Raw genomic sequence first — 240,177 nt, forward strand, 5'->3', positions numbered from 1 at the left:
CTCAGAGCCTGGAGCCTGCTTCAGATTCTGTGTCTCCCTCTCTCTCTTCCCCTCCCCCACACATGCTCTCTCTCTCTCTCTCTCTCTCTCTCAAAAAATGAATAAACATTTTAAAAAATTAAAAAAGAAAACAATCCTCGCTTAAAGAGACTCAGTTCCCGTTCCTCTGTGGCCCTGACTCCCTTTAGTCACCCTGATGTCTTTATCTCCCATCAGGCTGTCTTTCTCCATTTCTGGCGGCCAGCCCCATCCCTATAGGACACGAGACATCTTTCATTCCCATGACAACAGGCACAAAAGCCCCCACAGCCCCTCGAGCTCTAGCTCTCCTGCCTGCGGACTCTCTCTCTTGCTTCCTCTCCTCTCCATTCCCACGGTTCTGACCCGCAGGCTTCGTCTTCTCCTGCCTGGACCCTTGCCCTCCCCCTCCTCATTCCTTCCCAAAAGGTTCCACACGGGTCTTTCTGCTCCCTGAGCTGACCTGCCCCTCCCCAGCTTGCAGCCCTCCCATGGCTCCCCAGTGCCCCCAGACAATGAGCATGTGAGATCTGCACCGTCTGGTCCCACCCTCCTCTCCCACCTCACCCCTCCAAACACTCTCCAATCCTTCCCGCCTTGGTCCTGTTTTCACTCTCCACCTCCCCGTGCCTTCTGCCTGGAATGTTCTTCCCTGTCACTCCAGAGCGGGGTCTACCTATCCTGGTAGACCAGAAGCTCCTAATTTATCTCTGACTCTCCAGTGTCACCCCAGCTGGGATGCGTTGAGTGGGTAAATGAATGACTGTTCCTATTGCTGTGACCCATGCTCAGCAGTCTCAACCCCACTTGCCTGTGTGCCTTTTGGTCCTCATGAGGCGACATAGGGTGAAGAAGAGAACACGGAATGGACTCGAGTCAAACAGACCCAGCGTCAAATGCTACGTCCAGACTGTGCAACCTTGGGCAAATGCCTTCCCCTCTCTGAGCCTAGTTTTAGCTGCCTCTTCTGAAGCTCTCTTTCTGCCCTCTTTGGGTGTCATTCCATGTCTGTGTCTCTGTTTCTGTCTCTCTCCCCTCGAGCATCTGGGTCTGTATGTTTCCGTCTCCCTGTGTCTCCATTTCTCTGTCTCTCTCTGTCTCTCTCTCCCTCTTTTGTCTCTGGAACCCTGCCTCATCTCGCCCTGTGTCTGAATTTGAATTTCTACGTCGTGTGTCTCTTTCTGCGTTCATCTCTTATTCTCTGCGTCTCTGCAGCTTTCTGAGTGTCTCTGTCTCTGTCTCCATTGCCCTATCTCTGCTTCTCTGTTGTCTCTCTTTCTCTCTGTCCCCTTTGTCTGTCTTAGCCGCACATGCCTCCCTCTAGCACTCACCTCGTCCTTCTTGGGCTACTCCTGTCCCACTCCCTGGCCTGGCTCCCAGCCTGGGACAAAAATCCCTGAATCGGCATTTTCTTCCTATTCCAGAAATTATGTCAGTGCCGCAGTGGGGGTGGGGCCCGGCTGTAGCCCTGGTCAGAGGGTTTGCCTCACTGCGTCCTCATCCACACAGGCCCTGACCAGCGTGGCCAACTTCTCCGTGTTTGTCCTCTCCGGGGTCAGCACCAGGAGAAGAGGTGAACCTTTGTTTACACGCATGTGTGCGTGTCTCTGGGAACATTTGTGTGTGAATCCGTAGGGACTGATACAAATTCATCCATTGACTCATCCATCCACCCATCCATCCATCCGTTGAATCATTCATTCACCCATCCAACTATCATTTCGTCCACCCACCCACATAGATGCATCCTCCAGCCCACCACTCATCCATCCGTCCGTCCGTCCGTCCGTCCGTCCACACATACATTCCTGTACTTGCTCTTGAACTTGTTCACTCCTCCATTCAAACAGTCAATATTTATTGGCTGCTTACGGTGTGCCAGACAACGCGTCAAGCAGGAGGGATGCGACAATAAACAAAAGAAAGTGCTACCCGCCTCCTAGAGCTTAGGTGTTTGGCAGTCCTCCGTGAGCCAAACTCCCTCCTGCCCGGGACCCTGCATGGGACGGTCCTGCCCACTGGAGTATTTCCCCATCTCTTCCCCATCTTCACCCGGCGTATACCTACTCACCCTTCAGAGCTCAGTTCAAACGTCACTTGGTGAAATAAGCCATACAGAGAAAGACAGATACCATATGGTTTCACTCTTATGTGGATCCTGAGAAACTTAACAGAAACCCATGGGGGAGGGGAAGGAAAAAAAAAAAAAAAAAGAGGTTAGAGTGGGAGAGAGCCAAAGCATAAGAGACTGTTAAAAACTGAGAACAAACTGAGGGTTGATGGGGGGTGGGAGGGAGGGGAGGGTGGGTGATGAGCATTGAGGAGGGCACCTTTTGGGATGAGCACTGGGTGTTGTATGGAAACCAATTTGACAGTAAATTTCATATATTAAACAACAACAACAACAACAACAACAACAAAAACAAACGTCACTTGGTCACTTCCTCGGGGAAGCCTTCCATGACCTCCTTCTTGGACACACATTGACTCGAATACATACAGATAGTTCTCTGGTGATTATCTGTCTCCTCCACTAGACCCTGGGCCTTCCCAAGGCTGGGGGTTTTGTGTGCTTTGCTCCTAGCTGGATCCCTGGTGCCTAGAGCAGGGTCTGGCACACAGCAGATGCTCAGTAAGTGTTTCACAAATGGCTGCGTGGATGGGATTAAATGAACACGGAGGACTCTGTCTCCCGGTTCCCTGTCCAGCGCTCTGTGCAATTCCACACTCCCAGGGGCTACAACAGGCAAGGTCCTCACACTTCCTGGATGCAAACATCGTAGTGGCGTCGTGGTGGAGGGCGAGGGTCTAGATTCAGACCCACGTGGGTTTTGAATCTCAATGCTGACACTTCCCAGCTGTGTGACCTCAGGCAGGGCATTTCCCTTCTCTGAGCCTCAATTTCCTCGCGTGTCAAATGCAGTTATAAAGAATGTAAGGGGCGCCTGGGTGGCTCAGTTGGGAGAGCATGTGACTCTTGATCTCTGCCACATGAGTAGCAAGCCCCGTGCTGGGTGTAGAGTTTACTTTAAAGAAATAAAGAGGAGCGCCTGGGTGGCTCAGTCGGGTAAGCATCCAACTTAAGCTCAGGGTCATGATCTCACGGTCCGTGAGTTCAAGCCCCGTGTCGGGCTCTGTGCTGACAGCTCGGAGCCTGGAGCCTGTTCCGGATTCTGTGTCTCCCTCTCTCTCTGCCCCTCCTCCACTCACTCTCTGCCTCTCAAAAATAAACGTTAAAAAGGTAAAAAAAAGTTGGGATGAGCACTGGGTGTTGTATGGAAACCAATTTGACAGTAAGTTTCATATTTACAAAAATAATTTAAAAATAAATAAATAAAATAAATAGGTAAAAAATAAAGAAATAAAAAGTATATGAGCAAATGCATATAAGTATTAATTATGACAATACTAAACAGGAACCGTTTTTTTTATTTGTTTTTTTTTTAATTTTTTTTTTAACATTTATTTATTTTTGAGACAGAGAGAGACAGAGCATGAACAGGGGAGGGGCAGAGAGAGAGGGAGACACAGAATCCGAAACAGGCTCCAGGCTCTGAGCTGTCAGCACAGAGCCCGACGCGGGGCTCAAACTCACGGACCACGAGATCATGACCTGAGCCGAAGTCGGACGCTTAACCAACTGAGCCACCCAGGTGCCCCCCCGTTTTTTGTTTTTTGTTTTTAGCATCTCATGTGAATTGAATTTAATCCTCAAAATAACTTAATGACGTGGAATCTGGGTTTTTTAAAAACTACTCTCGTTTACAGATGGGGAAACTGAGGCACTGAGAATATAAGCAATTCACAGGCAATATTGAGAGCAGACCTTGGATTTGAACCCTGACCCTGCCATGTCCCAAACCACAGGCACAACCGGGACACCACAGCTGCCAGTCTATGAGTCGATGTCTCTCTGGAAACGTGTCCCAGAAGTCTGGCAAGCCCACGTGTGTAGACATCTCTGGGTGTATGCATTGCTGCACACTTCCTTCTGTGTATCTCTTCCAGAACAGGGCTGCCTGTGGACTCTGGGCAGGCCAGCTGGGTGCGAAGGTCTAGTTGTGAGTGGGCTCATGGACTGCCATGTGGGGTCTGTGTGCACACATCTGGGCATGCGCCCCCCATGCCAGCTTCCCTGGGTGCAAATGCAGGTCTATCGGGGAGAACGAAGAAGCACCGAGGATAGGATTCAAGGTGCACCAGGGAGGCACTCCTGGGGGATTCTACAGGGTGACAGTAACTGCAAATGTATACATAGGTAGCAATAGGTGGGGAGGGGGTGGGATCTAGTTAAAGGGAGGCTCTAGGGAACTTGTCTTAGAGTTGCCTTGGCAGAAGAAGAAAAATGTTTTTTAAACAAGGCTGAGCGGAATTGGAAAATTTGCCCCTCTTTTTTTAAGTTAATTCATTTATTTTTGAACGAGAGAGAGAGAGAGAGAGAGAGAGAGAGACAGAGAGAGAGACAGAGACAGAGAGAGAGCTCGGAGGGGCAGAGAGAGGGAGAGACAGGATCGGAAGCAGGCTCCGCCCTGTCAGCACAGCCCACGATGTGAAAGCTCGAACCACAAACTCTGAGAACATAACCTGAGCCCAAGACAGACGCTCAACGACTGAGCCACCCGGAAGCCCCCAAAATATTTTTTTACCCAAGAGATTATATTTCTATGAGTGTTACTGGGAGTAGGGGAGGCAGCACTAAGGAAGCCTGTGGCTCATCCCAGCCACCCCTGCCGGCTGCTGCCTGTGACTATGTGGCTCTGGACCTTCTCCAAGGGATTTAAACCTCTACGGACCTCAGTTTCCTCCTCTGTGAAATGGGGATGGCATAATTGCACCCACCTAACAGGGCCAGTGAAGATTAAACAAGGAAGCGCTTTCAAAGCACTTAGCTCAGTCGCAGTGGCAATTATCATTAACCGCTATTAATATGGCAGTAACAATTACTTGGTGCTTTTGAGCAAGATTCATCACCTATTCGGTGCCAAGGCTTTATCTACGTTGCCTGGTTTTTTCAAACGTCTGGATCCCTTAGGAGACAGTTTGATTGTCTCTGTATTTTTTTGCGATGAGGAAACGACCTCAGAGAAAAGAGCGCGAGGGCACAAAGGCAGGAGCCGGCCCAGGCAGGGATCCAAACCCAGGTCCCTGCTAGGACCTCACACCGGGCTGAGATTCTCCACACCCGCTAACTCTGAGGCTCCGCCTCCCCTCCCACCGCCAGCCTCCAGAACTCCCCAGATGGGAGGACTCCAAGTCCCGGGTCCTGTGAAGGAAGGGCCAGGGGAGGAGTGGAGTCCTGGATCTGAGAATGGAGGGGGGGTGGGAAGTCATTACCCTGGGTTCTGGGAGAAGTGACTGGGGTCCCAGATTTTTCCAGCTGAGAGAAGAGGGGCTGGGGGGCCTGGACCCCTAGATCCTGGGGCGCAGAGGGTCACGATCCCAGACAGCTGGATCTTCCGCTGTGTAAGAGAGCTGGGTCTCGGACGCCTCGGTCCTGGGAAACCTCCCTCCTTCCTCGCTGCGGCCGCGCGATTTCTGCTCTCAAGCCGCAGGTTCGGAGGGGAGGAAGGAGGGGGTGCAAGGGGAGGAGCCGCGGACCTGCGCCAGGGGCGGGGGGAGGAGTCGAGCGGGCACCGCGGCGGGCGCGCGGGGCTGCGGCGGCGGCGGCGGCGGCGGCGGCGGCGGCTCCGGGTGAGTCCGCTCCTCCCCCCTCCCCCCTGCCCCAGCCCCCGCCCCAGGCCGATCCTGGGGGGAGGCCCCAGCGCGTTGGGGCGGGGGTAGGTGCAGAGGCGCGCGGATCTCCTCCCCGCGAGTGCGGGTGCCGCAGCGCTTGCGGGCCGCCCCGGGGGAGGGGCACGTGGCCCTAGAAAGGGGGGTCCCGAAACACCCAGGTGTACCCCAACCTCACCCACCGATCCTCCGGAGGTGGGGATCGCTTACCCACTCCATGGCCCTTGAGGACTTAGGACTCCGCGGCCTCTCGGGGTCCAGGACATCATTCCTCCCCCCTGCAGCGCCTTGGGACCCCGGCATCTCATAACCCCCCCCCCTCCCCACCTCCGAAAAAAATTCCCATCCTCTCTGCAGCCGGGAGAAGCATGAAGGACTTCAATTCCCAGCAGCCCATACAGCGCCGGGTCCGTGAAGTCTTTAGCCGCGGCAGCGCGAGGCCTGTCGGGAATTGTAGTCTCTAAGCTCAACGGGAGCTGGGGCCCCGGAGGTGGGAGGGGGTGGCTGGACCTCCCGGGGGTCGCCTGGGGTCGAGCAGCCGGTCCGAGGAGGACGAGACGTGAGGCTCGAACTGAGCTTTTTCTCCTGGCCACGGCCCCCAGATCCGGCTCCTCCTCCCACCACCTGGCGCGTGGGGACGGGTCCGCAGCCCCTTGTCCGCCCTACAACCCCCATGGGCTGCCGCCAGCCGCCGCCTCGGCTGCCACCCAGAACACGGCAGGGATAAGCGCAGGTGAGTCTGACCACGTCTGTCTCGGAGTCCTGGCCTTCTGCAACACCCCCACGACACCTGTCCATCCGTGAGCTCTGGTCTGCCCGTCCCTAATTTCCCCCTGCACTCTCCTTCCAGCCCATCTCTGATGTCTGCCTCCAAACCATGTGTGGCGAATTCCCCTTCGCCCCACATGCGCCTCTTTCTCCCGGTCCCCTGTCTCGTATGCCCCCACCCCCATCCAACCTTCCTTCTGCACCCATGTCTGTCTGCCCAGCCCTCCTTTGTATCCTCGCCCATCTGTGATCTCTGGCCATCGCCTGTCAGTCTGTCCTTTATTCCTGCACCCCATCCGTTCTGCCAACCACTGTTTCTCTTTCAAAGATATTTCTGTCCTGGCGCTTCTAACTGTCCCTCTGTCCGCCCATCTCTTGCACTCCCATAAATTACACACTAGTCCATTCTTTATGGCTTGTCCATCCCAAATCGCAGTCCTTGACTTTCCCTGTGTCTGTGCATCTGTCCCTCCGTTCTGGGCCCCAGTTTGCCCTTCCCATTATCTCTGTCTCCCTTCCCCTTCTCTCTCCCTCCCTCAACTTGGTCCCTATCTCTGCATCCTGCACCTCCCATCCCACCCCAGCCGCCACCGCACACAACCATCTCTTCTCTCTCTAACCCCATCCCTCCCTTTCTCTCGGTCCTGTCCCTTTCTACCTGGACCTGGCCTGTTTCTCGTTCCTTGAACCCGCCAGGCCCCTGCTCATGCTGTTCCTGCTGCTCTGGATGCTTTACCCCACGCCAGCCCCACCACCCACTGCCGGTGGCCACAGAGAGCCCCCCAGCTGCCCACTTCCTAGTCCCTTTGTGATATTTCCTCTGTTTCTTTTAGAGCACTTCTCACGGTGTGAGCACGTCTTGTTTGTTTATGTGGTGTTTGTTGACTTGCTTACTCCCTGTCTCCTCTCACTGGATTGTAACACCAGGAAGTCGGGGACTGTGTGGGGCGCGTGCTCTGCTGGCTCTGCAGCATCTGGCACAGTGCCTGGCATGTAGTTGGTGCTCAATGAATATTCGTCGAATGCATGAACGAAGAATGGCTGTCCCCTCGTCTGCCCACGCCTAAATTCTGTCCCTTTGTCTGGGCACCCCTAATCTCTGTCTCTTTATCTGTCCTTAATCTCTGCCCCTTGACTGGCCTCCCTAGTCTCTTCCTCCTTGTCCATTTGTCCCTGTTCTCTTTCCTCCTGTCCATTCACGCTGATCTCTGTCCCCTTGGTTGTCCAATCCGTTACTGTCTTCTTGCCTGCACCCCGAATTTCAGTCGTGTCTATCGGCCCCGGATTTCTTTCTCATCGTCTATCCCTCCCCAATCTACCTCCCCTGATCCACCTGGCCCCAATCTCTGTCCCCTCGCCTGTCCTTCCCTTTCTCTCTTTCCCTTTTTATCCTTTATCCATCCCTCTCTCAATCTCATCTCTCATCTGCACCCTCGTCCGGCCCCTTCCAAGCACAGAACCCACCGGCCACCATGTCAGGAGACTACGAGGATGACCTCTGCCGGCGGGCACTCATCCTGGTCTCGGACCTCTGTGCGCGGGTCCGAGATGCCGACACCAGTGACAGGTGCCAGGAGTTCAACGACCTGCGAATTCGAGGCTATCCCCGGGGCCCAGATGCAGGTCAGCACCCCCAGCTGTCTCGGCCAGCCCCCTGTCTCTGCTACAGTCAATATTTTCAGAGATTCAGAGCAGACTCGTTCAGCTTTCTGTTCTCTATGCGGCCCTGGCCAGTCCCTCTTAGGGTCTTGCCTCCATCCTGCTTGCTGCTGGTCCCCACACCTTTGATCTAAGGAGAAGGAACGAGGTGGGCCATTTGATTCCTGACCTTTTTGTGTTTGGCCCTGTGAACCTCCTGCCCACTGCCCCCCACCCCAGCCACATACATGTCCCTTTCACACATCTGTTGTGTATCTTGCATAGTACTTAAAAGCTCAGGCTTTTGAGTCAGCCTGTCTGACTTGCCTGCATTCAAATCCCACTCCCCACCCCCCCCATGCCCCACCCCTGGCTACTTACTAATGGATGGCTTTAGGCAAGTAGCTCTTTTTCTGTGCCTCCGTTTCCTCCTGAAAATGGGGATAATAAAAGTGACTACCTCATGGGGCGGCTGAGTGACTCAAGTGATGTAACACATGTGAAGCGCTTAGAACAAGCTGGGCACACAGTGGTCATTCAATAAATGCCGGGATGTACTTACTGAGCACCGACCGTGTCCCAGGCAGTACGCAAGGTCCTTTGCATTGTTCATCAACCACCCACAACGCCCCTTTGCGGTACACAGAATCCTCATTTTCGATGGCGGAGGGGAGACTCAGAAGGGTGAAGTGACTTGCCCAAGGTCACCCAGCTAGGAAGCGGCAGGGTTCTGAACACCAGGAAATATCATGAGTGGCCCTGAGGAACCCAGAGGAAGCATGTGTAGCAGTTATACCTAGAGCCACACTTGCTGAGTGCAGGGCGGAGCTCGACACCTCGCGCGCCAGATGTCCAGGGACAGTGATGAGGAATGAGGTCCAGAGAGCTGCCAGTTTGTGCTCAGAGTCTCACAGCCTGTAAGCAGAAGAGCCAGATTTGACCCCAGGAAGTCTAGTATACTATGGCAATTTGGGGGTCCCCAAGCCCACCCTCAGTTTCTATGATTCCCTAGAAGGACTCACAGAAATGCTGTTCTACTCCTGGGTACGCTTTATCCGGCAAAAGGATAGGGATGAAATTCTGCGAAGGGAAAGACACAGAGAGTAGGGTCCAGGAGAGACCAGGCGTGAGCTTCCAGTCTCGGTCACGTAGACGTGGCTGACCGCCCGTGTGGCTGACCTTCACCTCCGGCCCCTCCAGGGGCCGAGCTGATACGGCACGTCCTAGTCCCCCAGCGTCAATCACGCTGCGGACCATCTGGCAGGGCCCATGGTTCCACAGGTAAACAAAAACACTTTCAGGGAGGAAGTTCAAGGACTTAGCGGTTCCTTCCCAGGAGCCGATCCAGGGCCAAACATTTCCTTGGGCAAGGTTGATCTTTTACTGCACAGGTACATCACCTTGCCAAGCCCGAAGGGCTCCCCAGACCAGGTGGACAGAAGTGAGAAATCTGTCAGAGTTTAGAGGATCGATGTTTTGACTTGGAGAGGGTCTGGGTCAGGCTGATGGTAGAGGCAAGCAGCTCTTCGTTTCTTCTCTCCTCGTCTCCACCTTGTCCTCCCAAACGGCCCCCCTTCCTCCATTCTTCCCAGGCTCAGGAGGCTGGCAAGCCCTTGCTTTGGTTTTTAGCAGGTCCCCAGAACTCTAAGCAGATGTTAGTCACCTGGAAAGGAACACCCTAAGGGGCGGAGGGAAGTAGGAATTTCAGAGTTTGGCCATCGCCAGTTGTATGGCCCCACAGGGTCACTTCCTGTCTCTCAGAGCCTCCTCGTCCTCGTCTGTAAAATGGGATCGATCGCAGCGCCGTGCGGATTCACACCACAGACTGCTGACTTAGAAGCCCTGGTCAGTTCGGGACGGGAGGGCATCCCCTCACCACCCGGCGTCCCCTGCAGGGACAGGACACAGCCAGTCCACTCAGCTGTCCTCGCTGCCAATAGCTTAGCCAATAGCTTCTCCCCACCCGCCATAATCTAGAGTCCGCACGGTGCACGAAATACCCCTGTGTTCTCCCTCGCTGAGACCCAGGAGTCAATCCCAAAACAGATTCACGTTCCCTGGAGGGAGGAGCCCTACTCCTGGCACCACTTCCTGAATGACCCAGGAACCTCTGGCTCGAGAACTAGGCTGTTCCCTGGGTTTCTCTGAAAGGCACATCAGCACACAGGAAGCATTTGCAAGGCGTTAGCCATGGCGGCTGCTGATGCTGGCTTACACACGGCGGCAGCGGTATCACCAAACGTAACAATATTTGTCAGTCGAATAATAACCCGCGTCCCAAATACCATTTCTTGGGAAATGGTGAAGCGTGACAGCTCTGGAGCCAGGCGCTCCGGGGTCAAGGTCTGACTCCAGCGCTGACCTGTGGGGACTCTGCACAGGAGACTTTGGGTCCATTGACCTCAGTTTCCTTTTGTGGAAAGCAGGTGTTAATAAGGTTGCCAAGCTCCCAGGGCGCCTGTCAGGCACGAGTAAACCAATGCCAATATAGCACTTAGGCGTCTGGGACATAGTAACCACTCAGTAGACATCTCAGCGATGGGTCCCTTTTACCTCCACCGTAAGAGGCAGGACTTCCTATTTGGCAAACGGGGAACGTGGGGCTCAGAGTGCTTAAGACATGCTCCCAAGGCCACGCGGCAAACACAGATTTGAACTCTTGTCGTGGGAGGGGTCACGCCGGCTCCTCTCTCCTTGGTCATCTCCGAGCATTTGGGGGGACGTTGGGTGTGTCCTCTTCTAGAGAGGCAGCACGGGCTAGTGATTCAGAATCAGCTCTGAGGACAGACCGCGCTTTCAAATCCCAGATCTGTCCTTGACCTGCTTGCGCAGCGTTATTCAAGTCGCTCCACCTCTCTGTGCCTCGGTTTCCTCATCTTTAAAACGGTTATATAGAGACACCCAGCCTGTGGGGCCGGGGAGTTGAAGTAAACGGACGTCAGGTGCCTAGGACAATGCATGGCGAATGCTAAAGGTTAGCTCTTTGGGGACAGCAGTGGGAGGATAAGCTCTGACCCCACCCTGACCCCTGACCTTTGTCCTCACTCTCTCCAGACATCTCCGTGAGCCTGCTGTCGGTCATCGTGACATTCTGTGGCATTGTCCTTCTGGGCGTCTCCCTCTTCGTGTCCTGGAAATTGTGCTGGGTGCCCTGGCGGGACAAGGGAGGCTCAGCGGTGGGCGGGGGCCCCCTGCGCAAAGACCTAGGCCCTGGGGTCGGGCTGGCAGGCCTGGTGGGCGGTGGCGGGCCCCACCTGGGGGCCGGCCTGGGTGGCCATCCTCTGCTGGGGGGTCCACACCACCACGCCCACACCGCCCACCATCCGCCCTTCGCTGAGCTGCTGGAGCCAGGCAGCCTAGGGGGCTCTGACCCCCCTGAGCCCTCGTACTTGGACATGGACTCGTATCCAGAGGCTGCGGCAGCTGCAGTGGCCGCTGGGGTCAAACCGAGCCAGACATCTCCTGAACTGCCCTCTGAGGGAGGTGCGGGCTCTGGGCTGCTCCTGCTGCCCCCCAGTGGTGGGGGCCTGCCCAGTGCCCAGTCGCATCAGCAGGTCACAAGCCTGGCACCCACCACCAGGTGAGACAGGCTACTGGGCTGGGGGTTCACTCTGAACTTCGGTTCCTCCTCTGTGTCTCTTCCCCAGATACGGTTCTCCTGAGCCCTGCAAGAGGCCCAGAGGCCTAGAGGTCCAGAGTCCTGAGTCCTGGGGCAGGAAGGGGCTGGGGGGTGTAGACTCCTGGGTCCCGGGGAGAGAAGAGGCTAGGGGCCCTGACTCCAGGGTCTGAGGGAGGGGGAGCCTAGAGACCTGGACTCTCAGATTCAGAGAGCACAGGACTGCAGAATGAAGATTAGACCCCCGAGGCCCCGAGACACAAAGCGATTCGTGTCTTTCACCCTAAGCCAGGGTTGGTGGTGGGACTTGGGATCCGTCTGATCGCTATCCGTCTGAGCATGTCATTGAGCACCTAATACGAACTAGACCCGAGCTGGGTGTTGGAAAAACAGAAGTGAGCGTGGCAGCCAGACCCTGCCGTCATGCCGCGTACAGTCCGGGGCAAGTGGGTCCCCAGAGAGGCCAGCCCAGCCCAGCCGGGCCAGTGCTGCAGGAAAGTGGCTTAGGGGGCCACTTTAGCTGTGGGAGTCCAAGGAGTCGCTGATCCGGTCTGGGAGGGGGCTGGGGCCTTCCAGAGATGGCTGAGACCTACACAGTGAGGAAGAGTTAGCCGGCCACAGAGGTAGGGGTGTGAGCCGGGCATTCCAGGAGGAGAGAGCGGCCAGTGCAAAGGCTAGAGAGGAAGGAGGTCACAGCGCATTGTGGGAACTGCCGGCAGTCACTATGGCCTGCGAGTACATGTGCGAAAAGGAAGCCGAGGAGATGTGGCTGCGGCTGTGGGTGGGGCCAGACCACACAGGGCATTCGGGGCCTCGAATGCCTGGCTGAGGGGCGGGGACTCTGTCCTGTGAGCAGGAGGGGCAGGGCCAGTTTTGGGGGTAGAAAGACCTCTCTGGGGCCACATAGGGATGGACTAGAGGGACAGACTGGAGGCCAGTAGTCCAGGCAGGAGAGGAGGAGGTTGAGCTGAGATTGTGGGCACGGGGAGGAAAGGGCAAGGTCAGGGGGCAGGAGAGATGAGACTCGGGGCGGATGGCTGTGGGGTAGGAGGGGTGGGGACAGGTGCTAACAGCACCCATCCTGGCCTGGTGATTGGGTGGGTGTCAGATCAGAGGATCTAGGAAGAGGAGTGGGTGTGAGGGAGACCTTGAGCTCATCTGGATCTTGTTGAGTGTAAGGCCTCTGGGGCAGTGACCAGGGACACTGCCTTCAGAAGGATCATCTTGGGCCCCAGACAGTAATGGGAGAAGGTCCCAGGACCCTGGTAATCTCAGGACCTGGCCAGGGGCCCAGGGGCTCATGGGAGATGTAGTTTGGGGTCTCTGGGGAAGCCCCGCCCCCATTACATACATGGAGACACTGAGGCTCAGAGAGGTCGGTGACCTGCTCAAAGTCACCCCGGGAGCAAGGAGTGGCGGGGGATCTGTAGCTGGAGCCCCCACCCCCACCCCCACATCCCTTTCCACGGCTGGAGCCTCCTGCTCCCCCCACCCCGGGCCTGCCTCTCAGCACATCTGGGGCTGCCCGTCGCTAGGCGCCCCGTCACGCGGACTTCACCCCGGGGGTGATCGTCCACGTGGGACAGGGCAGATGAGCCAGGGCCACGGGGATGGGGGAGTTCGGGAGAGGGGAGGGGCGAGTTTTGAGAGGGGGGTGAGGATGGCTCCAGTGTCTGGCCTGCAGATCTTGGTGGAGCAGGGGGAACGGGGAGGAGGAGCGGGTCTGGGAGAAGGCGCTGAGCCCAGCGGGGAAGGGCGTGCGGGGGGGGGGGGGGGGGGGGGGGGTCTGGTGGGAGGCCGAGGCCGGGAGGCCGGGAGGCCGGGAGCGGGTCTGGGCTGAAGCCCAGGAGACACATTTAGCAGACAAAAGGCTGTTGATGGGTGTGGAAACCTGGGACGCAGATGAGCCTGTCCAGGGAAAGCGTGCGTGTGTGTGTGTGTGTGTGTGTGTGTGTGTGTGTGTCTGTGTGTGTGGGGCGGGGGGAAGGGGAGAAGAGGCCCAGAGGGGCCCGAGAGGGGAGCTCTGGGCTTCCAGAATGTCCCATCGACACTAGGAACGGTGGAGAAGGGAGTTGAGAGAGAAAGGACAGGCCAGGTGGAGCGGTGGTCAGGTGGGAAATGTGATACTGGGGCTAAGGCAGGTTGGGGAGACTTGAAGAAGGTTCAGGAGGTCTGGGCTGTGTGGGGCCTCTGGAGTCCAGAGAGGTTATTCTGGGTCATGCACTTGAGGTCAGGGGAAGGCTTCTGGAAGCCGGTGCATAAGCAGATGCTAGCTGGAGCTAGTTTAGAGACCGGGATACCCCGCACCCCCCCCCCCCAACACAGGTGGAGAAACTGAGGCTCAAAGAGCGCAAGTGGCTGGCTCGAGGTCATAGTGAACCAGGGTGGGATCTGTGGCCACCCGGATGCGGTGTTGGGGGAAGAGGCAGGGAGGAGTCTCCCGGGTCTTTAGATGCTGTCAAAGATCCCCACCTTTGTCAGTGGCCCCACCTTGGTCTTCCCCACCCCCCACAGGTACCCGGCCCTACCCCGGCCCCTCACCCAGCAGACCCTGACCCCTCAGCCGGACCCTGGCAGTGAGGAGCGGCCGCCTGCCCTACCCTTACCCTTGCCAGGCGGTGAGGAAAAAGCCAAACTCATCGGGCAGATCAAGCCCGAGCTGTACCAGGGGACTGGACCCGGTGGCCGGCGCGGTGGCGGGGCCGCGGGCTCGGGAGAGGCCGGAGGGGGGGCGCCCTGCGGCCGCATCAGTTTTGCCCTGCGGTACCTCTATGGCTCCGACCAGCTGGTGGTGCGGATCCTGCAGGCCTTGGACCTCCCGGCCAAGGACTCCAATGGCTTCTCAGACCCCTACGTCAAGATCTACCTGCTGCCGGACCGCAAGAAAAAGTTCCAGACCAAGGTCCGGAGCGAGGGGCCTGGACATCCGGGTCCCACGGAGGAGGGGGAGGGGGTCTGGCTCCTGAGGCTGAGGGAAGAAGGGCTGGGGGTCTGGACTCCCGGGTCCGAGGGAGGAGGGGCTGGGGGCTGGACTCCCGGGTCCGAGGGAGGAGGGGCTGGGGGCTGGACTCCCGGGTCTGAGAGAGGAGGGGTTTGGGGGTCTGGACTCCTGGGTCCTTTGCAAGCGGCTGATGGGTGTGGTGTCCCCCTCCCCCACCCCCTGCAGGTGCACAGGAAGACTCTGAACCCTGTATTCAATGAGACATTCCAGTTCTCGGTGCCCCTGGCCGAGCTGGCCCAGCGCAAACTGCACTTCAGCGTCTATGACTTCGACCGCTTCTCACGGCACGACCTGATCGGCCAAGTGGTGCTGGACAACCTCCTGGAACTGGCTGAGCAGCCCCCCGACCGCCCACTATGGAGGGACATCGTGGAGGGCGGCTCGGTCAGTGGCCCCTGCATCCCTCTTCCTGGGGACCCAGGACCCCTCAGTTTTCGACCTCTCTGCCCTTGGACTTCATAACCCTCTAACTTCTTGACCCAGGCTTTTCTTTTGAAATTTATTTTATTGCGAAATATTGCAAGCATGCAAGCAAAGTGTAGAGGTTGATATCATGGACCCCCATCCTCTCCCCCCCCCCTCCCCCCCGTCAAATGCTGACGTCATGCCTGGACCCCAGACCTCCCAACTTCTGACTCCCCCTTTGACATCTGATGGTAACAACCGGTAAAATTGTAACAGACACCCACCAACCACCTCCTCATAACTTCATGGTGTGATCCCTACGACGTTTGCCCTCTGACCCGAAATTCCTGACCTTCCACCGTCCTGAGCCCGGAATTCCCAGCTTGTATTTTTCTGACTTCCTTCACCTTCCAACCTCCTGGCTTTCCAGTTCCCAGGCTTCCTGAAACCCCAGCCCCTCTGATCTCTGAACATTTTACGTTTCAAACCCATGACCTCCAGATCTAAACTCATCCTCTGGTCTCCGCCTGAATCCTGATAGCCTCATCCCCCCAGGCCTCAGACATACCTGGGTCCCCAGTATCCCCACACCCCCAGTTCCTCCGGCAACCAGATTGTAGGGTCCACAACGCCCAGCACCGACCCCCGCTACTGGCCAACTTCCTCTGTCCATCCAGTCACTCCAACATGCTCGTTGGGTGTCCTGACCCCTTCTGCACCCCCAAGCCTCAAACCCCCAATTCCTAGTCCCTCTCGGGTCTGATCTGTGCATGTCACAACGTTCCAGCTGTCTGTCGATGTGGGGCAGCTGTGTGTGCACTGGGTGTGAGCCCTGTCCTAGCTTTGTCCAGATGATGGCCACGCTCGAGGTCCTGCCCTCCTCTGAGCCTCAGTTTCACCATCTGCATGATGACACAGTTAATTGGGTGCCCGCAGCTCTTGCTACAGTCCCCTTCCTCCTGCCTCCACCTTGTCTCCTTGTGTCTGTCACTTCTTCTTTCCTCCCCGCTCATTATCACCAGAGGTCTTCATTCATTTATTTGTGCCTTCATTCCTTAAACAGTTGGCTTTTTTCGTTTCAGGATCAGGCCCCGGGGACCCCACACAGTCCTCGGGGGCTCCAGGTCTAGGTGGTCACAGTTAGCTGTCAAGGGCAGGGAGTGGGGGGGTCCAGGGACCTGGGCCTCATCAGTGTGGTAGGGAGGCCAGGGGCCCAGATGACGCCGAAGGACAGGGCAGGGCGGGTCGTGGGCCCCGGGGCCAACTCAGCCCCCGTTCCAGGTCTGTGTGGGGTGTGCGAGTCTCTGTCTCCTCTGTGGCCTCACTTAGGGCTGGTGTGTCCCCTGCCCTCCCTAAGACTGACTTCTCAGTGTCTGACACACTGTTTGGATCTCTGTCCCTCATTCTGGGTAGGTTTCTGTCTCTCTCTCTCTCTCTCTCTCTCTCTCTCTCTGGGCCTTTGCCCTTCTCCCCACCTCATTCTGGGTCTCTTTCACTCTGTCCAGGTCTCCATACCCTCCACCAAGTCTCTATACCCATTTCTTGGGATCTCCTGCCCCTTGGGGGCTCTGGCACCGCCCCCCCCCCCCCCCACCAACCCGGACTCTGTCTCTCTCCTCTGGGTCTCTGTCTCCCTCTCCTCCCGGTCTCTGTATTCTTCTTTCTGACGTCTCGCTTGTTGTCTGTCTGTATGTCTGTCTGTCTCTCTCTCTTTCTCTCTCTGAGTCTCTATGCCCCTCTCTGGGTTTTCTTGCTTTAGGACTCTGTGGGTCTGCCTTTCAAGCTATAGCTCTCAGTGCCTTGGTCCTTGTCACAGCCTACATTTCACTGTGCGTGCGTGCTCTCTCTCTCTCTCTCTCTCCCTCTCTCTCCTGCTCCCTCCCTGCACTCGTGCCTCTTCCCATCCTCCCTGCAGAACAAACCAGCTTCGCTGGTGGCAGGCAGCTGCGACCAAGGAGTTGCCAGGTTTGGCAGAGTCAGATTGTGAAGTGGGTGGGCAACCTGAGTCCTGGATGTCAGGGAGGAGAGCTGGAGGTTCCAGATGGGAGAGAACGTGAGGCAGAGACAGGGGAGACTGAGGCAGGGCACGGCTGAACCCCTTTCCCCAACTGCAGGAAAAGGCAGATCTCGGGGAGCTCAACTTCTCACTCTGCTACCTCCCCACCGCCGGGCGCCTCACCGTGACCATCATCAAAGCCTCTAACCTCAAAGCGATGGACCTCACTGGCTTCTCAGGTGGGTTCGTGAGGTGCTGGGACCTAATGGAGGAGCATCTGGGGGCCCGGGCTCCTGGGTCTGAGGGAGGAGGGGCTGGGGGTGAGGCCTCCTGGGTCTGAGGGAGGAGGAGCCGGGGTTCTGGATTCCTGGGTCTGAGGTAGGAGGGGCTGGGGGCCTGGACTCCTGGGTCTGAGGGATGAAGGGCTGGGGGCCTAGACTCCTGGGTCTGAGGGAGGAGGGGCTGGGGGCCCAGACTTCTGGGTCTGAGGGAGGAGGGGTTGGGCACAGGACTCCTGGGTCTGAGGGAGGAGGGGCTGGTGGCCTGGACTCCCAGGTCTAAGGGAGGAGGGGCTGGGGGCCTAGATTTCTGGGTCTGAGGGAGGAGGGGTCTGGGGACCCAGACTTCTGGGTTTGAGGAAGGAGGGGCTGGGGGCAGGACTCCTGGGTCTGAGGGAGGAGGGGTTGGGGGCTAGGATTCCTGAGTCTGAGGGAAGAGGGGTCTGGGGGCCCAGACTTCTGGGTCTGAGGGAGGAAGGGCTGGGGGTGAGGACTCCTGGGTCTGAGGGAGGAGGGGCTGGGGGCCTAGACTTCTGTGTCTGAGGGAGGACGGCAATGGGGACCCAGACCCATGGGTTGGACTGGGGTCTGAGGGAGGAGGTCGAGTCGGTTCAGGGCTCTCCATGCCCACCCCCAGACCCCTACGTGAAGGCCTCTCTGATCAGCGAGGGGCGGCGTCTGAAGAAGCGGAAAACCTCTATCAAGAAGAACACGCTGAACCCCACGTACAACGAGGCGCTCGTGTTCGATGTGGCCCCGGAGAGCGTGGAGAGCGTGGGGCTCAGCATCGCGGTGGTAGACTATGATTGGTGAGGGTCATGGCCCGGGCCGGGGGGCGGGAGGCCAGGGGATGGGACCGAGCCCGCCCCCTCCCTCCCGAAGTGCTCAACTGCCCCCCCACCCCCCAGCATCGGGCACAACGAGGTGATCGGTGTGTGCCGCGTGGGCCCGGACGCCGCCGACCCCCACGGCCGCGAGCACTGGGCGGAGATGCTGGCCAACCCCCGCAAGCCCGTGGAACACTGGCATCAGCTGGTGGAGGTGAGCTGGGCGGCCTCCCAGTGACCCTCGGGACGCCATTCATGCACTCATCTAGTCATTCGGCCTAGGTTGGACTCTAGACCACCTAGGTTGGAATCCCTGCTCTACCAACTTTAGCTGTGTGATTTAGGGCAAGTCACTTGACCTCTCTGTGTCTCAGGTAATTCTACTGAGAAATGAGGTTGTTGTTATTGTTTATAAATTTTTTTAAGTTTATTTATTTCTTTTTGAGAAAGAGTGAACATGAGCAGGGGAGGGGCAGAGAGAGAGAGAGAGAGAGAGAGAATCCCAAGCAGGCTCTGAGCTCTGAGCACAGAGCGGGATGAGGGGCTCGAACTCAACTAACCAGGAGATCATGACCTCAGCCAAAAATGAGAGTCGAATGCTTAACCGACTGAGCCACCCAGGCACCCCTGGGGTTGTTAATAGCATCTAAAGTTAGGACAGATAGGGGGATTCAGTGAGTTAATGCAGGATTCAGTGTCTGCCTCTCCTTGAGGGCTCAGCAAATGGTCAGCTACTGTTACTATTATTTCCCATGATACTAAGTCCAAAATAAAGGGGGAAAACTGAGTGAGGGAGCTGGGTTGGGTTTTTGGGGGGCTCGGTTTTGGTTCAGTTTGTTTTAAACAGGCTGTAGTTGAAAGTCAGTGGATTGTGGTGTACTGGGTGGGGATCAACAACTTTTTCTTTCTTTTTTTTTTCTTTAATTAATTTTATTTATTTTTGAGAGAGATGAGGCGGGGGAGAAAGAGAATCTTAGGCAGGCTTCATGTGCAGCGTGGAGCCAGCTACAGGGCTCGATCTCAGGACCCTGAGATAGTGACCTGAGCTGAAATCAAGAGTCAGACTTAACCGACTGAGCTACCCAGATGCCCCACAAATTTTTTCTTAAGAAGAAAATAAAGTCTTGGGGTGCCTGGGTGGCTCAGTCAGTTAAGCATCCGACTTCAGCTCAGGTCTTGATCTCACGGTTCATGGGTTCAAACCCTGTGCCTGGAGCCTGCTTGGGATTCTCTCTCTTTCCCTCTTTCTCTTCCCTCCCCCACTCACGCTTTCTCTCTCTCCAAAATAAATAAACTAAAAAATAATAATCATAAAGCGATGTGCATTGCAGTATACTTCCTCTTCATTGTTTTCGACATTTTAAAAACTATTTTAACTTCCTGGGGAAAAAAATTAACCATAAAAAAGATGTAAAAAGAAGGCTGCTTATTTTTCCTTTCGTCTCAGTCTCTAATATGACACAGGACCGGCCTCTGTTTAAAATATGATATTTTGGGGGCATCTGGGTGGCTCAGTCGGTTAAGTGTCCGACTTCGGCTCAGGTCATGATCTCACGGTTCGTGGGTTCGAGCCCTGCGTCGGGCTCTGTGCTGACAGCCCAGAGCCTGGAGCCTGCTTCAGATTCTGTCTCCTTCTCTCCCTGCCCTTCCCCCGCTCACACTCTGTCTCTGTCTCTCTCTCTCAAAAATAAATAAACATTAAAAAAATTTTTTTAATTTGATATTTTGCACATCGTGGATTTTTTTTTTTTCTTGGGTTAATCTTGATTTTTCAAAATATCGCATTGCAAGAGTAGTTCCCTTGATTGCTGAGTTTGGGCACGGCTGAAAGTTTGCACCCAGGGTGGACGGACTCCTCCTGGGCCTGACTGTAGCCTAGCTTTGGACTTTTCTTTGAGGGGTGAGGAGGGATTTTAAGCAGCAGAGCCCAGGGCTCAAGCCTGAGTTTTGAAAAGACCATGGCTCTATTTAGAGGGACAGATCGTAGCTCCTTTCTCCTTCCACCGCTCACTCTTCCCCTAGTTTACTCGCTCGTTTCACCAACTTCTCCAGAAGCTTCTGTGTGCTGTGCTCGTGCTGGGCAATGCTGGGAGCACAGAGAGGGGTGGAATCCGGGCTGAGTGAGGTCCTGACCCCGACTTTCAGCTAGTGGCGCACCATAGTGCCTGGCCCCAGAGGGTCTTTCTACCCCACCCCCCCGCCCCCTGCCACTGACTCTGCCCCTTCTGGGCCCACAGCCCTCCCTGGCTCCCCAGAGGCTCCAAGACAGGGTCTCAGCTTCTCTGAGGCGAGCTGAGTGAAAAGGGAGGTTCGATGTCTTATTGTGTTGCTTATTAGCGATTGTCTTGCCTCTGTCCCCCATATCTGAACCTTCTGGATTTCCTCATTTCAGGAAAAGACTTTGTCCAGCTTCACAAAAGGCAGCAAAGGATTGTCAGAGAAAGAGAACTCAGAGTGAGGGGTAAGGAACCCAGACCAGGGGAGGACGGAGGTTGGAGTCCCGGACTCCTGGGTCCGAGGGAGGAGGGGCTGGGAACCTGGAATCCTGGGCCAGATGACGGAGGGACAATGGGCCGGGATTCCTGAGTCCCTGGGAGTGTTGACGGAGCTACAGCAGGTCACGGGCCTGCTCTCTGCCGTCACTGACATCTCCTCCCTGTCCGGTCCTGCAGGTCTGGCCTAGGCCCAGGATCGGACCAGGCCCCCTCAGGACCCCATCCCTTCCTGCCCGGACTGTGAATTCATCTCCTCGAAGCCATAACGTCCGAGCTGCGTGGTGCGGGGCCGCCTGGGCCCACCCATCCTTCTACCCCGCGAGGCGCCAGGGTGGGAGGCAGGCGGGCCCAGCTCCCTGTTTCAGGGTTGGGGGGGGGGGGCATTCAGTCTCCACTGTGTCTGTCTTCCCTTCCCCAGGGCTCCTCTTCCAGGCAAGGGGCCATGCATGTCTGGGGGACCCCAGCCCCCCAAACCCTTCGTCTTTCTGTCTGTCTCTTTGCTGTTTGTCCAAGACTTGGTGTCCTGACCCTTGTTCTTGCTGTGAATGTCAACAGACCGATCCTCCGTATTCCCCCCCACACACACACACACCCGTGTCTACCCTTTCTGTTCAACACACCCTGCGTCTGGCCGATCCCCCCACTGCTGCTGCTACCAACACCGGAATAAACACACACCGTGGGTCTCACTCCACCCGGGGCTCCTGTCCTCTCTGGGACCGGGAAGCTGGGTTGGAACATCCTGGCTCTGGGTTCAGACCAAAGTTTTATTCACTGGCCGAGTGACCTCTGGCAACTAAATCGGTCTCTTTGGAGCCTTAGTTTGTAAATGTTACGTATGCCATGACCCTTATGATTGTAAGACACAAAATGCAACCCAAACTACCATAAGCCACAGGCAGAACTGAAAGCTCTTTGTACATGGTGAGTCTGAGCATACAGAAGGACTTCAGGCATGGTCAGATCAAGGTGTTCAAGTGACTCTGCATTGCTCCTTATGAACTCATTCTCAGGCAAGCCTTTGCAATAGTAATAAGCTTGGAGCCATTTGGAGCTCCAAGCTTATAATGCTGTATCTGTTGTGATGGCTTCAGCTGCATAAAACAGAATTCCACCAGAAAGAGCTGAAAAGATAGAAATTTCTTTTGCTCACATAACAAACCTTTCAAAGACACGCAGGCCCGGTGTTAGTTCAGCTGCTCAGCAACGTCAGGCACAGGGTTGACATCTCTGAGGTTCGTTTTGCCTTCCCTTCGTGAATACAGACCACGGCAGTACCTTGCATTACGTTCTCACACGGTGGCATCCAAAACAGGAAATGTGGGGGGGCGCCTGGGTGGCTCAGTCGGTTAAGCATCCGACTCCTGGTTTCGGCTCAGGTCGTGATCTCATGGTTCGTGAGTTCAAGCCCCACACTGGGCTCTGCGCTGGCAGCACGGAGTCTGCTTGGGATTCTTTTTCTCTCCCTCCCTCTGCCCCATCCCCCACTTGTGCTGTCTCTGTCTCTCTCAAAATAAATAAACTTTAAAAAATAAAAATAAAAAATAAATAAAGCGGGAAGTGTGGCAGGGCCCTCCCCTTGTGTGTTGGTCCCTAGACAGGTTCTCCTTATTTTTCATTTGCCAGAACCGGGAGCAGTGGCCACCCCGGGTTGCAAAGCAGCCTGGGAAACCCATCTGTGTGGGTTTTGCCAGCAAGGCAGCACGGAGAGGGGAGTGATCGTTGGGCAGGAAATTAACGGGACCTACTGCAATCGCCCTCAGAAGATCATTTCAGAGGAGACAAAATTGGTTTCCCTCTCTCTCTCTCTCTCTCTCTCTCTCTCTCTGCTTCCGTACCATTGAGGAACAGTATTCTGACTGGTCCTGTTAGGGCCTTGGATGGCCACTTCAGACCAGTCACGAGTCCAGCTGGCAAGCTTCCTGTTGGCACCCTCTCCCATGACTGAGGCCCCCTCCCCTCCCCACCTTGCTGGGATTGGCTCAGGACCCCCTCAGGACCTCATCCCTTCCTGCCCAGCTGGGAATTCATCCCCTGAAGTCATAAGTTTCTTTTTTTTTTTTCTTCCAGTTTAATCACTTATTTTGAGAAAGAGCGAGAGCACTTGAGCATGAGCAGGGGAGGGGCAGAGAGAGAGAGAGAGAGAGAGAGTCCCACGCAGGCTCTGTACCATCAGTGCAGAGCCTGACATTGGGGCTTGAACTCATGAACCGTGAGATCATGATCCAAGCTGAGATCCACAGTCAGACGCTTAACCGAGAGAGCCACCCAGGTGCCCCCCTCTCTCCGCTTTTTAGAGAACATACAGCACTGATTTTTTTTTTGTTTGTTTTCATTGAACTCCAGCTAGGGCTACATTTTACTCTCTTTTCTCAAGGAGCGAGCAGCACTTCTCAAACCCTAATAAATGTCAGGGTTATAAAGATATAATCGCACTTGTAAAGTTCATCCTGAAGGTAAATAGGGCAGCCTATTAGCATCTACAAGAATTGCAAGCTAATTTTAACTTAATAAATATCCTGAAAATTCCCCTAAGGAGACAGTCCATCATGCCAAAGAGACTTATGCTTTAAAAAAAGTTTTTTTTAACGTTTATTCATTTTTAAGAGACAGAGCGTGAGTGGGGGAGGCACAGAGAGAGAGAGGGAGACACAGAATTGAAGCAGGCTCTAAGCTGTCAGCACAGAGCCCGACGCAGGGCTCGAACCCACGGACTGCGAGATCATGACCTGAGTCGAGGTCGGACACTTAACTGACTGGACCACCCGGCGCCCCCAAAGAAACATGTTTTAAATTAATGTCATGCTCTACTGGTTTCTTGGGCGTGCTGCTAGTTTACTTTTCTTGCAATCTGTGATGATGCCAGTATCTTCCACAAGAGTTTGTCTGGTACCCAAGTGAGCTCGGAAGTCAGACGACCTCGATTCAAATCCCTCCTCCACGCCTATTCGCTCTGTGACTTTGGGCAAAGTGTCTAACCTCTCAATGTCTCAATTTCTTTAATTGTAAGATGGAGAAAGTGATAATGCCTACTTCCCAAGAATGTTACACGGATTGCGCGCCTGGGTGCCTCAGTTGGTTGGGCCTCTGACTTCAGCACAGGTCATTATCTCACCTGTTAGTGAGTTCGAGCCCCGCATCAGGCTCTCTGCTCTCAGCACAGAGCCCGCTTCGGATCCTCTGTCTGCCTCTCTCTCTGCCCCCTTCCGCTTGTGCTCTCTCAAAAATAAATAAACGTTAAAAAAAAAAAAAAAAAGAATGTTACACAGATTAAATGAAAGGCTGTACAGCATTTAGCACGCATTGGATGTGACCTGAATGTTAGCTATTAACATTGATAATGATGATTATACTTGCTAATAATTATCATATATTATTAGAATATATCTGTGCATTAAGAAGCTTCATTTTATTTTATTATTTTTATAATATTTAATTTTTTTATTTGAGAGAGAGCAGGGGAGAGGAACAGAGGGAGGGGAGAGAATTTTAAGCAGGCTCCATACTGAGCGTGGGGCCCAACTCGGGGCTCGATTCCACAACCCTGGGATCATGACCTGAGCTAAAATCGAGGGTTGGGTGCTCAACCAACTAAGCCACCCAGGCGTCCCCATAATCATTTTAACACTGACTGACTTCATATATGAGTGTCAGCTGTCCCAGAAGGCAGCAAGATGTTTCAGTGCAGGAAAGTGTAAACAGGACAGTTTTTTTCACCAGTTTGCTTTGAAAAGGTATAACTTGGTTTTAATTGTTCCTGTGTCTTTTTTTTTTCCTGCCCTTCTCTCTCTCTCTCTTTTTTTTTAATATAAGAAATTTATTGTCAAATTGGTTTCCATGCAACACCCAGTGCTCATCCCAAAAGATGCCCTCTTCGATGCCCATCACCTACTCTCCTCTCCCTCCCTCTCTCTCTCTCTTTTAATGTTTATTTATTTTTGAGAGAGAGAGCACAGGGAAGGAGGGAAGGAGCAGAGAGAGAGAGAGAGACAGAGGATCCAAAGCAGTCTCTGTGCCAACAGCAGAGAGCCCCATGCAGGGGCCCAAACTCACAAACCATGAGATCATGACCCGAGCCACGCCAACATTGGAGGCTTAACTGACTGAGCTGCCCAGGTACCCTTCTGCCCTTCTCTTATAAGGACACCAATCATTGGACTCAGGGATCACTTTTTTTTTTTTAATTTTTAAATTTTTATTCATTTTTGAGAGAGAGACAGAGCACGAGCAGGGGAGGGACAGAGAGAGAGGGAGACACAGAATCTGAAGCAGGCTCCAGGCTCTGGGCTGTCAGCACAGCATCTGATATGGGGCTCAAACTCACGGACCATGAGATCATGACCTGAGCCGAAGTCAGACGCTCAACCGACTGAGCCACCCAGGTGCCCCTATCAGTTTCTTATAAAGTTAACACAGGGGCGCCAGGGTGGCTCAGTCGGTTGAGCGTCCAGCTTCGGCTCAGGTCATGATCTCACAGTTTGTGAGTTCCAGCCCCATGTCGGGCTCTGTGCTGACAGCTCAGAGCCTGGAGCCTGCTTCGGATTCTGTGTCTCCCTCTCTCTCTGCCCCTCCCCTACTTGTGCTCTGTATCTCTGTCAAAAATAAATAAACATTGAAAAAAAAATTTTTTTTAACTTAACACAAACTTACCATGTGACTCAGCAATCTCACTCCTGAGTATTTACCCGTGAGAAGTAAAAGCCTATGTCCCCACAAATATTCACAGCCACCTTATTCATAATAGCCCCAGTCTGGAACACTGGGAACAATGGAAATGTCTATCTACAGGAATGGATCAACAAATTGTATGTCTACAGGATGGAAGCCTACTCAGCAGTGGAAAGAACTACCTACTGATACGTGTAGTGGATAAATCTCAAAACCAGTATGTCTTGTGAAAAAAAAAACCAGACACAAAAGAGTACAAACAGCGTGACTCCATATATGTGAAATTGCAGACAAGGGAGCACTAATCTATAGGGACAGAAATCGATCAGGATTGCCTGGGGCTGAGGGAGTGGGGGTGGGAGACTGATTACACACTGACACAAAGGAACATTTGGGGATCACAGAACTGTTCTGCTTCTTTTTTATTATCATCATTTTAGTGAGGGAACATGAGTCGGGGAGAGGGACAGAGGGGGAGAGAAAGAGAGAGAAAGAGAATCCCAAGCAGGCTCCACACTCAGCACAGAGTCTGACACAGGGCTCGATCCCATGACCCTGGGACAATGAGCTGAAATCAAGAGTTGGATGCCCAACCCGCTGAGTCACCCAGGTGCCCCAGAACTGTCCTGTAAGTGAGCAGCTTATTAGTGTCACGTACATTCACGTTGTTGTGCAACCAATCTCCATTTTTTTTTAATTTAAGAGACAAAGAGCACAGTGAGGGAGAGGGACAGAGGGGGAGAGGGGCAGTGCTCTGCAGCAGGGCTCGATCCCATGACCCTGGGATCATGAGTTGAGCTGAAATCAAGAGTCAGCGGCTCAACCAACTGAGCCACCCAGGCACCCCTTTCCATAACTCTTTTTATCTTGCAGAATGGAAGCTTTATACCCATGAAACGATAACTTCCCAATCCTCCTCCTCCCAGCCCCTGGCACCATTTGCCATCCTACTTTCTGTCTCTCTAAATGTGACTGCTCTAGGGGCGCCTGGGTGGCTCAGTCGGTTAAGCGTCCGATTTCAGCTCAGGTCACGATCTTGCGGTCGGTGAGTTCGAGCCCCGCGTCGGGCTCTGGGCTGATGGCTCGGAGCGTGGAGCCTGCTTCCGATTCTGTGTCTCCCTCTCTCTCTGCCCCTCCCCCGTTCATGCTCTGTCTCTCTCTGTCTCAAAAATAAATAAATGTTAAAAAAGAAATTTTAAATGTGACTACTCTAGATATCTCATATAAGTGGCCTCATACACTACTGTCCTTCGATTGTAACAAATGTACCACACTAATGAATGATGTTAATAACAGAGGGAATTAGGGATAGGCGTATGAGGGTGGAGGGAATTAGGACCATATGGTATATGGTCCCCTCTAATGGTAAATGAGAGCTCTGTACTTTTCATTCCATTTTTTTCTGTAAACCTAAAACTACTTTTTAAAAAGGCAATTAGGGGCGCCTGGGTGGCTCCGTCGGTTAAGCGGCCGACTTCGGCTCAGGTCACGATCTTGCGGTCCGTGAGTTCGAGCCCCGCGGCGTCGGGCTCTGTGCTGACAGCTCAGAGCCTGGAGCCTGTTTCGGATTCTGTGTCTCCCTCTCTCTCTGCCCCTCCCCTGTTCATGCTCTGTCTCTCTCTGTCTCAAAAATAAATAAATGTTAAAAAAAATTTTTTTTTAATAAATAAAAATAAAAAGGCAATTTTTTAAATCGTGGGTATCAGCTGAGAAAAACAACAGGTGTCCGCTTTACGGGTCCATAGCTGCAGTAGGTGTCGACGCTAATAACAGCTTGCATGTCTGGGTGTGATTATTAGAGACTAGAAGACAAAATAAAGGTGACTTCCCTTTGTATACTTAAGTATTTGAGGCCAAGGTCATTCATTATTCCTAGGCACACAGTTGCTCTCTTTCCCCTCTGATAAGAGTTCTCCAGGCCTGCCTTTTCGACTTGGCTGTTGGAGAGAGGTAGCCAATCAAGAGTGGCTCACTTGTGACGTCGCCAGTCACCAAGGCCTCCAAGGACCCGGCGCACCGTGGCGCCCTCTGGCGGGCAAAGGGAGTCTGTGTCTGAGAGAGCCAATCTGGTCCGCTGACTCCGGCCGGGTGCCATAAACCTCACGCCCCCTGGTGCCTCAAGTCACCTTCCGTCTCCACGTTGCCAGTGCCTGGTGGGAGAAACCCCGGCCGAGAGAGAGAAATGCGGAGGGGAAGGGAAGATAAAAATTCCCCGGCAGCCAACGAGATACAGGCATCCAATCAGAGGTGCGGATCCAACGAAATAGTGCAGGTATCCAATTAGATGGGGCAGAGTTGCCATGACGACACGAGTCTCCACAGGGTTTGCAGAGTTGGTGAGCTCAGGCACTGAGCGCCACCTGGCGCTTGGCAACGCTTGGCCACTTGCTCCAGCAAGCGCGTGCTGGTTGAAGGCAGCCCACAGAGCGGGACAGCGCCCCCGTGACGTCACCAGTTGCCGAGCAGGCCCCTGGAGCGCGTGAGCGCCGGCGCGAGTTCGCGCGAGCTCCCGCGAGCCCGCCTGCAGGTCGCGCGCTCTCCCCCCACCCCCGCCCCGCCCAGTGCGTCGGTGGGTGCGCATGCGCTCGCGTTTGTTTCTTTTTCCTTTTTTTTTCCTAGCGCGCGGAGGCTTAAAGGGCGGGAAAGGGCTGGAGGCGCGGCATGAGGCGAGAGGCGCGAGGGTGACAGCCAGGGTGAGGCCAGGCAGGTGGACCGAGGTGGGCTCCTTTGCGCCAGAAAAGACCTGGGAGGGGATGTGGCCCCATAAAATTCCTTGATGAGGGTCAGCGCCCCGAAGGGAGAGACGGCCAGAGACGGGCCGGAAGGAACGGAGCCCTACAGGGACAGAGACCTGCCACACCCGCAAACCCACGTGAGCAGAAGACGAGGCAAAGGTGTTAGAAAGTGAGGGGGAGGCCGGAAGTGACGGCGAGGCGGCGAGGGGAGCCCCCGACCACGATCAGGATGCGTGGAGGGGGTTGTTACAGAGCTGAGGTAGAACCCGTGGTCTCACAGGCAGGGTCCGAGGACGGCCACAGAGAAGGACAGAGGGAAGACAACAGAGGGGACCGCCTCAGAAGTGGCATCACACCAAGGGGTCGTCAGGGGCAAAGGGGCAAGTCGCACAGACAGCGGAGAAAGCTGTAGAGGTGTTGGAGACAGAGCCAGATCAGAGGCCGAGAGGGGAACAGAGACAAGACCCCCGGGGGGGGTCTGCACAGAGACCAGGGAGCCTAAGAAAGAAGAGAGAGACCAAGAGGACAGTAATAGAGACAGAGAACGGTGTCAGGGGGAGAGAGAGAGAGAGGACAGTGACAGAAGGGACAAAGACCAAAGGGACAGTGATGGAGAGGGAAGAGATAAGGGGGACAGTGGCAGATATGGAGAAGGTGACAATCATAGAGACAGGGAAGACACATTCAGGCGACAGAGGACAGCGACAGAGAGAGAGAGAGAGAGAGAGAGAGAAAAGACAGAGATAACAGACAGAAGTAAGATAGGGACAAGTGACAAAAATAGAGAAGGTGCCGGAGCCAAAGTTGGAGGCCACAGTGACAGAGGCAAAGAGAGAACACCTGCAGGCAGAGGGGGCAGAGATCAAGACAACAACGCTGGAGATACAGGAAACAATCTTAGATAAGGCACACACCAGTACACGGAGGGGACAGAGAGAAAACGGAAAGTGGCCGAGTAATAGAGGGAACAGAATGGAGGTGACAGAGACAGAGCTGGAGGCCTCGGAGGCAGAGAGGGGCCCATGACGGAAATCGAGGAAATGGACGCAGAGTGGGGGGGCAGCGTTGGAGGATTCAGAATGGGAGGGGACAGGGCCGGAGGGGTCAGAGACAGAGGAGACAGAGACAGAGGAGACAGAGACCGAGGGAACCGCAACGGTGCACAAACGCAGAGAGCATAGCGATAGCGGTGACAGTACCACGGTGCGAGTAACAAAGCACACTCCATGACACTGACAGATGAAGAAACAGAGGCAGAAAGGATGGTGACAGAGGGACCGTGACAAAGGGGGTGGAGACAGGAACAGAGCGTAGAAACATGAAAGGTATAGAGACCAGGAAGGGGAGCGGGGCAGAGCAAGGGATTGGTGACCCAGACGAAGGGTGGCCTGGCAGGTATCCTGGAGATGAAGCTAGGGAGTCGGGCTGCGGGCAGAGTCCGGAAAGAAACTGGCATCGCATCTTACAGAGGAGGACAGAGGGAGAAGGAGAACATGACCGAGGCACAACAGGGGACGACGGGGACAGCAAGACAGAGAGCAAGTCATAGAGGTGAACGGAGAGACCAGAGCAAAGGGGAAGAAAGCAAGGGCTCGGTCACCTGAGACTCAGCGGGAGGGAAGGGCGACAGGCCGAAGCAAAGAGGGGTGGCGAAGCGAACAAAACAGCGGACAGGGTGAAAGGGACACCGCAGCCTGTGGCTACCAACTGAGCGAGACTCACTCCCCGGCCCAGCACCTCATCCTGGCAAGCACTGGAAACCATGGAGCCTTGAGCTGTCTTCTTCATGCCGCTTTGGTAAGTTGTGACCTTGATTTGGGATTGTGTTTTGAAACGTCTCCACACGGATTCTGGAGTTGGGACCATGTTTCTGAATCCCCCTAGCCGTTTTGCTTTGGCCCACTGTAGCCACAGCACAAGTGGCAAAAGCGCTTTTTTCATTCGTTCGTTCGTTCAACATATATTGAACACGCACTATATGCCAGAGGCTACTCTGGATGCCGGGGACACAGCCGTGAACAAGACAAAGTACACGTGCCCATGGAGCTTTCAACATGGTCGGCAGACAAAGACATATATTTATTTATTTATATAACGTCAAGTAGTATTAAAAGCCCAGAAGAAAATTGGGGCGCCTGGGTGGCTCAGTCGGTTAAGCGTCCGACTTCAGCTCAGGTCACGATCTCGCGGTCCGTGAGTTCAGGCCCCGCGTCGGGCTCTGGGCTGACAGCTCAGAGCCTGGAGCCTGTTTCAGATTCTGTGTCTCCCTCTCTCTCTGACCTTCCCCCGTTCATGCTCTGTCTCTCTCTGTCTCAAAAATAAATAAAACGTCAAAAAAAAAAAAATTAAAAAAAAAAAAAAAAAGCCCAGAAGAAAATACTAACAAAAAATTTTTTAATATTAATTTTTGAGAGAGAGAGAGACAGAGCATGAGCGGGGGAGGGGCAGAGGGAGAGGGAGACACAGAATCCGAAGCAGGCTCCGGGCTCCGAGCTGTCGGCACAGAGCCCGACGCGGGGCTCGAACTCACGAACCGCGAGATCATGACCTGAGCCCGAGTCGGGCACCCACCTGACCGAGCCACCCAGGTGCCCCAAGAGCCAAGAAGAAAATTTAAGCAAAGCTGAGAGGACAGAATAATTGAAGTTGTTGATAATAGCAGGCTAGGTTGGGGCGCCTGGGTGGCTCAGTTGGTTGGTCATCCGACTTCGGCTCAGATCAAGATCTTGCGGTTTGTGAGTTCGAGCCCCGCAGTGGACTCTGTGCTGACAGCTTAGAGCCTGTTTCAGATTCTGTATCTCTTTCTCTCTGCCCCTTCGCTGCCTGCGCTGTCTCCCTCTCCCTCAAAAATAAATAAACATTAAAAATTGAAAAAAACATAGCAGGCTAGGTTATTCAGACCAAGCCTCCCACTGCAACAACTAAACGTGTTGGCTAAAAAAAAAAAAAAAAAAAAAAAATTTTAAGTCTTAAAAGCATTGAAGGTGTCACAAGATTTATCAGGCCATAACTGAAGGGAAATCAAGAACCCAGAGAAGTAATCAGAATACTTCTGCCCTGAGGGGATTTTACAATCCTGGCAAATTTGAACTTTTATTTGGATGGCTTCTTAGGTGAGGGCAATAAAAAAAAGCTCAGGCCCAACCAAGGTGGGGAGTCCACACCACACTGGGAAAGCCAGGGCTATACCCTCAGGGAGGGGAGGGAAACAAGAAGTAAATTGGCCCCCGTTTGTGAAGTTGCGGTCATGACCTCAGATTATGAATTTAACTTAGTCTCCGACTAGCAGTGTTTTTAAAGTCTTGACAATAGCACACACAGAAAGTTTGCTCTGCTGAAAAGAACTTTCATGAGAGGCCTCAAATCATTCTGGTAAACGTATTTTTAAGGAAAGCGGGTAGCACAAGTCTGACATCAACAAGTAGGAAAAGTGCCAGGAACAAAACCCAGTAGAAGTAAGAGGCACTAGAAACCCACTAAACACTTGGGATACTGGAATTATCAGACCATGTGGTTTGTTTATATAAAAATCTAAGACCGCCGTTTTTTACAGGGATGAAGAAACTATAAATATTACCTAGATGTTTTGGAAATGAAAAACTAGTAGCAACTTAAAACTTAGCGAATAGGCTTAAAATTAAAAGCAACAACTGGATAGGGAAATAGTGAACTGGAACAGAGGTCACACAAAATTACCCATAACACACCAGGAAGAGACAGGGCAGAGACCATATAAAAGAAGTTGAGAGGGGCGCCTGGGTGGCTCAGTCGGTTGAGCTTCCGACTTCAGCTCAGGTCATGATCTCGCGGTCCGTGAGTTCGAGCCCCGCGTCGGGCTCTGTGCTGACCTCTCAGAGCCTGGAGCCTGTTTCGGATTCTGTGTCTCCCTCTCTCTCTGACCCTCCCCCATTCATGCTCTGTCTCTCTCTGTCTCAAAAATAAATAAACATAAAAAAAAAAATTAAATTAAAAAAAAACCTGAAGTCTAAAAAAAAAAAAAAAAAGAAGTTGAGACACGGAGCATGAACCAGAAGGTCTTATCTTTGCATTTATTCCGAGTCCCCCAAAGAGAGTGAGAATGTGACAAAAGGAACAGTTAAAGAAACAATGGTGGATTTTTCAAGTTTCCAAAATTGGTGAGAAACTCTAACTGAAAGATTCAAGAAGCCCAGTGAGTAATAAGCAAGATAAATAGAAAGAAATCCACACCTAGAAACATTATTACATATTTGAGGCATACTAGAGGAAAAGGGACCTCAATAACAGAGAAAACAGATGCCTTTCAAAAGATCAATTCCTAACAACTGACTTCTTAAAAATAACAATGGAAACCAGAGTAGGCTCAATGCACTGATAGAAAATAGCGGCCAATTTTAGACCCAGTGAAAAATAAATTTCAATGAGATCAAAATACATTTTGGGATTTAAAAAAGTGAAGAGAGTTTACCACTAGCAGCAGATCCTTAGTAAAAAAAATATTTTGAGGACTCCAATTTAGGCAGGAAAAAAAAAAGTGATCCCAGATGGAATATCCGAAATGCAAGGAGAAATAAAAAGCAAAGAAAGTGATAAATATGTGAATAAATCTGAACAGATTTTGACTGTGTAAAACAATAACAGCAATAATAATAGCTTGTACATTAAAGAAAGAGAATATAAATGCATAATAAAACACATGTTAGGAGGGGCTATATGGTGTTACTATATTCTAAAGTCCTCGTATTGTCAAAGAGGTAAGTAAAGGTGTTGATTAATATTTTGGGGTGTTGGTTAACTTTTGTTATTGAAATACATTTGATATACAATATCCTATTAGTTTCAGGTGTACATCATAGTGATTCAGGATTTTTGTACACTATGAAATGATCCCCACCATAACTCTAGTTACAGTCACCATCCATGTTTTATAATATGATTGACTATTTCCTACTCATGTTGATTAATTGAAGCTTTTTAAGTTAGTTTGTAAGTTTCCCTTTCTAGGATAAGCACTAAAAGAAATAGATAAAATATGGGACACCCGGGTGGCTTAGGCAGTTGAGCGTTGGATTTTGGATCAGGTCATGATCTCTCGGGGTCATGATTCTCATGGTTCGTGAGTTCAAGCCCTCCATTGGGCTCACTGCTGTCAGTGCAGAGACTGCTTCAGATCCTCTGTCCCCCTCTCTCTCTGAACCTCCCTGGCTCATGCGCTCTCTCTCTCTCAAAAATAAATAAAAACATTTTTTAGAAATAAAGAAAATAGAGAAAAAGTACAAATAGCCAATATCAGGAATTAAAAAGGGGACATTGCTACAGGTGCTACAGATATTAACAAGGTAAAAATTAGATATTAAGAATAACTTAATACATTTTCCCTAGAACCATAACCTACCAGAAATTACTCAAGAAGAAACATAGCATTTGATTAGTTCTAAAACCATTTAAACAAATGAGATAGTAACTGAAAAAAAATTAACCACAAAGAAAATTCTGGGTCCGGACACGGTCACTGGCAATTTCCACTAAACATTTAAGGATGAAATAATTTGAATATCACACATACTCTTCCAGAGACTAGAAGAGAGATCACTCTCCAGCTTGTTTTGTGAGGCTGGCCTAACTTTGAGACCAATACCTGACAAGGAGAGTATGAGAAAAGAAAATTATAGGCCAATATTCATTTTTAAAAATATAAATATTAAGATCAATGTAAGGGATCCATATTCTGGTTTTTCCCGTAATGGCTTCATTGCAATATTTAATTCTTTCCCAAAAAGCCTTCGGAAAGCCCTTACTTTGCTGGTCCTTGAACATGTATCTCGTCTGACTCGTGGATTATCCAGTATGATTCCAGGCAGAAGGAAGAAACAGGGACACATTTGTCATGTTTGAGATACAGAAAGAAAGCCAGAATCACCGGAGGGAGCATAATGAATGAGAGGGAGAAGAGTTCAAAATAAGGGCATGGAGGCAGGGGCCAAAATGTATAGGACCTCATGACCATAGGGACATGTTTCTTTTCTATTGTAAAAAGAAAAGGAAGACTTGGAAGGGCTCTTTCTATATAAAAGAGCTAACTAGGCCAAAATTCAAAACCTTTACACATTTGCCGTGTATCTTGGGCAATTCACTCTACCTCTCTGATCTTCAGTTGTCCCAAGTGTGGGAAGACAGAAGAAGGACGTCCACGAGGTGCTGAATTTCCCCCCATTTTACACCCTTCCTCCAGTAAATCCTAAAAGAGGCAGAGATTTCCTCAAGGAAGCGAGCAAAGTGCTCCCAAAGAACCTTTTCGCATCTTCCACAGAGAGCTCCCATCTTTTATTCCTCGATCCAATCGTTTGTCTATGACCCATATCAAAGCTCCTCTACAGAAATAGAAGGAGGGATCCTGGACTCCCTGAAGACTTTCTCTCTTCTCTCCTTCTCTTTGATGCCTGCTGGCAGCGATATGTTTAGAACAGAGCAAGACTTCATAACCTGGGGCCTGACTTCAGGGGGTCAAAAGTTTCCCGGGAATTGTATACAAAGGTTTGTCTGCATGTGTTTTTCTCTAGGGAATGAGTTTCTAGCTCATCAGAGTCTCAAAACGACCATTTCACTTGCAAAGAGGAAAATGCCAACTCAAATTGGCTGAAAAAAGGGGAGTGGTTATTGTCTCATATACAGTTGACTCTTGAACAATGCGTCTGAAGTGCGGGTCCACTTATAAGCAGTTTTTTTAAATAAATACAGTACAGTATTGCAAATATGTTTTATGATTTTCTTAATAGCATTTTCCTTCTCTAGCTTTATTGTAAGAACACAGTGTATGATACATATACAAAATATGTGTTCACTGACTGTTTATATGTTATCGGTAAAGCTTCTGGTCAACAGTAGACTGTTAGTGGTTCAGGTTTCTGGAGGCAAAAGGTATATGGAGATTTTCAACCGTGCAGGGGATGGGGTCAGCGCCCTACCTCCCTCGCTGTTCAAGGGTCAACTGTAAATGAAAAGTCATGGCTAGCTCCAAACTTCACACATGGATCTGGGCGCTCACAGGATGTTCCCAGGAATGTGTCTCTTTGAATTTCTGAGCCCTCTGATTTCCTCTAATTGGCTTCATCTTCGTGCAGGCTCTGCCCTCCTGGTGGAAATATGACCTCATGATTGCATGGGACCCACCTAGATAATCCAGGCCACCTTCCTTATCTTAAAGTCAGCGAAGAGCCACCTTAATTCCCTTTTACCATCGAACCTGACATAGTCACAGATTCTGGGGGTTAGGACGTTTTGGGGGAGCCATTATTCTACCTAGCACAGAGGGGATAAATTCTGAGGTACCCACAAAGCCATCATCTCAGTCTGACTCCTGGGTTAGAAGCAAGGTTAGAATTAGATGGGGCTGGGAAATGGAAAAGAATTAACTTCTAATTGAACATACACTACCTGTCAGACACTATTCTTGGGACTTTACATACAATATTATTTACTTTTCGCGACAACCCTATTAAATATAAATTCGCATCCCGGTTTTACATATGGGAAAACAGAAGTTCAGAATGATGGAGTGACTTGGGTAAGCTGGTGGCAGAGACAGGACTTGAATTCAGGTTTGTGTGCCTCTAAAGGACATTTAAAATAAAAGCTTAGGTTTCTATTTGCCGTATGCATGTACACATACTCACATTTCTTCCCTTGTGAAAAATTAGTTTTCAAGTGTGCAAGTAATGTGCGGATAGATTATCTTCGCTTTTTAAAGACAGTGTTACAGATCAAGCGGAAGTCCCCTTTGATCACCTCTTTCCAAACTAGGTATCTCCTCGGGAAGTAACTACTATTATCATTGTTATGGTGGGTCCTTCCAGATCTTTGTCTTAAAGTGTGTATATATATCTAGTAATATAGTATATGCATAGTATTGTATAGTAAATGAGTAGTATTGTTTTGAGCAACCATGTGAGTGTGTTTTAACATAAATGGGATCATACTGTACATATTGTTCTGCAGCTTGCTTTTTTAACTCAACAATATGTCTTGGAAATCTATCCAGATTTACTTAAATAGCTCTGTACCATTTCTTTTAAGAACTGCAATGGTATTCCAGAAAACTCATGTTTATTTATCTATTCTCCTGTCGCTGGACATTTGGGTTCTTTTTTGTTTCTTTGCTCTTAAAAACAATATTGCTGTGAACATCTTTATGCAGATTTCCTTGGGTAAATGTCTGTTTCCTTAGGGTCAATAAGGACAGGTGAAATCACAGGTCATGTGGGTGTATTCCTTTTATTTTAATAAACATCTCCTGTAACTTTCAACTACTGCTATACAGCGAATACCAAAAACGCAGCAACTTCGAATAATAATCGTGTGTTCTGGCTCATGTGCTGGCTCATCTAGCTTGGCTTCTCTGGAGCTGCTCCGCCATAGGCTACAGGGCTGGCTGGCTCCGACCTGTTCCAGGTGTTCCATTCTGGGGCTCAGGCGGAGGGAGGGTCTGCTCCTGCGGAAAGCCTCTGGTGGCCAGAGCAGAGATTCAGAGGATTAAACGGCAACACACTAGGCCGCTGAAGTCCTAGACTCACAATTGGCACACGGTCATTTTTTCACCCACGTGCCCTTGTCCAAAGCAAGTCATGTGACCCCGCACAAAGTGAAGAGGTAGGAAAAGGTACCCTGCGCACGTGATGAAGCCACGACAAGGTGGCGGCTGTGCTGTGCGGGTATACCGAGTTTCGTTTCTGCGCGCCGTGGGGCTGAGAGCCCATCTTCCCACATCCCCATCAACACGGAATACAGCAGTCAGCTTAGTTTCACCAGTCCTGTAGGGAAATATATATTGACTTTTTTTTTCCAAAATGCTTTTATGGCCACTCTCAGCCAAGAGGTAGCACAATGCGGGGGGGGGGGGGGGGGGGGGGGGGAAGCACCAGGTGGAAATCCGAAGAGCCTGCCACTAATTGCCCCTCTTCCCATTCCCTGTGATTTTAAAGTTGCTTTCTCTATACGGATCACAGCTTCCCCACCTGTCAATGGAGCACAGGACTTGGAGCCAGACAGCTCAGTGTCCAAATCCCAGCAGCTCTGTGTACTTGTTTTATGTAACTTTGAACAAATCACGTAATTGCTCCCAACTGCCGTTATCACAGCTGTAGGATGGGGTCAATAAGCTCAACCTTCCCTACTTCATGTAACAAGATTTCTCTAAAATCACGCATATATAATCAGCATTGAAACAGGAAACACTGCTGACTCATTTCTTTCATTTTAGAGTTAAGTAAACTGACGGCCCATAGAGGGGAAATGAGAGAGTGCTGAGCAGTATGACCAGATAGAGTTAGCAAGCAGTCCTTCATGGTATCGGTCAGTTCTGTTACACTTGGAAGTAACAGAACCCCGGTGAAAACTGGTTTACGCAAAAGAAAAAAAAAAAAAAAAGGTGGGGGGAAGCGGCAGGGGGAAGAGTGTACATTTCTTGGTTCGTGTAACTGAAAAGTTTAGGACTAGTGTCAGCATCAGGAATGGCTGGCTCAGGCACCCAAACATTGCTGGCAGGAACGCGTCTCTTGGTTTCTCCCCTTTGCTTTCCTCTGCGTTGCCTTTATTCTCAGGCAGCCTCTTCTCTATTACGGCAGGGTCACCGGGTGCCTTGAGGGAGAATTATAAAACAAAACAAAACAAAACAAGAGGCCCCTGGACTGGACAAATTACAAAAAGCCGCTAACTCTGGGTGGACAAATTTCAAAAAGGCATCCCTTCCATCTGGCTGTACAGTCTTGTATCCAGGACATAAGGTTTGGCAAGCACTGGCTGAATTTGTGCAGGACACAGATTGCCCAAACGTGTGCAGCAGCCCCGAGTGTAGCAAACGGTCACCGGCAGCTCCAGTTTTCATTTCTACCAGCTAACCAGCCCCAGGGTCAAGCCAACACCTTTTCCCTGGTAACCCCAGCAAAGGTGCTGAGATTGGTTTTCATTCATTGGGAGACGCCAGGCCCGGGTCAGGCACCTTCTCCTGACACCTGTGAGAGGTTAGCTGTACGGAAGTCACGTAAAGGCACCGTGGGCCAGAAGAGGTCCCAGAGGGAAATGACAGTGCCACTACCTGAAAGAGGAAGACGTGCCTGCTGGGCTGACAAGAGGGCAGATCTCCCACTATACTCCCTCGAGGAGATTTCAGTCTAACAAGGGGAATAAGAAGTAAATGAAGTAGAGACCTAGAAACTGGATTTGGAAGGCCACAGACGGTATCTGTTCCGACCCTTCCGCCCCCCTCCCCTTTGTCTTTAAAAGGGCAAACAGAGGCGAAGAGATCCTTCAGTAAGGTAGGTCAGTCGACGAGACAACACTGTAAGCTTCCTGAGTGCAGCCTTTTTGTTTCCCACTGTTCTGTTCATCACTATATCCTCAGCTCTCAGCTCTCAGCACAGAGTTTAATCCATGTGTGAGATGGATGAATTTATGAATGATTAATAAATAGGACAATGGTGATTAGAAATGAAAACTATAGGATACAGGTACAGTGACTTCCCCAACGTCACCCATACTCTATTTTTAACATTTTAACATTTTCAAATTTGCCATCACAAAGAACACACATCTTTGAGTACATTTTTTTTTTTTTTGTCTACTTGTCTGGTTATTTCTTTCATATAAGTTCCTATGAGTTGAATTACTGAGTCATTAACAAAACTTTGCAGTGAACTGTTCATTTTGTTCCTTTTGATAAAGCCCAAGGTCATAGCACTGAAACAACTCAGTGATTCTTTTTTCTGCCCGTCAAATGAGCAACAAATATTTTAAGGTTCCGCTCAACACTGGTGAGAGCGCAGTGAAACAGACATCATTGCCCACGTGCACTGTTGGAATGGAAATTGCTGCCACCCTTCTAGAAAGCAATTTGGCGGTAGGTTGTCAACCACAGGAAAAATGGTCGTGCTCTTAAGGCCTGGGAATCCACCTGCAACTCAAACAGACTTATATACAAAGAGGTTCATCATGATGTTATTTGTGATAGTTTTTTTTTTAAATGGAATTGCCAGGGTATCCAACTAGCAGGGAATGGTTAAGTTAACTATGCTGTATCCGCTCAATAGAACATTACACAGCCATCTTAGATGACATTTTGAAAAATATATTTTAGCATGGAAAGGTTGATGAGGTAATGTTCAGTGAACAAAAGCAGAATGCACACATTTTACGTGAAGTATGAATGTAACTATGCTTTTGAAGACTAAGTGGAAATGTACCAAACTGTTAGAGAGCGATCGTATTTGGAGGGTGAGAGTGTGGACATTTTTTTGCTACTTTTTCTCTCTTTGACACCTGTTCTTTCACAATCATTATGGCAGACAGAATAAAGAGGCCCACATCCTAATCTCGGGAACCTGTGAATATGTTGATTTACATGGCAAAAGGGCTTTGCAGATGTGACCAGGTTAAGGATCTTGAAAGGGGGAGGTTATCCTGGATAACCTTGTGGGCCTAATGTAATCACAAGAGGGAGACAGAAGGATCAGTCAGAGAAGGTGATGGGACAGTGGTAGCAGTGGTTAGAGTGATGCGGCCATGAGCCAGGGAATGCAGGCGCCTCTAGAAGCTGGAAAAGGCTAGGGAACAGATTCTCTCCTGGAGCCTCCAGAGACATAATACACCTTTTTAGCCCAGTGAGACTGACTTTGGACTTCTGACCTCCAAAACTGTTAAGATAATAAATCTGTGTTGTTTTAAGCCACCAAGTTTGTGGTAATTTGTTATAGCAGCAATAGAAAACTAATACAATCATGAATTACTTTACTCCAAAAAAAAAAGAAAAGCTTAAAGAGATATATCTATATATCGATATTGAATAGATAGATAGATATTCGATAGATATATCGATTTATAGATAGATATCGATATATAGATATATAGATATAATATACACAGGGAATATACCATTTGTATATTGTATACCATATATATACAATATACCATATTGTATATTTGGAAAATATACCATTTGTAAGTGTCCAGCTCAGTGAATTTCTATAAAGTGAACATATCCGTGTAATCAGCAGCCAGATCAAGAAAGAGAACATTCCCAGCCTCCCAGAAGCCCTTTCACGTTTCCTTCCAGGCACCATGCTCATTCCAAGGGTATTCACTACCCTAACTTCAAACCCCATAGGTTAGTTTTGCCTCCTTTGGGATGAGCTTCTTTTTTCGTTCCATCTAATTGTTTCGAGATCCATCCATGTCGTTGCATGTGACTGTCGGTCATTCATTCTTATTTCTGTGGGGACGCCATTTGTGGCTGTACCACCTTTTACTCATCCATTCTGTTGTCAACGCACATTGGGATTATATTCAGATTTTGGCTATTATGAGCAGTGCTACTATGAAAGTCCTTGTACGTATCTTTGGGTGAACACATGTATGCATTTCTGGTGGATATATCCCTGGGAGTCGTAGGGTGTGAGGACGCTCAGCTTTCAAGGATCCTACCAAACTGCTTTCCAGAGTGGTTATACCAGTCTGTGCTCCCTCCAGCAGGGTAAGAGTTTGCCCATTTTTCCATTGGTCTGTCTGACTTTTCCTTATTGATTAGAAGGAATTCTTTATATCTTCTAGATAAGAATCCATCTTGTCTGTAGCTTGCCTTTTCACTTTCTTCATGGTGTCTTTTGATGAACAGAAGTTCTTACTATAGTCCAGCTTACCATGTTTTCCCTTTATGGTTAATTTGGTCTTGTTTAAGACATCTTTTCCGCTCCAAGTACATGAAAATGGTCCCCTCTGCTTTCTTTTAAAAGCTGTATTGTTTTACCTCTTAGATTTAGATATATAAAACATCTAGGATTTACTTTTGTAACTTCTATGAAATAGAGGCCAATGAATTATTTTTAGGAACAATTTACATATACAGAGAAATGCAGATATTAAGGTTACAATTCACTGAGTCTTGACAAATCTGTAGACGCATGTAACCAGTACTGTCATTCAAGATAACAAAATATTTCCATCAACCCAATAAGTTCTCTTGTGCCTGCTTCCAATTAATCCCCAACCCCATAGGCAACCACTGTTCTGATTTCTATTACTAAAGGTTAATTCTGCCTTTTCTTGAACTTTACACAAATACAATCATGTCATATGTATTCTTTTGTGTCCTTTTTTTCTTAACATAGTGTCTATGAGATTCATTCATGTTGTTGAATGTATCAGTAGTTTATTCTTTTTGTTGCTAAATAGTATTCCATTTTATGCATACACTGCAATGGATTTGTCTATTCCATTATTCATGAAAGCTGAGGTTGTTTCCAGTTTTACGTTATTATTACTATATATATATATATATATATGTAATATATATATATATTATAAATATATATATTTTTTAATATTTTATTTTGGAGAGAGAGAGAGAAAGTGGGCACAAGTAGAGGAGAGGGGCAAAGGGGAAGAGAGAGTGAACCCCAAGCAGGCTCCACACTCAGCACAGAACCCGACCTAGGGTTTGATCCCACAACCCTGGGATCATGACTTGAGCCAAAATCAAGTGTTGGACGCTCAACCAACTTAGCGACCCAGGCACCCCCAGTTTTATGCTATTATTAATAAAGATTCTCCAAACAGTCTTCCCCGAGTCTTAGTATGAGCTGTGCAGCTACTTAGGGTACTTGTTTTCATTTCTCTTGGATAAATACCCAAGACTGAAGTTACTGGGTTATATAGCACAGGTTTTAGGATCACAGTCCCCTTCTTTCTTGCTTATTCCGCGCCTGGAAACAGTGGCCTCACATATGTTGTCCACACAAGTTGTTTGTCACAGGAGGGCGAGTCTGGTATCAGTTATTTCATCACGGCCCTAAGCAGGAGTTCCCCGTGTATCACACTGGAAAGAAATTGCGATTCAATTATGTCCCAAACAGTAAAGCAGAGTAGAAAGAACATTTGCTCCGAAGTCAGATAGAGCAGGTTTGGCATCCAATCTAAATTTGCTTACTGTGTGGTCTGGTATAAGTACTCACTTCTCTGAACTTGAGTCTTGTCTGTAAAATAGGGAGAATAAGGGCACCTTCCTCGTGGGATCGCTGGGAGGGTTAGAGATAACGTGAGCCCCTGTCTGATGCACAGCAGGTGCAACAGACACGGGTAGTGTTTCATCATACTGAGGGATGGTTTTGTTTCAAGAAGCACATTTGAAGGACATAGAAGACTGGATGGATGAAGTATCGTATTCAACAAACTTAATGAAAACACACAATTTTTCTGACACTTTCTATACACTGGGGATGTAGTAATCACTGAGAATAGAGCAGGTCTCTGTTCTCAAGGAGTTTGCCTTCCAGTGAGGAAAAACAGTCAGTGAGCAGTAGGTAAACAAACAAGAAAATTTCAGCTATGAATCAATGCTATGAAGAAAATAGAACAGAGTCCTGTTATAAAGAGTGGCCAGGAGTGAGTAGGATGGTTCCTTTAAACAAGTTGGACAAGGAAGGTCTCTTTGAGGAGGTGGTATTTGAACTGGGATCTGAAAATCTGAAGGAGCCAGCCATGTGAAGATCTGGGAGAAGAGTGTTGCAGGCAGAGGGTAGCTGGTGCTAAGGCCCTGAGGTAGGAGTGAACTCACTGTCTTGGAAGACGCTGGAGTGTAGGGAGTGAAGGGGAGGGTGGTAGGAGACAAAATGGAGTGCTTTCAGGGCCCAGCTGTGCCGAGCCCTAGAGGCCACATTCGGGAGTGCAGAGTTAATTTGAAGCAGGGTGGGAAGTCCTCAGAATGTCTTAAGTAGACGGATAATATGATCTAATTTACATGTTAATAGGATCACTCTGGCTGCTGTGTGAAGAATGGGTTGTAGGGAGGCAGGCGTGGCAGTAAGGCCTGTGAGGTGGCCTTTGGCTGGACGTGGGAGAGAGGATGGTGGCTGTTGCTTCTGTGGTGGCAGAAGGGATGGAAAGAAGGGACTGTCTGCAATGTATTTTAGAGGTAGAGACACAGGACTGGATGATGAGTTGGATGAGGATGAGAAAAAGAGCACCATTGAGAACAACTTCTACATTCTTTCGACAAATAAATTCTGGGTGTACAATTTGCTGAGATATGAAAGACTAGAAGTAAAACAGGCTGTGTGTGTGTGGCGGGGGGTGCGGGGATGGGGGTGGCCGGAAGTCTAGAGCTCTGTTTTGGACATGTTGCATTTGAGAAATAGAGGTGTCACTAGCCCTTAGTGTGCATGCAGGGAGAGCTCGGTGCAGAGGTTAGGGCTGGAGACCCACAGTCACCAGTGTGGGGCGGTTAAAACTGGGTGAGGTCACCTAGGGAGAGAGAGCAGAGCACCAGGGAGGGCCTGGTCCCTGTGGCTGTCCTCTCACATTGAGAAGCCAAGCAAAGGTGGAGAAGCAGACAAAGGAGTCTGGTAAGGGAGAAGGAAATCAAGAGGGTTTGGAGTCACTGAAGCCAAGAGAGGAAACCGGTTCAAGAAGGTACCTTATCAAGTGCGGCTAAGTGGATGACTAGGGTAGGGATGGAGAAGTGGCCCCAGGATTTGCAACGCGGAGGCCATGGTTGACCTGGACGAGGGCAGTTGGGCGGAGTGGGGGCAGCGTCCCAGCTGGCGTTTGAAGAGAGATTAGGACATGACGAAGTGGAGATGGTGAGTCTTCCCAACTATTTTAGAAGTTTTGCTGAGAAGGACAAAGAACAGGGTGCATTGCAGGGAAATGTGGCAGCAAAGGAAATTTGGGGAATTCTTGTGTCTTATGATGAGAGATACTAGCAAGATCTTAAGGGCAAAGATCTGGTGCAAAGAAGGAGACATTGTTTATGCAGGAGGGGGAGGGGTTAACTGCAAGTGGCAACCTGCCCTACATGTTCCTTCTCTCAGCCGAATCCCCACCAAATTTACAGAAAATTTGAAAAAAAAAAATTAATGAGCATCTATCTACCCACCACTTAGACTCAACAATTATTCACGTTTCAAATGCTGAATTACTTGAAAGTGAGTTGCAGACATAAATACTTCAGCATGAACCTCCGAAGAATAAGACTATACTCCTACATAATCATAATATCATAATATCACACATAATAAAATTAACATTGATTCCCTAATGTTTCTAAGATCAAGACCAAATTCACATTTTCCCAGCTGCCCCAGAGATGGTCTTTTAGGGCTTATAAAAAAATGTTTCAGCTCAGGATCCAAGCAGGTTTCATGCATTGCATTTGGTTGTTACATCTCTTTAATCTCTTTTAATCTGGAGCAGCTACTCCAACCTTGTTTATCTCCTCCATAATAGTGACTTTTTAAAAAAGTAGTCTCTATGCCCAGTGTGGGGCTCAAATTCATGACCCAGAGATCAATAGTCACATGCCCTACGAAGAGCTAGCCAGGTGCCCCATGATACGGACTTTTTGAAGAGACCAGGTTACTTATCTTGTAAATGCTCCACAGTCTGGATTTGTGTGATTGTTTCTTCATGGTGCCTTTTAACTTGTTCCTCTATCCTATTTTCTATAAGATGGAAATTAGGTCTGGAGCTGAGGTTCCCATTCTCACTCCACAGTGCCTTTAGTGGCTCAGCAATTTTTTCACAGTGCACTGAGGCCTCAAAGAAACACCTAACTAAAATACCCATTTATTAGAGTGCCTAGCTGGCTCAGTCAGTGGAGCATGGGAGTCTGGATCTCAGGGTTGTGAGTTTGAGCCCCACGTGGGGTGTAGAGATTACTTTAAAAATTAAATAAAATTTAAAAATAAAATAAGGGGCACCTGGGTGGCTGAGTCAGTTAAGCGTCTGACTTGGGCTCAGGTCATGATCTCGCGGTTCGTGGGTTCGAGCCCCACATCAGGCTCTCTGCTGACAGCTCGGAGCCTGGAGCCTGCTTCGGATCCTCTGTCTCCCTCACTCTCTGCCCCTCCCCCACTCGCACTCTGTCTCTCTCTCTCAAAAATAAACATTTAAAAAAATAAAATAAAATAATTAAAATAAAATAAAATACCAGTTTAAGTGGTTATACATGTACAACTTAAATATTTGTGTTCTAACCACTTAGCACCAGTTGAAAAAGTATTGCACATAAATTAAAAGAAAAATATTTTATTTCATTCTTAACACGGATTACTGAGTAACGGAATGGCAACATACAACATCTCCAACTTCAGAATCACACTGGACACCACCACCTCCATATCCTGTTCCTCAGAGATTTTCCGGGCAGTGCTTGCCTTTAATTACAGAACTACTAAAAACCTGGTCTCCCAACGACCTATCGTCCCCCAAAACGCAGCGCAAATCTACTGCTGAAACAGCAAACTGCCTCTGAGTTAGTGGGTCAGGTGGTGTCTAATAGATATCAAGTATCACTGTTTCCCTGAAAACTTGAAATATCGTATAACCAGGAGGCCGCCAATACTGGCTTTCCAAGAAAGAAGAAGGCACGGTGCATCTCTTCGTACCTGAATGTTGATGTCACAGTGTTCAGTGACCACTCTTTTCCAGAGAACTAGTTGTTAACCATTCACCAGCACATTGTGGCCCACTGTGAATTTGCTGCAGTTCCCTCAGGGTGCCTCAGCATACAGTTTGGGAACCAGGGGTCTTGAGGCTTTAGTAGATTCAATTTAAATATTCTTGGCGAAGAAACTCCATAAGTGATGCTGGGCTTTTCATTCTGCTTTACTTCAGGAGGCACATAATGCCAGGTTGTCTCAAGATTAATGATGCTTTCACCTTGTTAAGGTGCTGAGCACGGTTTCTCTCCATTAGAAAGGTATGAGTAACCTGCAGGTAACATGTGAATATCCTGATGATCCTTTGCAGGAGTGAATCTGGGGCTTCAAACTAGTGATCTCATTCTATCATATGTCATCATATTTGTCATATCTAGATGCGATAGGTATATAGGTACATTTATGGGTGTGTATGACATACACACAAAACGTGTTACTGTCACAGCCATTCCTTTTGATGCTCCAATTGTCCCAGTTTTTGCCAGGAGAACCCCTTCAAGCTGGCTCCTGTGTCCTTGTAATATGATCCCATCCGTCTCTGAGCACTTCCTTGTCTTTCTGGTACAAAAGACGTCCCAGGTTTATTTTGTACTTGCCCCACCCCAAACCCGGAAGCAGTTGCTTTGCCAAGAAGTCTGGCTCTTTTGGGGTGGGGGGTGGAGAATATCTAGAAACTAAGCCCAGCGTGGTCCACGTGCTTATTTCAGGCAAGCTTTCGGTGGAAGCAGATGGTTTGAGATGGTCAGGTAGAGAACCATAGTGTGAGGGGTCCGTGTTGCTGACTGTTGCACTTATCTATTGCTGTGTAACAGATCACCCTCAGTTATTAGTGACTTGAAACAACAAAGTCATTTTGTTATGTCTTAAGGTTTCTGTGCGTCGAGAACTTGGAAAGGACTCCTCTGGGCAGTTCTGGCTCTGGGTCTTCAAAGTAGACACGGTGAGATCGTGGGGAGTGCTATGACAGGAGAACTAAAGCAGCTGTGCACTGGCCGGGCACCTTTCCCTCTTCAGATAGCGTCAGGCCTCTCTCCGCGGTCTCTCCACATGGCTTCGTTTGCTCTTCCTCCGGCATGGCAGCCTCAGGGCAGAGCATGCGCGTGTATAGCCACCAGAGGCTCAAGAGTGACTATTCCAGCATAAAGCAGAAGCTTCATCTCATTTATGACCTAGCCTTGGAAGTCACGTGGCTTTGCTGCTGCCACGCTCCGTTGGTCATAAAAAGTGAGAAAAGCTGTGCCAGGCTGAGGGATGGGACGCAGAGGAGGGTCAGAGCACATGGGGTGGGGGATATTGTTGCAGCCACTTTTGGGAAATCTGGTCAGCCACCCTGACGCAGGACGAGCCACAGATGTTTTGGAAACCCGACGAGCAGACAGCAAGAGGTTACTCTGCTGTGAAAGCTGAGCATCCGACCCCGTGTTCACTTTCCAGCGGTCACCATCTCTCCTAAGAATTCAGGTTAGGGTTTGCACTGGAGATGTCGTAAAGGGCAGAATTGGGGGTAAGCTCTCGGGCCTAGCTTAGCACCCACTATGATGTTTCCCCCTTCCTAGAACTCTCCACCGTTGGTGATGATCCTAATGATTCACCGGCAGAGGTGAAGGCCCACAGCAGTTGCTAAGTGTAGGATATTGGATAAAATACATGAACAGTGGGGGCGGAGTGGGGGTGATACCCCTGTCCCCCATGGATCCCACTTGGAAAGACTTTTTTTTTAATGTCTATTTATTTTTGAGGGTGGGGAGAGGAGCAGAGAGAGAGGGAGACACAGAATCAAGCAGGCTCCAGGCTCTGAGCTGTCAGCACAGAGCCTGTTACATGGCTCGAACTCACGAGCTGTGAGATCATAACCTGCGCCAACGTTGGACACTTAACCTACTGAGCCACCCAGGTGCCCCCGGAAAGAGTTTTCTGAGCAAACCAAAGTAAATTAAGGGGCAATTTCCTTTGCCCATATTTTATTTATCAGAGTATACCTAACTACCCATCAGAGCTTCTGATCCAGGTAAGAAAAGCGGTTAACACACTTGAGTGGATTAAACACTTTTTTCTTTAAAAAAAAAAAAAAAAAAGGTTTTTTTTCTTAACAGCCTGAAGCAGAGAAATTTGATGTTTGGGTTAGCCTCTGAAATGCCATCCCAAAGGAAATATGCAATTTACATTTGGCTTTTTGAAATCGTAAACATACCTTTCAGTCTCCGTTGTGACAGGGGCCCCTGGGTCACTGCCACCCCTTCTGAGGTAATATGGTTTCTGGTACATCATAGGCCCCAGTGAGTGTTGCAAATGTGGAAGAACAGTGGGGGTCAGGATGTAGGTCACTCACGACTGCCACCTGAGCTAAGCTTTAGGGCAAAGTTTGGGGGGCAGAGGAATACTGTGGAGGTTTGGTGTCGCGTTTGAGCCAAACTTGGCACTCTCATCCTCTTCCACTTTCCCTGTCTCTCGCATCTTCTGCCACACTAGTTTCCTCTCTCACACGGCCCAAGCTTGCTGTCCTCGCAGGGCCTCTGCTCCCCGTATTTCTTCTTCCTGGGCACCCTTCTCTGTGCACCCTCGCGGCTGCCTCTTTCTCATCATGGGGGTCTCGGCTCCAAGGCCACGTCCTCCGGGAGGCCTCCCCTGACTATCTCAAGTCTGTCCTCCCAATGATGCCCGACCAGCCCATCTCCTGCCTAGGATCCCCTTTTAACGTATCCTATCTGAAATAGGTCCTTGGGTTACCTATCTTCTGGAAGGTACGCTCCAGGAGAGCAGGGACCGGCTCCAGCCCGTTCTCCAGCTGATTCTCAGGGCCCTGACCAGCACCAGGTCCTCAGCAGGTCCCCAGTGAACTTAATGGCAACACATTTCTCCTTCGGCCACACAAGGGTGATGATACCCTCCGGGCAGAGCTCCAGAGTATGGACCAGTAGGTGCACGGGTTGGAAGATACTGAAATTCTTCCCTGCACTGGCCTCTCCCAGGGACCCTCTAGTAACTAAAGGGTTAATGCTGGCACGGCAGGGACCTCCAAGACCCTGCTCCCCCTGGGCCTGCCCACATCCCTAGGAGTCAAGTTCAGGGTAGTTGTAAGGAGCCAACAAGATGTTCATGAAGTGCTCAGCACCACATCTGACCACAGTAATAGTACGCCTGGAACACGCTGGCTGCCATTATTAATTACAGTTTTGCCCTTGACCTTGGGCCTACACTATGCTGCACTCTGGGGTGCACACACATTCACTCCGCCCTTCACCTGAGCCAGGTTTGAGCAGCACTCAGGTGGGGACCCAGAGCTCCACACCCCACCTGTTGCCCTGTGGCCCTAGCCTGTCTCTCCTCTCTTGGCTTCCCCTCTCTGTAGCTCTCAGGTCTGTGGGTTGCCCATTCCCCACCCACAGATGCCTCTACTGCACCCAAATGTGACCTCACTTGTCACCTGCTCCAGGTCTGTCTCCTGCTCTGGCTCATTACAGATGTCTGTCTGGGCCACTTTCCTATCCCGCCTCCCAGCCCCCTCCTTCCCCAGACCAGCCTCCTCCGCTGTGCCCCATTTCTGCCTGTGGAGTAGAGGGGCCACCCTTCCTCCTCTAGGGGCTCTGAGAAGAAGGACAAAGAGAGAGTCTGGTCTCTCTAGGACATCAGCAATGAGGAAAAGAACTGTTCTCTTTTCTCTCTCCTCCAAGTCCCAAGTTCGTAGTAGCCTGACTTCTTGGGGGTGGGGTCGGGGGGACAAGGAAGAGGTGAGATTTCTGCCCTAATTTCAGAACGTGGAAGGAAATTCTGTGTCCTGGATAGGGGCTGCCTCCTTTCAGCCCCCTGCTGGGTTTCTTTACTCCCCATTTTGAGTGGACATGGAAGTTGGTGGGGCAGGGAGAAGGCAAGGTGACCTCTGGGCCTCTGCATTCCTCCCCCCCCCCCCCACTCCCTGAAGCGGAAGTGCAACGCCCCTTCACAACTCTAAATGTGTCCCCGCACCTGCTGCCAACACCTGGGGGAGGTGAGAGGACGAGGGTGGGGAGGCTGTGGGGCTCTGTTCTCTGCCCCCTTCCAGGCGCCTGCACCTGACAGGTCTGGGCCAGGGGCTCCATGCCTGGGCCCGACCTCTTCTCCAGCTCCTTCAAAATACCCTTTCCAGAACCCAGGACTCTGCATTTGGATCCTGCCCTTGATCTTCTGAGAGCCCAGTGTCCTCATGATGAAAATGGACGTGAGGATCCTTTTCTCTCAGTGACGGGGTGGGGGTGGGGAGGATGAAGCAGGGACACGGTGGGATTCAAGGACCCCACCTCCCTGCTCTTCCTCTGCCCCACCCCCTCCTCAGGCTCCCTGCCTTCCTCCAGCCTCTGTCCTCTCAGCTCCCCACTCTGCTCCTCCTGGCCCTCTTTCCTGTCCTGCCGGCTTCCCCCTGGGCTCTTAGCCCTTAGAGGTAGCGCCTAGCCCCCACTCCCCCTCCCCACATTGTCCCCAAAGGGGACCTGCCTGCCTTCCCCCACTTCCCTGCTCCTGGGCCTTTTCCTGTCCCGGCTCCCTGGCTACTTCCCTCCTTTGGGGCCTCTTTCCTCCCCCTCTGCCTACCCCCTCTTCCCTTCTATCTCCCTCACCCTTCCCTCCCGCATTCATTCTGCAAATATTTACCAAAGGTGTACCAGGACTTTCTCCCCCTCTTGCTTCCCCTCAGTCCAGGACACTGCCTCTCTCTCTCCCCTTTTTCCATCTCTCCCCTCCGCTCCTCCCCACCTTTCTCTCTCTCACCTCCCCTCTTTTCCTTCCTCTCCCGATTTCCTTCCTCTCTTCTTCCCTCTTCTTCCTTCCTTCCCTTTTCCTCCCTCCTGTGTTTCTTCCACCCCTCCACCCTTCCCCCCCCTCCACCCTCTCGTCCCTCCCCTTTTCTCTCCCTGACCCATCCTCTGCTTTTTTTTCTCTCTCCCGTCTCTACCCCCTCTTCCTCTCCCTCTCCTCCTCTCTGCCCTCCCTCCCCTCTCTCCTCTCCCCCCTCCTTTCCTTCCCGGGCAGCCTCTCCCCCCCCCCACTCCCGGCGCCCTCCCTCCCCTCCCTCCCGCTCCCCCTCCATCATCAGTATTCCGCTCCCGTCTCCGCCGCTCTCGGCTGCTCGCGGTCGCTGCCGCACCGTCCGAGGCGGGGGCCGGGGCCGGGGCCGGGGCCTGGGGGGGTGGGGTGGGGGGAGAGCGGCGCCGGCGGCCCGAGGAGGGAGGAAGGAAGGAAGGAAGGCTGGAAGGAAGGAAGCAAGGAAAGAAAGAAGGAAAGAAAGGAAGGCAAGAAGGAAGGCGGGCGGCGGGCCGGCGGGCGAGGGCGCCGGGCCGGGCGGCAGGCGGGCGGGCGAGCGAGGAGGCAGAGCGGCCCCCCGAACCCCACCGCTACCGCTGCGGAAGCCCCCTCCCCATCCAGGAGCCGGGGAGGGGGGAGAACTCGAGAGACCCAGGCCCGGCCGCAGCCCCGCCCCCCGCGCCTCCCCGCAGCGGGCCTCGCACCCCAAATCCCTGTGCCTCATTGGGGGGGTCCTCCCCCCGCGGGCCGGGCATGCTGCCCCGGAGAAGGAGCCCCTTTCCTCGCTGTGAGTAGCTGCCGAGGGGCGCCGGGTGGGGGCGGGAGGCCGAACCGCGGAGGGTGGATGGGGGGCATTCTCTTAATTAGGGGACCGTGGTCTAAGGCCTCCTCCGGGATGGGGGGGGGGGTCGGCGGCAGAGGACAGTGGGCGGGGCCTGATGGAGAGCCGAAGCGGGTGGGGGAAGCAGTCGGGTGGGGGTTCTCCGGGCCGAGCGAGTTCTGTGTTGGGGGGTCGCCGCTGCCTTGGGGACGGGCGGGGGGTGGTGTACGTCCGGCAGTCGCTACGCGTATCCAGCTGCGGGGTTGAAGATGTAGGCTTGTGGGGGGGGCTCACCGGGTGTAGACCTGGGGCCCCCCTTTCTGGGGTGGGAGCCTGAGTTCTTCCCCCACCATTGCCCCTCCCACCCTCCACACCGCTGCTGCTTGGGGTGGGGGGGGGCACGCCAGTGATGGGGAAGGGGGAGAGGCGGGCACGGGGTTTCCTTGGTGACCGCGCCTGGCAGGAGCGGTTGCCTTGGCAACCAGGGAGAACCGGGGAGTTTGGGAAGTGAGAATGGGAAAGACGGAGGGGGTGACTGGGGAGCGAGACAACCCCCTCCCCAATCTTCAGCGCTTCTCTCTCTGGGGTCCCCCAACCCCTCCTGGTGGGCAGTGAAACCCCTGCCCCTCCCTTTTCCCAAAACCCCCTTCCTTGACCCCATTCTGCTTCGGGGCCTTCTATCCTTGGGCATGTGTCTCCACGGAACCACTACCTCCCTCCCACCGTCCTTAGCCCTCTCCTCTTGGGGACCACCCCTCCCCCCATTTGCTGGCTTTCCACTCTCACACCTGCTCTTCTCAGACCTAACTGCACCTTGCCTTCCTTTCAGGGTCTTCTCACCCCCATCTCTGACTCTCCCCCCCCAATATCCCCTCCCTTGACCTTCTCTCCAGGAGACCCCGACTTTAGCCCCTCTCTCCTCTAGCCCCACTCCCTACCCTGTTCCTCTCCGGAACCCTTGTCTTCTCCCCTGTCTGCTTCCGATCCTTGTATGGGGAGGCAGGGGGCTTCTCCCTAGCACTACCGCCAGCCTCTCTCTCGCTCACACCCATCTGTGTCTGGGACCGCCTTTTATGACCTTTCCTCACTCAGAGCCCCCCCCCCCCATCCCTGTTTCCTCACCTCGTGGGATCCCCAGCCCCCGACCCCCCAGTCCTGGAGCCCTCTTCTCTGAAATCTCTCTTTCCTGCCGATCGCCTACTTTCAACTTCTCATCAGTCCCGGAGCCCGAGGCCCAGGCTCTGTCCAGGGTTCCACCCAAGTTTGCAAGCCCCCACTTCCACGGGCTCCTCCCTTCTGTCCTGCCAGGGGCCCAACTGGTCTCTCTCCAGGGTCTGAGTCACCAGGCCCCCCGATGCCCCCTCGCCCACCCACCCCATCCCTTCCTCTCGGCCACTCCCATCTTGACCCTTCTCTCCCCGCCCCCACCTCTGCTGCTCTTCACGAGCACCCTCTCCTCCTCCCTGCCCTGCTCCCCGCAGCCTCAGGCCCGGTTCTCCCGTCGCCACTTTCTCAGGGTGGGGAAATCCCCTGGGGAGAGCCCAGCTGGGAAGGGGGAGGGGCAAGGGAGCCTCAGGGCTGCCCCACAGCCCCCTCCCCACCCCCCTCCCCAGCTGGGAGCTGCAGTCGAGCCTCCGCAGCGCCCCATTGCTATGCGCCTCACATCCCTAGTCCCGGCCGCGCAGCCGCCAGACAGGAACTCGGGCTCCAGCGGCAGCTGGGAGTAGCCGGAGTCGCTTCCCTCCTGGTCCAGGCAGCCGGCAGCATCCTCTCCCCCCTAAAAACTCCCCACTCCCCAGGACCTTGGCCAGCATCGGCCCCTCCCTCTTCCTGGAGCATCTTCTGTCTCCTGGCTCCTTCCAACCTGCATCTTGCAGCCTCCGCTTCCCGCCTTCCTCCTGCTCTTCGCTGGGTCCCCTCTAATCCCGGCCACCTGGCTGTCCACACAGCGGGCGCACTCAGAAAGGAGGGGCAGGGAATGAGGCAGCAGAGAGGCGCTGAGAGAGACCCTCCGACAAGGCAGAGAAGCGTGGGAGCCAGAGAGATAGAGGCACAGCCAGAGTGAGAGAAGACTCCCAAACACACACACACACACACACACACACACACACACACACACAATTAGGGTGCATCACCACCGAGCCAGACGTACACAGAGTTACTCACCTAATTTCTGAAAGAAAGCAAGAGTCAGACAGGGGAACCCACAACCATCCACACGCACAGAGGAGCAAGAGGCCTAGGCAGAGACACAGGGAGCCACAGACTCAGGGAGGGTGTGTGCAGACCCACAGAGCTGGCACGAAGGAGCCAGAGAACATTCCACCACCAGAGGTGCAGGGGGGATTAGAGGCACAGTGAACTGCGAGGGACCTGAACCAGCCATGGGCAGAGGGTGGGAGAGTGTGAGAAAGACACAGAGCCACGAGTGGGCAGAGGTGTGCGAGAGCACACACATACGCACGCACACACACACAGTTATTCACTGGCAGCCAGAGACCCGGTTACAAACAGGGCTGCGGTACCCAGAGTCAGCCAGAGGCCAGGAGAAAGACCCGGAGTCAAGTGCACGTACAGAGACACGCACAGCCCTTCACGCACAGAGACCCGGAGGGAGAGACAGAGGCAGCACCCTGTGGAGAACCATGCTGGCCAGAGAGGCCCTCAAACGCGGTCGCCTCATGAACTCACGTGCGCCAAGAGACACAAAGTGAGAGGCACAGAGGTGGCCTCGGAGCTCTGGGGATGTCACAGAGCTGCGCACACACAGTCAAGCCCAGAGCCCAGTGTGAGGGGCACAGGTGTGTGCTGACTGGAGCCGGCCATCACCCTTAATTCCACCCAGAGGCGGTTGGGGGAATGCCCTCCGCCTACCAGAGTCCGAGGGCTCCCAGGGGTCTCGAGGACAGCAGGATTAAACCATCGGGTGCCAGAGGACCACTGACACATCCCTCCAAGGTAGAGCCATGGCCAAGTGCAGGCGCGCAGGGACTCGTGCACAGTCACAGAGGCCTCAAGGGGAAAGGCAGGTCTTTGGGCAGAGGTGGGCAGAGGGGCAGGAGGCGGAGGGGAAGCACTGAACTCCTTCCGGCGCCCTGGCTCCATTCTCAGGCCACGGTCCCCATCTCTGTCTCCCTTCCTCCCCACTTCTCTCCACCATCCTGCCCCATCTTTCACGAACCTCCCCCACCTCTGTGGCCGGGCACCTGTCACTAGATGTTACCCGGACCTCCTGTGTCTATCAAGCCCATCTCCCACCGTCTCTCCCCTGGCTCTCCCCTGGGGCGACCCTCCTCGCCCTACAGCCCTACAGCCCAGTGTATGGGTCCACACAGATGAACTTATTCATCAGTATTTCTTTCTCAAAGCCCACCTGCTGTGAAACCTGCCTCTATTTCCCTGTAGGCTCTGCTCTCTGCTTCTCTGTGTCACTCTCCCTCACCCCCACCAGCCCGTAGGTTCCTCCCTGCCTCCTGCTCTGTCTTCCCTGCACTCACTCTCCCACATTCCTGAGCGCTTCTCCTGCGTCCTGTGGGCCCTGAGTGTTATTCCCCCCAGTGCTTTCCAAGTATTTAATGTGTTGTCAACTTTAAAAAAAAAAAATAGTGATTTCACGTAAAAATCCATTCTCATCATGAAAAAAAATTGTAGCTACGTGTGGTGACGGATGTCAACTAGACTTATTGTGGTAATCATTCCACAAATACTGAATCATTATGTTGTACACTTGAAACTCATACAATGTTATATGTCAATGACATTCCCCCCGCTCCAAATCCAGATTACCCGCTTCTTTTGAAACATTCCCCTTCTGGGTTAGCCATGGGCTGTGCTCAGGTGCCTGCTGGCCACCGCTCCCACTCTCTATTAACCTGCTGTATCCATCTGTCTTACCTGCCCGGCTCCATAGGCAGCTGAGCTCTCAAGCCTGGCTATTTTCTCTGGCCCCGGGCTTGGTTTTTGCCCTGTCACTCTCTCCACGCTGCTTCTCTCTGGTTTCTTTCCAAAATTGGAGCCCCCTTGGCCGGGAGCTTTGTCAGCCTGGCCTTCCTGCCTCATCATCCTCTGGGGCAGTTTTGCCCCAGCCCCCAGGCTCACCTGCCCCCTCCCTCCCGTGGAGGCAGAAACTCGCAAGACCACCAGGGTGCAGGGCGCACAGGAGCTCTCCACAGCCATGATCTGCTTGGGAAGCGCTGGCCCCTTGCAGCGTTCCCGAAGCCACCATGTGGCAGCCAGTCGAGGCTGGCTGACGCCGGGGCGGGCCACAGACCCCACGCTTGTCCCTTAGTGCAGGATGGCAGCACAGGCAGGGGTAGGTTTCCCTGTGTGTTGGAGGACGGGTGCACATTTGGGAGTTCATCCGGTCCAAGTGCGGGTCTCAGGGGACAGAGGGCCTGGTGATGGACCCGGGGCCCTGTTCTGGGAAGGGGAGGGGCTCAGTTTGGCCCCGCCTCCAGGTCAGGGTGCAGACAACGAGGTACCTTTTGGGCCATGACAGGGCTAGGGCCCAGCTTGAGTTACTCCACCATCACCCTTTGGGGTGTCAGGAGCATGGCTTTGTTTCCTCTCCTCGTCTCTTGAGTTTAGGACGCCTCCATCCTCACTGAGCAGAAGCCCCTTTACCTTCCCTTCCGGGTCCCTGAAAGTAAGGTGGCTCTGCCAGGCAGGGGGGTGGCAGGAGAGTAGGAAGAGCCCAAATGCCCCTCTGTTGCCTGGAAACCTACAGGCACAACCGTTGTCGTGGTAGGTGGAGGCCGAGGAGCTGCACTGGGGGCCCGGGAGATGGGCTGCTAGGGGACCCTGCAGTTCGCGGTCAGGCAGGAGTCCATCCCAGGGGACCACTGGGTCCCCAAGAAGGCTGCCAAGAGAAAGAATGCCCGGTCCGGCCTGCGGGTTGAGAAGCGTGTATAGGACCCAGAAGCAGGGGGAAGGGAGGCTGGGGCCAGCAGCCCAGGCCACCCCCTTCCTGTCTCAGCCCGCTAAGGCAGCCCTCTTCTCTTCCTGAAGCCCCCAGCCCACTCTCCTGCCCACAGAATTGACCTTAGGCCTTGGAGCTCTTGTTCCAAGCAGTGAGACAAAGGTCAGAGAGCGGTGCCAGCCCTGGCTGTCCTGAGGGGTAAACCCCAGGCGGTAAACACTGAGATGTGCCCTCCCCTTGCCTAGAACCTTCAAGCACAGGGCCCGAGATAAGAATGAAAAGAGCTGAAGTCCACGGAGAGCTTACCACGTGCCAGGCTCTGTGGCAGCCTGCGTGGCTGTTCTCCACTTGCCCTTCACGGAAGACCTCCAAGGGAGGCACGATCATCATCCCTAGTTGGGCATACAGGGAGACTGAGGCTCACAGAGAAGTCCCTCGCCCAATGTCAACAGCCAGAAGTGGCTTCGCTGGGGCTGCAAGCCCAGGCGTGGGCCACCCTCCGGATTGTCTCCCCCAGCTGAGACCACTGCTTTCCAGGGGGGTAAACTGAGACCCAGAGAGTGGAACTTGCTGGTCCATCAGGCCCTCCAAGTAGAAATTAGGATTGTTAATAATAATCAGATTGTTAATAACAGACTCATATCAGGTTATACTTTATTTTTTTGGTAATTTTATTTTAGAGAGAACGGGAACAGGGGAGAGGGGCAGAGGGAGAGAGAGAGAGAGAGAGAGAGAGAGAGAGAGAATCTTAAGCAGGCTCCATGCTCAGCACAGAGCCCGATGTAGGGCTCGATCCCTTGAACCATGAGAACATGACCTGAGCCGAAATCAAGAGTCAGATGCTCAACCGACTGAGCCCCCAGGTGCCCTGAAGGTTAGACTTTAAAAGAGACATTAAGGTTCCTGTAACTTAGGGCCTCCCCTCGTTTATGCCCTTGTAATGCCTCCAGGGGACAGGACCAACCGTCCCCGATTCTCACAGTGGGCTCTCCTCACCAGGTGTGGGAGGGTCCAATCCATGTCTAGCTGGTGGGGGTGGGGGGGCACGGATTCCTCAGGTGATTCGATGTCCGTCCCCCCCCCCCCCGCCTCCACTCCTCAATAAATGATCCGGCTGGAAATGCTGGATTTACATATGGGGAGCAGGGAGACTGAGTCACGGAATGAGAAAGAGGTTTGTTCTTCAGACCCAGTGAAAATAGCCTTAATATCACTGTCATTCAAGTGCCCAGCACCAGACATGTCACCATGAGCCCCCAGTAAGCTGGGTATCATTATCTCCGCAGACAGAGCCTGGTGGGGACAGGAGGGGGACCCCAACGAGCCAGTGGCAAGTCAGAGTTTGAACCCAAGTTTCCCTGATGCCAGTCTCTTTCCAGCTCTCCGTCGTCCTAGAGTGATGGTGTGGTGACACGGAGGAGGAGGGTCACAGTTAGAGAATAATTTTAGTGCGAGCTTCCTCTGTGCCAGGTACCACGCTGAACCCATCACAGGTATCGGACCAGAGTCTCCACCACCCCCGGAGGTAGATGAGCTATTTTCCCCATTTCACAGAGGAGCAAACTGAGGCCCCGAGAGGTGACATCCCCTCCCCAAGGCTACAGGGCTAGTCACTGCGGCAGTGGAGGTTCTAACGAGGGTCTGGCCCAGCCTGGAGCACACTCTTCCACAGAGCAGGGGGAAGGAGGAGGAGAGTTCGTGATTCATCCTGAAATGGAGCGCAGGGTGCTCCCAGACCAGCATCCCCAGGAAGTCCGGCCCCTGAGTCTCCCCACTCCTCCCCCACTCCCGTCAGAATCTGCACTACAAGATCCCAGGCGATCTGGACACGTGTGGATGTCCCAGAAACACTGCTCCAGTTCAAGTGCTTTCCCACTTTTTATTACTTTTAGTAGTACACACACATACACACATCCCTTTTTATAAAGTTAGTCACGCAGGGGCACCTGGGCGGCTCAATCGGTTAAGCATCTGACTCTTGATTTATGCTCAGGTCATGATCTCACGGTTCCTGGGATTGAGCCCCATGTAGGGTGCTGCACTGGCCGCATAGAGCCTGCTTGGGATTCTCTCTCCCTTTCTCTGTCCCTCCCCTGCCTGCGCGTGCACACATGGTCTCTCTCTCTCTTTCTCTCTCTCTCTCCAAATAAATAAACACAAAAAAAATAAAATTAGTTACACACATCCTGAGATAGAAAACAAATTGCAGAATTGCCCTTCCAGGGGCCAGCAAGGAGAGAAGGAGCCAGGGAGGCCACGGTCAAGGTGGCTCGCACTGCACCCCTCCCACCTGCAAACTCACCTCACACACCCCTGCCGGAGCCTTGGCGGTGACCTCTGTTTTGAAAAGTTCCAATACCAGGCCAGGCTCTAGCTCCCCCACCCCCCCACCCAGGCAGATTCAATTCAGCAGCGTTATACTGACCCCCACATCCCAGAGCTACACAGAATCGCACAGAGTGTACACAGAAGAGAGGGGGCCTGGAGGTCGCGCTTCAGCTGGGAGCCCGCCCGGGGCTGTGTGTTCGCGGGGGCCTCAGGCAGAGCCAGTTCCGTGCAGACCTGAGCTTCAGCCAGACACACACTGGGACAGCCACTCCAGCAGTCAGAACCACGTTCTCCAATACAGTAACCACTACAGCCACGTGTGGCCATTGACATTTAGATTAATTTAAATTAAATTAATTCAATTCCTCAGTCACACTCACCACTCAGTAGGCGCTCACCAGCCGCACGTGCTCGTGGCTACCATGTTGGACAGCACAGAAAGCGTTTCTTCCGTAGTCGCAGAGACTGCCACTGGGCAGCGACGCATCAGTTCCCAGAACATTCTCTGCCGGCTGGTAGACAGCTGCTGCTCTCAGGCCTTCATGCATCCCCCAAACCCGTGCCCTCCCAGTCCTTTGTCATAGGGTATCTTATTAATCCCCATTTCTCCGATGAGGAAATGGAGTGAGGAACGTTCCTAGCAGGAAACAGCAACGCAGAGATGGGAGCCGCGTTTTCCTTTCTCCATTTATCAGCCAGGTCTTGGGTCGCAGCTCACCCTTGCAGGTCACTTGCAAAGCGCCAGATCCTGCCCTGGGCCCCCTTGCCGGAGCCTCCCGCAGCCCCGCAGCCCCCAAGTGTCACCAACGGCCTGTGTTACAGAGGAGGGAGCGGGGGTGGGGGGGGGCAGAGGGATGGAGGGGCTGGCCCAGCGTCTCACGGCCGGGGACTGGTGGGGCCACCCAGGGCCTTCCATCACTGCTCCTGGAGCATCCCGGGCCCCTGGCATGAGCGGGCTCACCTCCTACTGGCAAAGACTGGGGTTGGGGGTCCTGTGTCTAGGGATCGCTCTATTTTCTGCCCCCATCTCCGACCTCCTCTGGTGCCCTGTCTCCTTTCCTGGCTCTCAGAATCTGACCCCACATCTGTAAGGAGAGTGCGGCTCCTCCCTCTGCCTCGCCTCCTAAATCTCCTCCAAGTTCCGCAGCTTTGGCTTTGGCGAATTTGCTGCATGCCTCCGTTCTCCCTCCTCTCCATACCCTCAACCCCAACCTCACCCTCTGCCCCTGGACCCCTGGTCCGGCTCCTCCCCAGCTTTCAGCTCCCCCGCCCCCCCACGCCCTGGTTTACTCAGAGAGGTCTTTCCAACCCAGAGCTGACTCGCCCCTCCCCTACCCCAACACCACCCCCCCCAGCACCCCTGCTTCTCAGCCTACTGTGGGGGTGGGGCGTCTTTGTAACTGAGCTGGGCTCTGTGTGGCTCCCTGACCCCCACCCGCCTCTCTGGCCCCCAGGCCTTGGCACCCTGGGGTCCTTTCATCACCTGCACACCTGTTGCTCCTGCTTCTGGTCTCAGCTTTGCGATCGCCTCCTCCCGACTCCCCTCCACCGGCCATGGGCCCATGGGCGGTGATTTGCCTAGACATTCCGGGAACCCCCACCTGTGCTCACAGGCTCCCCTCCGGCCTCCCCAGCCAGTGCCAGCAGGGGACCTGGCGGTAGGGGGTGCTCGCTGGCTCTTCTTGCCGAGGCTTTGTGGGGGCCCGCGTGTGGGCATTGGGGACGCAGCCGTGAGCAAGCCAGACAAACTCCCCGCCTGGGGAGCTCACCTTCTGGTGGGAGACGGACAATAATGGACAGAACAAATCGCTGTCTACAGGGTACCTTCTGGCCATCCGAGGGCTGGGGAGCAAAGGAAGTATGTCAGTGTAAGAGGTGGGGGCAGGGCAAGTCAAGGGCTGAGCCCCCACAAGCCTTTCCCAGGGTTCTGCTAGCTCAAAAGTTAGGGGACTGTCGATTCTCCGGGCTTTGGGGTTGCTTTTGTTTGAAAAGCCTTCAGGACAGGGACTGGCTCAGAGGGACACACATGTGAAGTTGTTTCATCCGTCCCCGAAGCCGGCTCTGCCCATACCCTCCCCCCCACCAACTTAACAGCTCCCAGCCTTGCGCATATGACAGGCATCCAGCGAGAGAAGTGTTCAGCTCTCTCTGGCTTTGATGTCTCTCCACCCTCCTGGCTCCAGGTTCCACTTCCGCCCCAGTCCCTCACAGTCGGGAAGTTCTTCTTTAGATCTAACCTCCATCCCTCTTGCTGCGATGGCAGTCAATTTCCTATCTTTTCTCTCACCTTCTGAACTCCCCCCAGAAAAATGAGTATGCCCGACAGGAACGTTCCCTGCCTCCCTTCTCTCCTCGCCCCACCTCCCCTGGGCCCCCGAGTTTCCGACCTGCCGTCTGCCCGAATCCTCTCAGGCACGGTGCCCGAGATCTCTCAGAGCTTGGTCTGGGGAGGATGGCGATGCTTCCCCTGGCCCGCACGTCCCTCTCGGGCTTCCTCTGCTCTCCTGCCCTTCTTGTAGTCTCTCACTCTCCCTGGCCCCTCGTGCACGGTCGTGTTTTGGTCTCTAGCCCCTGTCTTTGTTCCTCTGTCTTCCCATGTCTCTGCCCCTCTCTGCCTTGCGCCCCTCTTCTCTCTTTGGGGCCTCTTGCCTCTCTGGCTGTTTCATTCCTTCGACCAGGTAGGGGTGGAGAACAGGCAAGAGGCCTCCCCCCAGGGCACGTGATGACCTGGCCAGGTTCTGGGCCTTGGCTTCCAATGCCCGCTGTCCCACGGACAAGCTGTGTGACCGGCCATCGGCCAGTGTCTTCAGCCCTCCCGATCTGTTGCTCCAACTGTGAAATGGACACCAGAACAGGCCACGGGGAGAAGCCAGTGGCTGCAGGCGCGGGCAGTGCTTAGGCCAGCACCAGGCACGTTGTGGGTGCCCAGGAAACGCTTCCCATCGCTATTAGGATTGCACTGTGGGGAGCAAGGCGATCGCTGACAGCAGGTCATGTGACCCCTGGCAGCAGGGTGTGGACCAGGGGAGGTTTGTCTCATCCTATGCAGTGGGGATGAGACAGGCTTTGCAGGATGCTGACTATTGTTTAACATGTCCCCCCACCCTGAGAGACTTCCGTGGGACTGAGGTTGCTGTCCTGACAAGCTTTGGGGTCTCTGGGACCTGTTGGCTCTGGTGAGGCTGACCAGGGAGGGACCATTTCGTAGCCTTGCATGGCCTGGGGCAAGTGCCTTTGTCTTTCGGTGCCTCGGCTTTCCTATCTGTGAAATGGGGGTAGTAGCAGCGCCTCTCCGAGGGCCCAGGGGAGAACTGCGGTTATTGCCAAGTACAGAGCCCAGAACGGTGCCCCAGGAAATGCCAGGTACCTGACAGGCATCGACATCGTCAGTGGTGTCGGGACCGCTCAGACGTGTGCCCCAGGGCTTTGGGAACGTGCTCAGCAGGGGAAGGGTTGTCCTCACAGCATGACGGTTAGTGGGGTGCAGGAGCTGCCCTGGGGGCCTGCTGTTTGGGACTCTAGAGTGTGGTACCTGGGACCTCTCCATCCAGGTTGCGCCTTGGTGCGGCGCGGGCGTCAAACTGAAGGCAGTTGTGTTTGCATAGGGATGTGCTGCCTCTGCTGGGCGGGCCTCCTGGGATGGGCGGGGACCTCAGGCTCTGGGCCGCCTGAGGTGTGAGCTTGAGAGGTTGCAGCTGTTAAGAGTGTGTCCTGGGCTGGGTGCGGGTGGGTCTCCGTGCAACTGTAACGAGGCAAAGTGTTCAGTCCGTGAGGAGTATAGACTCACAGCCATGATAACTCGCTCATTCATTCCTCACTCAGTTTACTGAGCACCTAACGTGTGCCAGGCACCGTCATAAATACTGGGAACCAAACTGCCCACAACAGATGGAGTGCCTGCCCTTGGGGAGCTTACACTCAAGTGTGTGGGTTTGTAAGAGGCTAGATGGTGACGAATGTCATATAGAAAAGTACAAGAGTGAAGGTTCTGGAGACGGCTAGGGTGCTGTGATTTGAGGTCGTCAGGATGGTCTCCCCGGAGAAGGTAACACCTGAGCAAAGACCTGAGAGGAGGCAGGCCCAATCTGGGAGGCGGGGCGGTGGCGGGGGGGGGGGGGGGGGGGGGGGGGGGGGGAGGGCCTCTGGGATCCAGACAGGGAAGAGCAAGAGCAAAGGCCCTGAGGCAGAAATGTATGCAGCCTGTTCCAGAAACTGAGGAGGCTGGTGTGGCCTGAAGTCAGCGAGTGAGCAGGGGAGGAGACCAGAGCTGAAGCCAGAGAAGTGGCCCAGCCTGAGGAGAGGGGGCCTGGGAACCCAGGTGATGTCCCCTGCCCTTGCACCTAGTGAGACCACCTGAGTGAGGGGGTGAGGGGCTGTGGAACAGAGGAGGGCAGGGTCTGGAGGGCAGGTTGGATGTTGACAGGACCCCTCTGGCTGCCTGTGGGAACAGACTGGGAGGGAGGGCGGGACAGAAGCGGGGCACCAGTGAAGAAGGACTCTGATCTCAGGGGAGATGGCTTGGGGGCGAGGAGGAAAGGGGGTCAGATCTGCATGTGGGGCACAGGTAGAGCGTTTTCACTGAGGATCTAGCTAGCCAGCCCCCAACAGCCCTAGGAGGCTGATACTCTTGTTACCCCCCCCCCACCCCCCGCCCCATCTCCCAGCATTTCCTGCAGCTCAGAACCACGAAGTCACTGGCCTGAGGTCACACAGCAAGGGAAACAGTCCCCCTTGCTTCATGTGCCCTAATGCTGCCACTTACCTTGTGTGCCCTGCGGGTGCCCTGGGCTTTGAGTATGGAGGTGGCCTTTGGCGGCACCGACACCAGTGCTTGCACACAGTAGGGACTCAGAAAATATCTGCCGGCTGGCTGGCTGGCTGGGCGAATGGAAGAAACGCGAGCGGCTTCCCTGCCCATTTTGCAGAAGCGTATGGGGAGGCGGCTAGCGGGCCCTGGCTGAGGTCCGGGGGGAGAGAGCTGCATCTGGGGCCGGGTTTCTTTGTGGCACGAATGGGGGCCGGCCCTTGGCTGCAGGACTGGGTGACGAGGATGTTGGCCCAGGATCGCTGGTGTGTCAGTGGTGGGGGTAGGAGTAAATGGCCACGCGGCGTGGTGAGGGGCTCGGGGAGCTCCCCCGGGGGGGCCTGGAGGTACTAGCTCCTGAGGGGAGACTGTGCTAGGCTGTCTGTCCTTGGGCCTGGGGACAGGTGCAGGAGGGGTGGCTGTGGTCAGCGGTGGGGGGGGGGGTGGGGTCAGCCGTGGCCCAGCCTGGTTTTGCAGCCAGTCTGTGCCACGAGGCCGGGCTTGGCACAGCCCACACGCCCCCCCCCCTTCCCAGGGCAGCCGGCCGTCAACCTTCCTCCCCCCGCTTCCCCCCGACCTTCCCCTGCCGCCCAGAACCAATGGGTTAATTAGATAACGGAGCCTTTGATTAGCGGGGGAGGGGGAGGCCTCTCGGTGCAGGGAAGGGGGGCCGAGGAGGAGGGAGGAGAGGCGCCCTCCCGGTTCGGAAGGAGAGAAAGAAGGAGGGAGGGGGGTGGGGAGGGAGGGAGCTGAGGCACAGCTTGGCTCTGCACTGCCGTGTGACTAGAAATTGTAATCGCGGAGAAAGAGAGAGACAGACAGAGCCTGGCCGAGAGAGACCGAGACAGACGGACAGACAGACAGAGAATCTGACCCAGACGGGCTCCCCAACCTACGGAGAGGGTGATGGGGACAGAGCGAGAGTGAGGAGGACATGGAGGAGAAGGAGAGAGGGGGCCTGGTCGTCCCGAGGGAGGCGAGACAGTGAGGGGGAGCCCCGAAGAGGGGGCTGGGGCTGAGGAGGGACAAGGCCAGGGGGCCGGGAGAGAGGAGAAGGGGGCCGGGGTCGGTGGGGGGAGAGCAGAGCAGCCGGCGGTGGGGGGGGGGAGAGCGGAGGGAGGTAGCGGTGGGGGTGGGGGTAGGAAGCAAGAGGAGGCCAGCAGGGAGGAGGGGGAGGAGACCGCTGCAGTGGCCTGGACGGGCCTCCCCGGGGCGGGAAGGGCGACCGGCGAGGAGGGGGGGGCGCGGGGAGACCCAAGAAGCCCCTGCGCCCCCCCCCCCAGCCCGACCTCGAAGGAAGCCCTGGAGAACCGGGGAGGCAGAGCCCCCCCGCCGGCTGGAGGCATGTGGAGGGGGGGGCCTGGGGCCCAGGGAGAGGCCCAGCGGAAGCGGAGCCACCGGGGTGAGTGTCCCTCACTGTGGTTGGGTGGGGGGGACAAGGACAGAGATGGCTGAGGGCGAAGGAGGGAAGGGGCGGGAGGCCCAGCCGCCACCGCAGAAGCTGTGATGGGAGGGGGGGGAGGGATGCGGGCGGCTGCAGGAGAGATGGGGACAGATGCGGTAGAGACGCGCGGCTGCAGGCCTGGACCTGGGGCGAGTGCTGCAGCCGCAATTTCTGCCCTGGCTTCGAGGGTGTGGGCTGAGTCGTCGCCAGTCTTAGGAGGTGGGAAAGGGGATGGGGGTGCAGGACTAGGGCCAGCGGAGACCCCCCTGTCACACTCGGGAAGGGGAGACCCCGCTGCGCTCACATGACTCACAGATAGAGGCGCACACAGCCCCCAGCCCACCAGGTGGAAAAATGAGTCCAGGATTCAGACACAGAACCGACCCCTCCTCGTCTCTGTCTCTCAGGCTTTCTCGTCTCTGTCTCTGCGTCTCTCCGTCTAGCTCTGGCTCTCACACATGCATCCAGGCGCACAGACTACGCACATGCATTTTTATCGGAGTTAAAATGATCTTGGAAACTGCAGAAGGAGGAAGCGAATGTGTGTGTGTGTGTGTGTGTGTGTGTGTGCGCGCGCGTGTGTGTGTGCGCACGCGCGTGCGGGGTTGGGGCTGGTGGCCCCGTGTCCGTGGGTCTGAGAGTCGGCTGTCTGCGGTGTGCCCGGGTCTCTGCTGCTGGTGGGCATGTTTGTGCAGACCACTTCCGTCTCCCCCCCCCCCCCCCCCCCCCCCCCCCCCCCCCGCTAGCCGGGGGACTCGGGGCGGCCTGCTGATGTGGGTGCACGTGCATGTGCTCCAGACACTGCCTGGAAGGGAAGGGAAAGCCAGGGCCACCAGCCCCCTCTGCCACTCGCTGGCCGGCTCCACGCCGGGACGAGCCGTCCCCCTTCCAGCGCCTCAGTGTCCTCATCTGCAGATTGGGCGTCCTAACGGCTTCCTCCTACGGTTCCCGGGAGGCTTCCATGAGAACACTGTGTGCGCAGAGTCTGGGGCATAGAAAGGGCTAACCCGGAAGACCGGAGCTGTTATTATCGTTGCCGTTCTCACCGTCGCTGTTGTTACGATTGGCCCGTCCCCCCTTTGTCTTGCCCTGACCCCACCCCGCCCGTTGCCCACCCCAGAGTTCGAGCACAGGGTCTCTGGCCCCCAGCCCCCTCCCCACCGACCGCCCCGACACCATCCCCGGCAGCTGCTGGCACGGAGCCACCAGGCGCTGCCTTGGCCCTGGGCACCTGCAATCCCACGGCCTCCCGCCTGTGCTGCCATACCAGGCCCCCGCGGCCCCCTCCTCCCCCTTGCCTTCTCCAGTCTGCTCCCAGCCTCTCCTGCCCACACTTCACCTCAACAGGTGCCTTGTCTGGCACTTACCTTCTTGAAGTTCCTCCTCTGAGTCTAACTCAAGTCTCTCTGGCTGCTGAGAGGCCACCCCCGGCCCCTGACGGGGTGACAGGAGTCTGAGGGGCGGCGGGCCCAGTGTGGGGGGCGTTTGGTGCTGGGCACCCGGCCTCTTTGCAAAGGCTCCTGGGTAGGGAGTGGGGTGAGGGGACAGGAGGTCGCGCCGGAGGCAAGGGGGCCTAGACGGCCACTGTGACGGAAGCCAGACTCCAGACCACCACCCAGGCTTCCAGACCCGGCACTTCATCCTTTCTCTGGCACTTCATCTCGTCTCTCTTCCTCTCCCTCCATCTCTGCCTCTTTGTCTCCATCTCTGAAACCATGCCTAGAACCAGGGTTTGGACCTGACATCTCCGTTACTGGCCAAGCGCCTGGGGCAGCCGTTCTCTCCCCACCTCACCCTTGCCTCGGTTGTCCGTTCTGCGAAATGGGCACAATCTTCCAGTCGGGGAAGGACGTGAGACAGTGCAGGGAGGGCAGGGCTAGCGCCATTCTTTGCCTCCCTCAGGGGGTGGGTCGGCCCCCCACGGGGCGGGGGGGAGCCCTGCTCTCCGGGTCCTGAGTAGACCAGGGAGGTGACGGTGGCAGCAGTGGCTGAGAGCTGCCTGGGGGTTGGGGAGCAGGTGGGCCAACGGGGTCCTTGTCCCTCACTGAGCTTCTCCCTCTCTCCCCCCCACCCCGACAGCCCCCCGGCGCCCACGCGGAGCATGAACATTGAGGATGGCGTGCGCCCGCAGCTCCCCGTGCCCCCCACTGCCGCCCGGTAGGATGTCCTGGCCCCATGGGGCCCTGCTCTTCCTCTGGCTCTTCTCCCCACCCCTGGGGGCCGGCGGGGGCGGCGTGGCCATGACATTGGCCGCCGGAGGGGGCTCCCCGCCGGCTACCTCCTGCCCCGCGGCCTGCTCCTGCAGCAACCAGGCCAGCCGGGTGATCTGCACGCGGAGAGAGCTGGCCGAGGTCCCCGCCAGCATCCCTGTCAACACGCGGTACCTGAACCTGCAGGAGAATGGCATCCAGGTGAGCTGGGCCGGCATCCGGTGGGGTGGGGGAGGGGGGACACACAGCCGTGGAGGGTAGTGGCGCTGCACAGGTGGTGGCCAGTTCCTCTTCCTCGAGGTGGCGAAGGCCTTCTGGGCGTCCCCTCCAGCTCCTCACGGCCGTCCCTGTGGCACTTAGGAGATACTGTTTGCATCCTATTAACTTGAGCTAAGGCTGCCCGGGTTTTCTCTGACGAGAAAACACCTCTGTGCCAGTGCGTTGGGGCTCAGAGGCACGGCCACCTGCCTGCCTCCGCCAGCACAGGACAGGCAAGCCCTCGGCCTGCCCTTGGAGTCACAGGTGGGCAAAGCGACCCTTGCTCGAGGCCTCCGTGCCTTCTGCGCCGCTACACCTGCTGCGTGGCCTCGGGCTCATGTGGTCTCTGCGCCTCCGTTTCTTCGTCTGCAAAATGGGGATGCTAAGACCTCCTGCCCCGGGGGAGTTGGGTGACGGCTGATGGGTTTCAGACTTGCCAGGGACTTAGAATCTTCTGGCACCTGGCGAGCACTCCTTTGCCGTGCGGTGTGGGGCTCATGTGCCCACTTCCCGGAGGTGGCGTGACATTTGGAGACCTGAGCACTCCCGTGGGCCTCGTCTCCTGTCCAAGCGCGTGGCTGGTGCCTGGACGGGGCAGGTGCCATCCGGTTAATTGTGACTGTGGCTAAGATGGGGTATAAATGATGCCTCGAGGGCAGAGCTGTGCATTTTTAAAGCAGGGTCTCTCCTTCTCTACTCTGTTGACGTTTGGGGCCCAATCGTCTTTGGTTGTGGGGACCTCCTATGTGCTGTAGGGTGCTGAGCAGTAACCCTGGCCACCAGACGCCAGCAGCACCTCGCCCCTGGTGCCCAAATGTCTCCAAATGTTGCCAGATACTGAAGGGGGGGGGGATCTCCCTAGTTGAGAGCCACTATTTTTTTTTTAAGTTTTTAAATGTTACTTTTGAGAGAGAGAGTTCAAGTGAGGGAGGGGCAGAGAGAGAGGGAGACGCAGAATCCGAAGCAGGCTCCAGGCTCCGAGCTGTCAGCCCTGAGCCCGACGCGGGGTTCGAACCCACCAACCTTGAGATCATGACCTGAGCCGAAGTCGGGCGCTTAACCTACTGAGCCACCCAGCCGCCCCGAGAACCACCATTTTATTTTTTTTTTTTTAATTTTTTTTTTTCAACGTTTTTTTTATTTATTTTTGGGACAGAGAGAGACAGAGCATGAACGGGGGAGGGGCAGAGAGAGAGGGAGACACAGAATCGGAAACAGGCTCCAGGCTCCGAGCCATCGGCTCAGAGCCCGACGCGGGGCTCGAACTCACGGACCGCGAGATCGTGACCTGGCTGAAGTCGGAGGCTTAACCGACTGCGCCACCCAGGCGCCCCTCGAGAACCACCATTTTAAAGGCACAGGGTCGGTACCGCACACCACGCAAGCCTTCCCCGACCCCAGCCCATAAAGCTAGGAGAGAAGACGGCTCGCGTGTGACGTCCCAGGCCCCTGGAAGCTAAGGTTCCCCTCCGCCATGGCACTTCCCTATCTGTCCCTAGGAGGGGAAGGGGTCAGTGGCACCCATCTCACTGTCCCGGAGAGCCTGGGGACAGGGCTCCCCTCTGCAGAAGACAGAGGGGATCTTTCAGGGGCGCAGCACCAAGGGCACTACTGCCCAAGTCGAGAAGGCTATCCTGGTGGCCGCACGGCAAGGACCAGTGAAGCCAGTGTTGGGGTCAGGATCGTGTCCTCCAGCTCGGCCCCACCTCCTCAACAGGGTGCCTTCTGTAGAGTGCGCTGGGAGTCTAACCTGCATCCTCAGGCTGGAGTCCCTGCTGACCTGCCCCTGACTCCTGTCAGGGGGCCGACACCCTCACTTCCTTCTCGCCCTTGTTCCCTGGACTCTGCCGCCCCGGTTCCGGCCTTTCTTTACTCACGTGACGTTCCACACGTGTTGCCACCAGCTCCGAGCCAAGCCCTGATTTAGGTACTGACACTGACGGAAGGGCAGGGCCCTCCCCTTGTGTACGTATAAGGGAAGAGACTGTAAAACGAACGGGATGGCGAGTTGGGCTGGGACAACTGCATTCTGGGGAATGGAAGTCGGAGGGGAGACGTTAGCGCATCAGGAAGTACGTGCGATGAGGGGCCGCTGAGTGCGCCCCACCAGCAGCCCCAGGCCGCGGCAGTGACCCTGCAGTAGAACTGGGCCATTTTCTCTTTGGGGAGCAGTGCGTTTGCCGGCACGGGGCTCCGCCCACAGACTTGTGGCTGCCCGCAGGCGCACAACGGCCCGAGCAGTGCTCCCCTGGCACCGCCAGCCCCTACTCTCAGGCCCAGTCCCTCCTCCCAGTGGCCCCCAAGGGGTGCTGGCCTCTGCCTGAAACCCACTGAAGCCTCCTGGCCTCAGGAGTGAAATCCAGCCTCTATATTGTGACAGCCGAGTCCCACACAGCTGGGCCTGGCCTGCCGGCCCCTACGATTGCCGCCAGTTGCCCTCCCATTTCACCCCTCCGTCCAAATATGCCTCTCTGTGGCCCCTGGGTCCCCCAGCCTAGCCTTCCTTCGCCGCCTTCCAGTCTGGGCCCGTGGACTCCCCCCGCCCCCACCTCCAGACATCCCTGCCCTTACCCAGGACGCTTGTGTTTGCTAAATATCTCTTGGTTGTCTTCTGCGTGGGAGGCGTGGTCCAGTCACTCCAGATACATCAGTGAGCGAAACAGACAACCTGTCCTACCTACCCCAGCCCGCATTCTAGACTTCGGCATGATAAGTAAATGGCATGTGTTAAACATGCTGAGGGCTGTGGGAAAAGGAAATAGATGGGGGCTGGGGACGGTGGGTGCAGGAGGAGGAGGGGTGACTGGCTGCAGCTTTAAAGACAGGAGGTCCAGGTGGCCTAGTGGAGAAGGTGACATCTGAGCAAACGTTTGGAGGACGTGAAGGTGGAATCTCATGGAAGGGCATTCCAGGCAGAGGACAGCAAATGCAAAGGCCCTGGGGTAGGATCCTGCCTGGTGTGTGGGAGGAACAGCAACAAGCAGGTGTGACCGGAGCACAGTGAGCCAGGAGAGAGGGTGGGAGGTGAGGGCCGATCCCGCAGGGCCGCAGGGCCTCTTGGCCTCATGGTGAGGACGTGGGCTCTTCTCAGAATGAGCCAGGAGCCGGGGGAAGCTCTGAGCAGAGGGCAGACGGGCTGCTGACTTGGGTCTCCCCGGCTGAGGTGCAGGGAGGCCCATACGGCACGTGGATCCTGCGCCAGGGGGGCTGGGTTTGAATCCCGGATCTGCTGTCTCCTTGCTGGTGCAGAGTTCTGGTGAGAAATGCCGGGGGCTCGGCTGGGACCAGGCTGCTTGCGGTGGAGGTGGTGAGAAGTCGGCCGGTTCTGGGCGTGTTTTGAAGGTGGAGACACCAGGACGTTCCAGCAGAGCGGGTGTGGGAAGAGGCAAGAGAGGATGGTTTTCTTTTGGGGTTGAGCTGGCCCCTTTGCCTGGGCCTGTTTGCTGGCGCGTCTGTCACCCCATCTCGTGGGGCCACTGGCCTCCAGACGTTTGACCCACATCTCTGTCCGGGTGTGCACTTGAGCCCCATGGACGTGAGTGAACTTCTTTATAAGTCACGCACGGGTCTGCTGCAGCCACGCGGCGTGCACAGTGCTAAACACACACAAAAGTGGGCATGTTTCATCCCTGGGGGTTCTGGCACCCCCACCCCAGAGGCTTCTGTCCCCCCGCAAACTGCATGTTCCCCCAGGGTGGAAAGAGTGCTGTCCACGAGAGCAGGTGCTTGTGAACGTTCAGTCAGACTGGCCTCCCTTCGTGGGCACCTTGCAGGTGGCAGGAGTGGGGCTGCCGAGGGAGCCAGTGGAGGAGCTTGGGAATGTAACTGTAGGAAAAAAAAAAAAAAGTTTATTTATTTATTTTGAGAGAGCGCGCACACACGAGAAGGAGAGAGGGAGACAGAGAACCCCCAGCTCTGCTAGCACAGAGCCCGACGTGGGGCTCGATCCCACAAACCATGAGATTATGACCTGAGCCGATATCAAGAGTCAGATGCTTAACCGACTGAGCCATCCAGGCACCCCGAGAAAGTAACTTTTTCATTATCCAGTTAAAAAGAAAAAGAAAAAGAAAAAAAATTACCCCTAGTCCCACCACCTAGATATAAATAACTACTGTTTACATTTTGTTTTTAAAGGCTTCCTGGCTCTTTTTTGAGCCTATACAAATTGACTTTTAAATTATTTATTACAGAATGAATGCAAATTAATTTAGAAAACCTAGAATATATACCTAAGTAAAAACACAGGGACAAAAGCCAAGCGTAATTCGACACTCACAGGTAACTCCCATTAGCATTTAGTGTCTTTCTGGCCAGTGCCCTGGTAGGGGGGGTTGGTAAAGGGATTTCTTTTTTTTTTTTTTTTTTTTACTTTTTTGAGAAAAAAAATGAAATCACACCATTTGATATCAGTTTGTAGCTGACTTTCGACACCTGAGAGCGTAGCATGAACACCTTTCTCCCTGACACTAATGCTCGTCCAAAATATCAGTTTTAATCACTGTGTAGGATTCTGGCCATCCCGTTACTTAACTAGTCCGTTCTTCTCTCCAGTGTTTTCACTGATACAGACAGCGCTGTGGTCAACAACCTCCGTGCTCAGTCTTGGGAACTTTCCGGATTCTGCCCTTGGGAGAAATTCCTAGAAGTAGAATCTCGGAGTCAGAGGGACGATCATAGAGGCACTGCCCTGCAAGCCCTATGTGTCCTGCTCGTGGTGGCTGGTACTTCCCCAAACATGCAGGGGACTGTGCGTGCGCGCGCACACACACACACACACACACACGCAGCCTGACACCAAAGCGCCGTAGAAATGGCCTGAGTTCCGGGGATTTGAGAGCCTCCCTGTCCTGTCCGTGGTCACTTGCTTGTCATCTGGCTCTGCACAGACGATGACTCCCTGAAGGGGGTCTTCACCCTGCTCCCTGCTGGACCCCCAGCACCGAGAACAGAGCCTGGTACACAGCAGGTGCATAGCAGATAGTTGTCTATGAATGGAAGGTCGGCTGGCTCCCGAGCAAAAGCTTCCGTCTAGAACAGTGGTGTCCATCTCTGGAGAGGGTTCAAATGCCCTCCTGGGACACGACAGGGCCAGCAGGTGGTGGAAATGGTTGTTTTAATGGCCTTTGCAAGCAAAATAATTTTTAAATATCAGCAGCCTTCCATGGGCCCCCAAATCGTTTCTGAGACTGGACAGGGGCGCGAAAGCCCGAGCCTGTGGAGTCACCTTCTAGGCAGAGGCCTAGAGACGCCCCTTCCCCCTGACCTCCCAGCCCTGACAGCCCTGAGGCCACATGCCCCAGGGACCCCACACAGCTCCCACCTGGGCCGGGCCTACTCCTCCTCTCCTCGGCTGGCTCTGTTCCCCTCCTCCCCAGAGCCAGTCATCCTAATGTGTTTACTGTGGATCTTTCTGCTTGTGTGTGTTCTTGCAAAATGCTTATTGTGTGCATGTATTTTTAATTTATGTAGATGAAGCTGCATTATAGATGGCTTTCTTTGTCTTACTGTTTTCACTCAGCCCGGGGTGTTTTAAGAGCCATCCACATCAGGGTGTGTGCGCGCGCGTGTCCACCCACTGCAGAATTCTCCTTGGTGGGTGCCCCCCCACCTCCTGCCCCCCCCACCTCTGAATCAGGACAGACACCCAGGAGGCTTGGAGCTGCCTCCACCACAAAATCCCCCTCAGGACCCCTTTGGGAGCCTCGTGGTAACATCTTTGGGGAACTCTCTGGATCCGACTTCACGCGTGGGCTTAACCAGGGTCCCTCGGGGTCCACCGGGAGGTCGTGTGGGCAGTGTGTGAAGGTGCTCTGCAAGGACGTGTGCTTCTGGCCTAAGAAACCCATCTACCCACCGGAAAGAAGTGCTCAGAGGTGCTTCAGAGAGAGGTTGAAGGATGGCCCAAGGGGGCCAAAGTGTAGAACAGAAGCCGCCTCAGTTCTTGGTAATCAGGGCATTGGTCAAGTGAATTGGGGCGCATTCTTACAACAGAGTGTTACTTGAATATTTAAAACAGAGTTTCGAAGAATATCAAAGGACACAGGGAAGTGCTTAGAATGTAACACTGAGCTTTCAAAGGATGCAAGCAGGACGTCCAGTTTGTTTTAAAACTGCCCTGAAAGGAGGGGGGGTCTGGGTGGCTCAGTCGATTGAGCTTCCGACTTCAGCTCAGGTCATGATCTCGAGGGTTTGTGAGTTCAAGGCCCGCATCAGCATTCTGCGCTGACAACTCAGAGGCTGGAGCCAGCTTTAGATTCTGTGTCTCCCTCTCTGCCCCTCTCCTGCTGTGCTCTCTCTCTCTTTCTCAAAAATAAATAAGTAAACTTTAAACATAATAATAAAATAATAAAACTGTCCTGAAAGCAAACACAAAATGCAGGGACCACCCAGAAACGTTGGCCCCGCCTTTCCCATCACACTAGCATTATGGAGGATAATTGCATTTCTTCTGTTCGCTTTCTTCAGTTGCTAAATTTTCTTCAGTGAGGGCACCTAGTGCTTTTTGTTATCAAGAAAAATTCTACTTAAATATATAATATGTACAAAATGGTATACAAGCTGAAGGCAACAGTCTGTGGTGGGATTCGCTCACCTGTCCCTGGAAAAGGGAGCAGAAACCCAAATCTGCGGAGCGTTTACCCTGAGCCGGGGGACTGGGAGTGCTCTCCCTTCCCCAGGCCTCTTCGTTCTCACAAGGACAGGATTGTTTGTCCCATTTGACAGATGGAAAATGGGACAGCCCCTCCCCTGACTTCTAACAGCCAGAATAGTGCATCTACACCATCTACACCATCTACACGGCTGCCCCCCCAGCTGCTGTTTGTGCCTCTCGGCCGCCTGGTCTCCTCGTCGTTCTCCTGTAGCCCGGCGCTCCCTCCTTTTCCTTCTTTATTGTTGGGTAATATTCTGTCCGATGAAGTTACCGCGATCTCTTGATCCATTTCCTCTGGATGGGCATTCGGACCGTTTCCAATTTGGGGGCGGTCCCTACTCCACCTGACCTTCGACATAGAATCTTTTCGAGCCGGGGAGGGTGTAGTGGAGTCCCTCCTCCCCATTCATGCCGTGGAGAGTGGCCTGTGCGCTCCAGGCCGGAGCAGGAATGGGACTGTCAGCGAGCCGGCTCCAGGAAGGACAGCACGAGCCACATGTCACAAGTGGCGGAGTCCGACGCCATCGAGCTCAGGCCCCCAGGTGCTCCACCTGTTACCTTCTCTGACTGAGATAGCGCCCTTCAGGACATGGCCCCTGCCTCCGGCCTCCTGCATCCCTGGGCCCCTTCACACTGGACGTTCCCTCTTTCTGGAATGTTCTTCCACTCTCCTCTACATCTACTTAGCACCAGCGCTTAACAGTTGTGGAGACAGTTGAGGCTTCACTCACAACTCTTCCTCGGGCACATTGTCAAACCTGTCTGGGCCTCAGTTTTGTCATCTGTGAAACGGGGTAACAACAGCCCTTCCGTCATAGAGCCGCTGAGAAATTCAATGCTTTCATTCTTTGGACAAGCAGGTATTGAACGCCACTGCATTCTAGGTGCTCCCGGATGCCCTGGGGACACGGCGTCACGTGGGGGCAGTGCATTCGCATGCGGACTTAGGGTGGGAGAGGACCCTGGTGAGGGGCCAGGAGCTGAGCAGCTCTAGCAAGGATTGACAGTGAGATCTTTGTCACGGTCGGCCTCGTCTTTCTTGACTCAACCCCAGAGGCGCCTTCCCCGAGCCCCCAGTCAGGTCAAGGCCCCCCAGTCCCCGCGGCACCCCAAATTCATTGATCGTACTTGTGCACACTTGTTCACGGCACCACTGGCCCAAAATGCAACCGTTACATGAACCAATCAGAGGGCGTCTCGCCATCTTGCAGAGTCTTGTGGCCTCGGAGTCTCATGAGAGCCCCAGGAGAGGGACAGGTGGGGATCCCCATTTTTCAGTTGAGTAGACTGAGGCCTGAGAGACAGGAGACCCACATCTCCCCCTCTATTACTCAGGTTGCCTCTCTGAGCCCACCTCCCGCTTGGGAGGGTGGGAGTAGGGGTGTGTGTGCAGCCTCCCAGCAATGCTCCGAGCTCTGTCCACAACTACCCTGTAAGTCCTGTTCTCCCCATTTCACGGACCAGCAAGACTGTGGTGCAGGCAGTGAGACCCTTGTGCAAAAAGCCGCAGTTGGGGGGTAGAGTTGGGACTTAGCCCAGGCCGACTGGCTATAGAATTTGATTTTTCCAACACTAATTTCCTGATGTTTCCTAATTCGTAGCTGGCTGCGCTCTGTGTAGTCCTGGCGCCTCAGGCTCAAAGCTAAGTCAGTCCTGATGCGGTCCACAAAGCCAGCTCCTGCTCTGGCCTTGTCCTTGCTCATCAGGACACCTGCCCCAGCTTCCTCCTAGCCTCCCGTGCACTGCCGCCCCCCCCACACCCGCCGCCCCAGTGAGAGTCGCCATGCCATCCCTTGACCTTAAGACGGACAGTGCTCCCCTTGCTGCAAGGACCCTTCGCCAGCCAGCCTGTCCCTGTCCCAGCCACACCACACTCAGGGGTGCCCTCTGCTGGACCCAGACACCGCCCCAGCCCTGCCCTTCCAGCCCTTCCGAAAACACACCTCACCTCTGAAGGGCCAGAGTCACATTCCGCACTTGCCTGGAACCAGGCACACTTCCTCGTGGACCCCAGACACTGAGAATTTAATCCTTACAACACCGGGCACGCGCTCTCCTCCCCACGTGGAAGCAGGCTGCAAGCTGCTCCCCGAACGCCTGTCCCTTCTGCGTCTGATTGGCCCCGGTCTGTCAGTCCGCAGCACCCAGCTCATGCCCCAGTTCCCTATTGAACAACTACTATGTGTCAGGCTCTGCTGCAGGACCTTTGCACAGCTGGATGCAGAGAGGGAAGCACACGGAAGGCAGGACCCGTGAGCTCACAAGATGGAGGTGGAAGCCGGATGGGGGGCAGGGGGCCAGGGAACCTCACTGGGAAGGAGGTCTTTGACCCCGCCTGAGCCTTCACCTAACCCCACCCACCCACCGCCTTAGGCAAAGCTGGGGTGCACTTAGCACCTGATACAGATCGTACCCACCCCGTCCCCCCCCTGCTTCCCAGGGCATTATCTGCACAGGTTCAGACGCCTGTCTGGGGTGGGGGCAGGGGTACAGAGGTGAGGAGCAGGCCAGACTCAGCAAACAGGGCAGGGCTTGGCCCAGGAGGCCCGAGAAGGCAACTCCCCGGTGGATGAATGGAAGGAGATGAGGGGGAGGACCGGAGGGCGGGCAATGGCCCGGTGAGTGTAGATGGACAGTCACATACATGGATGAGAGGAGCTGGCGTCTGGGAGAAAGACTTCTCACGGGGCAGGGATGGTCAGGAAGCCTTAGCAAGGAGAAAGGCTTTTTTTTTCTGTTTTTAGGGAGCCTTGAGTGACTTGGGCCCCGAGCAGGTGCAGAGGCTGGGATGGCGTTCCAGGACAGCATGAGCTCAGGTGTAGAGGAGGAGGAAAGTGACAGGTTCATAGATGGTGCACTTAACCTCGAAGGCACTAAGCCCCTCATGTGTGGAAAGACATTTAATTCCCTCACCAATCCTAAGAAGTAGATTTTATAATCCCCATCGCACAGATGGAGAAGCAGGCCCCAAGAGGTCTAAAATGCACCCAAGGGGCACCTCGGGGGGGCTCAGTCAATTGAGCGTCCAACTTCGACTCAGGTCATGATCTCAGGGTTCGTGAGTTCGAGCCCTGTGCCAGGCTCTGTGCTAACAGTGCAGAGGGGTTCTCTCTCTCAAAAAAAAAAAAAAAAAAAAAAATTAACAAACATTTAAAAATAATAATAAAAAAAATTCACCCAAGTCCCAGAAGTGGTAGAGAGGCAGCCCGAATCAGGACTCCAGCTGTCTGACCCCACCGCTTGAACCACCAGGCTACAGGGCCCACGAGCAAGAGCGAGAGCAGCCGGCCGGGTTGGGGCAGGGACGAGACAAGTCTGTCTGAGCACAGTAGTGGTCTGGGGTGCTGAGGAGCCCTGGGGTTTGAGCTCTCTCCCCTGAGATAGATAGCGGGGGCCACTGAGCTCTGGCCAGAGCCCTTCCCCACCCACCGCCCTTGAGGGTCGGCCTGTGGGTGTGGGAGCAGGGGTGCTGTGGAGGCTGACACATTGGTCCCAGCTGCCCTCACCCAATATGGCTCCTGGAAGGTGGGGCCCGGAGCCTCTGGGCTCCTGCCAGTAGAAGTCAGTGCCAGCATGGCCTGGAACCTTCGAACAGGGACAAGTTTAGAACCTCTTGTTGGGCAAGGTAATATTAGTGACAGAAGTGACATTTATGGATTTCACTGAAGGAGGAGATGCTGCGTCCTAAGTGGCCACCCTGCCCCTGGGCTGAGCTGTGTTGCGGTGATACGGGCTGGTTCTCAGTCCTCACGGCCCCTGCACCTGTGCTACAGAAGAGAACGCTGAGGCCTGGGGAAGCTGAGTCTAGACCCAAGCCTGCCAGGCTCCTGGCGGGTCCCGGAGGTCAGGGAAATCCCCACGGAAAAGGAGGCACAAGGCCCTTATCTCAGGGAAGGAGGAACTATGAGAAGTCGTCATAAAAGCACTTAGTACAGAAAAATAACAATGTTTTTAAAACCGTGAATGCAAAACACTAATACACACAAGAAAAGACCGAGCTGCTAAGCTTCGTTGTCGGTTCAGTACGTTCAAAACGTATAAGAACAATTTATCTTAATAGTGTTTAGATGAACAATTCACTTAATCATCTCCCACCACAGTTAAATTGTTAATAAAGGAATTCTTGACAGTTTATTTTCTTAAAAACCCCAACAGAACTCAGTGGGATTTTTTTTCAGTGTTAGTAATGTTTACCAACTGTAGCTGAAGTGGCAAGTCCCCTAAGTAATAGACCAAGCTCCAGGATGAAGGAGAGACCCCCCCTCCACCTTGGGGTTGGGAGTGGTCATCGATGGGGCCATGTTCCCTTGTCCGACTGGTGTCTGTACCCTTGACGGTGAGCACAGAGCCGGGCCTAGGGGGAAGAGGGCTCAGCAACCATGGGCTGAAGAAGCGAGGGGACAAGGGTACTTGGCTATGAGGTTGCTGTCAGAGGCAAGACCCCAGGACTACCTCCTCTGCAACATAAGAGGACATCAGTGTCCTTCCAGGCCAAATGTTAGGCTGGGAGGGAAGGGGGATTTGCCCACTCCAAGAACCAGTCCCCACCTTGTCCATCCTACTTTGTGTCAATGGTCACAACAGTGACCCCCGTTTAAATATCATCTGCTCTGGGTGGGGGGAGGGTGAGGGTCAAACTGTGCTGTACAACGGCCCACACCTGCCTCTCCCCCTACAACCAGGGAAGCACCCATGATCTGTTTACACCATTGCCATTTAAAGGATCATTTGCATAATTATTATGTTTAGTGCCCTCCCCACTCAAGATCAGGTTGTGGGAAGTCAGGGCTGCTTCTTTCTTGTCCACGGCCGGATCCCCAGAGCCCAGCAAGATACTTGACACATAGCAGGCACTCCAAGAATATCTGTCAAATGAGCAAATCAACACGAGGGTAATGGCTGAATAATGAACAGGCCCCATGGCTCAAACTGCATTGAAACCAACAGAGAGTCCAACCCTCTTGGCTTAGGATCCGCAGACGGATGGAGACTTTGTATTTATTTAGATTGAGGAAAAGCAGACATCCGATCTTGGTTCTGCTACTTTGGATCTGTGAGACCAAAGGCAGATAAGTTTTCCTCTTTGAATCTCCATTTCCTCAGCGGTAAACCATCAAATAAGAAGAGAGGCAGGGACGTGTGGTTGATAACACCCATGTGACAGGATTTCTACAAGGACTAAATGAGATCACCACCTCAGAGCATTTAATACAAGGTCGGGTACACAATAGGCACTTAACAAATAACGGCTTTCCCCTTCTGCCTTATTGGGAACCTGCCCAGGATGGCATCTTGTTTCAGAGTCAGGATGGGATCAGCCTTGTATTGTTTGTGAGAGGAGGAGAAGAGAGGAACTGGCTGACTTTCGTCTTTAGGTATGCGTGTTAAATTTTAAGGGTAACCACTAAAAGAAGAGAAAAGGAAAATATATAGATTCTAAAATAGTAGATGGGGGAAATTGAATAAGAAAAAAAATCAATGAAAAAGATGACAGGAAAAGAGAAAGAATAGGCTGCAAAAAATCAGGACAAACAGTACAAAGTAACAGTAAGAATAATTCCAAATGTATTATTAATTACAATAAATGTAAATGGACTAAACTTCCAGTTAAAAGACAGCAATTTTCAGACTGCACTAAAAAACAAAATGCAGGGGCACTGAGGTGACTCATTTGGTTAAGTGTCCCAACTCTCAATTTCAGCTCAAGTCATGATCTAACGGTTCATGAGTTCGAGCCTCACCTCAGGCTCCATGCTGATGGTGTGGAGCCTGCTGGTGATTCTCTCTCTCTCCCTCTCTCTTTGCCCCTTTTTGCCCCTTCTGTGTGTGTTCTCTCTCTCTCTAAAAACAAATAAATAAACTTAAAATCCAAAAGACGCGCCTAAAACATCAGGTCAGAATGGATGAAAGCAAAAAAGATGGCAAATGCTTACCAAAAAAAAAAAAAAAAAAGAGTAAGTTGGAACCAGAAGGCTAGTGCTCTTTCAGCTCCCAAGTTCCATCACTAAGGGTTTCAACGTGGTGGCATTGTCACCTAGGCCAAAAGGTGTGTAGGCCCACATCAACTGGCATTACTGGGTGCTCTCCAAACCAGAGCCTTGTCCGTTCTGGGCTATTCATTCAACACACTTGGCTGAAGTCTGCCATGAACTAGGCCTTGTACTGGGGACAGGGAATGCAGAAACCATCCAGATGGACTCTCTACTCATACACTCATAGCCTAGCCGAGGAGAAGGACGTGTCAAAGCAATGTGATAAGAGAATGTGTTTGACACCTTAGTGAGCAGGGGAACAAAGAGGGCTTGCTGGGGGAAGGCAACTGAAATTTCCCAGAGAATAAGGAGGAGGACAGCATTCCAAGCAGAGGGCACAGCCTCGGTGCAAAGGCAGAGAAGCTAGGCAGAGCCTGGTGAGCCTATGGAATCCATCCATACACCTCCATATGGCTGGAGTAGAGGAGAGGCACTGAGGCAGGCCTGCAGGGCCTTTGACCCCACGTCCAGGGTGATAGGGAGCCATGGGAGGACTATGAGCAGGGATGTGGCGGTGTCTGAACTGCATGTTAGCCTGTGTAGAGGAAGGATGCTGAGGAAGAAACTGGATGCCCAGAGATGGGACAAATGTTCATGATCATTAATAGCTGAATCAACAATGTTATGTATATATATATATACATATATATACATACGTGTATGTATATATATATACATGTATGTATATATATGTATATGTGTATATATATACTGCATGCTTGCCCTGCTCCAAGTACTCACGATCGTGTCCAAGCCTCACAGTAATCGTGCAGTACCTGCGAGGAAAGAGGGTTCAGAGACAGTAGGGCACTTGCCGAAGGTCACATTGCTGATTGGCAGCAAAGCCAGGATTCAAACCCAGACCCAGCAACTCCCCGCTAGGCTGCTCCCCAGGCATCCTGCGGAGAAGGGAGAACTACTGGAATCCTGGTAAAAATAAAAAGCACTCGCTATTTAAAGCAACCCTACAGCACATCTTCAATAAAACCAGGCTTCCTTTGCAGCAACACCCCCGTCCCGCTCGGTTCCCAAGCGCATTAGTAAAGTGGTTGGGGGGACCCCACCCCCCCCCCGGGGAAATGCCCTTCGTCTCCCTCCACGCACACCCTTCCCGTGGCAACTGAGACAAAGCATGCGGAGCCGGAAGAGCCTCAGACGCTGCCGAGATGCACGCTGTGGACAGACTGTAGTTGGGGTCCCTCTATGCAGAGGGTCAGGGAGATGGCGCACCTGTGCCCTTCCCCGAGGGCGCAGCGGGCAGCCCTACTGAGTCACTGGACCCCACTGAGCCTCAGCCTGCAGGTTCAAATCCGGCTCTGCTGCTTCCTCATTGGGTGACTTGGCAAAGCGGGTTCCTTCTCTGAAACGAAAGCCTAACAACACCTGCCTTGGGGGCTGCTGGGGGACAGCCGCCTTGGATGGAGAATGCGCAGCCCAGAACTTGGCACTTGTCACTGGGGCTCAGCGAGCACCTGCAGTGCCACACCCCGTGCCGGGCAGATGTCAGCGATTCCCCCGAGTCTCGAGGCTAGCTTTGTAAGGTGGACGTTGCGACGCCCTTTCACGGGGAACGGCCCCTCCCCCATCTGCTCCTTCAGAACTGCTTTATCCCCACGAAATAAAAAGCGATGGATGGATGAATGAATGAATGAATGATGAATGAGACGTTTGGGCTGGAAGAAAAGGGCCGAAGAAAAGGGAAGGGCAGCCTGAGAAGAGGGAACAGCATATGTAAAGGGGGAGGACCTGGTGAGATAGTTCCAGGAGTTGGCTGTGAAAGGTCACTGGAGTGAGGATGGCTAGGGTAGTGACGGCAGTGAGGGTGCGGTGGGGGGACGTGTAGAAGGGAGGGGAGAGGCAAGCAGGTGCCGGGCCAAGCAGGGCTTCTGATGCAGGCCGAGTCTTCTTCTCTGAGAGCACTGGGGAGCCATGGAAGGCTCCAGAGGAAGGCCCTGGGTGTGGCAAGACCCTGGAGATGGGCTGTGGCTGTGAGACCTTCCAGAAGAGTAGAACCACAGGCTTGCTAGCCAACCCCACGGGTGAGGCCACAGGTGGCGTGGGGTCTGAGGCTGCAGGCCCGCCTTGGACCAGGAAGGTGGGCTGGGGACCGCACTGAGAGCTGGGACCCTGGCAGGAGGGAGGAGCAAGCGGGCATTCAGTGAGCTCCCGCTCGGCTTGCAGGGACCTGGGGAGGCCCCAGAACTGAGTGCCACCAAGACCGAGTGAAGGCGCGGTGTCTCAGGAACCTGGCCCAGTGGACTTGTCCTTCTAGAATTCTCTGTCCAAACTCTCACGTCTAACTTTTTAAGAGCCCACCTCATTCTCTCCCTGGTGATTAGTGACAGCCAGATCCTCCAGCTGCTGCTGCTGCTATTGTTGTTACTATTATTTTTTTTTATTTATTTAAAAAAATTTTGTAATGTTTATTTCTTGTTGAGAGAGAGACAGAATGTGAGTGGGGGCGGGGCAGAGAGAGAGGGAGACACAGAATGCGAAGCAGGCTCCAGGCTCCGAGCCGGCAGCACAGAACCCCACGCGGGGCTCGAACCCGCAAACCATGAGATCCATGGCCTCAGCCAAAGTCGGCCGCTTAACCGACGGAGCCACCCAGGCGCCCCGTTACTATTATTTTTAATAGAAACAGCGAGTGAGGGCCTGCTCTGTGCAACACCAGCGTTTCCCAGGGCGATGATCAAAGGCACCCTGCGAGGAGGGTTCTGTGCTTGTGATGTTTGGGAAACCCAGAGAATGGAGCGAAGTGGAACTGTCCTTTCCCGCAGGACTTCCCAGAACTTCAGCCCCCGGCAGCGGCACCTCCAGGAGGGACCGCGCGGCTCCTGTTTGATCAGGAAAGCTTTTTGTCACTGCTGTGGAGTAGCACCCCACGGAACGCACTGGGACCAGCCGGCCGAACTCTCCCCCTTGCTCCCTCGGAGGAGGAGGCGAGGGTGCAGTGACCCATGAGGCCGCAGGAGCCAAGCCCCAGGGCCTCTCAGGGTCCTGGGGCTGCCCCCAGTCTCGGACGCAGGCACGGCCACACCGCCAGCCGCCTGCAGAGACCCCAGGCCAGCGTGCTGTGCCCCTTCCCTCCAGCCCTGGAGGTCAAATCCCGCAGGTGCCACTCCAGGGCGGGGAGCTTCCCGAGGACCCATCCCCTGCCAGCGAGGACCCATCCCCCACCAGCGCGCTTTACACAGACTCCTTCCTGCGATAGCATTTACCGAGGTTTTGTCCCATTCTAGAAGTTAGCTGTGTTCACTGCAGGAACTTAAAGAAGGCAGAAGTGTGTTAAGGAAAATAAATAATTGACCCTGGCAATTCCATCTCAATGTCCCAAAGGAGGTGTAGCCCTGGGAAAGAATTCTGGATAGCCATGAAACTTGTTTTCAAAGTATATATCATGATATGGGAAAATACAGTGTACTACTATTAAGGGGAAATGCAGGGCCTAAGTGTGTGTGTGTGTGTGTGTGTGTGTGTGTGTGCGCGTTTGTATTTTTAAGTTTATTTATTTAATTTGAGAGAGAAAGAGTGCAAGGAGGAGAGGGGCAGAGAGAGAGAGAGTCCCAAGCAGGCTCTGAGCGGTCAGCATAGAGCCCTATTCGGGACTCAATCCCACAAACCATGAGATCATGACCTGAGCCAAAGTCAAGAGTCAGACGCCCAACCAACTGAGCCCCCCAGGCGCCCTGAAGGAAAGTATATTATGTCACCAAAATTTGTAAAATATGAGAAAAAAAAAAGATGAAAAAGAGATATCTCTGCATTGTATGCATAGAGAAAAGACTGGAAGGATATATATGAAATTGTTCACGTAAGTTAACATAAATACATGTCCCATGGTTGACTTTCTTGTCTTCGTATACTTTTTCCTAAAATGAATATATAATACTTTTATCAGCAGGGGGAAAAGGCCCATGGAAATGTGCTCTGTTGTTCTATCTAACATCCCCAGAGGCCCGCAGGGGACTTTAGCTAATGCGTAGAGAGGTGGGTCCTGTCCTGATTCCTGCTCTGAGCTGTACATTTTCCTTCACCACCCAGACTCCATCCCACTGTTCCTGGAAACCATTCAGGTGATCTGAGGGTCACGACGTTTTAACAGCCCAGATGTATTTCGTCGTCTACCCCTTTCGCCCTGAGCCCACAGAGACCACCTTGCTTAGGGCAGCTGCCGGAGGGGGGGTTGTTTTCCTCGGGAATCTGGTTTCCAGGAAGGGACTGGACCTCCGTTCTGGTCAGAAAGGACCCCCAAGACAGTGCTGTGCTCCAAGCCCTGCGGCGGTGACCCCTGGAGGGGCCTGGACTCGGGTGGGTGACAGGCATATGGACAGCTGCGGCAGGGGCTGGGGGCTCGTGACACAGGAGCTGGGTGTTGAAGGGCAGATGGCAGGAGGCCAGAAGAAAAAGTAGGGACGGTCTTCCTGGCAGAGGGCACAGGAAGTGCAGAGTCCAGGGGCTGTGTTCTGGGACCTGCTGAGAGCAGGACAGCGGGAGGGAGTGACCCTGGAAGAGGAAGGGAGCTCATGCCAAGCCGATCGATGCCACTGGAGGGTGGAGACTGGGTCTTTTTTTTTTTTTTAAGTTTATTTATTTATTTATTTATTTAGAGAGCAGGGGAGGGGCACAGAGAGAGGGAGAGAGAGAATCCCAAGCAAGCTCCATGCCGACAGCACAGAGCCTGACGTGGGGCTTGATCCCATGAGCCACGAAATCATGACCTGAGCTGATATCAAGAGTCGGACGCTTAACCGACTGAGCCACCCAGGCTGCCCAGAGACTGGGTCTTATTATGGGATGGCACCACCAGTGCGGAGCTGGAGAATCTTGCGCTGGGAATAATGGGGGTTCCTGGAGGGACCGGGGGAGTGGGTGTAAACAGAACTCTGGGGCCAGGTGTCCGGGCGGGAGAGGAGGAGGCTGAGCCCGGCTGGGCCACGGATGGAGAGGAGGGGGTGAGACAGGGAACCGAGAAGAGAGCGGAGAACAGTGTCAGGCTCTCGCCTCTGATTTTCAGCTGGATGTGCCGGAAGGGGGCTCTGTGCCCCAGGAGCTGCCCTCCACAGGCTCTGGGGCCAATGGTGCACCACCGGATGCCAACAACAATAATATCGATGGGTCAAGAGCCCCTGAGCACTCTCCAGCGCGGGCATCGTGGCCCCCAAAGGGACTCCCGTTCTCCCTTCGTGGCCGGCTCTGGGTGGGAGGCTCAGAATGGGCTAGGCTGATAGCTGGGGGGTGGGGCGGGGGGGAGGAAGGGGACGTGAACCGGGCTCCAAGTTCACGGCCACACCTGCGTCTGCCCAATGGTACAAAGATGTTAAGAGATGGTGCCCCAGCCACTGGCTTCCTCCAGGCACTGTCAGAAATGGGCACTACCAGTCCCAGTTCATAAAGCTGCTGGAGGATAAAACTCAGTCGTACTCAGAAAGCATCGAGGAGTCAAGGAAGCACCCGGTACATCTGCACAGCCGAACACGCTGGCCACGCGGGGCCACTGAGCGCGCGGGCTACAAGCCACGCATGGAATTTCAGAGACTTTGTGCAAAGAGAGTGTAACGTACCTCCTTCGTCAGTTCTGTTGACGTGTTGAAATCATAACATTTTGGATATACTGGGTTGAATAAATATATTTTTAAAATTAATTTCACCTGTCTGGGGTTTGTTTGTTTCTTTCATGTGGCTTCTAGGAAATTTAAAAGTATCTATGTAGTCCGCACTGCATTTCTGCTTCATAGCACTGGCATAAGTAGTGACTGTTGTTATTTTGAGATTATGGCAGGACCGGGAATGTTGTCACTGTTCCTTAAACCAGGTGCCTCTCAGGTTAAGAAAAAAAACCAAAAAACTTTTTAAAGTGTTTTTCTACTTATTATAAAAATAATTTTTTGTTCATTAAAAAAATATGGAAAGGGGAGCCTGGGTGGCTCAGTCGGTAGGCGTCCGACTTCAGCTCAGGTCATGATCTCCCGGCTCGTGAGTTCGAGCCCCGCATCGGGCTCTGTGCTGACAGCTCAGAGCCTGGAGCCTGCTTCGGATTCTGTGTCTCGCTCTCTCTCTGCTCCTCCCCCGCTCCCACTCTCTCTCTCAAAAATAAATATTAAAAAATATTTTTTTTTACATATGGAAAGAGGGGCAACTGGGTGGGTGTCTCAGTCGGCTGAGTGTCCCGACTTCGGCTCAGGCCATGATGGCCCCATGTCGGGCTCTGTGCTGACAGCTCAGAGCCTGGAGCCTGCTTCAGATTCTGTGCCTCCCTCTCTCTCTGCCTCTCTCTCTCTTTCTCTCTCAAAAATAAACATTAAATTTTGTTTTAATATATGGAAAGAATAAAAATTTCCCATAATCCCTACCAAGCTCACTACCAAGAAGAGCTTGGAGTAGTTCCTGACAGTCTTTTCTCGGTGCATAGATGAGAACACCTAATTCTTCTGCTTCTTTTTAAAGTTCTACAAAGTCACAGGGCTCCTGGCTGGGTCGATAGGTGGTGGAGCGTGCAACTCTTGATCTCAGGGTTGTGAGTTCGAGCCCCACATTGGGCATAGAGATTAGGTTTAAAAAAAAAAAAAAAGGATTTATCTATCTGTTTATTTAAGTTCATTTATTTTGAGAAAGGGAGAGACCACAAGCATGGGAGGGGCAGAGAGAGAGGGAAAGGGAGAATCGCAGGCAGGCCTTGCTCTGACTCAGGGCTGGATCTCCCAAACCATGTGATCATGACCTGAGCCAAAATCCAGAGTCAGCCGTGTAATGAACTGAGCCACCCAGACGCCTCCAAAAGGAAATCTTTAACGTAGAATCCTACGAAGCCGTGACCGCATGGAATGCTGTTTAGAGTTCTCCATTTCCCCCTTAAGATTACAATGAAGTGTCCCCCCAAGGCATTAACTAGGCTTCAGAAACACCATCTGATGGTCTCAGTGTACCCAGCACCATGACTATGAGGGAGAATCTGGTAAGGTTCCGCCTCCCAGGCCCAGCCCAGCACTGCCCCCCACCCCCCGTGACCCCTCAGCCTCAGCCTGAGAGGGGGCGGCCAAGTTCAGGGGTTAAGAGCTGGGACTCTGGGGGCAGGCAGCCTCAGTCCCATCCCAAGTCCGTCCTGTGTGACCTTGGGTCAGTCACTGCCCCTCTCTCTGCCTCCTGCTAAGATGGAGATAACTCATAAGCCCCCAAGTGGAACCCTTGAGGCCAGATGTGTTTTGGCATCTGATGTTAGGACAGTGAGGCCCTGGGGCGCCTGAGTTAGACGTCCCACTCTTGGGTCTCAGCTCAGGTCGTGATCTCACAGTTCGTGGGTTTGAGCCCCGCATCGGGCTCTGCACTGACAGTGTGGAGCCTGCTTAGGATTCTAGGATTCTGTCTCTCCCTCTCTCTCTGCCCCTCCCGCCCCCCCCCCCCAACATAAATAAACATTAAAACAAATCTTTAAAAAAAAAAAAAGACAGGGGCGCCTGGGTGGCTCAGTCGGTTAAGCAGCCGACTTCGGCTCAGGTCATGATCTCGCGGTCCGTGAGTTCGAGCCCCGCGTCGGGCTCTGTGCTGACAGCTCAGAGCCTGGAGCCTGTTTTGGATTCTGTGTCTCCCTCTCTCTGACCCTCCCCCGTTCATGCTCTGTCTCTCCCTGTCTCAAAAATAAATAAAACGTTAAAAAAATTTTAAAAATAAAAAAATAAAAAAATAAAAAAAAAAAAAGACAGGTGAGGTACTAATGCGCAGCATATATCTGATAGCACCTCCTGGCTCTTCTAAACCCCATCAAGTGTGGGAATATTTCTAGAGTGAAGTGTTTGAATAGTCACATGAGTGGGATCAATAAAAGCTTTAAATAGCCTCCCCCGAGTTCTGATCGGGCCCTACCACCCAGTGGCATTTGGTGCCAAAGTTATGAACAATCTTCTGGTTTTCACAGCTTGATGGATTTCACAGTTGCAGATACTGAGTAAGTACCCATCTCGTAGGACAGTTTGTCGGATTAAATGAGTTGTTGCCCATAAAGCATTTAGAACGGTGTCCCGTGCCAAAGAAGGGCTCAGTGCATGTTAACTGTTGGTGTATTTTTAATCCTTTTTTTATTGAGGTGTAATTTACATACTGGAGTGTAATTTACATATAATGAAATGCCCCATTTTATCTGAATAGTGCGGGGAGGTCTGACCGTCTTATTCATCCACGTAGCCACCACCCCAATTGGGAACATTTCCATCATCCCCAGAAAGTTCTCTCACGCCCCTTTCCCGCCTGGCCCGCCCCCCCTCCCGCCCCCCCCCCCCCCCCCCACACACACTCAGAGAGGGCCTCTTAGCACACCAACGACGTGGAACGGACGGGACCCTACCACACGCGCCTTCTTGGGCCTGGCTTCTTTTGCTCAACGCGATGCCGGCCCACGAGATTCGTGGTGTGTGTGGATAATCGTGTTCCACCGTGCAGACGGACGGACACACAGTGTGTGCCTCTCCAGGGCTGACAGACATCGGGGTCGTTTCCGGTCAGGCGGTCATGAACGCAGATGCCGTGAGCGCCCATCACAGAACCTTGGATGGGCAGCTGCTCTCCTCTCTCCTGGGGAAAAAAAGACTCGGGAGTGGAAGGGCCGGGTGGTGTGTTGGGGGGGGGGGGGGGGTTGTTTAGCCTTAACCGAAACAATCCAGTCGTTTCCCGAGGGTGGTCTTCCCGTCTGATACTCCCACCAGCAAGGGGCGGGCCCGCTCTGCGCCCTCGCAGCCCGCATTCTCGCATTCTGGGTGACTTTCCGATGACCAGCATCGGCGTCGCTGATCCGTGTCTCCCCTCCCCCACCGCAGGTGATCCGGACCGACACGTTCAAGCACCTGCGGCACCTGGAGATCCTGCAGCTGAGCAAGAACCTGGTGCGCAAGATCGAGGTGGGCGCCTTCAACGGGCTGCCCAGCCTCAACACGCTGGAGCTGTTCGACAACCGGCTCACGACGGTGCCCACGCAGGCCTTCGAGTACCTGTCCAAGCTGCGGGAGCTCTGGCTGCGCAACAACCCCATCGAGAGCATCCCCTCGTACGCCTTCAACCGCGTGCCCTCCCTGCGGCGCCTCGACCTGGGCGAGCTCAAGCGGCTGGAGTACATCTCGGAGGCGGCCTTCGAGGGCCTGGTCAACCTGCGCTACCTCAACCTGGGCATGTGCAATCTCAAGGACATCCCCAACCTGACGGCCCTGGTGCGCCTGGAGGAGCTCGAGCTGTCCGGCAACCGGCTGGACCTGATCCGCCCGGGCTCCTTCCAGGGCCTCACCAGCCTGCGCAAGCTGTGGCTCATGCACGCCCAGGTGGCCACCATCGAGCGCAACGCCTTCGACGACCTCAAGTCGCTGGAGGAGCTCAACCTGTCCCACAACAACCTGATGTCGCTGCCCCACGACCTCTTCACGCCCCTGCACCGCCTGGAGCGCGTCCACCTCAACCATAACCCGTGGCACTGCAACTGCGACGTGCTGTGGCTGAGCTGGTGGCTCAAGGAGACGGTGCCCAGCAACACGACGTGCTGCGCCCGCTGCCACGCGCCCGCCGGCCTCAAGGGCCGCTACATCGGCGAGCTGGACCAGTCGCACTTCACCTGCTACGCGCCCGTCATCGTGGAGCCGCCCACGGACCTCAACGTCACCGAGGGCATGGCCGCCGAGCTCAAGTGTCGCACGGGCACCTCCATGACGTCCGTCAACTGGCTGACGCCCAACGGCACCCTCATGACGCACGGCTCGTACCGCGTGCGCATCTCCGTCCTGCACGACGGCACGCTCAACTTCACCAACGTCACCGTGCAGGACACGGGCCAGTACACGTGCATGGTGACGAACTCGGCCGGCAACACCACGGCCTCGGCCACGCTCAACGTCTCGGCCGTCGACCCCGTGGCGGCCGGCGGCGGCGGCGGCGGAGGCGGAGGCGGCGGGGGCGGCCCGGGAGGCGGCGGCGGCGGCGGCGGAGGGGGCGGGGGCGGCTACACCTACTTCACCACCGTGACCGTGGAGACCCTGGAGACGCAGCCCGGAGAGGAGACCCTGCAGCCGCGGGGGACGGAGAAGGAGCCGCCGGGGCCCACGACGGACGGCGTCTGGGGCGGGGGCCGGCCCGGGGACGCCGCCGGCCCGGCCTCGTCGTCCACCACGGCGCCCGCCCCGCGCTCCTCGCGGCCCACGGAGAAGGCGTTCACCGTGCCCATCACGGACGTGACGGAGAACGCCCTCAAGGACCTGGACGACGTCATGAAGACCACCAAGATCATCATCGGCTGCTTCGTGGCCATCACGTTCATGGCCGCCGTGATGCTCGTGGCCTTCTACAAGCTGCGGAAGCAGCACCAGCTCCACAAGCACCACGGGCCCACGCGCACCGTGGAGATCATCAACGTGGAGGACGAGCTGCCCGCGGCCTCGGCCGTGTCCGTGGCCGCCGCCGCCGCCGTGGCCGGGGGCGGGGGCGTCGGCGGGGACAGCCACCTGGCCCTGCCCGCCCTGGAGCGCGACCACCTGAACCACCACCACTACGTGGCGGCCGCCTTCAAGGCGCACTACAGCGGCAACCCCAGCGGCGGGGGCTGCGGGGGCAAGGGCCCCCCGGGGCTCAACTCCATCCACGAACCTCTCCTCTTCAAGAGCGGCTCCAAGGAGAATGTGCAAGAGACGCAGATCTGAAGCCGCCGGGCGGGGGCCCCGGGCCCCGGGCCGGACTGGGACCCTCCCCGCGGCCCCGCCGCCGCCGCCGCTCTCGGACCGCGCAGGGGAGGCCGGGGAAGCAGGGCTCGAAGCCCCGCCCGCGTGCGGACCCCAGGGCGGCCCCCCTCCGGCGAGGACAGGGTGGGGCGCCGGCAACCGAGCCGCCTCCGCGATTCTGGCCTCACCGCCCCGCCCCCCTCCCAGCCCCGGCGAAGGGAGGGGATGCAGGATTCGGGAGAAGTGGCCGGAACCCTCCGCTTTTCCGCCTCGCTCTCTCTAGCGACCCCTCCCCGCCCTCCGCCTTCCAGGGGAGAGAGGAGCTTTCCGGGGAGGGGGGCCGTCCTTTCCCCTCATCCCCGACAACCCTCCTTTTACGGTTCATTTTTTGCAGTTTGACGCCTGTCCCCCTCCTCCCGCCCCTCCGCCCCCCCCCCCCCCCCCCCCGAAACTGAAGAGACGGACGACGCGCGCGCGGTCAGAGCCTCCGGACACCCTGCCCTGCCCCCCACCTCCGCCCCCCCGCCCACCCCCCCGCCCTCACCTGCCCCACAGACTCTTTTGATACTGAAGGGAGGTTTGCGTCAATGACTACCTGCTCTGTAATTACTTTAAAAAAAAAACACGGAAAAAGTAAAAAAAAAAAATTTTTTTTTTGGTCATGAAAGCATAGAGGACAGAAAACAGAGTGAATGCGGGGGGGGGGGGAGGGGGCGGTGCAAGGAGAGGACGGAAACGTCAGGTGTCAGGGGCCCCTCCCGAGGGTCGGCAGGGTCAGCACCTCTGGGTGGTCTTAGGCCCCCTCCCCCCCCCCAGAGCCCCAGAGAGGGGCTCAGTCACCCCGCACACCTGGCCCTTGTGTTTAGCCTCCCCACGGCTCACGTGAGCCTCCCCCCCCCCCCCCCATGCTCCCTGGTTCCACAGGCTGGGAGGCTCCTCGTTCTGATCCAGGAGCCCAGGATCGAGGTCGTGGGCAGGGCCGTGCTTCCCCTCGGGGCCTCTAGGGGAAGATCCTTCTTGCCTCTTCCAGCTCCGCGGCACCCCACGTCCCCCACGTCTCCACATGGCCTTCCTTCCGCGCACACTCCGTCTCTCTGTGCGGATTTCCCCTGTTTTATAGGGGGACACTGGTCCTACAGGATCAGGGCCCAGCACGACCTCGTCTTCGCGGCATCATCCGCAGAGACCCTGTTTCCAAATAAGGCCCCGTGCACAGGTCCTGGGGGTCAGGACTTCAACAGATCCTTTTTAGAGGACGCGACTCGACCGGCCACAGAGCCAAACCCAGAGCGTCGGTCCCCTCTGCCGACCCACAAGGCACTGGGGGGAGAAAGCGAGTCAGGCTGAAGGAGGGAAGGAGTGATGTGCTCCCGCTGTAGCTGGGCCTGCGGGCCGAAGCCTCGCCTCTGTCCTGCTTACGCCGAGGCAGGAGGGGGGACGGGTCGGCCCGGGAGCGGGAGGGGGCCGCGCTGTAACTCAGAAGGGCGGGGGCTCACCCAGAGCCCTGGGAGGGACAGGAGCCAGCAGGTGGGTGCCAGCTGGGTCCACCGGGACAGTGGGCAGATGCCGTTTAGTGCTGTCTAGCCAGGCCCAGGCCACTGGAAGCAGAGGGTCCACGGTGTCCCATCTCTCCCCCACCTGGGGCTCCAAAAGTAAATTCCTCCCTTAGGGACCTGACAGCCGCCTGCCTCTGGGGTCTCCGGCCCTGTCTGTCTGCATCTGTCTGCCCCTGCCTGTCGACCCGGGACTCTGAGCCCGGCTCCCCTGTCGCTCCTTTCATTCTCTCTCTCTCTCTCTCTCTCTCTCTCTCTCTCTCTCTCTCGTCCTCGTTCGGTGCGATCCTGGTTGCCATGGCAACACTGCGGCGGGTACCAGGTGGCGGCTGGGGGCGGGGAGCCGCGCTGCCGCAGCCTCCGCCATCTCCAGTGCCAGGCACCTGCAGGGTGCGGTGGCCGGGCCTCACTTGGGGGGGACCTGGGTGTCTCCCCAGGCCTCACGAGCTTCTCCTTGGTCAATGGGAGTCGGGGGAGGGGAGGACCCGGTGTGGGAGTGAGAATACAAGATGGGGGGGGGGGGGGGGAGCTGATGGCATCGTGGCTGGAAGAAGGGTGCGTGAAAGGTGAGAAGTCAAGGTGAACTGAGGGCCGAGCAGACTGGGACAGGGCTGGTGGTGGAAGCTGGGAGGAGCGGGGCTCCAGCTCCTGCTGCCTGTGGGGAGATGGGGCGCGGAGACCAGGCCCGGCCTCCCTGGGAACTCGGGGCAGGCAGGAGATGTGGGCCTGGCCCAGCCGGGACGGACGGAATGGCCACCAGCCCAGAGAAGATGGGGCGGGGCTGGAGGTCCAGGGAGAGGCCCTGAGACAGCGACAGGAGGGAAGGAGAGAGAGTCAGGGACAGAGAACCAAGGGAGGAAAACATGGAGGGAGGTAGACAAGAAACACGGGCGCGAGGCACCGGGCTGGGCGGGGGCGCGGCAGGGCCAAGGACAGGGCCGGAAACTCAGGAGCAAGGGACGGAGAGCCCAGAGTCTCCAACACCGTCTCCTCTCCCTCACTCCCAACCCTCTCTGCCCCCACCCCAGGCAGGATGCGGTTTCCATGACAACCTGGCAGGGCAGAAAGGGGGGCTGGGGACCGCAGAGGAAATTTTCCACATCAGCAGAAAGGGAGGAGGTAGAATGCAGGAAGGAAGGGACTGGGCAAGGTGAGGGCCCCCCAGGGCCCCGGAACCCCAAGTCCTCGTGCCCACTGCCCCGGGATTCTCACCCGCCCCCACCTGGCGAACCTGCACCCTCTCCGCCGCCGCCGGACCACTGTGGGGAGAGGGGAAGGTTCTGGAGAGGATCAAGGGTCCAATGTCCAAAGATCAGCTACTGCCCAGGCCTGGAGGGGACAGGGGCGGTGAGCAGCTGCCAGAGCTCAGATTCAGGGTCATGGCTTCTGACAGCGTCCCGAGGAGAGTCGGGGTGGTGGGCTACGGCCGCCTTGGTGAGTCACTGACCCTCTGGGCCCCTTCCCGGGCCTCTTTCTGAAGCCCCCAAAACCCCGTGCCCTCCACAAACACACCTTCGTCCGTGTCTTTGGTGCCCCGGCTCTGCCTGTGTCTGTCTAAATATCTTCCACTCCCCCGACCCCACGGGGCCCCCTCCCCTCTCTCGGTGTCCGCCCCGCCTGTCCCGCCTTCCGGCTTCTCTGTCCTCCACCCAAGTTTTTGTGTGCCCCCCGCCCGCCCCCTGCGTCCATGTACCCCCTCCCTCATCTCTGGCATTCGCTCCCTGGGTCTCTCCCTCCCTCCCTCCTGTCCTTGTCCCCCTCCCTCTGGGTCTCTGTCCCCTCTCTCTGGGTCCCAGTCCCCTCTCTCTGGTCTCCCTCCCTCTCCCCAGGACAGTCCCTTGTTTCTCACCTGCTGACTCAGGGACCAGAACTGGGCCTCGAACTTGTTTTTGTCTGGAATCGCGACCCGGGACGAATGGCGGGGAGCGTGCCTCCTTCCCTGCAGCTCCAGAACCTCGCTGCCCTCGGGGAGAGGTCAGTGATCTCACCATGAGTGGGGCTCCCTGGAGCTCCTGTCCTGGCCTCCCTTAGGTGCTGTGATCGCAGGCCAGTCTGTCACCCTCTCTGGGCCAAACCAGAAGCGGGACAAGCCTGTCCATTCTGCTTCCCCTCTCAGGCCAGGGTGAAGAGGGACAGGCCTCCAGAGACTCTGAGGGAATCTGAGGAGGAGAGGTCCGACACCTCTCCAAGACCCTCCCCCATCTCTCCCTTCTCCCAGGCACCCCGACCTTGTAGTGGAAGTGGCCCATCCCCAAATAATCCAGGAATCTGGGGCACAAATCCTGCGCCACGCCAATCTCCTGGTGAGCCCCGCCCAGTCTGCCTTGGCCCCACGTCACCCCGAAGTGGCATCCATCCCCTGACCTCAGACCCCCCCCCCCCTCCATCCGCCCCAGGTGGGGTCCCCCTCAGCACTGGCTGATCAGGCCACAGAGCAGCGGCTCCTGGAGGCCTCGCACCGCTGGGACCATGCTGTGTTTGTGGCCCGGGGGGCCCTGTGGGGCACTGAGGACATCACCAGATTGGACGCAGCTGGGGGCCTCCAGGTGAGGGCCCGCTGGGCTCCCCGGCGATCCAGAGGGGGACCTCCAGAGACCCCCGATCCCCTCACCCTGGCTGTCACTTCCAGAGTCTTCGTGTCACCATGGCCACGCACCCCAATGGTTTCCGGCTTGAGGGACCGCTGGCGGCAGTGCGCAGCACTGAGCATCGCACGGTGCTCTATGAAGGTCCCGTCCGCGGGCTCTGCCCCTTCGCCCCCCGCAACTCCAATACCATGGCGGCCGCTGCCCTGGCTGCCCCCAGCCTGGGCTTTGACCGCGTGGTTGGAGTGCTTGTGGCTGACCTCAGGTGAGCTAAGGTGTGGGGGTTGGGGTTCGGGCCGGGGCCGGGCCAGCCACACTGACCGCCCTGCCTGCCCCAGCCTCGCAGACATGCACGTGGTGGACGTGGAGCTGACGGGCCCCCCGGGCCCCACAGGACGATGCTTTGCCGTGCACACCCACAGGGAGAACCCCGCAGAGCCAGGCGCGGTCACGGGCTCTGCCACCGTTACCGCGTTCTGGCGCAGCCTCCTGGGTGCGGCCCCCTCCCCAAGCCCTGCCCGCCCGGTGCTCTGCGGAGCTTGGGTCTCCGCCTCTGCCTGGTTCTGCAGCTCTGATTCGGTCTCTGCTGACTGATCTTTATTTCTGTGTCTCCACCTTCTAGTCCACGACTTTGAATCCTTATGTATCTGTGTCTGTCCAAGCCTCCCTTCTCTGAGTTTGTGTCCCCCTCTCGCTGGGACCCTACCACCTCTCTCGCTGCGTGTCTCTGTTCATCCCCCAGGTCTCTGTCCCCCTTTCGGTCTCAGTCCCTCTCTCTAGATCTTCCTCCGCCCCCACCCTGGTCTGTCCCTGCCACCAGGTGTCCGCCCCTCCTCATCTCTCTGCCCCAGCCTTTTAGTCCCTATATCTCCCCCGCAGGCTGCTGCCAGCTCCCCTCCAGGCCGGGATCCATCTCTGCTGAGAAGCCGCCTCCTTCCCTAGTGGACACCTTCGTCTCATTTACGGCCCCCCACTACCAGCCCGCTGCTGCCCTGAGCTCGGTTACCCCGGCCCTTCCTCCTGGCTCAGTAAATATTGGAGACTCTTCTCCCTACAAGCCCTGATGTCTCCGGTCCCTTGCTGCCGTCCTGTGACGTCACGCGGCGATCTCACACTAGCATTGGCGCCATCACAGGGGAGGAGCACTCGCGGGAGCTACGCTCCCGGAAGCTATCGCGAGAGCCTACCCACTACATTTCCCAGAATCCTCTGAGCACCAGGGGGCGCGGCCGTACGCGAAGGGGCGGGCCTCTGCACGGCATATTTCCGGGATTCACCGCGGGAATGGCATTGCAGCTCCGCGTTCTCGGGGCGGCAGTGGACTTCCGGGCCAAGCTGCCCGGAAGTTGCGTGAGGGGCAAAGGGCCTTCGCGGGGGCCGCCGGAAGCTGTAGTCGGGGCACGCGGGGGCCGCCGGGAGCTGTGTGTGTCGCGGCCGCCCAGTCGGCGTCGTGCTGCCCGCCCCGCACTCGGAACCCACAGCCGCCGCCCAGGGGGATGCGGGAGCCCCTGGTTTCGGGGAGCAGAGAGGCAGGCGGGGTGAGGGGCGTTGCCAGGCAACGGGCGAGCGCCGTGGTTGGGGTACGGGTCGGGGAAAGGGCTCTGTTCCTTGGTGTCCGGGGAGGGACCCTGTTGCCGAGTGATGGGAGAAGAGAACCCCGTTGTTTGATAGGGGAGGGGAGTCTTCTGTTGCTAGGCGACTGGAAGAGACCCTGTTACCTAGAAACAGGGGAGGAGGATTACTCCATTGCTAAGTAACCAGAGAAGAGACTTGTTACCTAGTGGGGCGGGGGTCCTCTGTTGCTACGTAACCAGAGAGGGCGCCTGTTACCTAGGGACAGGGGAGAGAGGTTGCTAGGTGACCACCGGAGGGACCCTTTCTCTTAGGGATGGGGGGGGGGGCGGTCCTCTGTTGCTAGGTGAGTAGGACAGCCTTTTGCCTAGTAATGGGGGATGGAGGTACCCTGTTGTCAGGAGAGCACCTGGGGAGCAGGGTCAGGGGCCTCGTGTCCCCTCAGGCTGCCCTAAGACCCCAGCTCAGTGGCAGTGCCCCCCAGGGCCCGCTGGCAGGTTGGGCCTCCAGATCCCAAGCCCCTGAGTACCTTCTCCCCCCCCCACCCCCAAGCAGGAGCCGAGGACGGTATGTCCCAGGCCCCAGGAGCACAGCCGAGCCGGCCCTCCGTTTATCACGAGCGGCAACGCCTGGAGCTGTGTGCCGTCCACGCCCTCAACAACGTTCTGCAGCAGCAGCTCTTTAGCCAGGAGGCTGCCGACGAGATCTGCAAGAGGTGACCATCACCCGCCCTAACTCCTGGAGACACAGGGCCGACGGGCAGAGCGACCCACCCGGGTCTCGGGGCACGGCTGGGACAGAGCCCCGGGGCTTTCTGCTGCCCCAGCACCCGCCTGGGGAACCCCGGGACTGAGAGATGGAGAGGTTGCCTCTCACACCCGTCCTTGGCCATGGCCCTGGCCCCCCTTCCCTTATCTGGACCCAGGCCTCCCCTTCCCTTATCTGGACCCTCATCCCCTCCAGCCTCTTAGCTTCTGGTTTTTCTCTGCCAGTCCGCGCCACACACGGCCCCAGTGCTGACCCTGCCCTCCCTCACAGCCCTCATGTGGCTCCCCAGCAGCCCTGGGAGAAGTCCCAAGTCATGCAGCCTAATAGCCAAGGCCCTGCATGCTCTGGGCCCCACCTTCCTCTGCAGTGTCCCATCTCACTGTACCCCCCCCAAACCAGATGCCTCCCCAGTCCCCGAAGGAGCCCTACTACAATGCCTCCGGGCTGTGCCTTCTTTCTGGCACAGCTTCCTTCTCTCAGCAGCCCGGAATGTTCCTCCTCACCATGCAAGATGTCAAACATCGCTTCTTTAGTATTGCTCTGCCTTGTCTCCTCTCTGTCCCCGCAGCCCCCGCCCTGCCTCAAGCCCATCATCTCCCAGATCCTCCCTCCTGCCAGTAACGCACACGATGCTACACCCAGAGATGACCCTATCTTCCCCACTCTTACGGCCCTCCCGTGGACCCCCAGTACCCGCAGGCAGAGTCCCAGCCCCTCAAACTGAACATCGCAGAATTTATTCATGTGTGTCATTCACGACAGGGATCCATCAACTCTTTTACACCAAGGCCATGCTGGAGACCCAGAGATGAGGCCAGTGTGAGCCCTGCCCTGAGGGAGGCCAGGGAAACAGATGCACAGGAAAATAATGCGCAGACTTTTCCTCTCCGGCCCCTCCCCCTGCCCTGCCCACCAAGGGCCCGGAGAAAGAACAAAGGTGCCACTGTTTGGAGAAGGCAGGACCCAGAGAGCCAAGTGGTGGCGGGGTGGGCCCCCTGAGCTGGGGGATAGCAGGAGGAAAGACTGAGAGGGGAGCACAGGAGACGTGGTCGGGGACAGGTGGCTGGGAGGGGGTGGGGCGGGACTGAGGCTAGGAGGCCAGCTGAGGGACTAGGACTTTATCCTGGGGTGACAAGGCACCAGGGAGGGCAGGGAACAGGGGAGCGGTGGGGTCAGTGTCAGGTGTGGAAAGAGCCCCTGGGATCGGAGGGGAGGCTGGAGGCTGGATGAGGGTCCAGGTGGAGGAGGACGAGACCTGAGCGGGGGGAAATGTGGTTACGGGACGGGGCAGAGAGAGTCGGGGACAGGGGGAATCAGGCTTGGGGCTGATGAGCCACGCGGCTGCGGAAAGGGAAGAGTCCAAAGGCTGGGTGACTCAAGGGCCCCGGGACTCTCCTGCGTTGTGGGGAGGATGAGACCTTTGCAGGGGCCCCGTCTCAGGCTCTGACCCTCCCCCGCCCAGGTTGGCCCCGGACTCCCGGCTGAATCCCCATCGCAGCCTCCTGGGCACCGGCAACTATGACGTCAACGTGATCATGGCCGCCCTGCAGGGCTGGGCCTGGCCACCGTGTGGTGGGACCGAAGGAGGTGGGACCCCAAGCGCTTCATCACGTGTGCTGAGCCTGGCACATGGGTGCGGTGGGACAGCAGGAGGGGAACCGGTGGGCAGGAGGGAAGAAAGAAGGGGCAGACGGGGGGAAGGTCGGCACGGGTGGGTGCTGGACGGAGGGCAGGCCGACGGGCTGGGAGATGGTCATCCGGTGACCGAGTGGATGGTAAAAGGGTAGTTGGACGTGTTGAGTAGGTGGTTGGGGGGGGGGGTGTGGATGGGCAGAGGAGTGGTTGAGTGAATAAAGGATAGCAAATAGGTGGTCGAGTAGTTAATTGGATGGGTGGACGGGTTCCGAGTGGATGCGGACTCGGGAGGATGGTGAGTAAGCCGAGTTGGTGGCTGGCCGGTCGGTTGCGTCATTAGGTGGATGATGTTCTGGTGGACAGTTCACGGGCAGCTGGGTGCGGGGGTGGTTGTTAGACGGCTGGCAGTTTGGGTGCCTGGGTGGTGGGCGAGTGGGAGGAGACGAAGGGGGCGCTGAGGAGAGTCCTTGGGCAGGCTCGGGGGGGGGGGGGGGGGGGGGGGGGGGCGGGCCACTGCTGCCACGCCAGCCTGGGTCCCGTGAGCTCAGTAACGTTGGGCCGGCAGGTGCTCGCTGAGCACTGGACCCAGACGGTGGCGTCCCCACCCCTCCCGCACAGGCCCCTGTCCCAGCTGGCCCTGCCCCAAGTGCTGGGACTGATCCTGAACCTGCCCTCACCCATGTCTCTGGGGCTGCTGTCCCTGCCGCTCCGCCGGCGGCACTGGGTGGCCCTCCGCCAGGTGGACGGCGTCTACTACAACCTGGACTCCAAGCTGCGGGCGCCTGAGGCCCTGGGGGGCGAGGACGGCGTCAGGTGAGGGGGAGGCGACTCGGGCTGGGGCTCGGCGACCGACTCCCCCACCCCAGGAGGCAGCGCGCGGGGCCCCCGGGCCTCAGTCTCCTCGCTTCTCTGCCCAGGGCCTTCCTGGCGGGGGCGCTGGCTCAGGGCCTGTGCGAGGTGCTGCTGGTGGTGACCAAGGAGGTGGAGGAAAAGGGCTGCTGGCTGCGGACAGACTGACCCCGCGGAGGAGAGAACCAGGCCACCGTCCGTGCGGTCCCCGTGCATCCACGTCTGGCTCCTGAACGCCAGGGAAGGACCCCGCGGAGGCCCAGCCCCTTTTCCGCACCCCCTGCTCCCCAGTGCCGCTGCTGCCTCAATAAATCTGCCGATTTGCTCCCGGCCTGGCCCGCGTCTGCCTGGGGGGCCCCTCGCCTCCGGTTACTCCCGTTTACCAGAGAGGCCATCAGCCCGGCGGGCACTGCCGGGAGCCCGGAGCCCGGGCGCCGACTCTCCACCACTTCCCGGCTTCGCCAGCTCGTAGGAGTTGCCCACCTCCCTGGGCCTCAGTTTCCTCGTCTGTAGCACAGCAGAAAACAGCACAAAGACCCATGCTTGTGAGCTGGTGGGAGAGACCGGGAACAATGTAGAATGTTCAGTGGGGCGCCTGGGTGGCTCAGTCAGTTGAGCCTCCGACTCTTGATTTTCGGCCCAGGTCCTGATCTCGTGGTCATGGGATCGAGCCCTGCGTCAGCTGCCACACTCAGCGTGGAGCCTGCTTGGGATTCTCGCTCTTCCCTCTCTCTGCCCCTCCCCAGCTCGCTCACTCTCTCTCAAAACAAATAAACATTTCTAGAATGATCGATGGGATAAGTGCTGAGGAGAAAACAAGTTTCTTGATTCTCAATTCTCCCCCATCAATTGCTCCAAAAGATGACCCCCGGAATTGCCAATATGCTCCGGTAGGTGACAAAGGGCTGCAAAGGTCGCTAATCCACTGACCTGAACGCAGGGAAATTATCCTGCGTTATCCGGGTGCCCGAGGCAATTGTGAGGGTCCTTACAGGTGGAGGAGGAGGCAGGAAATTCAGAAAGAAGGCAGCAGGTCAGAGATGCCACGCGGCCGGCAGCCTCGAAGACCAGAAGGGGCCACGGCCGGGAAGCGGAGCCACCTCTAGGGGCCGGAACCGGCAAGGAAACGGATTCTTCCCGGGGCCCCGGGGGGAACAGCCCTGCCCAGGACTCCAGCCCAGGGAGGCTCACCGGACTTCCGGCCACAAGCGTAAAGAGTAAATGTGTGTTGTTTAAGGCACTGGCTTTGTTTGAGCAGCCGCAGGAACCAGTACACTGGTTAGGATTCTTCTAGCACCGAGGGCCTCTCCGAGAAGGAGGGAGCTGCGGGAGGTGCGGGGGAAAGCCATTCCAGGCTGAAGGAGCAGCGAGCGCAAAGGCCCTGAGGAGGCTGGTGTGACTGGAGCGACGCTGGGCAGGGAGGTGACAGGGGGAAGACGGTCGGTCCCTCGTGGATTTGAGCAGGAGGACAGGCACCAGTTAGGTGTCTTCTCTCCACATTCTCACCTGAGCAGGACCCCCTCCTGTTCTGGGTCTTTTCCCCGGGGCCTGCCGTCCCCCATCCCCCCATCCCTCGCTGCCCCTGCCGCTTCCTTGTCCTTGTCCTGTCAGCCATTCACACGGCTCCCTGGCCCTACTTCTGGGTCTGGCCTGTGCTGCCGAAGCCAGGCGCTTGCTCTCAGGCTGGGAGGAAGACCTAAGAGGACAGGAAGCACCCGCCCCCCACCGTCCCAGTTGGGGGGGGGGAGTGTTTTAAGGGGGACCTTCAGGGGCCAGGGGAAGATGAGGGAACCTGGGGTTGCTGGCTCCAGAAGGCCAAGAGGGCTCTCCAGAGGGCCAGTGGGAGGGAAGGGGGCCATTCCAGAACCTGAAAGAACTCTCAGTGAAACCTGGAATCCCAGGAGGGCAGTTGTTACTGACAGGTGATGAGGGTGGGTCCCCGCCAGGCCACAAGGCCTCCAAGGGGTCACTGAGGGCTGGACTTGGTCCAGGACAGTGGGGGGGGGGGGGGGCTGGGGGGGGCACAGGTCAGTCCTGGGCTCAGAAAGCCCCCTTGGGGATGGTGTGGGGACAGCCTGGCGGCCAGGAGGCCTGGGAGAAGGCTGAGGGTCCAGATGGGAGAGGACAGAGGCCTGAGTCCAGACCCTGGGGAGGGGAAGAGGGACACAGTCGGGCGATTCTGGGGGCAAAAGGGAGGAATGAGGGCCAGACCCCTGGGACCCTGGGACAGTGGAGGGCCACCCCCAACAGACGAGGAGAGGTTTGAGGTCTGGGGGACAGGCTGAGCTCAGTGGGATATAAGGGATGTGACAGACCAGGTGACATCGGGGGAGGGAGACCCGGGTCAGGGGCTCAGGAGATGGCTTCGGGGGTCTGTCCCGGGAGGCATGAGTGTGTGTGAGCCCAGGGAGGGAAGCAGGTAGAGCGGGGCCTGGGCAAAGGTGGGGTCCTCTTTTAGGGGTGGCCAGAAATGGGGGACCCAGAGGCACAGGGAGGCCATGGGCAGGGAGACGCAGGGTGTGTGTCCCCGACCAGGCCTCAGGCTGGGTCCACCCGGACGGACAGCAAGTTCTTCCAAGGACACAAGCTGAGCCCTGACACCCGAAAGAAGGCGGGGTGCAGACACAGCAGGACGCCCTCGTAAAGCCAGCCTGACGTGTGGGACTTGGGCTTGGCGCCTCTGGTTCCCAAGACTCCCAGAGGTCAAAGGGCAACTTGCAAAGTGAAAAGTCAAACAGCACATGACAGAGAAACGGCTGGGGTCCTGGGTCACCCCACCTTCGGGGGCGGCGCCCACACCACCCTGCCCCCTCTGTGCCTCTTCAGCCTGCTCGCTGTCCCACACCCGGGTCTCGACTCCTCCCTCCCTCCCTCCCTCGGTGTCCCTCTCTTGGTCTCTCTTTTTGGATGTTTCTGTGTCTCCATCAGCCTTCATCTCCCTGCGCCATCTCGGGCCCCCTCCTGCCCTCTGTGCCTGTCGCCTGTCCCATGCCAGTTCCAGACAGCCTGGCGGCGCTCCCTGAGTGTTTCTATTCTTGGGCCTGAGTGACCTCCCCAGGTGCCTTCTCCGCTGTGGCCTAATATGGTCCGAGTGAGGAGCCGCAGCACCGGGTGGGACCTGGGGAGGGGCGGGGGGCGGGCCCGCCCTCCCCTCTCCTCTCCTCTCCTCTCCTCTCCTCTCCTCCCCTCCCCTCCCCTCCCCTCCCCTCCCCTCCCCTCCCCTCCCCTCCCCTCCTCTCCCCTCCCCTCCTGCTCTCAGCCCCCCTCCCGGGCCTGCGCACCCATTCAGTGCTTCCTGTCTGCCCCTCACCACGCAGCATGCGCCCTGCACCCTCACTAGCCCTCACCTTCGAGGCCCCCACTTCTCCCGGGAGCAAGGCCTGGCTCAGGCTGTCCCTTGCCCCGGGGCGCCCAGCCAGGCGGGTCCCAGAGCTCCCGGTGGTGAGGGGCTCCCCGGAGTCCTAGGCCGCCCGTTGGGGGCGCACCACGCAGACCCGCGGGGGCCTGTCCGCCCCGCCTCGTTTCGGGAAGGGGGGACGCAGTCACGCGGCAGGTGCAGGGTGGGGTGACAGCTGTCCCGCGCCCCCCGGTGCTGACAGCTGAGGCCCAATTTAGCTCTGGGAGCCCGGGGCTGACCAGATAAGGCGGTGGCGGGGAGTGGTCCCGCCCCCAGGGCGCCCCTTAAATTGCCCAGATGGGCCTGGGGGACGGCCGCCGCTGACGCCAGGTGAGGGACCACGCGCCTTCCTCGACTTCCCCGCGGTCTGCCCAGCGGCTGGGCCCTCTCTCTCTGTCTCTCTCTGTCCCCGGCTCCCTCCCTCTCTCCCCGCTTCCCTCCGTCTGTCGGTCCGTCTCTCTCCTCCTCTTCCCCCTGCCCCGCTCCTTCCTTCCTTCTCCCTCCTCTTCGGTTCCTTCTCACTCTCCGTGGCTCCCCCTCCCCTTTGTAAATCTTGGCCCCTCGTCCCTGTCGCTCTTCTCCCTCATCTTCGCTTCTGTGTCTCTCTCTTCCTCGTCTTTTCCCCTCCCTCCCCGCCTCTCTCCATCTGACTCTTCCTCCCACCGACGTCTCCCCTTGGCCCGTCTCTCCGTCCCTCCCCCACGTGTCTGGGCCTCACTCTCTCGTGCTCGTCTCTCTCCACCTCTCCCCTCCGTCTCCGTCTCCCGACCCTGTCGTCTCCTGCCCCCTCCCCCCTCCAGCTCCCCGTCGGAGGCCGCCAGGCCCTCTGCTGCGGTTTCTGCTCAATAAAGCCGTTCTGTCCTCACTCTCTCGCTCCCCTGGCCTCCTCCTTTCCTTCCTCACTCCTCCGACCCGATCCCGGCGGGCCTCCCTCCCAGAGACAGCAAGAAACTGAGGCTGAGAGACCGACCGAGAGGCTGGGGAGAGAGACAGAAAGACGATGCAGAGGGACACCCGGAGTCAGTGAAACAGAGACCAAAACAGGGGGCCAGAGACTCAGAGGTGGGACAGACTGTGGGACGGCAGAGACGCCCAGGGACACACACAGTGAGACACAGAGGGACTCAGAGACCCAGAAACGGAGACCGGGCAGCGCCCCGCCCCCCTGACACAGCTGAGCAGCCCCCCCACCCCCCTCCCCGACCGGGCCCTGTCAGGCCCGGGACAATGCGCCCTTGTCCCCGACCCCGCTCCAGTCGGGCAGCTGGAGGGTGGGCTGGGTCCCAGGGGAGGGGCAGCCACCAGCCGCCCGGCTCCGGCCTCCACCCTCAGACTCCCCCTTCTCCCCCATCCTCCTCCCTCTGGCCTCCCAGCCTGCTTTCCGCTTTGCCAGGGAAGGGGACAAGCGTTTCCAGGGCACGTGCTGTAAGGACGTGAGACGCCTCCTGGCCTCCCCCGCACCCTCTTGTCCCCTTCCCCTGGACCACCCCCCCCCCCCCCCCCCCGCCTGTTCTTCCGGAGCGTCCAGCGTCCGGCTCCCATTCCTGGAGGAAACGGGCATTTTTAAATCCCTAGTGTTTGTCGGGCAAGTTCCACACACCGCCTCTCACCTGATACTCTTGGCTCTGCTGTCCCTTCCGCCCGCCCCGTTCCCTGCACTTCTTCCCGATCCGTCTGAAAATGCGCATTTGTGGGGCACCTACTGTGTGCTGGGAAATTTACAAACTCTGTCTCCTCTCTCAACTACACTTTTCTCCTCCCCTGATTCCTTTCTTCCCTCTCTCCTTTCTGACCTTCTGCTCCCTCCCTCCCCTCCCGGGGGAGGGAATGGACACATATTGAGCACTTACTGTGTGCTGGGTAGTTTACACATCTTCCCTCCCTTCCCCCACACCTTCTTCACCCCCTTCCCCCTGTCTCTCCTCTGTCCCCTCCGCATCCTTGTGGGCTCTCTGCTCTCTTCCAAGGCAAAGAACACACATTTACCGAGCACCTATGGCATGCCAAACAATCGCCTGTGCTTCCTCCGCTGTCCTCTCACCCTGCTATCTCACGGACCTGTGGTTTCTGCTGCTTTCTGCTCCCTGCCAGAGAAGGAATGGGCACTTATTGAGCACCCATTGTATGCCAGACAATCTCCGTACACTCTCCTCCCCCCTCAATTCTCCCTGTTCCTTCATTTCTGACTTCTCCTTTCTGCTCCATCAGCTCTTCCTTGGGGAAGACGACAAGCAACTAGGGAGCACCTACTGTATGCCAGGCAATTAACAGTCCATCTCATCTCCTCTTGCCTCTTTTTCCCTGTCCCTCTCGCTCTGCCAGGCTTCTCCCTTCCCTGGGCCCTCTTTTGGGAAAGAGGAGGAGCATTTACTGAGCACCTCCTGTGTGCCCCATGATTTGCCTGCACTACCTCCGCCTGTGCCTCCTCTCCTCTGCCAGTTCTTGAGGTTCCTTCCTTCCTTCCGGTCCGCCACCCTCACGGCCTCCTCTGCCCTCGACCTCAGCCAGCCTTCCTTTCCCTTCGCCCGTGCCTGCGTCTTCCTTTTCCTCTTGTTCTCTCTCTGCCCCTAGGAAGACGAGGTGCATTTACTGAGTGCCTCGTGGGTACCCACAGCCTAACCTACACACTCGCTTCTCCTGGGCTCCTTCTCTGCTCTAGCTCGTCCCCCTCCTCTCTGCTCTGTCTGCTCTCTCCTGGGGAAGGAGACAGGCGTGAATTAAGCACCTGCTGTGTGCCGCTCCTACGCATACACTGCCATGGCTTGCTTCACTGCCTCTGTTCTTCCTTCTCTCTTCCTCTCTGCTCCCTTCCCTCCTCCTGGCTGCTTGTGTGCTCATTACCAAGGAGGGGAATGGGCAGTTATTAAGTACCTACTGTGTGCCCGCTGTTCTACATACACCGTCTCCTTCCCTCACAACTTCTCCTGTTTATTCTCTCCGCTGGAGCCTACGCTTCCCTGTCTTCTTTCTCCTGGGAAAAGAACTATCACTTAATAAGCACCTACTGTATGCCCAGCAATTTCCACCAATGACTCTCTCTCTCCTTAGGCTGTCTTTCCTCCCGTTTTTCTGCTATGATGGTCTCTTCCCCTTCTTTCTGACTTGTTTCCTCTCTCCTGGAGACGGGAATGGGCATTTCGAGCACCTACCGTGTGCCAGGCTCTTTACAAGCACAGCCTCCCCTGCTCACTACCTCCTTCCCCCTCCCCCTTCCCCTTCCCCTCTGCTGCCTCTTCCTTCCTGCTCTCAGTGCTGCCAAGGGGACAGGGAAGGGGCACTGGTGGAGCACCAGCTGTGTGCTGGGTCATTCACACACACTGACACGGCTCCTTCCACCTTCTGCCCGCCCTGCCCCTTCCCTGCCCTGCCCCTCCGCTGGCTTCCCGTCTTTCTCTTGTTCTTCCTTCTCAGTAGCGGGAGCATTTCCAGGCAGAAGGGATCTCGGGGCCCTCCGGGGGGTCTGTCACCACCGCTGCAGAAGCGCAGGCCGTCGGGCCCCTGGGCCCCTCGCAGCCACGGTGACAGCAAATCCGGGCTCCAGTTTGATTCCTTCATTACAGAAAAGAGCGGATGTGGGTAATGGCCACTCTCCGGTGTCGGGGAGCGACAAGGGGACCGAATGAAGGCTGAGAGAGACGGCAAGAGAGAAAGTGCTAGAAGGGAACAAGGGAGGCAGCGGGTGCCCAGTGCAGGAGGCGCCTTACTACCTCCCCCCTCCCCCCCCCAGCCGATGGCCACACCGAAAACGGAAGGGGAAGGGGGCTTTCCTCCCTCCCTCTCCCCCCCACCCCTGCTCGCTCCCGTGTCCGCCCCACCCCCGCCCGCCAGCCCGCCTCGGTCAGACCCCCTGACCGGCTGCCTCGCGTCTCTCTCACCCCCTCTCGCTCTCTCATCTCTCTCTGTGACTTGCGCTCTCAGACTTTGTCTCTCTCACGTTCTCTCTTTCTCTCTCTCCGACTCTGTCTCTCAGAATCTCTCTGTCTCTCCTTGAATCTCTCTCTGACCCGGTCTCTGTCTCCGTCCCTCTCTTTCTCCCTCTTTCGCTGTCCCAGACTCTCTGGCTGAAACTCTCTCTCTCCTTCAGACTGTGTCTCTCTCAGACTCTTAGACTCTCTGACTTTGTCTCCCTCCCTCCGTCTTTGACCCTTTCTGACTCTCTCTCTCTCTGTCGCTCAGACTCTCTCTCTCTCTGACTCTCTCACACTTTGTCTCTCTCACAGTCTGTCTCTTTCAGACTCTCTAGGACTCGGTGTCTCTCAGACTATCTCTCTGTCTCTCTCAGACCGTCTCTTAGACTCTCTCAGACCGTGTCTCTCTCAGTCTCTCTTCTAGACTCTCTATGCCTTTGTCTCTCAGACTCTCTCAGACTGTCTCTCTCCCTGCCTCTCTCTCAGACTCTTTTAGGTCCTCCCTCAGACTCTTGTCTCCCTGACCGCCCCCGCCCCTCTCTGTCTCTCAGACTCTCTCTCTCTTTCTCAGACCGTCTCTTAGACTCTCTCAGACCGTGTCTCTCTCAGTCTCTCTTCTAGACTCTCTATGCCTTTGTCTCTCAGACTCTCTCGCACTGTCTCCCTCAGATTGTCTCTCTCAGACTTTCTCAGACTCTTTTAGGTCCTCCCTCAGACTCTTGTCTCCCTGACCGCCCCCGCCCCTCTCTGTCTCTCAGACTCTCTCTCTCTTTCTCAGACCGTCTCTTAGACTCTCTCAGACCGTGTCTCTCTCAGTCTCTCTTCTAGACTCTCTATGCCTTTGTCTCTCAGACTCTCTCGCACTGTCTCCCTCAGATTGTCTCTCTCAGACTTTCTCAGACTCTTTTAGGTCCTCCCTCAGACTCTTGTCTCTCTGACCCCCCCCCCCCCCCGTCTCTCAGACTATCTCTCTCTCTCTCACACTGTCTCTCATTCAGATTCTCTCTCAGACTCAGTCTGACTCTCAGACTATCTCTCTGTCTCTCAGACTGTCTCTTAGACTCTCTCTTTCAGGCTATCTCTCTCGGACTCTCTCACACTTTGTCTCTTTCAGAGTCTCTCTCTTTCAGACTCTCTATGACTCGGTGTCTCTCAGACTGTCTCTCTGACTGTCTCTGTCTCTCTCAGACTCTCCCTCAGATTCTCTCTCTCAGACTCTCCGTCTCTCCCTGTCTCTCCCTCAGATGCTCTCAGACTTTGTCTCTCTCACAGTCTGTCTCTTTCAGACTCTATGACTCGGTGTCTCTCAGTCTGACTCTTGGACTGTCTCTGTCTCTCTGACTCTCTCACACTGTCTCCCTCTCATTCAGATTCTCTCTCAGACTCAGTCGCTGTCTCTCAGACTATCTCTCTGTCTCTCTCTCTCAGACTCTCTCTCAAACTCTCTCAGACTTTGTCTCTCTCAGAGTCTCTCTCTTTCAGACTCTCTAGGACTCGGTGTCTCTCAGACTGTCTCTCTGACTGTCTCTGTCTCCCTCAGATTCTCTCTCTCAGACGCTCTCAGACTTTGTCTCTCTCAGAGTCTCTCTCTTTCAGACTCTCCAGGACTCTGTGTCTCTCAGACTGTCTCTGTCTCTCTCAGACTCTCTCGCACTTTGTCTCTCTCAGTCTCTCTTTTAGACTCTCTATGACTTTGTCTCTCAGACTGTCTCTGACTCTCTCCGACTGTCTCCCTCAGATTCTCTCTCTCAGACTCTCAGACTCTTGTCTCTCAGACGCTCTCAGACTTTGTCTCTCTCAGAGTCTGTCTCTTTCAGACTCTCCAGGACTCGGTGTCTCTCAGACTGTCTCTTAGACTCTCTCTCTTAGACTCTCTCAGACCGTGTCTGTCTCAGTCTCTCTTCTAGACTCTCTAGGACTTTGTCTCTCAGACTCTCTCAGACTCTCTCAGACTGTCTCTCTCAGACTCTTTTAGGTCCTCCCTCAGACTCTCTTCTCTTTCTCTCCCTCTCTCTCTCTCTCTCTGTGTCTCTCAGACTCTCTCCCTCTCTCTCAGACTGTCTCTTAGACTCTTTCAGGCTGTCTCTGTCAGACGCTCTCAGACTTTGTCCCTCTCAGAGTTTCTCTCTTTCAGACTCTCCAGGACTCTGTCTCTCTCAGACTCTCTCGCACTTTGTCTCTCAGACTGTCTCCCTCAGATCCTGTCTCCCTGCCTCTCTCTCAGACTCTTTTAGGTTCTCCCTCAGACTCTTGTCTCTCTGACCCCCCCCCCCCCGTCTCTCAGACTCTCTCTCTCTCTCTCACACTGTCTCTCATTCAGATTCTCTCTCAGACTCAGTCGCTGTCTCTCAGACTATCTCTCTGTCTCTGTCTCTCAGACTCTCTCTCAAACTCTCTCAGATTTTGTCTCTCTCAGAGTCTCTCTCTTTCAGACTCTCTATGACTCGGTGTCTCTCAGACTGTCTCTGTCTCTCTGAGTCTCTCACGCTGTCTCTCTCTCATTCAGATTCTCTGTCAGACTCAGTCGCTCTCTCTCAGACTCTCTCTCGAACTCTCTCAGACTGTGTCTCTCTCACAGTCTGTCTCTTTCAGACTCTATGCCTCGGTGTCTCTCAGTCTGACTCTCGGACTCAGTCGCTGTCTCTCAGACTACCTCTCTGTCTCTCCCTCAGACTGTCTCTTAGACTCTCTAGGACTCGGTGTCTCTCAGACTCTCTCCCTCCCTGTCTCCCTCTCTGATCCTCTCTCTCCGACTTTGTCTCTCTCAGACTCTCCGTCAGACTCTCGGACCTTGTCTCTCAGACCCTCTCAGATTCTCTCTCTCTCTCTGACTCTCAGGCTTTGTCTCTCTCGACTCAGACTCTCTGACTCTGTCTCTTTCTCTCTGACTCTCTCACACTCTGTCTCTCAGACTCTCTCGGACTGGCTCCCTCAGGTTCTCTCTCAGACCCTCCGTCTCTCTCCCTGCCTCTCCCTCAGACTCTCTTCCCTCTCCGACCCTCTCTCTCTCCGTCTGACTCGCAGACTCTTTCTGACTCTCTCTCTCACTCTGTCTCTCAGACCATCTCAGGCGTTCTCTCTCTCAGAGACAGAGTCTCCGTCTCTGATTCCCTGTCTCAGGAAGTCTCCTTCTTCGTCTTTTTTCTCACCCGCTCCCCTGTCCCCACCCGCTTGGTCTCCGCATCGTCTCTGACCCGCTCTCCTCCTCACACCACCTTCTAGTTGCTTCTGCGCACACCGTCTTGATGGAGTCTGGCTTCTCCTCCTCCTCCCCCCCCCTTGCCCCTCCTCCCTCTCCCCCTCTCCCCCCTCCCCCTTTCCTTCCCCCTCTTCCTCCTCCTCCCCCTTTCCTTCCCCCTCCTCCCCCTCCCCCTCCTCCTCTCCCTCCTCCCTCTCCCCCTCTCCCTCCTCCCCCTTTCCTTCCCCCTCTTCCTCCTCCTCCCCCTTTCCTTCCCCCTCCTCCCCCTCCCCCCTCTCCTCCTCTCCCTCCTCCCTCTCCCCCTCTCCCTCCTCCCCCTTTCCTTCCCCCTCTTCCTCCTCCTCCCCCTTTCCTTCCCCCTCCTCCCCCTCCCCCCTCTCCTCCTCTCCCTCCTCCCTCTCCCCCTCTCCCTCCTCCCCCTTTCCTTCCCCCTCTTCCTCCTCCTCCCCCTTTCCTTCCCCCTCCTCCCCCTCCCCCTCCTCCCTCTCCCCCTCTCCCTCTCCCCCTCTCCCTCCTCCCCCTTTCCTTCCCCCTCTTCCTCCTCCTCCCCCTTTCCTTCCCCCTCCTCCCTCTCCCCCTCCTCCCCCTCCCCTTCCCCCTCCTCCCTCTCCTCCTCTTCCTCCTCTTTCCCCCTCCTCCTCCTTGTCTCCTTCCCCCTCCTCCTCTCCCTCCTCCCTCCCCCCCTTTCCCCTCCTCCCTCTCCTCCTCTTCCTCTCCCTCCCCCCTCCTCCTCCTCTGCCTCCCCCTCTCCCTTCCGTCCCCAGCTGGGCCTCCCCCCACACCCCCACGCAGGTTTTCTTTATGCCTCTCATCGTGCTCCTCAGAGTTACTCTTTATGTCACACACACCCCTCCCCCAATTCTGAACCGAAGCTCCTGTCCTTCTTCACCCTCCCCCACCCAACCCCACCCCGGCTGGCTCCCTGCCCCGCGGCTCTCACCCTCTCCGGAAGCTTCTCTCCTTCCCCCAGGACTTCAAGCCCACCCCATACCCTCCTCCCCGCCGCGCTTCACTCCGCCCCCTCGTCTGCCCCCTCCCTTTGCCCTCCAGGCGGTGGCGACGGGGACGGAGGTGGCATCCACACAGCAGCGCCCAGGACAGGAGGGGCCGCTCTGGGGGCCCCGTGTGGCAGGTCCCCCACTTCCCTCCGCTTCTCTGCGCGCCTCTCCTCTTCCTCTACTCCTGTCTCCTTCGCTTCCAGCTTCTTTTCCTTGTATCTGCTTCTCACGCCAACCTCCCGTTCTTCGGGTTGTGCTCGGGGAGCACTGTCCTGCTTTCCACCTGCCAGTCCCTGCTCCCCTCCCCGTCTCCCGGCTTCGGGCCCTCTCTCACACGCCGATTCTGTCCCCCCACCGTCCCTCCATGGGGTCTCCTATCCCCGCCCCCCCTTTCTGTCCACACTCTCGCTCGGCTTTTCACTGTACCTTCTTTTCAAGGACTTTTTACTCCTCTTTCTGCTCCGTCTCCTCCCCCCACACCCCCCCCCCCGGCCCGGGTCCTCCCGCCCTTGCGTCTCTACCCCCTCCACGCCCTCCCCCCAACATTTTCCTTCTCCATTTCTCCCCCTGGTGTCGTCCCCGAGGGTCTCCCTCATCCCGTCGCGTCCGTCGGTCTCTCGGCCCCACATCTGCCCCTCCCCCCAGGTCCCCGGCCGCGCCCCCGGCCCCCTGCCGCCTCCGACAGCGGGGAGGCCCCCGGCCGGGTTCCCCCACGAGCTGGTGACACCCGTCTCCTGCCCCCGAACAGACAGCCCCGTGGTTTGGGTGTCCCATTTCGCGACAGTCAGGTCACGTCCCGGGACCGCCAGCCCGCCGGCCTCCAGCTCCTCGCGCGCCCGGGGCCGGGGGACACTGCCGGCGACCCGGAAGGGCCCCGTCTCTCAGGAGGCGACACAGCCTCCCTTGCCTCTTCTCTGGCTCCGGCTCTGTCGTTCCTTCGGCCCCCTTCATCACCCGGCTCCTTCCGCACGCCGTGGGCTCCGGGCTGTCGGTGTTCCCGGCTGTCACTTCTTCGTCTCCTGTGACACTTCTTCCGTGACAGAAGCGCCCGCGGCGTGGCGGCCGGGCGCCGAGGAGGGAGAGGCGTCTCCGCAGCGGGGTGTGACCTCGGTCTCCGGTCGCCTTTCCTCGGCCGGCCCCCCACCCCCACCCCCCGCCCACCCGACCCCGGCCCCGGCCTCGGCTTCGGGGAGTGCGCGTGCCTGCCCCTGCCAGTCTGCGCGCGCGCGCGCGCGCCTATCGGGGCCGGCCCGTGCGCGCGCACGCGCCTGTCTGTGTGCGCTCGCCTGTGCCTCTGCGTCCGCGCGCGTCTACCTGTGCGCGTGCGCGCCCCGGCCCCTGCGGGGGGGCCCCCTCCCCCCGCCAGTGTTTCCGACCCCCGCTCCCTCCCCCATCCCTTCCCCTCCCCCTCTCGCTCCCCAGCCGCCCCTCACTGCCCCCCTCACTCTTCTCAGCGCGGCTTTGTGCTCTCTCCTCCCCATCCCTTTTCTTCCACTCCCTCCTCTCTCACCTCCCCACCCCCTCCGGGGCTCCACGCGCGCCTGGCACTCCCCGCCCCTCGCTCACACCCCTCCTTTCTCGGCCTCTCTCCTCCTCCGCCCCGCTCTATCCCGCCTGCTCGCCCGCTCGCTCGCTCTCCACACTCGGGTCCCCCTTGTTCTTGTCTCAGTTCCCGTCCGCTCTCCCCCGTTCCTCTGCCTGCTCTCCTCCCTGTCCTGCCCCGCCTTGGCCTTCTCGTCGCGGCCCTGGCCGAGCTCTCCCTCCTTCTCTGTCGCTGTCCCCGTTCCTCCCCGTCCCCTTCCGCTCTCCCCGCCCTGCGTCTCTGCCTTCTTACCCCGTCTGGCCTCGCGGCTCCCGGTTCGCTCCTCCGCTCCGCGCCCTCCCCTGCTCTCCCGGACCGTCTTCTGCCTCCGCCCGTCTTCTCCCGTGCGTTCCCTTCCACTGCCGACTCTCTCCCTTCACCTCTCTCCCTCCTTCTCCTTCCCCAGACGTCGTTCTCCCCGCCACCGTCTCCCCTCTCCGCCTCTCTCTCAGGGCCTCCCCCCAGCCTGTCTTCTCGGTCTCCCTTCCTCGTACCCCTCCTCATTTCGTGTGTTTCCCCCTGCGCTTTCTCTTCCCTTCTTTCCTCCTGGCTCCCCTCTCCTGCTGGCTTCCATCCCTTCTCTCCCCACCCCTTCAATCTCGCTCCCTCTTTCCTTCTCTCTCTCTCCCCTCCCAGACTTCTCCCCTCGCACTGGCCTCCTTTCCTCTGAGCCTTGTCTCCCGGGAGGCCCCTCCACGCCCAGCCCCCCGCAGGGGCCCTGAGCTCCTCTCCCGTCTCCCTGCCTGAAGTCTTGAGCTGACATCCACCTGGGGATCGGTGCCGCGTTCGTGGCAAGAGGCTGGACGGCCCGAAGCAGGGCTGCGAAGCCTGCGGCCCCCCGAGGTGCAAGGGCATGTGTGACACCCTTTCTCTCTCTCTTTTCTGTCTGTCCTGGACCCTGGACACTGCCCGGAGGAAGGAGGCCTGGCCCTGGCCCAGGAAGGAGGAAACGAGGAGCTGGCTCAGAGACCGGGAGTGAGTTGCCTGGAGACCACAGCATGTAAGTGGCAGGGCAGGGACTGGCTGGGCCACCCTGCTCCTTCCCCACTCTGCTGATCCCTGGTGGGCTTGGTGAGCATGGTGGGAAGGAGGCTGCCTCCCTTCTGCCCCGTTCCCCTCCCCAACCCCCCACAGTCCTCTCTTCCTCAGGCGACATGGAGCGTGGGAGGACCTCACCCGACTCCCATTTCACGGATGAGAACGTAGGCACCGGTGTTCCCGAAGATCAGCATCTGCTAGGACAGAGGCTTCGTGGGGACGCCGGCCTTCCCAAAGGGCCAACAGCACCCCCTGCAGGGCACTTCTCTTCGTGGAGAGGGGCCACGTGGGCCCGACCTCCCCAGACTATCCGGCGGAGTATCCTATGGGCCTGGGAGGTATTCTCTGGCGGCGCGAAACCTTTTATCGCCGCCTACTGATAAAGGACGGAACTGCAACCCGGCTGGATTAGGCACCGTGAATGGCCGCGAAGAACACAAAAACAAAAAAGCCCTGCAGGGACTGGAATGCTTGGGGGGAGGCGTGGGTGGGAGGAGAGCTGTTGGTGGGGGGAGGGGAGACGGGAAATTTGCAAAATTCTGTAAAAATGTGAAAATTTTCACTCCTGGTCAATATGGAAACATCATACCCAGCAAGCTCTTTGGTTTTCAACTGAAACCTCCACCCTTCACGTTTTCAAGTCATTCCATGGGTGGGTTCTTTCCGCGTTGCCATGGAAATACAAGCATGACTCTTCCCGGAGAAACAAAGGAAAGTTGCTTGGCGGCCTGTTTCTAGGAATTGGGCCACGTTGAGTTTTCCCCTGTAAGGACACCATTGTGTCCTGCTGAGATGGAAGGTGGGTGCCAGCAAAGGAGAATGACTGACAGCTAGAGATGCCCCAGTAAGCGGCCGATGCTCACTGGGTTAAATAATGGAGGCTACAGAACTGTTTCCCAAAGTACCTGCTACAAGGCATAATTTGCCATAGGAGAGTCTTTAAAATACTTAAATTATTAGCCTTATAGATTTTATTTCTTTTTAATGTTTTTATTTATTTTTGAGAGAGACAGAGCACCAAGGGGGGGGGGGAGGGGCAGAAAGAAAAGGAGGCACAGAATCCGAAGCAGGCTCCAGGCTCTGAGCTGTCAGCACAGGGCCCAACGTGGGGCTCGAACCCACGCCCAGCAAGATCATGACCTGAGCCAAAGTCAGATGCTTAACAGACTGAGCCACCCAGGCGCCCCAGCCTTACGGATTTCAAGAGTGCCTGTCCTACAACGCTGTCCTAAGCGTATCTAAATGACAATATGAAACCCTGGAGTGGGAAAGGGGTTTCCTACACGCCACGGAGCAGGTAACATCTTGGGGGCAAAGAGGGGCATCCAGAGGGCGAGGCAGGAAACCCAGGAGGGAGGCAACCCCTCTATTGAGCACTTACGTAGCAGGTGCCCTCCCATCTCAGACCAGAGGACAGGAGGCCAGAGGAGGGAGAGAGGGGGCTCCTCAGGGGCAGAGAGAGAGGGGGAGGACAGAATGGGGTTGAGGCTATGAGGGGGTGGAGGGTGCCTCCGGCCTGGCCGGTGGTATTTGAGGGACTCACCTGTTAGGGCTGGGGGGTGCTCATCAATGAGGCTGAAAAGGAGGAATAGAACAAAAGCTACTGGGCCTCAAAGGCAAGGCAGAGGCCCTGGGACTTTGTCCCGAGGGTGCTGGGGAGCCGCGGAGAGGCTAAGAGCGGGGGAGAAGCGAGGACAGCCCTGGTGTCAGAAATCCCCTCATGAGGCCAGGGAGGAGGCGGCCAGGGCTGGGGCCATGGGGACAGAGAAGGGGTGAGGCAGGGAGGAACAGCAGAGTAGGGCACAGCAGCGCTCTGGTCTGAGGTCAGGTAGGTGGCGGCACCGCACGCCTGCGTACGGATTCCTGCAGGAGCTCTGACTGGGGGCAGACAGGTGGCGGTGACTCTCAGAGGTCCCCGAGAGGACACTCTGGGTCTGGAGACCAGGAGGGGGGTCTGAACTGGAGGTGGGCTTGAGGACAGTCAGCAAGAAGAGCTCCAGTGTGACAGGGAGGAGGTGGCTGAGACCGCCCCCGGCGAGTCCCCACCTGGGAGCGTGTCCTGCGGACACGCGTGCATGGGCCCAAAATGAGGCAGGCACGTGGGGATTCCTGGAGTGCTGCGTGAAACCACCCAAAGGTCCATCCACGAGGGGCCCGTGAACTCAACCCCAAGCCAGCCATGCACTCTGCATCCAAGATGGAAACCTCTCTGGTTTAAAGGGGAGGAAAACACTAGAGCAACACACTTTGTAAGACGATTTACGTACACACTCGCGTGGTTACGTAGAGAGTATCTCCAAAGCAGTGCACAGGAGACCGAAGATGCGGGCGGCCCCCCAGGAAGGGGAACGGGTACCAGGCTGGGGTGAGCGCAAGGCCCTTTGCTTTGGATCCTATGGTATCTTTTGAGTTCTGGGCTCTATCCCGGATACCCTGATAAGATGAAATAGTAAATGAACTCTCCGGGGACAAGCAAGAATTAGGAAAGTTTAACGTGGACAGAACCCCAAGGAGCCTAAACTGGCTCAGACGTTGACTGGAATATACCACAGATTAACTCTGCTGGCTCCAGAGTGATCAAAAAACCCCTAGAGAAAAAGAAAGTAATCAGATCGATGAAGATCTCAATCTCAATCCACTAAAAAGTTACAAAATGGGGGGCGCTTGAGTGGCTCAGTCGGCTAAGCATCCGACTGCGGCTCAGGCATTATCTCACGGTTCACAAGTTCGAGTCCCGCGTCCGGCTGTGTGCTGACAGCTCAGAGCCTGCAGCCTGCTTCAGACTCTGTGTCTCCTTCTCTCTCTGCCCTGCTCCTGCTCGTACCCTGTCTCTCAAAAATAAATAAAACATTTTTAAAAATTACAAAATGGTCCAACAAACGCCTGGGGCAAGAATGCACCTGCAAATGAGACAAAGGGTTAAGGACTCGGAGTCTGAACCCTGTCCAAGAAAGCACCAGTAAACACTACCAGGGCAATCTTAGAGGTCATATGAAACACAGACAGGAGAAACATGAGACATGCTGGCACATGCTGGTGGAGAAAGAAATGCCAGGTTAGAATAACTCGGGGACACTGCCCTATGTATTAAAAGCCACAAGGGCGCCTGGGTGGTTCCTTCGGTTAAGCGCCGACTTTGGCTCAGGTCACGATCTCACGGTTTGTGAGTTCGAGCCCCGCATTGGGCTCTGTGCTGACAGCTCAGAGCCTGGAGCCTGCTTCGGATTCTGTGTCTCCCTCTCTCTGCCCTTTCCGCCTCCCTCTCTCTGCCCTTCCCGCGCTCATGCTCTCTCTCTCAAAAATAAACGTACATTAAAAAATTTTTTTTTTATATATTAAAAGCCACAAAAGGGGCACCTGGGTAGCTCAGTCGGTTAAGCGTCAGACCTCAGCTCAGGCCATGACCTCGTGGCTCCTGAGTCTGAGCCCCACATTGGGCTCTCTGTCGTCAGACATTTTTTTAGTGTTTTTAAATAAACATCTCTCTCTGCCCCTACCCCTGCTCTCTCTCAAAAATAAATAAACATTAAAAAAAAAATCTTTTTTAAAAAGAGCATTTGGGGGGAACAACCGCCCACCACACCCCTTTTATGTCGTTTCGCCAGCAGAGCCACACGAGTGCGTCCCCTTTCCATAAAAGTGTCTCCGATCTGCCGTAGAGATTCCACTTTTAGTTCTGAGTCCCCGGGAAAAGAATTCAAACTCACCAAAGAGAGCCTGGATAACACTGCTATTTATTAACCACACTGAGCAGGAAGCTGCATGTGGAACATTTGGGGAACAGTTGAATCAACAGCCATACGACACCGTGGAGCGTCGCACAGCCATTACGGCGGCCCCGCGAGCCATTCGTGTGTGTTTCGGAATAATAACGTACAGTGAACGGCGGAAATTCAGTAAAGCCTGGGCACTGGGATTTCCTTGGAACCAAATCGACGGTTGCATTCGGCTGCTGAGTTGCTTTTTAAAACTCGGATGTATTTCAATATACTTTTGAATGTTTTTAAATAGACAAAGGGAGGGGGTGATCAACAGCAAAGCCAGGCAGTGGCCTCCCAGTGCCCAGACAGGGAAGACATTCCGGACAGGGAAACGGGTTCTATTTACATCATCCGGCCCTCGACTCCACTAAGTATTAGTTTTGTTTTCACTTCTAACATAATTTCTTCATGCCCCAAAGCTTACCGAAGGCCTGGCATCCTGACAAAGCAGCCTAAACTGCTCAGGGCCATGGGCAGATAAAGGCCGGGGGAGGATCCCAAGGCGGGGCTGCTGGGAGGACCAAGGCGGGGCTGCTGGGAGGAACGGAGCCTGGGGGGGGGGGGGGGGCGCTGGGGAGGGGACCCCTGGCCAGCCCACACCTGCTCTGCGCCAGGCCCCTCAGGGCAGACAGGTGGGAAGCACATGGCCCAATCCAGTGTCAGACAAGTTAGGGGGACCATCTAGCCCAGCCTGGGACAGGCAGGACGAGAAGACTACGAACAAAGGCACAGAGGCTGGAGAGAACTCGGCATGTTCCCAAACTGTGAGGCTCGGGGCGGAAACGGGGGGACAAACACAAGGTCAGAGCTGGCCCAGAAGCTCAAGCTGCACGCTGTGGGCACGGGAAGCCTTTGCGGCTGCAGAGGGGCCACAGGGGAAGGCGGAGTGCACCAGAAGGTAGCCCCCAGCCACAGAAACAGCAAGGACCGAGGGAAAGGACTCCTGGGGAGGGGACGTCCTCCCATCCTCACGGGACGGACACGGGATGGGCTGGCAAATCCTTCGGACAACCAAGGACACGGGCACTCTGGGCAAGAAGGGAGTTGCCTGGATGACAGAGGACCAGGGTGCTGACAGGCCCCTCAGCGGCCACTGCCCCCACCACCACCCCCGCCGCCGCCCCCTCCCTGGCCCCCGGCATCCGGCGCTCCTGACATCATGAGGAACAGGACGACGGGAATGATGTACATCCACTGTGGGCCAGAAAGGATGACAGACAGACAGAGACACAGAAACAAGAGAATTGAGTATGAGCAGCGTTCCCCCAGGGCAGGGAAGGTGGGGGCGCCGGAGTGAGGGGAGGCCACGTGAGGGAAGGGGGCCCGGGTCCCCTACATCACTACAGGTTGGGGGAGGGCAGGTGGGGTGCAGGGAGGGTGGAGGCGGGAGGGGGCTCAGTCCTCACTCAGGCCTCCTGCGGCGGCGGCGTGGGCCCCGGGGCGGCAGGACGCAGGGCTGTGAGCAACACGGCCCCCCCGAGGATGAGGTGCCACTGGGGAGGGAGGGGGTACAGGTCAGGGCTAGGGGTGGCCATGGGGTCCTGTGGCCACTGGGGAGAGCAGAGCTGGGGCAGCGGGCCCTCGGCCTCTCTGTGCCTCAGTTTCCCCGCAGTTCAGCTGTCAGGCTGCCCTGAGGTCAGGACCTACTGGCAAACTAATGGAGGCCCCCTCACCGGCACCCTATTCAGGGCGGTAGGACTTGGCATTCCCCACCCACAGTGGCCTCCGCCGTCCCCCGCCCTGGCCTTGTGGGACGAGCCTTCCGCCCTCGGTGCCCTCAGTTCCTCCCACCCGCCCCAGCCCGGCAGCACAAGCCGGGTCCCTCTCCAGCTCCAGACCAGCCTCCTGCACACCAACACCCATAGCCCTGCCTCCCTGAAGTGCCCCTTCGCAAAGCCGCTGGCGTCCCAGCACCCACCTTCTCTTTTCCCGATCTTCCCATTCCGCTGAAATCCCTGCCTCCCGCCCTGTTAACACCGGCCCGGCTCAGGCCTCGTCCCAGGCTCCTCCCAGAACAGACCCCGGCCTGACCACAGCCCTCCACACTGCACTTCCTGCGGACGGGCCTGTCTCTGCTCAAGACCAGCACCGCACCTGCCCCCAGCTTGAGGGGCCATCCCTGCTCCCCAGCACTGCCCGGCTCTGGGCCGGCCCATCTGCGGAGACCGGATGTCCCGTGACCGCTGCCAGGAGCAGACACGGCTCCACGGTCCTCACCTGGTCCGGCCGGGCCTCGGGCTCAGCCCAGGTGCCAGGGGGGCATGCCCAGAGGCAACAAGCGAGCCCCGTGCACAGGAGGCCTGGAGAATGAGGAACAGGCCAAGGGCCACAGGGGAGAGAAGGGCAGAGGGGGACTCAGGATGGGAGGGAGAGGGGCAGGCAGAGCTCCACTCACATATTTGGCGAAAAAGGACTTCTGTTCCTGGGGGTTCTTGGCCTTCTGGGCCTGTTCCATCTCCAGGCGCTCAATGAAGGCAGCCGTCTCAGGACTAGGGGCGGGCCAAGGAGGAGACAGGGTAAGGGGCTGGGCTCAGCCCACAAGGACACCGGCAGCAAAGGCGGCAGCAGGACGGAGACAATGCTGTCCATGCCGTGCCCTGCACCTGTACCCTGCGCACCCACACCCTGGGGCACCCGCACCCTGGGGTACCCGCACTGTGGGGCACCCACATCCTGGAGCAACTGCACCCTGGGGCACCACACCCTGGAGCTCCCACATGCTGGGGCACCCACACCCTGCCGTCCTCACCCTGGGGCGGTGGCTGGTGGCTGTAGCTGCACAGAAGTGTTAAACAGCTCCAGGTCCACATCTTCTACTTCGTGGCCCCTGCAGCCCCCGGGGTGTGTCACCACCGACACACCCACCACGTTGCCAGCCACATCCACGTGCAGCGTCAGCTGGTCCGACAGGTGCGACTCCACCAGGGAGCACTAGGGGGGGCAGGGAGGGGAGGGTCGCCACCAGACCTTGCCCGCGCCAAGACCCCCGAGCCTCCAGCCCCTCTCACGGGGCCCAGAAAGATCTTTCAAAGCCCTTCGTGGTTCCCTCCACCCTCGGGCACAGGCCCAAGCGTGACAACTTCCCCATTAGGCCCTGTGCTGCCCCATCAAAGCGCCCACCACCGGGACTGTCCCCCTCCAGCCCAGGAGACCCTTGAGAGCAAGGCCAGGCCTGAGTCTTCCCTGTCCATAAACGCTGGGGCAACAAACGGTGGAAGCCAGGCTGGGGCAAGTGGGAGGAGCGAGGATGGTCCTCATCACCGACTCACCGCGGGGACAAAGGAGGAGACGTAGCCACCGGCTTCTGGGCCGTCAGGGGCCCCAGGGCGCTGAGGGACCCGGACACGGTATAAGCCGTTCAAGGCCGCCACATCCTGCAGGGCAGAGGAGGGTGGCAGTGAGAGGGACAGCGCCTGGCCCCAGCCAGGCCGGGACTGCCATTGGGCCCGGGGAACCCTTCTCCAGTCTCGCTCAGCCAGCACTCCCCAATCCCTGACCCAGGAGTGACCCTCATACTGCTGGTGGGTGAGGCCCTGCTGGTGGGTGAGGCCAGGAGCCACTGGGCGCTCCACCTGGGGGAGAAACCACGTCAAGGGGAGTAGAGCCCAGCCCACTGATGGAGTGAGTCCCAAGGACACTCTTCCCACACCTGGATCCAGCTGCCCCTTGGCCCACCCCATATGTGGACTCCCCAATCGCACGAGCAAGAAAGTCTCTTGGGAGGCAGCTGCGACAAACAATCACGTGGGCGCCATACAGGAAGGCTGGCGGCGGTGCACCATCTCCCACAGGGAGGGCACGTGCCTGCCCAGAATGAAACCTGCCGTCCCCAGCCTCCCTTGCCACTGCACCTGGCCAAAGGGACAGAATGGAAGCGGACTGTGGCAGCTTCTGTGAGCTTTCCCTAAAAGACGGCTGTTCCCTCTGCCCCCCCACCCCACCCTCTTCTCTTTCTCTGGCCTGCTGCACCTCCCTGCCCCATCTCTAGGGAGGACTGAGCCACGTCTGGAAGGAGCCCGGCCCTCGAGGAGGCCATGGAGCAGGCTACGGCAGAAATCACATTCTTGCGTTAACCTTCGGTTCTTACAGGAATCTCTTTCTCCTCCCAAGCAAATCTCCTCCTAGCTGACTGCAAGGCGTCTTGGTTGAATCTGGAAAGGCGAGAGGAGCTAACTATATTAAACTTGGGGGAACAGGACGTACTGGGTACAAGGAATGGTCCGGCCAGAGGCCCTGCAGCACGTGTCTCGTGCTCCAAGGCACATGTCCCCCGTATCCCAGCAGAGCCCCAGGTCCCCTCCTCACCCGGAGCCGGCCCCGCTCCTCCTCATTGAGCTGCCGCTGTGACAGGGACAAAGTGCCATCCTGCTGGTTCCAGAGCAGCGAGCCCCGCTTCCGAAAGTGGGCACTGTCATCTGTGGGGAGTCAGGGCTCAGCGACCGCTTCAACCTTCAATCCTCGCAGTGACCAGGTTGCTTCTCCCTCCTGAGCGCCCCGCCCTCATCTTCCCACCTGCAACGGGGGGACACCCCCCACCAAGTCCTGCTCTCCTATCTCACAGGGCAGTCCACAGCAGACGTGTGAACACAACAGCTCCTAAGCCCTGCCTCTGCCTTGCCGGGCAGTCACCTGACCTCTCTGAGCCTCAGTTCTTTCACTATAAAATAGAGGGGCTTCCAACCGTTAGGCCATGTCGGAATCCATGGGGCTTTTCCGGGCAGATGCCAGGGACCGAGTCAGGAGGAGTGCAGAGGGTCCCAGGTTCAGTGTTTCAAACAAGTGTTCCAGAGTTTGGGACCTCAGACCTCCGGGCCGCACTGACATCTGTGCTCTGGGAATCTGAATGCCTGAATCCCAGTAGTTTAAGCTGGGCTGTAGAGCAGGTCCTGGCTCTGCCATTCACTTACAAAAGGACCTTATGCGATGCCCCTTTGAACCTCAGTTTCCCCTTCTGGAAAACGGGGCTATCCCTAACGCCCGCTGCGTTGCATGACTGCTGAGAGCACTTTTGAGTGAATACATGCAGAACATCTAGCCACGAATGCAGGGCACAAGGTGACTGGTCTGAAAAGTCTGCTCTGAGGTTATTACTGCTGCACTGGCCTTTCTGAAACTAGGATTTACTTTACAGGTGAGGGAGTATCCAAAGGTAGAGTTCTTACTCTCTCGTGCCCTCCCTGCCCCAACCGCCCCCAGAATAATCCAAACACACTCCTAGGGGCAAAGCTGGTAGTAAATGGATGGCATGTCTCACACTGGGTGGCACCAGACCCACGTTGTTGACTTCACCTGGCACCAGGTAAGGGCCGAGACAAGGAACGTTGCTAGACTCACCGATCTCAAATGAGTGCTCCAGCAGCAGCCCCACGGTGCCACAGCCCTCACCCTCTCGACCTTCTGCCCCCGCCTGCAGGTGAGAGAGAGGTCCCCCGGTGAGGACAATCAGAGCCCTCAGCAGGGCAAGACCACAGACCCCGGGACAGATGCAGGCTGAGGAAGGAACCTTATTTTCATACTCTTTTCCAAACATTGACACTTGTCCACGATTCCACTGGGAACCGCCCCTTTCATGAAAATTCATGATCTGGACCGTCCCCAGAAAACTAGAGCCTGCAAACAAGCGTAACCTTGCTTCTAAGGCAACTATCTCCAGGTCACTTTCACACCTAGCATCATAAACATTCATGAGTTAAAGGATACCTGCGCTTGCTTCCCAACCTAATATTCAAGTGGCCCCTTTTTTGCCTTTAACAGCCACAATAGCCACCATGCCTCCGGAATTCCGACCCTTATCAAGTACATACAAGAGACCACGCCCTCTGGGGGTGCCTGGCTGGCTCAGGGGATTAAGCCCTGGGGCTTCAGCTCGGGTCCGATCTCCTGGTTTGTGAGTTCCAGCCCCACATCCGGCTGGCGCTGATAGCTCGCTTCAGATCTTCTGTCTCCTCTCTCTCTACACCTCCCGTGCTCGTTGTCTCTCTCTTTCGAAATAAATAAATTAAAAAAAAAATATTCCACGCCATCCATTCCTCTAAGTTCAAATGTCTCCTACCTTTGCATCCCCCACCTTACGCCCTTGCACCTACGCAGCCCTCACACCTTCGCAAACCCGTGTCCAGATTTTAATCCTGGAACTCAAGATCCCGCCCTTCTTATGCATATTCAGGAACAGGACTCCGGTCCAATCACTCCAGAGCCCTTCTAACGGTTTCGTTTTAGCCGCCCCTATGTCTGATTCGCCAAGATTCCACCCGAGCCACACCTCCTCGTGCATATTTAAGACTGCGGATCCCTAGTGGTGTTGAGCGTTAACTTGAGGTTCTGGCCCCAACGGCGAATCCTCGTTTTCAAACCACCCAAAGTCCAGGCACCAAGAGTCCATCCGAGGCCCGCCCACTCGTGTATGTTCACGAGCTAGAGCCTTCCTAACTATACTCTCACTTTCACCTCTTCCTCTCTCCTGGCCCTGCAATGCCTCGTTCCCACCTTACCCGATGTAAACACCCGAGACCCAGGATTTCCGTCAGCCCCGCTCCCCGTCAGGGTTAATGAGCACTCACCCCCCGCAGAGCGGTCCCGGACCGGCAGCCGCTGCCCCGCGCGCGGCTGGGGGCTGCTGCCGCCATCAGCAGGAGCAGGAGCAGCCGAGTAGCCACAGCGCCGGCCGCCGCCATTTTCACCCCTTCCCACCAGGCCAGGGGCGGGAGTGAGCTCGGCGCCTCCCATGCGCCTGCGCCAGTTCCTTGCGCCTGCGCACTAGCGCCCGCCACGGGCGTCTGACGTCACAGAGTGGCCGCCGCCACGCCCAGATCTAGGCACCTCCCCGGTCTCTAGGCACCGCCCCCCTAGTATGACGTCACAAACGGGCGTCTCTTTGGTGAGTTCAAACAGGGTCCGCCGCGTTGTGACGTGATAGAGTCCGCGGCCCCACCCGTCCGTTTTCTCCGCAGGCACCTGCCTTCGCTCTCCTCATGGGGCGGGGCGTTGCGATGATGAGGGGGCACGAGACTAACCCGGCCCCGGGTGGAGCAGGTGGGATGACAGGTGAGAGGCGGAGCCGGGCCCGGCAGGGTTGGACCAGGTGAGGGAACCCCGTGAGGGAGGGGGCCGGCGACGCGCAGACTGATAGCCCCGATTCCCCTACCCTCAGAGCGCGGCTTCCCTGGGCCCTACCAGATGGGGGACCCAGGCCCAGCCTCCTGGACTAGACCCCCGAACTTCGCCCATCTAGAATGCCCCCTGGTTCCAGCCTTTCCCACGGGCCGGCCCGGACGGCTGCAGCGCCACCTCCTGAGCGGCGAGTTCGATCAGCTGCGAGACTTCCCCATCTTTGAGAGCAACTTTGTGCAGGTGTGGAGCCCCAGAACCCCTGACACCGAGCCTGCGCTTGAGGCCTGACCTCCTGACTTCAGGAGCCCCTGCTCTGCCTACTTCCGACCACGCTCCCATAACATTTATCTCCTGGAATTCCGGAGATAATTCCAGGAATTATCTCCTGGAACCCCACCCCCCCAGACCTCTAGACCTTTAGCTTCTTTATGAACCCTGGCCTCTGATTCCCTTGGTTCAGTTTCCCTGACTTAACACCCGGATGACTCTTGACCTCTGACCCCGGGATATCTGACCCCGGACTTGGTGTTTAATAGACTTGGTTCATGACCCTTAACCCCACCAATCCTACCTTCCGTCTATCTGGCTTCTAACCTCTAACCCCTGGCCCCAGGTGACCCGGTTAGGAGAAGTCGCCAACAAGGTCACCATGGGGGTGGCAGCCTCCAGTCCAGCCCTGGAACTCCCAGACCTGTTGCTGCTGGCCGGCCCTGCCAAGGATAACGGACGCCTGCAGCTCTTTGGGTGACTGTCCCCATCCCAGCCTGGACTTCCGCCTTCCCCAGCTCTGGGCATCCTGGGCCCCCTGCAGCACCTCCTGTCACACAGATGACTCCCAGGGCGAGGCGTCTTGGATGGCTGCCAGTCCTCTGTGGGTGGCCATACACTCAGGAGAACAAGGGCAGGGTGATACACAGGGACCGGAAATCAGAGATAGAGGGACGTGAGAGGGACAGCCCTCAGCCCCACGCTGGCAAGGATCAGAAGAATAACCGTTTATGTTGTGCCTGCCGCATGCCAGGTGCCCCCTAGGCCATGCACATAATCTCATCTCTGGCCTAATCTTAATATGATGGGGCCCCTTAGCCCCATCCTTTGAGGCTCAGAGACCCACAGTGGGTCAGGGGTTGGTTGGGATTGGAATCTCTGGCCTCCTCATCATTACCGACCTCATTCTTTTTCTTTTCATGTTTCTTTATTCTGAGAGAGAGAGAACAAGCAGGGGAGGGGCAAAGAGAGAGGAGAGAATCCCAAGCAGGCCTGACATGGAGCTCGATCTCACAAGTCGTGAGATCATGACCTGAGCCAAAATCAAGAGTCGGACACTTAACCGACGGAGCCACCCGAGTGCCCCACTGACCTCATGATTCTTGGGCTCCAGTGCCACACTAAGCACCACCCCTTCAGGTCTTTCTTTTTTCATTGAAAAAGTAACGCAAACACACTCCAAAGTACAGAACATACACAGCACAAAATAACACCTTTCTCCTATCCTCGGCTCCTGCCTCCAACTCCGGCTGCAAATAACAAAACTCTTCCATACGTGTAGTATATTTACAGAAACAATGTGCCGATGGCTTTCACTTTTTTGACCACATCTCAACAGTTAAAAGAAAGGGAGGGAGGGAAGGAAGGGAGAGAGAGAGAAAGGGGACACACACACACACACACACACACGGGTCCACAGTCCTTTATCTACAATTCTGATATCTAAAAAAAAATCTGCAGCCCACTTGGTGGTAGAATCAGATTCTGACCTACACTAAATGGAGGCTCCCTGCAGCCTTTATTTATCCCCCCCCCCCCCCGGAGAAGCTGAGAACACTTCACAAAGGAGCATGCTGATGCCTTACGGAGCGCGGGCATATTCTTGCTCCTTCTCAGTGCTGTGCATCCCACCAGTTAACCTCACTGCTCCCTGAGGCATGACCCGCAGTGGGGGGAACTTAGGATGGTGCCGAGGGGTGCTTGGACCCCCATCATCTCCTTCAACACCCCCCCCCAAATAAACACACCATCAGGATAAAAACACCGAGCTTGCTCTGAGAATGAAGCATCGAGGCTCAGTCAGCCCCTAGTCCCTCACTTCTAACCTGTCGTGGGCCAGTCTCGACAAGCACCCCTCGGTGCTCACCCCTCCTTTAAAAACCCGCAGGTGCGTGCCCCATGCCGCTTTTGCACGCTGTGCCCTCCCCCACCAGCCCCGTATCAATATTCATTTCATGTCAACGGAAGCGCAACCAGCAGGCCCTTTTCTGGACACACACGAGTAAATACTCTGCCCCCTTACACCCCACTTGCATCTAGTGCTGTTACCGTATGGCAGGGAATGTCCTCGAATGAATGCCTGCCTCCCTGGGCTCATATCCTGGCTTCACCTCTTCGCCACTGGCTCTGGCCAGGTGCCCTACTTGTCTGTGCCTCGGTTTCCCCATCTGGAACATGGGGACAAGAGGAGAGCCCACCTTGCAGGGCTGTCAGGGGATACGCTGAGTAAAGGGCCATGAAGTGCTTGGGACAGCCCCTGGCCCAGGGTGAGCACCTTGTAAACATAAACTGTTATTCTTCCACTTGGGGAATGTAGTAACAGATCGAGCCGCCTACTGAGGGACACTGATGTTGCGGCTGGTGTCTGGGGGTTACGGCCAGTGTGGTCCGCAGAGGGCATCCAGGCGCACGGTTGTGAGGGCGTCTGTAAGATAGGTTCCTAGAGGTAGCATTGCCGGGCCAGAGTGGGGGGTGTGGCTACCCAGTGTGGTGGTTAAGAACACAGAGAAGACTTGGGTTCAAATCCCCGCGGTGTGACCTGGGCCAAATTATCCACCTTCTCGACAAGCATCCATTGAGCACCTACCACGGATGTGAGCTGGAGGAAGGGCGGGGGCAGGGGGTGGGGGGAATGGGGAGCAGCTGTGAACAAAATGGAACCAACGTCTCTGCCTTCAAGCTCACCTCCTACCGGGAAGGCAGACAGAAGCAGTGGGGTGAGGTCTGTGCAGACGTATCAGAGGGGGTAGGGGATAGGGAGGTCTGCAGGGCGGACACGGCCGCACACAAGCCTCAGGTTGTAAACAGATCTTCTCCCTGAGAAGATGCTTTTGAGAAAGCCACGAGCGAGATTAAGGGGCCAAGCCAACGGGGTGGCAGGGGGAGGTAGGAGCAGGGCTGTTGCTGGGGCTGAGTGAGCGAGGGGAGTGAGCAGAGAGGGAACAGAGGCGACAGATCCTGCGGGGTCTGGTGGTCAAGGTGAGGACTTGGCCTTTTCACCGAGCCACGGGAGGGACGTGACGCTCAGGTGCTGATGGGCGCCCTCTGGCGGCCGCGTGGGAACAGAGCGCGGCGAAGGCTGAGCCCGCGGCCCAGGCGGGAGAACCGGGTGACGGGGCCCGCTGGTCGCGGAAGGAGTTACAAGTGGTGGGTTCGGGGATACATTTGAACGGTGGAGCCGCCAGGATTTGGTGGCAGGATTGGATGAGGATGTGAGAGCGAAAGTTGGGCGAGGGGCAACTCCATGATTTCTGACCGAGCAAGTGGGAGGATGTAGTTAAGGTGGGGAAGACGAAGGGGAGCAGGTTGGGGCTGGGGAGAAGGTCCGGAATGTGGTTGATGGACCTGTTATGTGTCCGTTGTCATTCTCACATCCAACGGGGAGTTTCAAGAAGGCAGCTGTCTGTTAGAAGGGCCAGCGGGAGACACAAAGGTGCTTTGGGGGTGGATAAAAGTCGAAGTGAAAAAGGCCTCTTTCTGGGCGGGGAGAGGGGCGCTGGGGTGGGCGGCCCCGACCCTGTAGGCGCCCGGGACCGCAAGGCTGTGGAGCCAGGGAGGGTCGGCACCTGAGGTCGCCCCTTCCGCCCTCCCAGGCTGTTCCCCCTGCAGTTCGTCCAGCTCTTCGTCCACGACGAAAGCCGCTGGCAACTCAAGGTCAAGTTCCGCACAGGTCGCGCCTTCTACCTGCAGCTGCGGGCCGCACCCGAGACCCGAGACCGCGAGTTCGGCCAGTGGGTGCGGCTGCTCTACCGCCTGCGCTTCCATTCGGCCCAGGGAGCCGTGCCCTTCACGCAGGAGTACCCGACGCTAGAGGAAGGCGAGGAGGAGGACGACGACGACGAGGACGAGCTGACCGAGCGGGAGGCGGTGCGGGGGAGGGGCAGGGGGTGGGCGGGACTGGGGCTGGGTTTCGGGTCGGAGGAGGAGGCAGCCGGGGAATTTGGACTAGTCTGAGGGACAGGCTGGGGACCTAGGCTTTGAGTGTGAGAGGGGACCTGGGGGCCTGGATGCCTGTGTTGAGAGTGGCAGGAAGGCCCAGACTCCTGAGTCCTGAAAGGGTATGAAATCTGGGTGCCGAGACCGCAGGTTCTCAAGGCAGGGCAGGGTCTGCAGGGCCTTGGGTCCACGAGCCCCTTGGCCACATAGTTTCCTAATCGGGCACCCCAGCCCCCAGCCTCTCTCCCCTTGACCTGCTGCGGTGGAATATGGGACGGAACACCTGGGCCCTGAAGGGCTGGGGTGGGCCAGACTGGGTGCCCAGTTCCCTGTAAGGCCAGGGGGAGGGGAAGGGCCCCCGTCCTTGAAGAAGGGGGCATTGAAACCCGTGGGGCCTCTTCCTCTGGAGACACCCCACTCCCCCCACCTTCCAGATAAGCACCGAGCCCCCCACCCACCCACCCCAAACTGCCGGTACATCTGCAGGTCAAGGCCTCTGAGACACTCTCTCTCTCTCATACCCAGCTTCAAGCCATGGAAGCCAGACTTGACCCACAGACCTCTGAACTCTGGGGACTCTGATTCCTCCACTAGGCTTTGAGGTCACCAAAGGACCAGAGATCAAAGTACCCTACGTCGGGGCCAGAAAGATGAATTATTAAAGTTAATAAAGATCGGCCACTTAAGAACCAACAACCAGGCCCTGAGCAGTTTTGCCGTCGTCACCGATCCAACATGGCTGCCTTACAGAGTAGCTTTGCCAGTATGGCTGCCTCAGCCCGGTGCTCGGCCCGGCGTGTGGCTCCTGGGGCCACCTCGAGACCTAGTGCCCACCATTCCGTCCGTCATGGCTACCTCGCCAGAGTAGCCTTCCCCATCTGGCCTTTGGCTCCTCTTTAACTCACTGTAGCTGCCACTGCAGGGCCAGCCTGCCTCCCCACTCCCCCTCCCCAGCAGCTAGTCCGAGGGGGGCGCCTCCACGGGGGTCTTGATCCACCCGTGACTTGTAATTGCCATGGCAACACGCTGGCGGCCCTGAAGAAGCCGTTCCAAGACGGCAGCCTCAGGGATGCCTCATCACGGTTGCCATTCCAACCTGGTGTCCCGGTCACCCACCCCCAGGCGACTCACCCCCTACAGGAAGAGGGAGGCAGGGCTACGGATTCAAGAAGGACAGACACGTGCAGGTTGTAGACAAGACTATTATCTTCTCAGTGGTAATTCTGGGAAGGGAAACGGCGTTCAGGGAGGCCCGTTAGGACTCAGCAGCCAATAATCGTGACAGGTGGAAGACAGGGTCTCACTGTGGCACTGTGGGAAAACGAGAAAAGAGTGGGCAAGGAGGGCTGGGCTTCCCGAACGCGGGCGCCCACCCCCAGGCCCCTTTGCCTGCTGGCCTGGCTTGGCCACCAGGGGGAGCATCAAACCAGTGTCACGGTGCCTGTGATTACTATAGCTCTGAACCCCAAACTGGAATGTTCTGATCAGAGATTTCTAAGCAGCTGCTGGTGACAAGTCGTCATGGAAATCATAAAGCAGGGATATCGCCAAGCTGACTCGATAATTCATAAAGGGGACAGCAAAACATCAGAAACTGGGTCAGTCTGGAAAAGCAGTGTTTCAGAATGACAGCCAGGAAGGTCCTGCAGGGGTGGTGTCGCTGAGCCCTTGTTAAAGGGTCTGCAGCCACTCCTGTCTGCTGGGCTGTCATCGGGGCCAGGGGGAGTCACAGCTGGGGAGGGACCCTGGGAGCCTGTATTAACATCAGCCACAGCTGAGGGACTTGGGTAGCAGCCTCTCCAGGGAGCCTTGACTGGCAGATGTTTGATGGGCTGGAGCCCAAGGCAGAGGAGGCAAGGAAGAGCATTCCGGCTAGAGGGAACAGCATGTGCAAAATCCCAGGAACAAGAGAAAGCGCGGCCAGTCCGTCTGCCAACAGCTCGGTGTGGCTGGAACAGTACTGAGGAAACTAGGGTTATGTGAGGCCAGAGAGGCGCATGGGGGAACAGGTACAGGACCACGGACACCAGGCTGAGGGGCTGAGGGGCCACTGAGGAGGGCCCCGAGCAAGGGACGGGGCAGGCCAACCCTGGGTAGAGCGCCCGCTGGGGCCCTGTGGGAACTGGGCTGGAGGGAGAGATGGGAGGCCGGGAGGCCAGGGAGGAGGCTGAGCAAGAGTTCCAGAGGAAGGGGTGAATGGAGCTGGGGCTGTGGGGTGGGGAGGAGGGGCAGGAGGGACAGAGCCTGGAGAGGAGAGGCGTTTTTCTGGACACCCACAGCTCCCGGTCCTCTGCCGGTACCCGGGCTGTTTCTGACTCTCGCCCGCACATCTCCCCACGGAGGCCCGGGCCGTCAGGGCCTTGGCGACAGTCTGCTAGCTCTTCCCCACCTCATCCACTTCTCTGTCCTTCAGCAACTTTGGGAAACCCTCAGACGACTGCCCCGGCTGGATCAGGTGCTCCCCGCCTCCACCCCTACAGTGCCCTGCGCTCCGTCCAGTCTGGCACATTCACCCTGCGTCGCTTTTGTGGGGCCTGAGTCCGGATCCCCAGTCACATGGCCAGTGGCCCGGGGCCGACTCAGCTGCGATCTCACTCCGCTCGGCGCGGGGCCTCCGGGTGCCGCTCGGGAGCGTGAGCGAGGGCCAGGCGGGCGGGGGGCTCACCTCGGACTTCCAGCTTGCACTCGGCCAGGGCCTCCCCCAGCTCGTTGACAGCCCTACAGGAGTAAGTCCCCGCGTCGAAGGGGGAGGGGCGGCGGATGTTCAGCGTCAGGACTCCCTGGTAGTTGGTCATCAGGAACTTGGGGTCTTCGCGGATTTCCATCTTGTTCTTCATCCAGACCACCTTCGGCTGTGGAGCAGAGCGGGGGAAGAGGCCAGCTTAGAGAAGGCCCCAGGGCGATGGCAAAGTGGGCTTCGGATTTTGACTGGATGACCTGGAACTAGTCGTCTCTCCTCTCGGACCCTCAGTCTCCTCTTCTGCGGGAGGCAGAGCTCCCTCTTAGTCGCGGCCCACAGGACGCTACACGATGTGGCCCCATTACTCGTCTGCCCTCACCTCCGGCCCCTCCCTGCCCCCTGCTCCATTCACCCTGGCCTCCTCGCTGTTCCTGACGCCGACCAGACAGGCCACCGCAGGACCTTGGCACTGGCCGTTCCCTCTTCCAGTGTTGTTCTTCCCTCCTCTTGCACCCGGTCAGCGCCTGCTAACTTTTCAGGTCTCAGCTCCCACGTCCCTTCCGGCCCCTAGGCCGCGGCGGGAACGCCGGCTTTCCACTCGCAACTACCCGCGCTTCTCCGCCATGCCTGCCGCCCTTTATAGTTCTTTAGCCGTTTGCGTGACTTTGGATTCATGTCGGTCTCCCCCCAACACCCGGGAACTTCTTGTCCCATTCCCTAGCACACAGCCTCTGAAAACGTGCGTTGAAAGAATAAGCAGACCGGATGGGTGAGCGATGTGAATAAGCAAACGGAGTGAATACATGAACCGAGTAAATGAATGGATGGGTAGGTGAATAAACGAGCGGAATGAATGAATGAATGAATGAGTGGAGTTGGCGAACAAAGCGGGCGATGGAGAAGGTGAGCTCGTGAGTCCATGACATGCCTGCGGGGGCTGAAGCCAAAGACTCGGAGACCAGAAGTTGGCAGACTTCACGTGCCAGGGGCCAGGCGGTCAGTGCTTCAGGCTCTGCGGGCACCGTGGTCTCCGCGGCCCCAGACGGCGCACGGCCGTGTCCCGGTAACATTTTATTTAGAGAAACCGGTGACGAGCGGGTGTGGCCCGCAAGCCACCGTCGGCCGGCGCCCGGTCTAGGTGACTCCCTAGAGCTCAAGGTTGTGAGTGTCCACATCCCAACAGCAGTCGGGAAACCGGACAGGGCAGGGAGACGGCAGGCAGTCCAGAGGCTCAGACCTCCCCCTGACTCCCACCAAAGTTTTGTTTCTGTTTCCAAGGGAAGCCGGGGTGCGATGACTTGGGCTCTGATCAAAGGGGAGAGAGGCAGGAAGTGGGTTAAAAGGGAGCACATCCCCACACGCACCCCAGTGTTTACAGCAGCGCTGTCAACAACAGCCAAATTATCGGAAGAGCCCAACTGTCCATTGACGAATGGGTAAAGCTGTGGTTTATATACACAATCGAGTATTACTCGGTGATCAAAAAGAATGAAATCTGGCCATTTGCAACAACGTGGATGGAACCAGAATGTAACGCTAAGCGAAATAAGTCCGTCAGAGAAAGACAAATACCATGTGATTTCACTCATACGGGGAATTTAAGAAACAAAACAGGGGCGCCTGGGTGGCTCAGTCGGTTAAGCGTCCGACTTCGGCTCAGGTCACGATCTCGCGGTCCGTGAGTTCGAGCCCCGCGTCGGGCTCTGTGCTGACAGCTCAGAGCCTGGAGTCTGTTTCGGATTCTGTGTCTCCCTCTCTCTGACCCTCCCCTGTTCATGCTCTGTCTCTCTCTGTCTCAAAAATAAACGTTAAAAAAAAAAAAGAAACAAAACAGATGAACATAGGGGAAGGGAAGGAAAAGTAAGATAAAAAGAGGGGGGCAAACCATAAGAGACTCTTAAAAACAGAGAACAGGTTGCTGGAGGCGAGGTGGGTGGGGGGATGGGCTAGATGGTGATGGGTTCAAGGCGGGGCGTGTGTTGGGACGAGCACTGGCTGTCGTATGTAAGTGATGAATCACTAAGTTTTCCTGAAATCATTATTACACTATATGTTAACTAACTTGGACTTAAATAAAATTAAAAAAAAAAAAAATACAGGGCGCCTGGGTGGCTCAGTCAGTTAAGCGTTCGATGCTTGATTTCAGATCAGGTCATGATCTCGCAGTTTGCGAGTCTGAGCTCCACAGCCGACGGTGCAGAGCCTGCTTGGGATTCTCTCCCTCTCCCTTGCTCTCTGCTCCTCCCCTGCTCTCTCTCAAAAAATAAAAGATTTTAAATAATAAAAAAGAAATAAACATTAAAAAAATAACAGCATAGGGGCGTCTGGGTGGCTCCGTAGGTTGGGCTTCCGACTTCGGCTCAGGTCGTGATCTCCCGGTTCGTGGGTTTGAGCCCCGCGTCGGGCTCTGGGCCGACAGCTCGGAGCCCGGAGCCTGTCTTAGATTCTGTGTCTCCCTCTCTCTCTGCCCCTCCCCCATTCACGGTCTGACTCTCTCTCTCTCAAAAATAAATGTTAAAAAATTAAAAAAAAAAAATAACGGCATAAAAAAAGGTGAGCGTATCCCATGCACGGAGGAGAGAGAAAGGAGCTGGTGTGCTTACATCTGGGTGAAAATTTCCCCCTAGGGTCTCTCTCTCTCTCTCACACACACACGCACACACACACGCACGCACCCTTGGGTGACCTCTGACCGCACAGTTGAGAGCCGCAGAGTAACCAGCCACGACCACGCGGTCTGGTAGAGGCGTCAGGAACTTGGGGGGTGTTCGGAAGTCATGCTCCTTGTACTCAAACGGTCTGAAGGTGAGACCTGGGGAAAGGGAGGTGAACCTGTAAGGTGACCAATCTAGACTGTCCCCGCCCCCCCACCACCGACTGCCTCTCTACTGTCACCGGGTCTGGCGGTGGGGGAGGAGGAGTCAAAGTAGAAGGCCAGCCGAGAGAGGAGACCGGACCCCACGGAAGGGGGGCGGCGGTACCCGTCTTGAGGATCCGGGCCGTGTTCTTGGAGACGCCGGGCGAGTCACTGAGCCCACAGATATTCTCGCTAAAGACACGGAAGTAATACTCGTTGCCCACGATGAGGTCAGACACGGTACAGGAGGTGTGCCGGCTGTGCTCGTAGACGGTGAACCACTCCTGGTGGGAGGCAGGGAGGGACCGGGAGTCGGAGGCAGGGACACAGGGACACAAGAAGGGCCGGGGGGTGAGGACAGCGCATTCAAGGGTGCGTCCCGCTGAGATAACCGGCCATTCCCAGCAGCGCTGTTCACAAGGACCCAAAGGGGGCAACGGCCCAGCGGTCCATCGGCAGATGGATGGACCCGCGAAATGCGGCAGATCCAAACCACGGAATGTCACTCGGCCACAAAAAGGAGCGAAGCACGGACACACACGCTACGATCGCGTGTGAACCTGGAAAACGTTACGCCGAGTCAAAAAAGCCGGACCCCGAAGGCTACATGTCGTACAGTCCCGTCTGTAGAAAATGTCCAGAATTGACAAGTCCATTAAAACAGGAAGCAGATTAGTGGTGGCCCGGGGCTGGGTGACAGGGTTTGGGGATGGCTGCTTAACGCGTGCTAGGTTTCCTCGGGGAACTCGTGGGACTAGACGTGGTGGTTACACAACAGTGGGAATGTGGCTTTGAAATGCTTCACGCTGGGGCACCTGAGCGGCTCGGTCGACTAAGCCTTGGACTTCCGCTCGGGTCACGATCTCAGGGCTCATGGGTTGGAGCCCTGGGTCGGGCGCTGTGCGAACAGCTCAGAGCCTGGAGCCTGCTCTGCGTCTCTCTCTGCCCCTCCCCGGCTCACGCTCGCTCGCTTGCTCTCTCTCTCTCTCAAAAATGAATGAGCATTAAAAAAAGAAAAAAGAAAAGAAAGGAAACAACAACCTGTCCTGGTATTTCAGCCAAAAGGCTCCCGCCTCCACCCCCCACCCTGCACCCCACGCCAGCCCATTCTCTCAATCTCTCTGAGCCTCGGTTTCCCCAGCATCCGCCTTGTCGATCGCGCCAGGCTGCCTCCCCCGCTTGCCCACCGCACCCCGGGCCCCTCTGCGCTCTCACCATGGTTTTCTTGTCGGCCTTCTGCACAAAATAGCCCGTGATCTCACTGTTGCCATTGTCTCTGGGCGGCTGCCACTCCACCAGCGCGTTGGTGCCCCACACCTCCTTCACCGTCACGTTCTCCGGGGGCCCTGCCTTTTCTGCAGGGGGGGGTGGTTGTTAGACGGCAGCCCAGACGCCCCTGAAAAGCCCAGCCCCGCACCTCTTCTCCCCGTCTCTCCCCACCTCTGCCGCCTCACCTGGTCCCCGGATTCTGGTACCGCGCAGGCCTTTCCCCCGCTCCCACGCCCCGCCTTTTCGCCCCCTCCCCACCTCGCACCCCCTTCCCCGCTCCGGGGCCGCGGCGCCTCCCCCCTGCCCCAGCCGGCGGCGCACCCACGACCCGGATGTGGATGGTGGCCGTGTCCTTCATGTTCTCGATCTGCACGCTCAGCTCGTACTCCCCCGAGTCCGAGCGCGCCGCCTGGCGCACGAAGAACACGGTGTCGAAGTCGCTGGTGTGCACATGCACGCGGGAGGTGTCCACGGGCGCCCCGCCCTTGGTCCACACCACCTGCGGCCGCGGCTTTCCCTGGGGGAGGGGGGGAGCGCGGAGAGGTCGGCCTGGGTCTCGCACCGGCCCCTGACCTCCCCCCTCCCGGCCTGCCCCCCCCCCCCCGGCCCACCTGGAAGGGGATGACGAGGTTGAGCTGCTCCCCCACTTTGCGGATGTAAGTCTGGCGGAGATGGCGGGGCAGCCGGATCTTGGGTGGCTCTGAGGGCACGGGCACAGCAACGGGGGCTCAGTGCTAGGCCGGGGGACACTCGAGGGAGGGACAGAGGGACGGCATCGATGATGTTCTCAGGGGAGGCCCTGACGGTGACGGTGACGTGGCAAGGGCCGGCCAGACGACACCAACTTGGTCTTTACAGGAGGGCGGGGTCAGAGTCACTCACCTGCAATCTCCCGGATGGTGACCGGCTGAAACAGGGCGGCCGGCTGGCTGCGCCCCGCGATGTTGACCGCCACCACCCGGAACAGGATTTTCGCTCCTGTGGGGAGATTCTTGACCGTGAAGCTGCAGCGCTCCACGGGCTCCGTGTTAGCGGGGACCCAGTCCTCGGCTGCAGAAGAGAAGCAATGCTGGGGAAACTTCCTAGAAGCCCCGCCGGCCCTCCCTTCCCGTGTCTTGGGAACACACAGTGAACAGCAGCATCAGACACTGATGAAGCACTTATTATGACCAGGTACCAAGGGTGGTCGTAGGTGTTAGTTAGCTCGTTAATTTCTGCCTCTGTCCTATGTTATCCCCATTTTAGAGATGGGAGAAATCAAGGCTCAGAGGAGTAGGGGATGGGGGGGGCGGTTAGGGACAGCTCCTTGGATTTCCTCCCCCTTTAGATTCCATCTTGGGTCTATGGCCAATTGGGTGAGCCAACGTGGGTCAGACCGACAATCACCAGGGTGAATGAACTCTAACAAGAGTGGGTCCTGAAACATCAGGGTGGCACTGAGACAGATCTGAGAGGGGTAGGCAAGGGCGGGAGTGGGGTAAAGAGCGCTTTAAAGACAAAGAGGGAAGAAGCTGACAAGAGTCCAACCATCCATCATTTACATGCATTACCGGATGCAGTCATCACTGTACCCTGTCTAGGAGGGAACTGTCTTCGCCCATTTTTAGATGAAGAAACTGAGGCTCAGAGACTTGCCCACGCTCACACAGTTAGAAAGTGTAGGGGCAGGATTGGAACCCACGTCTGTTTGACTTTAAGGCCTGGGCTACGATGTCGAGATGATCGTGCCTGTCTTCCCAGTGAGATGACCACGTTGGAGGTATCCCCATAGCCGTGGCACTGGGCTGGCATGGCGTCGGTGATCGATACATGTTTGTTCAGGGGAGAATGGAGAGTTGGATGTGTGGAAAGATGGATGGACGGATGGATGGATGGATGGATGGGGACGGATGGATGGATGGATGGATGGAGATGGATGGACGGATGCACAGAAAGATGGAGACAGTAGATGGTTAGATGGTCACACAGGGAAATGGATGGATGGAAAGGAGGAAGGGAAGGAGGAAGGGAGGGAGGGAAGAGAAAAGAAAGATGGTGAAGAGATAAATATATGGGTGAAAAACATGTTACAGGACGGACAGTTGGATGATCTAAAAGGTTTTCAGATGGATAGAGAGATGGTTGGATGGATGACTGGCTGGGCAAATGGATGGAAAGAAGGAAAGAAAGAAGGGAGGGAGGGAGACATAACGAGAGGGAGGGAGGGAGGGTAGGAGGGAGGAAGGAAGGAAGGACAGACAGACGGATGGATGGGTGGATGGATGGATGAACGAGAGGAAGAAGGAATACAGGTATTAGTAAGTACAGGGATGACAGACAGATGGACGAAGAGCTATTGCAGATGGCAGATGGGTACAGGGGAAGGAGGAAGGAGGATGGGAGGGAGAGAGGGAGGGAGAGAGGACGAGCTGGTCAACCGGGGCCTGGCTTGAGCCATCCCATGCAGGGATTCCTGGAAGTACAGTACAGACGCAGGACCAGGGCTCCCCAGCCCACCGGAGAGCTCTCCCTGCACTGCCCCATTTGCAGTCCCCTGGACCGGACACCCGCCAGGGCTCTGTGGGAGCCGCCGCGCCCCGCCCCCAGGCCTGATGGGGCCACTCACAGCCCTCCAGGCAGTACTCCACCAGGTACCCATCGATGCCGCCGGCCCCAATCCTATCTGGGGGCCTCCACTTGAGGGTGGTGGTGGTGTCTGTCACGTCTTCCACCGTCAGGTGCTGGGGCTCGCTCGTGGGCGCTGTGAGCATCCAAGGAAAGGGGAGGTGGAGGTCAACGAGGGGTCAGTGGTCACAGGGAGGGGTAGGGACTAGAGCTGGAGTCACCGATCAGGAAAGGGGTCAATATGGTGGGCCAGAGATCAGTGAGCCAGTAAAACGAGGTATCAAGGGACAATGAGGTGTCCAGGAGTAGGGATAAGTGTTAGGCTGGGAGGCCGGAGGTCAATGAGGTATTTGGGCAAGAGCAGAGTCTAGCACAGACTAACGTGCTGGGTCGGTAGGAGGTCCGGAGGGTGGGTGGGGCTGGACGATCAAAGGCAAGGGGTAGGGCCAGAGGTGAGTGACAGGCAGGGCAGGGGTTGGGGGTGGACGGGCGCTCGGTGAGGGTGCAGGGGAGCATCACCAATGGGCATGAAGGGCTTGGTGTTCATGCTGGGCTGGGAAACGCCAATGGCGTTGACGGCAAAGACCCGCATCTCGTAGAGAATGCCCTCGATCATCTTGGTGGACTCGTAGGTCGTCTCGGTAAAGACCTCAAAGTTCAGCTTCATCCAGCGCTGAGAGCCCTTCTTCTTCCGCTCCAGGAGGTACCCTGGACAGCCCCCAAGCAGAGAGGAGTGGGTGCTCAGGGGGAGGCTATGGGGTCGCTGGTCAGTGGGAGCAGTGAGAGTCATGTCAAACGGTCACATGAACCAGGGAGGTCTGGGACCATGAATCTTGGGTTGATACCAGGGTCACAGAGCAGTCCAAAGTCACCAGTCATGGGACTGGGGGTCAGGAAGGGTCACCAGTCATGAATCAGGAGTCAGGGGTCACAGAAAACCCCAGGCTGTTGGCCAAAGTGAAGCTCCCCAGGTTGGTGGGGAGCAAAGAATGATAGGAAAGAAACCAAAAGAATTGTTAAGCCGTGAAAGACGGAAAACAGGTCTCAGAAGGAGATTCACTGAGGATGCTAAGAACTCTCATGGGCCAAGGGATCGTCAGGGGGTAGAGGGGGTAGGAGAGGTCAGAGGTCACGGAGACTCTGGCACAACGGCACTCACCAGTGATTGGCTGCCCCCCGTCATACTTGGGTGGCTCCCAGACAAGGATGGCCCAATCCTCGCCAACTGAGGTGACACGCACAGCCTCTGGGGGGTCCGGGACATCTAAGGGAGGCAGAATGGTCAGGGGGAGCCTCAGGGCCTCAGGGAACCCTCCCCCCCCGACCCCAGCTCACTCCCTCTGCTCACCCACAACCCGCAAGAAGATGGAGGCCACATCCTCGCCCACGGGGTTGGTGACCTTGATGGTGTAGCGGCCCTCGTCCGCCCGATCGGCACTCTCGATCACGAAGCTGCTGGAGTCTGCCTGAGTCTCGATGTGGATCCTGCCCTCGGGGGCCGTGAACACCTGGACACAGCCGCGAGATGGCCTCGCTCCCCCTCTTCTGGGAAGCGATCTTGGAAGCCCCTAGCTGAAAGTGATGGCCCCACCCCCTCCTCCAGAATTCTCAGAGTTTCTAGTACCTCCCTTTATCTCAGCCCTGGTCACCCTGGACTGTGACTGTTGGGGCACGTGTCTGCCCCCCTCCAAGAGCGAAGCTCCTGGAAGGCAGGGGCTGCACGTGACTCACGGCTGCATCCCCAGTGCTACGCACAGAGCCCCGCACAGGGGAAACCCCAGGGGGTGGTCGCTGACTGAGGGAACGAACGAAGGTGGGGCCGAGTCGACGCATTTTACGGAACAGGACGCTCGAGCCCAGAGGAGACAAGAGAAACCGAACTGTCTCAGGGCCTGGAACGTACAAGATAAAAATATCTGTTGGACAGATGGGTGGCTAACTGGACTGATTGACGGAGAAACGGAGAAATGGATTCATTACTGGATGAGTCGATGGCCGGGATGGATTAAGTAATCAATTAGTTTATGAATGGACAGATGGGGGGGTGGTTAAGTTGATGGATGGCTGGGTTGGTGGGCTGACTGACCGATTGATTAATGGGTTAGTGGATGGATGGATTGACGGAGGGAGGGAGCACCCAGCACGTGGCAGGCATTGTCCACATGATGGACAAATATAACCTTCAGTCTTCAAAACAACCCCTCTGAAGAAGGGTCATCATTCTCATTTTACAAACAATGAGACTGTAGCTCAGAGAGGGAAAGTGACTTGCCTAAAGTTGCCCAGCAGAGCTGAGAGGGAGAAGCCAGGGCACGGGGGAAGCCCGACCATACCTCATCCTCCTTCAGCCAGGTGGCGACAGGACGAGGCTCCCCAGTGATGGACACGTCGAGCCTCAGTTTGTTTCCGGCCACAACCACAACTGAATTCTCTGAGGTCTTTCCCGAGCAGTCCAGGTGGATCTTTGGTGGCTCTAGTGGCAGAGAAGAGATATTGGGGAACCTAGCAATGGGTAGTGGGGTCATCTCGATCCCGCCAAGGCAAGCTGCGTTCCCTAACAGCTGGTTCCAACAGCCAGAGAAACCCGGGAATCCAGGCCCCCAGCGCCCTCCTCCCTCAGACCCGGGAGTCCGGGGCCCCCGGCGCCCTCCTCCCTCAGACCCGGGAGTCCGGGGCCCCCGGCGCCCTCCTCCCTCAGACCCGGGAATCCAGGCCCCCAGCGCCCTCCTCCCTCAGACCCGGGAGTCCGGGCCCCCCGGCGCCCTCCTCCCTCAGACCCGGGAGTCCGGGGTCCCCGGCGCCCTCCTCCCTCAGACCCGGGAGTCCGGGGCCCCCGGCGCCCTCCTCCCTCAGACCCGGGAGTCCGGGGCCCCCGGCGTCCTCCTCCCATAGACCCGGGAGTCCGGGCCCCCCGGCGCCCTCCTCCCTCAGACCCGGGAGTCCGGGGCCCCCCGGCGTCCTCCTCCCGCAGACCCGGGAGTCCGGGGCCCCCGGCGCCCTCCTCCCTCAGACCCGGGAGCCCGGGCCCCCCGGCGCCCTCCTCCCTCAGACCCGGGAGCCCGGGGCCCCCGGCGCCCTCCTCCCGCAGACCCGGGAGCCCGGGGCCCCCGGCGCCCTCCTCCCTCAGACCCAGGAGGGGTCCCCAGCTTGCCACAGCAGCCCCTGGTCCTTACCTTGCTTGGGTACATACTCCACCTTGATTTCTGGAGGACACAGAAGATGGCACATTTAGCTCTACGTCCAGTGGGCCCCTTATCCCACCCCAGAGGCTGAGGGGAAGGTCTGGCATCACCCAGGGACCCGGGGGTGTGGGGACGGGGTTCAGGCCCATGACTGAGATGGACACATTCGTGCTCTCTCCCTCCATCGTCTCATCTGACTCCACCCGTGAGGTCAGCAGATGCCTGCTGTCACCCCTAATGTACATTAGGGGAACCTAATCCTGAAGGAGGGCATCTGGGCCCTGGGGTCCGGGAAGGTGGGTGCTGTGCCTTCTCCCCGGGGAAAATAGAGGGGCATCCTCACCCAGGAAGTTGAGCTTGGCCGAGAGGGACAGGGCATAGCCATCGGGCACAAATGTGTAGTCCCCCTCATCCTCAGGGCGGACGTCATCGATCACCAGCTTGTGGACTCTAAGAGGTTTGGGCGGGGGACAAGGCAGGGGAGGGTCACCCTGGGGGCCACCGTGGAGAAACACCCTCTTTTTTTTTACAAGTTTATTTACCTACTTAAGTAATCCCTACACCCAACGTGGGACTCAAACTCACAACCCCGAGATCAAGAGTTACACGCTCTTCCAACCGAGCCAGCCAGGCTCCCCAAGAAACACTCTCTTCAACGCAGTCTACATGGCTATGCCCACCATTTTTATCCTGGGTTTTGGAATGCTATCATCTGGGTTCAAATCTCAGTTTTGCCACTTATTAACTGTGTGACCTTGGGGGGCAAGTTGCCTAAGCTCCCTGTGCCGGTTTTCTTCATCTGTGAAACAGATGTAATGATAACAATCCACACCGAGGTTGTTGAAAGCATTTCAAAATCTCCCTGGCACATAATAAGTGCCCTGTAAGCGCTGGGATTCCTTCTCATAATTATTGACCCCCCCCCCCCCAGGGGCGCCTGGGTGGCTCAGTCGGTTAAGTGCCCGACTCCGGCTCAGGTCATGATCTCGCGGTTCGTGAGTTCGAGCCCCGCGTCAGGCCCTGTGCTGACAGCTCGGAGCCTGGAGCCCGCTTCGGATCCTATGTCTCCCCGTCCCTCTGCCCCTCCCCTGCTTGCGCTCTGTCTCTCTCAAAAATAAATAAACATAAAAAATTTTTTTTTAATGAATTATTGACACCGCAGCAGACAGGGGTCCCTGCACAGAACCCGGCGAAAGCCTACATCCTGCCAAGAGCTGTTGTCGGGAAAGGTGACGCACAACTGCGTTTGGGAGCAACTGTGTTTGGGCCCTTCTACGGGCATCACGGGGGCGCTCTGCATCCTGCGAATGTTAGCACATGTTACCTCAGGTATCCCTGCGCCGCCTGTTGAATTCCAGCCCCTGGTTTCTCTAGCGAGATGTCTCCCCCGCCTTTGTAGTCACCCGTTGGCAAATATGGCCACAGGCTTTCCCCTCCCTGTGTGCACGCCCCTTGAGATGAGGCCTTGCGGCCTGTGGCTTCCTTTGCCTGAGAGAATATGGCAGAGGTGACCCTGGGAAAGTTCCCAGTGCAAGCCACGGAGGCCTTATTTGCTTCTGCCGTCTCTGGGGATGCCTGCTTCTGCCACAGGAATACGCCAGGACGAGCCTACTAGGGGATGAGATGTCACGTGGACCAGGGCAGAGGCAGCCCAGGTGTCCTGGCTGAGGTCCCGATGGAGCCCAGGAAGATCGGCCCCACAGACATTCAGCTGACCACAGAGGCATGAGAAAGGCCATCCTACATCAGCCAGCCCCGAACCAACCTGTGGACTCATGATTAAATACATCTTTCTCTCTTAAACCACTAAGTATGGGGATGGCTGTTATGCCGCGATAGCTAACTGATACACATGCCCCACCCTGCCCCACCCCCAGCCACCCCCACAGCTACTCCGCACCTCCCCACGTGGGAGATGGTGATCCTCTTGCTGGGTCGCACCTCGATCCCATTCTTGTACCACTTGCCTGTCACCTTCTCATCAGACACCTCGCACTTAAACACGGCCTGTTCTGAGGCCTTCACCGTCAGATCTGCGATGTCCTGTAGGACCTCCAGCTGTTTCTCTGGACAGGGAGAGAGGGACATGGGGCTATCAAAACTCCAGTCAGCCGACAAATATTTGCAAGCACCCACCATGTGAAAAGCACTGTTCCAGGCACTGGGGATACAGCTGCGAACAACCCAGAAACATCCAGGGGCCTGGTGGAGCTCATGTTCTAGTGGGGAGACAGTCGGCAAACAGGGAAACACGTAAATGCACAACAAGAGGGAGTTTTGAGGCCTGAGGAAAGGCAGGTTAAGAGTCCATAGGAAAATGCAGAAGAGTCCCCCAGGGGGAGGGAGCAGCATGTACCAAGGCCCTGTTGGGCAGAACAAGCTTGTTGGTGTGGGAAACGGCAAACAGGCCAGTGTGCAATGAGCAAGGCAGACGTGGCAGGAGATGAGACGGGCAGGGGCAGACGGGGCCAGATCATAGACCTTGGGGACCCCAGAAATGACTCTGTTAAATCAAGCAAGTCAAGAGCCACTAGGGAGTGTTGGGAAGATGGCGGGGATCTGACTTACAGTTTCTAAAATTTTTTATTTAAAAATTAGTTTATGTTTATTTATTTATTTATTTATTTATTATTATTATTTTTTGACAGAGAGAGAGAGAGCAAGCCAGGGAGGAGCAGAGAGAGAGAGACAGAGACAGAGACAGAGAGAGAATCCCAAGCAGACTCCACACTGTCAGTGCAGAGCCAGATGCAGGGCTCAAACCTATGAACCGTGAGATCGTGACCTGAGCCCAAACCAAGAATCGGATGACACTTCACTGACGAAGCCACCCAGGTGCCCCGAATTTTTATTTTTTCAATAAAATGCTGCAGGGCGCCTGGGCAGCTCAGTCAGTTAAGTGCCTGATTTTGGCTCTGGTCATGATCTCACGGTTCGTGAGTTCGAGCCCTCCATCGGGCTCTCCACTGTCAGCACAGAGCCTGTTTTGGATCCTCTGTCCCCCCCTCTCTCTGCCCCTCCTCCATGCACAGACTCTAGCTATCTCTCTCTCAAACAAACAAACAAACAAACAAATAAATAAATAAAATGATGCATTTACATGGTATAAAAATAAAGGAAATAGATTTAGATACAGTAGGAGAAATCTCCCACGTACCCATCTCCAATCAGCCCTTCTCCAAAGGCACCACCCATTTAGTCTATGGCTATAAAAGCAAATACATATATACATTTTCTTTCTCTCCTCCCTCCCTCCGTTCCCTCCTCCCCTCCAGGCAAATAGTAACACGTTTGCTTTTTCACCAAATAACACTAGCTTGGAAATCCTTCCTTATCAGTAAATTTTACACTGTCCCTTTTTATGGCTACGTGTGGACATACCATAATTTATTTGGCCCATAAATAACTTGGTTTGGGGGGGTTGCCTGGGGGACTCAGTCTGTTGAGCGTTTGACTCTCGATTTGGGCTCAGGTCGCGATCTCACGGTTTGTGAGTTCAAGCCCCACTGTCAGTGCAGAGCCTGCTTGGGATTCTCTCTCTCCCTCTCTGCCCCTCCCCCACTCATGCTCTCTCTTATGCACGCCCTCTCAAGATAAATAAACTTAAAAATAAATAACTTGGGGTTTTTTTTTTTTAATACTTAAGTTATTATAGACTCCTAAGCGTTTTGCAAAAACAGTGCACATTCCTGTTTCCCTTCACCCAGCCTCCCCCAGTAGAGATGGTGACATCTTCTATAACAGGAAACTGACCCGGGCCCTAGATGACAGGGTGAATTCGGCTTTCACTATTAGGCTTGGATTTTACAAGGATCCCTCTGGCTGGTGTGAGTGTCAGTGGGGAGGAGGGCAGCTGTGGAAACAGAGCACCCAGTGACTACTGCAATAGTCCAGGCATGAGGGGTGGAGAAGACCTGGGCCAGGTGAGGGCAATGGGGAAAAGGGGTCAGATCTCGGATATCCTTTGTGGGTGGAGCTGCCAGGACTCGCTGAATTACATGCGAGGTGGGAGGCCCAGAGAGGAGTCAAGGACAACTGCAAGACTTGGGGCCTGAACAATTTTTTTTAAGTTTATTTATTTATTTAAGTAATCTCTATGCCCAACACGGGGCTTGAACTCATGACCCTGAGGTCAAGAATCCCGCTCTGGCCCTTCCAACTGAGCCCGCCAGGCGCCCCGGGGCCTGAGCGACTTTGAGCTGTGAGGAGAAGCAGGAGCAGGGGCCCCCGCCCCACCTGGAGGCCCCGTACCTTCCACAATGAGCTCGGCCTCACACTGGCCGCCATTGGTCATGACCTGGTAGCGACCCCCATCCTCCAGGGTCACTTCCGAGTAGATGAGAATGTGACGCTTCCCATCCTTCTTGAAGCGGTATCGAGCCTTGAAGGAATCCTCCCGTGTCAATTCCACGCCGTCTTTCATCCTAGGCAGGGGGGACGTGTAGGGGAGAAGTGAGGCACCCGCATAGCCCTGGGTTGGATATCAGAGGGGGAGCCAAGGGCTGGACAGACAGTCCTGAGCAGAGGTCGGGGGGGAAGGGAGGGGCCCGGAGGGGGGAGAGATTAAGGGTGGCAGAAACATCTTGAATAGATGGGTCACAGGTGGAATGACGGGTCACAGGAAGTCATAGGCCACAGGGAGATGCCGTAAGGTCCCGGTGGGAGGTCAAGGGACACAAGAAGGTCACTGGGAGATATCAGAGCAAGGAGGATGACATCACAGAAAGACGTCAAATGGTGTGGACTCTGTAAATGGTACTTCCCTGCCTGGGAAACTTCTCCCCTCCTACTTCTCTTCTACCTACTCATCATTCAAATCTCAGCTCCCCTGTCACCTTTTCTAGGAAGGCTTCCCTGACCTCTGGAGTCCCTCCTTCCTATTAAAAAGTGGTTACAGCATCAGTTTGTGCTCTTTGGAAACACCTGTCAAAATAGAACTTTTATATTTATTCATGTGATGACTTGGCTAATGCATGTCTCTGTCTCCCGCGCATGCACCCTGGAAGTTTACCAGATTCTAAAGTCCATGAGAGCAGGTACCACGCTGATATATTTTCTCCCCATTATATCTCCAATATACAGAAGAGTGCCATGATATAACAGGTGCTCAGTAAATATTTGTTGGATGGGTGAATGGATGAGGAGATGGGTGGGAGAGTGGATGGATGGATGGATGGATGGATGGATGGATGAGCCAATGGGATAGATGGGTCTAGGGTGGACGGATGGATGAGCCAATGGGATAGATGGGTCTAGGGTGGACGGATGGATGAACCAATGGGATAGATGGGTCTAGGGTGGACGGATGGATGAACCAATGGGATATATGGGTCAAGGGTGGACGGATGGATGAATCAATGGGATAGATGGGTCATGGATGGATGGATGGATGGATGGATGGATGGATGGATGGACCAATGGGATAGATGGGTCAAGGGTGGGTGGATGGATGGATGGATGGATGGGTGATGGATACAGGAGTGGACGGACCAAAGGATGGATGATTGGTTGAATGGATGAATAAATGAATCTGAAATAGCAGGGATCAGGAAAAGGACCTGGAAGAAGATGAGATGGGTAGAGGTCAGAAGTTCTAGAAAGAGGTCAGGATTTACAGAGAAAGGCTGAGGTCTCCTGGTGACTGTTAAAGCTCCAGAATCCCCAAGAGGGGTCATAAACATCAGAGCTGAGGCAAAGAAGCAGTGGGCACCTGTATGGAGCTCAAGGATCAAGAGTCACTTACCACATGACCTGGGCGCCATCTTCTGACACCTCCACTGACATTTCCACCCGGTCGCCCACAAACACCTGCTGGTCCTCGAGTGGTGTGACAATCAGGACTGGAGGCTCTGTGAGGCACGGGGGAACAGGAGGTCAGTAGTTTCGGGACGCCCTTCACAGCCCCACTCCCTAAGCTCAGGCCCAGATCTCAGCCTTGCCTTTGACGAAGAGCTCAGTGAAACACTTCTCATCTTTGACAGCGACCTCATAAGCAGCATCGTCTGCCAACGTGCACTTGTTGATGGTGAGAATTCGCTTCTTACCAACGTTCTCAAACACGTACCTGGTGCAAAAATCTTACGTCAGCCTAGAGCCTGGAGGAGATCCCCGCCCCAGGGTAGATCTACCCAGGCCAGATCTCAGGGCAAGTTCTCGGGGCAAGTTCGTCACTCCCTCTCAGAGCCAAATTGTGTGCGAGAAGGACAGATGATCCAGTTTCTAGTGTGTATGTGTTTATTTAGTTAGTTTTGAGACAGAGAGCGTAAGTGAGTGAGGGCAGAGAGAATCCCATCAGGGGCAGAGAGACAGACAGACAGACAGACAGAAAGAAAGAAAAGCGGGGCTCACCCAGAGCAGGGCACGAGCTCACCTGAAACAGGGCTTGAGCTCACCCAACGTGGGACTCGAACTCATGAACCATGAGATCATGACCTGAGCTGAAGTCGGATGCTTAGCCGACTGAACCACAGAGGCGCCCCAATTTCTAGTATTTAAATAGCCACAGCGGAAATCCTAACTGGGCACCCTCCCCCCCCCCCCATATCCATCCTCCCCTTCCATTTAGCAGTGACACACAGCTACCCGCCTAGAGAACTACATTTCCCAGCCTCCTTTGCAGCTGAGATGGGGCCCCACTGAGCTTGGGCCAATGGAATGCGAGTGGGTACGATGTGCAAACCTGCTAGGTCATCTCCACCTCTGAGTTGCTTGCCCTGGACGTCTCTCCTTCCCCTTTCCTGTCTGCCAGACACAGATGTACCCACGACCCAGCTTCAATCACGCAGAGGAGGACCATGCCACAAGAAATGGTGTAGCCAAACATGTGGAACCTGAGTCCCTAGAAAATCTCTGAGAGCGAACCCACCAGCCTCGATCAGCTAGAAATACATTCCTCTCTCATTTACAGTGATGTATCTTAGGGCCTCAGTTACAGCAACTGAAGCTGTACCTTAACTAACTTCACTTTGTGTCTCATTGATGGGAATCTTAGAAAACACAGCCGGGATGCCTGGCTGGCTCAGTCAGAGGAACTTGTAACTCTTGATCTTGGCGGGGGCACGGGGGTTCATGAGTTTGAACCCCATGTTGGGTGTAGAGCTTGCTCAAATAATAACTTTAAAAAAAACAGCCAAGGAAAACCTAAAAATAGGACCCACCCACGAGATAACTGTTGCCCACACGGCAGCCTCTGTCTTTCCAATCTCTTAACTATACGTACGTGTATCAACATTTTGGGAAGCAGAAATGGGACCATGCTTCTTCCCATACGCTAATCTTGATCAGGCTCCTGTGTTAGTATATATTTTAGAATCTCTTTTCAGTGACTGCACAGCACTCTAGTAAGGAATTGTACATTTTGGTTTTCCATTTCTCGCTACGGTCGCAAATGCTGTAGTGAACATCCTTGTGACCAACTACGCATAACCATAATTCACTTAGGATAAATACCTTGAATTGTGCAATCTGGATTTTTTTTTTTTTAAGTAATCTTGGGACACCTGGTGGCTCAGTCGGTTAAGCCTCCGAATCTTGATTGTTGGCTCAGGTCATGATCTCACGGTTTGTGAGATCGAGCCCCACGTTGGGCTCTGCGCTGACAACATTGAGCCTGCTTGGAATTCTCCCTCCCTCTCTCTGCCCCTTCCCTGTGCTCGCTTGCTCTCTCTCTCTCTCTCCCTCTCCCTCTCAAAATAAATAAATAAACGCTTTATTTAAAAATAAAGTAACCTCTGCACCCAATGTGGGGCTTGAACTCACAACCCCAAGATCGAGAGCCAAGCGCCTCACTGACTGAGCCAGCCAGGCACCCTTAGAATTGCACAATCTGAAAAGTTTTTAATACATTGCCCTTTCAGAGATTCAGCAAGTGCCATTCCCACCAGCAGCATCTGTGTACCCATTTCCCCGTGTCATCTCCAGCACTGGGTTTTATCATTTTGTAAAGTCTTTGCCCGTTTGGACAGCAGACAGACTGTTATTTATTTGCATTACTTCCTTTATTGTTGTTGCGGTCATTTGCAAGGTTGAATGTGTACTCCATGGCATGTTAGCCTTTTGGGTTTCTTCGCAACCAAACTTCTGTTTTTATTACCTTTGTCAAATTTTTTTTTTAGAGATTTTTTTTAATCTTTTTTTTTTTAATGTTTATTTATTTTTGAGACAGAGAGAGACAGAGCATGAGCAGAGGAGGTGTAGAGAGAGAGGGAGACCCAGAATCCGAAGCAGGCTCCAGCCTCCGAGCTGTCGGCACAGAGCCTGAGGCGGGGCTCGAACTCACGAGCTGTGAGATCACGACCTGAGCCGAAGTCGGACGTTTAACCGACTGAGCCACCCAGGTGCCCCAAGAGATTTTTTTTTAAAGTAATCTCTACACCCAACGTGGGGCTCGAACACACAACTCCAAGATCAAGAGTCATGCGCTGGGCCGACTGAGCCTGCCAGGCGCCCCTCCTTTGTCAATTTTTCTATTGAGGTATTTGCTCTTTTCATATGGATGAGGGGGCGCCCTTTCTGGGTTAAGAGTGGCCAGCCTTATTTCTGGGCGCTCTCTGGGACTCAGCTCTTCCCGTGCCCACCCCTGCAAGGGACTGTCCCCCAACACATACTTGCTACTTGGTTTGATCTCCTGGCCGTTCTTGAACCACTTAAGGGGAAGGTCTGGGTCACTGATCTCCACCACCAACTTGATCTTGTTGCCCTTGTCCACTTGGTACGCTGGATCCAGCTTCTTCGTGAAGGCTGGAGATTGAGGGATGCAGGGGGCATGGGGCTCAGAGGTTCTCACTGCCCTGGTTGTCCCCAGAGATACCAGGTCTCCCTCCCCAGACCACAGGCTCTCCAACGTCAAGGTCAGGAAGCCTCCCATGAACTTAGAGGTGCCTGAGAACAGAGCTCTATTACTCCTTAGATTGGGACCTTCAAGAGAGAGGACCAGAGCCCAAACATCCAATACCCATGATGCTGGGGTCCCTACAGTTAGGGCCCATCTCTCCTCAGAGCGGTGCTGACCTGCACTCTTCTTGACCTCGACCTTGGCCTTCTTGAGCCGCTTCAGCATGCCCCGGAGGTCCGTGATGCCATACTGGAAGGCGATCTTCTCGTACTCACTCTTCTTTGCCCCTTTCAGGAGCTCCCAAATCTCAGGCGGGATGCCTAGGTCATCATCATCTTTCTTCTTTTTCTTCTCCTCCTCAACCACCTCCCTGAGGGTGGGGAGAGCAGGCAGGGCCCCCAGGTGGGGGAGGAGGTGAGGCGCTCCCTCCACCTTCTCCACCCACTCGCTGTGCCCCCCCCCCCTCTGGGCCCGGTGTCCCTTATCCTCTCCCACCTGGCCCATCGTCTCAGACTCCTCCCTGGCCTCCTGGCCTCCATCCTGCCTCTTCCCCTCCAGCCTGTTCCCCACATGACCCCGGGAGGATATTCCTAATTTCCACATCAGATGCCACACTTTTTTTGTTCACGATTATTCCATGGGTCCCCACTGCCCTCAGGAGGAAGTCCTAGCAGCTCAGCCTGGCGATCACGACCCCACCCACCATGCCCTCACCACCCCCACAACCACCCAACCATGCTACTTGCCTTTTCCTGAACCTTCTGGGCCCCCTCCTGCCCCCTAGACTTTGCACAGAATGTTCCCCTGCCCGGATGACCCCTCCCTACTTTCTCTTCCTGATGGACTCCTCTTCAGACTACTGCCAAAGTTTCCCTCCTCTGTGAGGCACTCCTGGCCTTCCCAGGCAATGAGTTGCCCTCACTCTGGGTTCTCACAAGGCCCCTATGGAACCCTCTCTCTGAGGGTCTGTTGGACCAGACCCATCTTCCCATATCAATCAGTGACTCCCAACCACGTCTGTTGGACCAGACCCATCTTCCCATATCAATCAGTGACTCAACGTGAGGGACCCAGTCAGACTTCTCTCTGTCCCCTGATCTCAGCCCAGGTAGACAGGAGGCCTCAGAAGATGTTTGCTGAGTGAGAAAGTGAGGAGATCTCTGGAAAGAAGGAAGGAAGGGAAGGGAACAAAGAGAGGAGAGATGAGCGGGGGAACTGGGCGGGGGAAGGACGAACGGATGGGCTAATGAACAGGCGGCTGGCAGGCTAATGGCAGATGGGCGGAGGGACATGTGGGATGACGGTGGGTAGACGAGTGGCTGTGTGAGTAGATGAGTGGGCAGATGGGCAGGTAAGGGGATGGAGGGACTAGTCAATGGATACTAATCCATTAGTAGCTGGTAGCTGGTAGTAGAAGGTAGCTGGTGGGATGGATGGATGAGATTGGTGAATGGGTGGCTGGACCAGTGGACGGATGGGTGTTTGGCTAGGTGAACAGGGGAATGCCTAGGTGAACTGCAGCCTAAGTGAGCAGCAAAACGGATGTGAGGACAATGGGTTAAAGGGTGGGTAGGTAGGTGAATCGGTGGGCAGACGGTTGAGTGGGTGTAAGTACGGGTGTAGGCGAATGGTGGACAGGTGCGTGGGCGGATGGACGGATGGCTGGGTGGCTGGGGGATGGGCAGATGGACGAGGTGGCAGAGGGGGGCACAGGGAGTCCAGAGATGGCAGTGGAACCTCACCCACCATCCTTCTCCTTCGTGAGTCCCCATCTCCCCTCTCTATGCCGCGTGGGGTGGGCTCACCTCTTCTTCAACAGGCTGCTGAAATCCAGCTCACCCCTGTCTTCTGACTTCCCTTCACCCCTGTGGCATTGAGAGCGTGCGTGAACCCCACTGAGGTCCTGTGCCCTCAGGCCCACCCTGGGCCCCCACTCCTTGCCTTCCCCGATCCTCCCTTCCCCCACAGCTTCCCCTCCCAAGGGAGACCCCCCCCCCCCCACCTCTTCCCAGGCTCCAGGATCACTTACGAACGCTTGAAGCTTTCTAGACCTTGCCCAAAGGTATCCTGACGGGGCACTGGGGGGAGGAGATCGGGGAGTAGAAGGTGAGTTGGATGCAAGGCCTGGTCTAAGACCAAGAGCGCCCCTCCGGCCTGCACAACCTCCTCCCAGGCCCCCTTTCTTGGAGCAGCGCACTCTCTCACTTGGGCCTGGACACCTCGTTCCCTAGCTGCCACGCACCACACACTCAGCAGCCTGTACCCCCACACGCCCAGGCCGGCACGCTCTTCTCCCCAGGCCTGGGCAACCTCATTCCCTGCATCCTCCATATCTAAGCCCCATACACCCTGGGCTGTAGACCCCAGAGCGCGTACACCCTCAGGGGCCCACACATATGCCCCCAAATCTGGGGGCTAGGCTTGTACACCCTCACCTTCAACCTCACTTTCCAAGCCCGTATCGCCACCTTCTCAAGCCTGTGCACTGTGACCGTAGAATCTACTCAAGCCACCTTCTAAGCGTTCGCATGGGGACCCAAAACCTGAACCGTCTCACCCCCAAGCCCACACACCTCCTCGTGTCTCCCCAATGCTGAAGGCCCTGACCCCTGCATCTGCTTCCTCCTCCCCTGAATCGTACCCCCACATCTGCATGCTCTCCTACACCACGCCGAAACCCCCAACCCGGCCCGACCCTTTGCTCCCCCCCCACCCCCACCAGCGCACCCTCCACATCGATGTTGAAGGCACAGCTGTCGCAGACATCCTTGGCTTTGACCTCAAGGCGGTAATTCCCGCGGTCCCCCAGTACCACCTTCCCAATGTGCAGCTCCACGGTGTATACCTGGGGGCCGGGGCCAGAGGTGTGGGTGCCTGTGACTCCCCGGCAGCCTCCCCACCCCCCGCAAGAGCCCACCTCACTACTCCGTCTCCGGGGCCTCACCCTGGCCCCACAGGAGGGACCAGCTGTCCCTTCCCATGCCTGGATAAGCTTGGTCCCTAGGGGACCCACACCCCTGACCCCTGAGAGCGTCCTGGAAATGCTCACACTGTGCCCAAGCGCACCTGCCCTAACCCACACATCCTCTCCTCCTGCCCTGCACAATCGCCATCCCTCAAAGTCCCATTTGCCACCTACGGGGGCTCCAGGCCTCAGGCCACACGCCTTCTGAGAATCGGGGGCCGCACAACCTTCACCCCTCGCCCACGTGCCCTCACGCCCCCACGGGGTCCTCACATTGCTGGCAGAGTCGTGGGACTCCTTGAAAGAGAATCGGGCCCCGCTCTTGCTGCCCAGTTCCAGCCACTTTCCCTTGAACCACTTGATGGCTGGTTTCCCTGGGAGCTCCTTCCCGTTCACCTTGGCCACGATCACTGTGTCTTTTCCTGGGTTGGGGGGGGGGGTGGGGGTGTCCAGACGGAAACCATGAGACTCTACAGAGAGGACTGTGAAGCTGGGAGCCCCAGCCCCTCCTCCCCCAGACCCGGGAGTCCAGGCCCCCAGGCCCTACTCCCTCAGCCCCGTAGGTCTAGGCCCACCGCCCCATCCTCCCTCAGACCCCGGGAGCCCTGGTCCCCAGCCCCTCCTTCCTCAGACCCTCTCACCATTCTCCACCGACACAGAGTCCGGCTTCTTCAGGAAAAGGCCAGTGGGCTCCTCAGCAGTGGGAGACTGGTCCTCAGGTGCGGCTTCTGCTCAGGAGACAGGATTAGGGGGTCTGAGGCAGGCTGGGGAAGGGGCGGCAGGGCACTTAAGGGGCGGGGCTCAGAGTCTGAGGGACCCTCCGCTCAGATGCCAAAGACCGCGGGGCAAAGTGGCTTTTCCTGACGTGGGAAAGACCACGTGTCCCCCTTTGGGCCTCAGTTTCCCCGTCTGTGGACTGCAGGGTGGTAGACTGGATTGTCTGAGTGGGGCTTGGGGTAGGAGAGGTGTGAGGACGGGCCGTGGGATCCAGGGCTGGACAAGACTGGGTGGAATCGGCCAGTTGCTGGGGCTCGAGGGCCGGGCTGAGGGGGCTGGGCTCTGACCTGGGGGCACTGGGGAGCCACGGGGGGCGGTGAGCAGGGGAGGGTGGGTTACCTCTGGAGGTAGGGCTAAAGGAGAGAGGGCAGGGTGGGCGCCGAGGGGCAAGGGGAGCCTGGGGGATGAAGAGCCACGTTCCGCTGACCCCACGGGAACATCGTCTCACCTTTGGGGGGCTGTGCAGGCGCCTCCTTAGGGGGCGCTTCCTTCGGAGCTGGTTTGGTCTCATCTTTGCCTTTGGGGGCCTTTTTGGCCGCTGCGAGGTAAAAGATGTTCACCGTTGAGCAAGAGCTCGGTGCCCTCTTCTTCCAGAACCCAGGAGTCCGGGCCCCCAGGCCCCTCCTCCCTCAGACCCAGAAGCCCAGCCCTTCCAGGTGTAAATTGAGAGTCTCAACGATCAGGTTTCCCCTTGCCCCAGGCAGGCCATGTCCCATCCACCCGGGGCCACCAGGCCCTGACCTTTCAGGTCCTGGGGGTATAATTAGCTCTTCCCCTGGGCTGGAAACTGGACACCTGTGCTGACCACAGCATCTTCCGCCCGCCCCTGCCTGCTGGCTCCTGGCTAGCTGCAGTGAAGGACTCGACCCCCACTCCACAGCCAGGTGGGCCTGGTGCCAGCGGTCTGGGCACCCCAGGAGGAGGGTCCCCTCTGGGGGCTTGCGTCTCTTCTCTTCGTTCACTTCTTCATACAGAGAAAGGCCTCATTTCCGTGTAAACGAATGCCCCCGGTGCCATTCAAAGAAGGGCCCCCAACTGCACATAGGGCCTCTGGCCCCTATATGGAGAAAGCCCCCTAACTCCTTCATGGCGAAGCCCCGATTCCTATAGAAAGGAGGTCCCCTCCTTGTCTTGTCCCCTTGTACAGACCAGAGCTCTCCTCATCACGCAGACAGGAACCCCTAATCTCTATACATACAAGGACTTCTTTCCCCCGCAGAGAAAGGACTCAGTCCTCACTCAGAGAGGCGGTCCCGGTCCCCATGGAGAGGAACCCATCCCCAAATGTAGAGGACCCCCGTCACCATGCAAAGACTCCCCAAGTCTACACACACAGCTCTCCCATCCCTATGGAGAAAAAGCACTCAAATTCAGAGAATCTCCATCTGTACCCAGAGATCCGCCCCCCAAATCCCCACAGAGAAAGGAACACCCTCACTGCACAGGGAAAGGCACCCCCACCCACACAAGGAAGGGAACCCCTCCCACACGGAGAAGATAATCCCATCCTCCCAAACCTACAAAGAGAGGAACCCTTAGTCCCCATTCAGAAAAGAGGACCTCATCTCCACATGGGGGGGGGGGCAGTTCTGAAAGCCACCTGGTTTCGCCTCAGGCATGTCGGCAGACCTCTTCTCGCTCCTCTGACCACAGCTTTGTCCCTCAGGGCCCTAGGGAGGACAGGTGGGCCCCCAGGGGGAGCCCTTTAAGGAGTCCAGAGACTCCCAGGAGCCTCCGGGAGGCATCAGACTCCCCTCCCCACCCTCCCCTGCTGCCCCACATTCCTTCTGCGTGTTCTAAAGGGTGAGAAATGACATCTGGACCTGGAGGGGTGGCTGAATGCCAGGAACGGAACCGGGGCAGTGGAGGGGCCTGAGGTTCAGACACCTGGGTCGCAGGATGAGGGTGCTGGAGGCGAGGACTCCCAAGTCTGACGGAGGAGGGCCCGGGGGCCTGGACTTCTGTGTCTGGGGCTCAGATTCTTGGCTCCAGAAAAATGGAGGAGGATGAGGCCCTGCCCTCCTGAGTCCTAGGAGGCGGGAGAGGAAGGGGCTGGGGTCTAAAATGGGTGAGGGCTTGGAGCCAGAACTCCGCCATGGGGGCAAAGGGGATAAGAAGGTCTAGAAAGCCATTCTTAGTATCTGCAAGTCAGGCGTTTTCGGGAAACCGGAGCTGGGAGGGAGGGTCCGGTTTCCCAGCGTAGGCAGGACGGCTGCGCGGGTTGGGGGGAGGTCTCCGTGCCCGCAGGGAGGGCACTGAGGCTTGGGGACTCTGGAGTCCCGCCTCTGGGCGAGAGCACATCCGAAGGCCTGGGGCCGCGGCCACCTGGGACCCCGGACTGTCCGCTGCCCCTCCTGGGACCGCGCCCGGCCGGCTGCGGTTCCCGGAGCGGGCGCGGCGGGCACCGGACGCGGGGGAGGGGGCGAGTGCCCCCGGCGGGGTGGGTGGGGAGACCGGGAAGGCCCTGGAGGGCTGCCCGGACGTTGGCGCCCTTCCCGGCAGGGGGACCTGTGGCTTTCAGAATGGGGGTGGTGTGGCTGGACGCCGGATGGGGGGAGGTGAAGGAGGCAAGGAGGAGAGGATTGGGGGAGGCGAGGGTCTTTGAGGGGCAGGAGGTGTTACGGAGAGGAAGGAGAGGTGTGAGAGGGAGGAGGGTGTGGGGGTTGGAGTTAAGACGGAGGACGGGAGGGGAAGTAACTCTGGGTGAGAGAGCAGGTTCGAGGGAAGACGAGTCGCTCCCGATTTTCTTCCTGTCCATCTCTCCCCTCCCCCCTTTTCCAAAAGCCCCGGCATGCCGGAAACTGTCCCGCCTCCGGGGAGCGCCAAGCCAACCGGAGACAGCCTCCATGTGACGTCACGCGTTCCCAGGCAGACTACCACACCGCTCTGCGGGCCCAGCTAGGTGGTGTAGAGCCGGGAGCCACAGGGGGGTCGCTGTCCCCAGGAGTCTCCAGCCCTGCCCTGCCTGCCGCAGGGCTGTAGCCAGTGAGAGGTGGGTAGAGACACAGAGAAGGAGGACATAAACTCAGACGGGACATAAACTCAGACGGGGAGACAGAGACCTCGATGGAAAGGGACGCAGGGAGAACTCCACTCGTCAAAAAGAGAGGGAGACAGGGGCGCCTGGCTGGTTCAGTCGGAAGAACATGCGACTCTTGATTTGGAGATTGTTAGTTCGAGCCCCACGTTAGGGGTACAGATTACTTATATATATATATATATATATATATATATATATATATATATATATATATGAAAAAAGAGTGAGAGGGAGACAAAAATTGAACCGAACCACCAGCGCCTGCGTCTCAAGCCCTTTATCGCGGCCTTCAAAGCTCAGCCTGGTCCGGCTCTCACTGCCTTTTCCATCTCTTCTCATCTTCCACCTCGCTGCCACAGCGGCTCTGAAGGTCAGCAGGCCTAGGCGGACAGACAGCATTGCTGTCCTTAACAAAGGGTCCTAGGAGGTCTGTCTACCTTGATTTTTTTTATTTTATTTTATTCCACATTTTGGGGGTGGTAGATAATAGTCTTTGCAAAAGGTACCTCATTTGCAGGAGGAGGCCCTGGGGACATTCTGTCCCTAGCACTCCCCTCCCACCCTGCCCCCGTTCCAGGAGTGGGGGGTGCTGTCCTTTCGAGGGCAGGTCCCAGCCTGGGCCCTGCTACCAGCAGCTGTGTGCCCCATAGGGACCTCTTCCCTCTCTGGGTCCTTGAAGCTCCTTTGTCCTCCTCCTCCTCCTGGATGTCAATGAATGAATGGGCGGTGGGGTGGGTTTCCAGAAGATGTATCAAAGGCTCAGCATGACTGCATGCTTCCTTCTTCTCTCCCCTTTCACACAAGGGACAAACTGAGGCCCAGAAGCAGCAAGTCTTTCACCCTAGATTTCCCCCAGCCGCGAAGCCTCCAGGACCTGGGACTCTGACATCCTAGCCCACGGTCTGTGGCACCCCCGGAGGGTTCCAATCAGAGCTCCCACAGTGCACCCAAGCTTCACACCTCCTTGGGTTCACACCAGGGGTCGAAATGCAAATGGCTGGGGGCCAACAGGTGACTGAGAAAAGCCACTGGGGTATGACAGCCGGGGGCGGCAGGGACTGGGGCCAACTGGGGAACAGAAGCCCCATTAGGAGTGGCTGCCACCCTCCTCCAGCCTCTCTGCACCGCAAAGCAGCCCGCTGTTGCCTGTTGCCGCGTTGTGCAAAGTTTTAGTGAAGGATCGGGCAAAATCTCCCTCACAGTGAACTACAGAAACCACCACCAGAGATCTGATCTGCCCCGAAGGGAGCCGGAAGGGTGGGGGTGGGGTACCAACTTGTGACCTCTGGTTAGAGATGACATGGGGAGGGCTGCCAAGATCACCCAGAAATCAGTTGAGTGGCCAGAATGCTCCCTAGCCTGGTCCTCCAGAGGGCATCCCAGGAAGGGAAGGGTCCCTATGAGAACTCAGGTCTGCTGGTGGGGTCCCCAAAGGGGCATAGCAGATGGAGAATCCCAGGGAGGCCCCCAGATGTGATTGCAGGATCCCAGATAGATAAGGGTATCCCAGAGGCGGCCTGGACAAGACAAGGTCCACTGAGGTCCCCTCTAAGCCTGACCAGGATGTTTTTAGACGTGACCAAAGGATCCCAGAGGCACCCTCGATGTGATTAGAGAATTCCAGACACAAGGAAGTGACAGTACGGCGGTTCCAAAGAATTAGGAGATTGCAAGATGACAAAGGTCATCATTTAGGGGGACTGGTAGGACAAGAGAGTCACAGATGGGCATAGAGATCTGAGACTTGATGAAGGGTTTCCGCAAGGCCCCCAGACCTAAGTAGGAGATCTCAGATCTGACAAGAGGGACTCAGGCATGAGAAAGGGATCCCAGAGAGACCCTCGACAAGGCACCCCCCTCCCTGTGTGACCATCCGTGGGCTCTCCCTTCCCAGATGAGATTAAGGGATCTCAGACACACAAGGGAGCTCAGAGGGGTCCCAGGCTTGGTTGGAGGATCTCAGACACCACAAGGGGATCCCAGAGAAGCTCTTGGGAATCTGGAATGACTGTCCTGCCCCTCCCCTCCACACGGACACACAGTATGGTCCTCTATGTGTCGCATAACCCAGACATGAGGATCCTGGGGATCCTGGACATGACAAGGAAATCCCAGAGGGGCCCCAGACACGATGGGGGAGGGGCGGTGTCCCAGAGGGGCCCTGGGCAGGGCTTAGGGATTATAGCGGCCCCCCTCCCCCCAGTGTGGGGAATCCACAGGTGCCGTGACCTAGGGTGCGGGGACGCCAACGTGACACAGGCGTGGAGCCCCTGACAGCCCCCACTGGGCTCAGGCCCGGCGGGCGGCCGGCAGCAGCGCACTGTCAAACTGGTAGGTGAGCTTGCGCTTGACCTTGCGGATCTCGCCGGTCTTGGCGTAGTTGCGTAGGGCGCGCGCCAGCTTCTGGTAGGTCATGCGCTTGCGGTTGCCCTTCTGCTGGCCCCAGCGGCGCGCCAGGAGCTCCTTGTGCTTGGAGGAGAACTGGAAGACCCCGGCGCCCGGCTCCACCCACCACACGCAGTGGCGCATGTCTCCGCGCGTCAGGAGCCCCAGCAGGAACTGGTACAGGCGGAGCTTCTTGCGGGCCCCTGTTGGGGGGGGGGGGGGAGCCGGGGGTTTGGGGGGGTGCGTTAGGGGAGGTATCCCTTGGGCCCCGCCCCCACACCCACCCCAGTTCAACCCGAGCCCCAACAAGCCTCAGTCTCCAGGCCAGGAGAACTGGGGCGACGGAGGTGGCTGGCGTCTGCCTGCCTCCAGTGCGGCGTCCCCGCCCACCCCAGGCAACCTGCTCTCCTCCCCGAAGCTGTTACCCCTGAAGCTGTTGCTTTGTTCTGTCCCTCCTATAGATGAATCTGTGAAATGGGCTGACAGCGCTCCGCAAAGGGTTATATAAACAGGGAGCTGACTGGTGGCGAAGAGATCCGGAGTGGGTTTGAATTCACCTAGCCGTTTCTGGGCCCCTGAGGGACTGGGATCCTGGAAGAGACCAGGGGGTCTGACTCTGGGGCTCCTACAAGCAGCAAGGGCTCCACAAGCTGGAGACGGGGGTGGTTCATAGCAGGGCACCGGGTACAAGAACCCCAGGTCTGGTCTGCTATTTCCCGGCAGTGACCTTGAGGTGGTGACTTAACCTCTCTCTGAGCTGGAGCCTCCTCAGCTATAAATGAACCGTTCATGTGTGTGTGTGTGTGTGTGTGTGTGTGTGTGTGTGTGTGTTTTACTTTTACAAACCTTTGTGAAGCACTTAGTGCTGTGAGCTCGTTTAATCACTGTAACACCAGGAGTTGGGGCCGCTGCTGCTGCTGCCCATTTTACAGAAGGGAAACTGAGACCCAGATAGGGAAAGTAACTAAGATCCTAATTTCTCAGGAGTTGAGCATAATGCACGTCAGGCGCCTGGGCGGAAGCAGGGGCCGAATAGCCGGGTGTTGATATGATTATTTCTGTTGCTATTGTGTCAATCATAAGGGTGAAGTCTTACTGACTGCTCACTCTGTGCCAAGAGCTGCTCTCACTCACCTGGGTTATCCCACTTAATCTCCCCGACCCCCAGGAAGAAACACTCCCTGCCATCCCCATTGTAGATAGGAAACCGAGGCAAAGAGAGGTAGAGTCATTTGCCCAGGGCCACACAGACAGCCAAGGGTGGACCCGGAACGGCCCTCAATGCTGGAGGACGTAGTAAGCGCTTGGGAAGCCAAGCCATGGTGCCTTTAGCTCCCTCCCCCATCTGTGTCCGGAGCCCCCCCAACCCCACTTGCTCCTACATACCTGCCTCAGATCCCCTCCCCTCGGGGCCAGCCATGAGGGCCTCGTCCGACTCGCTGTCTGAAACCTCCAGGGTGGGACTGTCCAGCAGGAGATCCTCCTCCTCTGACAGCACAGGGCTGGGGTAGGGGGCATATGCCGGGGGGCCCACGGTCTGCAAAAGGTCAGGGTCACCTGCAGTCCAGGGACCCCCTTCCCTCCCTCCCTCTGCTGTCTTCCCTCAGCTTCCTCCTCGTGGGTCCCCACTGTGTCCCCCACTCCCCGCACACTCTCTTGACGGCCTGCACTCCGGCCTCGGTTCAGATCTCCAAGGCATGGCCAGGGGATGCCCGGGCCGCCTCCACGAAAGTGTGCCCATCACTGAGAATGGCACTCTACGCCGCCCCTCTGTCAGAGCCCGTGCCTCTGTTGTCTGGAGTGATAATGGCACTTAACCTCAGAGGCTTGTTAGAGGTCTTCACATACTGCTTGGCACCTGCTAAGCCTCAATCAAATGATGGCGATGTTAATTGTGTCCCTGCCCCTCACCTGGCTGGTGAATTCCTCCGCGGGGTACGCTGGGAAGCTGGGCCCTGGGGCCTCTAGGCTGGGGGCCGGGTCGAGGCTCCCCATGGGGCTGTAGGTCGAGGGTCCGTAACAGAGCTGGACTCCCTGGGGGTGGCCGAAGTTGGCCACAGCTGGGTTGAAGGCTTCATACGAGGCGGCTGGGACAGCTGGACTGAGGTCCCAGCCCCACAGGGAGTCTGGGGGAGGGCACTGAGTCAGAAGCCAAGTCTGGCCTCAGCCCCTCCCACTCGAAGCCCCCCCGCACAGAGGGGCCATTGTGGGCCATGCAAATCTCGGACCCCAGAATTTGCATGAGCAAGAGGCTGGGTGAGAAAAGGAAGGGGAGGAGGCCTGGAGACCTGGGCTAACCTTGTCCTGCTGAACTAGGTGACATCCTCCCCTGGGACTCAGCTCCCCCATCTGTGAAATGGGCCCAAGGTCCAGGTCAGGGGGTTGACTAGGCCAGGGCCACTCACCAGAAGCCCCCTCTGAGTCAGGGTAGCTGGGGTGCTTGCAGCTGTCCAGGTCGTAGAAGACGCCATCTGGGTACTGATGGGGTCGGGGGGAAGAAGAGGGGTCATCCCAGCCTTCGGGGAGCCCCCAACCCCCATTCTGGGCCAGCGGGAAGATTCTGACAGGGACGGGGGAGAAGAAGGAAGAGGCTGGGAGAAGGAGAGAAAGAGACACACAGAAAGAAGAACACAAGAGACACAGAGACCAGGCACCAGAGACAGGGGCAAAGAGAGACATGCAGAGATGCCGGAAGAGGGAACAGAAGCGCACAGCAGGAACACACAGAATGACACAAACACAACACACAGAAGGAAAGATACAGGCAGAGACCCACAGAAACACAGAGACGCGGGGTCTCAGAGAGGCACACAACTGTCAGCACCCTCTAAAGACTGTGGGCTCCCAGGAACCCCAACACCTGGGGCAAGTGTGGAAGAATTCCCCCAGGCTTGCCTGTCCCAGGGCTGGAAGTGTTTTTTTACAGAGGCAAAGAAAGTCTGACGCTTCTTTAATCCACCTCCGTATCACTCTGATCCATCCCAAGAATCATGTGTTGCTTTAGCAACGAGAGTAAAGACCAAAGCTGGACACGCGCCATCCCAAGGTAGCAGCAGTCTCACGCCTAGGTATTCCCCCCAGGGGACTGAAAACGTATGTCCACCCAATAGCCTTGTTCAAGAACAATCAGAGCAGCTTTTCAAATAGCTCCCAGTGAGAAACAGCCCAAGTGCCACGGACAGGAGAATGGATGAACACAGGTGTGTGTGTGTGTGTGTGTGTGTGTGTGTGTGTGTGTGTGTGTGCGTGGCGGGGGAGGGGGCGCCCAGCAGAGTACTATACAGCAAGGAAAAAGAGCCAGTGTTGGGGCACCCGGCTGGCTAAGTCAATAGACCATTAGAGCATGTGACACTTGCTCTAGGGTCGTGAGTTCAAGCCCCACGTTGGGGGTAGAGTTTACTTAAAACAACAACAAAAACAATGCCTGACATACACTGAAATGTTGATGAAGGAAGCCAGACCCCAAAAGGGACATCCTACATGATGTATTTCATATATAATTTGAAAACAGACAAAACTAATCAACTAATCTGTGTTGAAAAATATCCAGGGGCGGGGGTTGTTGGTTGGGAATCTTCCAGAAGGACGGAAATGTTCTATATCTTGCTCTGGTTAGCTGTTACACAGGTGTGTGCGTGATGTAAAACCTCATTGGGCTGTACCCAAGATTTGTCACTTTACCAGCTTGTGTGTTATACCTCGATTTTTGTTTAAAAAAAAAAAAAAAAAGCAAAAACTGGGGTACCTGGGTGGCTCAGTTGGTTAAGTGTCCAACTCTTGATTTTAGCTCAGGTGCTGATCTCACGGTTCGTGAGCCTGCTTGGGATTCTCCCCCCCTCCCCCTGCCTCAAAATAAATACATAACAGGGTCACAGAGACCACCATCCCTTGTCATGCCAAGGGCCTGAGAGCTGGAAAGAGACACCAGGAAAACTTCTGTGGAACATATATGGGGCAGGGAGGGGGCAGGTGAGGTGGAGATATGGAGATATGGAGGGAGAGTCAGAAAGAGAGAGTGACAGGAAGGAATGGAAGGGGAAACTGAGGCAGGGAGGTCAAGGTGGGCCATCTGGGTCCCCCACCCTCCCTGATCCCCAGGGCCCCAACTCACCAGACAGCTGAAGTGTGGCCCGTCCTGCCTGGAGGGGAAGACACACAGGGGCATGTCAGGGGTGCCTTCGGCCACCTGAATCTCCCAAGTGGTTGGGAGCCCGTGCGGGGGGGGGGGGGGGGGGGGGGGGGGGGAGGTTGCAGCTGTGACCACCACAGCTCTTCTGCTGTGTGTCCTTGTGTGAGACCAGCCCCACCACACTCAAGCGGGGCAGGAAGTGGGGGGTGGGGGGGAGCAGGCAAATGTCCCCCCTCCCCTGGGATTTGCATAGACAGAGGCTGGTTGGGGGCAGGGAAAGTGAAGGAGAGAAAGTCCCTGGAGAGCCGCTGTGGGCGTCACTGCCCAGGTGGGGGCAGGGAGGGGGCCTCCATCAGGGAGTCGGTGAAATGGGTCCACCTTGGACCAGAGGAGAGCCGGAGAGCCTCTGGGAAGAGATGGGAAGGAGATGGGAGAGGCGGGAAGGGAGGAAGGTGTGGAGAGAGACATTCATGGATGCAGGAAGTGGTTATGAGCCCCAGGGATAGACAGATGGGGTTGGGGGACAGACGGGGGAGACTGTAGGAAAGAAGACAGACAGACAGACAGACAGAGGAAGACCTGGAAAGAGACCGAGACAAAGACACGGAGACAGAGACAGAGAGGGAGCAAGAGGCAGAGAATAGAGCCCCAGGGGAAAAAAAAGACGGCGAGAGGCAGAGCGGGCAACAGTGAGCAAGCCAGGGGTACAGCGAGGCCTGGTGGGGGCCGGGGGTGCGACCTGGGGAGCCACCTGGGAGAGGCCGTCGGTGGGAGGGGAGACGGGCGAGCATTCCGAGGAAAGATTTCCGAGGTCCGAGAGAGACAGGGATAGGATGGAGGGAGGAAGCGGGGCTAGGAGAGAACAAGAGATCTAGGAGGGGCAAGAGGCAGTGTGGACCCCCTCCCTCCCACCCACCCGCCCCCTGGGGCAGAGTCCCAAGTGCAGGGGGACTCCTTCCTTTAGGGCCCCCCACACTTACTGTGCAGCCTCCAGGGCGAGCATGGTGGAGCCGGCTGGGTTTGCCGCCTGCCGCAGCCACCACCCCTATTTATACCTTGGCCCAGCCCCTTGGGGGGGGCAGGGGTGCCGGCCAGGCCCGCACGGAGCACAGCCCTCCTCGAAAATCCCCTCGGGGAGGGCCAGGGGAGGGGGCTGGATTGCACAACCCCTTGGTCACGTGGTAGAGAGGGCAGGCCCAGGGGCCATCTGGATTTGGGGATCCCCACAGTTGGGGTGGGAATGGGGGGCTGAGCCCAAGGGTGGATGGGAGAGGAGCTGGATTTGGGGGGATCCTAAGAAAGTAGAGAAGCCAAGCGTTCCTGAGGTCAGTAAAAGGGGGGGGGGCAGCTCTGAACCCAGGAACTGGCCGGGGAGGGGGGGGGGGCATATGCCACTGAGCGACAGGCTCGGGCACTGATGGGGTCTGAAGGCGAGGTGGGGTTGCCCGGACTCTGAGAAGTGGATGTGAACCGTGGGGAGGGAGGGTTCTGAGGAAGATCCAGGCCCAGAGCCTGCGAGGACCCTGAGGTGGAAAGATCGTGGGTGTGTGACATGGTGGGGGGGGGGGGGTCCCCTGGGTCGTGCCGGGCAGTGGGAGCTTCCGTTCCAGGGGCTGCCCCAGGCCTGGTGGAAACAGGTCAGCACCTGGAGGGCGGGGCGGTCCAGGCAGAGGATGTGTGGTTAGATGTTCACTCAGGCCCTTGAGGGAGGGTCCCAGGGGGAGACTGAGGCAGGACTGGCTTTTGTGGGGCTGGCGGCAGTGCCGGGAGCCCAGGCGTTCTTGGAGGGAAGGGGAGGAGTCAGTGGGGGGCCTCCTGGGGGTCGGGGGCTCCGGCTGAGTGGAAAGGACCCCCCCGGGGCCAGGGTTCATGACAGCGGACCTTGTGCACCGGAGACCACAAAACACCAGGAAACAAGAGGCCTGAACTTTATTAACTTTGCACCAATCCGGCCCCCCAAGGCCCTGGTGGGAAGCCTGCCGAGGTCAGAGGTCACCAAGCCTCAGGGCCAGGAGGGCCAAAGCGTCTCAGAAGCTGCTCCTGGTCCTCCAGGTCCTTGCGCACCTTCTTGCGCATGTAGAAGATGGGGCAGTCCCGGCTGTGGGCGGGGTCGGGGTCAGGGTCAGGATCAGGGCGTCTGCCCGGCCCAGCAATGGGGTGGGGGCTGTTCCCAGGACTTTGACCCCCCCCACCCGCTGCCCACCCAACCCTCCCTCCAGGGGCAGGCTGTTTGCTCAGCGGGCATGGGGGGAGCCCTAACAGCGGGAGCCCGCAGGGGCGCTGGGCCACCAGCCGTATATCACCTGTCACCTGGCGTGGGAACCCGCCCCGCCCACCTGTTCCCTGGGGAAAGCCTGGCCCGCCCTGGGGGAGGGGGCCAGGACTGTTTGTGTGTGTGTGTGTGTGTGTGTGTGTGTGTGTGTGTGTGCGCGCGCGCGCGCGCGCGCTCACGCGTGTGTGTACGAGAGTAGCAGAGAGAACTATGGCCGTTTCCTGGGCAGATACCAGGTGCCCAGCCCTGCCCCCTGAGCAGCAACCCCCCGCCCGACTAAGGCTGGGATGAGCACGGGCCTGTTTTGCAGGCCAGGACACTGAGGGTCAGCCACGGTGGTGGCGGCAGAGGGGGTGAAGGGCGCCTCCCGGGACCCTGGGGTCAGGTCCACAGGCCTTGGGAGCTGGGAGGGGCCCGGGCAGGACAGAGCGGGGGTGGCGGGCCCGCCAGACCTCTGTACCTGGTGCAGATGACATCCTCATGCAGGCTGCCCTGACAGCGCTGGCACTGTGTCCACAGGCGCGAGAAGCGCTCCTCCAGGGCATTCAGGTGCGACACCTAGGGACGAGAGCACCGCAGGGTGGCCCTGGCCCAGCGGACCCCTCCTCCCTTCCCCCTGTCCGCACGCAAACCCTCACCTCCTTCTGATACAGCTCCGACTCCCGAGGCTGGCAGAACTTGCACACGGCCCCTGGGGGAGGGGGTGGGTCAGCACAGGGGAGCTGGGGCAGAGCCAGGGCCCCCGGGCTGCCCTATCCCTGCCCCTTCCCCACCCGCTGCCCATCCCGGCTTCTGAAAGTCCCCGGAGACAAGAGAACAAGGGAGCAAGTGTGCGGGGGGGAAAACTCCCCGGGGAACTCCCGGGGCGGGGGGCCCGGGACCCTCGAGGGGGTGCCTGTAGATGGGAGCCCCCACCCAGGGGCCCAGGCCTATCCGGGGTGGCACCGCCAGCCTGGACGGCAGGTGCCAGGGACCTGGGCGAGGGCAGAGCTGGGTGGAGCGTGGGGGCCTGGGGCTGGGGTCTGGGCGGGGGGGCCAGAGCTCACCCTGGTGACCGAGGACAGTGCGGCAGCCGATGCAGCAGCTGTGGCGTTTGGCAAAGGCCAGAAGGCCGCCCACCTTGCCCGTGAGCACCGTCTTGCAGCGCGTGTGGTCACCCCCTGCAGGCGAGGGCAGGCAGTGGGCCCCGGTGCCCTCTGTGACCCCCGGCGCCCTCCTCCCTCCCCGGGCATGCCCCCTCGGTACTCAGCAGCACAGCCTCGGCGCGGCCCTCGCCCAGGATGGGCTCGAAGATGCGCAGGAGGGGCTTGGCGAGCTGCTGTTCCAGGTAGTACTGCGTGTCGATGGGCAGGCTGTGCTCCAGCACAAAGAGGGGGTCCTGCAAGCAGAGCGGCCAGGCGGGGTCACACCCGGGGGCCAGGGGCTGTGCTCAACAGCAGGCAGCGTGGTGACGGGCACCGGGAACCACTGGGCTGGTGGGTTCCCCGGTTGTGGGCGTGGGCAGTGGTGTGGGGGAGCCCCTGGGGGCGGTCACCCTCCGGGGTGCCGCATCGAGGTGGGGCACGGGTCTGGGATGGCACCGGAGATTGTGAAGGGTCCTCTGGCCATGAGCTGTGGTGCATGCTGGGGTCCACAGGTGGGGGGCCTCAGGACCCCAAGCAAGGGTCAGAGTTCACAGCTTAGGGGGTGTGCCAAGGTGGACGGCAGCTGGAAGTGAAAGCTAGAAGCCAAGATAGGAGGAGGCAGGACAGGAACTGGGGACTGAGGAAGGGGTTGTGGGGATCAGAGGTCACTGGACATTGGGGTAGGAGGGGGAAAGGACAGGAATCCAAGAGAATTATGGGCTGGAGAGCAAGGACCAAGTAGACACGCAAAGAGAGAGATGGAGAGATGTGATGTGCGTGGTGAGGCTGGGTCTTCTTCTGCAGGGGGAGCGAGGGAGGGGTCAGACTATGGGGGGGGGCCCTCCAGAGGGCACGGGAGGCCTGGGAGAAAGGCATCAGGGAGCCAACTCCCAGGGGTGTGCTGGGGGCGGTTCTCAGGACCCTGTGGGGCCCACAGAGGGAAACACCCTCCCCGCAGGGCTTGGAAAGCAGAAGTGAGAGCAGAGGGGAGCTGGGCGGAGCGGGCAGCCCAGGTGGGCCTGACCTCGGACTTCATGTAGGCAGCCACGCCCTTGGCAGCGCCGATGATCACGTAGGGGACACGGTCGCCCAAGCTGGGCGCGCTCCCGGGGTCCCGCTTCCTCATCCTGCGGGGAGACCGGGGCGGCGGGGCGGGTGAGGGCAGGTGGGATGGCGGGGGCGGACAGGGCTGTAGGAAGTGGTGCCCAGCTGGCAGGAGGGGGCTATTTCTGGACAGCCCTGCACCCCTCCCACTGGGCGGACCTCTCGGCCAGTTCCACGTGGGCCTGCTTGCCGGCGTAGTCAGAGGCCGCGCGGGTCAGCTCCTTGGTGATGACGAGCTGGGAGATGTCAACGCGGTTACACAGCAGGTCTGAGATGACGTCCTGTGCGTGGGCCACGGCACCCGCGGGGTCTCTGCAGGGCCGGGATGGGGAGGTCACCAGTGGCTGCTGAGGGCCAGAGTGTGCTCTCGCGGATGAGGCCCAAGGCGGGGAGGGACCCAGCCAGGCCACAGGCTGCAAAGTGGCAGAGGCGGGGCCTAGACCCACAGCTGTCCAACCCCACATTCTTTCCACCGTTCCACCACGGAGGACAAGCTGGGCCCGACACCTGTGTCCCCAGGGGAGGAGGGGGCTGGGGGCTCCTGGGTCTGAGGGAGAGGGGCTGGGGCACGGCCTGGGGCTGAGGGGAGGTTCCCACCCACCGGTCGATGAGCAGGCGGCGCAGGGAGGCGGTGACGAGGTTGGCCACGAGGGGGCAGTTGTCCCGACGCACAGCCTCCAGACCCTTGCAGTCCATGCGGTCGTGAGCGTCCGGCCGGGAGGAGAAAAGCAGGCCAGCATACCGCTTCTTGCTGATGAGCAGGTAGGGAAAGTAGACCTAGGGAGGGACCCGTGGCTGAGACCCTCAAGACCTCCTGACTCCTGAGACTTCCCTCAGAAACCGGGACACACAGGGCTGGTCCATGTGATACAGGATTGGGGCCCTGGGACAGATGGATCCCAAGATCTCAAGACCCCCGTGCCTGAGCCTGGGCACACCTCAGCATTCCAGGGATCTCAAATCTGAAAACTAGAGAGAGCCCCTAAAACAAGACCCAGTCATGAGGTGAAGCCTGGAGGGCCCCAAATCTGGATCTGGGACAGACCTGAGGCAGACAGGGGTACAAGGCAGCACCTCCCTCCACCCCAAGTTGCTGAGACTAAGGCCCAGGAGGGAGCCCTGAGGCAGGGAGGCCCAAACTGGGGAGGCTCTAAATTTGAGAGCAGGTGTACCCAAGACCTGATCTCCAAGTTTGAACCCTGGAGTCCCCAGACCCCAAGCCTGATTTCCTGCTGGGAGCCAAGCAGCACCGGCCAACGGTGCCCTGATGCAGGATTCACCCCGGTCAGGGTTCCCACCACCCAAGGCAGCCCCCACACCCAAAACCAGAGGCGCTCCAAGACTGACCAGTTTCCAAAAAAACAGACACTGTCCTGCATCGCAAAGCCCAAGGCTTTAAGTTTCCAAACTCAGAAGAATCCAGGCCCCCAAATACCCCCAAACCGGGACCTACAGAATGCGAAGCATGGGATACTCAGAGTACCCAGATCAGGGCACCCCCAAAATGGAGAGCCCCCAAGGGCCACTGGGGGCTCCAGATGCTGACATCTCCAGATGTGAGGGGAACCGCATGCGAATGCGGGCGCTGAGAATCAGAGACCCTCTGAAACTCGCGAGACCCATCTGGCCACTCCAGCCCTGAGGGGGGCTCCCACTTACCTTTTCAAACTCGAGCCGGATAGGCGGGGGGAAGTGGCCTGACACCCAGTCCGCAGCCTCCCGCCCCAGGGCCATTGCCTCGGCCACAGAAGAGACACCAAATCGGCACATGACCGAGTCAGTGTCACCATACACCACCTGGGGAGGGACATATATGACTGGGAGGCATGGAGAGATGGGGGCCAAGCCCCTGCAACTCCCCTGACCCAGCCCCATCTCTGGGCAGTGGGAGGGGCGGCCTCTGACCTTGGCATTGGTGTCATAGCCATTCTCCACCGTGTACTTGGACTCCACCAATTGCTTTGTTTTCTCAATCATCTGGCGCCCAAAGCCGGTAACGCTCTGTCAGGGAGAGAACCACGCAGTGAGGACCCAGGAGTCCTGGGCTCAGGGTGCCACTTCCGCTACTTCCTGGGGGTGTGGGCTTGGGTGAGTCACTCTGCCCCTCTGGGCCTTCATGCCCAAATCCACAAAACGCGGCTACTAAGCTCCTTTTCAACCATCTGTTGGAAAGAACTGGGTCGCGAGCCCAGAGCTCTAGGCACAGAGGAGGAAGGTCTGCAAAGGATGAGTGTTAGAAAGGCTGAAGCCGGAAGAGGCCATCAGCACGCTGTTTGTTTCCTGCCACGGAGGTGCTGTGACATATGGTAACATTGCAGGCAGTTCTCCATGGTGCAGGAGCACTGACGTTCCCGGCCCCCACCCCGAAAGCCAGCAGTGCAACCCCCAAATCCTTGGGCAACCAGAAATGAGCCTACATACTGTCAAATGCCCCCTCAGAGTAGGGGGATGTGCCAGGCTCATGGAGAAACTTTCCGACAATCTTACTTTACAAATAAGGGAACCGAAGGGGAGCCTTCAACTGAAGGTTGAGCTTCAGACTGTGGTGCAGATCATCATCTCATAGTTCATGAGCCCCATATCAAGCTCTGTGCTGATAGTTCAGAGCCTGGAGTCTGCTTTGGATTCTGTGTCTCCCTCTCTCTCTCTCAAAAATAAATAAACATTAAAAAATGCCCGGGGCGGGGCGCCTGGGTGGCTCAGTCGGTTAAGCATCTGACTTCAGCTCAGGTAATGATCTCGCGGTCCGTGAGTTCGAGTCCCGCGTCGGACTCTGTGCTGACAGCTCAGAGCCTGGAGCCTGCTTCAGATTCTGTGTCTCCCTTTCTCTCTGCCCTCCCCTGCTCATGCTCTGTCTCTCTCTGTCTCAAAAATAAATAAAAACATTAACAAATTTTAGAAAAAAAAAAAAAAATGCCCGGGGCACACACCAAGGAGAGATGGGTGTGACTCTTCTGCTTTTGTTTGTTTGGATCCAGTCAGAAGATCTCTGTCTTTTAGCTGGAGCATTTAGGTGACTTACATTTAGTGTAATTACTGAACATATTTGGGCTTAAATGTTCACCACTTTACTATATGCTTTCTGCTTGTTTCACCTGTTCTATGTTCCTTTTTCTTTCCTTCATCCTTTTCTGGAATGATTCAGTATTTTGTTTGTTTGTTTGATCTCCCTGCCCCTATAAGCCTGAGAGACAGCAATAAGAAAAAAGGCAAAGAAACACAGGGAAGGATGAAGAGGGAAAAGACAGAGGGACATGACCAGGAAGCGGTGGCCCTGATGAGGAAGCCCCAAGGGAAGCAAAGCCAAGTCCTCCTGGCCTGGCCTCTGCTTCGGGGCTGGAGTCTGACAGCCAAACACCCACCTCTCTCTACCAGGGAGCCTGGGGGAGGCCCACAGAGACTTATGAAAGGCCAATGAGAGCAATATGGGCGGGATGCACTATAGGAGGAAACTTGCCCAGAAAGAGCCCTGGCTCTTGGCTGGCTCCTGGGAGGGAACCTGAAGCCCTTGGAACGTCCTGCCTAAAAGAGTGTCTTTGTTCACCTAGGACCTTGGACTGTGCTGACAGTGTGACTCATGGTGAGGCCTCGGGCCACACGCTAGCAGCCTGACCTCTCTGCAGGGGCTGGAGACTGAGTAACGAAGGTCGGTCACACAGATGCTCCATGCCTACGTGACCAGCCCCCAGTAAAAACCCAGGACACTGAGGCTCAGTGAGCTTCCCTAGTTGGCAACACTCCATGCGTGTTGTCACACATCAACGCCGGGAGAAATAAACACTGTCTGCATGATTCCACTGGTGGAGACAAATTGGAAGTTCCATGCCTTTTCCCCTGGCTGATTTTAATCTCTATCCTTTAATTGTATTAAGTCATAATTGTGAGTAGGACAGCTTTTCTGAGTTCCTGGAGTCCTTCTAGCAGATCACTTGAGGTGAGGGTGGTCTTGGGGGCCCCTGAACTGAAGATGGGTGGGTGTGTGCACAGGCCTCTCCCACCAAAAAGCCCCGCCGCTGGCAATTCTTCCAAGCCTTCCCTCCAGAGCCACATGAGGGACGATATAACGCCTAGATACAGAGGGAGCTTCCTGGGGCTGGAAGTAACCAAGCCTGGAATGTGCCGAGACCCAAACTCCAGGGGAAGGGGCTGGGCAGGAAGGCCCTTCTAAGGCTCTCTTAAGCCAGGAGCTGAGGCCCTGATCCCAGCTTGGCAGAACCTCGGACTCAGACCCTCTGTGGTCTGACCGTGGATGTTTTTCTGTCCGAGCAGCAGAGCTGCGTCCGGTGAACAGGCCGAGAACACAGCTGGGAGGTGAGGCCGTGGGCTTTTCTGCCCATGTTCCCTCTCAGAGCAGAGCACTGACCAAGCATCTTCACACCCGGGGCAGGAAGAGGTATCCGCACACCTGCTCCTTCAGTGATGGAGCACACACGGCAAATCAAGCGTCAGGGGCTGGCTGTGCTATTGGGCACCACCCCAGCCCCCATGAGCAGACACGTGGCCCCATCCTCTCATTTGGAGGCAGGGGACCTGCTCTCCACTCCCCCACCCTCATGGGGACCAGGGGAGAGGTGGGTGGGGTCTTCAGGTGGACTGTGAGAGATTAAATGAATGAGCAATGAACAAAGCCTCTGCTCATCATCCCTACGCCCCTGCCACCGCTTCAACTGTCTGCAGAGCCCTCGGCACCAACTGCCTTCCCACATCTGCTGCTGTCACCATCTGCGTGACCACGAGGCTGCGCACCGCACGAGAGCAGGAACTCTCATCCGTTTTGCCACCTGCTGGACCCACACAGGACGTTCGGCGAGCGTTTGTTCAACAAATGAATGAACCAAACACTCACGCGTCCCCTCTCCCGAAAGCTGGCAAGTTGGGGCAGCCTGGGCTCTACCACACGGAGCCCTGGTTCTCCCAGGGAGGGGCTGTGTGCCCCCCACCTTCCACCGTGGGAACTGGGCACTCACCTGTGAGATCTCCAGGCACGGAAGCTTGCCCACCTGGGCACCAGTGAAGCCGTATACAGAGTTGGCGCTCACTTTGAGCGCCAGCTGCCGCCCATCCAACACCTGCCGACGCAGGGGGTCTGTCTCTTTGGCCAGCTCAGCCTTGGCCCTGGAGAGAGAGGAAGCACAGGCCACTGAGGCAGCGTCCCATATCTCAGGGAAAGATAAGAGGCCCTGGCCTGGGCACTGGTCAAGGTGCCTTTCTAGAAATGGGTGCCATGTACAGTTGTGCAGGCTGTGTACTACACAGAGGTGTCCAGCAGAGGGGGCAAAGGGGAGCCATCTGGAGGGGTGTCTTGTTCTAATTCATACACCGTGGCAGTTAATGTGTGGCGCGGCAACCCTGGGGTGACCCACGAGAGACAGACTGGTGAGGAGCCTCGGCAAGTTTGAGCTCTGAGAAGGGGTGGGTGGGGCGCTCAAGAACCCACCTCTTCCGGGCGCTGAGAAGGTTCTCCAGGATCTGGGGCAGGAGGCCCTTCCGCACTGACGTCTTCACAAACTCGTCCCCTGTGGGCGTCTTGATGAACTGATCCTCTGTCAGGCTGAGGCGGAGGACGCCGGGGGGTGATGCCCAGCCTCCCCACCTCCTCCCCTCGAGACCCCCTCAGGCTCTCCCCACCTCTCAAGTCTCTCCTCTACTCCCCTTCCCATCTGGGTCCCAGGCCTGGGGTCCCCAAGATGAAAAAGGTGCCATACCCCAGTTTTTGGGCGGCCCCGGGCCGCAGGAGTGTGGTGTAGCACAGGTTGTGGGCCATCATGATGGACGGGTACAGAGAGGAGAAGTCTAGTGTGGCGATGGGGACATCGTAGTACCTGGGGGGCAGGGGGGGCAGGGGGGGAGGGGAGGAGTCAGGACCGGAAGCCCCGAGCCACCCCCACCCAGACACGGGGTCATACCCTTTAAGGGGCTCGATGACTGTGGCTCCCGTGTAGTCCTCGACACCTTCTGTCTTTACCACGGGCATCAGCAGCCCCTCGCGCATGGCCTGGGAGGGGAGAAGGTGGAAAATGGAGGCAGGCCCAGGTGGGGCAGCGCGTCAGGTGTCGTGGCCCAGAAGCCACAGCGAGTGACTGAGTGACCAAGTGATGGGAGGCTGGGAGCGGGGACTTGCCAGAGCACTGGGATGCCCACCCTCAGCTCCGCCCACTGACCTGCCGCAGCAGCTGGGACACGACCTTGACCTGCTGGCCGCGGGTGAGCAGATAGCCAAGGGGCACGCCGGTGACGCGCGCCATCTCCATGGCGTTCACCAGCACCATGAGCCGCTCCAGCAGCCGCAGGGGCAGGAAGGCGTCCTTGAGGCAGTACACGGCCAGGCGGCGGCGTGTCTGGTCGTTCCCGTTCTGGGGACAGGCATGGAGGGCATCAGGGGGTGGGGGGGCAGCCGTGAGGGCTCAGGGGTCAGGGAGAGGGCGAGGGTCTGGGTGAGGAGTGGGCAGAGCTGGGGGTCGGGGAGTTGCGGGGTCAGAGGAAAAGGGAGCAGTCTGATGGGCGAGTGTGGGCTAGAGGCGGGGGCAGGACAAGGGAATAAGGTCACAGTGCCAGAGGTTACATGAGGAGTCACATCTGCCGGGTGAGGTCACAGATCAGAGGCAAGAGGTTAAGGTGAGAGTCGGGAGAACAGCTGGGAGATCGCAGCCCAAGGTCAGGAAGGTGGGCTGCTGGGGTCAGAGAATTAGACGGAAGAGTAAGATCAGAGGCCGGGGGCAGGGAGCGGAGGTGTGAGGTCGGGGCAGGCGGGAGGGGGGTCAGAGGTCGCAGGAAAGGCACCTGCAGGTCGGTGATGATGCTGTGCTGGACGTCCTCTTTCTGCTCGCCCAGGAAGTGGAAGCTCACGGCGTTGAGCGTGTAGGAGCGGAGCTTATACTCTCGCAGTAACACCTGCAGTGGGGAGGGGGAGGGGGGGCGCAGGGTGGGCCCAGGGCCCGGGCAGCAGCCCCACGAGGGCGGGCACCCGCCCGGCCCCGCGCGCGTACCTGCAGCATGTCCATCTGCACGCGGCCCACCATGCTGACCACCTTGCTGTCCCGCCGGCCGGTCTGCTTGGACTGGAAGGACGAGTCCCGGATGGTGGAGCGGAGGCCAGACACGCGGCCCAGGAAGGGGAACGACTCCACCTGGGGACACAGCACCAGGGAGGGGCGGAGGCTGCAGTGGGCAACGGCCGGCCCGGATCTGGGACCTCTGGGGCCGTGCCAAAGGAGTGCAGACCCCACGAGCCACCACCACGAAACCCACGACGCCACCCTCTTCCTGCTGGGAGCTGGGGCTGGGCGGGCAGAAGCAGGGGGAGCTCTGATGCGGAAAGACGCTCTGGGGCTGGGTGGGCATGGACTGTAGGGAGACAGGAGGTCAGGACGGCTGCAGGGCTGAGGGGGGCAGGCATGGTGCCCAGTGGCTGGAGAGCTGCACCCAGATGGGCAGCAGAGGAGGAACAGATTTGGGGACGATGCTGAGCTGAGTGGGGGGAGGGGTCTGGGGGACAGCAAGGTGGGCGCACAGCAGGGGGCAGCACAGAGAGCTGGGTCTGAGGCCTGGACAGGAGGTGGCGTGGGAGGGACAGGGTAGAGAGGGGAGGCCTGAGCTGGAGAAGTAGCAGGGCAGGGGTGCAGAGGACAGGGGAGCAGTGTCTCCATGTATAAATGCCAGACTGAGAGGGATGGACTCCTTCCCAGAGCTCTTGGGGGCCATAAACACAATTTACAAAAATTAGTTTTAATGTTTATTTACTTTTGAGAGAAACAGAGAGAAAGAGAGAAAGAGAAAGAGAGAGAGAGAGAGAGTGAGAGAGCACGAACAGGGGAGGGGCAGAGAGAGAGGAAGACACAGAATCCGAAGACCTGGTTCTGAGCTGTCAGCACAGAGCCCAACATGGGACTTGAACCCACTAACCGAGATCATGAATTGAGCCAGAGTCGTAAGCTTAACTGACTGAGCCACCCAGGTGCCCCACAATTTTTTTAAATACATACATTTTTATTCACAAAAACAAACTCAAAATGGATAAAGGACCTGAATGTGAGACAGGAAACCATCAAAACCCCAGAGGAGAAAGCAGGGAAAAACTTCTCTGAACTCAGCCGCAGCAATCTCTTACTTGACACATCCCCAAAGGCAAGGGAATTAAAAGCAAAAATGAACTATTGGGACCTCATGAAGAGAAAAAGCTTCTGCACCGCAAAGGAATCAACAAAACTAAAAGGCAACCAACGGAATGGGAGAAGATATTTGCAAATGACATATCAGACAAAGGGCTAGTATCCAAAGTCTATAAAGAGCTCACCAAACGCCACACCCGAAAAACAAATAACCCAGTGAAGAAATGGGCAGAAAACATGAATAGACACTTCTCTAAAGAAGACATCCAGATGGCCAACAGGCACATGAAAAGATGTTCAACGTCGCTCCTTATCAGGGAAATACAAATCAAAACCACACTCAGATATCACCTCACGCCACTCAGAGTGGCGAAAATGAAAACAGGAGACTATAGATGCTGGAGAGGATGTGGAGAAACGGGGACCCTCTTGCACTGTTGGTGGGAATGCAAACTGGTGCAGCCGCTCTGGAAAACAGTGTGGAGGTTCCTCAAAAAATTAAAAATAGACCTACCCTATGACCCAGCAGTAGCACTGCTAGGAATTTACCCAAGGGATACAGGAGTACTGATGCATAGGGGCGCTTGTACCCCAATGTTTATAGCAGCACTCTCAACAATAGCCAAATTGTGGAAAGAGCCTAAATGTCCATCAACTGATGAATGGATAAAGAAAATGTGGTTTATATACACAATGGAATACTACATGGCAATGAGAAAGAATGAAATCTGGCCTTTTGTAGCAACGTGGATGGAACTGGAGAGTTATGCTAAGTGAAATAAGTCATACAGAGAACGACAGATACCATATGTTTTCACTCCTATGTGGATCCTGAGAAACTTAACAGAAGACCATGGGGGAGGGGAAGAAAAAAAAATGGTTAGAGAGGGAGGGAGCCAAAGCATAAGAGACTCCTAAAAACTGAGAACAAACTGAGGGGTGATGGGGGGTGGGAGGAAGGGGTGGGTGGGTGATGGGTACTGAGGAGGGCACTTGTTGGGATGAGCACTGGGTGTTGTATGGAAACCAATTTGACAATAAATTTCATAATAAATAAATAAATAAATAAATAAATAAATAAATAAATAAATTTTTAAGTTTAATTATTTTGAGAGAGAAAGAGGGAGAGAGAGAGAATCCCAAGCAGGCTCTGCACTGTCAGCACAGAGCTGGATGTGGGGCTCAAAGTCATGACTTGAGCCGAAATCAAGAGTCGAACTCTTAACCGACTGAGCCATCCGGGCACCCCAACATGATTTTTTTTTTTTTTTTTTTTTTTTTTTTTTTTTTTTTTTTTTTTAGCGTTTATTTATTTTTGAGACAGAGAGAGACAGAGCATGAACAGGGGAGGGTCAGAGAGAGAGGGAGACACAGAATCCGAAACAGGCTCCAGGCTCTGAGCTGTCAGCACAGAGCCCGACGCGGGGCTCGAACTCACGGACCGTGAGATCATGACCTGAGCCGAAGTCAGACGCTTAACCGACCAAGCCACCCAGGCGCCCCCCAACATGATTTTTAAAATACCATTTTATTGTATTTTTTTAAGTACGCTCCATGCCCAATATGGGGCTTGAACTCACGACCCTGAAAATCAAGTTGCACACTCTACCAACAGAGGCAGCCAGGCGCCCCAAACGTGATTTTAATTTTTCATCACGAAACTGGCCAAACATAAGGAAAAGGAGGAAACGATACAACATAACCACTGTTGTGAGTTGAATTGTTGTCAACATCAATCCAAGATGTTGAAGTCCTAACCTCCACACCTCAGAACGTAACCTCTTTGGAAATAGGGTCTCTACAAGTGATCAAGTTGAGATCATCAGGGTTGGCCCTGACCCAAGACCACAGTGTCCTTAGAAAAAGAGGAAATTTGGGCAGAGATATGCCCAAATTAGAAGACAAGCTGAAGAATCGGAGAGGCCGCCTTCGACACCCCAGGTATGTCTGAGACCACCAGAGGCTAGGAGAGGCCTCAGAAGGAACCAAGCCTGTGAGGCCTTGATCTTGGACTTCTGAGTTCCAGCCTGCAAGAAGACACAAGCCTGCGGTACTGTTCAGGTAGCCCTAGCAAATTAGCACGCCCCATACAGTGACTCCCAGGTTCAACAAGCATCAAGGTTTTGCCATACATTTCAAGGAATCCCCCTTTTCCTTATTTTTGGCTGACATATTTTAAAGTCTAGAAGACAAGACACTATCCCCACGCACGCTTCCGTCTGCCCTTCCAACACACAGGCCTTTCCTTATTTAACCATAAACGCTCTCCTTGCCTCTGCAAAAGCCAAATAACCTTCTGGACTTCGAGCAGGGCAGGGATGGGGCCAGAGCTGGCTTTTCGGTGGCGTCCCTGGAGCCACTGGGGGTGGTGGGCTGCAGGGACGCAGAGCAAGCCAGACCACCCAAGGGGGACAGAGCCACAAGGGAAAAGCAGCAAGGAGGAGCAGGGCGGCCACCCACCCCTTCGGCCCCCAGTGGCGCATCTAAAGGCAAGCCTCCCTAACCTTCCTGCCCTACCTTGAGGGTCTGGGCCCGGGAGATGAGGTATGGAAGGTCAAAGTTCTGGATGTTGTAGCCGGTGATCACATCGGGGTCCATGATGCGAATGAAGGTCGACCACGCCTGTGGGGTGGGAGCACACAGGATCACCCTGGTTGTCATCCTGATCGTCCCCCTAGCATGGATCCTCCGCACTCCTGGAACATTCCAGAAGTCCCCAAGAGCGAGCCTGGAGCCCTCTTGCCCGTTGCAGTAAGATCGGGCAGTTGCTTCTGAAAATAACACAGGACCCAGACGGGAAATGTTCACACACCCCCTCCCCCACCAAGGCAAAGGGATCTGAACCCGTGGACTTGGCGTCTCAGCATGCAGAGGACATGGCCTTGCACCCGGGATGTGGAGGCTGGGTGGGGGGTTCTGAGGACATAAAGGGACATGGAACGAGAGCCACCTGCAACAGCTCCTCCTCCCGCTCGTAGCTCTGCACTTTGGCGCCCAGGATAGGGGCGCAGGGCCGCAGGGTGAGCGCCAGGCGTAGGAAGGGCTCCGGCTCACCCCAGCGCAGGCCCAGTGAGCAGATCTGGATCACGGGGTCCCGCTCAGGCTCCGGGAAAATGCCTGCGCAGGGAGGAAGGAGGGGGATGCAGGGGACCGAACTTCTTCTTTTCCTCTGTGACACATCAGGGGAGCTGCACACCCAAATCTCCCCAGCCTGTCGATTCCTAACCCCACTGCCTACAGCCCTCGCATGACCCACGCTGTTCCCCTCTGCCGCCTTCTTCTGGCCCTCTCCCTGCCCCTCACAGACTGGGTCCTGCCCGAGGGCCTTTGCACTTCCTATTCTCTGGGAGGGGTGGGGGGCGCAGAGGTTCTCCCCACCCATACACCCCCGCTTGTCCCTCTTCACAAGGCCTGCCGCATCGCTCCTAAGGCCTTCCCGCCCACCTGTCGGAGACGCCCTGTCACTCTCCACCATCCTCCAAGCGAGAATCTTATGATAACTGTCCATTTTCATGTTCACTCCTTCCTCAGCGAGCTCAAGAAGTATGGGGGCTCGTGGGGCAAGACTGGCATGTCACGAGTCTAAAGGGAGGGAGGGAGGAGCCCCGAGACCCGGAGACAGACCTTTGCGGCCAGCACACTCGATGTCAAAGCTGAGCACGCGCAGGGGCGCAATTCGCTGCCACTCCCCTTCTGGCGGGTGACTGACCACGTCAGACCACTGCACGTCCGCCTCCAGCTGACAATGCGTGGCCTGTAGGGGTGGGGCACGTCAGCGGCTGCAGGGGCCCGGCTCTGTGCCCCTGCCCCCCGGTGAGCCCCGCACCTTCCCCTCCAGCCTCAGGAGGTATTTCCCCGCTGGGAGTTCCAACCAGTTGCAGCCGACGATGTCCGTGTCCACCATGAACCTGGACAGGGGACGAAGAGCAGGAGGCAGAAGCTGACTAGCGGGGTGGGGGCGGGGGCGGAAGCGGGGGCGGAGGTTGGAGAGGTGAGGCAGGGGCCGTACCGGATCTCAAAGTCCACATTGGTCTCATAGGGCGCGAAGCTGGGGGTGCCCAGGCCCGGCACACGGATGCCCTGCTCCAGGAGGCGGCGGGCGGGGGCCAGGAGGCGCGGCAGCGCCAGGGTGATGCGCAGAAACGGGGAGGGGCCGTGCCCATGGTACCCGAACATGCCTGCGAACAGACGAGGCTGGCACCGGCCCGGAGGGAACCCTGCCTGCTGGACCCGGGGGCGGGGCACTCACTCTCCCGGGAGCACAGCTCCACAGATAGCACGGCCGGCCCCGCGAGCTCCTTCCCTCCGCGCTGGTCCCTGCTGATGGCGGCATTCAGCTCCCGCTGCAGGTCGCCCAGGTGCTCGCGCCCAAAACCTGGGGGGGTGGGGAGAGCCGGTCAGAAGTGCAGGGGGACTCCGGAGGGCTGGGGCGGGGGTCTTGTGGGTCAGGGCCACTCACCAGGGGGCGCCGGGGTGTAGAAGTAGGGAGCAAAGCCGTGGATGTGGCAGCAGACGGACACGCCCTCATCAGTGACTCCGAAGGCACGGAGGACAGGGACGGGGCCGGGGGGTGGCGGGGCTGCTCCAGGCAGGGGCTGCGCCAGGCCTGGGGGTGGAGGGTTCACAGGATGAGGCAGAGGCTACCCCTCCGTATTCCTCAAAGGTTTGCCTCCCCAGGCTTCTCCTTTGCTGGGAACACAGCCCCCTGGTTCCCGCAGCACGGGGTGCCTCTGCCCACACCGGCCTTCCACGCTGTCCACTCGGCTTCGAGCGCCTCCCCACTGGTCTCCTTTTCATCTTGGTCTACCTCCTACAGCTAGAAGGAGCCCCCTGCCCTCTTTTTGCAAAAAATATTTTCTTTTGAAAAGTAAAACTGAGGGGCGCCTGGGTGGCTCAGTCACTTGAGTGCCCAACTTCGGCTCACATCACGATCTCATGGTTGGTGAGTTTGAGCCCTGTGCGGGGCTTTGCGCTTCTTGGGATTCTCTTGCTCTCTCTTTCTGCCCCTCTCCCGCTCACGTGTGCGCGCACTCTCTCTCAAAAGTAAGTATTTAAAAACAAAAGTAAAATCGACGTTGTGTGTGCAGTTAGGAGCTTTAACACATCTTTTACACAGATTCATGTGGCCACTATCAAAATCAGGGTACAAAACCGCTCCATCGCTCCAAACAGCTCCTGCGAGATGCATTTTTGGAACCACACCCTCTGGCACTGATGGTCCACTCTCCGTCATTCTAATTTTGTCTTTCTTTCAACTCCAAAAAAAAGCTTATTTATTTATCTTGAGACAGAGAGCGCTTACAAGCATGAGCAGGGGAGGGGCAGGAGAAGGAGAGAGAAAATCCCAAACGGGCTCCACATCATCAGTGTAGGTGTGGGGCTCGGTCCCTCAAACCGTGAGTCCATGACCTTAGCCAAAATCAAGAGTCAGGAGCTTAACCAGCTGAGCCACCCAGGTGCCCTTAATTTTGTTTTTTTCAGTCTATCCGTATAAACGGAATCACAGTCTCCTGGCTCTCATTCCTTCAGGGGAAATATCTGGAATTGCCTGATCCTATGGAAAAAGCAGATTTAACTCTTGTATCTTAATAAAGCTGGGGGCGGGGGAAGAGTAGGTTGAACTCTAGGAAACTTCCAGACCGTTTCCCACAGGGGCAGCAACACACAGCGTTCCCACCAGCGGGGCACGAGCAAGCTTTCCGGTGGCTCTGCATCCTTATCGATGATCGCTCGTGTCGCTGGGCTTTCTTTTAGCTCTCCTAATAGGTTGTCAGGTCTCAGTGTGGCTGTCATTTACGTTTCCCTGACAGCCAGTGACACTGAGCTTATTCCTGCCTGCGTATCCTCCAGTGAATTGTCTACCCGGGTGTTTGGTCCACTTTTGGACTGGACTGTCTTCTCGCTGTCGAGATCTGAATGCTTCTTATATTTTCGCAGCGCGAGTTCTTGCTCAGATCCGGGGAACGCAGTGTTTCCTCCCCACCTGTAACTTGTCCCTTCCCTCTCTTACCGGGGAGCCTTCTAACCTGTGAGTTGGGGTTGGGTCTCCCCAAAGACTTTTCCGGCCTGCTCAGAACGGAGCCCCGAAGTCCTTGCCTCGGCGGGCAGGATCTCATGTGCCCCCCCTCCCCCCTCCCCTCGCTCCTTGTTCCTACCACACTGATCTCGCTGTTCCTCAAACGTTCCAGACCTGCTGCCTGCTCAGGACCCTCTGCCCAGAACCCCTCTTTCCCAGACAGCCCCGTGGCTCCTTGTTGCCTCCTCAGGGAGGCTCTCCCAGACCTCCAAGATGCACAGTCTGGCACCCCTACCCTCCTTTATGTTCCGCCATAACCCTCACGGCCACCTGAGGCTCCTTTTTTATTCTGCCTATCCTTCCAGAAGGTGAGCCTGTGAGAGCAGGGACCTGGTCTAACAGGAATAGGGCCTGGCTCAATACAGATGCTTGGCTGTTCCTGATGGACACTGGATGGACGGACGGATGTCGAACTGCACGCCTCCCTCCTTCCTCGGCAAGGAGCCGGCTCTTATCTTCAGGCCGCAGTTGGAGGACAGTCCCCACCTCCAGGAAGCCCCGCTGGACACCTGCACCACCACTTTCCCTCTTGCTGCCCCTTCCGGCACCCACAGCCCTGTCCCTCCGTCTCCTAGCCCTGGCCACCTGGATGGGGACTGTCCGTGTCCATCTCTTCTCTCAAAGCCAGAGGTGCTGACCCGGCCCAGCCTGCACCCCAGGAGCCCTGGGCCCCTCCGCCCACCCACCAGGCCTGACCACCAAGCTCACCCACGTAATGGTCGATCTCCAACTGCTGGAAGATGAGGGGCTCCGTCTGGGGATCCAGGGAGGGCGGGGAGGGGCGAAGCCAGCGGGCATCTATGGCCGTTGGGGAGAACTGCCCTGGGTGGGGGGAGGGAGGCAGGCTACGTGGAATGGTGGTCCTCCCCCAGAAATAAGTAACGGGCCCGCCCAACCCAGCCCACGATCTCTCAGGTGGCGCCTGATGTGCAGAGAAAGTCAGGTGGAGGCGGGGCTCTGGGTCTGGCCGGAAACCCGGGAGAGGTCATGGGGTCAAGGGTGAAGGTCAGAATCGGAGCTGCAGACAACAAAGGCAGAATTCATGCTGGTGTGAGGCCAGAGGCCGGCACTTCACGGAGCTCAAAGTGGGCCAGAAGTCAGAGGTTACAGGTGAGCCTCGTGGCCGACACGGTTCACAGGCAAGAGGGGGAGGGGGGGCAGGGGGTTCCCGCCGTGGGTCTCACCGTCCGCGGCTCCCTCCAGGGCCGGCTGCAGCAACTCCTCCTCCTGTTCCTGCAGCCTGTGCTCTGCCTCCATCTCCTCCATCAGCGCCAGCTCCTCCTCGAACTGGGAGGGCTGAGACGGCTCATCCTCATCCCAGAGGCCCCCACGGGCCCGCTTGGGGGGCACCCCAGGGCCCGGGCCCGGCCGCCGCTTGCCATCCATCCTGTGGGGCAAGTCAAGGCTCGGAGAAGGTTCCTGTCTTCCTCCTGAACCCCCCGTGTACCAACCGTGACCGTGAGCCTTTTTTCCATTCTCCAGAGTGCCCCAAGAGTAACACGACCCTCTACCCGCAGGCTCACGGGTGGTGGCACATTCCACGTGTCAAATACTCTCAGTTACTACGATTACAGCCCACTCCCCACCTCGGTGTAACCCTCTCCTCACGTGCTCAAACCCTCCACATCCTTTCTGCTGTCTGCTTGCCCCTGGCCAACCCCTTGTCACCCGGTCTGCAGGGCCTCCACACACTCACACACCTGGTCCTTAGCACATCCCTTCCTTTCATAAACCTCCCTCTCTGATGTCCACACCCGCCTGTCACCCTGCCTGCCCGGGCCTTCACTCGACAAGCGGCCGGGAAGCACCTCTTCAGGCCAGTCACAAATCTGATCTGGTCCCTTCCCAGCTCAAAACACTTCAGAGGCTTCCCTCCCCCTTAAAAACAAAACAGAAACAGAGCCCTTTTAATTTTGAAATAAGTCCAAATTTCCACACCTGCACACCCTTCACCCAGATTCCCCAAGTGTCAACCTGACGCCACATTTGCTTCATTACCTCCTCCATACGTAACACGGTAATATGCACACATCATCACATGATTTACTTTTTCTGAGTCAGTTGAGTGAGCTGTGCGTCAGGTAGATGTGTTAGTTAGATATTATGCCCCTCGACCCCTGTGTACTTTACAATGTGTTGCTGAAGGACAAAGACATTCTCTCTCTTTCTTAGCAGGCTCCATGCCCCAAGTGGGGCTTGAACCCACAACCCTGGGATCAAAAGTCACACACCGTACTGACTGAACCAGCCAGGCGTCCCAAAGACATTCTCTATACCCAGCAAGGTGCAGTGATCAAATCCAGGACATTTAACAATCCAATCACAACATGAAGAGTCCATTTTCCAGTTTCTCTAACAATCCCCCCAAATGCCCTTTATAGTATTCCCCTTGTAATCTAGGATCTAATGTAGTAAACACAAACAAAAAACCAAATACAGGCTGCAATTTACATCTTTATAGGTTTTTTTTAAATAAACTTGACGTTTTAAAAAAATGTTAACTATTTATTGTTGAGAGCACACACGTGAGGGAGAGAGAGAGAGAGAGAGAGAGAGAGAGAGAGAGAGAGTGTGTGTGAGAGAGCAGGGAAGGGACAGAGAGAGAGAGACACACAGAATCCGAAGCAGGCTCCAGGCTCCGAGCTGTCAGCACAGAGCCCAATGTGGGGCTCAAACTTACGGACCACGAGAACATGACCTGAGCCGAAGTCAGATGCTTAACCAACTGAGCCACCCAGACCCCCCATTTATATGTTTTCTTAATTGCAACATATATAAAATCATTTTGGGGCGTATTTTGACAAGATATATTGATACAAAAGTACACATCCTCTAGTAGGTTCGACAGAAGATTGTATTCAAGTTAAGCCTCTTTAGGTTGGCAACTTCACTATGGTTCTGTAAGAGAATATTCTAAGAAAATGCACACTCAGGGTGCCTGGGTGGCTCAGTCAGTTAAGCATCCGACTCTTGGTTTCGGCTCAGGTCATAATCTCAAGGTTTCGTGATTTTGAGCCCCACATCAGGCTCTGTGCTGGTAGGTGGGAGTCTGGTTGGGATTCTCTCTCTCTCAAAATAAATAAATAAATAAAAACTTAAAATACGCATTCAACTATTAAAGGTAAATAACCATGATGTATGCAAGCTATTAAAAAAAATTTGTTTTAGGTGGCATATGTGTGTAGAGAGGAGAAAAAGAAAGCTTATGTACAGACAAATCATAAAACAAGTAAGGGAAAATGTTAAAACGTGGATCTGGGTAAAGGGTATATGCTCTTTGTATTATTCTTTGGATCTTCCCATCAGTTTAAGATTAAAAAAAAGAAAAAAGTTTTTTAAAAGTTTATGTCTCCCAGCATCCAGGCCTAGACAGAGTATAGGAACCTAAGGCAGACCCCAGACCCAGTTGGGAGGGAGGGCAGGAAGGGCGCAGGTCAGCTGCCCTGAGTTCAAGTGAACACCTCTGGATCCCGTAACCCCACCCAAACCCCAGATCCAGTCTCCCCTTCGTCCTTTTGCAGCGGACCCCTTGCCTCTGAGCTGCTGCAGGCAACCCAGCCGGAGACTACATTTCCCAGCATGCACTGCTAGGGATGGTCACTCTACTGAGTTATCTCATGGAAGGAATGACTGGGACAGCCTTAAAAGGAAGCTTGCTTCTAGCCTCCTCTCCCTTCTCTATGGCTAGAGCATGGATACAGTCGGGGTGAGCCAACCTTGACCACGGGGTCAAGGACAACACCCCAGGGAACGCAGAGCTACAAGATGGAAGGAACCCAGTCCCCTTGACAAGCTTCTGGGGCAGAAATGCCTACTTGAGGGCAGTTATGTGGAGAAATACACTTGTATCTTGCCCGGGCCACCGTGCCGTGGGGTCTCTGTTCCAGCAGCTTAGCCCAGACCTTAACAAATAGAGCACAGAAAACTCCTGAACTGACTGGGGATGTGTTGTTGGCAAATGTTCAGGATGGTATACAATGGAATATGTCTCAGCATCAGACAGGAGGCAGCTGAGTGACACAATGGATGGATGAACCTCAAAAATATGCTGCACAGAAGCAGCCAGATGCATAGGGGCGCCTGGGCGGCTCAGGTGGTTAAGTGTCCGACTTCAGCTCAGGTCATGATCTCACGGCTCGTGAGTTCGAGCCCCACGTCGGGCTCTGTGCGGACAGCTGGGAGCCTAGAGCCTGCTTCAGATTCTGTGTCTCCCTCTCTCTCTGCCCCTCCCCTGCTCGCACTCTCTCTCTCTCTCAAAAATAAACAAACATTAAAAAAAATTTTTTTTTTTTTAAATAAAGAAGCCAGACACACAAGTATGCATTGCAGGAATGGGGAGTGACTGCTAAGGGGTATGGGGTCTTCCTTTTGGGAGGGATGAAAATGTTCTGGAAGCAGACAGAGGTGGTAGATGTACAACATTGTGAACGTACTAAATGTCACTGAACTCTACACTTTAAAATGGTTAATTTCACCTCAATTGAAAATGAGAGAGAATATATGGTGTAGTGCCATTCACAAAGTTTTTTTTTTTAACTTGTTTTTTTAAAATGTTTATTTTTGAAAGGGAGAGTGCGTGTACAGGTGCACATGGGGGAGGGGCAGAGAGAGAGGGAGAGAGAATCCCAAGCAGCCTCCACGCTGTCAGTGTAGAGCCCAATGTGGGACTTGAACCCACAAACTGTGAGATCATGACCTGAGCTGAAATCCAGAGTGGGATGCCTAACCGACTGAGCCACATAGGCACCCCTACACAGTTCTAGAATAGATTAATCTATGGTGCTAGAAATTAGGCTAGTGGTTGCTTACCAGGAGGGAGAGGCTGACTGAGAAGGGGCTCGAGGGAATTTTCTGGGCTGACAAAAATGTACCTTACCCACAACTGTCCACTTGAGAACCTGTGCATTTCACTATATGTAAATTCCACCTCCATTAAAACATAAAAGTTGGAAGGCCCCATTTCCCCACCTAGGGGTTTGTGCTATAGATATACTATCACATATGAGAAACTGCATTTACGAGGTTATTTCCGGCAGCATTGTTTGCAATGGCAAAAGACTGGAAACCACCTAAATGTCCTCCCCTGGGGGACTGTTTAAATAAATTATATGAAGACTGTTCCATGGAATATTATGCAGCTGTATAAAGGAATGAGGAAGCTCTCTATGCATTCATGTGGAGGGCTCTCAAAGACCCATTGTTAGAGAAACCAACGTGCAGAACGGTGTACTTAGATTGCTATCTTTTTGTATTAGGAAAAACAATGTCTAAAAAAAGTTTGCCCTGGTTCTTTGCATTAGGAAACAATCAAGCCAAAGTAAGGACTGGCCTGCAAAAATTACCAGTCTGGAATCTTCAAAAATGTCAATGGCATGGAAGGGTGGGGGCTGGAAAGCCAGGAAACTTTTAAATTGAAGGAGAGACTGCACAGTCCTGGCAACTAAATGTAACATGACCCCAGATCAGATCTTAGATTAAAAAATAAAAAACAGAGGCACTTGGGTGGCTCAGTCAGTTGAACATCTGACTTCGGCTCAGGTCATGATCTCACAGTCTGTGAGTTCGAGTGGAGTCTCACTGGTGTCAGAGTGGAGCCTGCTTCAGATCCTCTGTTCGCTCTCTCTGCCCCTTTCCCACTCGTGCACACATGCGCATGCACGTGCTCTCTCTAATGAATAAAAACACACTAAAAAAAATAAAAAATAGCAGGGCCACCTAGGTGGCTCAGTTGGTTAAACATCTGACTCTTTATCTCAGCTCAGGTCTTGATCTCAGGATTGTGAGTTCAAGCCTCACACTGGGCTCTGTGCTAGGCATGAAGCCTACTTAAAATATATATATATATATATATATATATATATATATATATCTCAAAAATAGCTATGTACGGGCGCCTGGGTGGCTCAGTCGGCAAAGTGTCCGACTTCAGCTCAGGTCATGGTCTAACGGTTCGTGAGTTAGAGCCCTGTGTCGGGCTCTGTGCTGACATTTCAGAGCCTGGCGCCTGCTTCGGATTCCAGGTCTCTCTCTCTCTGCCCCTCCCCTGCTCACGCCATCTCTCTCTCTCTCTCTCTCTCAAAAATAATAAAAAACATAAAAAAATTAATTAGAAAGAAAATAGCTATGCAGAATGTTACCAGGAAACTGGACAAACTGAATAAGGACTGTCTATGAGGTAACAGTATTGCCACGGGTTAAATGGTCTGATTATGATTAAACCACAGTTCTGTAGGATGTCACTGTTCTGCTAGAGTTTTTGGAGGTCAGGTACCATGATGACTATAACTTACAAATAGTTCAGCCAAAAAAGAAAACATGGGGCACCTGGGAGGCTCAGTCGGTTTAGCGTCCGACTTGATTTCGACTCAGGTCATGAGATTGAGCCCCTCATCAGGCTCCACAGTGAGCATCAAGCCTGCTTGGGATTCTCTCTCCCTCTCAAAATAAATAAATAAACTTAAAATAAATAAATAAATAAATAAATAAATAAATAAATAAATAAATAGAAAGAAAGAAAGAAAGAAAGAAAGAAAGAAAGAAAGAAAGAAAGAAAGAAAAAAAAGTGTGTGTGCATCCAGATAAAGCAAATGATGCAGCATGTTAACAGCTGGTGAGTCCAGGCAAAGGGTACACAGGGCTTTGTTGTATCTGTCATGCAACTTTTTTTTAATTTTCATGTTTATTTATTTTTGAGAAAGACAGAGCATGGTGGGGGGAAAGGGGAAAGAGAGAGAGAGGGAGACAGAATTGGAAGCAGGTTCCAGGCTCAGAGCTGTCAGCACAGAACCCGAGGGCGGGGTTCGAACCCACGAGCAGCAAAATCATGACCTGAGCTGAAGTCGGACGTCCAACCGACTGAGTCTCCCAGGGCCCCTGTCATGCAACTTCTACGCAGCCTTGCAATTTTTCAGAACAAAAGTTAGAGGGGTGCCTTTTCAGAACAAAAGTTGGTGGAGCATGCGACTCTTGATCTCAAGGTTGTGAGTTCAAGCCCCGTATTGGGTGTGGAGATTACTTACCAAAAAAAAAAAAAAAGTTGGGGGAAAATATGTAAAATTTTAAAAATAACATTTTTACAAGGTGTGTGGGAGAATATGTATAAGCATGTTTGTTTTTAACGCATAATTCTGGAAAGATAGGTAGTAAACTGGTAACACTGGCTTCCCGGGGTGGGGGGGGGCAAGATGGGACAGCTTTATGCTTGTTTATTTATTTTACTTATTTACTTAATTTTTTAATGTTTATTTTTCAGAGAGAGAGAGAGACAGAGTGTGAGTGGGGGAGGGGCAGGGAGAGAGGAGACACAGAATATGAAGCAGACTCTAGGCTCTCAGCTGTCAGCACGGAGCCTGATGTGGGGCTTGAACCCATGAACCGTGAGATCACGACCCGAGCCAAAGTCGGACACTTAACCAACTGAGTCACCCAGGAGCTCCAAGTTTTACTTATTTATTTTGAGAGAGAGCATGAGCAGGGGAGGGGCAGAGAGAGAGGGAGAGAGAATCCCAAGCAGGCTCCGCGCCTTCAGCATGGAGCCCAACTCGGGGCTAAAACTCACAAACCACGAGATCATGACCTGAGCAGAAATCAAGAGTCAGACGTTAACTGACCGACCAACCCAGCCATTCTGGGACAGTTTTATTGAGATAGAATTCACACACCATGTGACCCACACATTTCAAGTGTATAGTTTGATGGCTTTTAGTATATTCGTAGCTGTGTGACCATCACCACAGTCAACTTTAGAGCCTTTTCATCACCCCAAAATGAATCCCCACACCCCTTTGGCCATCACCCCTCAACTCAGCCCACCCCCACCCCACTTTCCCAACTAACCAACTTTGTCTGTCTCTGGATTTGCCTATTCTGGGCCTTTCCTATTCATGGACCCTTCCAATATGTGTCCCTCCGTGTCTGGCTTCTTTCACTTAGGATAGCGTTTTCCAGGTTCACCGGGATGCAGAAGGTGTCAGCCCTTCATTCCCTCTTACGCCCAAATATTGCCCCACTGTGTGGCTGCGTCACGTCGTGTTGATCCGTTCGTCGCTCAGTGCACATTGGTGGCGTCTGCACCTTTGGCCTATCATGGATAGCGCTGCTGGGACCGGCACACACACACTTTGAACAGGGACGGAGGCCCTGTACGGCCTCTCCTTTTGTGCCTACGAGTGGCTTATCCCACAGGAAGGAAAAAGCCTGGAGGCCTTTGCTCCAGCCATACAGGCGGCCAGAGAGACGGAGTTCGGACCTGCGGGGGGGAGGCCTGGGTGGGGCAGAGGGGCAGTGGCCAGCCCTGGCCTGGCAGAGGGAGGCGGGAGGGGGGCAGTCTGGCTCCCCAGGTCAGCGGGCTGCGGCCAGGAGGGTGCGGTGGGAGGGAAGGGGACTCCGGGAGCAAAATCGAGGTTCCTATGCTAGTTCCCCATCATAGGCAAGGAAGGATTAGAAGGAAAGAGGCCCCAGTGTGTCCTGGCACAGGACAGGAGCTGGGGAAACACGGGGCCCTCTCCTTTTCTCGACCCTTCACTGGCAAATAGACAACGCTCAGTGCCCTGGTTTCTGTGACACTCCCTCCTTCGGGGTTCTTGTCCCATCTCTATCTGACGGCTTTCACTGCCACCTCTATGCCGATGATCACGTCTGCCTTCCTGTCTCCAGCCCAGACCGCCCCCCAGGCCCCAGCCTGCCCAACCCAGCTGCTCACTGAGCATGTCTCTCTTCAGGCATCTCACACTCCAAAGCCGGGCCCCTCGCCTTCCCCTGCCCTGACCTGCTCCTTGCATCCCACAGCCTCCCCCACTTCGGGAAGAGGCAACTCCCACCAGGCCAACCACCTCGGAGTCACCCCAGCTTCTCCCTTCCCCTCAGAACACACCTGTCAGTCCCATAGGCTCTACTGCCAATGGACCGAGTCTCAGCACTTCCCAGCCCCCGCTGGGCTCCCAGCCTTGCCCCTCTGGTTCTCAGAGGTTGTTGGCAGCATTATTTTGTGCACTGCTTTGTGTCTGTCTCCCCCTGCTGGAACCTGAGCCCAGCGCCGGCAGGGATCTGGTCTGCCCTGTCACTGAAGCATTTGAAGGTGTCTACAACAGAGCCTGGTGCACAGCAGGTGCTGGAGAACGATGTGTTGAATGAATGAGGAGCCCTCAGTGTATACTCTTCGCACAGTAACCAGAGAGATCCCATACGAATATGCCAGGTCATCCCATCCCTCCTCCCCTCGGAACTGGCCCCTGGGTCCCATCTCATGCAGAGCTAAAGCAAACTCCTCCGGCTAGCCCACAGACCCTGTGCAATCACCCCCTTCCCTTTTAGACACTATCTCCTGCCCTCTCCCCCTTGTCCACTTGGCTCCAGCCACTTGTCTCCTCTCTCTTCCCTGAACGTGCCAGGCTTGGTCCTACCTCAGGACCTTTGCACAAGCTGTTCCCACTGCCCTACTCTTCCCCGGATGTCCCCATGGCTTCCTCCTTCCCCTCCTTTAGGTTTTTGCTCAAATGTCACCTTCTCAGCGAGGCCTGTTTATTCTTTTTTTAACTTCAATTTATTAAAAAAATTTTTTTAAGATTTATTTTGAGAGACAGAGACAGCATGTGAGCACAGAGAGAGAGAGAGAGAGAGAGAGAGAGAGAGAGAGAGAGACTCTCAAGGAGGCTCTGCGCTGCCAGTGCAGAGCACGACACGGGGCTCAAACTCACAAAACTGTGTGATCAAGACCTGAGCCAAAATCCAGAGTCAGACGCTTAACCGACTAAGCCACTCGGGTGCCCCCTGACCCCTGTTTTTGGGGGGCTCACATTCTGAAGCAGTTCTGGGTTGGGTGCACCTGTACAGTAAGGGAAGTAGGACCAGCTGCCTGGGGTGCCCCGGGGGGCCGCCGACTCTCCTGGAAGAGCTGAACTGGAGCTGGGTCTCTGCAGACAGAGGAGTCAGGTGGCTGAGAAAAGCAGGGGGGCAGTCTCACCCGGCACACACTTCCCAAAGCCCGTGCCGGGCAATGCTGAGGACGCAGAGAAGCAGCAGACCTCAAGGGGTTCCCGTCTGGTGGGGGAGTCAGACACAGGCCCAGATGGTCCCTGGCCTGCGACAAGGGTAGTGAGAGTCAGGGAGGCCCAGAGGAGGGATGAGGCCAAAGCACGAAAAGCAGGTCGTTTTCTGGGGCGGGGGCAGACGGAACAGGTACTTTTGCAACTATTTAACCTTTCCCTCGCTAGGTGCGTGAGCCAGGGCACAGGGGCGAGCCAGCAGAGGAATCCGTCCCCAGTCTGTCTCCTTCGCTGGGTAGAGAGTTCACCCCCGTACCTCGCCAGACACCCCTGGAGGCCGGCAGTCTGCGGTGCTGGCTCAGAATGGGGCTCTGGGATGAGCCTCTGAACCCTCCAAGCCAGCTGTGCCACCCTGGCGAGACAGCTTCACCTCTCTGGGCCTTGGTTCTAGTCATCGCGTCGGAGGGTGACAGCACCTGCCTCAGGAGATTCTGTGAAGATTCTGTGAGTTCCTTCAATCTTCACCCTGTCCTAGGCACTCTTCAGGGCGCATGAGACAGAGCAGGAGACAAGACAGAATCCCGGCTCTCACAGAGTTTTCATTCGGCATTGCGGGGACGGACAGTAAGATAAATCGGGGCGCCTGGGTGGCTCCGTCGGTTGAGCATCTGACTTCAGCTCAGGTCATGATCTCGTGGTTCATGAGTTCGAGCCCCACGCTGGGCTCTGTGCTGATGTGCCAACAGCTCCGAGCCTGGAGCCTGCTTCGGATTCTGTGTCTCCCTCTCTCTCTCAAAAATAAATAAACATTAAAATAAATTTTTTTTTAAACAGGCCTCACTGGGGGCCCAGCCGGCTCAGTCGGTGGAGCATGTGACTTTTTATCTCGGGGTTGTGAGTTTGAGCCCCCACATTGGGTACCGAGATTACTTAAAAATAAAAATCTTAAAATTAAAAAAAGAAAAAAAAAGCCTCAGATCATGATCTCGTGGTTGGTGAGTTTAAGCCCTGCGTTGGGCTCTGTCCTGACAGCGCAAAGCTTGCTTGACGTTCTCTTTCCCTCTCTCAAAATAAATTTAAAAACTTAAAACAAAAACCAAAAAACAGGGGTCAGGGTCTCACTCAAGTTAGGGTCCCAGCATCGCTCACGCGGTGTCCGGAACGCAGGTCACTTCAAGGTGCGGCAGTCTAGACTCCTCTCGAGTGCCACCGACCCAAGTATTTCCCAAGTCCCTGGAGCTTCTCTCGCTTCCCAAAGACTAGTGCTGCCTCGTTTTGGCTCAGAGCAATCTGGATTGAGATCTCCTGTCCTCTCCCCAACCAAACTGAATTATGACTGGCTTCCCAGTGCCCAGGAAAGTGCCTGTTCTTGAGAGCAGCTGAGTGAAAGGGACCGAAGAGAGAAGAAAAAGCATCGCAGGAGAAGGAACAGCGTGGCAAAGGCCTTCGGTGGGAAAGGAGCGTCTCTACGGGACAGGAGGCCTGGGTGGTGAAGTGCAGCCAGGGCTGGGGGTAGACAGGTAACCTGGCCTGGGTGGGGCTATAAAGCTGAGAAGGTGACATCATCAACCTGCCTCTCCCTAAACCCTGCCCACTCACTGTCACCTCAGAGTGGCACCCCGAATCCGTTCTGCCTCCGCCTTCTCTCTCCATCCAGCCAGACCACATACCCCAGCAGCCTGAGTTCTTCCTTACACCCCCGCGTCCTGCTGGCTCAGACCCCGAAGACAACCTGAAGCTGACAGCACTGTGGTCTGAGCCAATGTCCCCACTTGTCTCCTAACTGGTCTTCCTCCTCGCATTCCTGTTCCCACTACAATCCCATCTTCAATCAGCACCCAGGGACTTTTTCAAAACGCAGGGTGGGTCATGTTGCTCTGACACTCAAAACCTCCCATGGCTCCCTGTGGAACCTGGAATAGGAGCCAAATTCCTTCCCACCTCAGGGCCTTTGCACCTGATGGTCCCCCTGTCCAAATCTTTCTTTACATGGCTGACTTCTCTGTCAAATGTCACTTCCCCAGAGAGAGGATTTTTGATTATTCCAGCTAAAGAAACAGGCTACCCTGTTTTATTTCACTTCGGATAAGGTATCAAACCCTGAAAGCGTTGCTTTATCGTTATTACTTATCACTTGTCTACTGTCTGTCTTCTCCTGAGCCAACGACTTTCTCTGACTTGTTCGGGCTGTAGCCTCTGCTTCTAGAACAGTGCCTGGCACGGAGTATTCAATATTTAGAGAATAAAGCATATCAGCATGCCACCACGTGCACCAATTCAGTCTTCCACTGCGTCCGGGATCCCGTCGCCCCAAAGATCCTCCAGGGTACATCTCCCAGCTCACCCCAGGGGCCAGGCGCCCAGCACAAGAGCCCCCCGCATCCCGAGGGGCCCCCCCGGCCCCAATCATCTTCCTGCGCGCCCCCGCGCACGCGCCCAGAACCACTGGCCCTCGCCCCTCTACCGCGCACCCTCCCGCCTCCACGCTCCCCTTCGCAACCCTTCTCTCAGGCCTACATGCCCGACTCCTCCACCTTCCTTCTCTGCCAAGTCGAGTCCCTTCAAGCCCCCTTCTCCCCTCACTCACCCGCTTCAAACAGCGTTTCCCGCCACAGCCTACGTCGCTGTGACCCCTGACTCCAGCGCGCGCAGGCTCAGAGCTGCCGCGCGCCGCCCTGGGCCACGCCCCTCCCGCCCAAGTAGGGCGAGACCACGCCCCGACAAGCCTTCGAGCCACGCCCCTCCTCTCAACTGGGGCTAGGCCACGCCCCGTCCGTCCAATTTAGGATGTTGCCTCTCCCCACTTTCCATATATTCTCGCCAAACCCCGCCCCGCCTTGAGAGAGGGGCCTGCTCCTAAGCCACGCCCCCTCCGACGGCAGCTCGGCGGATTCCGGCTCTCGTTGCGCGCGGCGGCGCGGCGGCGCGGCCGGCCCCCCTGCCCTCCCGGCCCCGCCTCCCCGCCCGCGGGGGCATCGCGCGTATCCTCCGCTCGCGGGCCTGCTTTCTGCGGAAGGCCTAGGCGAGAGGACAACTTGCGCACGGCCCTTCTTTCCGCTGGCGGAAGACCTGACGTCTGCCCTGCCCGTGTAGGGGAGGTCCGGTCACCTCTGTCTCATGCCTCGGTTTCCCTACCTGTAAACTAGACTTAGCGCAGGGCGGGCACACCTGGGGGCGCCCGGCACACTGCTTGGAACAGGACTTCTCGTAAATAGTCACTTCCCCAGTCACCTTACCCCCAGCTGCTCGAAAGAAAAACCACACCTTTCAGTACCCAGCCCATCCCTCCAAGCAACACCCCCTTCACTCTTGGCCAGGACTGTCCACCCAGCTCACTTCTGAGACCCCTTGGGAGCCTGGCACAGGAGGAGGGACTGAGAGATGTCCACAGCCCGTCCCTTACTCTGAAATCACCAGACTCTCCCACCTCCCAGACCTGGCATGCGCCCTCCCCTCAATTTGGGGGCCCAGCCCCCTTGTCATGGTTTAGGTTCCCCCCCTGGGACATGATATCCTGTGTGAGGACTTGCCTGCCTTCTACTTCTGGGCTCCCATGCTGCCACGCGCTGCCTGCATTAAAGCCCCTATTCCCTTCCATGCTAGCTGGCCCCATCCATCCCCCCTTTGCCAGCCCTGACTGGTAGCCACCTCCCAGGAGGGGCTTTATCTTGTTCTCTGGTGTTTCCAGTGCCTAAAATTGTGTTTGCCACATAGTAAGTGCCCCCCCCCCACCCAACGTTACGTGAATATCATCTGCATCCCCAGAATGGCCAGCACACTGCCCAGTGGCTTCAGGAAACATTTGTGGACTGACAGCCTGACCCTTCATCCACTTAAGTGTTCTTTGTCCTTCGGCAGTCTCCAACTCACCTAGTACAGGAAGATGACCCCAAGGCCGTCAGCCTCTCCTGGACACCCCACTTCCTCCCCCACCCCCGCACTCAGTCACATCACCCTGAACCCTCCACCAGCCTAGCAACACAAGGTTCAGGTGGCTGATCCCATCCCCCGTACATCTTGAACTCACTCTGGCTCAGGGCAGGTTTCTATTCATACTTTATTTTCCTGTTTTTGTCTTTTTTTAGTTTTTATTAAATAAAAGGAACAGAGGGAGGGGGCCTGCGGTTTTTCAGGCTGTCAGGGAGAGCCACGGGCCCCCCACTCCCTCTGTTCAAGGTGCACTGCGCAGTGAGCTTGAGGTGTAAGCTGGGTGGGGAGGGCAGCCGGTAGTGCTAGGAGGGTCAGAGGTTGGGATCTAGGACCCACCCAGCCCTCCCAGGAAGACTCAGTGGGCAGGGAGGGAGCCTCCTGGACCCTAACGGGGGCTCACCCGAGGGCTGAGGGCTGGTGGGGCCAGGGCTTGTGCTATAAGCCACAAGATGGGACCCCAGGCCCGGCTCCTTCCCACTCCAGGAGGAGGAAGGGGCGACAACGTCCATGCGTTGGAGGGTACAGGGCTGTGGGGCAGGGCGGCCAGGCCCCTCACTCGTGGACATCCCAGATCTCAGACAGCAGAGGCGGCAGTTTCTTGTCTTGGAGCCGCAGGGCAAAGACCTGCTCTGAGTGCACAGAGCTCAGCGTGCGCAGGCTCACAAGCTTCATCAGCATCCGGGGGAAGCGCAGCTGGTCCTGCGGGGAGGTGGGGGGGGGGGGCAGGAGGGAGGTGGGCTCTGGTCAGCCCAGCCGGACCACCGGTGTAGGCAGGGGCCGGGCAGAGCGTGGGGAGCCCCGCCCCTATGCCTGCACTGGGCCTGGCTCCTTGGTCACGGGACAGAGGCCTGAGGACAGACTTGGCCAAGAGGACACCGGCCAGGGCTCAGGGCGCCGCCAGAGGAGCCGGGCAGTGGGGGCAGCAGACAGGGCCCGGCTCTGATGAGGAAGCAAAACCTCAGCCCGCGGCGGACCCCACGTGGGGCCTGGACTGCCTGTCCCCGCCAGGGCCCTGGGAGGGGTGGGCTCCCGTACCTGCGGCCTTTTGATGCGCGTGTAGGAGAGCAGGGCCTCCACGTACGGCTGCTGTAGGGCCTCCACGCGGCTCGGCTCCTGCACGTTGGGCCGGTCAGCGGAGAAGATGTTGATGGCGATGAGGAGGGCGTACTCCGCGTCGTCAAGGCCCAGCCGCCGCATGGCCCGGGAGAACTCGAAGATGGGGTTGATGAACTCCACCTGCAGGCCTGGGGGGGGGCGGGAGGCGGGGCCGGATGAGCTCCCCCAGCCCCGAACTGGCCCCAGCCCGGGTCCCTGACGCTGCTATCAGCGGGGCGAGGGACACGGCAGCAATGCTAGCCTTCTGGTCATTTCTGTTCAGCTGTGTCCCCATCCGAGTGGCTGGCACGGGGGAAGTGCGCCCTAACCCCTGCCTGAGTAAAGGGATGAGTAATGAATGTGAACATTTATTCAGTAGTTTCTGCTACCTCATCACTGCCTTCACCTCCTTCCCGACCTCCCCGGTTCTCTCCTGACGAAAAAGAAAGATTTTTAAACCTAGGTCACACTGCGTCACCCCTGTGGTGGCTTCCAATGCTCACGGAGCAAGGCCTGAACTCATCCCCAGGAGTAGTTCATTCATTCGTTTTTCAGACTCTGTTGAGCACCTACTATGTGGCAGGCCCTGGGGCAGAGCTGTTTAGAAGACACAGCCTCCCCTCCTGCGGAACTTGCACTTGGGGGTTGAGGGAACCCAACAGACAAACGTGTAACTAAAGCATCCGGTCTGTGAGCTGGATCAAAGTAACACAAGGAAAGGTAATCGGGGCATCGAAAATCAAATCAACATCTTAGACAAGGTGGCCAGTGTGTAGGGTGACGCTGTAGGAAGGCCACACGGTAGGGTGACCTTTGAGAAACAACCAGGAGGGGAGGGGATGAGTCACGAGGACGTTTTGAGTGTTCCACGTGGGCACCACCTGTCTGTCTTCCCCAGGACTGGGCAGCTTTCTGGGCCTTGAGGCTTCCAAATGTTGACACCACAAAGGTCCCATGCAAACCAGGAGGAGGTGGTCGCCCATGTTGGCCAAGCAACTGCAAAAGCCTGAAGCGGGAGCATGTTTGGTGGGTTCAAGTAAGAGGGAGGAGGCCAGTGTGGCTGGAGGAGGGTGAACAAAGGGAGCTGGGGGTGGAGAGGCCCCTCGGAGCCTGTGAAAAATGGCAAGGACTCTGGCTTTTCTCCCAGTGAGACGGGAGCCACGCAGGGGTAGCGAGCAAGAGGAGGGACGTGAGCTAACTATGAATACGACCCTTCCGACCGCTGTATGAACAGACACACTTTGGAGAACCCAGTGAGGGGCCCCGACAGCGTTCCAGGGAGAGGCACTGGAGGACAATGGCAGAGGATGGGGGGAAGCGGTAGGACCCCGACCTCCTCTCCAGCCTCATCTCCCTGTGTTCCAGATGCCTGGACCTCCTTGTAGTTCCTTAACACCATCCAGCTCTTCCCCCACCTCAGGGCCTTTGTATGTGCTGAGCCCACTGCCAGAAACATTCTCCCCGCTCAGTGCTCCCCTGCCACACTCATATTCAAAGGGGACTGGGAGGGCCAGCGGCTAGAGGAAAGGAAGAATATGGGGTTAGGAAAATACAGAGGTGCCCCGGGAAGAGATGATGGGGGAGAGTTGGACTCACAGAGTGAAGCCCGAGCCTGAGGGAGAACAAGGCTTTTATGGTACATGGGGTTCCCTGGTGGGCATTGTTACCCCCCAATTTCCTTTTCCTAGGCAATACACCTCACCCCTCAGGCCTCGGTTCATACGCACTTCCTCCAGCAGCCGACTGCCTAGGTCACGTCCCCAGGTAAGCGCTCTCGGGCGGCAGGGACCTACCGCGTACGGTTGCGAACTTCACAATGAACTGAGATCTGGCCTCCCTCCAGTGACACCAGGTTTGGGAAGGAGGGAGTGTCTTTTCTTAATTCCTATCAAGATGCCCCGTTGTGAGAGCACACACCCCTCTGTCTCATCCCGCACTGCATCCCAGCGGACAGACTCAGCACTCAATAAATACATCTTCATCTCATTTTGAGGCTGGCTCACTCCGCTTTGGAGGTAAAAAAAATAGAGGCTCAGACAAGAGCGAGATGGCCTGAGGTCTGCCACCAGTAGAGGTCCGGCAGGGGCGCCGGCCCTGCACCCTCCCAGCCCTCTCCCCAGGGGCAACGGCCCTGCACCCCCCCCAGCCCTCTCCCCACCGCACCTGCGCGGTGGAAGTCATCCTTGCTGTAGGTGAAGTCTTTCAGGAAAGTGATGCACTCTGTCTCGTGGTTGTAGCGTCTGGCTGTCTCTAGCAGCATGATCTGTGGGCAGCAGGGAGAGGAGGAGGCAGGGGCAGGGGCGCCACGAGTCCCTGTGACCTGGCAGCCACTGGTCTCTCCTCTCTTGGCCCGTGGGGGGACCTAATCTTGCCAGAATCACCTCTCACCCCTCTGCCCCAAGCACGTTCCCTCAGTCACCCCGGCCTGCAGTCAGCACGCCCGACACTCCAAGCTCTCCCTCCTCCAGGTTCAACGCCCACAGCGCCCTCCTCCCAGGATACTCTCCCCAGGTGGTTGCAGGGCATGGGGACAGGCATGTTTTGTTCACTGCGACCTATCCAGGACTTGGAATGGAGCCTGGGGTCCACTAGTAACTCAATACTTATTTGTTACTGTTGCTTTGGTTTAAATGTCAACTCTTCTGAATGGCCTTTTCAGCACATTCTTTAGAGTGCGTCCTCCCAGCCAATCCTCAATTTTTCTCAGCCTCAACCCGTTTCCTCTCTCTCCTTGGCTCATGGGAGGCTCTGACTCTCTGTTTAGTATTTCGACGTCCCCCTGTAGGATATCGTCCCCACGAGGGCAACCACCAGAGGGGTCTCGCTCATCCCTATTCCCCCAACATCTGTCCTGAGGCTTATCCCTGGGGTTCCCTGTGGGCAGGAAGGAAGGGCCATGTTGAGGATGGGAAGGCTGCCCGTTACCTCAATGGTAGATGCCTTCAGGAGGGCAATCTGGTCCTCGCGGCCCAGCTGCAGGAAGCCAGGCACCTGTTTGGCAAAATCCACAATCTCCTGGACTGAGATGATGGCTAACTCCGTGAAGTGGGCGAAACGCTGCTGGCGTGCATCACGGGACTGGGGGTCCGCGCCCAGGGGCCAGGGCTAGGGCCAAGGCGGGGGTCAAGGTTATTCACAGATTCCTCCAATGAGCCCGAGGCCGAGGGGACATCTTGAGGCAAAGAATGCGCCCTAGGAGACCCTCCTCTCCAAGGCCCCGCCCTCTGAAGCCTTGTTCCCTCCCCATGCCCTGGGCTGCAGCCCTGATGGCTTTCCCCCAAGTGGCCTCATCACCCTTCAAGGCTGCGGGAGGGGCAGTACCGTGACTTTGGGCTGGTCGGAGAAGGAGCGTTTGTTGCACTGCAGCTGAGCCGCCACCAACTGCTGGATCATTAGTTCCTGAGCGGCTGTTAACTGGACACCCTCGCCTTCCCCGGAGCCCTGGCCACCTCCGTCAGACCCTCCAGGGGAAGCCCCAGGCCCAGAGGCTGAGCTGCTGCCGCCCGATGGCCCCACAGGTGACTGTTGCTGCTGCTGCTGCTGCTGCTGCTGCTTCCGAATCTTCTTCTTTCGGATCTGTTCTTCCGACAGGACGCCTATTCGGGACACAGAGGCCTCAGCGGTGGCCCCGGGGCTGGGCACAGGCCAGGCGAGCACGGCGCCCTCCCCAGCACTCACACTGCTCTCTCATCCCGGCCTCCTTGCATTTGCGCAGCCGGCACTGCTGGCACTTGCGCCGCATGAAGGCGTCCATCTGGCAGGTTCCGCCGCCCCGGCAGGCGTAGCGCCTGGCCCCGCCTCGGACCACGCTGCGCCGGAAGAAGCCCTTGCAGCCTTCGCAGCTGAGCACGTTGTAGTGGAAGCCGGAGGCCTTGTCCCCGCACACGCGGCACAGCTCGTGGCCCAGCATCTTTGGAGCCGGGCCCTTCTTTCGCTTGCGCTCTGGTTCCTCTGCCGGGTCTGGGACGACTGAGGTGGGCGGAGAGAAGCCATGAGAGAGACGGAGCCCCCAAAAGAAACAGCAGCCAGAGGGCCATCCCCACGACACAGAAGACACAAAGAGCCAGTGTATAGGGGGTGACCAGGGAGACGGCAATTCAGAAGGAAAGATGTGTGAACCCCAAAGAACAAATAACAACAAAAGGTGTCAAGCAGGAAAAAAATACACTCACAGGCAAAGTGAAGGAAAAAAAAAAATAAGAAGTTGTCAAGAAGAAGTGGAAGAAAAAAAATCAACAAGAAACTGGGGCCTCCCATTCTGATTTTTTATCTTTCTCCCTTCCTAGATCTCCCCTCAAGGCCCCCCGTATCCATCCCGAGCCCCTGTCCCTGGGCCCCATCTCACCCTCGCTGCAGGCTGAACGGGCCCAGTCATCGCCTGGGACATCAGGGTCTGGACCCACAGGCCACAGTTCAGGACCCTCCTCCTTTATAGCTGGTGAAGAAGAGGGTGCGCTGGGTTGAGGCGGGCCATTTCCTGGGAGAGGGAAGCACAGTGAGTTTCTCCTGCCAAGTGTGCAATGGGAGACGGACTGGGCTGGGAAAGGGGTCGCTCACCAGGCAAGGGGGTGTCCAGGGAACTGGTGGTGGGAGTGGACATGGTGGAGTCACGGAGCAACCTGCAGAATACAGGGGGACTGAGAACCTTGTCGGGCCAGGTAGGGTCAGGTTAGGCCAGCCCCAGGTCCCGAAGGATGCACCACTTTCTTCCATCTCTCCAGACTCCTCCTTTACTGCACACAGACCCCACCCCAGGCCCCTGCCAGCCTGTAAAACCTCTCCTCCGATTCTGACAGACCCCACCCACGATTGCTCCAGATCTTCCGGCTGGGTCTCAAGCCCTGCCCTCATCTAGACCCCGCCCCTCATGTAGGCTCCACCCACTCCGGATCCTGCCCACTCCCTCTTCAGGTACTGCCCTTTCTGCTTCAATCGTGCTCCTCCCTAACTTCCCCCTTCCCACCAAGTTCACCCTGCCTCCTCTTACTCCCCACCTCTGCAGAAGAAGCACCCCCAACTCCCATCCTGACCCCACCTCCTCCCCATCTTTTCCTTCTAGGTCCCGCCCAACCCTTGTAGCTTGCACCCTCACTCTATCCACAATGCCCCGCCCCGCCACTTTGCCCCGCCCCATCGGTACCCCTCCCCATCCCCTCCCATCCTGCCCCGCCTCCACCTCCTCCCATCACGCTCCGCCCCCATACCTCGCTCCAGGTCCCGCCCCTCTCCGAACACCAGTGGGGGGCGGGGCTCATGGCTGCGCGCGGGGGTCCCGTGGGCCGCCTCTCGCGGGGGTCTCTTACTCCCGTTGCCCTGGAAACAGCCGGAGACAGCGCGAGCTACGGAAGGGGGGGGGAAGGAGAGAAAGGGGCTGAGCGGGGGCAGCGCGGAGAACGCCGGGAAGCCCCGGGCCCGGGACGCCTCCCGCATCTTCCCATACTCTAGTGCACCTGCCTCGGTCCCCTTGCTCTGCTTCTCTTCCTCCTCCTCTGTAGCCCCTGGCACGCCGCCGCTTCTCGGATCCCCTCAAAAGTAACTTCGCCACTTCTTCCGGCAACCCCGCCGTGCGTCACTTTAGGAAAGGGGCGGGTAGTCTGGAGTGACGGACTTCCGGTCCGCCTAGGACTAGCCAAATCGGCTGCCCCGCACGGAAGTCGTACGGTCACCGGAAGTTTGCCCTCCAGGGTAGCTCCGCTGGGGCCAGACAGAAGAGTTCCGGACCAGCTCGATCAAACGCAGGGCCGGCGAGGGGGGCGTGGTCAGTCCCAAACCTTCCGGCCCCCGTGGGGCGGCTTTAAGTCATCCCAGTGCCCCTCGGTGTTTGCGGCCAAGGATTGGCTCGGCATAAATTTCCCCGCCTGTAGCTCCTTTTCGCACACGGCCGATTTGAAGCGTGTTTGTCATTTTTTGGTTGTTAAACAAGTTTTCTGATTTTAGAGGCGCGCTGCTTATTGGTTTTAAATAAATTTAATTACAAACCTAGGTCCAGGAAAAATATGTTTAAAAAATAAACTTGTTGATAGGAATTAAAAAAAAAAAAAAAAAGGCATAGCCTTCTCATACCAAGAAGAGAAAAATAACAGCTTTTAAAGAAAACTCACAGTAATTGAATAGGTAGAAGGAATCGTTCCAAAGTCTTCCCTCGATAATCTGATCTATATTGATCATACATCCATTTTCAGGAAACTGGAATGTATGAACCATGCTCTTTTACAGTTTGTTTTGTCCATTCCCACATGACCTTGAAGCTGTGGAATTTGAGTATGTTACCAATAAAAGGAGTGATAACATGGACATGGGGCTCCAGGGAAAGGGCTGAACTATTTATTGTCTCTCACTTCCTGGCTGTGTGATGTTGAGCCGAGCTATTTACCCTCCCCATTGCTCAGTTTCCTCTTCTAAACTGGGCCCAACTAGGGGCACCTGAGTGGCTCATTTGGTTAAGCGCCCAACTTTGGCTCAGGTCATGATCTCATGGTTGGTGAGTCGGAGCCCCGGGTCTAGCTCTGTGCTGACAGCTCAGAGCCAGGAGCCTGGGTCAGATTCTGTGTCTCCTTCTCTCTCTGCCCCTACCCCGTTCTTGCTCTTTCTCTCAAAAATAAATAAGCATTAAAAGAATTTTAAACTGAGACCAACAAGAGTTCATTGGATTGTCATTATGATTAAATCAGGTAAAAAGCATGAACCGGGCCAGGTTCAAACAAGGATCCTAGTATGCCAGAACTATGTTTTTTCTTTCTTTCTTTTTTTAAGTTTATTTTGAGAGAGAGAGAAAGAGTGAGGGGGGAGGGGGAGAGAGAGAGAGAGAGAGAGAATCCCTAGCAGAGCCTGATGCAGGGCTTGAACTCACAACGAGACCATGGCCTGAGCCAAAGTTGGACACTTAACCAACTGAGCCAACCAGATGCCCCTTCACTGTGGTTTTAATTTGTACTTCCCTGATGGCTAGTTCTATTTCTTTTTATCACAGGTAATTTGTAATGTGTAATTCTTTTACTATTCTGAAATGAAATCCAAAAACAATATAGCTGAACTGTGTCCCCAGCAACGAAATATCATTTACCTCACCAACTGCAACACAAAAGATGTATAAATGGAAGCTAATTTGTTTTTATTTTTTTTTTATTTTTTTATTTTTTGTTTTTTTTTTTTGTTTTTAAAAAAATTTTTTTAATGTTTATTATTTTTGAGAGAGAGAGACAGAAAGCAAGCAGGGAAAGGGCAGAGAGAGAGGGAGACACAGAATCTGAAGCAGGCTCCAGGCTCTGAGCTGTCAGCACAGAGTCTGATGCGGGGCTCGAACTCACAGACCGCAAGATCATGACCTGAGCTGTAGTTGGACGCCCAACCGACTAAGCCACCCAGGCACTCCTGAAAGCTAATTTGTAATAAAGCGATACCTACTTCAACATAGGTGCACAAGAGACACAATATGGCAGTCAGATCTTACTTCAAAAGACAGAATTATTGAAAATTTAAAAGCAACAGAGCAGTCTAAGAGAGTAGGGCTGGATCATCAGCTCAAATGCCTCAGGCAACATTGCCGTGGGTGATACAATTTTTTCCAAAATTGTGGCCAAGTCTTAATAAAGTTATCAATAAGACAAGGTAGGAATAATTTTGGCATATTCAAAAAAAAAAAATCATGGTACATCAGCAAGTACATCAGGGTGGCTGGAGCTGAGTGAGGTGGGGGGACAGGGTGCAAGAAAAAACTATACATATATATATATTTAGATAGATATTTAGATAAATATAGGTATAGATATAGATGATACAAATATACATATTTTTTTGGTTGCTTCCTTGGGGAAGGTGCTTAACCAAATACTTGTTGGGGGCAGGGGCACCTGGCTGGCTCAGTTGGAAAAGTACACAACTGAATCTCAGGGTTGTGAGTTTGAGCCCCACGTTGGGTGTAGAGCTTACTTAAAAACATTTCTTAAAAAGCCTATTGGATTGCAGCAAATTCAGTTGAACGAAGAGACTGGTTCTTCATAATTACCAAAAACCGCTCATTAAATATTGTTGTTAACGTAAAAATGTCGTGTGTAGAGTCAACCATTTTTATACCACGTATGCTAAGTTTTTAAGACTTTCAGAAAATGTACGTTGAAATTGATGTGAAAAAAACAAATGAAACTGTATTATCGGAATTCACGTAAAAAAGGCTGATCAGAAATGTTTTCCCCCATACCAAATAGAGGATAATCACAAGGCTTTACATTTCCAGGTTTCGGGCGTGTGGTTTATAGAGTGAATAAATCAGGCGCTAGGATGCTTAAAAAAAAAAAAAAAAAAAAAAAAAAAAGGAAGGAAGGAAGGGCGGAAGGTTGGCGGGGTGGGGCGGGGGGGGGGCGGGGGGGGCGGGAGCTAACCGAGGTGATCTTGGCTGGGAAAACAGGCCCACAGCACCGCCGTGTGGCCATTTGGGAATTTGCAGCAGGATCTTTCAGAAATCCCTTAACCCCGGGGCAAGCAAGAATTGGGACAGGACATCTGGGTGAGGGGATTCTGAGGGACCGAGATGGAATATTCCAGCTGCTAAAATAGATGAGGGGGAGATGTGGTAAGACTTATCGTAGAGAAACTGATGCTCCGTCTTCTGGGTCAGGGAAATTCCCTAAAGCAATTGTGCTCAAAGTAGGTTGTTGAAAATATTTGCTGAGCATTTGCTAGATACCAGGCACTGTCCTAGGTGCTGGGGACGTGGTGGCGAATGAAATAAACCAAGATCCCTGCCCTCGTGGAGATAAGATTATAATGGGGAAACAGGCAGTATCACTGATTCTAAGATGCACGTGACTTACACCTGATGACATCTTAGAGTTAATTAAATGTTCAAAGAGGTTGAGTGCTATGGGAAAAAATAGGTCAGGGTAAAGAAGATTGGAGATTTGGGGAGGGGATGGTTGCCATATTGAATTGGGTGGTCAGGGAAGACTTCACTAAGAAGGTGATAGTCAAGAAAATATTTAAAGGAGAGAGGCTGATTAGGGTTTTTTGGAGGCAAGACACTTGCGTGGAACAGCCTGTGCAAAGGCCCTGAGGCAGGAGCATGTCTGGGTTTCTCTGAGAAACAACAAGGAGGCCAATGTGGCTAGGCTGAACGATCAAGGGGGATAGAGGAGAGAAGATGTCAGAGAGGGGTCAAGTCATAAAGTGCCTTTCAATTCTGGGATGCCGTTGGTACCCCCTGATCCTTTGATCTTCTCTTCTCTTTGCCTCACTTCCTCTCACATCCTCTCTTCCTTCCTTGGATTCTGTGGCCCAGCGCAGTCAGGTCCTTGTACACATTACCTTAACTTCCTTGCTCCTTCTCCCTCCGTCCTACTTGCCTGGCAAAACCCCAACGCTGGTTAAAAATGGCCCTTGCCTTTCCTGTGCCTGCTCCCCCCCAGCTGAGCTTGTGAGTGGACACACTTCAGCTGTGTGAGGGCAAGCCTCCAGTGGACATCCAGAACCAATCTGCAGGGCCTCTGCAGTTCCCTTCTCTAATCTCTAAGAAAGCGTGTTCTCACCTTCTCTCTCAAAATCTCCAGCACCCCTCCCCCTCTTCATTCTCACTTCTTCTTTGGCAGAAAAAAATAGAAGCCACCAGAAGAAGACTTCCGTGCGTTTACCCCAGGGACACCACGAGCTCACTTGCAGAGGTACACATGAACTGCTGCCCTGCCCAGGACCGTGTTGGGACAGCATGTTAAGAGGCCTCCCCCACCCCCCCACTTAGGCACCGGATCCTTTCTCCTTTCCGTACTCAAAACTTTCCCTCTTGCAATGTTTCCTCCTCTCTCTTGCATCACTGTTTGTGCAACCCTTGAGCCGTTGACCTTCAAGGATTCCCCTTCACCAAACGCCAGCACGTCCTCACAGTGCTGTTGGGTATACTTCCTGAATCCTGCGTGTGCTGGGCTCACTCCTCTGCCCAAGCTCCCCACCTCTCCCACTTCATAGCTCCATCCTTGAAGATCCCTTTCCTCTAGGCTCCACCTACGGGACTTTCTTGCTACAGCTCTCTAACAGAAACCCAAGTTCAAGAGTTGGGGGCCCCAACCATCTTGAAAGCAGATTCTTTAGCTTTAGTGAAGGCTTTGCACGATGGCCACCTCAGCTGACATCTGTCCGCAACCCCGTGATCCAGAACCGCATGGCCAAGCTGCTTTCAAACTTCTAACGCAGACACCATGAAAAATAATAAATGTGTATTTCTGTTTTAAATACAGTCACGGGGGTGACTTGTTACACAGCATTAGCTAACTAGTACATGCTCCCGAGTCTGCTTTTCTCTGTGTCTTTCCAGTCCTTGCAAATGAGGATAGCATTTACAGTGTTATGATACTGTAAGCATTGCCTTGTTTTTCTGGAGTGCGTTTCTATATTTCTTTTTAAATTTTCTTCTGAGGTAAAACTTCCCTAAAGTAAACCTACCTAGGGGCGCCTGAGTGGCTCAGTCAGTTAAGTGTCTGACTTCGGCTAAGGGCATGATTTCACAGCTCATGAGTTCGAGCCCCACTTTGGGCTTTCTGCTATCAGCACAGAGCCCACTTCGGATCCTCTGTCCCCTTCTCTCTCTGTCCCTCCCCAGTTTGTTCTCTCTCTCAGAATAAATAAATAAACTTTTAAAAACTTATAAAGTAAACCTACCCAAGGTGAAATACAAAATCTTAAACGTACAGCTTGATGAATTTTTACTGATGTATTCACCCATGGAACGCCCACTCAGATTGAGGTAGAGAACATCTCTAGCATCCCTCAAGGCTCCCACGTGCCCCCTGCCAGTCAATACCCTTGGCAAAGGATCACCACTATTCCAACTTCTAAGTTGAGGTTGGTTTTGCCTGTTCTTGAACATAATATGAGTGGAATCGCGTGTTTTGGCCTGTTTGGTCTCAAAATACTGTAGATGGGGTAGCTAATAATCATAGATATTTATTTCTCATGGTTCTGGAGGCTGGGAAGCCCACGGATCAAGGCACTGACAGATCGGGTCTGCTTCCTGGTTAATAGCCTTTTCACTGTGTCCACACAAGGGTTGGAGGGGCGGAGGAGCTCTCTATGGTCAATTTTAAAAGGGTATGAATCCCATTCAGGAGGGCGCCACCTTCCTGATTGAATCACCTCCCCAAACCCCCACCTCTAAATACTTTTTTTACACTGGGGGTTCGTTTTCAACATTGAATTGGAAGGAGGACACAGACATTCGGTCCATACTAGGCACTCTTTGTTCTTTCACTTATCATTAGGTCTCTGAGAATCACCCATGTCCTGGGGGCGCCTGGCTGGCTCAGTCAGAAGAGCACGTGACTCTTGATCTCTGGGTTGTAAGTTTGAGCCCCACGTTGGGCGTGGAGATTACTAAAAAAAAATAAAGACACAAAGTTTATTTAAAAAAATGACCCGTATCATTGCATGACTTATCAGTTCATTCCTTTTTATTGCTGAGTAGTGAGCCACTGAATGGATACCTTCCACAGTATGTCTATTCTCAAGCTCACGAACATACTGGTGGTTTCCAGTTTAGGGCTATCGTGAACAATGCGGTTTTATTTATTTATTTATTTATTTTTTTTTTTTATTAATTTTTTTTTTCAACGTTTTTAATTTATTTTTGGGACAGAGAGAGACAGAGCATGAACGGGGGAGGGGCAGAGAGAGAGGGAGACACAGAATCGGAAACAGGCTCCAGGCTCCGAGCCATCAGCCCAGAGCCTGACGCGGGGCTCGAACTCACGGACCGCGAGATCGTGACCTGGCTGAAGTCGGACGCTCAACCGACTGCGCCACCCAGGCGCCCCTATTTTTTATTTTTTTTAAATGTTTATTTCTGAGAGAGAGAGACAGAGAGAGAGGGAGAGAGAGAGAGTGAGAGTATGAGCAGGGGAGGGGCAGAGAGAGAGGGAGACCCAGAATCCAAAGCAGACTCCAGGCTCTGATGTGTCAGCATGGAGACCGACGGGGGTGGGGGGCTTGAACTCACAGACCAAGACCTGAGTTGAAGCCGGATGGAAGCTCAACAGACTGAGCCACCCAGACGCCCCAGGAGACAGGATGTTTCAAGACAATGGAAGAGCTTTTTTTTTTTTTTTTTTTTTTTTTTTATCGATTACATGTAGCTTTGGTGAGGCTGTGGGGACATTGGGGTTATTATCGCCCCTGCAGTTGGAAGCCTACATCATCACAAGTTCTCTGGGGAGTAACTAAGCAACATGTATTCAGATCTACAACTTACATCTGTTCATGGCTGGAGTAATTATGGTTCGAGGAATCGTAATGCAGGGACAACGTGTGACTCTTGATCTTGGGGACATGAGTTTCCCCATGTTGCATGTAAAGATTATTTTTAAAAACGAGAAATCGTCGGGGCGCCTGGGGGGCTCAGTCAGTTGAGGGCCCGACTTCAGCTCAGGTCATGATCTCGCGGTTCAGGAGTTCGAGCCCCGCGTCCGGCTCTGTGCTGACAGCTGGGAGCCTGGAGCCTGCTTTGGATTCCGTGTCTCCCTCTCTCTCTGGCCCTCCCCCACTCGTTCTCTAAATAAAACATTAAAAAAAATTTTTTTGTAAAGAAACCTGGAAATTGTCATGCAGAGGGGCTCCAGGGTGTCTCATTCGGTGCAGTGGTGAGTTCGAGCCCTCCGTCGGGCTTGAGGTTCTCTCCCTCTCTGCTTCCTTCTCTCCCTCAAAATAAATGAATGAACTTTAAAAAATGTAAGTTAAAAATATTAAGAAAAAGAAATTGTCATGCAGATATTATGGAATGAGTACACAGAAAAATACACATGCAGAAGATTACTGTAGCATTGTTTTAATATTAGAAAAGGGCGGGGGCACCTGGGTGGCTCAGTGGGTTGAGTGTCAGACTTTTCGTTTCAGCTCAGGTCATGATCTCACAGGTTCGTGAGTTCGAGCCCAGCACTGGGCTCTGAGCTGATGATGCGGAGCTTGCTTGGGGTTCTTTCTCTCCCTCTTTCTATGCCCCTCGTCCGCTCGCACGTGCACTCTCTCTCTGTCTCAAAAATAAACAAACAAACTTAAAAAAATTTTTTTTTAATTTTTTTAATGTTTATTTTTGAGAGAACATTAATTTTTTAATGTTTATTTATTATTGAGAGAATAAATAATACATTATTTATTAAATAAATAAATGTTTATTTATTTTTGAGCAGAGGAGGGACAGAGAGAGAGGGAGACACAGAATGTGAAGCAGGCTCCAGGCTCCGAGCCGTCAGCACAGAGCCCAACGCGGGGCTCGAACTCACGGACTGCGAGGTCATGACCTGAACCGAAGTCGGACGCTTAACCGACTGAGCCACCCAGGTGCCCAACTTTAAAAAAATTTTTAAATAAAAAAATGACAAGCTGATTATTGACATGTAAATCTAAGCTAGAAAACCAAAGACCTCAAATAGTTTCTCAGAAATGTTTGCAGCTCCATGATCAGTGCGTTTGTTTAAGAATGCAGATTCTTGGGATGAGCACTGGGTGTTGGATGGAAACTAATTTGACAATAAATTTCATATATTAAAAAAAAGGAAAAAAAAAAAAGAATGCAGATTCTTGGGCTCTATCTCAGGCCTTGGGAACCAGAATCTCTGAGCGTGGTGCCCAGGAATCTGCATTTTAACTAGACGTTCGGATGCCCATTTAATATTTGAGAAACTTAGTCAATGAAACAAGGGGCACAATGAGACCCAGAGAGACATTGTCAAATATTTTTAGGCTCTTTGCCCAGTTACCAGGGGAAGGAGCTCCTCTAGTCTGACCCTCTCTCCCTTCCCCCAGATCCTTCGCAACATCCGCCCATCCCTGCACTTGCCCAAGGAAACCTTGTGGTTAATGAGTCTCGGAAAAGTGAAGTGAAAGTGGTAAACAAAATCAACAGCAGCTACAGGATTAGAAGTGGGGTGGGGGCCGCGGGAGACCGTCCCTGTCCCCTCACTGAAGTCGGGAGTGAGGCGACCAGTGACACAAGTTGACATTTCTGGTGTCCCTACAACAATACTCCACACGTCCCTCAAAATACACCACCCGCTTCCCGCTCCTGTCCCCCCTCACCCACAGAGAGATTTCACGTCCGTCCCGGTCACCTCAGAAACCCGGAGGTGGGCGGTGAACAGGGCGGAGTCTCTGAGGAAAGAAAACGGATGGGTCAACACTCGGGTCCCCAGAGATGTCTCCGCTACCGACGCTTCTGCTGTGGTTGCTGCTGCTGCTGACTGTGGAGCCTGCCAGCGCCTCGCTGATCCGGTACTGGGGACCCCCTACCCCGAACCTGGGATGGACTCTCCCCCTTTTGCCCTTCAAGACCGGGGCCCCGAAGTTCAGTGACTCCCAAAGCTGGCACCCCAGGACCCGTGACTTCTATCTCTTGGGTTCCCAGACCTCCAAATTGGGCTCTCGCCGCCCTCCCCTCGCCCAGGGTGGGGGGCTTCTACCCTGATGTGTCCTAAGAGGACAGACAGCCCTTTCGTCCAAGGTCCTCCAATCCTGAGACCCTCCACTGGGGACTCCTCCTTCCCTCCCCTCTCCAGACAAGTTTTTGGGAGATCCCACCCTGAGCTCTGATGATCTGGTACTGGGGTTTCCAGACATGCAACTCCCCTGACCCCCAACCCAACAGATCTTGGAGACTCAGAACTGTGACTCCCCCAGCTTCACATCTCCCAGACTGTTTAGGTCTCAAGAAGCCCAGTTTGGGGGACCCCAGGGATCCCTCACTCACCTAGCCTCTGGTGCCTCCCACCCCAATCTCTTACTTCTCCTCTCTTCTCCCATCCCCTGGAACCGGGGGGGGGGGGGGGGCAGGGAGGGGTCCTCTTCCAGGAAACATTTCCCCCACTTAACGTTCTTGAGCCTCTCAAAGATTGAGTCATGGCGGGGGTGGGTGGGGGGTGGCAAAGAAGTGAGTGAGGGGGCAGGGCTCCAAGGAGTGATTTTAGGCAGGTATGTGAATATCCCTGCATGTGATGTTTGCTAACCTGCTTCTTGAACCTAATAGATCACGGCCATTTCCCCAGCCAGCACAAAGGGCAGTGATTCTCTTCAGAGTTGTTTCAGGGCCAACAGCATCCGCAGGACCCAGGAACTTGTTAGAAATGCAAACCCTCAGGCTCCATCTCAGACCTAATTCATTAGAAACTACAAGTTCTGAATCTCAGCTCTGGGGCAGGGGCTGGCAAACTCTCAACCTAGGGCCAAATTCAACCTGCCGCCTGTTTTTTTGCGAACGAAGTTTAACAAAACCCAGCCACGTTGTCTAGGGCTGATTTTGTGCTATACAGACGGAGCCGAGCAGTTGCAACAGAGGCAGGTGGCAGGCAAAATCTTTACCAAAAAACTTAAAATTTGAGAATCACTGGCACAGAGAGCTACCTCCTCCTTTTTAGCGGTTGGGTGAATTCCATTCTGCAGAGCCAAGTCCTAGCTAGCCGGTCCCGTCTTCAAAATTAGACACATGCTCACAGACACAGCTTTGTGCACCTGTCCAGTGATCTCCTGTGGATGAAACTCATTGAGCTGAAATGAAGTTGGGTTAAAAGGCGTGTAAGGGCTCAGTGGGTTGGACGTCTGACTTCCTCTCCTGTCGTGATCTCTCAGTTCCTGAGTTTGAGCCCCACCTCGGGCTCACTGCTGTCAGCTGCTGTCATCATGGAGCTTGCTTTGAGTCCTTTGTCCCCATCTCTCTCTCTCTCTCTCTGCCCCTCCCCCCCAAAAAAGGTGTGTACAGTTTTAAGCCCAATGATACACATCTGGCAAATCATCCTCCAGAAAGTTGGTATCAATCGATAGCCCCTAGTCAACGGTGAGTATTCTTAGGTCTTTGCCAATCTACAGGGTGAAAAAAGTTTTCTGACTCTCATCATTTGTATTCTTTTGACAACTATTGGGGTTGGACATCTAACATAAAAAGATGTTATTTGTTTAGAAGCTGTTTGTACTTCTGCAAATTACCTGTTTGTGTCCTTTGCTTATTATCCTGGCAAATGTCAAGAACTGTAATGTTAGCTTGCCACAGTTTTGTGGCTGCTTGTAGAAGACACAAGACCCCCAGGTCAGAGACAAGGACAGGTTATTACTCTTGGCAACAGTAGTAGCCAGAGTATCAGTTCTCTGAGCCCCAGTTCCCACAGGGCGAGATGAAGAGAGCTGGCTGAGATCTGCACATGCAGTGGGGTGCATTACAGGAGAGGAACCCCAAGTTTAGGGAACCTGGACCTTTTACAATGGATCATAAACCTGCGTGCTCTTTGGCCCAGAGGGAGACACTGTTTCTCCCCCAAGGCTGTTCACTAAATGAAATCCTTGACAAAGGCAGTCAGTCTGTCTGCAGAAATGAGAGAGAACCATGAGGGAATTGTCTTCCAACACCGGGTTGTTTATCTTATTCTTATTTGCTTGTAAAAGCTCTTTGCATATTAGATATATTAAGTCTTTGACATACAACTTGTAATTATTTCCCTTAGATTTTTAAAAAACTTTTTAAACAGCTTTGTGTGTTGGCAAAGGGAGTACAAAGGTTTAAAATTTTAGAGTTACATTCATCAATCCTCTCCCCAATGATTTCTGGTCTTGGTATCATGATTTGAAAAATCTTACTCTTCCCAGAGTTATGTAAACATGTTACTTCTCTCTAGTGCTCTTATATTACATTTCACATTAGATCTTTGATTATCTGGAACGTATTTTAGTATTATCTTTTTAATGTTCATTTATTTTTGAGAGAGACAGAGACAGAGTACGAGAGGGGGAGGAGCAGCGAGAGAGGGAGACACAGAATCCGAAGCAGGCTCCGGGCTCCGAGCTGTCAGCACAGAGCCCGACGCTGGGGCTCGAACTCATGAACCGCGAGATCATGATCCGAGCCCAAGTCGGACACTTAACCGACTGAGCCACCCAGGTGCCCCAAGGCATGTATTTTAGCGTAAAGAGTGAAACCGGGATTTGGTGCTTACAGTCTCTCCCACACCAACAGTGAAGAAAATAGTCTCCAACATCATGAAGTGAAGCATGCAAGCGTTTTTGCCAAGTCTAGTTTCACGTTGGGGTCTTTGAAAGCCTTTGTGAGCGTCGAGTTCCCGAGGATGGCTTATGTTATGTTCTTTGAAATGGCCCTTATTGAAACACTTTGGGGAAAGTCTGTTTGGGGTGGGCTGGTTCGCTCTTGCAGAGTCTTTGGGGGAGATTTGTCATCCTGGTTTGATAGGTATTCCGTTGGGTTTCCTGGAAGGTTGTTATTGCAGGGTTTCTGACAATGGCTGCTGTTGTAGGACCATTGAGACATTTGCTTTGTCGTTCCACCCTATTTGGGAGATTCCTTTATGGAGGGTCTCCAGGAAGAGTAGTTTCCCAAGTGTCAGCATCCTCCCCCACAGGATCCCTCTCCGCCGAGTGCACACTGGACACAGGACTCTGAACCCACTGAGGGGATGGCGGAAGCCAGCAGCGACCCCCGCTTTGGGGGCCCCCTCCCCTGGAGACAAGCCCACCTTCGTACCTCTCTCTAACTACATGAATGTGAGTCACAGCCCCAGAGAGTCCTCACCCTCCTCCCCACTGAAGAAGTCAAACCCTTCATTCACCCTCTCTCCGTTTCACCCTCAGGTCCAGTATTACGGGGAAATTGGGCTGGGAACGCCCCCACAAAACTTCTCTGTCGTTTTTGACACTGGCTCCTCCAATCTCTGGGTCCCGTCCATAAGATGCCACTTCTTCAGCCTGCCCTGCTGTGAGCTTTCATGGGGGAGAATGAGACTGAACAGGGGTGGTGGGAGAAGTGGGGCCTGGGTCTTGGCTTCCCGAGGATTTTGGAGGTGCTGTTCTCTTCTGACATGCCCTCACGGGTCACAAGTTCACAGAGGCAGGAGGCCACTGGGAGACTCCCTTCCTCCAGTGACACCTCCCTGATCTTCTGACCTAGGGCTCCACCACCGTTTCAACCCCAAGGCCTCCAGCTCCTTCCAACCCAATGGGACCAAGTTTGCCATTCAGTATGCAGCTGGGAGGCTAGCTGGCATCCTGAGTGAGGACAAGCTGACTGTGCGTGACCATGGACCCCAGGAAGACTTGAGGCTGGGAGAACCCCACCGTCTGAGAGGATCTGGCTTAGGGAGGGGGCTTAGGAGGCGGGGCTTCCTGGGGAAATGGATGAAAGGGGCGGGGTTTCCTGGTTAAAGGGGTGGGCTTCCTAAGTGGGGAAGCAGTCTTTCCTAGACGGTTGGGGGCTGTTTTCAGGGGTGTCCATATGGGATTCATGCCTTGGTTTGGAACATTTCAGGGTTATGTAGGTTATGTCCTTCAAGAAGTAACCTGCCCCATTTGAATCTATCCGTAGATTGGAGGAATTATGAATGCATCAGTGATTTTTGGAGAGGCTCTGTGGGAGCCCAGCCTGGTGTTCACTTTTGCCCGCTTCGATGGGATACTGGGCCTTGCTTTCCCCGTTCTGGCCGTGGGAGGGGTCCGACCCCCACTGGATGTACTGGTGGACCAGGGGCTACTGGATAAGCCTGTCTTCTCCTTCTACCTCAACAGGTAATGGGCGAGGGTCTACCTTCCTATGAGTCCTAGCCCCAAGAAAGATGTTCTGTCTGCTTTCAGAAGTCCCATGTCCAATAAAGGAAGTCTCATCTTCCACTCAGGAAGTCACCTACCCAATATAAATAACACGTGCTCAAAAAGTCCCACTCACCGAGCAACCTTAAGACCTACTACAGGGGCGCCTGGGTGGCTCGGTCGGTTGGGCGTCCGACTTCGGCTCAGGTCATGATCTCACGGTCCGTGGGTTCGAGCCCCACGTCAGGCTCTGTGCTGACAGCTCAGAGCCTGGAGCCTGTTTCAGATTCTGTGTCTCCCTCTCTCTCTGCCCCTCCCCTGTTCATGCTCTGTCTCTCTCTGTCTCAAAAATAAATAAACGTTAAAAAAAAAATTAAAAAAATTAAAAAAAAAAAGACCTACTACAAGCACTCACTGTCACTTTAAATGCTTCATGTTTCAAACCCAAACCAGGAAACTCCGTGCCTTACCTACTCAACTTAGGAACTCCCTCTTCCCCGCACACAAAGCCCAAATTCCATTTGAGAGTACATTCCAGAAGTCAGAAGCTACCCATTGTAATCGAAGAAGTCCCACCTATCTTTTAGGAAGCTCAACTTTATACGCTCAGAAAGCCCCACCCACCATCCAGGAAGGCCCCACCTTCCCTCTGGAGGTCCATCCCCCACAGTCATAAAATCCTATGCCTGAGCAGGTCCCACCCACTCGGGAAGCTCCACTTACCTCCCGAGGGGTCCTCTCCTTCCACACCTCCAGGAATCCCCGCCCTTCTCAGCCAAATCAGGAAGCCTGCCACCTCTGACCCGTGAGACCTACAATTTAGAAAGTCTCACCATGTGCCCAGGAAGCCACCCCGCTTCTGCCCAAGTGACACCTGCCAGAGCCAATTCGCAAACCCCGGGGCTCCACGTACACTCCACCCCAGTGGCTCAGTTGGTGAACAGTCCAATTCTCGATTTCAGCTCAGGTCGAGCTCTTCCGCTGGCTGTGGTGCCTGCTTAAGATTCTCTCTCCCTCCCTCTCTGCCCCTCCCCTGCTCACCCGCACGCGTATGCGCTCTCTTCCAGTAAGTAACAAATTCCACCCCAGAAGTTCTACCTTCTACAGTCAAATCAAGAAGCTCTGGGGGCTGCTGCGTGGTTCAGTCCTTAAGTATCTGACTTTGGCTCAGGTCATGATCTCATGGTTCGTGAGTTCGAGCCACGTATCTGATGAGCTCAAGCCCCACTTCAGGTAAAAAAAAACAGGAGCCCACTCCGGGTGAGCCCCGCTTCTCTCTCTCTCTCTCTCTCTCAAAAAAAAAATAATAATAATAATAATAATTAATTAATTAATTAAAAAATTTAAAAATAAAAATAAAAAAAGAAGTCCTGTCCCCACTTCAGAAGCCCCCCAGGACCCTAAAAGACCTTCACCAAGAAAAGTCCCATTTCCTTTTCCTTTTTTTGCTTTGCTTCCAGTCCCAACATCTAGACCCTGCCTACATCCCACTACTCCACCCAGAACTGGTGACCTCCCATTGGCAAGAATTCCCTGCCTTTTTTTAAAGTTTATTTATTTATTAAAAAAGGTTTTTTTTTTTTTTAATGTTTATTCATTTTTGAGAGACAGAGAGAGACAGTGTTAGCGGCGGGGGGGGGGGGGGGGGGGTGGGGTGGGGGTGGGGGCAGAGAGAGAGGGAGACACAGAACCCGAAGCAGGCTCCAGGCTCTGAGCTGTCAGCACAGAGCCTGATGTGGGGCTTGAACCCACGAACTTTGAGATCATGACCTGACTGAAGTCGGACGCTTAACCGACTGAGCCACCCAGGCACCCCAAGTTTATTTATTTATTTTTGAGAGAGAGTGAGAGAACACAGTGCACGCGCGTGCAAGCCGGGGGAGGGACAGAGAGAAAAGGGAGACAGACAATCCCAAACAGGCTCCGCAATGTCATCACAGAGCCTGACACAGGGCTCGAACCCACGAACCATGAGAAATCTCAACCGACTGAGCCACCCAGGAGCCCCAGGAACTCCCTTCCTTGACCCTGCCAGGCCGGCAGGACACTGACGGCACTTTGCCTCTGCAGGGATCCTGAAGCGGCCGATGGAGGAGAGCTGGTCCTGGGGGGCTCCGATCCGGCTCACTATATCCCACCCCTCACCTTCCTGCCGGTCACGATCCCCGCCTACTGGCAGATCCACATGGGGCGGTGAGAGACCTGGCCTCCTAGGTCTGGGAGGAATGGGCCAGAGACCAATCCCCATTGTCCTGGGGAGGAGGGAGCCGGAGGCCTGGACTCCTGGTCTGAGGGAGGAGGAAGCTGGGGCCCTGGACTCCTGGGTCTGGGGGAGGAGGGGCTGGGCCAGGGCTCCTGTGATTGAGGGAGGAGGGGCTGAGGGCCTGGATTCCTAGGACACTGGCTCCAACTTCTACCCTTTGCCCCCTCACAGTGTGAAGGTGGGCACAGGGCTGACTCTTTGTGCCCAGGGCTGCGCTGCCATCCTGGACACGGGCACATCCCTCATCACAGGACCCACTGAAGAGATCCGGGCCCTGAATACAGCCATTGGAGGAATCTCCTTGCTGGTGGGCGAGGTGAGGACCTAGAGTCTGGTGGGGCTTTGATGGCAAACACTGGGCAGGACGCTTGGGGCCCGAGGGTGGGATTAGGTGGTTAAGAGGTATCCCAAGGCAGAAGGCCCTGGGCACCACGAGTGACAGGCTGTGGGGCAGTGGTCGGAAGCAAGGACACTTCCTAGGCATCTGCTGCGTGAGTCTGGAGATGGTGATACGGGTTGATTCAGGACCGCATGGGAGTGAGAAGCCTAGGGAGCCTGGGGACATCCGGGGGAGGTACACAGGAAGCTGAGGAATATTTACCATCAGATGGTACTCAGAGCCTTGGAGGGCAGCCGTCTCTGGGAGAGAGAAGAGGTCTCAGGAGCAGCCTTGGGGAACATCCGCATGGAGAAGTGGAGACAGGGCAGGAGCGGTGGCAGGCAGGGGAGGGGCGCCTGGAGAGCGGGGGCTCACTGAGGTTGTGCAAAGGAAGCTTCGGGCATGGAGGGGCAGGGTGGGGCAGGGGGTGGGTCCTTCCAGGTAGAAATTTCCACGAGGTCTATCAAATGCCTAGGATGTGGGCTTATAATGGGCCAAGGGAACCAGGTAGATTGGAGCGGTTATGGGCATGGGTTGTCCGGGTTGGAACCCAGCTCTGCCACTGTTTTCTCTTGGACAAGCCACTTAGTATTCCTTTGCCTCAGGGCGCCTGGGTGGCTCAGTTGGTTAAGCGTGGGTGCGAGCCCCACGTCAGGCTCTGTGCCGACAGCTCAGAGCCTGGAGCCTGCTTGAGATTGTGTCTCCCTCTCTCTCTCTCTGCCCCTCCCCTGCTCACACTCTGTCTCTCTCTCTCTCTCTCTCTAACATAAATAAAACATTAATATTCCTTTGCCTCAGTTTCCTAACTTCTAAAACAGGGTTACTAATACTCGTGTTTTAGGTATGTTGTGAGGGTTGAATGCATTAGCCTATATAAGGTTCTAAGCTGATGCTCTGATCATACACTGGAAATCAACCTTGTTCCCATTATTCCTTATCTTCCCAACAAGGTAATGACTCTTGGTTTGGAAGGAAGACAGACTTCCTGGCAGTTAGCTACAGTGGCCTAACACTGTATTCTTGGGTACTTGGGGGTGGTGGGATTTGAGGTAACGTGGAGAACAACTGTTCTAACAATCTAAAAAGGGCAGCTCTCAGGACGCCCGGGTGGCCGTCGATTAAGCTTTTTGACTTCAGCTCAGGTCATGATCTCACCGTTCAGGAGTTCGAGTCCGCACTGGGTGAGCTCGAGCCCGGCTTCAGGGTGAGCCAGACTCACTCTCTCTCTCTCTCTCTCTCTCTCTCTCTCCCTGTCTCTCTCTCTCTCTGTCCCTCGTGGGATTCTGTCTCTCGCTCTGTCTCCACCCTCACTCACTTGCACTCTCTCTCTCTCTCAAACAATAAAAATAAACATAACAAAAATAAAAAGGGCAGCTCTCAGCCACTCAGCTCCCGCTAAGTATTCCCATGTGGGGAAAGCCAGATCTCCTGGTTTGTTGGAGAAAGCTGAAAACATTATTTGAAAGCTCCTGGTTTGGGCCATAGACCACCCCTTAAACAAAGGAAACGAGCCAATCAACAAGGAATGACTAGGTATTTAGAGGTCTCAAACCAATAAGGGCAGAAACTGAAAAGAAGGAACAAGGGGGAAAGGAAGGAGGGGGTGACCAAAACCTTATAAAACAAGGTCCCTTGCCTACAGCCGCAGGTATTCACCTTCAAATGTCCCCTCTCTGTAAAGAGAGTTTTCATACTGTTTTGTTTTTTTTTTTAAGTTTCTTTATTTGTTTTGAGAGAGAATGCGCGTGCTTGCGAGTTGGGGAAGGGCAGAGAGAGGGAGAGACAGAATCCCAAGCAGGCTCTGTGCCACCAGCCCAATGCAGGCCTCGAACCCATGAACCATGAGATCATGACCTGAGCCGAACCCAAGAGTCAGATGTTTAACCGTCTGAGCCACCCAGGCGCCACCATATTATTCGTAACTTTCTAATTTTCAATAATAAACTTTGGCCCGCTGCTCACTTAAAAAACAAGCAAGCAAGCAAGCCCCTGGTTTGTGGTAACACTTACTATGAGTCCAGGCATTCTTCCAAACTAACTTATTATCCACATAACATACCTATGAAGTATTACTATCAACTACACCTTCAAATTGGACACCGCGGCACAGAGAGATTAAGTAACTTGCCTAAGGCTGCACAGCAGCAGACTCCAAGGATACCACCTGCACCACCGTGGGGTACGGCTGGTAACTAATTTTTAAAACATTTTAGACACAGTGCAAGACAACTTAAACGCACCCTGTGGGCTCCATGTGCCTCGGGGCCGGTAGTTTCTGATCCACAAGGAGATGAAGGAAAAGAGGGTTTGATCAAATGGGAGCCTAAAGGAAGTGACAACAACTATGTTAGGGGCGAAGGAAGAGCGGGTGAGGCGAGAGAAGGCAGCAGAACTTGACCGCACAAGACCGTGAAGACCTATCTTAAGCAGAGCGGGAATCCCTCAGCCCCACTTGTTCCTCCTCTCCCTCAGTACCTCATCCAGTGCGAGACAATCCCCACGCTGCCCCCCGTCTCCTTCCTCCTTGGTGGGGTCTGGTTTAACCTCACGGCTCAGGACTACGTCATCCAGGTAGGTGGCCGTCACAAGGCAGTGACGCAAAAAGATGGGATTTGAGAGGATGGAGCTGGGAACGAGACATCACTGGGACGGAGTAGGGGCCACAGAAACACTTCTGGTGCCGGGGTAGTGGGCGGGGCAAAGCTGTGGCTCCCGGGGAAGAGGCGGGTTCGGTGTGCCTGACACCCAGTGGCCCGTTTTGTCGCCTTGCAGATTGTTCGGGGTGGTTTCCGCCTCTGCTTCTCTGGCTTCCAGGCCCTCGACCTGCCTCCGCCTGCAGGGCCCCTCTGGATTCTCGGCGATGTCTTCTTGCGGACCTACGTAGCCGTCTTCGACCGCGGGAACCTGACGAGCGGGGCCCGAGTGGGGCTGGCGCGCTCACGCTTTGGGGAAACCGAACCACCAAGGGGTGGGCCCGCGCAGGCGCAGTTCTCCGGCTGGCGCCTCGGTTAGGCGCAGGCGCACCGAGTGGTAGTCGAGGCCCAGGTACTCCATAAAAATCCGTTCTTACCATTGACTCTACCTGGGTCACTTTTTTCTTTTTTTTTAAGCGCGTGATTTTTGGAGAGAAAAGTTAGTGTCCAGCTCTCTGACTTGAGGAAGAAAGGAAGGAGAAAGGTATCACTCCTTTTCTCCAGGGCAGGGCTCCCGCCGGTGCGGAGGTCTTGTACTACGAATCCCAGGAGGCCCTTCGCCTACGCTGTCTATAGACAGAGGCGCCCGGCACCGCGAAGCCTCATGGACCTTGTATTCCAGGCCGTGTTCTCGTCTTGCCGGGGGCGGGCGCAGCCACAACATGCGTGGGAGGCGACAGGTCGCGACGGCAGCGACAGGTGGCAGTGGGGGGTGCTGCCTGAATCGTAAAGGGCTTTCCAACCCTTGTTTTAAGGGGAGGGGATATGATTCCCGCAGACTTCATCCTCTGTTCTTCCTTCTCCCCTTGGGATTCCGAGACCCCTGGGTCCGCCATAAAGGCGGGGCTTGAAGCCCCCGGGTTGGGGGGAGCTGTGCTGTCCCTCCTCCGGCGATGATGTCATTCCCCCCCTCCGCAGCTTCTTGCTGCCCTGAGCTGCCGGGGCTGGGTCACCCCTCCCCCAACGCCAGCCCCGGATTCCCCCATCCCCGCCCCGCCTCGACTTGGGGTGAGTACGGGGGGAGGGGGAGAAGGCACAGGGTCCGGGGGCGGTAAAACGACCCAAATCCCAGTTTTGGAGGCGAGAGACCCGGGAGATGGGGACTCAAAGATTACAGCGGAGAAATTCTTCCTTAATAACGAGCTTTGGGAGCCAAGGTTCTTGGAAGGCCTGGGGGGACCAAGGATCGTAGGCGGAGAGTCTCCATATTTTCAGCTTTACTGTTCGGGAGACCCTCTTTCCTGGATTTATAACTGATGGGAATGGGGGTGGAGGAACGAGGCTGGGATCCTAGAAGTCGGGAAGCGGGAGACCCTTTCCCAATTCCAGGGCCTTGGAGAATGGGGGGGGGGGGGATGAGGGGGGCGCCAAGGATGACAGAGGTGGGAGTTTGGAGCTTTCAGGAATTTTGTGCCTGGAGGACCAGGAAAAGGATAGATTGGGAAGGAGGACGGGTGGGAAAGGGCTGAAAACCAGGACAGACATTGGTCTACACCCTCCTGGTGTCCATCGCCCCAAATCAAGTCCGCTTCCCCCTGGTCTGTTTGCAGGGCTGGGTGTCCCATACCCGGAGCCTACATTATGCCTCCAGTCGCCTACCCCATGGGTATAGACTGGAGGCTCACAAATCCCCCACATACCCCGGTGGGTCCTGGAGAGGGCCACGAGGGAGTGGTGGCATTCAGTTTTCCCTGGACCTGATGGAGTCTGGACTATACTGTTACTCCTTGCCCCGGGGCCTCCGCCCCGCTCCCGTGGTCTCTAATCTGGAGTCTCATCCCATATCGTCCCCTATGGCAGCCCCCTCGCCCACAGCCCCCACCTTCTCCCACACCTTCTGACCTCTGCAAAAACGCTATTTGGTAACTGGATCCCGTGCCTGGCTGCTGTCAAAAGCAGAAGAGAAAAGTAGAGTTGGGGGGAGGGAGAGGATATAAGGGAGCATAGCTGATTTTTACCCTAGTCCCTACTCCCACCCCTAGTGCCTACCCAACCCCTCCTCCAGCCACCACCCCCACTCCTGACTTGCTCAGAAACCTCACTCAACCCAAGCCTCAACCTAAGCCCAGTCCCTCACCTCAGGATTCACTGCTTCTGCCTGGGGATACACCGGAATTCAGGGTAGAGAAGAGTAGGAAGTTTTGATGTCTTTTCTCTGCCTTCCTGGGCCCCATCGGGGGCTTGAGTACCGCCCAAGGTCTGGGGGGGGGGGTGAAGGAAATACCTCCTTGGTCTGCAGGACAGGCTCCACTTCTGCAACTCTCTCCGCAGTGACGCAGCCTCGGGTCCTGGCCAGGATGGGGGTTAGAGGGGGTGATGGAGGGACAGAGACCAAAGGACAGCGGGACAAAGTCCCAAAGAAGTGGAGAGAGAGCCTCATAAGGGGATGAAAGAGGCACGGGGAGTGGGGATAGAGACCCGCATAGGGTGACAGAGAGAAAAAGGAGAGAAAGAGAAAAGGCACTTACAGAGGAGGGAGAGAGACGGAGGAGAGGAAAAAGATACTGACAGAGAGGTCGTCAGAGAACAAGAGCAAGGGGACAGAGATGCAGATGAATGGATAGAGACGGGGGGTGGGGGGTACAGGCTGGGAGAGGGGAGTGGAGGACAGAGACACAAAGAAGAGGGACAGAGACCTGGAGGGGACAGAGACCCAGGGAGAGGAAGACAAGGGCCTAGGGCAAGGAGGACAGCGCCCCAGAGAGGGAGTGGAGGACAGAGACACAAAGAGAAGAGACAGAGACCGGGAGGGGGCAGAGGCCCAGAGAGAGAGAGGCAAATCCCCGAGAATAAGCTACAGAGACCAGGAGAAAGAGACTGGGGGTGGGGGGACGGAGACACAGTTGGGGGAGAGGAGACTGAACCTTAGGGAGAAGGGAGTAAAGACTCAGAAGGAGGGGAACAGATTCAGAGAACAATGGGACAGAGACCCGGAGGGAGGGTAGAGACTTAGAAAAGAGGGTCCAGAGTCTCAGCGGGGCGAGGGCAGAGACGAGGGGACAAATAAATACTCAGAGAAAGGGATAGAAAGACATCGAGAGACACAAAAACGGGAGCGGGGACGGGTGGGTAGGCGATACGAACCAGCCGCCGCACCTGCAGAGGGAGGCGGTGGGCCAGGGATAATGCAGCGGGAGAAAGCCCGCAGCCCCTGACCCGCCCCCTTCGCTCCCGCAGGCACCGCCTCCTCCCGCCGCAGCCGGGGCAGAAGCTGAGGCCCCCGCTCCAGCGCCTGCGCCCAGCTGCTCTGTGTCTGGCCAGCCAAGGGGGCGGGGCAGGACACGCCCCTCCACTAGCCCCGCCCCAACTCTCCGCTCCCGCCGGGACTTTTCGGACACCTAGCCCCGCTCTATTTCTCATTGGCCCCGCTTATTTCCTCAGCCTAGCCAGTTTCCCGGAGCTTAGATTTCTCCCCTCCGCCGCCCTTAAGGCTCTCTCTTCACCCGTCCTCATCCATCCCTTGGTTCTGCAGTCTGCAGTCCGCTGTTATCTAGACTTGGTCCCTTTTACATCACCAGTTGGAAGTTCTTGCAGCGCCCTCCAAAGCCCTGCTGACCCTCACGCCGCTCTCCCAGGTTCTCTGAGCCCAGACTCCCCGTTCCAGGTCCTATTCTTCCATCCAGCCCAGTAATTTTGTACTCTGCAGGTCTCACCTTTCCCGTAGCGTCCCCATACCCGTTCTGTACTCTCTTAGCCCTGCCCCAACCCCGCCTAGGCTGGTTGCTTTCAAGCCTCTTAGAGCCCCAGTACTCCCCTAGTCTCGTCTTCCCACAGTCCATTCAAGACGGTTTCTACCATTTGTAGATCCCACCCACCTTCCTCAGTCTCATCCATACATCCTGACACTCCTTTTCCCGGCCCAGCCCTGTCTGACCAGGCCAAGCTTGCAACCCTGGCCCGACCCCTTCCTCGCTTCGTTCCCTTTCTTAGTCCTAGGCAGACGCTCTCAGGTTTCCAGGCCTCGCTTATATCCTCTCCTGCTCACTGGGTCTCAGTCCCTATTCCTCCTTTCGGTCCAGCCTAGTGCCATTTCGCGCGAAAGTACGGTCTATTCTTCATTTCCAGTTCCCGCCCCTCGTTCAGTCTCGCCTCCTCACTACCCAGCCCAATTAGGACTGTTTCTAACTTTCCTAGGCCCTGTCTCTTCTTAAGATCCGCCCTGCCCCGACAAAGCAAAGTTAGGGGTCGAACCCGGCTGTCTCCATCTGCCCCTCCCCACAGGCTCCAGGTTGCCGGCTCTTTAGATCCTTTCTCTGTCCAATCAGGACCGTCTCCCCCATGCCAGTCAGAAGTCTTTAAGTAGTTTGGACTTGTCCACTTCCTCTGCTCCGCCCACTCCTTTCTTCAGTTCAATCAGATCTCTTTCTCATATCTAGTCCCACCCCCTCAGTTAGCTGCCCGTCCTGCCCATTTGGCACCTCGCTCGGACCTCCCCTTCTCTCGGAAAGATCCAATCGGTGTGTTTCACCTGCAGCCCCGCCCCGAGCAGCTAGGCTGTGTGGAGTCCCCGTCCTTCCCCCTGCCTCAGCCCCGCCCTACCGTCCCCAGACCAATCAGCTCTGTTCCGCCCCCACCGAGGCCCCGCCCCCTCCACCCGTCGCTTCTTCCACCCAATCACGTCTGCTTCTCCTCCTGCAGCCCCGCCCCCGACGCCCCGCCCCTTCAGCCCCGCCCCCCGTCCAATGCTGAGCTCAGTCTGCGTCTCGTCCTTCCGCGGGCGCCAGGGGGCCAGCAAGCAGCAGCCGGCGCCACCGCCGCAGCCGCCCGAGTCCCCGCCGCCGCTGCCCCCGCCGCCGTCACCGCCGCCGCTGCAGCAACAGCAGTTTGCGCAGCCCGGCTCCGCCGCGTCCCCGGCGGGCCCCCCGGCACCCCGCGGGCCCGGGGGCCGGCGCGCCGAGCCATGCCCCGGGCTGCCGGCGGCGGCCATGGGGCGGCACGGCGGCGGCGGTGGCGACAGCGGCAAGATCGTGATCAACGTGGGCGGCGTGCGCCATGAGACGTACCGCTCGACGCTGCGCACCCTGCCGGGGACGCGGCTGGCCGGCCTGACGGAGCCGGAGGCGGCGGCGCGCTTCGACTACGATCCCGGCGCCGACGAGTTCTTCTTTGACCGGCACCCGGGAGTCTTCGCCTACGTGCTCAACTACTACCGCACAGGCAAGCTGCACTGTCCGGCCGACGTGTGCGGGCCTCTTTTCGAGGAGGAGCTCGGCTTCTGGGGCATCGACGAGACCGACGTGGAGGCCTGCTGCTGGATGACCTACCGGCAGCACCGCGACGCCGAAGAGGCGCTCGACTCCTTTGAGGCTCCGGACCCTGCGGGCGCAGCAAACGCCGCCAACGCCGCTGGCGCCCACGACGCGGGTCTGGACGACGAGGCGGGCGCGGGCGGCGGCGGCCTGGACGGCGCGGGCGGCGAGCTCAAGCGCCTTTGCTTCCAGGACGCGGGCGGCGGCGCCGGGGGGCCGCCAGGGGGCGCGGGCGGCGCAGGCGGCACGTGGTGGCGCCGCTGGCAGCCCCGCGTGTGGGCGCTCTTCGAGGACCCCTACTCGTCGCGGGCCGCCAGGGTGAGCGTGCTCTCGGAGCCCCCCTCCCTCCTCCTTCTCCTGGAGATCCCAGCCTCTTGTGAATGCCCCATCCTAACCCTTAGAATCCCTTGGCCCATCCCAGCCCCTCCTGGTCTTCCTGGTCTCTGGGCTCCCCAGTGTCTTAGAAGCCTGTTTCCCCAAACCTGAGTCTCCTGTACTTTTCTGAACACACCCCCGTCTCCTGACCATCCCCAGATCCTCAGAAGACGTTTCCGCAACCTTCAGAACCCTCCAGATCCCTCCAACCCCCCCCCCCCCCCCCCCGCTTCCCTAGGCTCCCCAATACTCTTAGAAACTTCCTCCCCGAGTATGAATTTCCTGGGCGTCTGTGAACAACCTCACCCCTCCCTTCCTGGACTTCTCTGAGACCCTCAAAAGAATTTTCTCCAGCCCGAGTCTTCTGAGCCCCTGCAAATCCTTTTTCACCTCTTTTGGCCACCCCGGAGACCCCAGAAGACCCTTCCGCAGCCCTGAGTTTCTTGGACCATCCCCAGACCCTCCAAAGACCTCCCTCCTTAGCCGTCAGTGTCCCAGACCCTGTGAACACTGCTCCTGGCTTCCCCTGCCCCCTGCAGTTCCTCTGAAGCCCTCTCTCCAGCCCTCAATCCCTCAAGTTCTACAACACCTCCCTGATTCTTTCTCCCTTTGCCCCTCTCCCCGCACCTCCTCCTCTCTCCAAGTTTGAGTGTTCTGGCTATTTTTGAACCCTACTTCTGCCTCCAAAGTCTTAGAGGACTCCTCCGCCTTCATCTCAGAGCCTCCTAGACCCCTGTGAATCTCCAAACCACTTGCTCTGGCTAGGACACTTTCCCCCTCCCCCTTACTGCAACACTGAGCCTTGGGGAGTCTTCCCTTCTGGGACCCTCCAGTCCTCTGTGTTCACATATCTTCCTGCATCCTCCCCGCCAACTCCCATCCCAAGGACTTTCCCTATAAAGCTCCAGACTTCCCCCAAGCCTTTCACACTCCTCCTCAGTGTCTCCAGAAGAGCCTTGAGCCCCCATAATATGTCTTTCCTCTCCAGAAGCTCCCATATGCCTTCTTCATCCACAGATTCTCCCAGCTTCTTCTCCCTTCCACAGCCCACTCTTTATCTCTGGGATCCCCCATCCAGAGCCTCCTGGCCCTTTCCCAAGTCAGTCAACTGACTTTTCCTCCTGCTCCAGAACTTTACCGAACCTGTCTTTGGGACTCCCCCACAAGTTAGCAACCCCAAACCTCCTTCTCAAAATAGCTCCCAGTTTTTTCCACCCTGCCTTGGTATCTTTCCACTGGTCCCTACCCCAGCCCTGCTCACTCCCCCATTCCCAAGCTCCCTGCCCCACCATCTAAAGCCCAGGACTGGGCCCCTCTGCTCCCCTACCCCCAAAGTGAGCCAAAGAGTCCACACTCCAGCCTTATCTCCCTTGAAATGCCAGATTTCCCCCAAAGCTCCCTTCATCTTCCCCCCAAAACTTTCCTTAAACATCTATAACTTCCCAGATACCGTCCCCCTTGGTTCTCCCTTGAACCTCTTCCTCCTACTAACTTCCTCCCTGTGTTGGAAGGGAGGGGGGGGGTAGTTCAAAATGGGGGAGGATTAGAAAGAGGGGCAAAGAGGAGCAACTCCGGGCACCCCCCCCCCCCCTCCAGCCTCCCTGGGACCCAAACACCCAGAGGAACGGTCCGGCCCCCTCCCCCCACCGTGCCGTGTCCTGGGCCGGGAAGGACGCGGAGCCGCAGTGCCGCATTCACGCCAGGGGAGGGAGCGAAGGGGGGGGGGGGACCCGGAGGCACCGCATAAAGTTTGGTCCTGAGAAGCGCTGAGTTGGCGAGATTTGGGGTTGGGTGGGGGGAGGTGAGGAGGAAGAGGTTCCGAAGGGACTTGGCCCTAAATGATCCCTCAGGCCTCTGAGTGGCTTCCTCCCCCATGGCCTGGGGCGCCCTTCCCTCGTGAACCCATTGAAGGGTGCTGAAGTGAGACTAGGGGTCCGGGACAGGTACGGGGTGGGGGTGGGGGTGGTCACTCACTCCACAAATGGTTCTTGAGTGTAGGCGTGCCAAGCACTTTCCAGACTATTAGACCGCTTGAGAGAGTTGGGAGCGGAGGCCAATGCAAAGTGGAGGGTACGGCCCTACCTCATCCTCGCTCCCCTCCCCGTAATTTCTCCTTTCCTTCTTACAGGGACTCCATGCCCTCCTACCCCTTCTGCTTTTGAACCACCTCGGGGCAAGGGGTTAAACCAGTCCCGGCGCTGTCCAGCCTCTACAGCTGCGCACTGCGGCGGGTGCCCACCCTCCCCTCCTTGCCCTGGGAGGGAAAGAGTTAAACTCCTGGCCCTCGGTCTCCCGACGTGAAGCGGCGGCACTGCGGCTGCGCCCCTCTTGCTCTGCTCCGGCCCCTAAGGGGTTAAGACCGCTCTCGGCCGCGGCGGCTGCGCACTGCGGCGGGGGAGCTGGCCGCGGTGCTGGCCGCCGCGCGCCCCGCCCCCCGGCCCGGCCCGCCCCCACTGCGGTGCCGCAGCCTGCGCCGCGCACCCGGCTCGGAGGGGGCGGGGGAGCATAGGGCATGCGCTCTGCGGCGGCCTCTGGCCTCTTAAACCACTGCGGAGAACCGAGGAGGGGGGCGGGGCAGAGAGGGCCAAGGTTGACCCCAGCCCACCTCAAGGTCCCGGGCCCTTCTGCGGCACCCTCTGGCTTGCCTCTCTGCTCTGCACTTCAGATTAAAGTTAAGCCCTCCCAAGCCCGGACCCCGCCCCCTCAGCCCTGTGGAGGAAGGGGAGTTGCTGAGGGACCCTGCTGCTCTCCAGTCCACCCCAAAGTCTAGGGTCCTCTCTTCAGTCTGACCCTGAGCCCCCTTTTCTTCTTGAGTCCCTGATTAAAAGTCAAGCGACCCAGGCCCTCCTCCTCTGCGCATCTGACTAAAGCCCTCTCTTTGCCCTAACACCCATCCCCTTCGCTCTCCAAGGGACTAACCTCACTCTTCTCTCTGCGTGTTTGATAAAACCCACCGTCATCTCCAGGGGCCTGCTCCGTCCTCTTCCTTCTCTAAGATCTTGCCTGCACCCCTTCGGCTCCTCAAGGTTTTCTTCAAAATCCACACCAATGCGTGCAGGACTCGAGTCCTCCCCATCTTGAAATGACCCGTGTGCCCCCCCCCCCTGGACTTCTGGCTAAAGCCTCCTCACCTTTCTGGCCCTAGCTCCACCGTCTCCCATCCCCCCCCACGTTCAGGCCCCTGACCCTCCCTTTCTCTCCAGAGCCTTGAACTCCAACCCTCCTTGCCTCTGTCCTTTTCTCTTTTTGCACACTTGACCCTTCACTTCTTCCCCCATTTATGGCCCTAACACCCCTCGGTGGTTCCATCCCTTTGCTGTCCTCTCTGGACACCCAGCTTTCTCCCTTCTCTGGGTCCCGGGCATTGTGACCAAGGTCCTTAAACCCTGGCTTCTCTCTGAGGCATCGACCTTGCCCCCCACTAACTGATGCCTCCATACCCTGGCAGGAGCTCAGATTTTCTTACTGAGTTCCAGGTACTGGGCCAAGCACTGTTTCTGGAGCCAGGACTTTTGTATACTCATCTAATGTAATCCTCAATAATCCTGTGAAAAACCTGAGGTGTAGAAAGCTTAATCTCCTTGCCCAAATTAGGCCATGGAAACGCTGGCTCCAAATGCAGGCTTTCATAACTTTTGTGACTGTTTTGGGATTCTGCCTCCCTGCCCACTTTCTCCACTTCCTCTTCCCTTGGCTCCAAGCTGAGCTCCAAAGCCTCTGATACCCCGAGGGTGAGTGATCTTAGTCTCCCCGCCACTCCCCTCCCATCGCAGAATCCTTGGACCCTGCTGGGGAGTCCTGAGATGGGACACCGGGTGTGGGGAAGTGGTCTGGGAGACGCAGTAAAGGACCGGAAATGGCCGTTTCGGCGAGAACAGTCGGTGGCCCGTCTGCCACCACTGCTGGGGCCAGCTCCTGTCCCAAGCCGGGGAGAGCCGCCTCTGATCCTTTCCCTCCCCCCCTTTTCAAGCTTTACAGGGAAGAGCAGGACGCAGGCTGTGATGGAGGCGTGGGGTGGGGACTCCTGGGTCTCCCCGGAGGTGGGGGCTGGGGAGGGGCGGCCGCTGGGAGGGTCTCCTAGAGGTGGCTGGCTGACCAGATGCCTGGGTCACCTTTTGCCCTCTCTCTCCTGCCCTGCCTCGCAGTATGTGGCCTTCGCCTCCCTCTTCTTCATTCTCATCTCCATAACCACCTTCTGCCTGGAGACCCACGAAGGCTTCATCCACATCAGCAACAAGACGGTGACGCAGGCCTCCCCCATCCCGGGGGCTCCCCCGGAGAACATCACCAACGTGGAGGTGGAGACGGAGCCCTTCCTGACGTACGTGGAGGGCGTGTGCGTGGTCTGGTTCACCTTCGAGTTCCTCATGCGCATCACCTTCTGCCCGGACAAGGTGGAATTTCTCAAGAGCAGCCTCAACATCATCGACTGCGTGGCCATCTTGCCCTTCTATCTCGAGGTGGGCCTCTCGGGCCTCAGCTCCAAGGCTGCCAAAGACGTGCTGGGCTTCCTGCGGGTCGTCCGCTTCGTCCGAATCCTGCGCATCTTCAAGCTCACGCGCCATTTTGTGGGGCTGCGCGTGCTGGGCCACACGCTCCGCGCCAGCACCAACGAGTTCCTGCTGCTCATCATCTTCCTGGCGCTGGGCGTCCTCATCTTCGCCACCATGATCTACTACGCGGAGCGCATCGGCGCCGACCCCGACGACATCCTGGGCTCCAACCACACCTACTTCAAGAACATCCCCATCGGCTTCTGGTGGGCCGTGGTCACCATGACGACCCTGGGCTACGGAGACATGTACCCCAAGACGTGGTCGGGGATGCTGGTCGGGGCACTGTGCGCCCTGGCGGGGGTGCTCACCATCGCCATGCCCGTGCCCGTCATCGTCAACAACTTTGGCATGTACTATTCGCTGGCCATGGCCAAACAGAAGCTGCCCAAGAAGAAGAACAAACACATCCCCCGGCCCCCGCAGCCCGGCTCCCCCAACTACTGCAAGCCCGACCCCCCTCCCCCGCCGCCCCCGCACCACCCCCACCACGGCAGCGGCGGTATCAGCCCTCCGCCACCCATCACCCCGCCCTCCGTGGGGGTGACTGTGGCCGGGGCCTACCCGGCGGGCCCCCACACGCACCCCGGGCTGCTCAGGGGGGGCGCGGGGGGGCTCGGGATCATGGGGCTGCCTCCTCTGCCGGCCCCCGGGGAGCCTTGCCCGTTGGCTCAGGAGGAAGTAATTGAGATCAACCGCGCAGGTGAGCAGGGGCGCATGAGGGGCCGATGGGGGTGGGGGGAGGAGGCCACCGCTTCGCTTAAGAGCCCGGGGCGGTCACTACAGAGGGGAGAGAGAAAAGCGAACAGCTATTGCTGAGGTCAACGAAGAGGCACGGAAACAGACGGATTCGGTGTGAAAGAGACGGTTTGGGGGAGAGCCAGACTCGCGGCCAGGACATTCGGGGGGACCAGGGAGGCAGAGCGATCGGCCTACCGGGAGGGGGGACTCGGGCACAGGCACAGAGACGGTCTAACATGTGAATCACCGGCCGGCCGGAGACACGGCATCTGAGTCTTCTGGTGGTGATGCGGAGAAAAGAGCCCGAAAGCGACAGAAAGCAAGCAGTTGTCCCCGAGAGCAGGAGAGACAGAGAGAGAGAGGACAGAGGCGGAGGGCCAGTGGTAGAGAGTTCAGGTTCTAATGACAGCGAGGCCAAGAGAGGAGACAAGACTCAAAGACCAAGAAGTAGGTAGAGGCCAGGAAGACAGGCCCAGAGGGCGGGCCGGCCGTGTGACGGTGACTCGGGACCCAGGGCCCTTGGCTCCGGCTCAGTCCGAGAGACGCACAAGAGAGGCGGCCAAATGAAGAGGTGAAGGGAAGGAGATGAGGGAGAAGAAAGTTGACCCGGTGTGTCCCTCCCCCTAGGGGAGTCTGTGTCTCTGAAGGTTGGGGGCCAAGGTCCTGTGGTCCTGAGCAGGGAGAAGCCGGTGGGCCCCACCCCCATGACTTAAGTAGGTCAAGAAAGGGAGCTGGGCCGCCCGGCCCTCATCTGGCTCCCTCGGCCGCTGACCCAGTTTCACACCAATTAAAAATAGCTCAAGTCAGAGCCTGGGGGACCCCCACCTCCCGCCCTCCCTCCTCTGTCACCTTCCCAACCCTTCCCCGCTGTGCCCTTCCCAGCACCCAACACCCTCCCTAAACAGCTACCTCCCAGCCCCCTGAGGCCCCCCAGCCGTCCCTACAAACCTACCCCAACCCATCTACCCGACCAACCCAACACCGCACCCCGGTCCCGCCCTACTCGTTCACTTCAGCCGACCGCCCACCGGCACTCTACCCCGGCCTCCTTCCAGGCACCCAGCTCGCTTCCCAACCACCCTCCAGATGCCCTGCACCCCACCCAGTCCTGCCCTTCCCAGCACCCAACACCTGGCCCGAGCACCACCTCCCGCCACACAGCACCCTCCATCCACACCAACTCCTGACCGCCCTTCCGCATCCCTGCTGTCCTTCCCGGCACTCAACACCTCCCCCCACCCCGTGACCTGTCCCCTAAACCCACCAGCCACACACGCCAGCACCCAGCTTCCGGCCTGCCCCTCCTGTCCCTTCCTTGAGACACCCTGCCCCTCAGGCGTCTACTCCCAGCCCCCTCCTTGCTAATGGCACCCCCACCCTGAGTTCCTGCACCTCACTCTCTCCTTTGTGTCTCTGTCTGTCCCTCTGGCGCAGATCCCCGCCCCAATGGGGACCCTGCAGCAGCTGCGCTTGCCCACGAGGACTGCCCAGCCATCGACCAGCCCGCCATGTCCCCGGAAGACAAGAGCCCCATCACCCCTGGCAGCCGTGGCCGCTATAGCCGGGACCGAGCCTGCTTCCTCCTCACCGACTACGCTCCTTCCCCTGATGGCTCCATCCGGAAAGGTGAGGTGCCCTCCACTGGCCCCCTGGAGCCCTCCCTCTCTCTCTCTCTCTCTCCCTCCCTCAGGGGAGGGAGGGAGATGGGGGAGGAGGTGCTGGACTTCCCTTCCCCCATCCCCTGGCCCCAAATTCCCTTCCTCCCAGATCCCCCGCCCCCCAAGTTTCCTCACCACTGACCCTTCACCTGTCTTTATTCCATCTCCATTTCCCCCCACCCCACCCCGGACCCTCTGGCCTCTTCCCCCACCCCCAGCCACCGGTGCTCCCCCACTGCCCCCCCCAGACTGGCGTAAGCCAGGCCCCCCAAGCTTCTTGCCCGACCTCAACGCCAACGCCGCAGCCTGGATATCCCCCTAGCGGACGAACCCCTTCCCCCCGGGGTAAGTAGCCCCCACCCTTTGATCCCCACTTTCTTCCTGACTAACCCCTCTGAGAACATGCATCCCCCACTGACCGAGACTCCTGTCCCCTCACTGCGAACAGCTCCATCCAATTAACCAGCAGCCACGACACTGACCCCACACCCACCCTTCCAGGACTTGCCCTGCCCCTCACTAACCCTCCAGAACTAACCCGACCCTCCCCACCGTGTGCCTGACCTCCCTCCCCTGCCCTCACGACTGACCCCCATCCTCACCCCCATTCACATCTCTCTCCCTGCCTCCCCCCCCTCCCTGGGTTTTTTATTCAATTGAGAAAATGGGGTACACACCCAGGACACTCTGGGGTGCAAGATGGGATGGGGAAGACTCAGCCGCTCGTCCAGTCGCTTGTGAATTGGCCAGCGCTTACCAAGGACCTGTGTGTCACCTGCGTGTCACCTGCGTGGTGCTAGGCACAGGGAATCAACAGGGAAGAACCCCCCCCACCCCACCACCACCACCACACCGCCCAAGGAGCTCCCAGTTTGCTGGGAGAGTCAGACACTGACCTAGAAAGCCACTATTTGGGGTGATACATGCGCAAGGGGAGGTACCACAGGGACACGCAGTAAGAGGAACTCGCACGCTCCCCAGGGCAGGATGAAAGTAATGGGGAAGGCTTCCCGAAGGAACTGAGGTCTGGAGGTGTCCTGACCTCAAGTGCAGAAGTGATCCCAAGGGACATAGTGACCACAGGGACTGGGCCAAACAGAGCGGAGGAGACTGGGGACTGGCAGGTAGACGTGAGGTAGGAAAGCAGGCCTGGGCTGAACCTTGTTTAGGGACCCTGGGGGGGGGGGGCGGGCAGGTCAGCGCCTGGGCTGTGTGGGGCATGGACAGGAGACTGGAGGTCAGGAGGCCCGGGGAGCAGGCTGGGATGAGGGTCCGAGGGGATGCAGAGGAAGGGACAAGGCAGAGAGAGTTAGGGATCAGGGACAGACTGGGAGGGACAGGGCTGGGAACTGGCAGTGGCGAGACAGAGTAGCTGAGTAATTCAACAAACATAACCAAGCACTCATCACACGCCAGGAATTTAACAGGATTCTGTAATCTTCACTGCAACCCTGGCTAACACACAGCTCGCTTCCTCCCTCCCTCCCTCCCTCCCTCCCTCCCTCCCTCCCTCCCTCCCTTCCTTCGGCAACTAATCGCTGAGGGCACAGTTCCAGGCACTGGAACTTTGGCGATTCACAAAGCATGACTCTGCCATCACAGTTGACACTCTAGAGCACGGATTGGCACGCTACGGCCCCTGGGCCAAACCTGCCAGCAGGCTGTTTTGTAAATAAAGCTCTACTGGAGCACAGCCACTGTCATGCTACAACAGTAGAGTGGAATAGTTGTCACGGAGAACGCGTGGCCCGCAGAGCTGAACATATGTAGCGATCGGCCCTTTACAGGAAAAGCTTGCCACCCCCTGATCAGAGGAAGCAGAAAAGCAACCCAACACATGGACAAAAGGACATGATCGTTACTCTGGCCACTTCAGATAAGGGGGTCTGCAAAGGCCTTTTTGAGGTGACGTGGACCCCGAAAGGTAAAAAGGGCCAGCCGGCGGAACAGCAGGTGCAAGGGTCCTGCGGTCCTGAGGTGGGATGAGCTTGATTTGTTAAAGGTGTAGCAAGGAGGGAGGTGTGGCTGGAACTGAGCAGCTCAGGGGAGAGGGGTGCCAGACAGAGCTTGGGGTGGGGGTGGGGGGAAGGATCATGAGAGCTTTTTGTGGCCATGGCTAGAGGCTGGATTTGACCTTAAAGGTGACAGGGAGCTCCCTGAAGGAATTTGATCTATCACTTATTCCTTCAACAAACTTCTGCGGAATCTTCTTTAGAAATACACAGACACATCCTTAAAGAATCGAATCGCTAGGTGCAGCAGCTTAGGGAGGTGCTGTAGTGGGACACGGGGGCCTCCAGGGACAGCCTTGGTTCACAGAAGTTCAGGGGGTGGGGCATGAGCAGACAGGGATGAGACCCCAGGCCTCTGGGCTCCGAGTCCAGAAGGGACAGTGGCCCTCCTCGTTCCACCCCCTAACTCCCCAATTCACCCTCCATTGTCATCTCATTATCCCCCCCCTTTCCCTGCTCCCACCTACCTCACCCACGCCTCCCCCTGCTTGCGCCCAGGCCCTTTCCACCCTGTTTCCCACCGCGAGGTCTGGATGGGCCCCCACGGAATTGAGGGAGGGGGGAGGATTTGGAAATGGGAGGGAGGGAGGGAGGGAGGGAGGTGTGGGGGCTGGGTGGCTTGGGGGAGGGGTCTCTGCTTCTCTTGCCTCTGATGCCAAAATCCATTCATTGAACTCAAATGATGGCCGGAGCTGATGGGGCTGACTGAACTCTCTGCCCCAACGCCCTGGATCCCTCCCCGCTCCTGCATTTCCAAGCTCCTTCCTCTCTCTCCATCCTTCCTGGGTGACCCACCGTCCCCTGTTGTCCCCCTCTTTTTCTCCCAGGACCCCCCCCCCAATCCCCTACCTGTCCCATGACCCTACCCTTGTCCATCTTCCCGAATCACCTGAGCCCAACACCTAACACCTGTTTCCCCTTCCTCCCCAGCCCTCCCCCCTTCCTTCCCTCATCTTCCCTCCCCCAGCCCTTCCCCCAGTCACCCCGGAAGCTCCTTCCATATTTGATGTCTTTGGCCGCCCCCATTTCACTGCTCCCCTCCCCCGGAAAACACCAGAGAGGAGGAAGAGATTCCGGCGTTTCTCCGTCCCCCCAACAGTGAGGCTGTGTTGGGGGGTTCCGCCTGACCACCCTCCCCCCGCCGTGACTCTGTGTATTTCTGTCCCCAGCTCTTGTCACCGCCTGAGACCTCGCGAGACCCTCGGTCCCCCCCTGCCCCTTCCCCCCAGGTTAGCAATTGGGAATGGCTGGGAGGGGGTGTTCCCAAGATACTGGGCTTCCAACCCCTGCCCCCCAGGCCCTCTGTCCTCTGGTCAAGACCCCCTCGCCCAGACAGACCTCTTGGCACTGCCTGGGAACGCACTAGAACTTCCCCCAGACACCGGCAGTACTCTGAGATCCTCCCGAGCTTCCCAGAAACCACACACACACACACACACACACACACACACACACACACTCTCCCCGGTCTTAGACCCTTTTGGCTCTCAGGTCGCTGTTAGACCTTCCCATCAGAAGGTTCCACGACCCTTTAAAGATACCTCATCACAACCTTCAGGTGAGCCTTGCCTCTCTCAGGTCCGCCCCCCCCACGGGGGGGGGGCACTGCCAGTTCACGCTCCTTTCTGCCTCTCACAGCCCCACCCACCTGCCTTTCCTCCTTTCTCCACCGCTAGGTCAGCCCCCACCGGAGCCCTCCCGAGCCCTCCCCACCGGCTGCTCCCCCCACATGCATTCCACCGAGCTCCCTCCCCATGCCCGTGCTGCCCACCATCCGCCTTGCTGCCCCCCCCCCAACCCTTTTGCCTCAGATAAGGGGGCCAACGGGGGTAGGGAGAGGGGAGGTGGGAGGGGCGGGCTGCGGTGGGGATGGGGTGGGGGAGGCTCGGTGGGCACCACCCTGCCTCCTAACCCTGAGTCTCTCCCCCCTCCCCATGTCTGAACCTTTCTCCTTGATTCCGACTGACTGTCCGATTTGTTCACTTTTCTCTCTCCATCTCCTTGGTCCGCCTCTGTCCATCTCTCTGCCTCTTGCCATCTGTTTTGTTATGTCTTGGTGTCTGTCTCTTATCCCTTCTGTCTCCCTCGCCGTCTCTATCCTGGACTCTGTGCTTCCGCCCTTTTTCTGTCTCCTTGCCTCTTCCCGTCCCTCTCTCTCTTTCTCCGGCTCCTATCCTTTCTGGCCGTTCCTCCCCCTGCTTCCCTGGCTCGGGGTCTCTCTGTCTGTTGGACCCTCCCCTGCACCCCCACCTCCATGCTTCCTCCCCATGTTTCTGCCCCTCCTTTCCCCCCCCCCCCCCCCAGGTTACGAGAAATCCCGCAGCCTGAGCAGCATCGCGGGCCTGAGCGGGGTGTCCCTGCGCCTCGCGCCCCTTGCCACTCCCCCTGGCTCTCCCAGGGCCGCCCGCCGCGCTCCCCCAACCCTGCCCTCCATCCTCTAACGCTCCCCTCCCCCCCGTGGGGGGACTGGGGGTGACAGGGAAGAAGGTCAAAGGAGCTGGGGGTGGGGGGTGGGGGAAAGGGTTTTTTAAAAAAATCAAAAAGTCATTAATAATATGCAACCGAGACGACGACGCCAGCAGACACCCCCGGACCCCTCACCCCCACCTGGGCCCCCAGGATGGAGGGGGAGGAGCCAAACTCCAGCCCCCCCCCCCCCCTCTCCCCCTTCCTCTCCCCCCAATAAAGCCTTCTCAGGTCTCCATGAGCCATAGGACATCCCGCTCCCATAAACTCCTGTAAATACGTCCAAATTATGCCAGTTACATTTTGGGGCGCCTCTCCGCTAGTCTGCATGCCTCCCTCAACCCGGATCCCTCCTCCCCCCTTCCAGTTCCACCTCAGCAATAAGCCGCCAGGGGCTGCATGCCGCGCGATTGAGGGAACGGGAAGTCTGGGAAGGGGGCGGGGCCTCAAGGGGGTCCGGCCGGCTTTGCAGCCGCGGGAGGGTCTCCTGGCCTCCTACCGTTCGCCCCGGGAGGACAGCCCATCACATTGATGTAAAGAGTAATACGGTAGCAACAATGTGAGGGAAGGAGGAACAGCCACCCAGGCCCCCAAACGAGCTGAGCTCAGAGGGCGAAAGCAGAGGCCTGGGGAGTGGGCTGTGGACAGCTTCTCCCTCAGCCTTTAGGAAGATCCCTCTGGTGAACGTGACCCTTTCATCCCTCTCCGTCCCCGCCACGGGGTCTGCTCGCCTCTCTTCTTGCTGCATGGACCCAGACCTCCCATCTCGGAATTTCTGGGATGATCTGGCCCTAGCACACAAAATCCCCCAACGCCCCCTCCAGGTTACCAGGACACGAGACCTGCACCCACAGTTCCCGAGACCCACTCTGGCACCCCGCATCCCCTAAATCCCCACCGGGTCCTGGGACTTAACTTCTGCGTGCAGATGCTGTCCCCCGCCCCACCCCACCCAATCCCTGGACCGCATCCCAGCGGCTCAAACCTCCAAGACTTGACCCGGCCCTTCAGCTCACTTTCAGCCTTTGGGATGCTCCAGATCCTTCCCACACTCGGGCATTTCTTGGACACCCCCAAATCCTCAGGCCTTCCCCCCCCCCCCCCAGGTAATCCCCAAATCTCTAACATCTGACATCCACCTCAGGTTCTCCTGATACCAGAATTTCCAAGACAGGCTCAACCTGTCTACAATTCCAGGGAACCAGACCTCCCCACCCCCAACCTTGGGCATCCCCTTTCGTATGCCTCGCCCTGCCTCTTCCAAGAGCCCCTTTCCTTAAATGGTGCCCCAAAGGGACCCTCTTCATGGCCATCAGTGTTTCCCAGAGAGTTGTATTGGTACCCCTGGTGATGTGCTAAGGTTTTAGGCAGCGCAAGGACGCTTAATCTAAAAAGTTTTGTCTTTCCTGGCATGTTGCTCACAAGCCGGTAAGTCCAGATACTGCTGCTTGGCCCAGACACTGTTTATTCAAGGTCGAGTGTTTCCACTTAAAGCAGAGGATGTGCCCGCGCGAAGGGACACTGGACTAGCAGAAGCTCGGGAAACGACGACATACCTTACCGGGGCTGGGATCCCAGCCCACCCTTCCCCGGCATTCCGCGTCCTGCCACGCTCGCGGGTGGAAAATCATTTCTCATATCCCATCCTGGCTCAAGGATGCGCTACCTCCCCCAAGCCCAGAGACCACACCGGTCCCAGAATCCTTAGAGGGGACCCCTCCCCTTTTGGAGCTGGAGGCCCACGGAACTAGCAACCTCCTTTCCTCTGCTCCCACGGCCTCAGGAACCCCCCCCCCCCACACCCATCCGAGGGTTGGGGGGTGTCACTGAGCGCGATTCTTGATGCAACGATTCCTATGCAAGGGGCATTTTGAGTCCCCCATCCTTCCCTCGGACCCTAAACCCTGGCGAATCAGGGGTGAGGGGTGGGGCAGGTTCTGGTGGGAGCGGGGTGGGGCGAGGCAAAGGGCTAGGGGCTCCAGACACCAGGGTATGGGGGTGGGGACTGATTATATTGCCAAAGGGTTTAACTTCTTTAAAAAAAAAAAAAACAAAAACAAAAAAACAAAAAAAAAAAACCCAACAGACCCCAGACTCCCCTGAC

At 56.2% G+C, this 240,177-nt stretch overlaps 14 protein-coding genes across 32 annotated transcripts; 8 read left to right on the forward strand and 6 right to left on the reverse strand.

Moving 5' to 3' along the window:
- Positions 1-6,305: 6,305 nt before the first annotated feature.
- SYT3 (synaptotagmin 3) lies at positions 6,306-21,473 on the forward strand. Its single transcript, XM_042918586.1, has 10 exons — positions 6,306-6,481; positions 7,974-8,139; positions 11,209-11,734; positions 14,285-14,672; positions 14,937-15,155; positions 17,291-17,411; positions 18,088-18,259; positions 18,359-18,491; positions 20,670-20,738; positions 20,950-21,473. The coding sequence occupies exons 2-9, from the start codon at positions 7,989-7,991 to the stop codon at positions 20,733-20,735; spliced, it is 1,776 nt and encodes a 591-aa protein (XP_042774520.1). The 5' UTR covers positions 6,306-6,481; positions 7,974-7,988; the 3' UTR covers positions 20,736-20,738; positions 20,950-21,473.
- A 6,612-nt stretch (positions 21,474-28,085) lies between these two features.
- Positions 28,086-90,989, forward strand: LRRC4B (leucine rich repeat containing 4B). 3 transcript variants are annotated; one of them, XM_042919670.1, is made up of 3 exons: positions 28,086-29,972; positions 66,804-67,135; positions 88,687-90,989. In XM_042919670.1, the coding sequence occupies exons 2-3, from the start codon at positions 66,839-66,841 to the stop codon at positions 90,544-90,546; spliced, it is 2,157 nt and encodes a 718-aa protein (XP_042775604.1). In that variant the 5' UTR covers positions 28,086-29,972; positions 66,804-66,838; the 3' UTR covers positions 90,547-90,989. The 3 variants fall into 3 exon arrangements, with proteins under 3 accessions (XP_042775604.1, XP_042775607.1, XP_042775606.1); XM_042919673.1 differs by lacking the exon at positions 28,086-29,972 and adding an exon at positions 51,144-51,197; XM_042919672.1 differs by lacking the exon at positions 28,086-29,972 and adding an exon at positions 64,609-64,682.
- A 1,650-nt stretch (positions 90,990-92,639) lies between these two features.
- Positions 92,640-95,766, forward strand: ASPDH (aspartate dehydrogenase domain containing). Its single transcript, XM_042920333.1, has 8 exons — positions 92,640-92,683; positions 93,146-93,267; positions 93,947-94,091; positions 94,336-94,420; positions 94,514-94,663; positions 94,747-94,967; positions 95,041-95,195; positions 95,582-95,766. Exons 2-8 carry the CDS (start codon positions 93,162-93,164, stop codon positions 95,764-95,766), a joined length of 1,047 nt encoding a protein of 348 aa, XP_042776267.1. The 5' UTR covers positions 92,640-92,683; positions 93,146-93,161.
- A 120-nt stretch (positions 95,767-95,886) lies between these two features.
- Positions 95,887-99,851, forward strand: JOSD2 (Josephin domain containing 2). Its single transcript, XM_042919601.1, is given in 6 exon segments — positions 95,887-96,240; positions 96,830-96,989; positions 98,505-98,593; positions 98,596-98,629; positions 99,296-99,490; positions 99,595-99,851. Coding segments are annotated over 5 exon segments (564 nt in total). The 5' UTR covers positions 95,887-96,240; positions 96,830-96,843; the 3' UTR covers positions 99,695-99,851.
- A 2,993-nt stretch (positions 99,852-102,844) lies between these two features.
- On the forward strand, positions 102,845-114,589 carry LOC122208877 (vegetative cell wall protein gp1-like). Its single transcript, XM_042920334.1, has 4 exons — positions 102,845-102,967; positions 104,297-104,356; positions 112,395-113,610; positions 113,760-114,589. The coding sequence occupies exons 1-3, from the start codon at positions 102,845-102,847 to the stop codon at positions 113,355-113,357; spliced, it is 1,146 nt and encodes a 381-aa protein (XP_042776268.1). The 3' UTR covers positions 113,358-113,610; positions 113,760-114,589.
- A 2,774-nt stretch (positions 114,590-117,363) lies between these two features.
- EMC10 (ER membrane protein complex subunit 10) lies at positions 117,364-124,157 on the reverse strand. Of its 2 annotated transcripts, XM_042919408.1 has the most exons (8): positions 123,970-124,157; positions 122,744-122,816; positions 121,715-121,824; positions 120,679-120,783; positions 120,159-120,340; positions 119,805-119,898; positions 118,816-118,902; positions 118,533-118,603 (listed from the first exon to the last, which is right to left on the reverse strand). In XM_042919408.1, exons 1-7 carry the CDS (start codon positions 124,081-124,083, stop codon positions 118,816-118,818), a joined length of 765 nt encoding a protein of 254 aa, XP_042775342.1. In that variant the 5' UTR covers positions 124,084-124,157; the 3' UTR covers positions 118,533-118,603. The 2 variants fall into 2 exon arrangements, with proteins under 2 accessions (XP_042775340.1, XP_042775342.1); XM_042919406.1 differs by lacking the exon at positions 118,816-118,902 and having other exon boundaries at positions 117,364-118,603.
- Positions 124,158-124,308: 151 nt separating this feature from the next.
- Positions 124,309-129,418, forward strand: FAM71E1 (family with sequence similarity 71 member E1). Of its 3 annotated transcripts, none has more exons than XM_042919409.1 (5): positions 124,309-124,453; positions 124,560-124,759; positions 125,133-125,263; positions 128,380-128,653; positions 129,248-129,418. In XM_042919409.1, the coding sequence occupies exons 1-5, from the start codon at positions 124,381-124,383 to the stop codon at positions 129,302-129,304; spliced, it is 735 nt and encodes a 244-aa protein (XP_042775343.1). In that variant the 5' UTR covers positions 124,309-124,380; the 3' UTR covers positions 129,305-129,418. The 3 variants fall into 3 exon arrangements, with proteins under 3 accessions (XP_042775343.1, XP_042775345.1, XP_042775344.1); XM_042919411.1 differs by having other exon boundaries at positions 124,310-124,453; positions 124,659-124,759; XM_042919410.1 differs by having other exon boundaries at positions 124,313-124,453; positions 124,641-124,759.
- A 528-nt stretch (positions 129,419-129,946) lies between these two features.
- Positions 129,947-155,508, reverse strand: MYBPC2 (myosin binding protein C2). The gene is made up of 28 exons (XM_042920335.1): positions 155,490-155,508; positions 154,338-154,427; positions 153,754-153,840; positions 153,386-153,534; positions 152,875-152,992; positions 152,177-152,225; positions 151,953-152,012; positions 150,324-150,517; positions 149,921-150,053; positions 147,254-147,378; positions 147,058-147,163; positions 145,566-145,738; positions 143,215-143,380; positions 141,658-141,764; positions 141,306-141,335; positions 140,466-140,605; positions 139,481-139,640; positions 139,292-139,396; positions 138,652-138,840; positions 138,134-138,268; positions 136,411-136,578; positions 136,140-136,228; positions 135,850-136,045; positions 135,475-135,614; positions 134,384-134,543; positions 134,078-134,214; positions 131,388-131,574; positions 129,947-130,033 (listed from the first exon to the last, which is right to left on the reverse strand). Exons 1-28 carry the CDS (start codon positions 155,506-155,508, stop codon positions 130,023-130,025), a joined length of 3,423 nt encoding a protein of 1,140 aa, XP_042776269.1. The 3' UTR covers positions 129,947-130,022.
- A 1,689-nt stretch (positions 155,509-157,197) lies between these two features.
- Positions 157,198-164,454, reverse strand: SPIB (Spi-B transcription factor). Of its 3 annotated transcripts, XM_042919316.1 has the most exons (6): positions 164,424-164,454; positions 163,426-163,453; positions 161,720-161,792; positions 161,226-161,440; positions 160,701-160,851; positions 157,198-159,517 (listed from the first exon to the last, which is right to left on the reverse strand). In XM_042919316.1, the coding sequence occupies exons 1-6, from the start codon at positions 164,444-164,446 to the stop codon at positions 159,219-159,221; spliced, it is 789 nt and encodes a 262-aa protein (XP_042775250.1). In that variant the 5' UTR covers positions 164,447-164,454; the 3' UTR covers positions 157,198-159,218. The 3 variants fall into 3 exon arrangements, with proteins under 3 accessions (XP_042775250.1, XP_042775249.1, XP_042775251.1); XM_042919315.1 differs by lacking the exon at positions 164,424-164,454 and having other exon boundaries at positions 163,426-163,479; XM_042919317.1 differs by lacking the exons at positions 161,226-161,440; positions 163,426-163,453; positions 164,424-164,454 and having other exon boundaries at positions 161,720-161,785.
- An 899-nt stretch (positions 164,455-165,353) lies between these two features.
- POLD1 (DNA polymerase delta 1, catalytic subunit) lies at positions 165,354-194,778 on the reverse strand. 3 transcript variants are annotated; one of them, XM_042919312.1, is made up of 27 exons: positions 194,698-194,778; positions 183,312-183,514; positions 182,836-182,949; positions 180,511-180,657; positions 180,301-180,426; positions 180,061-180,229; positions 179,878-179,959; positions 179,676-179,805; positions 179,002-179,168; positions 178,569-178,673; positions 174,930-175,070; positions 174,724-174,834; positions 174,105-174,296; positions 173,850-173,938; positions 173,649-173,765; positions 173,381-173,494; positions 172,911-173,058; positions 169,849-169,944; positions 169,603-169,740; positions 168,545-168,720; positions 168,103-168,255; positions 167,864-167,966; positions 166,961-167,093; positions 166,762-166,875; positions 166,354-166,406; positions 166,176-166,273; positions 165,354-165,541 (listed from the first exon to the last, which is right to left on the reverse strand). In XM_042919312.1, exons 2-27 carry the CDS (start codon positions 183,511-183,513, stop codon positions 165,436-165,438), a joined length of 3,324 nt encoding a protein of 1,107 aa, XP_042775246.1. In that variant the 5' UTR covers position 183,514; positions 194,698-194,778; the 3' UTR covers positions 165,354-165,435. The 3 variants fall into 3 exon arrangements, with proteins under 3 accessions (XP_042775246.1, XP_042775247.1, XP_042775245.1); XM_042919313.1 differs by lacking the exon at positions 169,603-169,740; XM_042919311.1 differs by having other exon boundaries at positions 173,649-173,938.
- Positions 194,779-196,153: 1,375 nt separating this feature from the next.
- Positions 196,154-202,747, reverse strand: NR1H2 (nuclear receptor subfamily 1 group H member 2). Its single transcript, XM_042919632.1, has 10 exons — positions 202,586-202,747; positions 202,340-202,474; positions 201,693-201,754; positions 201,481-201,612; positions 200,814-201,104; positions 200,457-200,731; positions 200,061-200,240; positions 199,299-199,398; positions 197,076-197,284; positions 196,154-196,739 (listed from the first exon to the last, which is right to left on the reverse strand). The coding sequence occupies exons 3-10, from the start codon at positions 201,733-201,735 to the stop codon at positions 196,593-196,595; spliced, it is 1,377 nt and encodes a 458-aa protein (XP_042775566.1). The 5' UTR covers positions 201,736-201,754; positions 202,340-202,474; positions 202,586-202,747; the 3' UTR covers positions 196,154-196,592.
- A 5,271-nt stretch (positions 202,748-208,018) lies between these two features.
- LOC122208039 lies at positions 208,019-224,611 on the reverse strand. Of its 10 annotated transcripts, none has more exons than XM_042918615.1 (5): positions 224,104-224,611; positions 223,244-223,307; positions 220,567-220,649; positions 216,408-216,496; positions 210,441-211,259 (listed from the first exon to the last, which is right to left on the reverse strand). In XM_042918615.1, exons 1-5 carry the CDS (start codon positions 224,377-224,379, stop codon positions 211,184-211,186), a joined length of 588 nt encoding a protein of 195 aa, XP_042774549.1. In that variant the 5' UTR covers positions 224,380-224,611; the 3' UTR covers positions 210,441-211,183. The 10 variants fall into 10 exon arrangements, 3 of the variants coding, with proteins under 3 accessions (XP_042774549.1, XP_042774548.1, XP_042774550.1); XM_042918614.1 differs by lacking the exon at positions 210,441-211,259 and adding an exon at positions 213,966-214,431; XR_006197091.1 differs by lacking the exons at positions 210,441-211,259; positions 224,104-224,611 and adding an exon at positions 215,376-215,778 and having other exon boundaries at positions 223,244-223,622.
- Positions 211,263-221,402, forward strand: NAPSA (napsin A aspartic peptidase). The gene is made up of 9 exons (XM_042918613.1): positions 211,263-211,379; positions 214,505-214,646; positions 214,734-214,857; positions 215,050-215,168; positions 215,464-215,663; positions 217,755-217,877; positions 218,119-218,263; positions 220,799-220,897; positions 221,099-221,402. Exons 1-9 carry the CDS (start codon positions 211,303-211,305, stop codon positions 221,336-221,338), a joined length of 1,269 nt encoding a protein of 422 aa, XP_042774547.1. The 5' UTR covers positions 211,263-211,302; the 3' UTR covers positions 221,339-221,402.
- Positions 224,612-225,701: 1,090 nt separating the features above from the next.
- Positions 225,702-237,386, forward strand: KCNC3 (potassium voltage-gated channel subfamily C member 3). Its single transcript, XM_042919353.1, is given in 7 exon segments — positions 225,702-226,586; positions 230,789-231,899; positions 233,372-233,563; positions 233,814-233,833; positions 233,835-233,940; positions 236,777-236,836; positions 237,099-237,386. Coding segments are annotated over 6 exon segments (2,331 nt in total). The 3' UTR covers positions 236,794-236,836; positions 237,099-237,386.
- Positions 237,387-240,177: the final 2,791 nt, after the last annotated feature.

Source organism: Panthera leo, chromosome E2, assembly GCF_018350215.1.
Source record: "Panthera leo isolate Ple1 chromosome E2, P.leo_Ple1_pat1.1, whole genome shotgun sequence".
NCBI lineage: Eukaryota > Metazoa > Chordata > Mammalia > Carnivora > Felidae > Panthera > Panthera leo.

Coding starts and splice junctions, on each gene's coding strand:
- SYT3 (XM_042918586.1), top strand. CDS start 7,989: ATGTCAGGAGACTACGAGGATGACCTCTGCCGGCGGGCACTCATCCTG. Junction 8,140..11,208: donor TCCCCGGGGCCCAGATGCAG/GTCAGCACCCCC, acceptor CACTCTCTCCAG/ACATCTCCGTGAGCCTGCTG. Junction 17,412..18,087: donor GGACCTCACTGGCTTCTCAG/GTGGGTTCGTGA, acceptor GCCCACCCCCAG/ACCCCTACGTGAAGGCCTCT.
- LRRC4B (XM_042919670.1), top strand. CDS start 66,839: ATGGCGTGCGCCCGCAGCTCCCCGTGCCCCCCACTGCCGCCCGGTAGG. Junction 67,136..88,686: donor TGCAGGAGAATGGCATCCAG/GTGAGCTGGGCC, acceptor CCCCCACCGCAG/GTGATCCGGACCGACACGTT.
- ASPDH (XM_042920333.1), top strand. CDS start 93,162: ATGACAACCTGGCAGGGCAGAAAGGGGGGCTGGGGACCGCAGAGGAAA. Junction 94,421..94,513: donor TGCGCCACGCCAATCTCCTG/GTGAGCCCCGCC, acceptor CATCCGCCCCAG/GTGGGGTCCCCCTCAGCACT. Junction 95,196..95,581: donor GTTCTGGCGCAGCCTCCTGG/GTGCGGCCCCCT, acceptor TCTCCCCCGCAG/GCTGCTGCCAGCTCCCCTCC.
- LOC122208877 (XM_042920334.1), top strand. CDS start 102,845: ATGCGCCCTGCACCCTCACTAGCCCTCACCTTCGAGGCCCCCACTTCT. Junction 102,968..104,296: donor GGGTCCCAGAGCTCCCGGTG/GTGAGGGGCTCC, acceptor CTGGCCTCCCAG/CCTGCTTTCCGCTTTGCCAG. Junction 104,357..112,394: donor AGGGCACGTGCTGTAAGGAC/GTGAGACGCCTC, acceptor TCCCCCCGCCAG/TGTTTCCGACCCCCGCTCCC.
- EMC10 (XM_042919406.1), bottom strand. CDS start 124,083: ATGGCGGCGGCCGGCGCTGTGGCTACTCGGCTGCTCCTGCTCCTGCTG. Junction 120,341..120,678: donor TCTCCTCCTTTGTCCCCGCG/GTGAGTCGGTGA, acceptor TGCCCCCCCTAG/TGCTCCCTGGTGGAGTCGCA. Junction 118,604..119,804: donor AGTCCTTTTTCGCCAAATAT/GTGAGTGGAGCT, acceptor TCTGGCCCACAG/TGGATGTACATCATTCCCGT.
- FAM71E1 (XM_042919409.1), top strand. CDS start 124,381: ATGGGGCGGGGCGTTGCGATGATGAGGGGGCACGAGACTAACCCGGCC. Junction 124,454..124,559: donor TGGAGCAGGTGGGATGACAG/GTGAGAGGCGGA, acceptor CCCTACCCTCAG/AGCGCGGCTTCCCTGGGCCC. Junction 124,760..125,132: donor TTGAGAGCAACTTTGTGCAG/GTGTGGAGCCCC, acceptor CCCTGGCCCCAG/GTGACCCGGTTAGGAGAAGT.
- MYBPC2 (XM_042920335.1), bottom strand. Junction 141,765..143,214: donor ACCATCTCCCACGTGGGGAG/GTGCGGAGTAGC, acceptor CAAACCTCTTAG/AGTCCACAAGCTGGTGATCG. Junction 138,269..138,651: donor CAAGCCCTTCATGCCCATTG/GTGATGCTCCCC, acceptor GGATGCTCACAG/CGCCCACGAGCGAGCCCCAG.
- SPIB (XM_042919315.1), bottom strand. CDS start 163,479: ATGCCCCTGTGTGTCTTCCCCTCCAGGCAGGACGGGCCACACTTCAGC. Junction 161,793..163,425: donor GGCCACACTTCAGCTGTCTG/GTGAGTTGGGGC, acceptor CGACCCCATCAG/TACCCAGATGGCGTCTTCTA. Junction 159,518..160,700: donor GGGGAGGGGATCTGAGGCAG/GTATGTAGGAGC, acceptor CCCCCCCAACAG/GGGCCCGCAAGAAGCTCCGC.
- POLD1 (XM_042919311.1), bottom strand. CDS start 183,513: ATGGATGGCAAGCGGCGGCCGGGCCCGGGCCCTGGGGTGCCCCCCAAG. Junction 182,950..183,311: donor CCTGGAGGGAGCCGCGGACG/GTGAGACCCACG, acceptor CCCCCCACCCAG/GGCAGTTCTCCCCAACGGCC. Junction 179,960..180,060: donor AATGTGGACTTTGAGATCCG/GTACGGCCCCTG, acceptor TCCCCTGTCCAG/GTTCATGGTGGACACGGACA.
- NR1H2 (XM_042919632.1), bottom strand. CDS start 201,735: ATGTCCACTCCCACCACCAGTTCCCTGGACACCCCCTTGCCTG. Junction 201,613..201,692: donor CCTGGACACCCCCTTGCCTG/GTGAGCGACCCC, acceptor TCCCTCTCCCAG/GAAATGGCCCGCCTCAACCC. Junction 201,105..201,480: donor CCGTTCAGCCTGCAGCGAGG/GTGAGATGGGGC, acceptor CGCCCACCTCAG/TCGTCCCAGACCCGGCAGAG.
- NAPSA (XM_042918613.1), top strand. CDS start 211,303: ATGTCTCCGCTACCGACGCTTCTGCTGTGGTTGCTGCTGCTGCTGACT. Junction 214,858..215,049: donor CTTCTTCAGCCTGCCCTGCT/GTGAGCTTTCAT, acceptor CTTCTGACCTAG/GGCTCCACCACCGTTTCAAC. Junction 215,169..215,463: donor TGAGTGAGGACAAGCTGACT/GTGCGTGACCAT, acceptor ATCTATCCGTAG/ATTGGAGGAATTATGAATGC.
- LOC122208039 (XM_042918614.1), bottom strand. CDS start 224,379: ATGAGAAATAGAGCGGGGCTAGGTGTCCGAAAAGTCCCGGCGGGAGCG. Junction 220,650..223,243: donor CTGTCCTGCAGACCAAGGAG/GTATTTCCTTCA, acceptor CACTTCCTTTAG/GCTCCCATTTGATCAAACCC. Junction 214,432..216,407: donor AGGAGAGGACCCCTCGGGAG/GTAAGTGGAGCT, acceptor TCTCCCAAATAG/GGTGGAACGACAAAGCAAAT.